This window comes from Mus caroli, unplaced genomic scaffold, assembly GCF_978045245.1.
Source record: "Mus caroli unplaced genomic scaffold, Mus_caroli_1 scaffold_7, whole genome shotgun sequence".
Taxonomy (NCBI): domain Eukaryota; kingdom Metazoa; phylum Chordata; class Mammalia; order Rodentia; family Muridae; genus Mus; species Mus caroli.
In genome coordinates this window covers 98,835,210-99,123,567 of record NW_028227262.1, presented here as the reverse complement: position 1 = coordinate 99,123,567, position 288,358 = coordinate 98,835,210, and the positions used below count along the sequence as shown (strand labels likewise).

The 288,358-nt window shown below is 42.3% G+C and overlaps 2 protein-coding genes across 8 annotated transcripts; one reads left to right on the top strand and one right to left on the bottom strand.

Moving 5' to 3' along the window:
- Positions 1-133,041: 133,041 nt before the first annotated feature.
- On the top strand, positions 133,042-223,403 carry Pals2 (protein associated with LIN7 2, MAGUK p55 family member). 5 transcript variants are annotated; one of them, XM_021165218.3, is made up of 13 exons: positions 133,042-133,300; positions 167,500-167,618; positions 180,146-180,298; positions 183,921-184,070; positions 184,763-184,990; positions 197,699-197,740; positions 199,214-199,345; positions 201,000-201,099; positions 201,403-201,471; positions 204,542-204,703; positions 215,371-215,573; positions 217,144-217,272; positions 218,408-223,403. In XM_021165218.3, exons 2-13 carry the CDS (start codon positions 167,502-167,504, stop codon positions 218,582-218,584), a joined length of 1,662 nt encoding a protein of 553 aa, XP_021020877.1. In that variant the 5' UTR covers positions 133,042-133,300; positions 167,500-167,501; the 3' UTR covers positions 218,585-223,403. The 5 variants fall into 5 exon arrangements, with proteins under 5 accessions (XP_021020877.1, XP_021020876.1, XP_029334241.1 ...); XM_029478381.2 differs by having other exon boundaries at positions 133,056-133,290; XM_029478379.2 differs by lacking the exon at positions 133,042-133,300 and adding an exon at positions 133,555-133,724.
- Positions 211,517-288,105, bottom strand: Gsdme (gasdermin E). Of its 3 annotated transcripts, none has more exons than XM_029478383.2 (10): positions 288,035-288,105; positions 271,474-271,703; positions 266,100-266,292; positions 249,326-249,497; positions 247,423-247,543; positions 242,848-243,012; positions 241,084-241,211; positions 238,846-239,047; positions 236,029-236,102; positions 211,517-211,799 (listed from the first exon to the last, which is right to left on the bottom strand). In XM_029478383.2, the coding sequence occupies exons 2-10, from the start codon at positions 271,682-271,684 to the stop codon at positions 211,791-211,793; spliced, it is 1,275 nt and encodes a 424-aa protein (XP_029334243.1). In that variant the 5' UTR covers positions 271,685-271,703; positions 288,035-288,105; the 3' UTR covers positions 211,517-211,790. The 3 variants fall into 3 exon arrangements, with proteins under 3 accessions (XP_029334243.1, XP_021020548.1, XP_029334242.1); XM_021164889.2 differs by lacking the exon at positions 211,517-211,799 and adding an exon at positions 227,009-228,370; XM_029478382.2 differs by lacking the exons at positions 211,517-211,799; positions 288,035-288,105 and adding exons at positions 227,009-228,370; positions 287,893-287,995.
- Positions 288,106-288,358: the final 253 nt, after the last annotated feature.

The window sequence follows — 288,358 nt, the reverse complement described above, 5'->3', positions numbered from 1 at the left end:
AAATACAAATGCATCACGTTGGTGACTGTTCCGGCAGGCTCCTCTTCAACAATCAGATGATAGATACGTAAAATCTGGAAGAGACACAAGGCTGGAAACCCTCATGTCCAATGCCATACTTTTTTTCCTATTTAGAACCGGTGTGAGTGACTTTAACACAGTTCTGCCATTCTGTGCATGCTGTAGCTTTCCCAGTAACTTACCTTTTCTTCCCCTTAATGAGGCGGAGTTGCTTGATGTTCTTTGTGACCAAAGGAACCCCAATTAACACAAAAGAATGTTCTGAAAGTTTATAGAAAATAACCTACAGAGTAGTGTGAACATTCAAAAAAAAAAAAGCTGTGATCTTTAAAGAAAGGTTTCAGCTAAGAAAAATAGCATGGCTGCCGTTGGAGGGGTGTTAACTGAGTGTTTTATTAATTGAGCTAGTTACCAGGCGATCTGCTTTACATATAGAAGCCTCCTTAATCTTTTCAAAGACCTCATCAGATATATAGCTGCTGCTATTAATCTCATTTCTCGTTGACAGATTGAAGAAGTGGCTAAGCTGGGACCTTAACCTTGGTCGGTTGGACTCTAGAGCTTGCTTTCCCAGTTACTAAGCAATATTGTTTCTAACAAAATAATTAGTGCCCCATGTTGGCCCCAAGCCATAGCACTGAATTTCAGTCTCTCTATGAGATGGAAGATAAGTTTTAAATAACGAAATAAATTCTAGTGCAATTTCAAAAGTTATCTTCTGATAATATCAACTGAAAGCCATTAGCGCTGGCATAGAATGTATCAGACTCTGCCTCCTATCCAGGGTCTCCTTAGCGTCCCTTTGCACCAGCAGGGATGCTGTAGGCCCCTACAAGTGTGGCTCACACTGCTCTGGCTGCTTTTAAGACCCATCTCTTAACAACCAAAACCCCATGGTGTGGCACTCATGTTTGGTGAGTCCTTGCTGGCTCTCCATACGATGCTCTTCTGGCACCAGTGGGAGCCACTGCTCAGGGCCATGCAGACCTTGGGTTGGATGGACAGGATGCTAAGCTAATGGCTGCAGTTCACTCAGCTAGGGGCACGGGCACAAAACTGGGTTTCTCTGTATACTTTTTTCTTGCTCTGTTCATTTACCTGAGAATCTGATTTTTCTTTATAGCCAAATCATATTCCATTCTGTTGTATATTCATACCACACTTCCCTTATCCGTTCATCAGGAGATGAACATCTTGGTGGATTCCATTTCCCATCTTTTGTGACTTGAGCCATGTGAATGTGAGGTGCAAGAATCTCTGTAGTTAGGATATGGAGTCTCTGAGAATATGGCTGGGAGTGGTATACATGTGTCATATGAGGGCTCTACTTCCAGTTTTAGGATTTCCACAGTGGCTATACTAGTTTATATTTCTACCCAATATATAAAGTTTCCACTCTCCCCACATCCAAACCAGCTCTTGTTGTCACTTGTATTCCTGATCTTAGCCTTTCTGACCAGGGCAAGATAGAATCTTAAGGCAGTTTTCACTTCATTTTCCTGATAACTGAAGATGTTGAGCACTTTTTAAAAACATGTTTCTAACTTTGTTGGTTATCGTTTCTTTAATAAAGCAGTATGAACAAGAACAAGTTAGGGAAGGAAGGACTGATTTCAGTTTACATCCCCCAGGGGGATTCACATGCCTCATAGTGAAGGCATGGCTGCAGGAAGCAGATCACATTTCATCCACACACAGGAAGCAGAGAGCTCAAACACGAAGGGTGGCATCACCATATTTACTCAAAGACCCCCTCAGTGATATATTTCTTTCAGCAAGGCTGTATCTCCTAAACGTTCCACACTGTCTTTCCAGATGATGCCACTCATTAGGCAGGGGTGGGGGGGTGTCACATGTTCAACTTCATGAGCCCATAGTGGGCATGCTTCATTCAGACTACCACAGTGGCCACTGGTGGCTATTGCTTTGATAACTTCCATAGCCCATTATTAATGAGGCCGATTCTTTCTTGATGTTGAAATTTGAAAGTTCTTTAGCTGTTCCAGGCATTAGCGCCCTGTCAGATGTGGGACAGACAACGCTCCTCTCAGTCTGTGAGCTTCCTGTTCGCTCTTCCGCTGGTTTCCTTTGCTGAGCAGAGGCTTTTTAACTTCATGAGATGCCATTAGCTGCTTATCAGCCTTCGTTCCTGCACTACAGAGTCCTATCCAGAAAGTCCTTGCCTATACCTGCATGTTGAGGCATCTCTCTACTTTAGTCTAGCGTGCTTTCAGAGTATAGGGTCTTCTGTGTGGACCAATATCCGGGGCCTCTATTCTATTCCATTGTTGGTGTGGCTGCTTTCATGCTAGTATCGTGCTGCTTTGAATACCATAACACTGTGGTGTAATTTGAAGTCAGGCAGAGTGGCTCTTCCTGCAGTTTTCTTTTTGTTTGAGATTTCTTTGGATCTCCTTGGTAATCTGTGCTTCTCTATAAACTTGGATGTTTGTTTCCTTGTCTGTATAGAACAGTCCTAGGATTCTGGTTCGTGTTGCCCTGGATCTGTGCACTGCCTTTAGAAGGATGTCTGCCTTTGTTCTCAGATGTTTAATTAATAACATTAATTCTTAGAAATTAAGCAACTAGACCAAAGAATTTGAAGTCAAACCACCCACCACCAAAGGTATGTGGGTAATGATGGAAGCCACTTGTATGTGCTCCTCTAGAGCCACCAAGTATTAGGGTTTTATTAATTTGGGGAAAAATGGAGAGAAATGGCACTTGTCTATATACATATATATACATAGAGGACCTAGATATTGGTCCACACAAAAATACTACCTGGGTTTTTTTTTTACACAAAAAAAGAAGCTAAAAATGATCAGTGAGAAAAGATGGAATCTACAACAAATATATACATACATGTATATATGTCTGTATGCATATATATTTATATATACATATAATTTTGAATCAAATACTGTACTGGCTATTTTTGTGTCAAGTTGACACAGCTGGAGTTATCACAGAGAAAGGAGCTTCAGTTGAGGAAATGCCTCCATGAGATCCAACTGTAAGGCATTTTCTCAATTAGTGATCAAGGGGGAAAGGCCCCTTGTGGGTGGGACCATCCCTGGGCTGGTAGTCTTGGGTTCTATAAGAGAGTAGGCTGAGCAAGCCAGAGGAAGCAAGCCAGTAAAGAACATCCCTCCATGGCCTCTGCATCAGCTCCTGCTTCCTGACCTGCTTGAGTTCCAGTCCTGACATCCTTTGGTGATTAACAGCGATGTGGAAAATGTAAGCTGAATAAACCCTTTCCTCCCCAACTTGCTTCTTGGTCATGAAGTTTGTGCAGGAATAGAAACCCTGACTAAGACAAATAAGTAAATCAAATACGTAAGACAAATACTTTTTCTCTCTATTTCCTCCAAATTGATAAAACATTAATAGTTGGTAGTTTTCTCTCTCTCTCTGTCTCTCTCTCTCTCTCTGTATATATATATATATATATATATATATATATATATATATATATATATATGTGTGTGTGTATGTGTGTGTGTGTGTATGTGTATGTATATATATACATATGTGTGTGTATATATTTTGAATTTGGACATTTCTAGAGACTCTTTGTTCTTTGTCCATTGTAATAAACTGGTGTGTTGACATTACATCTGTCATTGTATTGGCAAGTTTGAGTACTGGTTTATGAAGGCTGTTTATATAGTAATAAGAAAAACCCCTATAAATGATACAGTCATAATATTCCCCTGCTTTGTGCCTTACCTTTTAATTTGCACTTTTGGGTCTTTTATATCAACCTTTTGGGAAAGTATTGGATCACAATTCACAGTAGATGTCAGGAAACTAATCTGAGACCAAACCCTGGCTCTGATTTTTACCAGCTGTGCCCTTTCAGATCGTAAAACTTCTCTAAGCCTCGATTTTATTATTTTCAACTTATGGCCAGGCCCTAGTGACAGGGCCATTGTAAGCAGGGAATGAGGTAATGGTGATGAGGCCCTTCTTGCCTGTGTCAGGAAGTGAGCAACCTGCCAGGAATCACCACCTTTCATTCTTACTACGGCCTTATGGGAAGCCCTCCACAGAAGATCACAGAGCTTACAGCAGAACAGGCAGATGCAGCCGTTGAGAAACCCAGTCCCAAAGAAAGCTGGCCAGCTTTGATTATCCTCTTGTTGCCAAACGTAGTTAATCATAGAAATGTTTTTCATAGAGAACCATTAACTATACAGTATAGTCACTTCAAAGATAAACCTGTCTTTAAATCCAATTTTATTACAGGGTAATTAGATAATTCATAAGTAGTTGAAAAAGAGAATGCACAGAGAAAGAAACAGAGGCAGGCTGGATTGTGCATAGCTGCAGTCCCAGTACTCTGAAGGGTGAAGCAGGAGAATAGTGAATTCTAGGTCAGCTCAGGATACACAGAAAGACCCTGTCCTGGAAATGAGAGAAAGAGTGGAGAAGGGAGGGAGGTGAAGACGGAAAGGAGAAGAATAGGAAGGAAATACAGCCATGTCCCAGTCCCCTGTGGTAACACTGTAAGATCAACATGCAGCCACACAGCCAGAACAGAAGCACGGATAGAGTCAGACACACACCACTCCATCACAAGAGTTCTCGTGCTCGTTTACAGCTACACTCACAACCCTTCCCCACAACCCTCTCTGTCAGACGGGTTATTCCAGAGTGGCTGTACCATTTTATAGACCCACAGCAATGCATGAACGATCCAGCCTCTCTGCAGGTTTCCAGACACGAGAAGCTGGCCCTGTCTTTTATGTTAGAGAGTGATTGGCAGTGTGTATGACACTTCACTATGGCTTGAATTTCCATTTGCCAATAGCTGATGTTGAACATCTGCTTGCTTTCAATCAGTTTGATGTTTCTTTGTATCTTTTGCTCATGTTCTAACTGGATTATTAGCTTTTGCTTAACTTTAAGAGTTATTTATCAATTTTAGGTTATAGAATATAGAGGTTCACAGATACATTCTTTGTCAGAGAGATATGAGGCTTATACATATGTTTTCCCACCAGGTTGCTTTTATTTAACATCATAGTCTTTCAAAGAACAGAATTTTTAAATTCTTTTTTTTTAATTTTTAATATTTTTATTACATATTTTCCTCAGTTACATTTCCAATGCTATCCCAAAAGTCCCCCATAGCGCCCCCCACTTCCCTACCCACCCATTCCCATTCTTTTGGCCCTGGCATTCCCCTATATTGGGGCATATAAAGTTTGCAAGTCCAATGGGCCTCTCTTTCCAGTGATGGCCGACTAGGCCATCTTTCAATAGATATGCAGCTAGAGACAAGAGCTCCGGGGTTCTGGTTAGTACATCATGTTGTTCCGACAATAGGGTTGCAGATCCCTTTAGCTCCTTGGGTACTTTCTCTAGCTTCTCCATTGGGAGCCCTGTGATACATCCAATAGCTGACTGTGAACATCCACTCCTGTGTTTGCTAGGCCCCGGCATCGTCTCATAAGAGACAGCTATATTTGGGTCCTTTCAGCAAAATCTTGCTAGTGTATGCAATGGTGTCAGCATTTAGAAGCTGCTTATGGGATGGATCCCTGGATATGGCAGTCTCTAAATGGTCCATCCTTTCATCACAGCTACGAACTTTGTCTCTGTAACTCCTTCCCTAGGTGTTTTGTTCCCAATTCTAAGAAGGGGCACAGTGTCCACACTTCGGACTTCATTCTTCTTGAGTTTCATGCGTTTAGCAAATTGTATCTTATATCTTGGGTATCCTAAGTTTTGGGCTAATATCCACTTCTCAGTGAATACATATTGTGTGAGTTCTTTTGTGATTGTGTTACTTCACTCAAGATGATGCCCTCGAGGTCCATCCATTTGGCTAGGAATTTCATAAATTCATTCTTTTTAATAGCTGAGTAGTACTCCATTGTGTAAATGTACCATAATTTCTGTATCCATTCCTCTGTTGAGGGACATCTGGGTTCTTTCCAGCTTCTGGCTATTATAAATAGGGCTGCTATGAACATAGTGGAGCATGTGTCCTTCTTACCGGTTGGGACATCTTCTGGATATATGCCTAGAAGAGGTATTGCTGGATCCTCCGGTAGTACTATGTCCAATTTTCTAAGGAACCGCCAGACTGATTTCCAGAGTGGTTGTACAAGCTTGCAATCCCACCAACAATGGAGGAGTGTTCCTCTTTCTCCACATCCTCGCCAGCATCTGCTGTCACCTGAATTTTTGATCTTAGCCATTCTGACTGGTGTGAGGTGGAATCTCAGGGTTGTTTTGATTTGCATTTCCCTGATGATTAAGGATGTTGAACATTTTTTCAGGTGCTTCTCTGCCATTCGGTATTCCTCAGGTGAGAATTCTTTGTTCAGTTCTGAGCCCCATTTTTTAATGGGGTTATTTGACTTTCTGGAGTCCACCTTCTTGAGTTCTTTATATATATTGGATATTAGTCCCTTATCTGATTTAGGATAGGTGAAGATCCTTTCCCAATCTGTTGGTGGTTTTTTTGTCTTATTGATGGTGTCTTTAGCCTTGCAGAAGCTTTGCAGTTTCATGAGGTCCCACTTGTCAATTCTCGATCTTACAGCACAAGCCATTACTGTTCTATTCAAGAATTTTTTCCCTGTGCCCATATCTTCAAGGCTTTTCCCCACTTTCTCCTCTATAAGTTTCAGTGTCTCTGGTTTTATGTGAAGTTCCTTGATCCACTTAGACTTGACCTTAGTACAAGGAGATAGGAATGGATCGATTCGCATTCTTCTACATGTTAACAACCAGTTGTGCCAGCACCATTTGTTGAAAATGCTGTCTTTCTTCCACTGGATGTTTTTAGCTCCCTTGTCGAAGATCAAGTGACCGTAGGTGTGTGGGTTCATTTCTGGGTCTTCAATTCTATTCCATTGGTCTATTTGTCTGTCACTATACCAGTACCATGCAGTTTTTATCACAATTGCTCTGTAGTAAAGCTTTAGGTCCGGCATGGTGATTCCACCAGAGGTTCTTTTATCCTTGAGAAGAGTTTTTGCTATCCTAGGTTTTTTGTTATTCCAGATGAATTTGCAGATTGCACTTTCTAATTCGTTGAAGAATTGATTTGGAATTTTGATGGGGATTGCATTGAATCTGTAGATTGCTTTTGGCAAGATAGCCATTTTTACAATGTTGATCCTGCCAATCCATGAGCATGGGAGATCTTTCCATCTTCTGAGATCTTCTATAATTTCTTTCTTCAGAGACTTGAAGTTTTTATTATACAGATCTTTCACTTCCTTAGTTAGAGTCACGCCAAGATATTCTATATTATTTGTGACTATTGAGAAGGGTGTTGTTTCCCTAATTTCTTTCTCGGCCTGTTTATTCTTTGTGTAGAGAAAGGCCATTGATTTGTTTGAGTTAATTTTATATCCAGCTACTTCACCGAAGCTGTTTATCAGGTTTAGGAGTATCAGAGTCTTTGGAGTATCAGTCTTTTTGCGGTTTAGGTATCAGAGTAATTGTGGCTTCATAGAATGAGTTGGGTAGAGTACCTTCTGTTTCTATCTGCAAAAAGTGATATTTTGACTTCATCTTTTCCAATTTGTATCCCTTTGATCTCCATTTGTTGTCGAATTGCTCTGGCTAGGACTTCAAGTACAATGTTGAATAGGTATGGAGAAAGTGGACAGCCTTCTCTAGTCCCTGATTTTAGAGGGATTGCTTCAAGCTTCTCACCATTTACTTTGATGTTGGCTACTGGTTTGCTGTAGATTGCTTTTATCATGTTTAGGTATGGGCCTTGAATTCCTGATCTTTCCAAGACTTTTATCATGAATGGGTGTTGGATCTTGTCAAATGTTTTTCCGCATCTAACGAGATGACCATGTGGTTTTTGTCTTTGAGTTTGTTTATATACTGGATTACGTTGATGGATTTCCGTATATTGAACCATCCCTGCATCCCTGGGATGAAACCTACTTGGTCAGGATGGATGATTGTTTTGATGTGTTCTTGGATTTGGTTAGCAAGAACTTTATTGAGGATTTTTGCATCAATATTCATAAGGGATATTGGTCTGAAGTTTTCTATCTTTGTTGGGTCTTTTTGCGGTTTAGGTATCAGAGTAATTGTGGCTTCATAGAATGAGTTGGGTAAAGTTCCTTCTACTTCTATTTTGTGGAATAGTTTGTGCAGAACTGGAATTAGATCTTCTTTGAAGGTCTGGTAGAACTCTTCACTAAACCCATCTGGTCCTGGGCTTTTTTTAGTTGGGAGACTATTAATGACTGCTTCTATTTCTTTGGGGGATATAGGGCTGTTTAGATCATTAACCTGATCTTGATTCAACTTTGGTACCTGGTATCTCTCTAGGAACTTCTCCATTTCATCCAGGTTCTCCAGTTTTGTTGAGTATAGCCTTTGGTAGAAGGATCTGATGGTGTTTTGGATGTCTTCAGGATCTGTTGTTATGTCTCCTTTTTCATTTCTGATTTTGTTAATTAGGATGCTTTCCCTTTGCCTCTAGTGAGTCTGGCTAAGGGTTTATCTATCTTGTTGATTTTCTCAAAGAACCAGCTCTTTGATTGGTTGATTCTTTGAATAGTTCTTCTTGTTTCCACTTGGTTGATTTCGCCCCTGAGTTTGATTATTTCCTGCTGTCTACTCCTCTTGGGTGAATTTGCTTCCTTTTGTTCTAGTGCTTTTAGGTATGTTGTCAAGCTGCTAATGTGTGCTCTCTCTAGTTTCCTTTTGGAGGCACTCAGAGCTATGAGTTTCCCTCTTAGAAATGCTTTCATTGTGTCCCATAAGTTTGGGTATGTTGTGGCTTCATTTTCATTGAACTCTAAAAAGTCCTTAATTTCTTTCTTTATTCCTTCCTTGACCAAGGTATCATTGAGAAGAGTGTTGTTCAGTTTCCACGTGAAGGTTGGCTTTCTATTATTTATTTTGTTATTGAAGATCAGCCTTATTCCATGGTGATCTGATAGGATGCATGGGACAATTTCAATATTTTTGTATCTGTTGAGGCCTGTTTTGTGACCAATTATGTGGTCAATTTTTGAGAAGGTACCATGAGGTGCTGAAAAGAAGGTATATCCTTTTGTTTTAGGATAGAATGTTCTGTAGATATCTGCCAGATCCATTTGATTCATAATTTCTGTTAGTTTCACTGTGTCCCTGATTAGTTTCTGTTTCCATGATCTGTCCATTGGTGAAAGTGGTGTGTTGAAGTCTCCCACTATTATTGTATGAGGTGCAATGTGTGCTTTGAGATTTACTAAAGTTTCTTTAATGAATGAGGCTGCCTTTGTATTTGGAGCATAGATATTCAGGATTGATAGTTCCTCTTGGAGGATTTTACCTTTGATGAGTATGAAGTGCCCCTCCCTGTCTTTTTTGATGACTTTGGGTTGGAAGTCAATCTTATCAGATATTAGAATGGCTACTCCAGCTTGTTTCTTCATACCATTTGCTTGGAAAATTGTTTTCCAGCCTTTCATTCTGAGTTAGTGTCTATCTTTTTCTCTGAGATGAGTTTCCTGCAAGCAGCAAAATGTTGGGTCTTGTTTGTGTAGCCAGTTTGTTAGTCTATGTCTTTTTATCGGGGTGCTGAGTCCATTGATATTAAGAGATATTAAGGAAAAGTAATTGTTGTTTCCTGTTATTTTTGTTGTTAAAGTTGGCATTCTGTTCTTGTGGCTGTCTTCTTTTAGGTTTGTTGAGTGATTACCTTCTTGTTGTTTCTAGGGCGTGGTTCCTGTCCTTGTATTGGTTTTTTTCTGTTATTATCCTTTGAAGGGCTGGATTCGTGGAGAGATAATGTGTGAATTTGGTTTTGTCGTGGAATACTTTGGTTTCTCCATCTATGTTAATTGAGAGTTTGGCTGGGTATAGTAGCCTGGGCTGGAGTTTGTGTTCTTTTAGTGTCTGTATAACATCCGTCCAGGATCTTCTGGCTTTCATAGTCTCTGGTGAGAAATCTGGTGTAATTCTGATAGGCTTGCCTTTATATGTTACTTGGCCTTTTTCTCTTACTGCTTTTAGTATTCTATCTTTATTTAGAGCATTTGTTTTCTGATTATTATGTGTTGGGAGGTATTTCTTTTCTGGTCCAGTCTATTTGGAGTTCTGTAGGCTTCTTGTATGTTCATGGGCATCTCTTTCTTTAGATTTGGGAAGTTTTCTTCTATAATTTTGTTGAAGATGTTTGCTGGTCCTTTGAGTTGAAAATCTTCATTCTCATCCACTCCTATTATCCGTAGGTTTGGTCTTCTCATTGTGTCCTGTATTTCTTGGATGTTTTGAGTTAGGATCTTTTTGCATTTTACATTTTCCTTGATTGTTGTGCCTATGTTCTCTATGGAATCTTCTGCACCTGAGATTCTCTCTTCCATCTCTTGTATTCTGTTGCTGATGCTCGTATTTATGGTTCCAGATTTCTTTCCTAAGGTTTCTATCTCCAGTGTTGCCTCATTTTGGGTTTTCTTTATTGTGTCTACTACCCTTTTTAGGTCTAGTATGGTTTTGTTCATTTCCATCATCTGTTTGGATGTGTTTTCCTGTTTTTCTGTAAGTACTTCTACCTGTTTGATTATGTTATCCTGTTTTTCTTTAAGGATTTGTAACTCTTTAGCAGTGTTCTCCTGCAATTCTTTAAGGGATTTTTGTGCTTCCTCTTTACTGTCTTCTACCTGTTTACCAGTGTTCCTTTGTATTTCTTTAAGTGTGTTATTAAAGTCCTTCTTGAAGTCCTCTACCATCATCATGAGATATGCTTTTAGATCCGTGTCTAGCTTTTCCGGTGTGTTGGGGTGCCCTGGACTGGGCGAAGTGGGAGTGCTGGGTTCCGATGATGGTGAGTGGTCTTGGTTTCTGTTAGTAAGATTATTATGTTTACCTTTCGCCATCTGGTAATCTCTGGGGTTAGTTGTTGTCGTTGTCACTGTTTAAAGATTGGAGCAGAAGCTGTGTTCCACTCACCAGCAGTCTCAAAATCCTGTGGCGGGGGTCGTGGGTAGCTGGCGGGTGTCAGCCGACCCTGCGCTCTAGCTACCCCAGTGCTGGTCCGGCCGGAAGAGGCCTGTGGTCCTACTCAGGCCGGTTTTCTGCTTCCCTAACTAATGCAGTCTCAGGTCCCGCGCGCAATTGGATTGGAGCAGAAGCTGTGTTCCACTCACCAGAAGTCTTAAGATCCTGTGGCGGGTGTTGTGGGTAGCTGGCGAGTGTCAGCCGACCCTGTGCCCTAGCTACCCGGGTGCTTTTCTGACCGGAGAGGCTTGTGGCCCTATTCAGGCCGGATTTCTGCCTCCCCAACCAAAGCAGTCTCAGGTCCCCCCGTGATTGGACTGGAGCAGAAGCTGTGTTCCACTCACCAGCAGTCTCAAAATCCTGTGGCGGGGGTCATGGGTAGCTGGCGGGTGTCAGCCGACCCTGCGCTCTAGCTACCCCTGTGCTGGTCCAGCCACGAATTTTTAAATTCTTATAACATCTAATGTGCCAATCATAGTGTTCTTAGATTTAAGATTGAGTGGCAGTTCTCATTCAGCATCTGGTAAATAAGAGAGCTACCTTTCTGGACATCATGGCCCCTGATACCCAAATTATTTGTGCCACATAGAGAAGGAGTCTCTGTTCTCCAATAAAGACACAACTGTTTTATTTTCTCTAGTTTCTAATAACTTAAATGTTACAGATTTCGTGGGTGGCTATCTTTTAGGGCTCACTCAGCATTCGGATATGTTTGTTTATACCTCTTGCCCAGTTAGAAAGTTTCTGCCATTATTTCTGAGTATTTTTCACCTAGGCCATCCCTCACCCTAACTGCCTGGAAACATCTTTTTTGTTGGCAAGGCAAGGAACAGACAGGATGCCTCTGAGTGACCTCAGAAGGAGGACCTCAGCCAGTCACTGACCTAGTCCATAAAACTGGCCACAGTACTGTAGACCTCTGGCCTACTGAGCTGCCCAAAACCATCACCCTAGCTGGCAGGAGGACAGCCAAGTCTCTCTCAGGCCCCAGGCCAGGGCCACATCTGGAGGGTAAGCATCAAGCTTGCAATCTAAGTAGCCCCCCTGCCTCAGATACTCTGATAATCCAATATTCTACCTTTCCTACAGTCATCTGGTCCCTTGAGTCCTGTCCTTTGCTGTCATCTAGTTTCCCCTTTGCTGTTTAGGTAGTCATTTTTTATTACTCCATCTAACAGTTGAATACTCTTTCTCTCTATTCACTGAGATTATTTTGTGACTCTATTGCTCAATTCTAAAAGTTCCTTTCAGTTTGTTGTTGTTGTTGTTGTTGTTGTTGATGATGATGATGATGATGATGATTTGGTTTGGTTTTGAGACAGAATTTTACCCTGCAGCCAGGCTGCTCGTGAACCCATGGCAATCCTCTTGCTTGTCCTCTCAAGGGTTAGGATTACAGGTATAAGGTGCCACATCTGGTTCAACTCTTCTTTTTACTCTCAACTCATTGCTGAGGCTTTCTGCCTTCCCACTTGTGCCAGCCATGGTTATTCATAATTGCTGATGGGAGTGCCCCTCCCATGGCTGGTCAGAGATCGTTGTAACATGATTCTGTTGTTTCTGTCAACCTTGGGTCCTTTTAGTCAGTGTGTTGAGCTTGCCAACAGTTGCTATGATGAGTGATTTGCTATTGACACTTAGTCATGTTCATAATATGTCACAAGACAGAGTCTTATTTAACCTTCTGTTGTGGTGTACACACACACACACACACACACACACACACACACAGACCCATACACACACCCAGTGCAAATGGATGAAGGATGCTGCATCATCTCTGCCAGGTGAGGCCAGAGGCCACGTTCTCCATCCAGCCTCGACTGTTTGCCAAAGACGGTTCTGTCATTGCTGCCAGACAGAAGGGAACCCTGGCTCTTCATGTGAATTTTGCTGCCAGCCCTAGTGGGGTGGCCTCTTTACTTCTGGCACTGGTTATGGTCCTGCCTTTCCACTTGGCCTCCTATGACATCATTCCCAAGGGAGGGAGGGGAGGAGGACCCCATGCTGCTGCAGGGGACAGGATGGAAGTCTACCTCCCAGATGGTCCCCACTGTCACAGAGTGGGTAGGGAGCAGCTTATGACCAGCTGGCAGGAAGGAAAGTCCCCTCCTACTACCAGTCCTCTCTGACCTGTTTCTTTGACTCACCCTCATGGAGATATTGACTCACCTCCACCTCCGTCATCCCCCTGCTCCAGGGCAGGAGTCCAGACTCTCAAACTGCCTTTGGGAATAGTGGCTGAAGCAGGGGTCCACAGAGCTTCCAGTGACTTTTAACTAGAGGAGGGTGATCACTGTTTAGTAGCTTGTTCTCTGAGCCCAGGCTCCATAGCTGCTGTGCATACTCTCCACCCTCCCAAGTCTTATTTGTTTTATCTATAAAATTCAGAGTTTTCCGTCATATTTGGAGGAGTATGGGATGATGCCCATACATCTCCAATTTTCCTAAGGTCTTTGAAGGACAGCTCAGAGACCCACTCGCTCTTCATCACACAGCAACAGCCCAATGTGTTCCAAGGAACTTGTTACTTCTAATTGTGGAAGAGTCAACATCTGTGAGTGATTAGCTGATTAAACAGAATTTTTAATCAGAATTACCCCATCTTTATTCCATCTACTAGTTAGTTTTCCAACTAAATTATCCCAGCAACTAGTTAAGATAATCAATCAGCTTCATAAAACACCCACCACTGCTTTAGCTCACAGTGGACTGGAGACTTGGGCTGTGCTCTGCTGTGCTCATATGAGGTGACTCAGTTATTTCTCTCATGGCCAGGACTCTCTTTGGATGGCAGAGCTGGCTTGAAGCTGGCTTGCACAGGCCCTCATCATGGAGCAAGTGAGCAGGCTTGCTCAAATGGGAGAGTCAGGAGTCCAGGAGAGCAAAAGTGAGTATTACCCTTAAAGTCTGGGGCAGATAATGCTGTCACTGCCCTGCCCCCCGCCCCCAGCCTCTGCCCCTGGATTCTAATAACCAAAGTAAGGTATAGAGTAAGACTGTATTGAAAGGGGAGAAATGAGTCCACAAGTTGAAGGCAGAGCAGCAAGGAAGCTTAGTGGAGATGGGATGTGTGGAGTATGGTGGCCATGTCTTCATCTATCTGCTTTGTGGTCTAAAGTCCTCTGTTTCCCAATGTGCTTTCTTGAGTACATGGAAATTAACAGTCCACTTAGTGGCTATAACTACTCTTGGGAGACTCTCACTTGTGTGATGGGTGGTAGTGGAGACAGCTGAGAGTTATTCAGTGTGTTCTTCAGGCCAACCTGAAACATAAATCTAATTACATCTCTTATGGAATTAAGACTCTTCCATACCTTCCCAATGCACAAAAGACTCTCCTAGAGGTTGCACAGTCTCCTGCCTCCTGCTTATATTCTAATATATGGATCTAATATATGGACTGTCTCAATGTTACCCTGAAGCCCCTGTGTACTCCAACTTTTTTTCTCACAGTAGCCTGTCTCCCAATCTTCTTTCTTATCTGGCAAACTTAAATTCTTTTCCCAGGCTTAGCCTATCAGGACCTTCAGCCATCTCCTCTGTCCATCCCTTCCTCAAAGAATGGATTTGACTCCCTCTTTGTGCTCAAAATGTACCTTGAACATTGTGCTATATGTTAGTCAGCTTTCCATCACTATAACAAAATACCTTGGACAACCACCTTTAAAAAGATGAAAGGTTTATTATGGCTCCTCACAATTTATGTCTGTGGTTGTTGGCTGGAACATTCAGCTTTGCTTTTCTACATCTTTCTGCCGACTTCTCTTGGAGTCCCTCCAGCCTCTTTGAGCTGAGTTAGCTCCAGGTTTTGCCTCCACCTTTGGCAGAGTATACCTTTCCCTCTATCCAAGAGGAGTCAGAACTCTCATAGTTATTTAATGACACTGCGGCTCCAGCTCTAGAAGACATCGGAGGTGGTGCCTGCCTAAATTTACACTGTGGCTTGGAAGAGAGTTGAGAACTAAGCACTGAGCATTGCAGATAAGAAGCTAGTCCTGAGGGGGAAGGGAGGGGCTGGGTGACCATCATACTCATCATACGGCGCACAGAGAAACAGGCACTCAGAGGTAATGGCCAGCAGCTGTTACCTGTGACTCTGGGTTCCAAAGACCTTTGCAATCGTACGGAACCAGTGCTCCTCAGCTGTGATCCAAAATCGAACCTTCCAGAAGCCCCTCCACCCCAGTCAGTCCACGTACCATGGAAATTTCTGACGCAGTAGATATGGACAGGACCTGGCTGTCTGTATGTTAGGGTTGTGAGTGATGATGTGTTAGAGAGCTGAGGTACCCACCCATTGCCCCCCAGAAGCAGGTATTTCCAAATGTTCATCAAAGGAAAAGAACAAAGCTGGAACCTTCTAATCAGTCACATGACTGAATGTGCTTTCAGTGGCTGTCATCACCACCATCAGTTTAGAATTCCCTAACCAAGGCTTGGCACACAATGACAGTTCATATTTATACTGTATCCAGCACAGTTAAGTAAGACTGGCCTGGTGCCGCACAGGGAAACTTGCTGTATCATAGTCTTGTCTCTGTTCCCTGGTGTAGCCTCCTGTCTGGATGCCCTGATTTAAGTATTTGGAACTATCAAACTTTCTGATTCCAAGGTCCAGATCACAGTTCATTAATCTCCAATGATGTGACCCGTGGAGGGACAGGGTAATATTCTTCCAGCTGAACGTGTTTCCGGGCAGCTGGTGACCTTGTTGCCTGGCTATTGGTGTCCTGTGCAACTGTTGTGTGGCCAGCAGCTGTCCCCAGTAACCGATGCATGCAGGAGACAGACCTCTGCTCATTCCTGAATACAACAGCTTACCCTCAGATTAATCTGGGAGCTTTACCTCATTTGACGGAGGTGCAGATTTTCTGTCTGACATCATTGTTGGGTTAAGTCTGTACTTAATGCCAAAGTGCACGTCTGTCGGGGCTGTATCCATCACTGCTGGCTTAACTCATTCAGCAAGCTCTCGTGCGCACAGCAGCCTGCTGGCAATCACAAGGAATTATTCCCACCAGATTCTTCGGATTCTTACACAAAAGTAATTTCTGCCTTCTTCCATATCTCACTGAGGAAAAGAACTCCAAGGACTGAGAATTTAAGTATTTTAAGCGAAGGATCTATTAACTAACCCCATCAATGTTGAGTTTTCTTTGTGTGTGTGATTTTTTTTATTACGTATTTTCTTTATTTACATTTCAAATGTTATCTATCCCCTTTCCTGGTTTCCCCTCTGAAAATCCCATATCCCTTCCCCCCTCCTCCTGCTCACCAACCCACCCACTCCTGCTTCCTGGCCCTGGTATTACCCTACACTGGGGCATAGAACCTTCACAGGGCCTTAACTTTGGAACCCAGTCTTCTCCCATTGATGAGCGACTAGGCCATCCTCTGCTACATATGCAGCTAGAGCCATGAGTCCCACCATGTGTACTCTTTGGTTGGTAGTTTAGTCCCTGGGACTCTGGGGGACTGGTTAGTTCATATTGTTGTTCCTCCTATGGGGCTGCAAACCCCTTCAGCTCCTTGGGTAATTTCTCTAGCTCCTTCATTGGGGACCCTGTGCTCAGTCCAATGGATGGCTGTGAGCATTTACTTCTGTATTTGTCAGGCACTGGAAGAGCCCCTCATGAAACAGTTATATCAGGCTCCTGTCAGCAAGCACTTATTGGTATCCATAACAGTGTCTGAGTTTGGTAACTGTATGGGATGGATCCCCAGGTGGGGCAGTCTCTGGATGGTCCTTCCTTCAGTCTGTGCTCTACACTTTCTCTCTGTAACTCCCTCCATGGGTATTTTGTTCCCCCTTCTAAGAAGAATAGAAGTATCCATGCTTTGGTCTTCCTTCTGCTTGAGTTTCATGTGGTTTGTGAATTGTATCTTGGGTATTCTGAGCTTCTGGGCTAATATACACTTTTCAATATAGCCCAGAGTCTTACTTTTCTAAAGCACAACAATGCCTTCCACGTTTGATGGGGAATTCAATAAATGGTTTCTTTAAAATATTCACTCTCTTTGCCTCAAAAATGCTGTCCTTGGTGCTTTATAAACTGCCTTTCCTTTTCCAAGAATAAAAGAAGGGAGGGGCAAAAGAAGAGAGAGGGAGATGTTACACATGGATGTACTGTGGTATAGAAATTAGCTAATCAATTTCGCTCAGTGTTTAATGGATGGTTATAAGATTATCATTATGAGCAGCATAGGATGACATGAAAGTCCTAATGTTTATATTAAAAACACAACAGTACATTTACACTGGGCATTGTGAGTGTGGGCACACACACACACACACACGTAAGAACCATGAAGAATAAAACACTGATATTTGGTGCCCATGGAAATCCGAGGAGTTTATTTTCATTTTTGAAATTTGTATCAATGCTGTTACAATATACTTTCTGCAATAAAAAAAAAATATCATCTCTTCTGGCAACAGTCTAAATGTTTCCTGATAAGTAGGATCTAACACTGAGGTGTCCTCTAAAGCATATAAACTCATTCTACTTTGTGAAGGCTTGAAGCTTCTCGAAGATTTAGGACACATATATTTAATATTTATAACATGGGTAGGATGTATATATCATTATTCCTTGCCTGATAAATGAAGGCTCCGAGGTGCTAGGACATGAATGGTTTGGCCAAGGCTGCATCATTTGTCAATGACAGGCGGAAGTGGAAGGAAGAGCTCCGTAAATCTCTGAGTCCTGAACCTATCTGGCTCACTGTCTGTGCTGTAGTTTTCAGAAAGCTCACCGTAGAATCGCGCTCCATGAGAAGAACTCCGTGAGCATTGACCTTTTTCCTTTTAATTTTTTTTAAAATTTTAATTGACACGGTGATTACTCCTGCTTACAGAGCAAAGTGTGGCCTTTCAAACACTGGTCTCTTCACAAGTGCTGGCGTTGGTAGGAGAGACCATTGGCTCATCTTCCTGACTGTGGCCTCACCTTTGTAAAATTTGTTATGCACATGCCTGTGAGATGGATTTCCTCCTGTCACCACTGTCCCAAACACCCAAGAATCAATAACAACTGCACTTACAAGTTCAGGCTCAAGATGGTGGCCTTCAGAGCCATCTGTTGTGGTCGAATTCAACTCTAGTTCATCAACTTTTACTTACCAGCTCCTGGAGATACCACCCCTCCTGGGCCACCAGCACCTTGAGCTTTCTAGTTCTTGATAATCCCATCTAAGAGTTTTAGATTTTCCATTTTCATTATCAAGCTAACATAAACGGAGATGAATATATTTATATTTAACTCAGGGCTCTTTGGCTGGCCCCTGATAACTGAATGTGACAACTGACCTTGGTGTTAGGATTCTGTGGGAGATTCCAATACAGCCAATGAGAACAGCTTTCATAGCTATAGCTGGTAGGGAAAGGACAGAATGCCATGGTGCTATGGCTCTGTGTGCTGCATGCCAGCCAGATGTCTCTGTACCTGCACAGTCCAGGCTTCCTGCTAACTGGTCTAGAATCACAATTGCCAGGGAAGTATGTTAGCACACAGCATGTGAATGTCAATTCCCCAAAGGCAAGCCCTGTAACATCACATTGATGTCAGCATCAGCTGGGATCCTACAGGGCATCATCTATTAAAACAGCCTCACCTGTGTAAACTGAATGCAACTGTTTGTAGTTTTATTATTGCATTTGTAGATTTGCTTTGGTTCAGAAATGCTAGAGTGCCTTTGGTGATTGTTCTACTCACTGTGGCTAAATAAAGAAACACCCTCAAATTTTATGGCCTAACAACAGTTTACTGCCACATCTCAGAGTTCTTGTGGGTGACTGGATTCAATAAGGCAGCTCTCACACAGTTACTGGACTCTGGGGGCTCGGACTGGAGCTCTCTGGAGGTTTCTCAGATGTCTGGATGAAAATTGAAAGGAGAAAGAGCTGGGACTGAGCAGCTGTGGCTGCCTAGGTGTATTCCTCTAAATCTAAGTACGCAGTCTCCCCACACCATTCCATGGTGGTTTTAGACAGTAGCCTGACCTTATACACAGTAGAGCAGTGTAATGACCAGTCTTGGTTGTCAGTCTAATAACACCTGGAATCAACTGAACTGTTAGCAGCTGGGCACATCTGTGAGGGAATTTTTTAGATTGGATCACTTGACATGGGAAGACTCATTTGAAACCTGCATCGCTCCTCCTGGTGTCAGTCTACATCAAAGGACGTGGAAGAAGGAGCTTTGGTTCTTTGACTGCTTGCCCTCACTCTTGCGGACAAGTTCATCTATCCTGTTGCCAAGGTATGCCTTCGCTGGTATCAGAACCTAGTTCTTCATGATTCCAGCAGACTGAGAACCAGCACCTCTGTAGGAATCCTCTGGAACTCCAGCACCAGATCAGAACTGCTGAGACATCCAACCTCTGAACTGAACAAATGGAATTCTTGGCCTTTCCATCAAGAGACAGCCACGGTTGGGCTAGCCAGAGCACAGTCTGTAAACCACTCTAATAAATCCCCCCTTAAAAACTAAAACACAGCCGGGCGGGGTGTCGCATGCCTTTAATCCCAGCACTTGGGAGGCAGAGGCAGGTGAATTTCTGAGTTCGAGGCCAGCCTGGTCTACAGAGTGAGTTCCAGGACAGCCCGGGGTACACAGAGAAACCCTGTCTCACAAAAACAAAAAACAAAACAAAACTAAAACACACACACACACAATCAGCTTTGTTCCTTTAAAGAATTCTGACTGATATAGGAAACAGAAAGAAACAAAGGAGGGGGAAGACAGGAAGGAAGATCAAGAGAGCTATATAAAGCCATCAATCACTCAGCTATGGATATATAAGTAGATAGCTGTTTGCTGCTCTAGTTGCTGTGAACATGGGAGAGTGAATCCTAAGAATGAAGCAGACTAAAATCTCAGGCATAGCCAGCCTAATTCGGAGTAACAGACAATTTACATTCTGAGGGTTAAGAAGAGTCACATAAGTAAAATGACTAGTTACAAAGATAAGTCATATGCATTGAACGAGTCACCTACATGGCAAAACCATGTTTTTCCATAGAGCCATATAAACAAGTAACAATAACTGGTTCTAAAGAATGCTCTAAAGAAAACTCAGACAGATCCACTACACCTGGGAGGGGTACATTCCAAGAACAGTTCCGTGATTTTGACGGAATTGAGGTCAAAAGACTCTTGACTTCTTTTCTTGAAGTTTTCTCACAAGCACTCAAAATTCCCCTTGCACGATTCCATACTCAGACCATTTTCCAACATATATGTATGAAGGTAGATTATGGGTGATGATGGATAATGGACAGATAGATGGACCAACAAGTGACAAGCAGGTTCTATATCTCATTTTATAATCTAGTATCAGAAGTCACCCAGGCTCACTTCTACAATATTCTACTCATTAGAGGCAACAACAGCAGTCCACATTCAGTCTAACATATGGACAAAGATTTCTCAGACATGCAAAACCACCTTTCTCCCCTTCCAATCTGCTGATCAGAATTACAGTATCCTTTGTGGCCACTTTGAATGTTGTGGCTGATGTTAGCCACAAGATACAAGTGTTCTCTGTGTACATATGGTAAATGTGCTCTAACTAAATTAAAATATTTGTAGAAACTCTCTAAGTGGCATCATATTAACCTCACTTTATAGATGGAATTCAAGGGAGCTGAGTGAATCTCCCAAGGTCATTTTTTGTTGACTAAAGCCTGTCTGAGGCCACAGTCCCCTTCTCTTAAGCACAATGCTGCATGCTACCTCCTGTAATTTTAGCTGTGTTTGTAGAGCATAAATTGGAAAGCATAAAAGGTGAGAAACAGAGTGAATGGTGGAGGGAACAAACAAAAGAAACATACGAGGACTGTAATGTCAGAGGACCGACCACTGTGACAGCTTCAAGAAATGCCAGCACACAGATTAAGTCCCCCCACTGACTACATCCCCATCCATCTCTCCATCTTTGAAGTAGCAATCAGAGAGTGCACCCTGCATCTTTAGTGACATTTAAGAGGCAAGGCTCTTTGCAAATAAATGTAAATGCTAAATGTGTCCAGTGAGCACTCAGAGATGAAAGGTATGCGTGAAGCTGGCTCTCCAGTTAAAGGTCCCCATGCTGGCTCACCCCTAAGTTCAGGCAGACCATAAACCTAGAAGTCATTCAAGTGCACAGGTGATATGGCCAGCCACCCACCACACCTGGCACAACCCATTCAACGCTTCCTTTTAAATGTCTCTCAGAAAGATCTCTGCAGACTGGGCTGCGCTAGCGGCAGCAGGAGAATTTCCATAGCACGCAGGACTATTTCTGGCGATTTGCAGCTACTTACTCCAGAACCGACAAACACATTTCACAGATTTATCACTGCTGGAATGCGTTTATTAGCGGATTTATTAGAGGCATCACAGATTTGTTTTTCATTAATGTAATGAGCAGGATTTAATGGTTGAACAGGACTTGAAAAATGCCTGCCAGTTAGGTGAGGTGCACGAACTTCCCTCCTTCCCAGACCCAGGAAACCCCATTAGGAGGATTGCTCATGGTGAAAGGAGATCCAAGGGTCTAGTTATAGCCTCAGTTATAATTATGCCATACAAATGATGCTGGCCTGCCAGAGCCTGAGAGCTGAGCAGTGTGTGATGCCACAGAGCAGAATCAGAAAGCTGTTTGTTGACCACATGATTAAGAAAAAGAGAGGATAAGGTAAGGACTAAAGAAAATACAGCCGAGTAGCTAACGGGGCAGTCTGGGAGCATCTCTCATTGGCACTAGCTAGATGCATAAGTTGCACAACTTACAGAATTTACCCTCTCTAAACAAGAGTCTCTTCATCTATAAATTAAAACATGTTGCAATTTATTTTGTTTCCAAGGAGAAGTTATAGCACCTTACCTAACTGGTAGATATTTTCCAAGTCCTGTTCAACCATTAAATCCTATTCATTATGTTAATGAAAATATACATTAGATGGCCATAGCCATAAAAGCACACAGACTGTTGACAAGCAGAAAGTAAATATTCAATAAATGATTTTCACCATCTGAGAGTATTTTCTGTGTATTAGCTCTGTTATAATGAGATTGTTTAATTTTTTGTGATTTGTGAACTTTGAAGAAGCTGACAATGAGCTATAATATACTTTAGGAAAAGCACACATAGGTACCTGATTGACAGTTTACAATTTCAGAGCATAGAAGACTCACTAAATTTTAAAATTGTCTTCCCTCATCTACCTATTCACCCCTGCTTCAATTTTGAGATTACATAGCTTTCGATATTTTACAACTTAATTGGTTTTCTTTAATGATAGCCTCTGAAAATAGCAAACTATAAAACCATTAGTGTTTGTTTAAGACTTGAAAAAGATTTAAGATCACAGTAACCAGTTAATTTGAACATTATAGGCTATCTCTTTTCCAGAAGAGGGATTCCACACTGACAACAGAGAACACAAGCAGCATTGTTGCTGTGTTAAAAATGGCAGCTCCATCATCTGTCCCAAGTCTCCATCCAAGGGTAACAGACATGGAACACACCTTCTCAGACAATCATCCTGCAGTCTCCATCTTTGATTACTGCCTCAAACAGTAATGCATCCCCCCTCAGTAGCATAAAGGTTAAATGAAAAGTGTAGTAAAGAAAGGGTTCCGAGGTATAATGAAAACCCACGAGTCGGGGAGTGCTACAGACTGCCTGTTTCCCAAGCCCTCACCGAATCCCACAGGAAGGGCTTGGCTGCAGGGTTTGCTGTGAGCTGGAGTTCACAGGCGAGCTGGAGTTTTAGTGCAGCTCCGTGTTTCACAGAGGCTTCTTATTCACTCCTTTCTACTGTCCATAAAGAGCCTGTCCCAGCAGCAGCTGCTCCGCCAGCCTGCGTCTCAGGATGCCGAGCCAAATATAACAACCCAGGGCAGAGCGAATGCCAATCTGCAGTCCTCACATCACTGATCAAACAGTAAGAGCATCCTATCTATTATTCCAATTTGGAACTGTTACTGTAGCAATTCCGGACCAACACTGATGGACTTAAGAGCATGTTCATTTCTACCTATTAAGGAAAGAGAATAGTTGAAAGGGACTTTTAACAACTGGTGGAGTCATTAGGAAGGTTAGGCAGTGCTTTGGCCACTTGGGCTGCCATCACAATATTCTATGGGTTATTAGGGAGCCACTGAACAACAGAACTCTTTTTCTGACAGTTCTGAGAGCTCAGTGCCAATTGATTTGGCTGCTGGGGAGGGATCTTTTCCAAGGCTCATACCTATGATGTCACATGGTAATGAGTGAGGGCCTTCTTATAGTAAAAGTAATTCCATTAGCAAAGGCTGTACCCTTATGACTTTGTCACCCCACCCCCACCCCCGCTGCCAAAGGCCACATGCCCAATTTCTACCACAAGGAAATTTAGATTTCAACATACTAATAAGTGGTGGGGAGAAGAGAGCGTGAGTCTAGAATTTGAAGCAAGGTATAAAATCAAGATATTTAGATCTCTAATGAAGGTCTAATTTGCTGGATAACAGGTTTATGCCATATTCTGTAGAAAGAGGCCTGAAAAAAAGTGGAGGGGTGGGGGATAATGTGAACTTCAAAAATTATTTAAGGGCTGGGACTATGGCTCAGTCTGTAGAGTGCTTGCCTAGCACACTCTCACTCACATTGCATGAAGGTTCCCCTGAGAGGCTAAATAGGTTTGAAAGGGAAGTACTGCTGTGAACTAGAGAACTGACAAGCCTGGGGACTGCTAAGGCTGCAGCCATGAGAAACTGAAGAAGGTAGGGTTTGGAGGGGCTGAGAAGAACCCACGGGAGGCCAAGGTCATGGAAAGAAGCTGGGACTGGAGCAGAGGATTCTGGATTCTGAACTCTGATGTAAAGACAGGATTCTCTCCGAATGCAGATGGGAAACACCTCCAAGAGAATGGTGATTCCTCCCCAGCCACAGAGCATGGGCACTGTTGTTACAGCAGGAAAGCAGTCCACTGACAATTCCAAGAAAAGTAATGATGCAGTCAGCACGGAGCAAAAGGAGGAGCCAAGAGGCCGCTCTGCTGTGGGCATATTTAAGTTGAGGCATGCTAGTCATGCCTAAGAGGAATCTGAATCTGCCGTCATGACACCGCTCTTCCCCCAAAACATAACCCGTGCAAGACTGGAAAGAGGGAATAAGGTCTACTCTGGGAAAATCCAGACCCATTCCTAAAGTCAGGCTCCCGCCACCACCGTAAGCCATTAGTAGACTCTTCTCCACTAACGTTTTCCCATCTGATGCTTAGCTGATGTCCTGAGGTTATGGGAGGGCTGAACAATTCTGCTGAGTATGCACTTATGCTCAGCAATGAAACTTCCTCCCAACTTCTTCCTTGCTTCCTCTCTGAATTATCTCTCTGATCCTGAAAAGAATTTAGAAATCCTGGGAAGTTGAAGTCAGGTCTATAGCTGAGCCCTGACTCCCAAGACTTCACTCCCAGTAACAAAATATAATTGCTAAATTAAGTCAAATCAACATTGATTTGCTTGTTTATTGAAACAAAGTCTCTCTCTGTAGCTCAGATAGTTTGGAACCCACAGCACAAACTCAACGAAATCCTCCTGTAATGACTTCCTAAGTACTGGGATTACAGGAGTGAGGTACAATGACTGGCAATACAATGCAATTTGGAATTCAGGCTTCTCACAGTGCTCTGTAAAGGGTTTGAGGCTGTGGAGTGAAAACTACAGATCAGACTGCCATTAATTTCCAGTGTGTCAAGCATGTAACTTCACAGAGACAGCATCCATCAGTTCTGCTATCCAACAAATATGTGGCCCTGGGGCTGGGAACAGAGCTCTGTTGGTAGACTACCTGCCTAGCATCCATGAAGCCCTGGCTCTTTACTAAGGTACAAACCAGGAGTGGTGGCACATGCCTGTCATTCCAGCACTGGGAAGGTAGAGACAGGGATACCAGAAGTTCAGTGTCATCTTCGGATGTGAGGATGAGTTTAAAGCCACTCTGGGAAACACGAGACCCTGTCTATAAATAAATAACATTGCCCAAGGTCATTCAGTTCATCTGACTATTCATTTCTATTTTCTGCTTCCTTCCTTCCTTTCTTCCTTCCTTCCTTCCTTCCTTCCTTGCTTGCTTGCTTGCTTGCTTGCTTGCTTGCTTGCTTGCTTGCTTGCTTGCTTGCTTGCTAACAGTTGGGGATGCCTAAGTGAACAAGATCATCAAGTCTGCACTCCTGGCATGCTTCTCTCTAGTAGGCAATAGAGGCATTGATCATGTAAACAAGCAGGGTAATCTCCACCTGTGAGAGTAAAATTAGAGAAGTAAATAAGATGAGATAAGCCAGAGAGTAACAGACCTGAGTGACCACATAAGTCATTGCTAAAAGGTTTGTTGGAATGTTTGTGCATGAGAAAGAGAGGGAGAGGGGAGAGGGGAGAGGGGAGAGGGGAGAGGGGAGAGGGGAGAGGGGAGAGGGGAGAGGGGAGAGGGGAGAGGGGAGAGGGGAGAGGGGAGAGGGGAGAGGGGAGAGGGGAGAGGGGAGAGGGGAGAGGGGAGAGGGGAGAGGGAGAGGGAGAGGGGAGAGGGAGAGGGAGAGGGAGGAGAGGGAGAGGGAGAGGGAGAGGGAGAGGGAGAGGGAGAGGGAGAGGGAGAGGGAGGAGAGGGAGAGGGAGAGGGAGAGAACTTGTAAGTCCTAGGTAATAGGGATATTGACAGTCCAGGGGTTGGGTTTTCAGAACCAGTCAGATAGAGAGTAAGTAGTAGGCACTTTTTAGACCAATGTTTGGGAGCGTTGTTACATCCCAGGTACTATTTTAATTTGCCTATGTGAACCCATTAATTCTTATGACAACCTTGTCAAGGAGGTAACTATCATGTGACTATTTTAAATACAAGGGAAAAGACACAGACATGCTAAGTATGGTGTCTTACAGCCCTTAGATAGAGCTGCTGGGATTTTGTCCAGGTTCTAATTAATTTGTTTCCTTCCTATTTCACTAAGAACATCTTTAACGTATCTTCTTGCACGCTATACTCATGAGCTATCTGAGGCTCCCCTCAGTATGCGTCGACTTTTGGCCATATAACAAATTGTCCCAAATTTCATAGCTTAAAGCAATAGATATTTGTTTTCTTATTTTCTGTGTGTCAGGAATTAAATAGTGGTATGGTTTCTAGTCCAAGTGTCACAAAGTCACAGTGAAGGTGTCAGTGTGGGCTTTATTACCGGAGGCTCTGGTGGTTGTGGGGTGCCAGCTCCTAGGATGGGGCATGCATGTGACTGTGCTGCTGAGGCCTCAGGTTCTTATCACATGGACTCAGCTGGAGGGCTGCATGAGGGCCCTCAAACATGGCAGAGGTGAGCAATCCAAGGGACAGAGGAGCCACCAAAAGTCCTCCCTTCCATATTTGATAAAAGCAGTTCAGAAAGTCTGTCCCATACTCAGAAAGAAGAAAATTAAATATAGCTTTTGAGACAGAGGAACACCAAAGTATTTGTAGACGTATTCAGCAAACCTTGTACTTCACTCAAGGGCATCACTCTAGCAATTTTGCTTCATTTCTCCTACCATCCATTTTCACATCTGTACTTGATTATGCCTGTCATTACATAAGCATGTTCTGATTTGCTCACCTTAAAAAAAAATCCCCCCAGATGCATTCTAATTTTTCTCACTTTTGCAATAAATTTCTCACACCAATGTTTCCATTAGTGTCCCTCTAGCCCCTCCAAACCCACTTTAAAGGGTTTACTCCCCGGAAGGTGCAGGGAAGCTCGCTGTCAATGGCCTCAGTGTTGTTAACTCCAGTGGTTTAGTTTGATCCTTGTCTCACCTGAAAATTAGTCACAATGGCTCCTCTTCTTAGCTCTGCGTCTTTACCTGGCTTCCAGCTTACCTCTATCTTTGCCGTCTCTGAGTTCTCTTTTCTCTGACTTCTTCATGATGCAATGCAGAAGTTCTGAGGCCTGGCTTCTCTTACTACCCTACACACACTAGCCCCTTTGGGGACCTCACATAATCCCACAGCTTTCATTCAGTAAGACCAATAAACCATGACTGGGCAGATCTGCCGACTGAACTCTTCATCTGCGTGCTCAGCTTCGTCCTTCACATCCTCTCCTCTCAGGTATGTGACAGATATCTCCAAATCATCGCTAACACTGGTGTCTATCTCAGAACAGATATCTGCTTTGTATTCAGCCTTTCTCAACTAGAATAATAGCAACTTCATCCTGCTGATTACAGAAACAAAGATCTGGAAACTATGTTTGATTCCTTTTAGCCTCGTAGTCTACAGTAAATCCTGTTGATTCTTCTGTTCAAAATGTACCTAGAGTGTAACTTATTTATACTGTGTCCATTATCATCTGGGTTCTCCACATCCTCCCTCAGATGTAACCTTCTCATTGAGGCCACTCTGACCATGCTACTTAAAATGGCATCCCTCACATATAATCAACCTTACCCTGCCAAATCCCCTGCCCATAAGTACATACCATCTCTATTCTAACACACTATATAATTTGCTTAATTGTTATGGTGGCTATGCTTCTTTCTTTCACAGAGGTAACAACATTTGTTCTGTTCGTTGGTGTATCTCAACATCTCTTGCTTTTCCCCATCTAGCCTGTCTTTTATGTGTGTACACCTAGAAACATTCATAGTACATGTTACAGTTTGGGTATAAAATTCCCCCAAAGGCTCATGTATTGAATAATTAATTGGTCCCCAACCAGTTGTGCTATTGAGAGGCAACTTAATAGCAAGGATGCCTATTCAGTTGATGTATTGATGGATTCATATTCATCAAAGGATGGGCCATTAGGCAATGGGGCCTAGTTGAAGAAATAGGTTACTGGCGGTAAGGCTTTGAAGGGTGCATCTCATTCCTGACCCCTTCCTGGCTTTCTCTACTCCCTGGCTGTCTTTAAGTGAACGAGAACGCACTTGCTGCATCCTTCCTCCAGGATTCTGCTGCCTCACCACAGACCTCAAAGCAATGGTGCCAGTTGACCACATACTCACTTAGCATAACAGTAGTCATCCTCCCAGTCATTGGTTTACACCATGAAATCCCTCCCATTAAGCAGGACTCATATTCAAACAGAAAGCTCCTGGTTGCCCTGCAGCTACTATGTGACTCTTGCGCCAATGGATGCATCTTGCCATCAGGTCAGTTTTATAGCTTGCAGCATCTAGTGCTGGGCAAGACTATTGCTGTCTTCTCCTAGCAGCCTCCACAGCACCGTCTGGCTCTCTACAATCTAGCCAGTAGAGAAAGGGTTTCATGGTCAGTTTGTGCTACATCCAAAATGAATGACATCTTTAATGGTGTCTTACCACCTAGTCATAGTTGATAACCAAGGACAAGAGCAACACCCTGTGTTACTTTGGGTGCCTCAGACTATGTCAATTATGTTTTTGTTATGAATTTATACATGCTTAAAAATGATATGATTTTTGTGTGAGCACTCAGGTGAACAGTGACTATATTAAGTGCTACAAATTCAAGGAGAAAGGTCAGGAGAAGAAAAGCATTATGACAATCATCAGTGTGGACATACTAAATGTATGTGTAGAATCTACACCAGCAATGTAAATGGAGATATATGGCTTCTCTTAGCTTTGATTCACATTTGGGCAAAATATAAATGTTCTTTCAATATAAATGCTCACTCATCATCTAAGAGTGAATTTCAACTAGATAGCTATAAACAGGAGTTGGTACTAATGGAAGAAGATTGGCTAGATGTATACTTTGGAGACTCATGGATGTGAGGGCAATATTGAAAGCCATCACCCTAAATGAGGTCATCAGGATTAGAGAAAAGAGTATCCAACACTATGCTACAGATAAAGAAAGGCCAAGGGGAGAGGGAAACTCAAGGACACTGAGAAGTCATAGGAGATGGAAATGCTTTGTCCATTGACATGGGAAAACAAAACATTTAAAAATGAGAATTGCTGGGCCTTTCGGAATCCCAGTACTTTCACCTTAAGGTAAGGTGAATAAAAGCATCTCTGCTGGGGTGTTTACGAGGATGACATCTGTAATGTATGTAAATGTTGGCATTGTATCTCATGATGGGCACACGATCAATGTCTATTACCCTCCTGTTGGTTGTGTTACCAGACCCTTGGGGAAAGAGAACCTTCCAGACAACCTTCTTATATTCTTGCAGTCTGTGTTGACTCAATATGGTAAATAGCTACTTGTCTGAGAAAATATTTATGCAGGATGAATAGGACAAATATTGATTTTGTTCTACCCTGGTATCCATATAACTCAAGGACAAGGGAGACTCCTCACATGAATTTTAGAAACAGTAACTGTGCTACTCACTCTCTCAACCCTGTCTTAGTAATTAATGTGTTAACACTTGTGCTGTGAACAAATGAATAAAGGACTCAAGTGAGAGGGAATGACATCATGTCTATTTCAGGGCAACATTAAAATATGTGTGTGTGTGTGTGTGTGTATTAATTATCATAAAGCAGTCAGCTCAGTTGGTTTCTGAATAAGGTTACAAATTTAGTATCACAAAACCATTTCGTACGCAGGTACCACTCACTGAGTACTTCCCACCTAGCCATGCATCACTGCCACACCTTTCATCTTTGTAGGGAAGAAGACAGGAGATATGGAATTCACATACACCATACAAACCAAAGCCACAGAAAGCCGTATTGCTTTCTGCAGCTCTGACTGTGTCCATGTGGCTTGCCGAGTAAGGTAAATTTGGGTCTCTGCACAAAGGAATGAAAACCCACTCTGTGACCAGGAACCATCTGCCCACAGGAGTCAAGCAGATAAAACTTTGACCGAACCCCCAGGACCTATAATCTGGAGTGACAATAATATCGGTACTTGTTTTACTTATTCTGATTTTGAGTTCTTAGAGCCAAGCTTTATTTTCTCATCTACCAGTGGCTCTTGAATTTTCTTTCTCTCTGCTCTCCACCCAGCTTCTTTTGGAGTCACCTTAATCCCATAGCGATAGTCAAGTAGTGGATGGAATTATGATCCCACCTGTGTAGAATTACTCTGACAGTGTTGGGAAGGGTAGGGTTTGAGAAGGGTTTGCAACATTCAATGTATTCCTCCATCTTTTCCTTCATTAGTGAATGGCTTCCTCACAGCCTTCGGGGGATCTGGCTGGATAATAAAAGAACCCAATTTAAACTTATTTTTAAACAGCAAGAAACATATAGTGGGTTAAAGGCTCTATATTATAGCTGCCTTCAGCCATTCTTTTTAATCACTCTTCTATGTGGCATCCCTGGAAAGCCATCCATTTATCCAACACAGGGAGCAAAGACTCCCACAAGGAAGCATTTACTTGCCCCACTGACACATACTGGAACCACTGTTCAGTGGTTTAAAAACCTTCTGTCTGTCATGCCCTTTAAAAGTGGACTGGTGGGGATAATGTCGAGCAGCTCACATCCCCAGAGTTACATGTAACAGGATGGATAGAATCTAATGAAGAAAACTGGAAAACAACAGCCACATTGCCAGTGCTGGTATTCAAGAAACCCTGGTCGGAAATGTAATGTTTGTTAAATGGGAAAGGAAGTAAGAGCCTATCCTCCCGTGTCTGCTAAAAACTTAGTGATTTCCCTGGCATGCATCAAAGGGAAGGCAAATCATAGCTTTGAGTTCAATTTCGTGTGGACTTTTGAGAAAATGAGACTGAAAAAACTCTCCTCAGGAGCAAGATTGTCTGGCAGGTTCTCCCTTCCTTCCCACGTGCATCAGCAGAGCAAGATGCGGTGTCTTGTTCCTCCTTCCGGGCCTTTGGGAGGCAATGTGACCTGAAGTGAGATGCTGAACTAACTACAGGAGCTTGACCCTGCAAAATCCAAGCTAAGCACTGGAAACATAAGAGACTGTGGGAACCCTCATCGATGGTGCCGCATCAGACCACACTGGAACTTAAATTAGGAGGCTGGAGAGGACACTGGCCTGTAGATCAAGGACAGCTTGGTAGTGTGGGGTAGCAGGGAAAGACAGGGCTGGGATTATGATTATGCAGGAATAGCTGAGTTTTGTTAGGCACTACCTTACACAGTTTACCAGACACGTCACACAAAGTTTTTTGTAATTTCATAGAGATTGGCTACAAGTGTCACTTCTGGCTGACAGATAAAGAAACTGGGGCTAAAATAAGTGAAGATTCTTGCCCAAAGTTGCCCCCTTGAAGTACGAGTGAGCCAAAATCCAAATCTAAGAGATCTAACTTCAGAGTAAATGGTGCTGGATCAGGTCTCCAAAATTCAGCAGGAGGGTCTTTATATTGGGGTGTGCTAAGGACAACCCCCTCCTCTGTTTTTGTCCTCTTCCTCCGGGGGAACTTCTGTAGTCTGGCTGTCTCCGGATTTAAATGTAAACATGGGTGAACGGTGTCAAGAGTCCATCAGAGAATTCACCTGTCAGGGTCACAGGCTGACAGAAACAGACAGCCAGTAGAAAAGAAAATCGCCTACCTCATAGGTCATGCAAGCTTCTTAGAAACCTGTTGGCTAGCCTGAGAGGATGGCTCCATTTATAAAGTGCTTACTTGTGAAGAAGCAAGAAGTCCTGAGTTCAATCCCTAGAATCCACATAAAAATAACTGGACATGGTGGCACATGCTTGGATTCCCAGTTTGGGATGACCCATTTGGGAGACAATGACAAGAAGACCCTTGAGGCTCAATAGTCAGTCAGCTTATCAAGTCCGACACCAATGAAAGCTTCTATCTCAAAAAAATAATGGATGGCATTTGAGGAATGACATCCAAGGTTGTCCTTTGGCCTACACATGCACATGCACATACATGCATGTGCACCCCCCCACACACACACACATTAACCTAATACACAAGTGTCAAAAGATTAGAATCTGTTGGATTTCTCTTCAAGAGAAATAGACTCCTTTCTCTATAGTATTTCCAGTTGTTTCATCCAAGAACCAAAACATTGAAACTGGTAAGAATGGTAGCCAATGAGTGGAGCCAAAGCTACAGGATGGAATAATCTAGTGTGTTGTAAATTATATACTCTCTTCAAATGCCCAAAGGCTTACCCAGTGAAAGTGCCTCCTGGTTCTATGTGCTGTCCTGAGGTGTTCATCTGACAGGAAGAACTATTCACTCTGAACAGGCAAACTTATCTCCAGCCCCTAAAACCAGACTCCACCCCAGGGTGCAGCTACAGAAAGACAGATCACTGCTCAGAACTTGACTGCATGCAGCAAGCCCTGGGAGATTGTAGAAAATGCCGATATCTCGGTCTCACTTTCAGAAATTCTTAATTGATTTAGAGTGGTGTCCAGACCCTGGGGCTTTTATGGCTTCTGCAGAGTGCTTCTCAGATGCAGCAAATCCTGAGTGCTGCTGAGACAAGTCTCTCAGTAAGAGAAGGCAAGAAGGCAGCTGGGTCCAATTGTGCCTAAAGTCTCTTTCCTAAACTTTTGAATTGCTAAGATACTTCTCTAAGTTTGCTCTTCATGGCTACTATTGATGATGTTATGATCAATTATTACTGAATATGAGGGCTACAATAATTTACATGTAGCAAGATGACAAGCTGTATACAACACAAAACCACATCCGTTGTATTGGATTCCTGTCTTTTCAAAATTATGTTCAAGGCAAAGAGGCCAAGAAAATGCACGATAAATTTAGACTGTTATTAATGTGAAACCACCCCTGGCCCTGTGTCCGAGCACAGAGGGAGTTTCTGCAGACAAATCCTAACAGTGCTCACAAGTAAACTTTCAGTGAGAAATCCAATCTAATTGTTTCAAGAGAAAACATAAGACTTTAGACTTAGAATTTTCCAGAAGGGGATGTGAAGAGTGTGGGGTATAACTGCCAGCTGAAAGCGAAAAAGTGAAGTAGGGGTGTTTAAGCCTTGCCTGTACACCCTTAACTATTGGATCACTTCTCTCACTCCTAGCTCTAAGTGTTCTGTTTGGCAGACACGGTCAGAATCCCTTCAAACGGCAGTCTGAACTTCACACAAGGGCCTGAACTCATTCCCACAAAGGAACTTCAAACCCTGGTTGCCAGCTGACTGTTTAAAGATAGAAGCACAGGGCCTGTACCAATATAACTGCTTCAGTAGGTTCAAGGGGTCTGGCCTAGTAGAAACAAGTTCTGGATCTGATTGTAGCCTGCCACAGTCCTGCAGGGTGACTTTGGACAGACTATGGTCCCCTTGACGCTTCAAACACCTTAGGGAGTCAGCACACACAGAGATATTCTGGCTCACTTGTACAGGAACATTGAGAAGCCCAGAAATGCTTCTGAAGAGGCCCTGTTCTTGGCAGCAAAGGAAGTGTGAGGCTGGGCTCTGCTGAAGTCCTCTGAACTTTGAACTTGATGCAGCTTTGTGGTTTGCGTCGCGGGCAGGGCTGTGACAGACAGTGGGGTTAAAGTGGTGATGTTTGGCACTTGTGCACAGGGAAGCAAGCTCAGGAGGCTCACGGCTGGGAGATCACTGCCGATAAAGCAAAGATGGAAAGCTGAACTAGTCCTCTGTGGAAATGAGGCGTTCACAGCACATAGCAAGCAAATCAATTGCAAACTGTTAGTATTGAACTCGTCATTTTTTTTTTTTTGAGTGAAGCAGAATGGGTTGACAAACAAATAATTCTCTTGTGCTGTGTGGAGCCCAGGGGGGTGAAGGATGCTGGGAAAGTAGAAATGTCACTCATGTGTGAGAATAAATGTCTGAGGTCTCAGAACTATCGGAATCAGCCTTGCAGGCAGGTAAACAAGATTGGCAAGAACAGAAGGCGGTTGTTAATGAGCCAGTCTGCAGCCTAGGAAGGCAGCAAATGGTAGGGAAACCAGAAGGAATCTTAGAAAAGAAGGGAAAGCAAGCCAGAGTCCCATCATCAAGGAACAGGCGTCACCCCTGATGCTCCAGTAAGGAACCAAAGGGAGGCACATTGTTCAGGAGGAGGCTACAGCACGTCAAACTCGCTGTCACTTTTCTCAGAGGCACTGGGAAGAACAATTTGGCACTTGATTCATGGTCCCTGCCACCAGCCCTGACTCTCCTGCTGTCTTAGGCAAGGAAACATGTTTGCCAAGAATCCATCTCTTGCTCCTGTCTGCTAGTGTCTGCCCTTCGCCCATCTATCTATGCTTCAGCAACTCTTAGTGTCCACAGTGGGATTGTGTTACAACACAAATCTCAAAGTCACATGTGCCACACAATGGACTTCAACTCCAGATGGGTTCTTAGGGCTGCTGGGTAAGGGAACCAACCAGGATTTTTTGGTTGTTTTTTGTTTTGTTTTGTTTTGTTTTGTTTTTTTTGGTCACCTTAACACAACTGAGTCACCTGGGAAGAGGGAACTTCAACTGAGGAATTGCCTCCATCAGATTGGCCTAAGGGCATGTCTGTGGGACTTTTTCTTGCTTGCTAATTGCTTTCTGTAATCCACTGTGGGTGGTGCCACCCCTGAGCAAGGAATTCTGAGTTACACAAGAAAGATAACTGAGCTTAAGCCAGAGGAAGCAAGCCAGGGAACATCCTTCCACATGGTCTCTGCTTCAATTCCTGCCTTGACTACCATCAGTGATGAACCTGGCAGTATCACACGAAGTGGACCCTCTCCTCTCAGAGTTGCTGTTCGCCATGGCATTTATCTCAGCAACAACATGTTTCGCTAAGCAACTTGGTTCCTCTAAGCAAACTAGAATATCAATTGTTCCTTGCTTTGGTCACCACCCAGCAGCAAGCTCTCCAATTCCACCCTTATCCCAAGCCTCCTCTTCTCCCTGTCCCCCCCAAGCTAACCTTGCCTCCCAGACCACCTCAAAGAATGAAACTGAGACTTCCAAGACTCAGCATCAAACTTGTCTGTGTCTGCCTCTACCTCTCCTGTTTCCCCTGGTCAGGAAGGAAGAGGGGGCCTTTACTTGTTTGACATCGTAAAAGTTTCTATCTCTTTCCCACTTTATCATCTCTCTTACAGCCTTGTTCCTCCGCTTGCCCTGGCTTCCATTCCTCAACTTCGCACACAGCCATCCCCAGAGCTTCCTTCAGTGCTCAGCAGCCTCGAATTGTCTTCCCTTTCTGGTGAACCATCTTTAATTAGATGTGATGTGCCCCCTAGCTGCCAGCTCCTTGCCTGCCACTCGTGGATACCTGACCTCGGCTGCTTCTCTGGAACTATACTGGCTAAGATCACCTGTGACCAACTTGGATACTCACGGGAATGACTTCCATGTTTATTCTCTCTGAAGGAGCTTCACTGGGAGCCAGTTCTCCCAGCGCGCGGGGAGGCCCTGTCTGCCCTGCTCCCACATCCCTTGGAGGCTGATACTTCCCAGATCTACTTTTCTCTGTTCTTCCCCACCGCCCCTGCTTCCTTTGTCTCCACTAACATCTGTCGGCAGCCATCTTTCCTTTATAGGACCACAAAGTGCTCTTTTCGAAAAGACAAACAGGAGCATATCAACACTCTACCTAAAATTCTCTGGCACCATCCATCACCTACAGAACCTGGACCCCTCTTGTGAAATGAGGCTCCCTATAATCCGATCCCCACAGTTGGACAGGCTGCATTTCCATCCTGTCCCGACATCATAAAATCAGTGGCTTAAGCCATCCCAAAATGCCTGTGCAAGCCCTATCAAACAGGAACAAAATATGGTAAGTAGAAACCAGGCAAGAGTAAACGGGAGGGCTTTGTAACAGGAGTGGTTCACACAGGCTTTGATTAATGTCTCTTCTTGTTGCTATTGTTTCATATTTAAATGAATTTTCCCCCTCTCCTGACTCTTTGTTTCTGCACAGCTGTTTCCTCTGGCTGCTGTGGTTCTTCCCACCTGGTGAATCACTCTTCCTTCAGAATCCAGCCTAAATCCACGTCCTGCCCTTCACAAAAACATTCTTTGTCTGCCTCCCCAAACCTTGCCTTCCATTCCCGGCAGATTCTCTGGCTCTTTCTCTTTTATCCATAGCATCCTGAAACAGCTTCACTCCTGCAATTGTCCAACTGTGTTGTAGTGTTTTATGGAAGGGTTTGTTTCCATCACTGGGCTGAGAGCTCCCTGAGGACTGGGATAATGTTTGAATCTGTCCAAGGCCCCAGAAGCAGCCATGCCTGCCACCTAACAGATGCAATGAATGATGGGTTTTGTTAAGTTAGGTCATACAAAATTGCCGTTTTTATAGGTCACAAATGACCAAATGCCAGCAATTTCACATCACCCAGCCTATTAATATATATTCAGTGTCCTTCTTATACTTTCTAAGCACCTTGCTAGCATAGTCTTGTGAATCCTCAGGGAAGCCTTGAAGGAAGGGATAAGAAATCATGATTGTCACTGTGTAAGTGACACACTGGTGTCAGAACTGGAACCACAATTTCCGACAGTCACAGCCCACACCCTGGGCCCAGAGTACCAGACTCCTGGAATCCTTGTGAAATAAACTCTAAGGGTCACCTGCCTGGCAGCCAAGAAAGCCAAGCCCATAAATCATTTGTAAACGGCTTTCCGTCTTTCCTATCATTTGTCCAGTGTTGAAGATGATATGTTCTCCCGAAATAATGATTTAGTATTTCCCTCACACCTCACCAAGGAGTCCATTCCTAGCCCATCAGTCTGTTGCTTCAGGGTGTCGATTTCTGACTTTATGGAGATAAAGCGGTTGAGGACGCTCCCAGCTTAAGTAACCCTCCTACAGCTCACCATACTGAGGCAGCCCTCAGCCTCGCCACACTCTCAAGAAAAAGCTCCTCCTCTAAGCTCTCCTCAGATGGCCCTCGTGCCTTCCAGTCAGACAAGTCGGGATCACTAAACAGTGTCCCCCAGTTCCATTAGCCCGCTTTAACAACAGAGCGCCCCTCAGTATCCTAACTACCTAATATCCAATGGGATGACACTGGGCAAACAGGGCTCCAAGATATTTTCATATTCCCTTTTAACCATTAAAATAAAAGGCAGATGCGAGTCCCTGGTAGGATCTTGTACCTCATACAGTACCAAGGTGACCTCCCAGCCTTTGCTAGCTCACGCTTCTGTTTACATAGCTGCCAGTCCAATTATCTCCTTGCCAAAGGCTCAAAGCTGCCACCTCATACTTAGAACACACCTGTGCTGTTACAGCCAGGCATAATAATCAAGCTTTCATTGCCTGCTCTGTGTAACAATTCAGCTTGGGATTAATTTGCTACAATTGCAATCTTGGTTGGGGGAGGGGGGAATTTCCCAGCCCATTGTTTTAAATTCAACCTTTCTAAAGGCTCCCCAAACACTTTGATCCCATCACTCCAAGCCTGCCTGAACCCCCTCAGAGTTGCTGTCACCTCTATATTGTATTGTAATGCTTTCAAGTGTGCTGCTTAAATTAATTGAATTTACCTTAGCTGTGAAACAATTTTGCTGGAAAGTTTTCTGATAAATTCCAGCAGCTCTTTTTTGCACACTGGCTACATATTTGAATTCTGTGCTAGGTGTCGAGACCGCATTCAGAGCCCCACAGTTAGGGAGAAAAGGCGGTTTGTACACAGCAGCAGTTGGCTAGCAATAGTAGGTTTCATGCTCCTAAAAACATAAAAGAATCATCGAAAAGTCAGCATGCCAAGCAAGTCGTACAAAGAAAGATGCCACAGCTGGACCTGACCTGGGGTCTGAGAGGTTAGGAGGGCTGAAGAGTTTAGAAAAAAAAAAATGAGAAGAGAGGAAATGTAGTATAGAGACAATGGCAGGTCCCAGTGCAGTCCAACCCCGGACCTGTATAGGTGCCTAAACAAATGTCGCATCATCAGCCGCAGCCCCTTTCTCAGGCCATTACTAACTATTTGTAAATCATGATGACAGAAGAGACTGGAGCCCCCACCTGGGCACACTAATTTGTAGTCCCTGCCTATGCACATGCTCAGTAACTACACACTGAAATGTCCTCTAAAAGTGACCAGTTGTAGAAGCTTCAGATAGGCAAATGGATGAGGAGTTCAGCTTCCTTGGATGACAGTCTAGCTTAAGAGTGCTGATGTACAAAGTGACAGTGTTTGAAATGAGCTCAGGAAAGGGGGTGGATAGAGGAGAATAGAGAAGAGTTTCCTGTCTAACCTCCTACCTGGCACTTTATCTCTGCCCCCGACCTCACTGATACACATCTCTAGAACGGTCTTAGGGGGTTTTTTTATTATCTTCATACCCTCTGCGCTCCTCAGTCTGTGCTCCTGCCTCCTCTCACTGCTCAGTGGTCACCAACCCAGACTCTGCAATTCTTAATATCAACACCGTAGCCTGCAAACTATAGATCTTTGATTATGTGATTATCATTACAAAAATAAAACTCGAAACGATACTTAAAATGCAAAGAGGCAAGTAGAACCTCACTCTCCTCCTCCAAAGATGATCGCGATCCACACTGGCGAGCATCCTTCTGCGCATCTCTGCATACGTGCTCAAGCAGATGGCTGGCTGTGTGCACAGAGATTTACATAAATTAGATCATGTACTACTCAGTTTTTAAAGTAACTTGCATTGCTTTTCCTGAACAAGACGCACAAATGTCAGTAAGCATGGGCCTGGGTGACTGACTGGGGTCCATCCTGACAACTTTGTATGTCACCGCTTATGTAACATGGTCCCTGAGGATGGGGGAAGACTTTGTTGCCACTTTTGTTGTCATGGAGATGGCAGTGAACATATTTATGGTTTATCCTTCTTCCCCATACTGCCATAATTTTAATTCACCCATTCTTTAAACTTATCTTATAGTTACGTATTTGAATAATCTGTTTCTTGCCTGTTGCTTCTAACGTCTCCTGGTTTCTTCCCAGACTTCATCCTGGCACCATTTTCGTGGCTTACCTTGAAAACACATATGAACGCCAGACTTTGTGCTTTGCTTATTATTCTCTTTTTTCCACAGTTTTCACTCAACTAGTCTCCTTTGTTCTCATCTAGGACAAATATACATTTGGGTTTTCTGTTGTGACAGCTCTCCTGGAATTCGGATAGATTATCTGTTAGCTGCTGCCCCAACACATCTTGTTATCCCAACTCCATCCTTAGTCCTACTCAAATCCTTGCAAGCTTTGCCATTTAGATGCTTCATGCCTCACTGTTAGTCCAGTCTTTCTCGTTACTCAATGTCCAATGTGGCGGTTTGAGTGAGAGATACTTTTCTGGGGCTTATCTGTTTGAACACTTGACCTTCGGTTGGTAGTGCTGACTGTATAGGTTCTGGGACCTTTAGGAGGAGGAGCCTTGCTGGACTGGGCTTTGGGGTTTACAGCCCCACTCATCTACTGTTCCCTCTCTGCTTCAAGTGTGTGGAGGAGCACAGTAGCACCTGCCTTCCTGTTCCTGCTGAGGCCATCCCTTCTCCCCCAGTTTCCATGTCTTCTCTGCCATACAGAACTGCATCCTTCTAGAACCAAAATAAACCCTTTCTTTCCTAGGTTACTTTTGGTCTTACTACTCTTATCACACCAATAGAAAAGTAACTACCATAGCCAACGACTCCCTGAGTCTGTGAAGAAGTGCATGACCTAAACTATTCTAATATGATCAGAAACTACTGATGGCTGTGTTTGTAGGGAGCCAGTGAAGCCCTGAACGAATGTGTATTATTGACATGGGCACACCCATGTTAAGGACCAGTATCTCATTCCCATGGGAGTGGCAAAACCTTCCCTGAGCAGACTCAGAGGGATAGAAAACAAAACAAAAAAGGCTTCCTTAGGCCCAAGTACAAATACTGACAATCTCCCAAGAATTTATCTACCACAGCTTTCTCCCCAGGATGTTTATATCCTAAAGCTTGCTTCCCTACAGAGATGGCTCCTACTCAGATTAGCTAAGCCTGCCTCCTTGTTTGGCTGTACACTATAAACCTGTCTACTTGTTCAGCAGTGTACAACAACCCCATCTTCTTGTTCAACTGTATATAATAAACATGCTGCACTTCTGGGGATGTGGGTAGGAGGGGTTACCCTTCTCCAGTCAAGAAGCCAGACTGTCTCCCCAGTCTCAGATTGTGTGTCCCTCTGTCCATTGATTCTTCAGTGTCTGTCATGTCTTCATTTCCTCACCAACACTAGTCAGGGGTCCAGCACCCATGCTATGAAAGGATATGTCAGGTGCTACACCAAAGCAAGGGACTAAACCAAAGAAAGGGAGGTGAGGTAACTGGGTTACGGGAGCCCCAAAATAGGAGGGAGGCAAAGGGGATCCCAGGATGACAGGAAAGAAGTCCAAGGTAATAAATAGCTGCTCAACCATCCCAGGTGGGAGCCCATCCAAGGCATGCAAGATGATGGAAGGCTCTTGGGAAATGTTGCCAAAAGCAAAGAGAGACTTCTAGAACAGACAGTGTGTTTGAGCATACTGATGGGAGGGATGTTTACACAGTCTGCAAAGGGTTTGGGATGGATTAGTGGCTGCTGCATATACACGTGTGTGTGTGTGCGTGTGCGTGTGCGTGTGTGTGTGTGTGTGGAAAAAGAGATAGTTATATAGAAATACAGTCACACCTACATGACTCAGCCTAATGATTCCATAATTTTAATGTCATCAGTATTGAACTGTGCATGGATTTAATTGAAAATACATATATAACCATACTGGAAAACTGGACTAAAGGAATTATATTCCATAAGAAAATGGGATATCTGTGAGAAAGGAATCCCCATTTCTGATAATAAGAATATGGATAAATAGCTTGGGAGATAATTAGTGAGGATAGTTTTCCACACAAGCATAAGGAGCTGAGTTCTACTTCTAGAGCCCATGTAAAACAGCCAGGCATGGTGGCACATGGCTGTAATCCCTGTGCTCGAGAAAGATAGATGAACTCTGGGGTTCACTGTCCAGTCGACCTAGCTTACTTGGCAATCTCTAAACCAATGAGAAACCATGTTTCAAAAAACAGTGGTTAACACTGTCTGAAGAATGATACCTAGAGTCAAATTCTGGCTCGCACACATGCACACACGCATACTCACCTGCACACACATATAAATATTAACACACAAAAGAACATACAAGGAGAGAGAGAGGGAAAGGAAGAGAGAAAGAGAAGGAGAGAGAGGGAGGGAGGGAAGGAGGGAGGGAGGAAGAGAGGGAAGGAGAGAGAGGGAGAGAGGGAGGGAGGGAGGGAGGGAGGGAGGGAGGGAGGGAGGGAGGGAGGGAGGGAATTAAAGGACTAAGCTAAGAGAGAGGAATCAGGGGTGGATGAATAAGACCAGATCTGCATATGTCCATAAATCCTTCTGGACTTTAAAATATGTGTGTTATGCACTATTTTGTTTTTAAAAGTTAAAAAGAAAGAAAATTTGGGAAGTTCAAAATATTTACTAATCGGGGTGCTGGAGAAAAGGCTTATGGGTTAAGAGAACATGTTGCTCTTCCAGAGGACACAGGTTCAGTCGCCAGCACTCACATTAGGCTGCTCACAACCCTTGTAACTCCAGCTTCAGGAATCCAGCACCTTAGCTTATCTCTGCAGCCACCGGCACACACATAATATCCACAAACTCATGCAGGCACATAGCCCTGCACAGCAATAACAAACCTTGTGAAATGTACTCATTAATAGCTAAATGATTAAATAAAAACATTTCTTTTGTGGAATAGAACATGAGATACTGTTTTAAAAAATAAGGACTGTACATAGATAAATGGGTAGGTGTCCAAAATACATTGAAAAATGAAAAGCACATTGTAATTAGGTATTATCTGATTTTCTCCCCTCCCTCAACATTAACAAGCCATTTTTTTAGAATGAAACAAATTAGAGTCAGGGTAACCAATAATGACTTAGGAGATGAAACTTCACTTTCTATATCACGGATTTCAGTAATTGTTTCACTTTGTATAAGAAAAATACTGTGTTCTGTCAGTTTCTTGTTACAAAGTTATAACAAGGATTTCTCATATCTATTGAGCACTTTACCGCCCTAACATGCCTGTCCCATCAACCCTTAACACGGTGTGACTACTCTCACACAAACTTCACTAAAACTCAAATGGAAAGCCAAAAATCACATGATCATCTTATCTCATTAGATGGTAAAAAGACCTTTGACAAAGTCCAATACCCTCTTCATGATAGCAGGTTTGGAGAAATTAAGGATATGAGACATAAGGATACCTGAACATAATAAGGTCAGGTTACAGCAAGTCCACAGCAAACATCAACTTAAGTGGAAACTCAAAGCACTTTCACTAAAGTTAGGGACAAGATAAGGCTGTCCACTCTCTCCATACCTATTCAGTACAGTACTTGAAGTCTTAGCTAGAGCAATAAGACAAATGAAGCAGATGAACGGGATACAAATTGGAAAGGAAGAAGTTAAAGTATCTTTATTTGTAGATGAGATGATAATATACATAATTGATCCTTAAAATTTAACTGGAAAGCTCCTATTGCTGCAAACACTTTCAGCAAAGTAGTCCTGTACAAAATTAACTAATCAGTAGCCCTCCTATATACAAATACCAAGGACTGAGAAAGAAAACAGGGAAACATCATCTTTCACAATAGCCTCAAATAATATAAAATATCTTGGGGTAACTCTAACTAAGCAAGTGAAAACTTTGTATGATAAAAAAAAAAAAAAAACCTTTAAGACACTGAGAAAAGAAGTTGAACAACACATCAGAAGATGGGAAGATCTCACATAGCCATGGTTCAATAGTGTTAATATAGTACAAATGGCTATCCTACCTCTGGTGGTTTGAATATGCTTGGCCCTGGGAGTGGCAATATTTGGAGGTGTGGCATTGTTGGAGTAGTTGTGGGCTTCTTAGAGGAAGTGTGTCACTGTAGATGTGGGTTTTCAGACCCTCCTCATAGCTGCCTGGAAGACAGTCTTCTCCTGGCTGCCTTTTAATCAAGATGTAGAACTTTTGGCTTCTCCGGCCTCACATCTGCCTGGATGCTGCCATGCTTCCTGCCATGATGAAAATGAAGTGAACCTCTGAAATTGTAAGCTGGCACCAACTGAATGTTGTCCCTTATAAGAGTTGCCTTGGTCATAGTGTCTCTTCACAGCAATGGAAACCTTAACTAGGACACTGCCAAAAGCATTCTACAAATTCAGTGCGATACCCATCCGAATTCCAACCCAATTCTTCACAGATCTTGAAAGGACAATTATTTTCAGCTTCATATGGAAATAGGAAACACCCAGGATATCTAAAACAATCTGAACAATAAAAGAACTGTGAAAGGTCTCATTATCCCCAACCTCAAATTGTACTATAGAACTATAGCAATAAAAACAGCATGGCATTGGTACAAAACTGACACATTCATCAATCAATGAAATCAAGTTAAAGACTCAGACATAAGCTGGGCAGTGGTGGCACATGCCTTTAATCCCAGCACTTGGGAGGCAGAGGCAGGCAGATTTCTGAGTTCGAGGCCAGCCTGGTCTACAGAGTGAGTTCCAGGACAGCCAGGGCTACACAGAGAAACTGTCTCGAAAAAGAGAGAGAGAGACAGAGAGAGACAGAGAGAGACAGAGAGAGAGAGAGAGAGAGACAGAGACAGAGACAGAGACAGAGACAGAGACAGAGAGAGACAGAGAGAGTGTCCCAGACATAAAACCACACACCTATAGGCACCTGAGTTTTTTAATAAAGAAGCCAGAAATACACATTGAGAAAATAAAAACATCTTAAACAAATATATCCCTTTCCCTTTTAATCCTACAGTTTCTTTGTATAAGTTTTGTGTTCTTATGGGATTCCAGAGTGTGTAAATGAATGGATCTCTGAGTCTGTTGCTTGTGCCTTTTTCTTGAACTCTTTTCCTTCTGTTTGTTCTGTCCTATTCAAGTGCACTGTTTGGTGCTTTATCCTATTCTATTTCATTGTATTACTATCCCTTAGAAGCATGTTTGTTTCCTAATGAGACAGGAAAGGGAATGGGAGGGGAGATAAGGGAGAACTAGGAGGAATAGAGGGAGGGGAAATCATAATCCAGACATATAATATAAAAAATATCTATTTTTAATAAAGGGGTAAAAAGCCTTTCTATGGGAACTTACAGCAGTGGTTTTCAATCTTCCTAGTACTGAAATCCTTTAATACAGTTCCTCGTGTTCTGCCCCAGTATGAAAACTAAAAGGTCTAGAGGTATAATTCAATGAGAGATCACTTGACTGCCATGCGCAAAACCCTAAGTTAAAACCTCAGTACTGTGAAAAGAAAGAAAAGGCAAGGAGAAGGGGTGAGCATTTAAAACCTGTATATTGGAAAACAACCATTGTTGTCATTAAATGAAAACAGACACAGATATAAGATTTATCATTCCGAAACCAAAATGGAAGCACCAGTAGACATTCATGACACATTTAAGCTTTAAAATGAGAAATGTCTCACCTGTGTTTGTCTACTGAAAAGGCTCAGATGCAACCACAAATCCTGTGGCACGGAGTCCTCAGGGAATCGGTGATTGGCTGCAAAAGACAGCCTTCAATTCAGGAGCCAAAGAACTCTAAGAAACAAGTGGTTGTAAGCCTGAAATGGAAAGGCAAGAGCTGAGCCTGGAGTACTCTGTCAGAGCAGAGAGCCGGGTGTCTTTCAATGACACTCAATGTCATCTCATAAGGAGCCGACTTTAATAGGGAAAATCAGTGTGAAATGAAGTTGTTTATTTAAAAAACAAAAACAAAAACAGAACTGGGAAGGAGACAACTTAGGGGTTACAAGCACTGTACTCTTCCAGAGGACCCAAGTTCGGTTCCCAGCACTCACACTGGGCAGCTCATAGCCACCTGTAACTCCTGTGCCAGGAGATCCAACACCCTCTTTTGGCCTCCCCAGACACCTGTACAGACATGGCATACACTCACACTCATAGAAATTTAAAAAATAAAAAGTAAACTCTAAAGAACCCAAATCACAGAGTTCAAATGTGACTATAAGAAAAATCTTACTGGCTACCTTTAGAAGATGGAAACTGAGGCACTGCCTTGAGGACTGCTGAGGAGAAGGCGTACTCACTAATCCCATAAAGCATCCTGGCTGTGTCACACAGCCACCAGCCACCACTCAGGAAAAGCCTGAAATGGGAAGACAAGCAATGATCCTGGAGTATGCTGTCGGAGCACAGAGCTGTTTTGGAAAGAGAGGGGAAACAACAGAATTCATTAGCTGAGCTTTGCAATATCAAATGGCCTAGTCTGTAGTAATGATGAGGGAAGGGGGTAACAGGAAGAGTGAAGAAGAGAGGAAGAGAAAGGGAGAGGGAGAGAGGAGGGGTGGGGGAGGGAGGCAAAGAGGGAAGGAGGAAGGGGGGAGAGGGAGAGAAAGGGAGAGGGAAAGAGGAGGGAAGGGGAGGGAGGGAAAGAGGGAAGGGGGAGGGGGAGAGGGAGAGAAAGGGAGAGGGAAAGAGAAGGGGAGGGGAGGGGAGGGAAGAAAGAGGGAAGGAGGAAGGGGGGAGGGAGAGAGGAGGGGAGAGGGAGGGCGTGCTATTCTGTACCCCTTAGTATAAAAACACAGTTCTGTTTTTATGTTCATCTTGTAAAGAAAAAGACTCTAAATTTGACCAAGCACCTAAGCCAATTTACAGTTTATTAAAAATTCACGGAGGCCAATGCTAAATGTTCTACAGGAAAGCAGAAGCAAAACCCAACATTACAGAAATTCCACAGAATTAGAAAAAATATCTTGAAAGAAACTTTAAGGAAAAGAGAAGGAAGTTAGATAAGAAACTTACCAAACAAAGGGCCACTAGTCACACAGAACATCAGAACCATGAAACCGGCGTTGGTGACGAGTAGGTGGTTTTTGTTTTATGTGTTTTTTTTTTTAAAGTGAAAGTGCTTTTATACTTTACCTTTAAAGAAGAATTCTTGTGTTTTAAAAGATACATTGTGAGATCTTAGCACATAAAATTGTGTGCTCTGTGGGATTTGCTTCAGAACGATCCAGATTTCAAAGGTCTCAGAAGGTAGCTTTACTGTTGGAAAGGAGGAAGAAGCCAGCATGCACTGTTGCACAGTAGGGCAACTCTAAGAATGCATGGGTTAATTTGGGTTTTGTTTTCTGGTTCTGGGGATAGAACTCAGGGCCTCATACATGCAAGGGAGATGTTCTAGATGTTGGTGCTGGGTCCTCATCTTGGTAATGTGGTTACAGATAATAGTATGTACCATATACTTCAAAGAGCTACAAGGAGTTTGAATGGTTTCAATATTAAGAAATGGTGATGAATGGATGGACCATCTAGAGACTGCCATATCCAGAGATCCATCCCATAATCAGCTTCCAAACGCTGACACCACTGCATACACTAGCAAGATTTTGCTGAAAGGACCCAGATATAGCTGTCTCTTGTGAGACTATGCCGGGCCTAGCAAACACAGAAGTGGATGCTCACAGTCAGCTATTGGATGTATCACAGGGCTCCCAATGGAGAAGCTAGAGAAAGTACCCAAGGAGCTAAAGGGATCTGCAACCCTATAGGTGGAACAACATTATGAACTAACCAGTACACCGGGGCTCTTGACTCTAGCTGCATATGTATCAAAAGATGGCCTAGTCGGCCATCACTGGAAAGAGAGGCCCATTGGACATGCAAACTTTATAAGCCCCAGTACAGGGGAACGCCAGGGCCAAAAAAATGGGAATGGGTGGGTAGGGAAGTCGGGGGGAGGGTATGGGGGACTTTTGGGATAGCATTGGAAATGTAATTGAGGAAAATACGTAATAAAAAATATTAAAAATTTAAAAAAAGAATTTTAAGTATATATATACATATATATATACACACACATATATGTGTGTGTATATTATACACATACATACAGACACACACACACATACTGGTTACAGTATCTACTAAGATAAATTTAAATTAAAATTTAAGATAATTAGGATACTGTGGCTACCAAGTGGATACTGCTGACAATGGGTGGGTTTTTTTTTTAATGTAAAAGTACTTTTATACGTTACATTTCAAAAAAAGTCTTACTTTTTAAAATATTCATTGTAAGACATCCATAGGTAAAACTGTGTGAAGTGCGGGATTTGCATCAAAATAATCCAGATCAGAATTATCAGTAGAGATGGAGGTGAGGCCTGACTACAGGCTACACAATGAAAGCCGGTGAAGCTGACTGACGGGTGTTCTGGAGTTCATTAGATGTTCTTTCTTCTTTTTCATGTTGGAAAAATTTTCCATGACAAAAGCTGTTTTAAAAATAGGTAAGAATGTGTCATCAGGAAGAATGAATCTGGTTACACCCGTGTTCGTGGCAATGTCTTTCACAGAAAGCTAAAGATGGAAGAAACACACGCCTGCCACCCAATGAATGGATGGACAAAATAGAATGTGCATGGGATAGCTTCATCTGACCCTCACAACAAACTCTGACACATGCAATCATGAGGTACGCCATGACCTCTGAGGATGCTAGGCTAGTGAGATAACTCAAACAGCAGGTGCCAAGCACTGACTCTATTTATATGGCTACTTGGAATACTAAAACTAACAAACAGAAGAAAGAATGGTGGCTGCCAGTAGCAGAAGTGTGTGTGTGTGTGTGTGTGTGTGTGTGTGTGTGTGTGTGTGTGTGTGTGTCTGTGTCTGTGTATGTCTGTGTGTGTCTGTGTGTGTGTGTCTGTGTCTCTGTGTGTGTCTGTGTGTCTCTGTGTGTGTGTTTGTGGGCAGGGGGTTCTCTGGGTACTGTTTTCAGTTTTGCAAGATTTTTAAAAAAATGAAAAAAAGCTCTTGAGGATTGCTTATATAACGCTGTAGATACACTTAACCTTACTAAGCTATGTACTTTAAAATGGGATGGTGAATTTACACGGTGTTTATTTTCCTAATTAAAAATTAAAACTCTTAAAAGAATAAGTCCAGCTCAGCAAAGGGTTTGGAAGAACAAACATGATAGAAAGGATGCTGTTATGTAAGTGAAGAATCTTGGGATCATGAAACAGGGCAATAAACTGAGATAGAGTTGGTACCTGGGGAGTGCAGACACTGAAAGTCCTTAGAAGAGCATCTGAGTCACAGAGGGACCAGTGACCTCCAGAGCAGTCCATCTCTGTATTCTCTGTATTCTAGCGTTTTGCTGAGTACCCCGAGCTACAGGCTCCAGGATCTGTACTGCCTCGGCCGTATTGGTGTGGTGATGCCTGAGCAGAGGGCCAGCCTAGCTCATTCTCCCAGAGTCTCGCAGAGGTTGAGATGGACTCGCAGTGGTCCAGCCAATATGACACCTTATTCATTTCTCACCTCACTTCCAAGACTCCTTGGAAATAGTAAACTCAGGGGGACAGGAAGCTAAAAATTGCATTTAAAGTTGCTGGCTTGGTTTTAATATCTTAATCTGGAGATGGTACATGAGCTCTAAGATGGAAAGTTTTTCTGCAAGGCTGATAAATAAGCTTTTATACACAAATACTTAAATACCTTTTCAAAATATCCAGTATTCTGCTAAAAGATAATAACATATTACGGCCAAGAAAGGGGTACTTTATGTAATTGGAAACGGCAAAGTATTATAAAATACCCATCAACACCTTTTAGGACTCATTACGAGGAAATTTTATACGATGTAATTAAAAAGTTTGAAAAATAATGCAGATTAAGCATTAGAGCTAAAGAGGGTGTCAGTGCTCTCTGAAAAAAAATGCGGAGTGCTCAATGTTCAGAACAAGGGTTTACAACTGATGAACAACTATGCATTCACAGAGATTTGGTAGCAGAGCAAATGGAGAATGGACTTGGTATTACTTCTATTTCAGGTCATCTGTTCTAGGACCCTAATGAAGTTAAATAGTGCCACTAAAATTGTAATTTTTAGTTCTTGGACTAGAGGGAGTGGGTTTTTTTTTTTTAATGTACTTATCTTTGTACCACAGTAGTTAATTGAGTAAAAAGGAAGGTGTTGACTAAGGAATAATGAGAAGTATCAAAAACAATAGGCCCTGTCTAAAAGAGGTTTGTGGGATTGTGTGCAGAGTCCCAGTACATTTTAGTGGAATATCTTTATTACCACCAATTGTTCATCAGTAGCCAAAATCTCTCCAAGATACACTTTTGCCAGTGTCAGAATTATAAGAGACTACAGAACCACCAGGGCCCAGTGGAGCAATGGGGTCACTCACCCATAATCTCAACACCTCAAACCTGAGGCAAGTGGATAATGAGTTTGAGGTTGTCCCTGACTACATAGTGAGAATCTGTCTGAAAACAAAAGAAAATACTGGTGCAGACCAGTCAAAGCTCTGGACTGTGGTGCTGGGCAGGGACTAAGGGGAGGTGGTGGGTGCATGAGACAGGAACAGATTCTGATGATTAGAACAAAGCAGAGTCAGGACCATGAAGACAGTCTGTTAATGCATGTGACATCTGAATGGGAGGGGCCTCAGGCTACCTTACCTTGAGATCCCTGTTGCAATCATGTATGTATTTGTTCATTATTCCTGATAGACATACTGCTTCTTAGAGCTGCCCCCTGGGCTTATCAAACTTGGTGATGCTGGTCTTAGCCTTGATACAGTGTCTGTCATAGAGAAGGTATTTAATATTTGCTCTTGGCAGTCCACTTAAGTGACTGACTAGTCTTAGAAGCCTTCCAGATGTATGCTCTGAGCCCTTGTTTCTTCTTGAGAGTTAGAGATCCATCTCTCAAGTTGAGTGTTGGACAGCCCTTCCTGTCTGCACAAAGAGACGTCAAATAACAGACCCTGAACCGAACCCACAAGTTTTCCCAGCACCAACCTGTGGCAACGCTGCTTCCCTACCTTTTTTCCTATTCCTTTCCTCAAGGAATATTGAAGCAGGCAGAGATGTTTTTTAAAAAGATAGCAGGCTGTCTTGAAAGACATGTTTTCCTAGGCTTCAGTCTGAACAGATTGACAATATGGAAATGAGGGAGACCTCAGCAGTAACCTCAGAGGTTGCCTGGAAAATGTGATGGATATGTGTGGGTTTTTCTTCTTGGCACTTCCTTCCGTAGAGACCTGTCCTGACCGTGCCCAATTAGTTCTACCTCAGCTGCCAATCACAGGTTGGCCATCACTGCTCTTGATCACATGGCCAACCAGGATTCTCACTTCCTACAGGCAGCACACTGAGCAGAGGCTCACTCACAAGGGAGACAGTGGGGACTGAGCCACTTCACAGCCCAATAGAGCCATCCTGAGGCCTGCTCTTCCTAAGGCCTGCATATATGCACTTAAGTCTGTAAGCAGCGCCCCATACATCCATGCCAGCATCCTTTCACTAACTAGTTTTGCTTACTTCAGAGTCTATTTCGAATAATGAAAGTAGATATAAATAAAAACCATCGACTCCTCGGAGATAAACATGGATAGTTTGGTTGTTTTCAAAATGGCTGAAGAGAAGACAGATGTGAAAGGTTAGTAGTGTGTTTTAAAATGAAATCTAGGGCTTGAGAATCTAAGGAAATAAAAATAAATAAAAAGTCTCCAAAAGGGTGAAAGTTTTGAGGAGATAAAACTACACACCCACCCACGCCCAAACTTAAATAAGAAGGATAGAAAACCGTCTGTAGAAACTACCATGGGTATCCATAGCAAGGAAGTCCTTATTTTTAAAAGATGTGAGAGAAAGAAAAATGGAACAAGGGGCTTAGAATCCAGGCCAAACACAGGCGCTCTTTTTTGAATAGGATTTCAAAGCTTAGATCAGGGTTAGGGTGAGGTTTCTGAAGCCTGCCAATATTTGTAGTTATTGATGGAAAATAAGGGAAAGGGAATATTAGAGGGAAGTAATTGGCATTAAATGATTCATCTCAGGCTCTGTACTAGGCGCTTTACATATTTCTTCTTAAATTAAAAAGCAGAGATAGGAAAGGAGATGCAGACGATTAAGCACTGTGTTTGAAATCCCCCTCACTTGGTGACTTTTCTTCCTCTAAACTAGATGTATTGTAATGTCTTATCTATTGTTGATACAAGCTAAGTGGAGGAGGGAAAATGCAAGCCACCACCCTCCATGCAAGTCCAGCTTAGCCCACGCCCACCCCGATTTTATCTCTACCACCACCATCGTTTTCCAACCAAAAGAAACCATTGCTCCTTCAAGCTGCTTTTCTGCCACAGTAAAGAGAAAAGCAACTAACTTGTCCCCTCTTACCAAGTATGCATTTTTAGGAAGCAGAAGGCAGCCAGGAGGCATGGTATATGCCTGTAATCCCAGCACTCGGAAAGCAGAGGCTGGAGGGTCCTGAGTCTGAGGGGAGCCTGGCCTACCTAACAAGAAAACATAGCATTTGAAGTTGAACCTAGCGTAACAATGTAATCCAACTGAGGCAGGATGCCTGTCAAATTGGGCACTGGGCTAGCTGCATGACCACGGTTAGTAGCAGCTTCTGCAATCACGTCGCCCTGTGCCCTCATAGAAGATTAAGGATTAATTTAAACTCTTGAGTTGCTTCCACAGCAATACCTACTGAGTCCCACTCTTCTATGGTCTAAATGCAGCCTTCTACGTGTATTGTTATATCATCTCAGCTGCTGAGTGGTCTTTGGATGCATTATGTCACCATGGTATTTATTCACTTTTGAGTCTATATACATCCATTTGGAGACTAACAAAGCTTCTATTCGGTATCTTCATACCGTGTTTGGTTGAAGGACTAATTAAGGCAAGTAGCAGATCCAGAACCAATGTGAGGAGAAGGAGACACATGTAGTAGGTATTGGCTTAGCTTTTAAAAACTGTGGCTGTCATCTACTCACTCCATGACAATAGAACAAGCGTCTTAGGAAGATTGGAGAAGAATCCAAATAAAGCCAAGACGTCTGAGGGACACTGCCTTCATGTATGGGAGAACATGTTTACCTGATTTAAGCCCAGAGTGCTCCGGGACTGTCTCTGTGTACCTCAAGCCCATCTTGGTGCCTCTCTGAACACCAAACCCATGCTATGGCTCCTCCCTGAGAACCGCCCCCTCTATATCATGCCTTTTACTATTCTTGACAGGTTTTGCCTTCTGTTATCGCTGGTGACAGAAGGGTCCTGTGTCTCTATCACGAGTTCCTGGCATGTTGTACTTTCCTATTTCTCTGGTACCGGTAGGAACTAAGTTGTGCCTCACGGGTACCCAACTACAAGGGAACTTGCAGGGGAAAAGGAGGTAGATTGTGCTGTTGAATCCAGGAGAGAGAGTGACAGCTCTCGTGTTAGATGCTTCTTACTCCCTGAGTGGGTGTCTCACGGAGGCAGAGGCTTCGCCCACCCCTTCCTGCTCTGCAGGATCTGGGTTCCATTCAGTGCACAGCGGCTGCACATGGAATCATTTTAGGATGATGACTGAAATAATGGTCCATCCCCTGAGAAGGAAGAACCACTTCAGCTGCCTCTTGAGCACTGTTAGAAGGTATATGTGGGGGCCAGGAAGTGGAAGACCTAAACTGTCCTAATTACTCTCTAAGCCAACTTAAGACTCCTCAATGCAGAACAGTTCTCTGGTTTGAGTGCCCCACCTCAGCCCCCCGGTGCTAAGATCTTCCCCCTTTCTCTTATGAAAGACCTCTGTTCCACAGCACGCTTGACAGATTCAGCAAATGAAAATAGAAGAGTCCCAGTAAGATTTGGATTCCAGATAAACAAACAGTACTTTCCAGGATTAAGTATATCCCATGAAATATTTTGGGCACCTTAAAAACACTGTTATTGCATGAAATTCTGATTCACCTGGATGGCCTGTGAGTGGCTGGCAACCCCCTTTTCTATTAACGGTGTTTGCTTCCCACATAGAATGTCTTCTCCTCAAGTATCGCTGGGTGTTTGCCTTGAGTCGCCTCCCATCACCAACTCAACCTAGATGGACATGGGATGGTTTCGGTGCTGGTCCCAACACACCATGCGGCACCACCCAGATGCACTCACACAGTGTCTGATGGACCCTCTGACCCAACTTAGCCTTTGCGTCTCTGTAGGAGAGGTAACAGAATACATCTGCCTAGAAGTCACTGTCAGAGCCAGAATCACAACACAGGACTCTGAGTCTGGAGCCCCACTCGTTTGTAGCCTCTCTCTGAAGGACTTTGTTCTCCACACAGTCCTTCCCTTCAAGGTCTAGGAAGTCCCCTGGGGTTGCAGCTCACGGCAGTGTTGTTAAAAGGAGAACATGTATTACTTCCCAGTGGGCGACCTCTATGACCCAAGACTGCTTTGACATCAGAAAGCTGACTCTAGAAAGTTCTCTTAGACAGCACCTGAGGCAAGAGAACAAAGGTAAGGGAAGGCAGAACACAGTCTGTGATGGGGGTCCCAACCCATGTTTTCCCGAGTGAGAAACAACTGGATCTGGGATGGATGGTATAGTTCCTGGCTTCCTGTGTGCCCAGATGCCACCGGGGACCTCAGGGAGTTGGAAATGGGAATATGGGAAGTTTGAGCTTTCCCTATTCACCAGATAGGAAGGAAATGGCTGAGCCCAGGATAAGGGTGGAATTCAGTTTGGTCCCGAATTAGTGTGGAGAGTACAAAGGGGCTGGAAGGGAGAAGGCCTTCCCCCGGGGAGATTTTGAAGGCCTTCCCTCCCTCTGCCTCAGCCTCCCTCACCTCCCGCCGTGATCCCTGGTGACTCAGATAGTCCCAGCTCGTCCAAACTGCTTTATTTGATGGCTGATGTGTACCAGGGATTAAAAACCCTTTGCAGGAAGGCCTATCTAGACACCTCATTAGCACGGAGAACTCCAGGTTTTTGTGCTACATGTCATGGTCCTTTCAGTAGCATGTTCCAGATCAAGTAGAGCTTGGGAGGGAGCTGGCTCCATGCCTACAGTACTCCATTCTGAGATTCCCCAGGATTTAGGCTAGCTCAGCCTTACAAGTTCTTCTGTCTGGTGACATGGTCAGTCCACTTGCCCTACAAACACACTGACTAGCATATATTTGTCCCTCAACCTCTAGGTCTCCTATAAGCTTTAAAGTGACATTTACAAACAGCTCACCTTTTGAAGACTGTTTTCCTGTTAGAAGATTGGATGTCTGACATCTCAGTCCTGAAGCTGCTTCTCCAGCCCAGCCGGGATTCAAAACAACTTTCGGCAAAAACATCTGCTCTTCAAAACACGCTATGTCTTTTAAAAAAACAAAACTCAAGCCTAACGTTCTCATGTCCACTGAATACACTCTGACTAGGCAGCTCACAAGACATTGCTTAGACTTTGGAGACGGGACTGCAGTTGGTCTAGCCTGGTACATCATTCTAAAGGACATTGATGGCCAAGCAATGTTTTGGCTTCAGTTATAATATTTTGGGGAGTCGTTCCATTTCATAGCAAATCAACGTATATCTGTAATTCTGTGTTGTTAGCAGGGATATACAATTAGATCAGAACCAGTGTTTCTTCATTGGAAACCGTGCCACATTTATTTCCTAGGAAGTCCTCTGTGGAACCTGTTGGAGACCCAGGACATGCAAAATATCTAGGAAAGTTACCTGCCGGCCAAGCTGAAAGTACACAATTTCTTTGCAATTTGGCATTAGATGGCAGGTCTCAGCCATGATGCCAAGCCCCTAAAGCATGCATTTTTTCAGAGGAGAAAATTTTAATGATTTTGGAATGTTCTGATTGAAACTACCTTCTTTAGAGTTGCCAAGATATGTTGGCAGATAAACTAAATATTGTGCTGAAAGAGAGCAGTATTTGAAAGCCCGGGAAGCCTTCTCTGCTTTTCTACCCAGCAGGCAGCCTGGCTTCCCAGCTGAGAGCTTCTCTCTACCCTGGGACATTCTGGGGTCAAGTTCCTGCCTGCTTTTCTATTTCAAAGCTCGAAAATTAAATAACTGTGTTCTGAAACAGCTTCGGGTCTTATTCTGCTTTGGAAATAGATTCACAAGGTTTCATAGTCAGAGGGAAAAATGAAGACATTCTTCCTATACAGGAACCTGTAGCCTTGGATGCTAACAATGTAGGTTTCTGAAAGTTCCAATAAAAACAAGACCACAGGCAGAGAATCACAAGATGTTTGTAAATTAGCCAGGGAAGAGGCAGCAATTCCGTTCACAGCCCACCGGGGCTGTGTGCTGGGGAAATCGTGTGACAAGTTCCAGATCGTTTTTCTTCACTCTCAAGGGGTAGAACTGGTACAAAGGCTGAAGCTGGGGAGCTGCTGAGCCTTTCAAAAAAATGAGCTCCAAAATGGACCCTCTGGTGACAGCACTGACAAAGTACCATCAGATACACTTCAAAATGAAGTCTCCCTTTGCATTTCTGCCTGGTTCCAGCCAGCAGTTATGGGGACCGGTCTCGAAAGGAGCAGCCCCACTCCTGAGTAGTCACTGAGCAGCCGGCACCACGGAGGTGCCTACCTGTGTGCATGCCAGCGGCATCCGGTGTGCCGAGCACAACTTCTCGGGATGGCACCGGGAGAGATAACACAGAATGCCGATGTGGAGCTGAGGAGTGACTAGTTAGAGCCCGGCTCTGATACCAGCCCCAGGAAGGAGGTGTTGGTAGCATCCTTCACGCCTTTAGGTTTTACGCAGCTCAGCCCAGGGAAGATCGATTTTTTTGGTAGTTATACCATGCATCTCTAGTAACTAAAGAAACAAGCAGCGTAAAAATCTCCTTCTAGGTAAGATGTTTTAGCCTGCAAATGGCCATCGAAACAGTCCCAAGCAGAACGTGACAGTTTAGGGTGGGTGAGAGGTTTCTGCTCTCTGGTCCTGTTGCTCCAAGGCAGCTGCTCAGCCTGGCAGGGAGCAGCTACAGCGTGGCTGACACCTGTGGGCAGCAGGTCTGTTTGTGAGAGCTGCACTCATCTCTATTCGGCTTTGGGGGTTTTCTCCAGGGGTAGTTTTCATCCAACGCTGAACACTCTGTGAGTGCCAAGACAAATGACTTGTTTTGTGCTCTCAGAGTGATCTCCCGAGTGCTAAAAACTTCATGACGAAAATGAACATCCCCCCCTCCCGCCCCCCTCCACCGCATCTTCTGGATTCGGTTCAAACTCAGCAAGTTTTGAAGGGTCCTACGAACACTACCCTAGCCAACCGAAAATTAAAACCGATTTGGCTAGATAATAAAGAGCCATGAACATAATTCTTTTTTTCTTAATTTGTCAGGAATTTGATGCTCCTGCAGGGATGAAAGGGAGACATTCGGAGCAGCGTTAAGGGGAAAGTGTTGACTCTGAATGTTGTTTGTTCCCTTTTTAAATTCTGAAGCCCTGATTCAGACCAAAGCAGAAAAGACTCATGGAGTGAGATATTCCGGTGGTTCTTCACAACCCCCAAACCATGCTCTGTGTTAGCGAGAGAAGACTCCTGTGAGACTATGTCCTATACAATAGTATCTACATTAGAAATGTTATTATAATTATTAATTTTTATGTTTATTTATTGGGAGTCTTGGGGACCATTCAGGGGACAACTGATGAGATTCTCTTCTCCCAGCAGGGATTTAGCACAAAGCCTTTATCCATTGCTGAGCCATCTCACCAGCAACCCTTGAAATACAAATATTTTTGCTTCATGTTTTAGTAAAGGCTTCAGAAGGAGGAGGAGGACAGGGACAAAGAGATTATCATAAAGATGAGTGGATGAGTGTCAGTCGGATAGAAGGCTAAGCAATGATTGGCATTTACTGGTTGCCTGTTACCAGCTGTGTGTGTCCTGGGTACAATGTCTGTGGATTTATATATGATCGCATTTAAAAGAATCAGAAACTAAGGAACAGAGAGGTGGACAGTGTCCCTAACATCAAGGAGCCAGCAAGGGCCAAAGGCAGAATTTAAATCCATTTAGTCTGTCAATACAACCTAAATCTGGGCTGTTAATGTCTGGATTTCCCTTCCTCTCGGGGACCTTTAGCCATGGGTTGTTGTTGTTGTGGTGGTGGTGGTGGTGGTGGTTATTGTTGTTGTTATTTTGGCAAATGTGATGTGGTGATCTATAAAAACATGTCTATAAAAGCATAGGCCCTCAGTTCTGCCACCTCCTTCTGATTTTTTTGGAAAAATAAAGCAAACAGTACCACAAAATTACTTTTGCAACATGTAATCTATTAAATTCCCTTTGTAAGGGCAATAAAATCCATTGTTTAAACCCTTCCCATAATGCATATGACTAATGTGAGTATTTAATTGAACATTTTAATACTCAACTTTTTTTCTAGACTTCTACTCAAAGTTAATATTAATGAAGTCAGTGAAGACCAATAAAACACAAACAGCCACCGTGTTCTACTTTTTTAAAATAAATAAAAATCATAATGCCTTTAAAACGCATACACGCAGTTATAAATTCTACTGGCATGACAACTGTGCTCTGGCTGGGTCATTCTGTCTCTGGTGCTATTATTGACGGGCATGTGTATAGCTTCATCCTTGCTCTCTTGAAATACCACATAGATGTGTTTTACATATGCCATGCCTTTCATCTACCCTTGCCTTCTAGCTTTTTAAAAATGTATTCATGGGTAAAATTAAAAAATAAATGGAAATAGCTATCATCCTAAGTTGCACAGTCATCAGCAATCACAACTATTACAGCAGATCAGCAACCGTCAAAATAAATCACAGCAGAATGCAAAGAGAAGAGGCAGCATCATTATAGACCTGTCTGGAATCTGTCCCGGGTTCCTTTAAAGGGAAAAGAAAAGACAAAATTCAGTCCCGATATTTTTATAATTATGACCTAGTTCTGAATTCCATAACTCACCTCACCACAGGGCCTTGATATTGCAGTTAAAAGCAGTCAAATTGGATGGATTTTTGCCAGAGCCTAGTTCAGTACTCACTCTCTATGGTGGTTTGAATGTGCTTGGTCCAGGGAATGGCGCTATTAGGAGATGTGGCCTTGTTGGATGAAGTGTGTCACTGTGGGCATGGGCTTGAGACCCTCCTCCTAGCCACTTGGGAGACAGTCTTTCCAGGTTTCAGTCAGAACAAGATGTAGAACTCTCAGCTCCTCCAGCGCCTGTCTGCCTGGATGCTGCCTTGCTTCCTGCCATGATGATAATGGATGGAACTTCTGAAAGTATAAGGCAGCCCCAATTAAATATTGCCCTTTATAAATTCAGCCTTGGTCATGGCGTCTCTTTACAGCAATGGAAACCCTAACTAAGACACTCATTCACTAATCTATTCATTCACTTATTCATTTGTTCAAATGCTGAGTGTGTCCATGTATGTTCTTTACATCTAGCCCATAAGAATGCACACTGCAGTCAATAACACCATTTTACTAAACACATCAGGTTGCCTTCCTTCTAGCTTTCAGATTTTTTCCTGGCAGCCTGGCATGTTCAAATGAGAGGCTTTTTCCTCTAGTACACAGAAGAAGACATCATCTTACCCAAAGCATCTTGCATGGAGTTCCTAGACTTTCTTAGTACATTGGAGCCTAGTCATGTACAGATCTCAGTGGCAAAGCATCCCACAGCTGCATATTTGTCACCTGTCTCTGGCTGTTTGTCCTGAAAGTGCCTAAAAGCCTTCTGTCTCTTCTGTTACTGTTGAGAGTTGGACAGAGCAAATGTCCTTGGATGGTCATAGAGCAAAGAAGCCAACATCTTAGTGAACTACTGTCCTTGATGCTATAACAAAATACTGACAGAACCAAGCTAAGGGAGAGGGCATTTGTCTATTTCACAGTTCAAGAGTACATTCCATCATGGTGGGAGAAGGCATGGCGGCAGGAGCTTGAGGCAGCTGTTCACATCAGTGTCTACCGTCTACCGACAGAAAGCAGAGAGAAACAAAGACATAAGCTTTGTTTGCTTTCTCCTTTTGATTCAACCCAGGAGTCTAGCCAATGGAATGATACCACTTGCAATTAGGGTGGGTCTTTCTGCCTCATTAGCCTAATCTAGATATTTTTTTTCATGAACATGCCCAAAGGGGCTCCCATCAGTGGTTTTAGATCCAGTCAGGTTGATAATCAGCATTAACCCTCACACCTAGTGTGAGGTCAACTCCTTATGGGAATGGTCCTAAAGCCAGGTATGTTAGCACAGAAATCCCAGCACCTGACAGAGGCAGGAAGATCATGAGATCAAGGCCATGCTCAGCTAGTGAAGGAAAAAAAAAAATCCCAGTCTTGGATTTCTCAAAGTCTTTCAGCCTTACAATTGATACTTTCAAACAGAAAATTCCATAACAGTTTTTAAAATTAAAGACAGAGAGAACTTTTACTTCAAGACAAAAGTTTGAAAAAAAATGGCCATTTACTCTCTAGGTTTGCTTCAGTTAGAATCAAGATAGAAAACCAAGGGAAAACATCACCTATTGTGTACAGTGGTTCTATCATGACTATTTCAAATGCCCCTAAAGGCCTGGAGGTCAGGGTCTGCCTCTCTCTCTCTCTCTCTCTCTCTCTCTCTCTCTCTCTCTCTCTCTCTCTCTCTGTGTGTGTGTGTGTGTGTGTGTGTGTGTGTGTGTGTGTGTGTCTCTGTCTCTGTCTCTCTGTCTCTCTCTCATTTAAAAAAAGTATATGATGTCTTTTTCTGCTGGAAAATAACAGCTATAAGGATGAAAGACCTTGGGGAATTCCACGGACAGGAAATTCTCCAACCTTTCTAAGGCAGTTAGCAATCAATCAAGTGTGGCTGTTTGCTTTTTATAATGAAAGGGAAGCAAAGTTTTCAGAGCCTCGTTGTTTACATGACTGTATTACATTTTTGTGACGCCCGTAATCGAAACCTGCTGACTCATCACAAATCTCCGATTGATTTAGAAAATGCTGTGAAGAAAATCTCAGCTGGGGATTTAGGGCCTTCTTATTCAGGAGTGGGCTTCAGCAGGCATCTAAGATCCATCCCAAAACTTGGCCCATCATTTCAGAGCGGCTGGGGTTTTTGTTTATTTGATATTTATTTTTTTAATCCTAGGTTTCTTCCTGTAGTTAGTCATCTGGCAACTTCTTTGTTCTACCTTGAAATAACACAGACAGCAATACACACCACAACAGCAAAACGCAGTCGCCAAGCACAGCCAGGCGCATGAATCACGGGACTGTTGAGAGATGGGTTTTTAACTTGTTACTGAGGCACAAAACAGGACTTGCGTCTGAGCCAGCAGGCTTTTTGTTTTCGAGCAGATGTGAAATGTGTTCTCTTCCATTGGTGATGGGCCACAAGAGGTTGAGGGAACAGGCTTGGTTTAATTCAAAGTCACCTGAAACCTTGTTTGAAGTTCATTAAGGCAATTCAATTCAATTCAGCAAACATTTACAGTGCTGCCTTCTGGGAGGTGCTGTGTGTGCTGATGGCTTTGGAGCCTTGGTGAGACCTGAGATTCCAGCTAACCCCCCAGATACCAAGGACCAGCTACAGGAAGTATCTCTGCACAGCTTCCTCCCTCCTGGCCTCTGTGACCCTCCGAAGACTACTGGGACTCCCTGGGACCTGAGGCTTGAAGATTCAGCTAGACGGATTGTCCAGCAGGGCCCTTGTGTCCAGCTGTCTCCTCCAAGTGCTGGGGTTACAAGCACATCTGGCTTGTCATACATGGGCTATGGATATCAAACTCAAGTTCTCAGGCTTGCAAGGCAAGCACTGCACTGGCTGAGCCATCTCTTCAGCCTTTATTTGTTTGTTTTAAATTCTTAGCAAGGCACAAGCTGGCCTATAGAGCCATTCCCTAGACGTAAGTCTCAAATCCCTGCCCTAACTCTGTGGTCTCCATTCTCTCTCCATTCCAGACTCTATCAATTTATACATCAGTGCTTCTCAACCAGGGGCAAGTTTGCTGTGCACTGCTGTCAGGGGAGTACACTGGGAACATCCAGAGACATCTAGTCACAGCTAAAGGTGGAGTGGTGCTTAGGACGTCTACAAGGGGGGACAGGGATGCTGCTGAATGTCAACACAGTTCAGTGTTCGCCCCTTGCCAGAAGGCGTTAGATGGCGCCAAGAGCCTACAGTCCTTTGAGCGAGAGATTCTGATGTACACCATACAGTGTTTAACACTGATGACCTAGTGTGGTTGACACCCACTTTGCCAGCTCGGTTATCTAAGTCACACAAATCTAGTACTTCTGAATCCTGGGAACCAAGCACAGCACAGCATCCTCTCCAAAACAGGTGCTTAATAAGTATAACAGTAGTGAGAAGTCACTTGTCCCTACAGTCACACTCTCTATTGTGGTCTCATAGATATTTCTTGATGTTTTAGGGGGGAGCTCCTCTTGTTCATTTGGAGACAGAACTTCTCTATGTCATTCAGGCTGACCTCAAACTCCTGATCATCCTGCCTTCGCTTCCTGAGTTCTGGGATCATAAGTATCACTCACCACACCCAGCTTGAATACCTTTCTAGAGAAGTCAAGATGGACCATAGGAATGTGATGTGAGTAATAGAGACATGGTTCTAGCGCAGGAAACCTACAGTCTAAACAGAGTGAAGAGTGTGTCAGGAAGATGGGTAGACCCAGGAGCAAGGTGGACAGACCTGGGGCCCCCTCAGGCAGAGGAATTCTGGAGCCAGCGGCAAACTGGACCATCTAGCAGACCAGGAATTGCTGAGGAAGACATACATGTTCTAGGTCAGGAACTATGTAGCAATACTAAGACCAAGAGATGAGATAGTAACCTGTATTTGAGGCCAGAACTCAGGTGTGGGGCGGGGTGCAGGACAGGATGGGCCTCCTGACCACAGATGAGGCACATATTCAGAAGAATAGTGTAACAAGGATCTCAGATGCCACTAAACAGCTTTAGGCAAAACTGCAGTGAGATCGAATCTTGATTATAAAGCCTCCCTCTGGCTAGGAAAATGCAAAGCCTAGGTTCAGAGATTCCCATCATGCTTGTCAGGGAGGCTAGAGTGAAGGGCACTGACAAGGCGGTGAGGAGGCAGAGGAAAGGGGACCTGTGCACTGCTGGTGTGAGTGGGAAGTGGTAGACAGTTGTGGGGCAGTGAAGGGGTCTTCAGGAAAGCACAGGAGAACTACCATGTGCCCCGGCAACCTCACTTCAGGGTGTATACCCATAGGAACTGGGCTCAGCACCATGAAGAAACAAGAAACATCGACACTCCCATGTCCACTGAAGCATTAGTCACAGAAGCAACCCAAATGCCTATGGATGGGTGGACAATAGTAAAACGTGGTACAAACACCCAACAGGATGGTATTGAGTCCTACAGGCCAGGAAGGTCGGCCAAACTTGGTGGACTGAGGTAAGAAGCTAGTGAGATTAAGGTCAGCCTGAGCTATAGAGCAAGCTCTAAGCCAGCCTGGGCTACATAGCCTTTATCTCAAAAACAAACAAAATAACTTTAAAAACGAATGAACACTGAAATTCTGCCATATTTAGTACCATGTATTAACCTGGAGGCCACTGTGCTAAGTGTGATGAGCCAAATACCGCCTGGGCCTCCCAAATGATGTTCAAATATAGAGGCAGAGTTTGGAAGACCTGGCCAAGGAGAAAGGGCAGCGGAAGCTGAAGAGTGGCTTTTTGAGATGTGTCTTCTGTACCTTACTTCAGTATGCAGTAAGCAACACTTTAAACGTGTTGTAGAGGGGAGAGTTTGTGCTAACTAACTTTCACCCCATAGGACAGTTCGTGGGGAAGAAAAGCAACGGGAAACTTGGGAAGGTGGGTGGATGTTACACTGTTTTGATTGTGGCAGTGGCTCAAGGCCTGAGCCTGACTGTGTGGGGGGATTCTTTTTTAAGGTAACAATTATCTGATAGTTTTCAAAGAGTTTGGGAGGGAGGGGGAAACAGTTTCTCTGGGTGTTGTGCATGGGATGGGTTGGGAGCTAGATGCCTGTGATAGTCATAGGGGAGAACTTCTTCACAGTAACAAATTACGCCAGCATAGTAATAAATATCAAGATTTTGAAATGTGTGAGGGATGCTGGATCCTCAATCCAGACCAAGAAAAAGGATTGCAAACCAAGCATGGTGACATACCCTTGTTGCTGGGAAACAGAGGCAGGAAGAGCGGGAAATTAAGGCCAGCTTTAGCAGCCTATTGAGATGGAGACCACCAGAGGCTGTATTTCAGAGTAAGATCTCGTCTCAAAAAGCACTGCTTTAAAAGGTGATTGCAAAACACAGACGTTGAAATCGGTTCAATCTTGTTACAGTGAGTCTGAAGTAAAACCGCATTACAAGATCATGTCAGCCTGGAGCTAAACAGTAGAAGTAGCTAGAAAGAACATTTAGCTGTGAGTCCTCACTGCCAACCAATAGTCTTGGTACAGATTCGTGGAATCTGTGAGTTTGTCCACTATAACTTAATACCAGCACTTGGTGAACTTGGTGAACTTTGAATAAACATTTGTGTATAGTAAATTGGATGAAATTTGCTTCCATGCACATGAGTAAGATGGCAAGAAGCAGAGGAAGGAGTAGAGGGGCCTCTTAAAACTAAATCAGACATATGCAGCAGAGGATTGCCTGGTCTGGCCTCAGTGAGAACAGATGTACCTAACCCTTGAGACACTTGAGACCCCAGGGAGAGGAGGCATCCTCTTGAAGCAGAGGGAAGAAGAATAGAATGAGAAACTGTCAGAGGGCAGACCTGGAGGGGGATAAGGACTGGACCGTAAAAATAATAAATAAATAAATAAAGACTAAGGTAAAAAAAAAAAATCTCGGTGGTAGATCCCAGCACTCCATTTTGTTCCAGGAGATAGAGGGCTTCAATATTCTGCATCGGAATAGTTTTATACAGAATGGATTGTTTGTGGCTCTCCAGTCTTGTAGCACTTACAGAAAACACCGCCCAACACAGAATGGAGATTACTTCCTGTGTCCTAATCCAGGCGTAAATTTTTCTGTAAGAACTTTATGAATAAACTTTATAAACAACATCAAAATTTTTTGATTCCACACTCAGTAAACAACTTTATATTATAAGGGAGCTTCTTGTGAGTTTTGTTTTTTGTCTGTGTGTCTGTGTGTCTGTGCGTGTGTCTGTGTGTGTCTGTGTCTGTATGCATGAGAGCATGTGTTTATGCAGGTGCAAACACCCACAGGCACATTGTGCAACCCCAAGGTCAATATCACATGTCTTCCTCGTGCTGGGTAGTTTTTGTCAATTTGTCACAAAACTAGACAAACATTTCTGGGAGGAGGGAAGCAGAGTTGAGAAATTCCCTCCAACAGATTGAACTGTAGCATGTCTTCTTTCGGGGACTTTTTTTTTTTTTTTGATCAATGATTAATGTGGGAATCCCAGTCCACTGTGGATAGAGGGCAGATTCCAAAGCAAGCTGAGAAAGCCAGTAAGCATCAAGTCTCCATGGTCCCTGACTCAGTTCTTCCTTGAGCTCCTGCCTGACTTCCTTCATTGAGGGACTGTGTCCTGTAAAATGTAATAAACTCTTTAGTCATGGTGTTTATCATAGCAACAGACCGACACCTATCCTCTGCCTCTCTCCACCTGTACTTCCTGAGATAGTGTCTCTCACTGACACAGGGCCTGACTTGTCAATTCAGAGAGGCTTTCTTACCAGAGAAACCCTGGAATTCTCCTCTCCCCACCTCCCATTTCCTGGGCCACAGATGCATGCTGCCATGCTTGGCTTTGTGTGGAGATCTGTGCCCACTAAGCCATCTATTTCTCCAGCCCTTAAGGTTTTTCCTATGAGCATACCTGTTCTGATTGACATTAGTCTGACTCTAATTGGTACTTCCATTTCTCCTAGAAGTTATGAAGTTGTCATTGTGATTGTCATATTGATCTCTGACACTTGTGGTTGTTTACCCAGCATACTTCCCCTCTGCTTCCCATCAACACACTTTTCCAGTCTCTTACCTCTCCCCTTACCACTTATCCCGTGTGCTTTTGGCTGATCGGTCCCACTTTCAGCTTCAGCTGGGTCCTGGCTGCTTCAGGTCAATCGTCACACTTCAACAGGATCTATCTGCTCTAATTTCAGTCAAATCCAAGAATAATAGCATTTAGAACACTAGAACTGAGGTGACTCCCACTCCTGACAATGAAGACGGAAGCATGTAGCTCCTAGGCATAAAGGAAGCCAGTTTGCAACCAGATGGATGGTTAATTCTAGGCATTAGTCTGACTAGACTATAGCACGCTCAGGTAGAAATGTTGCTGTGGGGGGTTTTAAATATCTACATAATTTTTGAATTGAAAAGTTAGAGCAATGCAAATTGCTCTGCATATGGAGAGAAAGGGGGGCTGCCTAGAGTCACGATGTTTCCTGCAGACTGCCTCCATGCAGGGCTGCAACAGCTGTGCCTCCAGGGCTCTCCTAAGATTGTGGAGATGAATTATTTCAATCTCAATGCCCCATCCCAATCTGTTCTCTCCCCCTGAAAAGCTCTGACTAGTATAGCTCCCATCTTATAAGTCACTCTGAGAACAAGAGACACGCAGAAGGAGCAGGGCCAGGGCCATCCGAGAGGACATGAACAAGAGCCTGGATCAAAGCAGTCTGAACTGTCCCTACTGATCAAGGTAAGTTTAGTGCCAAGCAACAGAAAGTACAAACCCCGGTGAAAGAGAGACTCCAGGGTCAGCTGCGACTGGCCTGAGCTCAGCAACCTCACCAGTAGGTGCATTCTCTCTTTTTCTGTATCACTGCCTGCCTACAGTGCCTCATCCCAAACTGAGACCCTCCTGTTTTCTTTATAAACCCAGAAATGTTATGTGAATATGTTTTGTTTTAACTCCAGCTGTGGGCTGCTTCAGATCGTCCACAGCAGCTAACTATGATTTGTCTCATGCTCCGGCAGGGGTGTGATTTTGCCAGCTGAAGACAGTTTATGCTTGGAATTCTGGGGTCTCTTCAGAGGGTATATAAATGTCAGAGCCCTGAGAGAGGTGGCAGCAGCTGCTGTTGCTGCTCCTCCTCCTCCTCTTCTTCTTCCTCCTCCTCTTCCTCCTCCTCCTCCTCCACCACCACCACGTCTGCCTACTGCTGCTGCTGCTGCTGCTGGTTGCTGGTTGCTGGTTGCTGCTTGCTGGTTGCTGCTTGCTGGTTGCTGCTTGCTGGTTGCTGGTTGCTGCTTGCTGGTTGCTGGTTGCTGGTTGCTGCTTGCTGGTTGCTGGTTGCTGGTTGCTGGTTGCTGGTTGCTGGTTGCTGGTTGCTGGTTGCTGGTTGCTGGTTGCTGGTTGCTGGTTGCTGGTTGCTGGTTGCTGGTTGCTGGTTGCTGGTTGCTGGTTGGAGATACTCTGATGACAAAAATCAGACTTGCCCCAAGGAACTTGACACCCCTAATCGGCAGGCAGTAGTCTAATGATATCAGCACCCCCTTTCCCCTCTGTCCTTCTTTCTCTCCTATGTAGTGTTAGGGAGTTAGAAGGGTGGAGAAAGGTGGTAGGGAAAAGAACCCAATAAAGTAGCAAAAAGTCAGGCTGGTTAACACCACTACCAGAGCTACCCACTTCCTCTTTCAGATCTAGTAGAAGAAACGAAATTTCACTGGCTCTATCTCTGAAAGGCAATGTTGAATCTTTTCACTATGGCATTCAATCAGACTGACAGAAATTTGGCCACCCCCGAACCGTCCCTATTAAAGGTAGCAGAGAAGGGTGCATGGTTGGTTTAACTATGAGAATGTAACCTCAAAGCCTGCTTATGCTCTCCACACAGGGCAGCTACATGATAACTAGAAAGGATATCTAGATATTTTGCCTGGTATGCTTTCTGTCAGCCAGAACCTTTTCACTACATATTGCCTTTCAAACAATTCTGAATTGGATTATTAGAGATAATGATAACTGAAGTCCTCTAACTCTTGGCATAGCCAGTGACCTCATTCTCAGGATCCGGTGGGCTCTGAGATCCTTAATGAAATCACATTTCTAGGCTATCAGGGTAAAATATTGGTCCTTAAATCATAAGTCCTTAGGCTATGTCACCCTGTGAAACCTTGTTTCTCTAGTCCACACATCCCACCCACTCTCCTTTTGTCCCTCCAAATCTTAAAATTCCCTGGGTCCATAATGTATTCATTTTTACCCTCTGAACTCTAAACTATATAAATGACCACTGCCTGACATCTCCTTCTCCTTGAACCCTGACCTTTGTCCTGTCATTCCATACACAGGTCATCCACCCAAGACTATACCTATTGCATACATCCCTTGCCACTTTGAGTAGGACAAATCACTGATATTCATCCATTATAATCCTCAGAATCAGATAAGCTTCTAATTTAAGCCTCATAATCACCTTAAGAAATGAAGCCTGATCTGTACATCACAAATGAGGAAAGTGTGACCCATGGGATTCAAAAACTTGACCAGGTCTGTGCTACCAGGGAATCTTTGGTCCCTGGCTCCCCTCATCTCTTTGTGAGCTTGCATTCTTCTAACTGCCCTATGCAGATCACAGTTCTTAGTCTGTGATGCAGTCTGTGGTCCAGGTTGCATTTGATCCTGGTTGGGGCAGGATGGAGGTCTATACACCTAATGTATATGCGGTTGGCTTTTTATCATACCATCTGTTTTCTAGATTCTTCCTCATATCTACACCGTATATATTATCTTTCTGACATTAGAATTGAGAGACCATGGCCTCCTGCGTCACAGAAAGACCTGCACTCCAGGGTTGAGACCTCCATGTGTGTTCACATCTTCACCATGAAACATCTCAGCATCCTTCTATGTCACCAGAGGAAGTGAACCATCTTCTGGGATGCTCTTGCCTATCCTACTACCAGCAACTATCCTCTATTTATCCATTAGTTCTAATTTTCATTCACTTGGTTCTTTCTTTTATACCTTTTAATACTTTCCAATCTCCTCATGCATGAGAGCTCACAGTGTATCTCGGGATCTCCTGACGCTTTCTAGTTGCCTCTTCTAACTTCCTCCCACACTCAGTCTATCCATGCCTGTGTTTATCTGTGGATAACTGATATGCTTTAAGCCTTCTACTCCACCCCACCACAAACATGCCCACACAAAAAGATTCTCAAACCAGTTGAAACTGGCCTCTTTCTGAAGTGCTTGTCTTCCTCCAGCCCTCTGCAGAGTCTGACATGACAGCCCATTCTTTGAAATGGGATTTTCTGTGCCACTGTTGCTTCTTGAGATGTTTCCCAGTCCTCTCGCTGTTCTTGAGCAACTCTCTTGGCAGGCCCACTTCCTGTCCTCCCCAGTCTTCCTCTCCAGTTTCACTCCCTCCTTGGAGAATTATATCCATTATTAGTTTAGAGATTCACAGCTATGTGGTCCCTAACCTAATCTACAACCTTGATTTTCAATGTTCTTTAGTATTGGTCCTCCTGCAAACCATAACCATAAGACATGCTCAGCTCATTGCCTCTGAGCACCGTTTTTGTGTTATCTTCTGAGATGGCATCCCATTTCAACTGCTGTATTTCTTAGCATTGCTGGGATTTCTTCTTCTTCTTCTTCTTCTTCTTCTTCTTCTTCTTCTTCTTCTTCTTCTTCTTCTTCTTCTTCTTCTTCTTCTTCTCCTCCTCCTCCTCCTCCTCCTCCTCCTTCTTTTTCTTCTTCCTCCTCTTCCTCCTCCTCCTCTTCCTCCTTTTCTTTCCTTCCTTAGTCTTTATGGCCTTTTTTCTCTCCAAAAATGCACAAAATCTTACCTTTTTACCTCTACACATGCAGAGTGAAAGGAGGTTGACAAGACAATCTTGGTCTACATATCCACCCCTCTTATCAGTATTGCCATAAATGCTATACCTTAGCCCATCCTCTTACCTCCAGACCGCCCCCCACCCCCTGAGCCTTTGACATTTCACAATTTAGCAATCTCCTCTGTCATTCAGAGGAGATTCAGAGGAGAGATAATCCCCTATACTATTCAGGGACATTGTACAGTCCTCTCTTGCCTAGCATAGCAAGTCCATGGTGTGCTCGGGACCTCCCTGGCAGTTTGCCTGCTTGGTTTCCCTCCTCAGAGGGAAGCATCCTTCAGAATCATATCCCAGCTGTTACTGAGCTGCACAGACCCTGACTCTTCCTTCTGCTGTGTCAAGGACAACCAACACAGCTATTGCAGCCGTGGAAGATCTGTTTGTTTTTCCACTGAGTGTTTGCATGTATGGGATTCCTTCAGTATAGTCTCCTGCTATAGGAAGCAGGAAAAAATGAAACCAAAACCCTGTCCTTAAGCAATGTGTCCTTCAGTAAAAGAACAGAAGGAAAGTGTTTACAAACAGCAATGACTCCACTGGTTCTTATCACAAGATTAGAGGTGTATATTCTTTAAAAATCCAGATGCTGGGCAGACAGCTTCTGGGACAGGCAGGAGCCACAGAGCCGCTGAGGCAGCACCCTTTTGGGGCCGCAGACTTCCGGCACCCTCCCAGCCGGAGGACAGAGACCTGCCCTGCAGAGAGCGCCATCTTGGCTCCGGGACTCTGCCGAACTTAGTCTACAGGTTAGAGTGAGGACCACAGAGGCAGACAGCTTCTGGGACAGGCGGGAGCCACAGAGCCGCTGAGGCAGCACCCTTTTGGGGCCGCAGACATCCGGCACCCTCCCAGTCGGAGGACAGTGACCTGCCCTGCAGGGAGCGCCATCTTGGCTCCGGGACTCCGCCGAGCTTAGTCTCTACAGGTCAGAGTGGGGACCACGGGGGCAGACGGCTTCTGGGACAGGCGGGAGCCACAGAGCTGCTGAGGCAGCACCCTTTAGGGGCCGCAGACATCCGGCACCCTCCCAGTCGGAGGACAGTGACCTGCCCTGCAGGGAGCGCCATCTTGGCTCCGGGACTCCGCCGAACTTAGTCTGTACAGGTCAGAGTGAGGACCACAGAGGCAGACAGCTTCTGGGACAGGCGGGAGCCACAGAACCGCTGAGGCAGCACCCTTTTGGGGCCGCAGACATCCGACACCCTCCCAGCCGGAGAACAGTGACCTGCCCTGCAGGGAGCGCCATCTTGGCTCCGGGACTCCGCCGAACTTAGTCTGTACAGGTCTGCTGACAGAGGATACTCAGAATCCCCAGAAGAACAACCTCTGAACAGAGACAACTATAACAACTCCAGAGATTACCAGATGGCGAGAGGTAAAGGTGAGAATCTTACTAACAGAAACCAAGACCACTCACCATCATCAGGACCCAGCACTCCCACTTCGCCCAGTCCAGGGCACCCCAACACACCTGAAAAACTAGACCTGGATTTGAAAGCATATCTCATGATGATGGTAGAGGACATCAAGAAGGACTTTAAAGAACTACAGGAGAACATGGCTAAAGAGTTACAAGTCCTTAAAGAAAAACAGGAAAACACAACCAAACTGGTAGAAGTCCTTAAAGAGAAACAGGAAAACACATCCAATCAGATGATGGAAATGAACAAAACCATACTAGACCTAAAAAGGGAAGTAGACACAATAAAGAAAACCCAAAATGAGGCAACACTGGAGATAGAAACCCTAGGAAAGAAATCTGGAACCATAGATGCAAGCATCAGCAACAGAATACAAGAGATGGAAGAGAGAATCTCAGGTGCAGAAGATTCCATAGAGAACATGGGCACAACAATCAAGGAAAATGGAAAATGCAAAAAGATCCTAACTCAAAACATCCAGGAAATACAGGACAAAATGAGAAGACCAAACCTACGGATAATAGGAGTGGACGAGAATGAAGATTTTCAACTCAAAGGACCAGCAAACATCTTCAACAAAATTATAGGAGAAAACTTCCCAAATCTAAAGAAAGAGATGCCCATGAACATACAAGAAGCCTACAGAACTCCAAATAGGCTGGACCAGAAAAGAAATACCTCCCGACACATAATAATCAGAACAACAAATGCACTAAATAAAGATAGAATACTAAAAGCAGTAAGAGAAAAAGGCCAAGTAACATATAAAGGCAAGCCTATCAGAATTACACCAGATTTTTCACCAGAGACTATGAAAGCCAGAAGATCCTGGACAGATGTTATACAGACACTAAAAGAACACAAATTCCAGCCCAAGCTACTATACCCAGCCAAACTCTCAATTAACATAGATGGAGAAACCAAAGTATTCCACGACAAAACCAAATTCACACATTATCTCTCCACGAATCCAGCCCTTCAAAGGATAATAACAGAAAAAAACCAATACAAGGACAGGAACCACGCCCTAGAAACAACAAGAAGGTAATCCCTCAACAAACCTAAAAGAAGACAGCCACAAGAACAGAATGCCAACTTTAACAACAAAAATAACAGGAAACAACAATTACTTTTCCTTAATATCTCTTAATATCAATGGACTCAACTCCCCGATAAAAAGACATAGACTAACAAACTGGCTACACAAACAAGACCCAACATTTTGCTGCTTACAAGAAACTCATCTCAGAGAAAAAGATAGACACTGCCTCAGAATGAAAGGCTGGAAAACAATTTTCCAAGCAAATGGTCTGAAGAAACAAGCTGGAGTAGCCATTCTAATATCAGATAAGATTGACTTCCAACCCAAAGTCATCAAAAAAGACAGGGAGGGGCACTTCATACTCATCAAAGGTAAAATCCTCCAAGAGGAACTATCAATCCTGAATATCTATGCTCCAAATAAAAAGGCAACCTCATTCATTAAAGAAACTTTAGTAAATCTCAAAGCACACATTGCACCTCATACAATAATAGTGGGAGACTTCAACACACCACTTTCACCAATGGACAGATCATGGAAACAGAAACTAAACAGGGACACAGTGAAACTAACAGAAGTTATGGATCAAATGGATCTGGCAGATATCTACAGAACATTTTACCCTAAAACAAAAGGATACACCTTCTTCTCAGCACCTCATGGTACCTTCTCCAAAATTGACCACGTAATTGGGCACAAAACAGGACTCAACAGATACAAAAACATTGAAATTGTCCCATGCATCCTATCAGATCACCATGGACTAAGGCTGATCTTCAATAACAAAATAAATAATAGAAAGCCAACCTTCACGTGGAAACTGAACAACACTCTTCTCAATGATACCTTGGTCAAGGAAGGAATAAAGAAAGAAATTAAGGACTTTTTAGAGTTCAATGAAAATGAAGCCACAACATACCCAAACTTATGGGACGCAATGAAAGCATTTCTAAGAGGAAAACTCATAGCTCTGAGTGCCTCCAAAAGGAAACAAGAAAGAGCACACATTAGCAGCTTGACAACACACCTAAAAGCACTAGAACAAAAGGAAGCAAATTCACCCAAGAGGAGTAGACGGCAGGAAATAATCAAACTCAGGGGTGAAATCAACCAAGTGGAAACAAGAAAAACTATTCAAAGAATCAACCAATCAAGGAGCTGGTTCTTTGAGAAAATCAACAAGATAGATAAACCCTTAGCCAGACTCACTAGAGGGCACAGGGAAAGCATCCTAATTAACAAAATCAGAAATGAAAAAGGAGACATAACAACAGATCCTGAAGACATCCAAAACACCATCAGATCCTTCTACCAAAGGCTATACTCAACAAAACTGGAGAACCTGGATGAAATGGAGAAGTTCCTAGACAGATACCAGGTACCAAAGTTGAACCAAGATCAGGTTAATGATCTAAACAGCCCTATATCCCCCAAAGAAATAGAAGCAGTCATTAATAGTCTCCCAACCAAAAAAAGCCCAGGACCAGATGGGTTTAGTGCAGAGTTCTATCAGACCTTCAAAGAAGATCTAATCCCAGTTCTTCACAAACTATTCCACAAAATAGAAACAGAAGGTACTCTACCCAACTCATTCTATGAAGCCACAATTACTCTGATACCTAAACCACAAAAAGACCCAACAAAGATAGAAAACTTCAGACCAATATCCCTTATGAATATTGATGCAAAAATCCTCAATAAAATTCTTGCTAACCGAATCCAAGAACACATCAAAACAATCATCCATCCTGACCAAGTAGGTTTCATCCCAGGGATGCAGGGATGGTTCAATATACGGAAATCCATCAACGTAATCCAGTATATAAACAAACTCAAAGACAAAAGCCACATGGTCATCTCGTTAGATGCGGAAAAAGCATTTGACAAGATCCAACACCCATTCATGATAAAAGTCTTGGAAAGATCAGGAATTCAAGGCCCATACCTAAACATGATAAAAGCAATCTACAGCAAACCAGTAGCCAACATCAAAGTAAATGGTGAGAAGCTTGAAGTAATCCCTCTAAAATCAGGGACTAGATAAGGCTGTCCACTTTCTCCATACCTATTCAACATTGTACTTGAAGTCCTAGCCAGAGCAATTCGACAACAAAAGGAGATCAAAGGGATACAAATTGGAAAAGATGAAGTCAAAATATCACTTTTTGCAGATGATATGATAGTATATATAAGTGACCCTAAAAATTCCACCAGAGAACTCCTAAGCCTGATAAACAGCTTCGGTGAAGTAGCTGGATATAAAATTAACTCAAACAAATCAATGGCCTTTCTCTACACAAAGAATAAACAGGCTGAGAAAGAAATTAGGGAAACAACACCCTTCTCAATAGTCACAAATAATATAAAATATCTTGGCGTGACTCTAACTAAGGAAGTGAAAGATCTGTATAATAAAAACTTCAAGTCTCTGAAGAAAGAAATTATAGAAGATCTCAGAAGATGGAAAGATCTCCCATGCTCATGGGTTGGCAGGATCAACATTGTAAAAATGGCTATCTTGCCAAAAGCAATCTACAGATTCAATGCAATCCCCATCAAAATTCCAAATCAATTCTTCAACGAATTAGAAAGTGCAATCTGCAAATTCATCTGGAATAACAAAAAACCAAGGATAGCAAAAACTCTTCTCAAGGATAAAAGAACCTCTGGTGGAATCACCATGCCGGACCTAAAGCTCTACTACAGAGCAATTGTGATAAAAACTGCATGGTACTGGTATAGTGACAGACAAATAGACCAATGGAATAGAATTGAAGACCCAGAAATGAACCCACACACCTATGGTCACTTGATCTTCGACAAGGGAGCTAAAAACATCCAGTGGAAGAAAGACAGCATTTTCAACAAATGGTGCTGGCACAACTGGTTGTTAACATGTAGAAGAATGCGAATCGATCCATTCCTATCTCCTTGTACTAAGGTCAAGTCTAAGTGGATCAAGGAACTTCACATAAAACCAGAGACACTGAAACTTATAGAGGAGAAAGTGGGGAAAAGCCTTGAAGATATGGGCACAGGGGGAAAATTCCTGAATAGAACAGTAATGGCTTGTGCTGTAAGATCGAGAATTGACAAGTGGGACCTCATGAAACTACAAAGCTTCTGCAAGGCTAAAGACACCATCAATAAGACAAAAAAACCACCAACAGATTGGGAAAGGATCTTCACCTATCCTAAATCAGATAAGGGACTAATATCCAATATATATAAAGAACTCAAGAAGGTGGACTCCAGAAAGTCAAATAACCCCATTAAAAAATGGGGCTCAGAACTGAACAAAGAATTCTCACCTGAGGAATACCGAATGGCAGAGAAACACCTGAAAAAATGTTCAACATCCTTAATCATCAGGGAAATGCAAATCAAAACAACCCTGAGATTCCACCTCACACCAGTCAGAATGGCTAAGATCAAAAATTCAGGTGACAGCAGTTGCTGGCGAGGATGTGGAGAAAGAGGAACACTCCTCCATTGTTGGTGGGATTGCAAGCTTGTACAACCACTCTGGAAATCAGTCTGGCGGTTCCTCAGAAAATTGGACATAGTACTACCGGAGGATCCAGCAATACCTCTCCTGGGCATATATCCAGAAGATGTCCCAACCGGTAAAAAGGACACATGTTCCACTATGTTCATAGCAGCCCTATTTATAATAGCCAGAAGCTGGAAAGAACCCAGATGTCCCTCAACAGAGGAATGGATACAGAAATTATGGTACATTTACACAATGGAGTACTACTCAGCTATTAAAAAGAATGAATTTATGAAATTCCTAGCCAAATGGATGGACCTGGAGGGCATCATCTTGAGTGAAGTAACACAATCACAAAAGAACTCACACAATATGTATTCACTGATAAGTGGATATTAGCCCAAAACTTAGGATACCCAAGATTTAAGATACAATTTGCTAAACGCATGAAACTCAAGAAGAATGAAGACCAAAGTGTGGACACTGTGCACCTTCTCAGAATTGGGAACAAAACACCCAGGGAAGGAGTAACAGAGACAAAGTTCGTAGCGGTGATGAAAGGATGGACCATTTAGAGACTGCCGTATCCAGGGATCCATCCCATAATCAACTTCTAAACGCTGACACCATTGCATACACTAGCAAGATTTTGCTGAAAGGACCCAAATATAGCTGTCTCTTGTGAGACGATGCTGGGGCCTAGCAAACACAGGAGTGGATGTTCACAGTCAGCTATTGGATGTATCACAGGGCTCCCAATGGAGAAGCTAGAGAAAGTACCCAAGGAGCTAAAGGGATCTGCAACCCTATTGTTGGAACAACATGATGTACTAACTAGAACCCCGGAGCTCTTGTCTCTAGCTGCATATGTATCGAAAGATGGCCTAGTCAGCCATCAATGGAAAGAGAGGCCCATTGGACTTGCAAACTTTATATGCCCCAATATAGGGGAATGCCAGGGCCAAAAGAATGGGAATGGGTGGGTAGGGAAGTGGGGGGCGCTATGGGGGACTTTTGGGATAGCATTGGAAACGTAATTGAGGAAAATATGTAATAAAAATATTAAAAAAAAAAATCCAGATGCTAAGGTTGGCAAAATCACTCACTGGGCAAAGATACTAGCAAAATAACCTGGGCTTGATCTCCAGGACCAAAATGGTAAAATGAGAGAACTAATTCTCACAAGTTATCCTATGACCACCACATGAGTGCACATACGTGTTCCCACAATAAATAAATAAATGTTTTTTAAATCCAAATGTTTTATATGTACACACACACACACAGAGAGAGAGAGAGAGAGAGAGAGAGAGAGAGAGGCTGAAAGACCCTTGCTTTTCTATTTTGCTGTACCTTCACAGTAACCATTAACAGAGTATAAGCTGTCCTGTCATGCATAGTATATGCATTATACCCTTATATTATATATGAGTATGTGTGTATGTGCATGTGTGTATGTGCATGTGTGTGTATGTGCATGTGTGTGTATGTGCACATGTGTTTTACATGGTAAGTTTTACAGAAATAGAATCATGCTCATCCTGGACACTTTTTCTCACTGAAAAGTAATCTCCTTGGTGATATACCCACTCCCGTCAATTTGGAGCCACATAGCTGCAGCTCTCTAGCCTTCCCCTAGAGATAATCACCAATAATATTTCCTGTGAGTTCTTCACTGAGCATCCTTCCACACAATTTTAGTTTGTGCTGATAAACACACAGTAGTTGAGTCTTTGAAATAAAGCAAGTAGCTCCAATTTTTAACATTTTGCCAGTTTCCATGGTATAACCCCCCACTCTGTGTGATTTTGAGATAGCACCATGGAAAGGGAGCTGGTAGTTGTGCACAGTCAGCTCAGGCTAGCACGCACACCAGCTCCAGTACTGCAGATTATACTGTGAGTATTCTTCTGCGTGTTTCACAACACTAGGAAGCAAAATATTAAAAGGCAATTATCACTTGCCAGACAAGGGAAGCATAACTAGCTTATTAGCTGTAATAAAATGAGGCCATGAATTAAATGCATTCCTGCTGCAGCCTAAAGAAGGCCCCTCGTGTTCTTAAATCAGCTCTGTTTAAAGCCAAGGACATTTCAAAGCTTTCTGCGAATTATTTAAGGAAAGCCGACTTGATAGACAACTAGACTGACTATGCTTTAAAGACACCATAGAATCGAATTCACCCATTAGTATATTCTGACACACTGAGAACTTGATGGGATCACGCAGACGCCTAAGAACAGGGATGGATTGCACACAGGTGCACTAAAGAACCACTTCAGACCCAAGGGTCCATCAGAACTGCCCACAATCATTGCTAACCCACCATGGCTAGACCACAAACACAGGGTTTCTGGTTCCATAGGCCAGGGATGAAGGCCAAGAGTCTCTATTGACAAAATACCTTGGTGGTTATAGCAATGGTGGTGATGGTGGTGGTAGGTGGGTGGATGGGGGTCAGAGACTTTACTGAGAACCAATCAGTACTATATATGAAATCTAACCCCAAAGCCCAAGATCTCCTATATTCTACCATTGGATGATTCTTTACTACTGGACAAAGTTCTTCCAAACACAGTCTTTCTTCTTGTTAAACTACAGACACAGATCAAGAAGCTGCTCAGTGAATAAAATGCTTGCCACACAAGCTCATGCTTGACTGACAGGGTAGTATACATCTGCAATTCCAGTGCTTCCAAGGTAGACATTCAAAGAGCCAATCTAGCCAATCAGTAAGATCTAGATTCAGTAAGAGGCCCTGTCTAAATAATAAGCCAAAGAACAATTAAGGAAGATCTAGTGGCAAGCTACTTTCTCTACACAAATGCACACATGTGCACATGCAGTCAAATATATATGTGTACATATGTGAACATGGGTGTATACATACACAAAACACGACACATTTAGAAATACAGTAACTTAAGCCCTTGTTAGTAACGAGAGCATTTGAGAACCAGTCTGATGGGGGAGGATAATGGCTTGAATAAGAATGTTCCCAGCACTTGGGAGGTAGAGGCTGGCGGATTTCTGAGTTCGAGGCCAGCCTGGTCTACAAAGTGAGTTCCAGGACAGACAGGGCTATACAGAGAAACCCTGTCTCAAAAAAACAACAACAAAAAAAGAATGTTCCCCATAGGCCCAGATGTTTGTGTAGGTTTAGAATGAGCCACCTTGTTGAAGGAAGAATGACACTGAGATTTGAGGAAGAATGACGCTTTGAGATTTTAAAGTCAATTGACATTCCCTGTCTACTTTCTCAGATTCTGATTTGCAGTTCAAGCTGTGAGCTTCCAGCCACCATGTCTGCTGCCTGTACTCCACCATCAGGAGCTGTAAGCCCAAATAAACCCTTCCTTCTATAAGTTGCATTAGTCATGGTATTTTTATCACAGCAACAGAAAAGTAATTAGTACAGGGAGTGGTTCAAATGCCTTCTTACAGAGTAAACATACCAAGATGTGTTTCCCGAAGGTAAAGTACACAATTACTATCAGTGCTAGTAAAAACAGTGAACTCTCAAAGATGTGGTATCAATTAAGGAGCCAAGGCTTCTCATTCGCAGCATTGGTTGGGTTGACGCTGACTGGGAGCAAATCCTGCCATTGTTGTTAACTATGTAACCTCAGGCAGTTTATTTACTCTGTTTTAGCATCTCAGTCTCCTCCTGTTTGAAGTGGAGCCATGGTTACTAGTTACTTCAGGTAGTGATGAGATATGATAGCTACTGAGCCTTTCCTGTGGAGAACTCACTGGATACCAGTATTGCAGCAATTAGAATTCCAGCAGGGAAGAAAACATCCTTTAGGTAAGTCAACATGAGAAACAAGGATGTATTTCTTTCCTCTATGGATGCCAGGCATACTAAGAAGCCTCTAGAGGAAGTAAAATATAGTGTTTCTAAAGCCTACTCAGCCACAGAACTTTTTATATGAAACATATTTTGAAATAATTTTAAGAATATTGTTATAATTCTGCTAACAAGCTGTCTTTCTTTTTTTTTTTTAACTTGAAAATCTAGGCACCTGGCCTTAAGTTTATCTAAGTTATATAGTCAGGATTCAGGTGAAGTTAAAAAAAAATCTTGTTATCCATAGAATTCCTGTATCAAATATACAGGACACCTGTTTCAAAATATAAACAGAGTATGAGCGATTATTTTAAAGTTATCCCTCGGAAGCACACATAGACAATCCTCCCACACCCTACATTCGTGCTAGCCATTGACATGCCCTCTAATGCCCATCTGTGGTGGTGACATTTCCCCCATTTCTTTTCTCATTCAGTATTTCCAGCAACTATCTGTTGAGAGTCTTGAAATTATGGATACCATAGGCACTAGGGACTCAACCCGGAGTCAGATGTAAAGAGCTTCTGTCCCCTAGAAGACAGCTCACACACACACACACACACACACACAAACACACACAAACAAGCAAGCACACAGTATGTCAGGTGGTAGATGCCGGGAAACATGGATAGGGCAAAGGGGTAAAGAAGCAATCCTCGGAGCGCTGGGCCATTTGGACAGGGCCTTAGAGGGCATTTGGGAGCGAGCTGTTGGAACAGGTGAAGGGGAAAACAGGTCTGGGAGAGGAGAAGCAGCACACAGAAGCAGACATGGCTCCCTGTGGCTGAAACCAACTTTGGAGCAGGACCAAACCTGGGAAGACAAAACTCGCTTTGTGTAGCCCAGGCTGGCCTTAAACTGACAACCTCCTGCTTCAGCTTCTTGGGTTGTGGGATTATGGTCGCATACAGCATGACTACTTGTACTAGCATCATTTATTGCAGAGCAAATTGCTCCAAACTCAGTGGCTTCAAGCAACACTACCTATTCCTTTCCCCTCTCTCTGCAGCTTTTGTGTGTGAGGGTTTGGGAATGACAGCTGGGCAGTGTTGGCTTGGAGCTCCTGCTGTGAGGTTCAGTCCAATGTTAGCTGAAACTGAGCCACAGTCATCAGAGGACTGGGCAGCCCTGGAGGAAGTCTGTCATAGAGCCGGCAGCTTGTTAGGGAAAAGCAGTCCCCCCTCAGGGGTTTCTCCATGGAGAACTTTAAGGATCATGACTGGCATCTGCAAGGAAAGCAAATCCAAGAAACTGAGGCAGCCCCAGCAATGCCTTCTGTGACATAACTTTGGAAGTCACACACAGAGTCCTGATTCTGCATGAAAACATCTCTACAGTTAGGAACTGCACAAGGGGAAGGTTTCTGGAAGCCATGTTGGCACTGGCTACTACATCCCACAAGATTGTGAGGGTGTCAGCTTTTTCCCTAAGTGGAATGGTATTATGGTTAGTCTTAATGCAAATTTGCCACAAATTAGAGTCACTTGAGTAGGGAGTCTCCCCGAAGAATGGTATTCATTGCTTTGACTAGGGAGGAAAGACCTGCCCCAACTTCGGACAGCACCTTGCCGTTACAATCTAGATTTTATTTTCAGGTGTGGCAGAAGCAAGGCCATCCCTGCTTTTCGCTCACTGGGAGTTCATTTACCTTCCATTGATATCAGAACGAGTGGACCCAAGCAACCATCATAAACCAGGGGCCAACAGTTCTCTAGAAAACACCTGGGTTTCCAGTGCCACGTTGGAAAGGTTGAGGCCCCCAGGTGTGTGGGTTGAGCCAATAGGAGTTGTTATTGTACTCCTCCCCTAGTAAAAGACAACCACTGCGGGACTGCTTGGAGTTTTGAAGCAACAAGCCTCAAGGACTGCATAACTCAAGGCTGTCATGTCTGTGACTGCTGCTGTCACTGATTAAAGCTGACTTGATAGATTCTGATGGATGTACAGATAGCTAGATGATAGATAGATAGATAGATAGATAGATAGATAGATAGATAGATAGATGATAGATTATAGATAGATAGATAGACTGAAAAGATAGATAGGTCCCATCAGTTCTGCTCTTCTAGAGAACCCTGACTCATACAAATAATGAGCCATTGGGAGTTTGTAGCAATGGGTATCATGGTTTGTCATGTTTTAAAGCATTTTTGAGTACAGTGCTGAGGATCCACCCTAGCAGGTAAGTGACGAGAGTGGAAACAAGAACAGCAAGATGCTACAATGTCCATATCCAAGAGAGATATGGAGACTTAGATGTTGGTGATAGTGGCAAACTAGAAAAGTGTCTAGAGTCTTCTCTATATGCCCTGAAGTTGGGGCCAACAGAATTCTTGATGGATGAGTGTTGGTTGAGAATCAAAAATGAGGAAGCAGAGGCAGAAGCTGAAAGAGCTGGAGAGTCTGAGGCCAGCCTGGGCTACTTAGTGAAATTTTGCCATAACAACACTAAAAGGTCATTGACCTAAGAGAGTGGGCATTGCCCTCTGCTGTATTCTGGCACCAGGCAGTTCCCTTGCTATGGCAACTCCCTGAAGTGGGAGGGATCTTCCAGAGCATGGAGAAAATATTAGCCAACGTCTGTCTAAAAGGCATTGATCCAACACACTGGCATTTTGCATAAAATGAACCAAGTGTCATTTCCAATGAGATATTAAAAACTAAAATTGTAAAATTAAACTTTGAGGCATGTGTAGCTGATGGTAGACTATGGAGTTTCTTTGTCCCATGTATGTTTCATCTTTTGTTTCAATTCCAAATTATCAGAAAGGTTCTATCAGCAAGGGAACATGCTCAACCAGGACACAACTTTAGTGCTTTATTATAAAGGCAATATTTATTTATAACATTTAGCCTTTCCAAGGATTTGTTCGCAAGCATTCTGAAAGCAGAGGCAGTAAGACCACAAATGTAAACCCAGCCTGGGCTACATAGCTCCAAACCTGTCTATAATAAGGCCATATCCAAAAGAAATGTTGTTCATTTGATCTTATGTTGGGTACTTCATGCAGAATATCCTAAATCACTGTGGAAATTATCAATATTGGACTTACAGATTGTATTTACAGTATAATTGCCTAGAAACTTACCTGTTCTACAATGAATTTGTTTTGACTTTGAGATTCTTGCAAATTGTCAAGAGTGTTGCTGAAGCTAACATTTCATGCCTAACTATTAGACGAGGTCTTTACTGTGCTCCATTCTTCACTGGCTGGTTGCCCAGGCAGTATTCCATTCAACTCTTGTGCTCTGTTCTGTGACTCAGACACAGACAAGTCCTTGGTCTCATGGAGTTTTTAGGACACAGGGAGAGACTGACGTGAGGGCAGAAAGGCACTGCCCTAGAGTGAGGACAGGATACTGTGGGAACACTGAGGAGAAGACCTGGTTCTGTCTTGAAGAGATGGAAAAGGAGATGACCATGCAGCCAACACCTGCAGCACTGGGGTGGTGCTACAGTGGGAGGTAGGGCACAGAGGAAGCCTTGAGTGAAGTCCTATATGAATGTGTATTGTTGACACAAGCAAGGCCATGTCAGGGACCCTCTGGTCTCAGGACCCATGGAGGGATGGCAAAGCCTACTTCGCAGGGTTAGGCTTAGGGGAGAATGGAAAGCTAGTCCCTTCAGGTCTGTATGGGAAAAATGGCCACCATATCTTCTCCCCTCCTCCGGATGTTTACAGCCTGAAGACTGCTCTCCTACAGAGACTACTCCTGCTGTGATTGGCTAACCCTGTCCCCCTGCTCAGCTGAATACTACAAACCCACCTCTCTGTTGAGCTGTATTGTAATAAGAACTCTGAGTTCCCAGGGTACTGAAGCTTCTCCATCCCAGCACCCATTGCACCTGACCTCAGCTTTTCTGTACGTCTGTCTGTCATTGCTGCACTCCCTCGACACCCCTAGGCAGGTGTTCTCAGAAGTCAACTGAAAATACATTCAGACCAGGCTGCCTTGCTGCTTTGATGATGCTTTGTCGTCATGTTGCTTTGGTGTGCTCTTTTCATTACAAAACAGTGGCTCACAAATCTTAGCTCATTCTGGTCGGAAGAATAAACCCGGTTTTAACAATGCCTTTATTCCCTTGCTTTATGCTACTCCTGGTGTTTTTCATTCCCTCCAAAGCACCAAGCTCTCATTCTTGGTAACTCCGGAACAAAGGACCCCTGACTGTCCGTTCATGCCTTTAATTGCCATTTAAACCTAACCAACACCTTCTTAGAAAAGTGATCTTTTACCACCCTTTTGAAAAGAATGTCTCGCTCTCTCCCCCTGCGCATGCGCACACGTGCTCCACCACCCTCACCCCCAGCCCCGGTAAATTCTTCTGTTAAGCCTAAGCCATTCCTCTTATTATGCTTCAACAGCAGCAGCCTTTCCTACTAGACTCAGCTTCTTCCCACCTTTCTCCCATCTACATTACCCTACCATCCAGCACAACACTGGCTCACCATGCGTCATGTCACCTGACCTTTATACGCTCAATATGTGAATGAAGACAGGGAGGTTTAGGTTTAATCTGAACTTGGGGTGAATATAGTAAACCGTATGAGAGAATGCACTTGAGTTTTGAGTGGACACAGTGAATACTCTCGAACCTTAATTGTCAAAGGGTGAAGTAATGGGGAGGGGTGGGCGGGGGGGGGTGAGTCCTCCTGTGTGCGATCCTTGATTAAATGTATCTTGAGCAGCCTGTGGAACACAGTAGGACACTTACCAAATACTCAGTCAGTGACTGAGTGGAGGTATCATCAGATGTCTGGCCTTGGCTCTTGAGGCTGGAGGCGGCGGCAGGTGCTCTTCCAGATAGGGCTTCAACAGCTTCCCTTAAGCTGTTTGCCTTCAAATACAAATGTTCAATAAAGTACCTAAATGACAGCCTATCAAGACAGAAGAAAACAGAGTGTGAGTGTGTGCGACGTATTGCTGGGTTGAATTCAATGTTTTGTGGATGGATTATTTTAATGCTTTACATTTGGACCCGATATTTTCACAGTTTCTTTTAGAATAATTTTGTCTAATTGACTTGAGTTTCTGGTGCAGAGCAGCTGCAGTTGGGGGGTGGGTGGTTCCTGAAAGTTGTAACTGATTTAAAAGAGAAGAGAAAAATCTATCTTAGAGGCAAAGAATTGCAGATTCCCTAAAACCCCTCTGTCATGATCAGCCGAGTGTCTCACCTCAATATCACAACAGAGGAAAATCCCTGGCCATAGATGGTGGTGCTATGGTACACCATACAGCACGGTGAATGGAAGGCATGCCTCAAAGTCACGGTTTAAAAATGGTTGTAGTAGTAAATTTTATGGTATGTGCCTTCCCACCCCCCCCCACACACACACCGACAAATTAACACAAAACATGTGTTCCCTCAAATTAAAGAAATTGACCACATTATGCAACTTTGATGTTTCTGAAATATGAGCACTTCGCTCTGCGGGTGACATGATTTGGACTCTCTGCACAGTACTGAGAGGTGTCTTTCTGGCAGTGACACTGGGGCCAGCTTCTGAGAAGAGTGAAAGGTGAGTCTGACAGGGTGTGATGTGGCTTAGAAAACAAGAGGGGAAGACTGGATGTTATAACAAAAATGGCCCTCGCTCTCCCTGGGTCTCTCTCAACCAGATTCTCATTTCTTCTCCAGTCTAAGAGAGAAATTTAACCCAAGGCATTGACGTACGCACACACACACAAACACACACACACACACGCATGCACGCACACACACACACACACAAACACACACACTTACACATACACACATACGCACGCACACGCACACACACACACTTACACATACACACACACAAACACACACATAAACACACACACACATACACATAAACACACACACTTACACATACACACTCTAACATACTAAGTAATTGAATAAAGAATAAAATACCCAGTGTCTACAGGCCTTAAAATATCTTATTACACAATAAAGACTTCACTTTTCCCAACTGTTAGACATTTAATGATTTCTGGTCTTTTTGATACCATAGAAAATGACTCGACTCGTCTTTTCTCTCACAAATCTTGAGTTGCAGTATTCAAGAAAAGGTAGACTGCTCTGATGCCCTCACCAGTGTTACCTGCTATCATTTCAATATTTGTGTGCCCCTAAAGCTCATATTTGGAAAACCTGGAGTCTTCCATGAACCTGCCACATGCTGCTCCCCATCTCAGCCCTCCTCGTCTCACAAAGCAACATTTGTCGGAGAAGCAGCATGCATCAAGTTTCACTCTCACTGCCTTTGATACTCATGCGTAGATCTCATCATCTGTTATCACATTCAGGATGAGTGTGTGTGCACCCATGTGTAGGTGTGCATGTGTGTATGTGTGTGTACATGCGTGTGTATGCCTGCATGTATGTATGAGTGCATGTCCCTGTGTGTATGTGTGCATGTATGTGTTTAAGTATGTGTATATGTATGCAGGCATATATGTGTGTGTGTTCACATAGGAAACTCTAATTTAATGTTTTTGTACTTCAGACACCAACACCATATTCGATATCTAATACACATCTGCTGTATCACCAGTTATCAACCTGTGGGGGAATCTTTGGGAGCCAGACAATCCTTTCACAGGGGTCACCTAAGATGATTGGAAAACACAGATACTTTTGTGATTTATAACAAAAGTAAGTTTATGATTGGGGGGAGGTCATCAAAACATGAGGAACTGTATTAAAGGGCCACAGCATTAGGAAAGTTGAGAACCAATGAGCTAATTGTGTCTAATGAACCACAGAAGAAAATTGTCCTTTTGAGCCTGAAAGTTTAACCTCCTAGAAAACCAGAATGAGCATTAATATCCTAATCTACTGAAAATCCAAGTTTTCTTTTAAAATAAACATGCTTGTCAGGAATTAAACCAACAGAAACTCCTGAAAGTAAGGGGAGTATTGAGGGCTTGGATTGTTAAAATACAACAAAATATAGATAGATGCTTTGAAATGACCTAAAAACTTGACTCCTAGTCACTATTTTAAGACAGTATTCTGTGCTCAGCCTTAGGAATCATGTTCAATTCCAACTCAGTTGCTTGATTTTCTTTGTATGAGAAAAATATTCAAATGTCAAGATTTTTTGGCATTTGTCAGTTCTAATTATAGATCTTATTTTTTAAAATGAAGAACATGATCATAATGTTGGCCAAAGGTCATTTTATTCTTGTCTGATTCCTCTGCTGTAGTTCAGACATGAAAGGGGGACAAAGGGAAGAAGGTTTGATTGACAGCAAAAGTGAATGGAGCCAACCTTCTCCAAAGACAAGACAGTGAAGCCCGGATAATGGTATAGTGATAAGGTGAAGACTGATCCATTGCCACATATGGTGTGTGCGCTGTGACTTCACAAAAGCCAGAAGCTTTCAGATGACTGATGGGCGCTGTGTGGATCAAATCCACGTGATCTCATAGTTACCTCTGCCTTTCCAGAATCACAATGGAGTTCTGTAGTGCTAATGACAGAGGCCTGATGCTATAGTATAGACGTAAATGATGGAGCATCCTAAGATTTCTGTGAGCCACTGTGGGGTTCTTGTTCTATCATCTTATTAATATACTTCTCCGGTCAATGTTGTTATCTCTCAACTTTTGAAAGCATGGCTACTGGAGAGTAATGTGAGGAATATTACTTTGTCCAAAGGAATGAGATTGGATCCATTCTAGTACATTCTCTAAGCAAACCATGGGAATATTCTATAATTTAAGATGGCACTCATAGAAAAAAAATAGACTGTCTATGAATGGCCACTGGTGCTCATTTATCTGCCCATCTATAAGTGTCTAAGACCATTCCATACACAAAACAGATGTCAGGAAGTGCTCTTGAGACTAAAAACGAAGAATGGTCTTCTTAGGCCATGGAAAAAATTGATCTCCCTTTTCTCTTTCACTAATGACAATATAACTCTGCCTTTTCCTAGAATTTGTGGTTCTTGGAGATCTGTCCCTACCTCTCTAGGACTTGGATTGAAGGGCTGCTTCAAGAACATGCTTGCATGTGCAGCATACCAACACCCACAAATTGCCACCCACTCTCCACCCACAAATCGCTTCTCAAATATCGCCTTGGTGCTTCATGTATTTAGTTTTGCGGCATTTGTTCTTGAAGTTAAAAAGCATCTTTGTTCATGTTTTTATTGGATTCAAAATTCAAATGTCTGGAATGAAGAAACACATTGTTGAAAAAGTAAACTGTCTATACTTTGTCCCCGAATAACCAAGAGGTTAAACCGGAGAGTGGGATATGGCAATTTACAATTTGTTTCTTATAAAGAAATCTTAAGTTTCATCTGGGATTTAAAAATCATGGGAAAATTTTAAGACATGTAATTTAATTTCTTCTAAGCATTTTTTTTCCTCTCACAATATGCAGATTTGAAGTTTTTCATCCAGCATCCTCAGGGGCCTCTTTAATAATCTGATCACAGTTCTCCATGCTCAAAGCCTTCAGTGCTTTCCCACTGACCCTCAACAAAGTCAGGACCTCACACCACAGCCTTTAACTCTTGCCTGTCCCATGTACGTCTAACTTCTGGTCTCGTCTCATCCTCAGCCCCTGCATCCAGGGCTCATCCCCAGCCCTATCCCACCTTTCCCATCCACCGCCTCCTGGGCTCCCACTCTTGCCATTCCACACCCTCGCTTGGCTGAGGGCTCAATCTCACCTGTCATACAAAAGTTCACCCGTCGCATTTAGTTTCCACACATTACTGCTAGCAAAGAATTTCCCCTCTGTGATTGTTTCTGTCTTCCTCTCTTAATGTTCCTTAAAGATAGGGCCAGCACTCAACCTGGCAGCGATGTGCCTATGGCTCAAACACAGCACAGAAGATACACAACTGCATCAATGAATGGCCCACGATATCATCGCCGGGCTTTGGGTGCAACATCCACTTCATACTCTGTAGTTAAATAGTGAACAAACATGAGGTTTTCTACTGACTTAAGGCCTAAAGTCAAGATGGCCTGAAAGGACTCAGGCCTTTGCCTATGAAGAGAGCACACCAAAACAAAACATATCTCTCTCTCTCTCTCTCTCTCTCTCTCTCTCTCTCTCTCTCTCTCTCTCGTTCCTTTTTATCCATGCTGAGTGAGGAGCCAGAGAGTTCAGCACTGCTTTTTAGTCTTTTTTAAAAAGTTATTTCAATATGTAGAGAATAAAGAAGGCAGGAAGTAGGACACTTCAGTGTGCACTCGAGTTGGTTTGCCTTTACCAGGAGGCTGAGGTCTCATGGGAAGACAGACACTGGTCTGTACCTCGGTTCTGAATTTCCATGGTTCCACAGCAAGGGATAAATCTACCCACTGAACCCTGAACTCTCAGGGACCAGAAAGGGTGGGACCTTTGCTCCTTTTACCTATGTACTTACACAACAGGCACCCTAGAAATGTTTGGGGAACATTTTAAATATATTTACTGTTATTTTTTACTATAAAAATGTAGTAATATTTTATGTAAGCAAACTACACATATCTTTAGATAAAGTAACAGTTTTATTGACATATAATTCACACACTAGCAAATTCATCTATTTAAAACATACCAACCACAGGTTTTCTGGTTTGTTTTATTTTGTTTATGTTAAAAGCAGGGCAAATATCACCAGGGAACATTTTAGAACATTTCTACATGTTATTTGTGAACATGATCTAGCTCAATACCTACCAGGTTTTCTTCCAGTTCTTTTAGTAGTGTTTACTGGCTTCTAGATGGAAGTTACATACTCCTTTTGTTAAATTACTCTGAGTGTTTCTCTTTATCATCATGGAAAGGAGAATTTAACTGTATCCTCTCAGCTCCTATAGGGTCAGGTAGAGTGGTGTTAACAATGTCTTATAAAGTGTTGTATGGTGTTTCAATATTCAAAAATGTATACCTTCATAAAAAACCAAAAGTCAAATCTGCTGAAAGGAAATAGATTAGTTAACGTGAATCATATGACCTTCATAAAAAGCCTGGTCTTCATTTTTTTGTGTTGGTTTTTATTTCTTAATAGAATTTTCACAATTATTCTTTGAGAATTTCACGCATGTATAAAATATGTTTTGATCATTTCCTCCATGGCTCAGCTCCAGCTTTCTTGGACTTCCCCACATGGCCTCCTCCCATTTCAGATCCTCTTCTTGTGTTTATTAGCAACCCACTGAGTTTCATTAATGCTGCTCACATGCACATGGGTGTGGGGCTATCCACTGGGGTACGGGCAACATACAAGTGGCCAAAGACCCATAGAAAAAGGTGATTCTGTAAAAGCCATGGGCTTCTAATAACTCCTCAGATATGGGAGTTAGTGAACCTTGTGAGTCCCTCCCATATCCACACTGGGATTTTAGCTGGCTTTGAAAGGAAATAAAACTTGAGACCTGTGATTCATGTAATATATGTCAAATAGCCCAAAGAGTTGTTTGTGAGCTTTGAAACCTGGGGCTGAGAACATAGCAGAACAGACCAGGACATACCCGGGCAGGCCCATCGCCTCCCTATCTCCCACCCCCTCTGACCTAAGTTAAATGTTAACAGGCTGCTGATGTTTAAATGGACCAATCATGTGAAACCGCGCCAATTCCTCCCCCAGCCCCACTCCTTTTCTATAAAAACCCCTAGCTTCCAAGCCTCGTGGTCGAATCCACTGTCTCCTGTGTGAGATACGTTTCGACCCGGAGCTCCGCCATTAAAATACCTCGTGTTGTTACATCAAGGTGTTGTGTTCTATTCGTGATTCTTGGGTGCACACCGAATCGGGAGTTGAGTGGGGGTTTCCCCACTAGGTTCTTTCAGCTTGATCTTGTGTACATCTTATGCAGGTAACCACAGTTACCGTGGGGGTTATAGATGTTACATGTTTTCAGTAATTCACCTAGTTATACCTCTTTGCATTAACCACTGCTCATAACCACAAAAAAAACGAAGAAAGAAAGAAAGAGAGAGAGGAAGGAAGGAAGGAAGGAAGGAAGGAAGGAAGGAAGGAAGGAAGGAAGGAAGGAAGAAAGAAAGAAAGAAAGAAAGAAAGAAAGAAAGAAAGAAAGAAAGAAAGAATGTTAGTTTATTTGACCAAGGTTTAGAACAGTACTAATCTATGGATATTCAGAATGCTATTTGACAGCATGAGTATTTAGTAAAACAATAGTAAGTTCTTGCCCTGACCACCCACCATATGGGACAATGATCTCCTTGGTCATGAGCTTTTGAGTAGGTTTACAGTACCAGGAATGAAACCCTTCTGTAGAACAGACTTCATACCAAATCAGAAAGCGCTGGTTACCTTCCGGTCATGCCACTATTATAGCAGCAGGCATGTCTTGGTAGGTTGACATTGCAGTGTACATGGCTTAGTGTTGGGTAAGGCCATTGATGTCTTGTCTCCCACAGCACGTTTTAGCACTATGAGGGCTAGCCAGCAGGGGGCAGTTTCTAGGTCAGTTCCAGATTGATTTCTCTATGTCCTGCAGCCAAAGTGCCTGGTGTCTTCAGCAATAGTGTTTTAAGGTGTAATTGAGGTGGTCACTAAAGAACAGTGGCAACAGTTGTGATGTTTGTGGTGTTTGGTGCCCCCTTGATAAAGAAGACTGTAGGGGGGTATCCCATGCCTGGCACTGATACTTTTATTTAATGACCCATCTCTTCAAGGAGCCTTTGTTCAAACTCCTTTAAAACATATATATAATTATATTAGCTACAATGAAAATTGTAATGTCCTCTTGATAGATGGTTCTTTTAAGTGACCTTGATCTTTTCTTAGTAGTTTTGGTTCAAGTTCTACTTTTTCAGTGACATCTACTTGTTTTCTAGGTCTCTTTGCTTGAAATACTTTTTTGTGCTTTTACCCTAAGGAGTATCTGTCTTGTGGTGAGATGTACTTCTTGGGGATAATAAATACACATTTCCTACTTTTTAGCCCCTCTACTTTCTAATCTATGCCTTTTGGCTAATGAATTGACACCACTGTTATTCGGAATTATTATTGAAATGTATGTGTTGGCTCCCATCATTTTGATGGTTTTAGAGGTTGGGGTTACCCCGCCCCATTCTCTCTTGCTGAAATTTTATTATAGTGTGCTCTATTCTTCCTTGTGGTCTTGTAGCTGAATATGGTTTTCTTTAAATATCATCTGCATAGCTGGCTTAGTGGTTATAAATTCATTCAGTCTATTTTTATCATGAAGAGTTTTTTTTCAATTATGACAGAATGACTTTGTTGAGTATAAACGTATGGGTTGGCAGTTATCATTTAGAACTTTAAATACATCATTCTAAGCCCTTCTGGCTTTAAAAAAAAAAGTTTAACTTGAATAATCTTCTGTGATTCTGATGGGTCTGCCTTTATAGAAACTTGGTGTTTCTCTTACCATTTTCAATATACTATCTTTGTTCCATATATTTAGTGTGTTAGCTATAATATGATGAAGGTTTTGTTTTGTTCTGTTTTGTTTTTCTGGTCATGTCCTTTTGGTGTTCTACATGCTCCTTGTATCTAGAATGGCATCTCTTTCCCTAATTCTGAGAAGTTTTCTACTATGATTCTTTGAAAAAGTTGTATTTGGCTTTAACACAAACTTTTCTCCTTCTTCTATGCCTATAACCTATAGATTTGGTCTTTTAGACGTGTTGCATATATCTTGGGATTTTCACTAGTATTTTCTTATTAATTTATCTTGGTTTTGTTGGATTTTCCAATTTCTCCAACCTGTCTTCATGTCCATGTGATCTGTCCTATTCTTGGTCCATTCAATAGCCACGACATTCCACAGAGGGCTTTTCTGGGTTGGGCGTGGCTTTTATTTGACTTAGTATGCTTCCTATTTCTAGCATTTCAGGTCATTTTTTTCTAGAGTATATTTATCCCTTTATTACATTTCTTTTTTATACCATCCATCACTTTCCTTAAGCATTTCAGCTTTTGTTTGTATCTTTGAATATACCTATTACTATTTGGGGTTCTCTGTCTGGGATTTCGTCTAACTCACTATATTACCTATGGTTACTTTGGCTGTGATTAAAACACCATGACTAAACACAGCTTGGGAAGAAAGGAGTTTATTTCATCTTACAGCGTGTAGTCTATCATCCAAAGAATCAGGGCAGGAACTGAAGTCAGGAACTTAGAAGCAGAAACTAATGCAGAGGTCATGGAAGAGTGCCTCTTATTGGCTTACTCTACATGGCTTGTTCAGCATGCTTATATACCCCAGTAACACCTGCCAAGGAATGGCACCACCCACAATGGGCTGGGCCTTCCCATATCAACCACTAAGTAAGAAAGTGTCCCACAGGCTTGCCTAAAGAACAATCTTAGGGAGCCATTTTCTCCTTTGAGGTTCCCTCTTCTCAGATAATTCTAACTTGTGCCAAGTTAACACACACACACAAAAAAAAAACAAAACAAAACAAACAAAAATGTAACCATAACACTCACTCTTATAAGACACTATTGCTATGGGGTTATTAATTTGTGAGTCAGGGGATATGTTTCTTTCTGGTTTTTTTTTTTTTTAGTTCCCTGGGGCCATTGCACTGGGATGTGTATACATCTGGCATTATTGGGTTGCTTGTTATGTTTTATTTTATTTTATTTTATTTTTAACCAGCTAAAGTCTTTTAGCTGAAGTATTTTAAAGTTGAAGTGAGACTTGAATATGGTAGAGTTGAGTGTGTAGTCCAAAAACTAATTCCTCAGTTCCACATCTTAGGGTGTCTGGTATGAGTTCTGAATTATTCCCTAAGTTAAATATTAACTAGGAGAATGACCATAGCTACTGAGCTTATCATTATGAAATTTCATACTAGCAGGTTACTAACAGTGGTCCCATTACCTTCAATAACCACTGGAGGAAAACCACAGTATGGAGAACACACAGACTTTAGACAATAAGGTCAGGAGTGGAAGGGAAGTCAGGGAGATAAAAAGAAGGATTAAGTATTAGATCAAAACTTTAATAAGAAAAGTTGCTGAGGTGAGTAGAGTGGATAGAAAGGGACGGTTGGGATCGTTAGGGTCGCAGACTTTAGAAACTGTGTGAGGTGATAGATATGGGCCAAACTTCATTCTTCTACAGTGGATAGCCAGTTTTCCTACAGCTACTTGTTAAAGGTGCTTTCTTTTCTCCACTTTGTGTTTTTGCACCTTTGTCGAATATTTAATAGCTAAAGTTACATGCACTCATGTTTGGATCTTCAGTTCTGTTCCATTGGCCTACATGCCTGGTTTTGTGCCAGTACTGTGTTATTTTAATTACTATAGTTCTGTAATATAGCTTGAGATCTAGAATGGAGAACTTAGAATCACCACTTTACTAAACCAGCATTCTCCCTAACTACCTTGTAAGTAGTAAAAATAGTTTTATATAGACAGATGAGCATAGTTCTTTGCCCCTCAATAAGAAAACTCCTCTTAGTTGGAGAAGGGCCTGAAGGAGCTAAGGGGGTTTGCAGCCCTATGGAGGGAGCAACAGTGTCAACTAGCCAGACCCTCCCCCAGCCCCTGGAGCTCCTAGGAACTGAACCACCAACCAAAGAGTACACATGGAGCGACCCATGGCTCTGGCCGCATATGTGACAGAGGATGGTCTTGCTTGACATCAGTGGGCCTGAGGGTGTTCGAGGCCCTAGAGTAGGGGAATGCCAGGGCTGGAAGATGGGAGTCAGGTTGGGGGGAGAGCACCCTCATAGAGGCAGGAGAAAGGGGGATGGGATAGGGCGTTTCTGAAGGGGAGACCTGGAAAGGGGAAAACATTTCAAATGTAAATTAAGACAATATCAATTAAGAAAGAGGGAAAGAAAGAGAGAGAGAGAGAGAGAGAGAAGGAAAGAAAGAAAGAAAGAAAGAAAGAAAGAAAGAAAGAAAGAAAGAAAGAAAGAAAGAAAGAAAGAAAACTCCTCTTTGCAACAGATGGATACCATGGCAGAAAACCAATCAGAACATAGAGTTGTGGAGCCCAGTCCCAACTAACACATCTGTAGCACAGCTCCTGCACCTAAGGCTCAGGAATCACTGCAATAGAAAGAGTAGAAAAAGTATGAGAGCCAGAGAAACATGAAGTTAGCTATGAGAGTAGGTCTCCTAAACATGTGAGACAGCTACACCATGAAGACTCAGCAGCATGGCAGCCTAAAGAAGACCTCAACAATGATAGCACCAACAGATAGGCTAACATAGAAGTGGGAAAGCACACAGTTCTTCAGCCCTAAACAAGGAACTACAGGCAGAGAAGGGATAGAAATAACTGGAGGAAAACATCTTCTCAGGTAGGAACACATCAGTTATCCAATACCAAGTGGTCGCTCTGAGTACAATATATGCACAAGAAACATTATATAGACTGAACAGGGTATACTTAGTTTTATATATATATATATATATATATATATATATATATATATATACATACATACATACACACACACACACACACACACACACCAAGGAAAGAAAAGATGGCAATGAATTTGAGAAAGCAAGTAGGGACTGAAAGAAGAAAAAAAAGGGGGGATTATATAATTATATTGCAACCTCAAAATATTACAGTAAAAATTGACATATATTGTATAAAAAGTATTATATGTATGGCAGGTTGCAGTTAAGAAGAAAAGAACAGAAAGAACGAGAGAAAGGGAGGTAAGAACGAGAGGGAGAGGCTATGTGACATGCAAGGAAAGTGTGGTAATGGACGCTTTATAGCAAACAGGATGCAGAAGCACAAGCCACAGTTCTAAAGCCTGCCTGAGAAACACACAAACAAAGGAACGACCACTACACGCCCTAAATGTCAGAGTGGGGATTAGAGAATAAGAAATAAAAGGGTATTTATGGAACGAATTGCTGGCACAGCTATGCTGAGTTGAAAGGTGGAGTTCTTGGGTAGCCCTGGCTCTAGAAGGCTCTGTGTTGTGCTGTGTGTATGAGCCCCTGGTCTCTGCAACCTTCTCTGCGTTTCAAGTTCCGGAGGGTGGGAGAGGGAGGCTGTAAGTCCTCCCCTGGTTCCCTTGGACCTAGGTACTCCTGCGTGCTCTGTTATGAACCTGCAGGTACAGTATGTGCTAGGAGTTGCACCTCTCCTTACCAAAGTGCTCGTTCTTATTATCACTCAAGATCCTATTGTCCTAATAAGCAGATCCTAAGGATAAAGCATGACCATGGTTACTGCATCAAACATGGACTTACGCTGGTTAGAAGGAACAGCTCAGTAGCAAACTCTGGAGACAATACATCTTTGTCTTGTCTTTATTATTTTAAATAACAAAATATTAATTACAAAAGGGAATTTCTTCCCCAGATGGGGAATACACATTATAAGAAGGCACTGTACGTGTTCTGTCTCCTTGGGTTCCATGCTAATGCTTTCTTATTCCACAGGATGCATATCATTAAAGATCTAGAATATTCTTTTATCATTGTTGGATTTTTTTTTTCTATTTGTTGCATTGATTTTTGCAGTGCTGGTGACAGAACTCAGTGGAGGCTGGTATGAGCTGGTTGAGCACTCTATCATTGAGCACCAAGGTATCTTGTTTCTTCCTTTAGTCCTCTTGTCTCTATAAAGTCTATGTATTTATTTGAACACAAATGTTAGGCTCTCTTCCTGTTCACTCTTGCTAGCATTTAAAATACCTTTAATGTTGATCTTACCCCTAGGCATTTTTTTCTATTCACAGCATCCTTTGGGAAAGGCAGGGTAGACCACTGCAAGTGGCTCATTGTCATTTTTAGTGCCTGGAGTCTCCACAGCGTGATACCCCTTAGAGACTTATAAACTGAAAAATCTGTATAAGGAACCGAGGTCATATTAAATATGAACAGAAAATGATTACTTTAAACTTCTAATAAATCAACTGATTTAAGGAATGTATATTTACATGAACATGTTTTTAAACTGTAAAGGGCATAATGAGTACAGTGGTTTATTGTCCATCAAGGACAGAGATACTGAACATCTAACGTGAGAAGAGCTGAGAACAAAGAGCAAAGAGGAGACAGACAGATGCTCACACCACGGGGACTGAGAGGAGATGTACAAAATCAGAAATCAATGTCATCAGAGGGATGCCAGTACAAGCAAAGGGGACTTCTCCTCTGGCATGAGGACTCTATCAGTCATCACTCTGCCTTCCCTAAGGGACAGTCTAAATAGGAAAGCATTCAGCTTCATTATTCAATATCTAAGTTATTTAAATGCTAAAAATAAGGGGAATATCACATAAATGTGATATTTAGAATAAAATATAAGGCACATGTATGCATGCCTACATATACATGGGCATAGATCTATGCATGTATGTAGTACCAAAACCAGACACATATAATTCATTACTTATGAAAATAATGTTTGTGGGGGTATAACCACAATTCCCAATCAATACAGCAATAAACAAAATTAAGGTGCCACATTCTGGTGAGTTCTCTGTTAAACTGGTTTTCACTGGTTTGTACCTAGACCACACAGGCAGGATTTGAGTGAATCTTCTGATTCCCATGGGGGATGTTATCTATATTGTTTGGGGTCAGGGACCGACAGTCCCCTGAGAGTTATGGTTGGAGGGGCTCCTTGGAGAAAACAACCTTACACGACATCAGAGGAAATGAAAGTGTAGCTGGTCACAGAAAGATGTGACCCACAGAAAGGTGAGCATTTCTTGCCTTTGCAGTTACTCGCTGTGCAGGTCTTCAGTCCGCTTCTGGGAAAGGCCTGGAGCAGCTATGGATCTGCAGTTGAGGCAAAAAACTGGACACAAAACAAAAAAGAACTGGAACACTGGAGCTCGTTGGATATCTCTGCACATTGCCATCACCATAACGACTGTAAATGACCATCTGAGAGAATAGCTATTCCATCCGCATCCCAGTCTCTTCTGCAGGAATGAGCATGCCTTGGATTAACCAGCTGGACCCAGCAGGAAACACCACACCTGCCATCAAGACAAACATATATTGTGCAGATTACTTTGTAATCCCTGCTTCCTGATGTCCACATTTTGAGTAAAACCTGAGTGCAGGTGGAATCTGATGCTGCCATTGCTCAGTGTAGCAGAGGTGGTGGACATCTTTCCTATGACCACGTTACATTGTATGAGACTCAGCCATAACAGAGCAGAGCAAGCGAGAATCTGGTGGGCTTGAAGAAGCAAAGGACCTTCCTGTGAACTGCCTAGTGAGGGTCACACAGAATGCCTAGAGTAGTCCCTGAAGGAAAAATATGACAAGGAAGAAAATGGGTGTAACTTTAATTTTCTTCAAACTTTATTTTTAATGATGGTTCTTAAATGCTTTAACCTCCCTTGTAACCCACCACCCACCAGAGGTAGTGGAAAGGAAAAGATACAGGGGAAGTGAAGCTGTTTAGAAAGGTCCTCTGGAGCAACTCCCATCCGTGTTATCTGGACATCGGTAATTCAGTTCACGGGTGGGTTAGCAGGCAGTGGCAGCTCCATCCACTGACAAACACTTCACGGATACACCAGCACTCCAGTTTGGTAGAGTTGGGTTAGCAACAGCAGTGACATGACCTAGCAGAGACAGCCAGGCCTTAGCCTCAGCTCAAGTCAGCAGGAGGGACCAACAGGAACACCAGGAGAAGTTCTCAGCGATGCCTCTCTCAGGGAAGCAAAGATAGATCCATAAATGTTGCACAGCTAGCTGTACCAGCAAGCCAGGCTCTGTCTCGGTCACTCTGTGGAGTCCTATTTATACCCTCTATACATCACGTGTCCTCCACGTGCCTTACCTCAAGCATGGGTTTTGCCTCAGCACATGCATCCTATCTGCCCGAATTGTCGGAAGCAGCAACAAACTGCAGCACACCACCAGACGTTTTTTGGTGTTTCTCTCTATAGACTTCTGACAAATGCAGCTCAACAACACAATGTAAGATGGACTGAAGTGCCACTGGCAGGCCACTACCACAACCAGCCCCATGCTCCCAAATTCCCATGGCCTTCGGGGGTATACTTCTTGCAAACCCACGCTTTTCAGCTGTGCCTTTCTCTCTGGTACCCAGTTGAGCCATTGCGTGGAGGAAAACACCACACAAACTTAGTTCAGAATCAACAGGCAACTCAATCGCTGAGCACAACTATCATCGTAAGTTTGTAAGCCACACTAAATTTAACTCCTCTGGTGGCAAATACTGGTGGCTCCACCATCTAATCTGTGGAGCCTCTTGTTAGCTACATGTCCTCCAAGCTCCCTCCCACCCCTGCTCAAAAGCACGACTCTTTTTTCTGTCTCTCTTCTTCCTGTCCTGACCAGGAAGTCCTGCCTACTCCTTGCCCAGTATTGGTTCCTAGAAATCTTTATTCATTAGGAGAAGGTTCACAGGAAGTCACCTGAGTGTGTGACTCACTCCCTTGTCCCAGGCAGCCCTTCTTGACAAAGCAGAATTAGCATCAAATACAAACAGCACCAGGGCGACCCACAGCACTGCCCCCTTTCTGCCCAATTAAAGGGCTCTTTTATCTCAGAAATAAATTGAGCAAAACTATTACCATTCTGTAATTTATAAAGTTTAAAAAACACCTAACACCCAGCCCGATCATTTTTCTCAATTTAATAGAACACTGTTATCTGTCCTAACTTTAAAAGGGCTTATAAATCCATGTTACAACCTGATTTAGCTTGTATACTATCTGAAAACTATTTTCTTAAACATATTCTCTCAGTGCTAAATATCCTGGGTTGGCAATGAGACTATGAGTAGTCTTTTAACCCCATCAGAAATCCAAGAATGATGGACATTATTTGAAAAATATAGGAAGCCTAACACAACTTTCAGAACTGAGACAAGTTGTAGAGACAACTGCCGATCTATTCAGCTCCAGGAAAGCAGGAAGTTGGAGCATCTGTCTTTAGCCTTCAGCCCCAGGATGTTCTGACGGACCCTGAAAAACAGGAATTATTAAGGACTAGCTTATTCTATCTTGGCAAAACTAAGCTGTCCTAACCTGTAACTTGTGTCCTTTCCAAAACAGTACAGGTCTGCAGGAGAGATAGATACTTTCTACCCAGTGGCCACCTAGCCACAATGTACAGCCTCACCTGGGGGTGTAGATGCTCAGCTGCTTCTTTGAATCCATGAATGGGGAGCTGTTAGGAGCAGATGTGTCTCAACAACAAGTCAATAAATAACATAAAATGTCACACTGTTATGTAGATTTCTGACATTTTTGAAAACTATCTATGTAAAGTAATCTGGACTGTTGTCTGTTAACTACTCTCAGCTATTTCTAATTAAAATATCCACAGACCAATACATGAGAGTTGGTAGCAAAGAATCCTTCGTCATGAGTCCTTTCACATGCTTGCATTAACAGAGCATCCTCTCTGCTGTGTCTGCTTCAGCGAAACATTCCTTCATGAGTCTGCCTTAGCCTTTCACCTGTGTCCACTTTAATGAAACTTTCCATCACGTGTTAGCCCCAGCAAAACACCATCCAACCGACTTTCAAAAAAACCCTTAAGTTTCCCCTTCACATGGGCATCACAAATTCTCACTTCCCATTTCCAGTAACACTTTGGGGCCAGATCACTGTGGTGGAAGCTGACCTGTGTGCACTGTAGGCAGAGTAACTGCATCTATGGCCAATTCCTAGGAACTGTTAAATGCTGTGGCCACACACAACTTTCTCCCAGTAGCAAACAAATATGCTTCTAGGCATGGCCACAGGTAAAAAAAAAAAAAAAAAAAAAAAAAAAAAAAAAAAAAAAAAAACCAACACTCTAACTGGGAGCCACTATTCTGTTGTAAGAGCTATGAGTTACTGTGTAGCCAACGAGAAATTCAAGAACTAAAGCCTTGGCCACAGCTGATTTGTACTCTAGCAGATCGGTTTTCCAACTGCACAGGCCCCAAATTCAAAGCTGACAGTTATAGTCCTGGTCTAGTGACTTTTCCACTTTGCACACCAACTCATAGCTGTGAACATGCTCGTGTGAATACAATTTGCCAAGGGAAAAAATACTTTTATTTCTGTAAATACATAAACAAATATTTGATGGAACTGTTTTTAAAACCTGCTTATTGTTTAGGGACATGCGCCACAGTGCATCTGTAGAGGTCAGAAGACAATTTTGTGGAGTTGCTCCTCTCCATCCACTTTTTAGATTCTGGAGATCAAACAAACTCGGGTTTCCAGGCTCCTGCAGCAAGTGCCTTTGCCCATTGAGCCAGCCCTGATGTAGCCATGACATAGCACAGTATGGGTTAAGCCGAGTTCATATGGCTCTCCGTTTGCCTGATAATCCACAAAGCAGAACATGAGAGCCTCTGTACAAAAGCTAAGTGTATGGAAGGGCTTTCTGAATTATTTGCTGAAAGGTCCAGATCTGTTCTCATCATGATATTTGGCATACGCTACTTTGCTGTATGTTATCTGCAGATGGTATTGCAGGTTAATACCAAAAAATATATATATATATATATATATATATATATATGAAACAGACTATGGAGAAAGATGCCTTAAAGTGTTAGCATAAGCAATTACTTGGTACCAAGCTTCAATGCAAATAGTGTTGACCAGAATGGGAATGAGTGAGCGGGAGGAGTCATTTTTTCACACCAGCTGTGTGGAGAAACTACTGCACATCAAAGACTGCTATTGTGTGCCACCCAGAATAAGTAAAGGGGGGAAATTTTAATGGGTAGGGTTACAGGCTTACCGTCACATGGAGAAACAAACAGAACATGAATAAGTAGGTGTGGTGCATGCTGTACTAAGCACAGGTCACTGGGAGAAAAGGTACCTAGTGATCCATATGACATCAGTGGTGCCTCCCACCCATCAGAAGGGAAGGATCTGTTTGCATCAGTCAGGAGGAGAAGCTGGAGAAGTGTAGGGTCTTCTGTAAGCTCGTGGTTTTCCTCTTGGCCCCAAGCTCCTAGTATAAAGACCCAGAGACTTAAATATGTCATTTGGTTAAAACCCTTAACCAAATAAATGTTTTGGCATGTTCCCTGACTAGCTCATAACTTAATCATTCTGTTATTCTACTCTAAGTTCTGCCACATGGCCCTCAGTTACATCTTCCTTCGTGTCTAGAGCAGAATCCCCCCCCTCTCCCCTCCTCCACCCCCTCTGTCAGCCTGTCTTTTTTCTGAGATTCCCCTTTCTAGACCCAAACTCCACCTCCCTATTTCCTGCTTAAGCTATAGGCCAACTTTTATTGACAGGTGATTCTTCCATCACCTGTCCAAGAGATTCTCTCTACAGAGATCTGTGCTCCAGAAAAGACAAACCATGGTTCTAGGAAGACCAAAGGAGAGAAGAGGGGCCTCTGAATGCTAGCAAATGAAGCTAGGTCGGCAGAAGAGGTCAGGTGATTGGGAGGAGGAGGAGGAAGACAAGGAGGAGGAGGAGGAAGACAAGGTCCTTTAAGATGTGTCCTGAATGGGACAGGAACCACCCTGGATTTCAGGTGGACTTGTAGTTTGGTCAGATTTTGCAGGTCTGGAAAAGCTGGTGCATGGAGCATGGATCAGACCTGGACAGTTCCTGGGGCAGGGGAGTCACTAGTAGACTAAGGCATGAGCAATGGAGAAGGCACTCCTCACAGTGAGTAGAGAGGAGAGGACAAAGGAGTGGGAGCAGTAGAGAAAAGTAGCGGACATGTTTTCAGAAAGTTGGGGAAATTGCTCAGCTGGCGGAGGCTAGCAGGACTCTGCACCCGTATAAAGAAAAAAAACAAATCAGATACAGACTAGGCCCTGAGGTAAGAAAGGCAGAAAGAATGCATCAAACTGGACTCCAGAGGGAGGGAGCGCAGCTCCAGAGCACATTCCTGAATGTCTGAGATAGGTCCTTTACTGTATAGAATATAAAATTACTTCCCACACTAAAAAACAACAACAAAAAAAGGACGTTGTTTGGAACACTTGTTCATTAAAGAGGAATTGCTGCCCTTTGCATAGTCAATCTGCCTGCTATCATAAATACCATTCCCATTATCTCAGAGGAAGACCAGTGATGGATATAGTCATGTAGCCACATTTCCATCTATCCCTCTAATTCTAGTCTGTAGACATCACTCTGTACCACAAACAGGTCGATTTTATTCATCGGGCTGAGTCAAAACTGCTGGGTTCAATGACATTTCAGGTGACAGAGCAATAACCCGTAAACCCAGAAGGTAGTGGGATTCTCCAGCAAGGCACTTAAAGGTATATTTTCAGCATAGGTCGCTGTCAGGGTGTTCTGCTGCTGTAATAAAATGTGGTCAGGTGTGTGGCCACTGAGCTGGCAGCCATCTGCAGTTTTTAAGTCCTCTTTCCTCCCCTACTTCAGACCCAGGAAATGGGCTAATTTTAAAATGATGGGAAACAGAAATAGAATGTAATGGCCTCACTTGTGTAAGTACAGCCCTGAGAAAGTCAGGAATTTGAAATGGCTTACTTAGAGACCACCAGACCTGTACTTACCATGGCTCAGATCATTCAGGGTGGAGTACACTGCAGTTCAAACCTGACCTGGCAGGCCTGCTCCAGTTGTTCCTATTTTCGAATTATCTAGGCTGATCTAAAGTTTAAATACATTTTAAAGCTTAATTAAACAAGCTTAAATTCTCCAAGCATTTTAATACTTAGTTAGAAATTTAAAAACAGATACCATGAAATCCCAAGGTAAAACAAAAAAATCCAAGCAACATCTGCTAGTCTCTGTCACATGGGATGGATGTGTTTGTGACGACTCGAATCTTTAAATAACTAAATGCCTCTGAAACGGCTTCCTTAAAGCAAAACTGTTGCATGGTGTTGTTGGTTTGTGGACTGCCTTGAGATCTCTATGAAGCAGAGGCCAGGAGACCATGATGGCGGCAGGATGGGGTAGCAGCCAGGGCCGTGGAAGCTCCAGGAAGGCAGAGAGATGCTAACTCCTGGTGGGATCTGTGCTGGGAAGCAGAGTGCTTGCTTATTTTGGGATGAGTTTTATAGTGATCCGTTTATGGAGACTCGTGTCGTTGTTCTTGACATTTAGCAGAGCTGCTTTACAGGAATGATAAAGGAAAGTAGTTAATAAGTTATGGGAAACTGTAACACAGTGCCTTACGTGCCCTCTCAAATATTACTGAATGAATGAATAAATGAGAGTTTCTGCCCCCCTCCAATAAAACATAAGAAACAGAATCAGAAAACTGAAGGGTTGTTTATCTTGGAGTCTGTGATGGCTTATATATGCTTGGCCCAGGGAGTGGCACTTATTAGGAGGTGTGGCCTTGTTGGAGTAGGTGTGTCACTGTGGGCATGGGCTTTAATACCCTTGTACTAGCTGTCTGAAGGCTAGTGTTCTGATAGTAGCCTTCAGGTAAAGTTGTAGAACTCCCAGCTCCTCCTGCACCATGCCTGCCTGGATGCTGCCATGTTCCCATCTTGATGATAATGGACTGAATCTCTGAACCTGTAAGCCAATTAAATGTTGTCCTTATAAGAGTTGCCTTGGTCATGGTGTCTGTTCACAGCAGTAAAACCCTAAGACAGAGTCTCACATCCATCCTGCTGTAGAGATTAGTAAGCTGAGAACCAGGGAGGTTAAATAAGTTGTTCAAGGTCATATACTAGCCTAGTGTGAGAACTAGAGATGCTACACTAATGGCAACAACATTGTTCATTTATTTATTCACTCTCTGCAGAATATGATGACCCATTTATATAGCCTTGGGTCATGTAACTACATGAACACATTGTGTTAGGGCATTTCATGGTGTGAACATTGTAAAGTATACTTACACACACCCAGATGGCACTGAATGCTCCACACTTAGATGCCGTGACATAGCCTACTTATTGCTCCTGGTGTCATGGTGGACCAAACAACAGATTAACTGAAACACTAAAGCAGAAGATTCAAGGAAGAGAAGCAGTAAGGACCAGATTATGTGAGGCTGCAGCCGACATTAGCCAACACACTGTTTCACAGAAAGCTGCTCTCACAAGCAGAAGAACACACTAGAGTAGTGATTTTTTTAAGTAGATTATAGTATAACAAAAAAAAAATAGTCACATGATTATTTGTGATCCTTACCAAGCACTGCATGCCACATGTGATTCTCTCTCCTATATATGCATGCAACTGGCAGCACAGTGGGCTTGGTCCTTGTAGCATCACCACAGACAAGTATGAGTCATATGTTGTGCTAGGATATAGTAACTGCTATGCTGTCGTTCAGAATTTTTCCATTGCATTATCATCTTATATAATCACCTTCACCTACAACAGGGCAGGTCTTTGATAGAGATGCTATTATGGACTTTCCCTTTGGCCTGCATAGGATATGTGCTAAATAAATAGGATTGAAATTGACTCATTTGTTATGACATTTATTCACTCAGATTTACTGTTCTAAATACACACCCATGCCAGGCCTCAAGGATACTATCATTTGGATAATTTGCTCTTTCCAAATAAAATGTGTTAAGGTCAAATACATGCATTCATTTCGTTAGCAAGAACTAATAACCTTATATCTAATCATATCATGTCATTGCCTGTCGCTATTGCCTTTTGCCTCCAGCAGAATGCTATGGCTTGGGGATCTTTGGGAAAGCTGAATCTCCCCAACTCAGAGTCCCTTTCACAAAGCCGCACATCACCTCAGGTCCTCAGTGGCCAACACCACGGGCGGGCTGTCAGTTAACCCTCTGTTCCATGAGACTTGAGTGCCCTTGTTATGGCAGTTTACATAACCTCAAATGTTCCCTGGTAACTGAAAGAGAAAGCAGCTCATTCAAAATAGCTCTACCTGTCAGTTCCAGGGCCAGCTCACTGCGTCTGTGGTGAGCATCACACAGGCTGCTCTGTTTAGCTTGACGTTATTTTAAGGCATCTGCCCTTTGCTGCCTCTACTTTTTCTTTTATCCTCTTCATCTTTCGACTTAGAAGGTTTTAATGCAAGTCCAGTTTTGAAGACCGGATTAGCCTATTATCTCAGTGAAAGGCACTTTATCGGCATTCATATTCTTGCTTAGTTGAGCGGTTTTTATTTCAGACATGACTAACTACCTCTGATCTGGCATTGTGGTACTCCACACTGCATCCGTGTGGGATCCCTGGAAGCAGGTATTATATTTTCACCCATTGTATGAAGCATTTAGATTAACTTGCTGTTTCGAGTACAGTTCAAAACATTCTTAAAAAAACAATTACCAGATCTTCCCAGATGAGAATCAGTCACCACACGTCAACCCTGGTACCCAGAAATTCTGAAACTGAAACGTTCATGTGAATCACCTGATAGGCGTGGGGAAATGCACACTGTTAAGGGAGGCAGTCCAGTGTCCAACACTATAGAATGGCTGAATAAACTAAAAGTAGTAGACCTATATATGAGAATATTACTCAGTCCTTGAAAGGAAGGCAGTACTAATACATGCTATAACATGGATACATTTTGAGGGCAAAAAAAATTGGAAAGGTTGCTTTTCTAAGGAGAATTACAGACTTACAAGCATTTATGATGGTAACTTCTATGCTTTACACACTTTGCTACAATGAAACAGACACACACAGTGATTGCCAGGTCAGGTGCCCAGAGGTGCTGATGCAGTAGACCTGAGACTCTGCTTGGGAACTTGAGTTTCCACCCAGCTCTCAGGTCATCCTGAACTAAGACCCTGAGGATCACTGTATGGATAAAGCAGGGGCATTTCCAGAAACTCTAGTTGGAGGAAGCACATGGGGATCTGTCTTTGCCAGTTGACCTAAGAAATCGAAGAGCTGCTGAACCATCAGCCCCTCCCACACTGCAAGCCGCCTCTCCACCCCATACTAACTGCTCAGGGTACTGGGTAAGTCCTGAGTATAAGTGGGAAAACACCAAGACGACAACTTTGCCCTTAGAATTCTTCTTTTATTGTATAATTTTTGCTTTTTAAAACAGGAGAAAGCATAAATATTTAGGAAAAGAATATAGGAAAATATGAGATGCTCATCGAGTGTCGAGCTATATGTTGAATATTTGCTATAAGCAGAACAGCTATTCTTTGATGTAAAGATGTGATAACCTTTATCAAATTAAAATTCATAATACTTGTCATGATATGGTAGATTAGTAGCATTGACAATGGCTACTGAGACTATGTATCATTCAAAATACTCTGGGAAGATTTTTACTCCTTCTATAAAACATTCATGCTCTTTAACCTAGTAATCTTGCATACATAGGCATAGAGTAAATACATTAAAATGTAGAATATAAAAGATGGGTAACAGTAAAATAATAATATGAATAATTCTGTTGGTGTGCAATAACACCTGGGAATACTCTCCATGTACAGATGGAGACCAGTGAGGAACTAAACTTATTCCAGTGCACCAGGCAAGACAGTTTGCTGTTTAAAAAAAAAAAATGTATTTAGGGCTGATCCAAAGCTTCCTCTCTGAGCACTTTGGTCAGGGCAGGAGCCTTGTGTCTGTGGGGAGAGCTACATATCCACAACCAAGGGCAGCCTCCTGCCTCCTGCTGCTGCAGCTTGTAAGGGGTTGGGGTGTAGCCAGTGGTAGAGTATTTGCCTAGCATAGGTGGAACACTAAGCTCAATCCCCTGAGAAGGAAGGGGAGGGGAGAGGGAGGGAATGTGGGAGGGAGAAAGGAGAGAGAGAGAGAGAGAGAGAGAGAGAGAGGGCGCAAGCAGAAGACCAAGCCTAGATCCTATTGTACCTGAAGCTAACAAAACAGTCTTTGCCTTTGGGTTCCTAATTACATGAAGCTATGAATACTTTACTTTTTCTTAACCCCGCAACCAAAAAATTTTAAAGACATATTCTATATGAATATATATTTTAAGCTCATATACATGTATAAGGATATTACAGTAGTATATTAAGCTATATTATAGAAAATAAGATATTTAACTTTTGAAAATGTTTTCATTTTAAAAGAATGTTAATGTCTTAATTACCTGGCTATATAATATTCTAAAATATCTTTTTATTGCATGAAGTAGATAAGCATATGCATCACAGATCCCTTGTAGAAATATAAAATAAGTAATCTCAATGAAAGAAAAGCAAAAGTTATCAATGTACAACTAAAAAATGCATTTATTTTGGTCCTGCCTATACCAGCTCTAAAAACACAAAGACACAGTAGCAAAGATATGAAAGGAATTGATTTACAGCATATTTACAATAGGAAGTGCTAGGAAATAATCTAAGTGCACACTGATAGGAAAGTGATGGAAAAGGCAAAGTACATCCACACAGTCAGATACTGTGGAGCTTTGAAAAGAAATAAGACATGCAGAGTTATATAGAAGTCGTTGGATACATTGCTGAAATCTGAGAAAAACAAACAAATGTGCAAGGCAGAGATAGAAAGTGTTGTCTTTCATATGATAGAAGAGTATACTTGTGTATATTTATTTTGCATGAGTAAATATGGGAATCTTAGGCCTAAACAAGGGAAAAGCAAGACAAATATATGGAGATACTTTAAAATAGAAATGGAGTAACAGGATTGAATTATCAAGTGTTGGTAAATATGAGGAACTAACAGAACACGTACCACTGCTGATGGTATTAATCAGAACAACCACTTCCGGAAACGACACTGTCTATGAAAGCCTGCAGACACAGCAATTCTATTCTTCACAACATAGCCACTAGACATGCGTGTCAAAAGACACACAAAAGTACAACACCAATAGACCCAAAATAGAATCCCATGAGCAGCAAAACTGACATAGAGAAGGCTTTGAAAACCTCAGCTTCCCTTCCTAGTACAAACTCAGAAGGAACTAGGAACAGAAGGGGCACACCTCAACAAAATGGAGACTGCATATGGCAAGTCCATAAGCAGTATACAGATCATGTAATGATTCAATAAATCCAGGGAACTGAACTCACTTCCTCTAAAATCAAGATTAAGACTAGGGAACCCACGTTATCCCTTCTTATTCAATGAAGTGCTCAAATCTCAGTAAGACATAAAAATAAATCATAGAGATACAAATGAGAAAGAAAAAAATGTCAAATTACTTCTCTTTGCACAAAACATAATCATATTCTTAAAAGAGATGTCAAGTGTAAAAAGCCAAACTCACTAAGACAAATACTGCATATTTACTCTTAATATGTATGTGTGTGTACATGTGTGTATGTACTCATGCACGTATGTGTGAGTCCTTGTGCACATGTGTATAAGCTTGTGCATTATGTGTCTTTTTGCACTTGTGTGTGTACATGTGTGTGTCCTCATGCACATACGTGTCTGTGATGAAAGTAAAAAAGTAACCATGAGAGATAAAGACAGATTAAATGAGGGGTACATGGGGGGAAAGAAGGAGCAATGGAATGCAGGTGACATAAAAGCAGAAGGAGTTATGACAATGGGATCAGCATGGGGTGACATGGAGAAGACAGAGCATAGTGGGGATGAAGAATGAATTAGAACAAAGTATAATGACACATTTGTATGAAAATGCCATCTCTTTGTGTGTTAACTTAAAAAATACTTTTTAAAAATAGATGCTAAACTAAATATATTAAAGAAAAAGAACTCATTTGGATTGAAACTCTAAAATAGACACTGATATCTACCACCAACAGAAAGGTTACATTGTGGTCCAGTATATAGGCAGTATGATCCAATACACTAGCAGATGGAGAAGAAGTAATATCCCACTACACACAGCCTGGAGGGAGCTTGTCAAAATATTGTTGAATAAGAAGGACGGCATGCTGTGCTATCCCACTCCTGGTCCAACATCTGGCAAAGCCAGTAAGCAGGAAAGCGGCTGCCTCTGGGGTGGCAGAGACTGGGAGGGCACAGGGTCAGTCTCTTGAGTGCTGGTGGGGTTCCATTTGTGCACCTGGTGGTGGGCTTATGGGTAAGTTTAGCGTGTGAGAAATCACCATGCAGCATGCTTACGAGGTGAATGCGTCTCTGAGTGTATATTATGCTTTTTAAAAATGTTTAGAAAACATTCAAACCACTTCATCTCAAAGCAGGAGGGAGCAGAGGGGAGAGAACAGGCTGGAAGGCAAGGTTTCTCTGAATCTTGGTTGCTATATAGGTTCAAGATTGGAGTCAAGTGTATGTTTTATGGATGCAAAAACAAATGCAATAAAAAGAAAAAAAAACACCTATGAGTACATCAGATGGAAATAATCTTAGCTATTTTCCCAGGTGTTAGATTCCAAGACAGATATGGATGTGCATGTATGTGCAATCATATGTATGCATAAATGCACATATATTTTAGGGCTTAACATAAAGTCTGAAAACGAACAGGGCCAGATCCCCTGAAATGCTACAATTATATTTCTGGATTCAGTTTAACAGCTTAGAAAAAAATCAGGAAAGTTAATGCTTAGACCCCAGGGAGACAAAGAAGGAAGGTAGAAAACTGCACAGCTGGAAAAGCACTCATTACTATCCAAAGCAAACAGATGTAGCCTGGGTAGGCATGTACTAACCTAAAAGCCTTGCTGGAATCCACAGAACTGTCTGGGAAGCTGTTACATCCGTGCAGGCAGCTCTGTGAGCCAAGCAATGACTAGAAGCTCAGATGGAGTCCTGACCATCTTGGGCTTAAGCTCAGTCAGTTATCTGGTGTGTTTCTCATTGACCACGGCAGAGCAATGAAACATGGGGGTGGAAAGAAGACGCAAATAATTCACAACGGTGTTTATTATAAAGCAGCCTCCTCTTCCAACTATTTAATGTCCCAGTGTTTCCCAAATGGTCCTAAACTGGTAGAAGGTGAAAGATGAAGGTGATGAAGGTGAAAGACTTCTAGTCTTTTGTCTTTGGTTCTTGGAAAAAGCATACTGTCACAGGTTACATAGAAGTCTGGGTTTTAAATGTGGGAAATTTTAACCCTCAATGTATCCTACATCACCTCACCATAGGGTCAGAACTTGGAGCATTCCTCTAACTAGAGGGTTCAAATCTAGCTCTGCAAATTAAATGTGGTGAGTTTAGCTGTGTTCCAGTGAGTGCCTTGGTTTCCTCACATAAAATGGAAAGAAACACTAGAGTCTTTTAAAAATCCATATTGTAAGGTACATGAAGCACTTGGTATGATGCTACACTACGCTGTGCTAACCTATGATGTGTTGTGATGAATGCCATCGTGTCTCATCCTCACATGTGACTGACTAGAAAACCTCAAGTGCATGAACTAAAGGGCAGCTCACCACCGACCGAGGTGCGTGCTGCATCGGAAGGAGGGATTATTGGCTGCATCATAAAACATTTTAAAAACTCACAATTTTTTTATTCTACTCAGTCTTGACATTATTCTTATTATGAAGTCACGAATGAAGAAATGAGAAGGCAATAAAGGAGCAGAAGAAAGATGTTACCCTCTTTCTACCCAAGGCTTAACTAAAACCCAACCCTGACCCTAACAAACCCAGAACAATATGAATCCAAAAATTATTTTTTTTCTTGATTACAAAAAAAAAACAACAAACAAACCTGAAAACCAAACCATATTAGGTTGTTCTCATGTGATTGACAAGAAGGCATTTATCAGTCCTTCACATATTGGCTCACACATGTCCTAAGAACTAAGTGCCAGGACTTAGTTCCACTCAGAATGCTCACAGAAGGTTGGTCCTTCCTGTTCGGATCAGGAGGCAGCCTACAACAGTCAAGGTGTTGGGTGAGTTGAAGTTGGTAGCCTAGAGAACAGTACCTGACCCAGAAGTATCTGCTAGATAAATGAGATATTTCATAGAGCAAAAGAGTAACTCGTTCAATGTAAGTTTCTGGATATCTATCTCGAAGGTCAGAACTTAGCAGGCACTTCAAGGTTAGGCTAGAGACACATATATTACATTTTTCTTTAGAACTTCAGGAAAGATGAACAGCTGCCAAAGATATAACTCAGGTTGACTTGCACTGACACTCACAGTCAGAAGCATGATGGCCCAGGTGGAGAAGACCGAGTATAAAGCCTGGGCCATGCACACCAGGTGGGTCAGGAGAATAAACAGAGAGAAAGGAAACTGAGGCAGGAAGCATGGGAGCCGGGCGGCTTTCACTTGTGGATTCCACGGCAGCAATGTCCCCTTCTCTGGTTTTAGATAATAAATATAGGAAAGGTAAGTATAGAGTCGGAGTTCTAATGTGTGCTCTGAATCCAACTGTAAATTCATTTTTACTATGAGACATAACCAAACAATTTAAAATCTTCTCATTTAGAGACAATGGGACCCACAAGGAAATTATGTCCTTGTCAATGGTGAATATGGAAGTGAACAGGTGTTATTTGTTAGAGAGAACCATGGAGCTGGAGAGGCGGTTCAGTGGTTAGCACTTGCTGCCCTTCCAGAAGACACAAGTTTTGTCCTCAGCATCCATGACAGGTGGCTCATAAATCACCTGTAACTCTAGCTCCAGGAGATCTGATGCCTTCTTCTGGCCTCTGCAGGCACCCACGCACATGTGGCATGCATGCATGCATGCATGTGAGCACGCGAGTGCACGCGCGCGCGCGCACACACACACACATACACACACACACATTTTTAAAGGACAGAGTGCTGGGGACATAGTTTAGAGGTTAAGAGCACTGGCTGCTCTTTCAGAGTTTCAGGTTCAATTAATTCCTAGCACACAACATGGCAGCCAACAACCATCTGTAAGAGGGGATCTGACATCTTCCTCTTTCCTCTCCAGGGACCAGAGATACATGTAGTACACAAACATACATGCAGAATAAAACACCCATACACATGCACATGTAACAGTTATTATTAATAATAATTTGAAAGTAAATATATTTTTAAAAGAATCCCAGTTCAGGTAGTTCTCAGGCAGCCACATTATTTTATTTTAATAAAAATCACCACCATTTCATAAGTAATGAAATTCGATTATGCAGCTCACAAAGAGATGGCCAGTTCTCAATAAAATTTTCTTGTAAAAGTGAATGAGAACAAGTCAAGTCACATGTGACTATGGCTTGGTTTACACTGAATCAGAGTAACAGTAATTGCCTGCTAAAATAAGTGGTAGTGACATTCGAGTGTGAATACTGGGTATGCTGACGATAATACCAGCTAAATTTATTGAGAGCAGCCTGCACACCAGGCAATGCTCAACGCATCGTATCTAATTTAATCCTTGCCCCCTGAGATCTTTCCTCTTACAGAGCTCTACCTTCCAAGCAGATGGCATATTGATGACAATTAGTCAGCCCATCCCCCTTCCCGAACTCACTGGAGCTAATTCTCAATTGGACTCACTTTTCCCAGGCTGCACTATTCCTGCTTGGTCTCATCTGTGACTAAGCATGCTCCAAAAGTCCTCAATGAGTGACAGCGAGCACACACACACACTTTCCCAAGAATCAGTGTATCTTACCAGTAAACAAACTCAAGAGATTCCATAGGAAGTTAAACAGTCTTATGAAACACAAATGCAAAATTCCAACAGACGTTAAAGGACAAACCTGAAGGAAATTTCACACCTTGAAATGACACCTTGAGAGCCCACTTTTAGGTAGAAAAGCTTTAAAAGCATTGTGCTGTCACACAGGATGACACACAATAGCTGTGGGGGTAAGGCCCAAGTTTCTGGAATAATGTGTGTACTTGCTAAACTTCCTGAAATGCTTTCTCTTCTCCTTTGGTTGAGTTGGTAGTTCAAGTTCATGAACCTCATATCGACAGTTCACCCTTAGGTTCTGTCTGTAATCATCAATTTCATTCGTTAGCATTTTTCTCAAAATTAGAATTAATCTCTTACTCTAACTAGAAAGGTAGAATTCAAACTTATGTAGAACTTTTTTTAACTAGAGAAACATAAAGAAAAATTAATTTCATTAAACTTGTCAATCACATATACAATTATTATCTTGCCATATGTGTGGAAACTTTGGGGCTAACCCATGAACTAGATAGCATAAATCTTTGCCTGCAAAGACATTCCAGATTTTACACACACACATACACACACACACACACACACACACACACTATACATGTACATTTTTATAAGATTTTGATATCATTGTACCTAGTTTTAATTAGGTTATATTTATAGTAATGGGATGTTATAAGCATTTTTATTATAGTTTATCTACATCATAAATGTTAAAACCTAAATAATAATTTATTTGAGAGATGTGACATATATTATAAACCTAGACATTTAGTTTGTTTTAATTTTTCATTCTTATAAGGGTTCTAAGATGAATATTTTTGCAGGAAGATTTTTATGCATATCTCTAGTTACTGCCTTCAGATGAAATACTTTAAATCAATATATTCCTCTTTTTGGGTCACAGAACATGCATATTCTAAGACTTTGAAGCATTGTTGAATCGCATCCCAGAAGTATTTATACCAGCTAATATTTTCAAATGCATATGATAATGTTTATTTTTCCATAACCCCACAGCACTAGGCACCTATTATTAGATATTTTAAGCCAATTTGTAGGTGCAAATTGATTTCTTGTTTTAATATGCCTTCATGGTCTCCTGTGAGGGAAGATGTTCACTGGTGGCTGGAGTTCATTTCTTGTGTTGTCTTTACATGTCTGTACCTTGGCCATTTTTCTATTGCCGTGCTTATCTCCCCTTCCACTATTTGAACGGGTTAAAAGATAAACCATAGCTTGACATTTTATCTCCCATGTCTGAGTCAGCGATTTTTCATATCCTGTAGCGTGTTACTTTATTTCTTGAGGACTGTATTTTCTCCAGCCACATTTATCAATAATTTCATTTTATAATTCCTATTCTGATTTGGAGCTTTGAAAGTCCTCTACCATTTATTCCTGATGTTTGACTCTAACTCTGAAGGCACATGTCACAAAAATGTGCCAGACACATTCTGAGTGTCTCAAGGTCTGAGAGAAGCAATGCGTCCCTCCAGTTTTCAGAAGGGATTGAGGCAGTTGGGGTGTTGTGTAAGGACGGAGCAGGGCAGACATAGACAGAGAAGCAGGGACAGAGAAGAGGGTAGACAGCAATTTGATCTGTAGATACGACCAGATTTTCTTCCCAGACGGGAACAGGTTACAGGCCAGTTGTCGCAGGTAGAGCTCAAGAATTTTTCCTTCTAACAAGTTTCAAGGTAAGGTTCAAGGCTACTCCAGTTCATTTTCACAGTAGATGACGATGCCAGAGGTCTTTAACGTGACAATCAACTTAAGGTCATCTTGTTCTGAATTAATGGCTTTTTCTAATTTGATGCAAGGTTTTGCTGTGGTTGTTGTTTTGTGTTGGTTTCTCTGTGTAGCCCTGACTGTCCTCGAACTTGCTCTGAAGACCAGGCTAGCCTGGAATTCAGTGGTCTATCTATCTGTCTCTGCCTCCTGAGTACTAAGATTAAAACTGTACTCTGCCACTACAGTTTTGAAAGCCTAAACGACCTGCACAGATATTCTCCAGTATACCTGTCCCTTCTTCACAGTGAGCACTTAAAGCTCACCAAGGCAAGGACTTCATTGTTGAAGCACTAAGTATCCAGGTCTCCACAGAACCCGAGCTGCTCCTGAAGCCAGGGACCTGCTGTGGGCCTGGCTGAGTGCCGCGAGAGGACCCAGTCTTTCCAGCTTTGTTACTCGTTCTCCTGATAACCTCTAGTTCTACACAGATGCAAGCGCCGCCCTGAGCCAGGAAGCAGTTCTTTTATTAAGTATCAAACTAAATCTCACTTCTGAGGTCCATATTTGTTTTATAAACAAGGAAGGAAGGGCAACTGAGACCTTCTAAGCCCCTCATCTTTGTCTAAGTGTAAACTGCTCCAAAGACACACTGTCCCGTGTGCCCAAAGACCACTTTCCTTCCCCAGGACATGTTGAAACCCCTTGTTCTACTCCACATAAGTCTCTCTATAATCATCGGTGCTTTCCTCTGTCAGAGCCATCAGGACCTCTTCTCCATTCTCTACGCTCAGACATCAAACGTAGGAGACCATGCTATTTTGGGCTTTTGATCATCATAGCCACTGCCTCAATCCCAGCACCCCTGGCTTGTGTCCTGGAAATGCAGCATGCTGTGGAGAGAAATGCACATTCGCTTTGTATCAGACTGTGCATGGGTTCCATTTGTGGCTTAGCCAACCAGCCTTGGAAACAATAACTTGATATTTCCAAGCCTAAATTCTCTATAAAGCAGGAGTCCTTCCTGTCTCATACTCAGGCAACAGAAGTCTTCCACATCTTGTCTCCACAAATATCAGTTGTTCCCCTACTCTTTCATTTTGACTAATATGTCCGAACAGGTTTGTTTGTTTGTTGTTGTTGTTGTTGGGTTGTTTGTTTTTGTTTTGTTTAGACAAATATCTCTAACTGGTTGTTGTTTTGTTTTGACAAATGTCTCTTAACAAGTTGCCTAGTCTCTAGACAAATATCTACAAGACCACCAGAGTAGCCTTTCTACATCAGAAATCTGATTTTTTTTTAATTACACTTTTCCATTGGTCCCAGGACAGAGTCATTTGACAAGACTACCTTTATCCCTGCTCCATCTTCTAGATGCTTCACGCAGTCTGCACCACACTGTATCTGACTTCCTGAGTTCGTGGATCTATCTCAGACCTTCTTCCCATTTCCCCAACCTTGTCTAACAAACACCACCTTTTTCCTCACTCTTACATAAGCATTGTGACACTAAGCCGTGTCCTCTGAGTGATTTACTTAATTGAACTTGCCTCCTTTTCTGTTGCAAATGCGTGCAGTGACTTGCCTACTTTTATATCTGTTTTTATAGGTAGAAAACCCTAAGGCTTGAGGGTATAAAGGAAATTGTTCACCCAGTAAATCCACAGGATAGCCAAGATTCACCAGGCTGTCTGACCTTAAGTCCATGTTTTAAACATTATGCAACACTTCGTTATTATTAAACATCCTGGCAGCTTCCTCACTCATAAATGAGATAATTATGTATTTCTCAAGATCTACTAAGTGTCTACCTCAGTACTTGGAGCACAGTCAATTCTAAAAATAAGATTTGAGTGGTTTGTTAGGGGTTGAAAATTCTTGCCTGGGGCTGTGATAACAGGGGTGAGCCTGTTACTTCCGTGATCTGCTCTGACAGCTGCTGAACTCTCTTTGAGCAATGCCTGTTTGAATCTAACACGCTAGCTTCATTGACTCCACATCTAGACTATAAACTCCTTGGGGTCAAAATCATATCTGACTTAGTTACTCTAGTTCCCAGCATACTATCTGACACATGTATTAGTTACTTAAAAGAAATATTAGTTGAACTGGTGAGTTTAGTAAGCACCCACCTGGTATAGCTGACTATACCGAGAAAAGAACAGAAATAGAGACTTTTATCAACAAGTAGCTACACGCCAGTTAGAATTAAAGAATCATATATTTTGTAAGCAACGTATCATCAAGTTAGTTACGTAACATCTCACAAGACCTTATGACTTTGCCCATCCGGAGAATCCCGCCGAAGATGGAACATGAGAAAGTTTTCATAATCTTGCTAATATTCTCTTAGCATACTAAGATGTGATTAGGATGTGAAAAGAGAATAGAAAACATCAGACCCATAATGCTATGCAAATGATATTGATCTAATCAGTCATGTTTGCTGTCATAAAGGAGCCCATGATCATAAACTACCTCCCATGCTGGGTGAGCAGTTCTGCAAGGTGCATCATCACCATTAAACACCCATCTGTGTGCGGTACGCCGCTAGGTGCTGTGCACAGGAGTTTAATTAAAACAAGGACAATTTCCATAGTTCGGAAATCACTCAAATAAACCCCTTCCAAAAATAAAAGAATTTCTGATGTTTTAGGTTTCAAATTTAAAGTCAAGCCTCCATGCCTGTTTGGTTGACACTAACCACCATAAGCCATCAAATGTAGAAGGTGAATCCTGACTGAACAATGATTAATTCCGCCAAGCTTACATCTGCCCCCTTTAAAATTTAACTACACTTGGGTATTTATTCTGATTTCAGTATATTCATGATATGTGATTCAACACTCTGTCACAGATTTCCATTTTATTTCTAAATTTGCCGTTTGATTTTCTAATTGTCTGAGGTATCTTTCTTTTTACCAAAGACTTCATGGAGTCACAAGTTTTAAACTTTAAAAAAAAAAAAAAGCATTTGCCTTATTAGCATACAAAGACATCGGCTTTCTTGTGGCTTCTCTTAAATATCACACTCATAATTTTGGTTTCTCCTGACCTTCTTGTACCTCTTCCTGGACTCTGGCACCCCAAGTAATCCTCTCCCCACTTTCATGCCATGCGTGTGCTCTTCTCCATCTCCCTGTCCTTCAAGCCTCCTCCTCCCTCTGATGATCCCCTTTCTACTTTCATGGCCTATGCCCACACTTGCACCCACAAATACCCACAACTGAAATCAAATGTTCAGCTCCGTATATGAGACATAGTCTGGGTTTCCTTACCTCAACTACAATAATACCCAGCTTCCATCTTGGTGCAATGCGGTATTATTTGTAATTCCTGATAAGGGTTTATTTTCTGTGTAAATTTTATGCTATCTACAATTGATGTTTGGGATTGCAATTGGCAAATATTTTGCCAATTACAATCATACCACTTACAAAGTATACCAAACTGTACTCATGCATTCTCAAATCTCCATATGTATATAGTCCACTTCATAGCTATTTTGTATGTCTATGAACACTTATGTGTGTGTGTGTGTGTGTGTGTGTGTGTGTGTGTGAATACTCCTGAAAAATAGAGGTGTCTTCCTCAATCATTGTTCATCATATTCTTCAAGACAGGGTCTGTCACTAAACCTGGAGCTCAGTGATGTGGCTAGACTGGCTGGTCAGCATGCTCCAAACACACTCCAGTCTCTGTTTCCCAAGCACTCGTATCACAGGCACATATTGTAATGCACGGCTTTTACATGGGTGCTGGTGTCTGGACGCGGGTCCTCCTGCCTGCACAAGTTCCTCACTAGCTGAACCTTCTTCTCAGACACAAGAGCTTTTTGGGTTTTTTTGTTTGTTTGTTTTGTTTTGTTTTTAAATAAGCTGGCTGCACTTCCATTAATGCTGTACTATAAGCTCATGTTAGCTTTGTATTTCAGTTCAATAGAGGACAATCTTTTAACTGTGAATGGCATTTTTTTTGCAACATACACTTGTATGGATAATATATATATGAAAAACAAAGTGTATTGTATGGACTTTAGTCAGATGTAATTAGCTTTCAAGTCTTCCCTTTTAGTTCTCATGGCTTTTTTAGGTGAGCATCTGACTCATCTGTAGAGCCAGTCTCATTACTAGTAAATGCCTTCTCTACCTTCAGTGCTAATGCTATTTCTCTTATGAATGTCTTTCTTTTTTTTTTAAATGGATGTCTTTCTTGTCTTATTGCACTGGTGAGCATTTCTAGATCAGAGCTTAAAATAGCATATAGAATGAACTTGATCTTCTTTGGAAGGAAAAATAACTACTGAGGGAATAATTAAGAATAATTAATGAATGAGCACTTGCTTTTCTACAGCTATTGTGAAAACAATAGTCAATTGAAGTGGAAACTTAAAGAGTTCTTTGAAAAGTCAGTGTGCCGGATGGTGTTTTGCTGGGGCAAACACATGAAGGAGTGTTTTCCTGAAGTGGATACAGATGGAGGACTAAGGCAGACTCATGAAAGAACATTTAGCTGAAGCAGACACAGGAGAGATGATGTTCTGCTAAAGCAAGCACGTGAAAGGACACGTGATGAAAGAGTCTTTGCTAAGACACACATGTATTGGTCCACCTTACATTGTGTAGTTGAACTGCATTTGTCAGGACCTCATAGAAAAAAAGCACACCAAAAAACTTCTGGTGGTGTGTGCAGTTTCTGGCTGCTTCCTTGAATTCAGGCTGATTGGCAGAGTGATGTCAGCTGAGACAGACACATGTGCCGAGGCAAGACCCAAGGAGGACATGTGCTATTTGGAGGATATAAATAGAACTCCAGAGACAATAGTGGAGGCTGAGATAGGCTTGCTTATAAAGTTGGCTGTGCAACACTGTGGGTCTCTCATCTTCTCTGATCTCTTCCCTCAGCCAAGAACATCTCCTGGCATGCCTCCTGGTTCCTCTTGCTGACTTTTGCTGAGGCTGAGGCCTGGCTGTCTCTGCTAGGTCATGTCACTGATGTTGCTAACCCAACTCTACCAAGCTGGACTGCTGATGTATCTGTGAATTATTTATGTAGTGGATTGACCTGCCGCTGCTAACCTGTGAACTGAACTGCCAATTTCCAGACAATGTAGATGGGAGTTGCTTCAAAAAAACCTGTCTAAATAGGTCCACTCCCCCTACCCTTGTATCTTTTCTTTTCCACTACCTTGGGTGGGTGGTGGGCTACAAGGGAGATTAAAGCATTTAAAAACTATCATTAAAAATAAATGTTTGAAAAAATTAAAGTCACAGTCAATAGCTAACCTCTTCTGGTAGAAAGCAACAGTGCTAGGTATCTTACAGAATCAATTTGTAACCCCTAAAATATCATGCAAAGTGGTATGGAGAAAGGAAAGATTTTTTTCCCATTGAAAAACATTCTTGACTCTTCTTTGCCTCCTTGCTAGATCCTTGGACTTCCAATCACAGCTGCTGCTGACCATTGTTGGGAGTTTGACTACAGACTTTAAGTCATTAACAATTAATTCCCTTACTATATAGAGACTACCCATAAGTTCTGTGACTCTAGAGAACCCTGACTAATACAGAGGTTGGTACCAGGAGTTCTACAGTGCTTCTACAGGAGCAGAAGTATAAGAATGAATCTTTTAAAAATCTGGAGTTGGTTTGGTAATTCACCAGCACCTTTAACTACTGAAACCCTCCAGCTTCTCTCCCTCCTGGGAACTCAGAGAATATTGAAGACCCGTGGTTTAAACTATATTTCAGGCTTAAGGAAGCGAATGCCCTGGATTCTCTCAATGAATTAGGTGATTTGGTGTACAGAACTTTCTACAAGATGGGGGGGGGGGGAATCGAAAAAATTATTTTGCTGTCTGGTTGCTCTTAACATCTCGGGGGAAAAAAATAATGAAGGAAAAGAAGGAGTTGTGTGATAAAATCGAACAGCTCCAGACACAAATAAACAATCTGAAAGTTACTAAGTGTGTTCTTGAAGAGAATCTTCTCTCCAGAAGCCATAGAGCTCAAGTTGCAGAAAATCAAACTGAAGCCCTCATTATAAGGTTGGCTCACCCTTAGAGGATGTTAGCAGTTAGAGTAAGGGCACTAATTGGCAAAGAATGGGATCCTATAACTTGGGATGGGGATGTGTGGGAAGACCCTGTTGAAACTGAGAATTCTGAATCTTCAGATTCTCAAGGGTTTGCCCCACCTGAGGAAGTAGTACCCTCAGCCCCACCCCTTGAAATAATGCCTTCCCCACATGATCCCCCAACTAATCCCCCAGAGTCTGATAAACCAGTAGTGTCTTTCACTGAAGAAAATGCCAGACAGGACAATACTGATGTTTCTCAAGGCCCACCAATAGTTTCTTCTAGATCTATAACCAGACTCAAGGCAAAACAGACCTCTAGAGGAGAGGTAGAAAGTGTAGTCCATGAGGAAATTTGCTACACTATTAAGGAGCTTAATGAGTTTGCTAATTCATTCAAGCAGAAGTCTGGAGAATATGTGTGGGAATGGATTTTAAGGGTGTAGGATAATGGTGGAAGGAACATAAAACTAGAGCAGGCTGAGTTTATTGACATGAATGGAGAGTCTAGGTTTAATATGGAAGCCCACACAGTTTAAAAAGGTGTAAGAAGTTTGTTTGAATGGTTGGCTGAAGTGTTTATCAAAAGATGGCCTACTGAAAAGGAGTTGGAGATGCCTGATATCCCTTGGCTTAGTGTTGAGGAAGGGATTTAAGGCTTAGTTAAATTGCAGTTCTAGAGTAGATACATTGTGTAAAACCTAATCCTCCACAATGGGAAGGTCCAGAGGATATGCCCATCACCAGTCCTATAAGATGCAAACTGGTGAGAGGGGCACCCGCACATTTGAAGAGTTTTGTTCTTGCCCTTTTCCTTGTACCAGACCTTAGGCTTGGAGCTGCTGCTGCTCAGTTGGATGAATTAAATGCAATGGGTTTAATTGGGCCCCAATGTAACAAGGGCCAGGTGGCAGCATTGAATCACCAGAGACAAGGTGATTGTAGCTATTATAATGGACAGTATAGACAAAACAATGTTTATAATGACATACCCCATAATGGTCAGCACAGGAGAGGTGAAATTTATAATGGCATGACTCGTTTGGATCTTTGGCACTAGCTAATCATGGTGTTTTTCAGGCACGAAATAGATAGGAAGCCTACTGCATATCTGTTTGATCTGTCTAAGCAGAAACATTCTCAAACAAATGAAAGGCTACACTGGATAGTGGCAAAAGGCAACCTCAGCCAGTGAGTCAGTTTCCAGACTTGAGCCAGTTTGCAGATCCAGAACCCCTTGAATGAAGGGGTGGCCAGGTTCCCCTGAGGAAGGATCTTGATAAGACACCAAAAAGTTTTGCTGTTAGCCTTTCTCCTGTTCTTCCCCAAAGGCACCTATGGCCTTTTACAAGGGTAACTGTACACTCGGGGAAAGGAAGTAATCAGACTTTCTGGGGTCTATTGGATACTGGTTTTGAACTGACACTGATCCCAGGAGAACCCAAGAAACTTTGTGTCCCTCCAGTTAAAGTACGGGCTTATGGAGGACTGGGGATTAATGGAGTTTTGACTGATGTCCGACTGACAGTAGGTCCCCAAATACATCCTGTGGTCATTTCCCCAGTTCCAGAATGTATAATTGGGATAGATATACTCAAAAATTGGCAGAATTCTCATATTGGTTCCCTGACCTGTGGAGTGAGGGCTACTAGGGCTGAATGGAAGTCTTTAGAGTGGCCTCTGCCAAAGAAAATAGTGAATCAAAAATAGTTTTATATTCCTGGAGGAACTGCAGAAATTACTGCCACTGTCAAGGATTGAAAGATGCAGGGGTAGTGATTCCCACCACATCTCCCTTTAACTCTCCTATCTGGCCATCCTAGAAGACAGATGGATCATGGAAAATGACAGTCGACTATTGAAAACTAAATCAGGTAGTAACTCCAATTGCAGCAATTGTATCAGATGTAGTTTCGTTACTTGAGCAAACTAAGACATCTCTTGGTACCTGGTATGCAGCTATTGATCCAGCAAATGCCTTCTTCTCAGTACTTGTCCATAAGGACCACCTGAAGCAATTTGCTTTCAGTTGGCAAGGACAGCAGTATACCTTTACAGTTTTGTCTCAAGGATATATTAACTCTCCTGCCCTATGTCATAACTTAGTTAGAAGGGATCTAGATCATTTGTCTCTTCCACAAAATATCACATTGGTGCACTATATTGATGACATTATGCTGATTGGACCAAGTGAGCAGGAAGTAGCAACCACTTTGGACTCAGTGGTAAAACATATGCGTATCAAATGATGGAAAATAAATCCAAACAAAATTAAAGGACCATCTACCTCAGTGAAATTCTTAGGAGTACAGTGGTGTGGGGCATGCTGAGATATTCCTACTAAGGTGAAAGATAAGTTATGGCACCTGGCCCCTCCCACCACCAAGAAAGAAGCACAACCTTTAGTGGTCTATTTGGATTCTGGACATAGCACATTCCTCATTTTCCAAGTAACTTGGAAAGCTGCTAGCTTTGTGTGGGGCCTGGAATAGGAGAAGACTCTTCAACAGGTCCAGGCTGCTGTGCAGGCTGCTCTATCACTTGGACCATATGGTCCAGCAGACCTGATGGTACTTGAGGTGTCTGTGGCAGATAGAGATGCTGTTTGGAGCCTCTGGCAGGCCCCTGTAGGTGAATCACAGAAGAGACCTTTGGGATTTTGGAACAAAGCTATACCATCATCTGCAGACAACTATTGTCCCTTTGAAAAACAGCTCTTAGCCTGCTATTGGGTCTTAGTAGAAACTGCATGTTTGACAGTAGTACACCAAGTTACTATGCGACCTGAACTACCCATCATGAGCTGGGTGCTCTCAGACCAACCCTCCAAGTCTTAAAGAAGGACATGCACAGCAGCAGTCTATTATCAAATAGAAGTGATATATATGGTATGGGCCAGAGCAGGTCCTGAAGGCACAAGCAAGTTACATGAAGAAGTTGCTCAAATGGCTATGGTTTCTACTCCTGTTACAATACCATCAGCTGCCAAGCATGCACCTATATCCTCATGGGGTGTTCCCTATGATCGGCTGACTGAAGAAGAGACTAGGACCTGGTTTGCTGATGGTTTTCTGCATGTTATGCAGGCACCACCCAGAAGTGGAAAGCTGCAGCATTATAACCCCTTTCTGGGACAACCCTGAAAGATACAGGTGAAGGAAAATCTTCACAGTGAGCAGAACTTCAGGCAGTACACATGGTATCACAGTTTGTTTGGAAGAAGAAATGACCAGATGTTCACTGACTTATGGGCTGTAGCCAATGAATTGGCTGGACAGTCAGGGACTTGGAAAGATCACGATTGGAAAATTGGTGAGAAAGACATCTAGGGAAAGAAGGATGTGGATAGATCTCTCCAAATGGGCAAAGGATGTGAAGATATTTGTGTCCCATGTAAATGCTCACCAAAAGGTGACTTCAGCTGGGGAGGAGTTCAATAATCAAGTGGATAAGATGACCCATTCGTGGACAGTCAGCCTCTTTCCCCAGCCATCCCTGTCATTGCTCAATGGGCACATGAACAATGGGACAAAGTGGCCATGGTGGCTGAGAGTTATGCTTGGGCTCAGCAACATGGACTTCCACTCACCATGGCTGACCTGGCTACAGATGCTGCTGAATGCCAGATCTGCCAACAGCCGAAACCAAACTGATCCCCAGATGTGGCACCATTCCTGGAGGTGACCAGCCAGCAACCTGGTGGCAGGTTGACTACATTAGACCACTTTCTCCATGGAAAGGACAGCGTTTTCTTCTTACTGGAGTAAACTGGTTATGGATTTGCCTTTCCTACATGTAATGCTTCTGCCAAAACCACCAACTGTGGACTCACAGATGCCTTATCTATCATCATGGTATTCCACACAGTATTGCCTCCGACCAAAGAATTCATTTCACAACCAGAGAAGTGCAACAGTGGGCCCATGATCATGGAATTCACTGGTTTTACCATGTTCCCCATCATCCTGAAACAGTTGGTCTGATAGAAAAATGAAATGGCCTTTTGAAGACACAATTACAGCGCTAATTAGGTGGCAACAACATGGAGGGATGGGACAGAGTTCTACAGAAGGCAGTATATGTTTTGAATCAATGTCTGATATATGGTACAGTTTCCCCATAGCCAGGATCCATAGGTCCAGGAATTAAGGGGTAGAAAAGGGAATAGTTCCACTCACTATCACTCCTAGTGACTCTCTTGGAAAATTTTTGCTCCCTGACCCCGCAACTCTAGGTTCTGCTAGCCTAGAAGTTTTGGTTCCAGAGAAGAGAGTGCTTCTACCAGGAGCCACAACAAACATTCCATTGAACTGGAAGTTCAGACTTCCCCCTGGTCATTTTGGGCTGCTAATGCCCTTAAATCAACAGGCTAAGAAAGGAATAACAAACAGTGTTAGAAGGGGTGATAAATCCAGATTACCATGGGGAAGTTGGATTGCCTCTCCTCAATGGAGGTAAACAGGATTACATCTGGAGTGCAGGAGATCTGTTAGGGAGTCTCTTAGTATTACCATGTCCTGTGATTAAAGTCAATGGGAAACTACAACAGCCTAATCCAAACAAATTGACAAAGGACACAGGCCCATCAGGAATGAAGATATGGGTCAATCCTCTAGGAAAAGAGCCGAGACCTGCTGAGGTGCTTGCCAAGGGTAAAGGAACTACACAATGGGTAGTAGAGGAAGGTAGTTATAAATACCAGCTAAGACCATGTAACCAGTTGCAGAAACAAGGATTATAAAGTAATATAAATGCTTCTGTCTAATTTTGCCAGGAATACATTTGTCTTTCTTCCAATTTCTTTAACATGAATTGGTATTTAAGTTGAAACAATAAAAGAATGTTCCCAAGGGACATTGCCCCATTGCAAACTTACAAATGCATTTGTGATTGTAGGAGGAATAGTTATATCATGTTAGGCATATTCATGACCTTGTTATTGTTTCATGTGGACATAAGATATTACTTGTGTCAAGTTGACAAGGGGTGGAATGTAGTGGCTATTCCTGGTTGTCAACTTGACTGTATCTGGAATGAACTACAATCCAGAATTGGAGGCTCACCAGTAATCCTAATCTGGAGGCTGAGAGATACAAGTTTCTGTCCTGGATCTTGGCATGAAGATATCTTGAGGCATAGTGGCTATGAATTCCAGAAGATTAAAACAGGGAGATCTCCGAGTTCAAGGTCATCTGGGATTAAAGGTATGGTGGCACACACCTTTAATCTGGGCTACACCTTCTACTGGAGGCCTACATAAAAAGACATTGGAAGAAAATTCACTCTCTCTCTTCTTCACCTGCTTGCCTTGTGGGACTGAGCAACTGCTAGATCCTTGGACTTTCATTCATAGCTACTGCTGACCATTGTTGGGAGTTGGACTACAGACTACAGGAGCCTAGCATAGTCCTCTCAGAGCCTCAATACAGCAGCTGACTGAAACAGTTGAAGAGACTCACAGCCAAATGTTAGATGGAGCTTGGATGTCTTATTGAAGAGTTTGTAGAAGGACTGAGGGACCTGGAGTGGCTAGGAACTCCACAGTTGGGCCAACAGGATCAAGTCACCTGTACTCTTGGGAGCTCTCAGAAAATGAACCACCAACCAAAGTGTATACACCAGCCAGCGGGACTTAAACCCCCACACATATGTAGCAGATGTCCTGCTTGGAAGGTACCTGGAGAAGATGGGGCAGTTATCATGATATAAAGTGAATAAATAAATTAATGGGAAAAAAAAACATTCTCAGGCCACAAGCAGTGTTTCTAGAGTGGAACCTAGAACTTGCTGATTCTGAATTCTTCTTTTCTTCCACTGTTACCTTCCTATAAATGCTATGATGGTTTGATGATGGTAGGTGTAATTACAAATATTTGATTAGACAGTTGGTGTATGGTTGCAGTTATACACCTTAATACACCCTGAGTAAGTATTCAATATGTTAGAGTTGTAAATTGCCTTCGAGTAAGATGAATTATAATCATTATTTCCTAATTTAAAAAATTGGAATGAATCAAACAAATACTAATCTTTAAACTGTCAGTGCCTTATAGTTATTTACCTAACTATATCATGCAATCATATATTGACTATATTGCAACATTTCATAAATGTATAACATAACTCAATCAAGAGTTCTTAAGTTAGGCTGGGTTGCTGAAAAATGACATGAATTTTCAGCTCAAGTTCATTTAGTTTAAAAAGGATTCTATGACTTTATAAAACCAGAAAAATCACCAAAGTAGACTTTTGTGGGTGTGAATTTCTTCAAGAATTCGTTCAAGAAAAGAGAACACAAACATACGCATGAGAGATCACTCCTCTCCACCCTCCCCCTCTCCTCTGTCTCTTTTCTCTATCAGACATAAAAACCTAAAATGTTCTTGACTTAGGTTACATAATTGACTTCTCTGTGGCTGAGGGTGATCAGTGATCCAGTGTTCTGACTGGCCAGATGTGGGTCAAATGGTCACTCCGATGATTTATGGAAAAGGGTATAGTCACTAACATCCCAGGCAAACTCTTATGCAACAAGTGATGAGAAACAGTCCTCCAAAGGATGAGACAGGTTACAACTGTCTCATCATAAAGAACATAGTATCTGCTAAATATAAGACGTATAGCTGTTCATTATGTGCCACAAGCTCTTTACTATTTAAATGCATGTGTTTCTGCAAAGTTCCTGTGGACACATACCCCCAAGTGGCTTGGATGTGTGTCCACAACAAAAAGTGACTAGGATCGGAGAATGGAGTCCACGTGAATGGGATTAGCCCCCTTGTAAAAGCCTAGAGGAAGTCCTTGGTCTTCTCTTCTGTGTGAGGGCACGGTGACAAGATGTCATCTACAAAGTGAAGAGGTATTTCTAGACACCAAATCAAAGAGTAGACTTATTTATACTGAACTTTCCAGCTTCCAGAAAGGTGAGAAAAGAAATATCTGCTTATAAATGACTTAACCTAAAATGCCTTAGATAGGGCTGTGCGAAGGGGCTAAGACAGGTTTCCTGTTTTGAATCAGCAATTTTTGTTCCTCAATGAATTCCTCAGAGACCTGTAAAGTGAACATCTACTCATATAGGAGACATTCAAGTAATGCATAAATGAAAACATTGAGATTATATAACAAATAATTAAATAGATCAAATTAGCCAGAAATCTCCCTAGGACAATTGTACTATGCTGTCAATTACCTTTCCTCCCTAAGACAGAGAAAAGGTTGAATCAAAAGGGTCGCTTTTCTCTGTACCTGTCATGTTCTGGGTAACTGATTCTAAGACAGTTTGCTGTGTATATGAGTAAGTGGCCTTGAATGGACACCAGTGGAAGAAAGGAGCCAGGAGTGAACAGATGTGGGAAGAACGAACTGTCGATGATAAAGCAGCCCTGAAGGACAGTCTCAGCTGTTACTGGGTGGTGGCTATGCTAGTATGGGTACAAGACTATCTTTAGTACAATGTGTTGGCCCTTAAACATTGGCCACATCCTACTGAGTAACAGAAAATTTGAAAAATTCTGGTTTGGGGGAGCAGCAGGCAAAAGTGCTTGCTATGAAGCCGATCGGAGTTCTATAAAGGTGGAAGGAGAGAAGCAACTCCACAAAGTTGTCCTCTGCCTCCACCACTTGCCTTGGCATGTGCCTGCAAGCACACATTTGATGTTGGGGGTACACAGCACACAGAGCGGGGTAAAGCCCAATATACCGAGGATCCTGGCTTCAGTCCCCAACACTTCAATTAAAAAAAACCTAAAATTATTTTTATTATTATTTAAAATTACTCATTTTATTTCTTTTTGTTTTTGAAAAAGAACAGTTTAGAAAAATTTGCACTTTGGTATCATCCGTGTAGTTCTACTGCACCATCAAAACCCAAGTGACTTTACCCAGATTCTCCATCCCTAAAATACATGCACAGGATAAGTGTGCAGATCATGATGATGAATCTGAGTTAAATAACATGTTACAGAGAGCCTGTCATTGTGTGACTTGTACTATAATTCATTCCAGTTGAGTTGGCCTGAGATTTACAAAGCACTCTGCATTTGCAATGTGAGACCCAGAGGGTTTTCCCAGCACCCCCTCCCACACTGCCTTGGGCTAGAACCTGTGCAGGTGAATCTAATTCCTCAACCTTCACCTTTCACATTTGTAAACAGCCTTGATGTTTTAAAGAGGAACTAAGCACCCAGTATCCTGCCAGATAGCAGCATCTCTATACACATGCCTGTTGATGCTCCAGTGAGGTCAGGGCACTACACACATGCCTGTTGATGCTCCAGTGAGGTCAGGGCACTACACACATGCCTGTTGATGCTTACAGGTTTTTGTATTTTTTTATTTCCATTTTCATGCCAGCTAAAGATCATTTTTATACCCTAGTAGGATAGTTATGTTCCCCTTATACAGTTCATAGATAAATGGGAGTAGTGGGATTTAAAAGCCGACTTGAAAAGAGAACTCGAGGGGTTAATTAGATGTGCATGCTGTTGCAGGATAAACTCAAGTAGCTTTGTTAGGCTTCCTACCTTAAGTCTGATTGTCCTCAACTGTCCCTTGCATATTCAGGAGTAAGTATCAAATATAAGTAGCAACTTCTCTTTTTTACTTAGTATTCTTAAGTTGTTGTCCACCACCTAACAACTTTGTTCTAATAAATGATCACCTACTACGTAGAGTGTAGTGTGCACAGCATCCTGGACTCTCATCTTTAAGCAAGATAGACTTGGAGCCTGGATAATAGAGGAGAAAAATGAAGGTAAATATTTGAACATAATTTGAGGCTTTTATAAAGCAGACGAGAAGTAGGGCTAGAAGAAGCAATCAAAGTCTTGCAGAAACTCAAAGGAGGGCCCTTACCACTGTTTGTGATGATGCAAAGAGATTTCAAAGAAGAGGAGGGGGAAGCGGGCATAAAAGTCTGAATTTTGGCCAGCAGAGATAGGGGAAGACATACAAAATGCCCGGGCCAGAAATACAGTGCTGCAGGGCTGGAGTGACCAACATGCAGATGGGAACCTTGACCATTGCAACTGGCTTTAGGCTCGAGGACCCGTAGGGAGTAAACAGAGAGGGATGAAATGGCTGACCTCTGTGGTGAAGTATACAGGTGGATTAGGGCCAGGAGTCCTTGAGGGAGGAAAGAGTTGAGAGCCAGAGGAGATGGACAAAAGACTTCTTTCCTGTAGTTGCTTGTGGGCTTCAGGAGGGCTGGTGCAGCCTAAACGTGTGCCTGATAGGGGAGCCTGTGGGAGGCTATGAAGGAAATGCAGGGCAAGGACACTAGGAGAGGGGATAAATGAGGGTGGCAAGAAGTAGCAAATTTATTTTAGTCATGTTAATTGGAACTGTGATTGGCTTATCCAGATGGAGATACTCAAATCTCAATATGGAGTGGAAAACAAGCCTGAAGGGAGAAGAGATGGATGGAAGCCTGGGAGCAGCAGACTTGAGTATCCCAAGTTCTACGCTTTCCCTCAGAAATCCTCCCTGCCCGTGGTAGAACATGTGTGTTTAAGGAGTGGGAGAAGATAAGACCCGGAGCTCTCAGAGACACAACAGCCAGAAATGTAGGATTGCCTGTTCATACAGAATCAGCAAAGGTGAAGAGAGAGGCTCAAAAGGCCAGGGTAGGAGCAACTCCTTAAACAATGCCGAGAGGTCAACTGAATGAACACAATCTAAGCAAAGACCTCCTGGTGCCTATAGAATCCTACTGGCTTCTGTTAAGATGTCTGATAGATGAGCTATGTGGTATTTTAATAGCATAGTATTCTGCATCATCAGGTAGGAGCTGATGCTAATATTTTATTCCCAGCACTTTCCAACAATAAGTGTGTGAATAAGTAAACAGGTATGTGAATGAAATTGTCGATGGGGGGGGGGAAAGAGTAGTTTCAGTAGAGAGGTGGGCATAAAAATCAAACTCCAATGTCTAAAATACATGATTGACACACACATACATGTATACATACATAATACATACATACACGATACATTCTTTTGTAAGAAAGAAAAAACCAAGTGTTTCAATTCTTAAAGCTGATGGCTTTAATTGTCATGGTTTTTTAAAAAATATGAACTACTACTGTTTCCTTTAGTTGCTAGTTCAGGAGAAGATTCTGCTAAGAACACAGTTTGTTTATTTTGGATTGTTGGCCAGTGAGACTTCAGGGAGATTAAAATTACAAGAAAAGGCCCTGACAGCTATCTATGTAAGCAAGGTTAAAACAACATTATTCGCAGTCAGCTGCGGTCCTAGGCTTTGTAAAGCCATGCTGTGGGAATGCTCAGAGATTTGGGAACCTGGAGATCTCCGGGCAGCCAGGTGAGACTAATCTGGAGAAGCTTTAGAAAGGAGATAAATTTAAGCTGTTTTGAAAGGAGACTATTCTAGTCAGTTGGCAAAGAGTCTTAGAGCACAGGATTAGGTATTTTAATTTGATTACTTGCGATAATTTGGAGCTACCCCAGTGTTGTGAAGAGACTACGTAAGTGTTTCCTGGAATGAGTCATCTCCACAGTTCCTACCTCTGATGTACCATGTAGCTACCTGGAGAGCCCGGAAACACACTGTTACCCAGGTTGTACCCTAGGTCAGTGCATCTAGGGAGGTACCCAGGCATGGGTGGTATTTTGTGTTTGGTCTTCTCTTTGTTGTTAAGTTCTTAGGGTGATTCTGATAGCCAAAAATAGCATAAATTTCTCTGAGTGTAGGGCAAACTGTAAGCAGGTATAGAACAGGCCAGAATTAGAAAGGTTAGCAAGATGGCTGAAACTGGGGAGACCAGCCTAGCCTTGTGTACAGAGATAAAAGACTGAAAAGAAACTATTCTGGAGGGAGCCTTGCTCAGGCTGGGCGATGCTTGTCAGTTGCAATTTTTCACAAAGCTATCCTCTAAGAACACAGTAGCTCTTATGATGGATCACTTGGAAAATGAGCACATAGGATGTGATTTTTATTTTTATTTTATTTTTTTTAACATTTGGGGGCTCTTGCTGTTAGAAAAATTCCTCTGTTTCTGTAAGAGCACATTTGGTCAAAGGAGACACACCATCATGAAAAGTTTTACTAATACACTTAAATATTCTTATTTTATTTTGTGTATTTTATGGGTGTTTTATCTACATTTTATGTAGGAGCATCACATGCATTCTGGGTGCTCTCAGCGACCAGAAAAGTGTGTCAACTCACTTGGAATTGGAGTTACAGTTGATTGTGGGCTGCCACGTGGGTGCTGGGAATCCACCCCAGGTCTCATGAAATAGCGGCAAGAATTGCTCTTAATCACTGAGCTGTCTTTCCAACCTCAGCATATTTATATTTGAGGGAGGAAAATAAAAGCTAACTGATAGATATTGGGAATTTTTAAATTCTGAATTTTTTTTGGTTGAGTTACAGCTAGGATATAGTGAAATTATGATCCATTTAGACTTTAGAGTAGAGATTAACCTTGAAGGAAGAGGAAAGTCAGGCCATCAACAACATTGAAGAGAAAGATGCAATGTCATTTTCAACCCTAACTGTCTCCTTCCCTGGAATGACGCTTTGTAACAGGTGCGGGAAATGGATGGGTGGTGTTTCAGGAATGATATTCTCTCAGAAAGATGAGTTGGCAAGCAAGGGCGGGGGTGTCCATGTTCAAGTCAGATCATTTTCAATGGACTCTGGCATGTCCCACTTTTACAGTTTAGAAGAAGGGCAGAATGTCTCAAGGTGGGCTATTATTTATAATAAGAAGTACTGCTTCATGGTATAACTGGTACAAGAGTGTTTGATAAAACAGACACTGACAGAAAACTTCACTGGCAAAAACTCCTAGGGAAGAAGTGGCTGAAGACAGCCATTAAAGCGAAATCATTTCTCTGATCTTCAGGATGAGCTTGCAACAGTAATCAGCCTCTCTAACGTTCAGATGCACGGGACAAGAGTGTTGGCAAGGGCTGGTCCTAGAGGTCTGCTTGCTGTGATTTGACAGAGATTCTCTACTTCCCCCTCAAACCTCCTTTAGCCAATTTCCTCCTGTTTGTAGGGACAGAGTAGAGTGTGAAAGGCTAGTACACTGTTTCCACTGGACCTTTGAGAGAATAAAGGTGCAATATAGGGAGCAGCATACCCAGAAATGGCAGTCACTTCCTGCCCCTCTACAGAGCAGCTACAATACTGGCTAGAAACGTCTGTGGTGAAGTGGGAATTGAAAGGGCAACCTTCTAAAGGTTTACAGGTGGGGTAGAGTGCTGCAGGAAGGAGCCACTGAGTATCCAGAAAAGTAAGAAAACCCCAAAGAGTCCACACCACCGTGAGAGGTCAAACCATGATACCCTCTGCCTATGTCTTACTTCTCACCTTTGGGCACCGAGCCCACTCGGTCTCATTTCACAAGGCGAACTTGGCTATAAGGGGACCACAATACCTACCCAAAGTTACTCCGTGCTCCTCGGCACATTCCACTTTTCTTAATTGCTTCCAATTTCCTTTTCTCAGGTTTGCTGTTCCAGGAAAAAGGGTTCTAAATTAACGCTCTACAAAGTCCCCCTACATGTTGGTTTGCAAAATTAATGATCCTCATGGCAGAGCAAATTAATCTTTGATGCTTGGTTGACGCTAAAGACAAAACTCACTGGGGCCCTCTTAAGACACAGAATCAGAGTCCCCCCTTACCCCCCCCCACTCCCTTCCGTGCCAGCTACATCCTCAAAGTAGGCAGGCAGTGCATTACATCTCAGAAGCCCATCTCTGAATCTTGTCGCCAGTCTGTGGAGGAGCTGTGCAAGGTGCTAGAAGCTAGGAGAGGCTACGCAGAGGAAGCCACCAGATAGATGGTCACAGGAGAAGTTCCACTTGCACTTTCTACAGCTACTGAGGAGACGTGTTGCTCCACTGAAAGAACACGTACTACTTGCTTCAATTTTAGGGAGACTATGACAGCATCTGCGAGAGTCCACAGCACAGATCTGAGAGCTTGCAGAGAGATCTCAGAAGGGACTGGAAGCTCTCGCACTGCTACTGTAGTTCTAGCCAGAAGCGTTTGCTACAGTGCAATGCTCAGTTCCTTTTAGCTTAAAAAAAAAAAAAAAAAAATTAAAGCTACACGCCCGTCAAAAGGACACTTTCTGAGAGGGCACCCATCAGCAATCATCCCACTCTGCGCAGGGTCGCGGCTGGAGGCACAGTACTCCGTCCTCCTCCTCCCAGGTCTGGGAAAGCCAGATGTTTGGGAGGGTCTGGCTAAGCCCGCTCCACGATCCCGCCCGAGCCCTGGCACTATGAAAGAAGCTAGTGTCCTTTCATTTGTCGGGTGTGAACCATCGCCTCGGGTTGGGCCTTTGGGAGAAAATTCAGTCCCCCTTCAAGTCCACCTCGGAGTCAGGGCTGTAAGAAGAGTGGCGGGCGCGGGCTCCAGGACTCTCGCGTCTCCTTTGTGCTATAAGCCGCTCTCGGCCGTTCCCGCTCCTCTCCCACAGAACGTGGAGGACGCGCGCTGGGCCAAGGCGACCCTAAGGGACCCGCCCGCGGGGCCCTCTGGTGGCAGCACCTGGCGGCCAGGCCACAACCGAGGGGCGGGGCCGGGCTGGGCGGGGGCTGGCGGGGGAGGGGGGAAATCTCCGCGCGCACGAGTCCGCGCGCTCCGCCGCGTCCGGCGCACGCGCGAGGCCGGGAGGAGCGCGCCCCGGCGGCGACGGCGGGAGCGGAGCGACTGAGAGAGGCTGGCCGCACGGGCCGGCGGGCAGCGGCAGCGCCCGGAGCCGGGCGAAGGGCGAGGCCGGCGGGGACGGCGGAAGTCGGCCGCCCGACCGCGAGCCCCTGAGTCGGTAGATGGGGCTGCGCGGCTCCCGCGGCTGATGAGTGGAGCGGCGGCGCGGAGGCGGCCGAGGTGCGAGCCGGTGAGTGGCGGCCCCACGCGGTGCGGTAACGGCCGGCCCGGGCGCCCCAAGCCCGGCGGCGCCACGCGGGCCCCGCCCCTGCCACCTGGGCGCGGGAGCCACGGCGTGTCCCTCGCGCGCCCCTCGCCCCACGCGTCCCCCGCGGGCCGCCCCTTCCGGGCGGGGCCGGCCGCCTCCTCTGCGGCGCGGGCGCCTCGGCGTGGACCCGGGCGGGCGAGCGAGCGGGCTGGCGCTGGGACTGACACCTTTGGGGGCTCAGAGATCCCCGGGTGGAGGCTTGCTGCAACTCCTGCTGCCACTTCCGAGCCACGAGGTTCCAGTTGTTTGGCTAAAGTGGCCGTGGGCGAGCACACGCCTCTGCGGGGGCGGTCGCCGCTCAGCGCGTGCTCTCGGAGCCAGGACACATTTGCCTGAAAGCAGAAAGGTGCCTGCCTTCTCTTCCCCCACTTCTATTTTGGCCGGACGGCAGGCCGGAGAGGAGTGGATGGAAGATCGGACAGCGCGGTGACAGCTTGTGGATTGGTTGGGGTGTCTTTGGTTATTTTTCTTGCTGGGGGGACTCTTTTTTTTTTTTAAACACTTTATTGGGAGTTTATTCTCAAGGTACCAGTTCCTGGGATCGCAGCTCGAGATAACATTCATTAAGCTCCCCTTTTCTGGGGTGAGTATTTGTGTAGGTGGGGAGAAGGAGGATGAGGAAGAGACTCAAGGCTGTAGGCAAGGCTCAGAAAATTCTCCGCATTACTCAAAAAGCAGCCGGTTAAGGTCAGGCTAGCCATGCTTTTACTCTTTTCCTACGCCTCTGGGAATTCTTGGAATTTTACTTTAGCCCTCCTGAATGGGGTTCCTTGTCATATAGCTGACAGCATTCGGGGTGCGTTAAATTGGTCTTCACTTGGAATATGAGTTAGCAGCCATTTCTTCCCATGTAGTGTTTCAGGTCATTATTTCTTTTTTGGAAACTTACATACGTCTCATGTGTTAGGAGAGGTAATTTACCCTTAACCAAGGCTGAGATAGTTTTGGTACACTGGTCAAACAAGGCACCAGCCATTGACTGTGTGGTTATGATAAACTACTAGGCCTGATTGTAGTTTTGTGGTTAGAGGCCTTATTGCTCTGTAAACAAATAACTTTGGGGGTTGTTTCATTTTGAGGTCATTTGTTTCTTAAAGCTTTCATATATTTAAATTATTAAATTATTGTTTAAATACATACATTGTTCTGTAAGGCTCATGTTTCTTTTATTCCAAATTAGGGTTACATAATGCAAAAATGGTTACACTTTGAGTTGCTCTATTTTGTCCTATGGAGACTACAGGCTATGTAGGAGCGCGGGCTTATGGTGTGTGTGTGTGTCTTGTAAATTATTGCAGTGAATCTCATTTCCACCTTGGAATATTGAAATACACACACACACACACAAAGTTTTGAGGTAAAAATATCAAGCTGTTAGAGTTAAGTTTGATAGCTCTATATAAGACAATCCTTTTTCTCCTCTTCAGGAAAACTGTTGGATTTTATAATTTTTTAAAAAAAATATTTGAAGGAGCAATTTGCTTTTTTTCCTAAGCTCATTTTTTTTTTTTTTTTCCTGAAGCTGAAATTGTGTCAGAAGGCTACCCAGGCTGCTTCTCTCCTTTCCCTTTAAATTTGAGATTGAAAACAAAAAAGAAAGAAAGTCACAAGACCCTGGGTACCTGTTTTATAATGTTTTAAAATTGTGTTGCTTGTTTGACTCTATACCATACCTATATAAGCTTTACCACTGAAAAATGGATGGTTATCAGAAGACAGCAGATGTTTTAATGAAATGCTTTGCACATTTTGGACATCTGAGCTTTATCAGAAGTGGGGGACATCCGCAAATCATTGCTGAGAGAGTTGCAAACAATACAGAGCTCAAGCTAGTCCAAGACTCAGACAGTTAAAACACTAATAAAATAAATACAGAGAAAGGTAGGAAGACCTGATTGTATTGTTTATGTCATGTACAGTCAATGCGGATTACTAGTGAGAAGAGAACTTTTGTAAATTGTAAGTTGGATATGTAGTAGAGCTGATAAATTCTCATGTTCCATGTATTTCTTTTGATACGTAACTAAATTTGTATCAGAACTGATCTTCAAGTAGATGTAGTTACTTAGGATATGCTGATATTTAGGGATGGGCAAGCAGATTTGAAAAGTACTCATCTCTTTGAGAGAACTGTCATCCCCAGAAAAATCTATCGAGAAAAATTATTGTAGTTTTGTTTTACTGTTAGTTTTTTTTCCTTCCAAAATAGTGCTTGTTCATAAACATGGGATCTGAAATCATGATGCTCTCGCTACTCTCGTGTGGGGTACTAGTATTTGATTACATTTTTCTCTAATTATAGGCACCAGCTTTACTTAGAGTATTTTTGGTTGGAGTCAAAGCCGCAGCAGTGATTAGCCCAGACGTGGCTGTCATTTGTTTGTGACCACTTGGGGGAGCCTTTGCAGTTCATCTCAACAGGATCCCTGCTCTGCATGCTCTGGCTGCTAATCGTCCTGGGCGCTTTGCCAAACTGCTGGAGCGGCTGCTAAGGAGGCTGCATTGAGAACGGAGTCTGGAGCTCAGTGTGTGTGATGCCTTCTCCTTTAACTCACACTCCACTCCACTCACAAAGTACCTCTCCTCATAGACTTAGTAACAGCGTACTTTTTGGGCTACTGCTAGTTCCATGGGCTAACTAACCATGAAACCTTGGATTCATGAGTGCTTTCAGAGAGCTGATTTTACTGGCATTAATCTTAGAAGCGGTGCAGGCTTGATGTACACAGATACTAGTCGTGTTGAAGGGTCTGGGGAGATCATCACTCTTGTATGAAATATACTAATTCCAAACGTTTTTAAAGCAGATTAGGCTCCTTTTAAAAACTTTTAGAGGAAGAGATAGCAAAGCATCTCTTGTAGTTAAATCTGTGTTCATATTCATGCAGAGAAAAGGTGGTCTTGTGTTAAAACCTATACTCTGACCGTTAAATTATGATTATTCTTATGTAGTATAATAAAGTCAGATTTATACATTCTCTTTTCTGACAATATTTAACCTTGTTCTGGCCATTTCAGAATGTGAGCTCAGTTAAACAAAGTAAAATGCATTTTAGCAAGTCAGAGAGAAGGTAACTTATGGCCTCCCTTAATTATGATAGAATAACTCGAAGACCTTTCTCAAATTTTCTGCATGGTACATTCATCCACATAATGGTGAACAATTTGGAATAGTTCCCATCTTCTAAATTGCTTCTTTTTTTTTTTCTTTAAAAGAAACTTTAAGACAATTTTAGTTTTGTCCTGAAATTCATCTTTCCTTTCCTTTAAAAAAAAATGTATTTTGTATGCGTGTGGGTGTGCCTGAGTGTCTGCCTGTGTACCACACACACGTGTTGCCCATGGAGGTTAGGAGAAGCCATTGGAGCCATTGAAAGCTTACAGGCGGTTGTGAGGTCCTGCATATGGGTGCTGAGAACTGCACCTCAGTCCTGGAAGAGACGTGAGCTCTTTGAATGCTCAGGCCCGCTTGTTTGTTTGTATGTTTGTTTGTTTTTCAGTGTAACATACCGGAAGAGACATATTCTGCTTATTTAAAAATGTTCATTTGTTGCTAGCTTCCACTGATACTTAAGTATTGTTTTAAATACCTGGGGATGGTAATTTCAAAAGGCCTCCCCTTTGAAGTTATCACAGATTTAAGGTAGAATGAAAATTGAAATAGAAGACAATACAGTGAGTAGGTTTTGTTTGTTTTATGGTTTTGTTTTGTTTCACTTTTTAGCTTATTTTCAGATTTTTCCCCACTCTTTGCTATCTTGTGCATGTCACTCAGCTTGTCATATTCCGCCTTTTCTTTTAGACTCCCTGTTGGTAGGTTCCTTACCCTTCCTACTACAGCTCCTGTTGTTGCTTTACTCTGGCTACAGAGGAGCACTTTCTGTTCCTCTTAGTAGAAATATGCCCACCGGCTGCTTCTGTATTGTTACAACCTGAGACAGCAGTCAGTACTGGTTGCTCTTTACTTCAGTTTGGCAGACTGGCTTACGCTACCGGAACTTGGTGGTACTTATTGTAACCGTGTGCATTCCCAGTAGACACCCCATGATAAGATCTATGCTCAGTCATTCCAAAAGCAGTTTTATCTTTACCCTTTAATTTAAGCTTCAGTTCCATATATCTGAAAAGCATTCTACTAGGGATATACAAAAGAATTACACTTAATGAGAAGAGCTTACGTTTGTTTAAGAACGATATATGTATGAAAGAATCAGTATATTATGAAATAATAAAAATGATGATAATAAAGAAACTGGGGAAATACTTGGATTTCTACTGAAGACAAAAGACTTCCAGGCTGGAGAGATGGCTCAGCAGTTAAGAGCACCAGCTGCTCTTCCAGAGATCCTGAGTTCAATTCCCAGAATCCGCATGGTGGTTCACAACCATCTGTAATTGGATCTGATGCTCTCTTCTGGTGTGTCTGAAGAGAGAAATAGTGTACTCACATACATAAGATAAATCTTTTAAAAAAGAAAAGAAAAAAAAAGACTTCCTTAATATGTAAAGGATATTTACTAACCAACAAAAGATTTTAACACCAAGTAGGAAAAGCCATGGATAGAATCTGAAAATAGGAAATCCAAATTATTTTATGCATATGTTAAGACTTTCAAACTCATATATAATTCAAGTATAAACCAAAACTGAGTATTGGGTGTGGCAACACATGTCTGTAAATTTAGCACTCAGGAAACCAAGGCAACCAAAACTATACAGTGAGACCCTGCTTAAAAAACTAACCAAAACAAGAAATCCTATTATGTACCATTTTCATCTATCAAATTCACAGATCAAAGATGTTCTGCTAATGGTTTTAAAGAGGATGGAGCTTATCCAGTTTTCTCGCATTGCTACAGAAATACAAAGTACTAAAATTAGATGCAGTTGAATTCTAAAAAACATTAAGGTGACTGCTGGAAATTAAGGAAAGGCTAGAAACATGAACAAATCGACATAGAGGTTGAAGAACTAACATGCATCTTATTTATCTGAACACTAACTACTTTCTGGCTTCACTCATGAAGCTAACGAAACTGGCCTTCTCTTTTACTCTGCAAAAACCAGGTGGTCACCTTCTCTTTTATTCTGATACCTAGAAGACTGAGTGGAAGGAACTAAACCTATTACTTTTATAAAAAATCAGAAAGTAATTTGGTGTCTTTGGAAGAAATCTTAATACAAATGTTATGTCACTTGCAAATGTACTTAAGACATTTTTGGCAGTGATGGTGCACGCCTTTAATGAAGCAGAGGCAGGCAGACCTCTGAGTTGGAGGCCAGCCTGGTCTACTGAGTGAGTTCTAGGACAGCCAGGGCTACACAGAGAAACCCTGTCTCAAAAACCAAAACAGAAACTAAAATAAAACCAGAAACAACAACAAACAAGTGAGCAACAAGACAGTTTGAAGAAAGTTTTGTTCACTGCATTGCGTGCAATTGGATGTTTTGTGTTACCTTGTTGTGTAGCACAGAGATATTAGCTGGGTAGGAGAGGTGTTAGGAAAAGGTGGGTGGACAGACAGCTGGAAGTTTGTGAGAGTGGGAGGAGAATGACTTATGTGCTCTATGCTCAGGAAAAGAAGTGAGGACAGGCTTGGAGACCTGGGAGACTTCCGAGGGCCTTCATCTTGGAGGAGGAGTATTGGCTTTGGGAAATGTAAGGACGTTTAGTTAAATGTTTAAAGATATTTGCTTTATGAGGTTTTGTAGGTACTTTTGCTGCAGAGTGACTGGTACAGTGTGCTCTCTGTGTAAGTACCCGGCCTTTGTAGTTACCCCATGGTAAAGGATTTCAATTCTAGCATGTTTATATTGATAAAAGCCCCTAAGAGCCACAGCTTGTGTATAAATGAATATGTCCTGTGAAAAAGTCCGTTTACTACCAGATTATTAAGAGTGTTTTTGAGGTTGGTTCTGTGTTATTTAGATTACTTAACGTTAGCACTCAGTCTGCCCTCTCCCACATCAGGCAGGTCCTCACTGCAGCAGGCAGAGGAGGCTTACTCCTCCTCGACCCACACACCCACACACACACACTCCTGTGCTTTGCCCATGATCATTTCTTTTTCTCAATCTCTAATAGTAAGGGTTCAGGCTTTCCTTCCTCAAGAAACTGTCATTGGTTGACCTCATCCACCGTTTTTCTTTTCATTCAAGACAAACTGTACCACATAACTTGTGTAACGTTTGTTATGTGAAGTTGGTTTCTGTGTCTTCATTCTTAGGAACCTTGGATCTTCTCTCCCCACTTGCCTGGCAGGGTTCAGGAGCTATGCTAAGTGCTCACTACACATGATTTCATTTACTAATTGCAGGTTTAACAGCAGATTTTTAAAATGTAAATAAAATCCTTTTGGAGTCTCTTAGTTTTTCTTGACTGTTGAAACAAATTGCCACACTTACTGACTTAAACAAAAATCAGTAAATTTCTCACCACCCTGAAAGCCAGACGCCTGTAATCAATAGTATTGGGCCCAGATCGGGAGATCACAGGCTGCCTGTTCAGGGACCCAGAGGGCGGTTTTAGTTGCTTTTTCCCAGCTTCTCACAAGCGTTCCTTAGCTTGTGGCTCATTATTCTCACCTGAAGGCCACCTTTCAAAGCTCACAGCTCCGTCCTCCCATTTCTGTATCTTTTCTGTTCCCCACTTCCATCTTCCTCAAAAGATCCTTATTTAACATGATTTCACTCTTTATGTTTTTCCTTGAGGAGGTAGTGTTGGGTTCCCAGAGGTTAGGGTGGATTCCTTGGGGAAGGAAGACCTTCGTTCAGCCTCTCAGAAGAGCATGTGTTTAGTTTGGTTTAGAAAAGGAAGAATGGCTAAGAAATCCTTCCTACCCCGTTCTCCTTCTGTATAGTAGTTTTTCTTAACAAGGGATAATTTTGCTGACACTCTGTCCTCAGGCGTATTTCATTGTCACAGATGAGAGGTGTTGCAATGGGTGACCGGATTCTAAGTGAGGGGTGCTGCAAAGACTGCCCAGGACAGCCCTGGAAAGAAAGCAACAGTCACCCACAATGTCAGTGGCATGGGTTGATAAACACTAGTCTCAGGGCATCTACTGACTGGATGTGGTGACACATGCCTGGAATTTCAGTACTGAGGCTGCAGAGGCAGGAGAATGACAGGTCTGAGAGGCTTGCTAAGCTGTAGAACAATTAGTCCATCCAGGGCTGTTTAGTGACTCTCTGTGTGTGTGTGTGTGTGTGTGTGTGTGTGTTTATTGATTTGAGTTAACAAAAAAAAATGATGCATCAGTAACTTAACTAATAAGTAAGTACTTAAAACATAAATGTTATTGTGCTGATTTTAGGAACGTGTCTTGCCAGGACTTCTGGCTCCTCCCTCCTGTGGTACTTTAGCACTGAGAGGTTGGCTTGGTAGTGGAGGTGATCCTGAGGTGGGGACTCCACAGTTGTTTGCCTGTCTTGCCCACCCTTGATTATAACAGTTAATCTTGTTTTGTCCCTTAGTGTCTTTGGGTCTTTCCAAGCTATTGAACTTGATACCTGCAGTACCATAGTCTGTATCATATACAATAAGATATACATAAAGTAGTGTGTTTTGAAATCTTATTTTCAGATCCCCCCTATTTTCATAGCTTCTAACCTAGTGAGATGACTATGGCTGATGTCGTACTTCTTTAGAAATTCTTGCATGTTTCAGGGAATTTTGTTTAATCTTGTCCTAATTGACTTTATTGCTGTAATAAATAATACGACCAAAAGCAATTTGGGAAGGAAAGGGTTCATTTTAGGCTTATAGTTTATATTCCATCATCTGACATAGTCCCACAGAAGCCACAGAGGACAGCTGCTGACACAGCATGTTCCCTTTGGCTTGCTCAACCAGCTTTCTTAGGCTTGACTTACCTGCCTAGAGATGGGTGGGCCAGGCCTTCCTATGTCAATTAATAGTTAATAAAAAGACATACAGCCAGGGCACAGTACAGTCTAAGCTATTCTTCAGTTGTGGTGCCTTCTACATAGGTGACTTTAAGTTTGTGTCAAGTTGACAACTGAATCTAACTATAACAATACTAAAATCATAGAATTTATAAACTATAGAATATTACTATGATTTATCATCTTATGATTTATTAGCATCTGCTTTATACTTCATTTTTTGCTAAAAACATTTCTTTTTATTAAATATAATAAACATTTAAATTTTAAAAATAATTTTTTTAATTTTTAAATTTATTTATTTATTTATTTTTGAGACAGGGTTTCTCTGTATAGCTCTGGCTGTCCTGGAACTCACTTTGTAGACCAGGCTGACCTCGAACTCAGAAATCCACCTGCCTCTGCCTCCCGAGTGCTGGGATTAAAGGCGTGCACCACCACGCCCAGTAATTTTTAAATTTTTGATTTAATTTTAAGCTTAAATTTAAGTTAGAAACGTTAAAGTTTCTAATTTAAAATTTAAATTAATTAAAAAGTTTTATTTAAAATATTATTTTCTTCTTTCTTTTCCCATATTTTTTTCTCAACACGATAAGGGTGTTGGTTCGGGGTAGTAGCCTCAGCTTTTCCGATGTTCTTTTATAATGTTCAGATGATGGAGCTCTGTTTAGTTAGAACAGTATGTTTACTGTGAGAAAGTTTCACAGTGTCGTTGGAGAAAGGGTCTTTCTCTGTAACCCCAAACTGGTGTTGACTTAGTGATCATCCTGCCCCAGTGCTTGGATTATAGGTGTGCTGCACTGCCATACTGTCTATGATTTTAATTGGTTAATATAAATAAACTATAACGTTTTAGGTGTTCAGTAAATGTAATTCAGGCAGGAACTGCTTTCTCTTACTGTATGGTATAGTGTGGGATGCACAGAATCTAATACCTAATAGATTTTTAGTTAAGTTCCCTTTTTTGATTCATAGTTTTTTTTCCTTCCTACAATATAGGTTTAAGTAAATACTTTGAAAATAATTTTTATTTTAAATTATGATCTGTTGACTAGTTACTGTCTATTTTCATCTGACCTTTCAATGTATTTACAATGATCAATCAAATATTGACTGAGAAAGTGCAGTAGGTGAGCTGAGTTCCTTCTAGCATGAAGGTTTTATAACTCACACAGTCCCAGTTTTTCTTGTATTTTTCTGCTAAAAGTCTGTAGAGTACAAGCAGTATTCAATGAGGTGGCATCTTGTTTTGAATAAAGCAATATATATATACATATCTATATCTATCTATCTATCTATATATATACTTCTAATAGATCCATAGTAGCTCATTATCATATAATGGGTACTTTTAGCATTTCAGAGGAGTATGGTTATCTTCAACTGAATTTATTATGTATGGCTACATGCACATACTGTTTTGTGGATGCTTCAACTTTTTTTTTTAAAGGAAAGTTGTTCATCTTTTAGTACTCTAGCTGCCGCTTTGGTCTTTGGATCTTAGGGTAATTGAGTAAAGTTGAAGTTACCTATTTTGGAAATAATCATTCTGATTTTTACACTAATATATTTAAATCATTTTTATTTTCTTTTTTAAAACCAGTACTTGTTTGGAATGAGAAAAATGAAAAAAATTCAGCCATTTAAGATATTTGAATTTTTTTGGGCAATCTAGTTTTAGCAAGCTTTCATAAATTGTCAGGTTTGAGTTCTTGAAAACTTCAAAGCAGATTTTTTTTTTTTAATGACGGAATTTGACTTTGTAGGTAAATAAGGTTAAGGAGATTGAAGTTGTGAATGAACTCATAAAAGTTCTTAGGATATTTTAATGGTCTCCCAATGAGAGTTTTAAAAGAACATATTTTCAACATTTTATGCTACTTAATTTAGAAAGTCACGATAATATGCAATTCATTGCTTAAACACTTAGTCACTGCTTGTTGAGAGAAACTTTCGAGTTACGTGAAAATTTTCTTACATTCTCTTTAAAGTTCCTGACTCAGTCTACTGTCTCACAGATAGTACAGCTGGAATGTCAGGGAACGCTTTTAGCAGCCTTTTCTCCTGTTGAGCCTGCTGTAGCCTAGCAGGCTGTGCTTCCACTCCGTTTCATGCCAGTGTCGGTAAGACGGCCGCAGTGAAGCTCTTCCTTGGAGGGCTCTCCTCCTTTCTCTTTCTCTTCTGTCTGCTGTCTATGCTTTCTTATCTCCACTCCAGTGTTTTCTAGTCCTACTCTGCTAATTTTGCTTTTTATCTTTTATCTAAATCTGTGCTTTCTTTTCTTATATGTTTCCAAAAGGATCTATTTATACTTTGTTACTTTTCAGTAAAAATTTTCACTGAAAATAAATCTGAATATGAATATTCTGGAAGCTTCAAATATATATAATACAAGATTCCAGTGTATAGTTTGAGGAAATAAACTTTGTTTTCTCCAGCCAAACATCATTCCCTGAACATAGGCTATGCTTATAATTTCTAAAAAAAAAATCCATTAGGAAAGTTTAGCAAATAAGTAACATTGTTACTAAGAATAACATTGTAAGTTATAAAATTATTCAGGAGGACGGGATGGTTGTTTTTCTGTCAACTTGACAGAAGTTGGAATCACCTAGGAAGAGGGGACCTAAGTTGCAGAGCTGCCTCCATCAGATTGGCCTGCAGTCAAGTCAGTAGGCATTTCTTGATTAGTGATTGACTTGGGAGGGCCCAGCCCACTGGGAGTGGTGCTGCTCTTGGGCACATGGTGCTGGATTGTACAAGGGAATAAACTGAACAGACCATGGGAAGCAAGCAGGTTATCAGCATTCCTCCACAGCTTCTGCTTCATTTCCTGCCTTCAGTTCTTACCTCAACTTCCCTTAGCGATGGAGATGGATTGTGACCTGGAAGTTGTAAAATGAAATAAATCTTTCTTCCACAAGTTAATTTTGGCCAGTTTTTTTTTATCACCACAGCAGAAAGTCAATCTAGAACGGCCAGCTAGTAAAAATACCTGCCTCTAAGCCAGCTGATCCCTGGGACCCTCAAGGTAGAACAAAAGATCTGATAAGTTGTCCTCTGATGTCCACGTATCCAGCCCTAATAAATAAATAAAATTTTAATTATTTAGAAATAACGTTTAAAAAAAAAAAAAAGAAAGTTCCCTATGGGTAGAAACTTGCTCTCTGTTTGGTTGCATTAATCTTGAGATAAGTTTGAAGACTATAAAACTGATTGCACCCAATTAGAAGGTGGCCATGAATTGGTTAGAAATTGACAAGGGTGGGAAAGGCCTTCCATGGAATGAGTAACATGGATGAATTTAGGAATGAGGTGTGCAGTGTGCAGACAGGATGGAAAAGATCAGGGAGATTCGGGCAGCTCTGGGTGCTACAGAAGGAGTCGGGCTGCATAGAGGAAAGCCTAGATGGTCAGAAGAGAAATACAAACACTCCCGAAGACAGAAAAGCAGAGGTTTTTCTCCAGTTAAGTGTTTCCAAGTGAGTTGTGGGATAGCCTTTTGCAGTCACAAAGAAGCTGCTAGCTGCAGGTTAAAGGTGGTCAGAGTCGGCGGTAAGGAGTAAATTGAGGGGTGCTGGGAACCCACCATAACAAACCAAATGCCTTAGGGGACACATTTTAAACTTTTCCAGGGATTCTTATGCAGTCTGTCTCTGAGTTTTCAGGTTTGAGAGCTCCCCAAGAACTTGTCTTTTTCTTCAGATAAGCCCTGATCTGGTCTTTAAAGTTATTTTAGGTCATGTGTGTGTGTTGGGGGAACACACACTGGGTATACACCCTCTGCCCCGTCCTCCTTAAAATAATAAATCCTTATATTCCCTAAGTGTTAGTACTCTTAACTGTATATAATTGTTTAATTTAAAAAATGAAAGAGTTCATGTGAGACCATCTAGTTAGGTATAAAATGCTAAGTAGGATTTCATCTATCGCTGCACAACACACTGCCAATCTCAGGGAAAGGACAGTAACTGTGATGCATGAATTGTATGGGGGTTGTCACGTAAGGTATAGAAGAACCACAGAAATCACAAAAATTAGAAAATTAAGGTACCAAGCTGATCTTGTTGAGTTATATTTATAATCCTGGCTCTCAGGAGGGGATGAAGCAGGAGGATTGCAAGTTTTAGGGTATCCTGGGAATAGAGAATTCTAGGGTAGCCTGTGCTATAGAAAGAGGCCTGCTTCAGTCCCTTTGTCTTTCCCCCTCTAGTCTCCCCAAAATAAAGATATTAATGGTAGCAAGGATATGATAATATTGATCACAGAATATTAAAAACAAGATTTAACAGCCATAGAAATGACGTGTATTCGAGTATTTGATATTAAGGTGGTTTTTAGCATTGATCAGCTTTGATGTCTTTTTCTTGATTGCATAAAAGAACAACATAGCAAATGTATTTTACAGTCGTATTATGTCTTTAATGCCAAATTATCATCAGGTATTTACTAAGTGAACATGAAATTTCACTTTTAGATTAAAGAAACATCAATGCTTATTAGCTCAATGCATTTGCATTCCTGCCCCTAAGACAGGGCCAGCAAGCATGGGCCTCTGTGTGTAGATGGCTGCTGTGGTTGCCAGGCTTGCTCCTATTATGTATTTTACTTCCTCTTTCAAGGAATGCCCTCCCTTTTAATGACTTTTAATGGTAATCAGTGACAGCATGAGTCCGAGAGGTGAAGTTGTGGCAAAATGGTAAACGCTGGGACCTTCAGGACTGCCCTTAAAGCTGAGGAAAGAACTCTAAAAACATGGGTTCGAAATATATAACTTCTCAACTATGTAAAATATAAGGATGCAATTATGAAGGGCTTCACAAATCCAAAGGAACAAAAGCAGCTGCACCATGAGCCAACTTGTTGGAAAGGTACTAAGGAAGGAGATAAAGAGATTTACGGAGTGTTGATGACTGGAGATCCCACCCAGCCAAGGTTGTTTGTTTGTTTGTTTGTTTGTTTTTCGAGACAGGGTTTCTTTGTATAGCCCTGGCTGTCCTGGAACTCACTTTGTAGACCAGGCTGGCCTCGAACTCAGAAATCCGCCTGCTTCTGCCTCCCAAGTGGTGGGATTAAAGGCATGCGCCACCATGCCCAGCTACTGTGAGCATTTGTAAGCCTGTTTAATGCTTGAGATATTTTAGCTAAAAGCTTTGCACACACTGCTCTTAGGAGCCCAAGAATTCCAGGGTGTTCAGTTGTGTTTCTCTGACCCTAGTGCTTTGAGGGAGGGTTTAACCAGGCCCAGTCCCCTTACTTACTTATTTATGTTAATTTTTTTTTTTTTTTTTTTTTTTTTTGAGACAGAGTCTTCCTTTGTGGTTTTGGCTTGCTGGGAGCTTACCATGCAGACAGGCTGGCCTTGAACTCACAGATCACAGAGACTTGCCAGCCTCTATCTCCTGAGTGCAGAGATTAAAGGTGCCACCAAACCCAGACCCATTACTTATTTATAAAATACTTACTTTAAATGAACATTTAAAAGAAATTGTTATATGAAGTGATAGTTTGAAAAAGAATGGCCCTCATAGGCTAATATATTTGAAGGGCTTAGTCACTAAGGAGAGGAACTGTTTGAGAAGGTTTAGGAGGTGTGGCCTTGTTGGAATAGATATGCCCTTGTTGGAAAAAAATCTGCCTCTGGAGGTGGGCTTTGAGGTTTCAGAAGCCAATGCTAGACACCCAAGTGTCTGTCTTTCCCTGCCTGCTTCCTGCAGATCAGGATGTAAAGCTTAGCTCAGCTCAGCTATTTCTCCAGTACTATGTTTGCCTTCTACAAAGTCCCCACCATGACGGTCATTGATCAATCCTCTGAAACTGTAAGCATGCCCCCAGGTAAATGTTTTCTTCTGTAAATTGCCTTGGTTATGGTGTCTCTTCATAGCAATAGAGCAGTTAACTAAGACACATGATAAACAAAATGACACATGCTTTCAATCCCAGTATTCCAGAGGCAGAGGCAGGTGGATATCTCAGTTCAAGGCCAGCCTGAGCTACATAAAAAGAAAATAAAGTTTCTCTCTCTACTCTTTTTTCATAAGATGAATCATTGCTACAGTTTCAGAGTTGTTACACTAGTGGTGTTTCCTACCAGTCAGTGAAGAGTGTTTTTGGCCAGATCCTTGGTGGAGAATCACCCTTAAAGCTACATGGGTCCTTGGCACAGCATAATGCTCCAGCACATTTCCAAGGCCCTCTCAGCAGAGGAGTGGCACTGTTATGTTTAAAAATAAACTGTGCATCTTAGAAAACATCTGTGTCTTCAACTTTACACAGCAGGTATTGACTGTCCTATAAAGGAAAAATATTTGTATTTACACATTCTCAAGGGAGGCCCAGAGAAAATCTTGGGATAAGCTTGTGTGTGCCTCTAAGGGCTACAGTGCAAGATTACCCAGCGTTCCCTGCTCTCCTCTTCAGCAGCCTGCCTTTCTATTGTCTTTTCAGTTAGGCATTTTGAACTTTGTGCTCTTGCTTGGCTGGGTTTTTATTCAAGGTAATTCCATGTAGCCTGATTAGGGGCACATTCTTCCAGATGTTTACTAAGGGTTTTTACTGTAACTTCTTTGCTCAGTTTGAACTTTGAATCCTTTACTGGAGACCATGAGTAAATCCCTGTACGGAAAAATAGGGCAGAACCACAGGAAGAATTTGGATTTTGTACTTGATGGTGAACTAGTAGATCAGTGGACTTCCCAGGGGAGAAGAAGCACATTTGTGTACAGGAACACTCACTTAAAGGGTGATAATAGAGATTATCTTATTCATTTTAAGGTTAGTAATAACACATATCACAGACTGGATAAATTAAGGAAATGAGGTTATTTGGCTCACAGTTCTGGAAGGTTTCATGGCCACATCTGCCGTTGGCCTTCATGTTGGTAGAGTGTCAGGAAGCATGTCTGTCCTTTTTCCCTCCCTCTTCTAAGATTTAATCCTGATGCACTCCAAAGCCCTAGCCTATCAATAGTGTAGTCAGGTTACATTTCCTTCTCCTATCTCTCAATAGAGACTAAGCACCACTGTGAGTTTGAGGTGAGAGAACTCATACTCAAACCATAGCAAGATGTGGAGGCCACTGTTAATTATCCGCTTGACAGGATCTGAAGTCCCCCGAGAGAGAGCCCTCTGGGTGCCTGTTGTGGGTATTCTGGTTTCATTAGTTGAAGTGGAAGGGCCTGAGCCCTGAGTGGCACCATTCCCTGGCTGGAATCATGGCTCTGTAAGTGGGAGAAGGGAGCTGAGTAACAGCAGGCACTCATTGTTCTTCCTCCTTGACACCCCCCCCCCCCACACACACACACCACCTTGCTAGACTGTGCCTTCGAACTGTGAGCCAGAGCAGGCCTCCTGTGAGGTGCTTTTGTCAGGGTGTTTTATCACAGCAGCACAAAAATAAACTTGGTTTTAGATTTTGACATGAGAGGGAATAAGTTATAAACTAAAGTAGTGACAGTGGAATAGCAAAAGGCAAATATACAAAATTCTGAATTTCCAAGGTCTCTGTGATGGAGAGCATACGAGGGTGACTAGTTACACTTGCTAGCTTTAATTAAGAGGGAATGCGGGGAGGGAGGTGGCACAGAACAGATTTGGGTGTTACCATGGTGAGGTTTGCACACTTGGTGCCCTTGGAACATTTTATGGGAAATACCGAGTGCGAATCCTAGAAGACACAGCTTTCACAGACATGAGACACTGAAAAGTCCCTGAGTGCCAGCTGTGGATCAAGGCAGTGTCTTGAGTGTCAGAGGGAACAGCTAGGTGAGTGTGTTGATAAGAGACAGGTTGGGTGCTCTTAGGGTAGAGGGAGCATTGGGTTTACTTCCTGAGGAGGTGACAACTACACTAAGTGCTGAAGAAAATAAAGATTCATGGGACTGCTGGGCAGTGGTGTTGCACGCTGTTAATCCTAGTGCTTCAGGCTTAGCTAGGCGGATCTCTGTGAGGCTGAGGCCAGTTTGGCAAAGTGTAAGACAGCCAAAGCTACACAGAGAAACCCTGTGTTTGAAAAGAAAAGGAAAGGAAAGGAAAGGAAAGGAAAGGAAAGGAAAGGAAAGGAAAGGAAAGGAAAGGAAAGAAAAGAAAACAAAGAAAGACAGGGAAGGAAGAAGGGAGGTGGAATCTCTAGGTGATTTCAAGTGGGATAGTAGAACATGGAAAAGATGCTAGCTAGGTAAGTGAAAGACACAGACTGGGCGGGACACATTTACAGGAGAGGAGGTTAGCAGACAAGAGGCAAGGAGCTATCAGAAATGAACTCAGAGAGGTTCAAGCAGGTGCCATGGCAGGCTGTGGGCCAGAGTGTGGTGTGTTTATAGGGGGACAATTTTAATAAAGAGCAGTAGGATGGATCTGTGCTATGTTTTAAGTGACAGTTCTAGCTACTCTGTAGAGAATATTGCTGATAAATAAATTGAAATAGGGGAATTTGTCAGGTGACCACTGCAGCACAGGTGGTAGTGGCTTAAAGTTAGTGCCACAGAGGTGGATAAGCAGAGAGGCAGGTGATTTTTCTCCAGTCATTTCTATTCTGACTGAATTGAACTAGAAAAATGTAACTCAGGGGTAAAGCACTTGGCTAATATGTGCCAGGCTGTGAGTTTGATTTTCATTGCTGCAAAACAAAGTTGTCGCAGGACAGGATCTCTCTGAAGTCTACTTCTTTTTCTTTCTTTCTTTTTTTTTTTTTTTTTTTTTTTGTTTGTTTGGTTGGTTTTGGTTTTTGGTTTTTCAAGACAGGGTTTCTCTGTATAGCCCTGGCTGTCCTGGAACTCACTCTGTAGACCAGGCTGGCCTCGAACTCAGAAATCTGCCTGCCTCTGCCTCCCAAGTGTTGGGATTAAAGGCGTGCCTGGCTTATTTTTCTAAGTAAACATGTGTGCTGCTTGGAAACAGTCTACTGATAAGATTCATCAGTCTAATAGTTTTGAGGTACTCATTTTAAATGACGCAAATGTTTAAAATTAATAAAATGTGGCATTGATCCTATGGCCTGTTTCTTTTTTTTTTTTAGTGCTCATTAGATTTATAAAAATTCTTTCAGACCGTATTGATTTAATAGTAAAACTTTATTTTTTTTTGTACTAAGTTTCAACCTGTTTTGTTAGTTAGAACTCATATCAAAACTTTTTCAAAGAGGGTTGACTGCAGGGCAAAAGAACATTAGGAATAGCAATGCTTAGTCAAGCTCTGTTTTGTTTGTTTGGTTTGCTTTAATGTAGGTTTAACTTTCTTTCCGAGAACTGTATCTCACATGGGTCAGTGTAAATGATATGTTTGAACATAGAATGGACATGGACAACATGGAGGAAGGGTCGTGGCCTGGTAGACCAGTAGAAGCATTTTAGAGAAGAAAAAACATGAGGTTTTTGATTACTTATTTATTTTTCCCCAAGTGTATAGATGTCTTGCTTGCATGGATGTCTCTGCTCATGGAGGCCAGAAGAGGATGTCAGATCCTCTGGAACTGAAGTTATAGACAGTTGTGACCAGCCATATGGGCTCTGGGAATTGAACAAGGGTCCTCTGCAAGAGCAGACAATGCTGAGCCATCTCTCCAGCCCAAGAGTCAAGTTATAAAGAGAATGGACAGATAATGACATCATAATATACATGAAAGTTTGGCTCTATAATAGGAGGACTCAGCTTGGTAAGGTGGGTGAATAGTTTTAAAAATGGTAAAAACAGTCTTTGTGACTCCCTGATGGAGTGCATTAAGAGGCAGTTGAAGAGCTCTGTCCTGTAACTGGGGTTTTGAAGTCATCATATTGATACTACTTGAAGCCCCAGAAATAAATAAGGTCCCTTGAGAAGAATGCACTTGTTAGGGATACTGGCAGCGGTGTCTTAGTTAGGTTTCTACTGCTGTGATAAAATACCATGACCACAAGTAACTTGGGGAGGAAAGGGTTTCTTTGACATGTAGGTTATAATCTATGGTCAGGGGAAGCGAGGGCTTCTGAGGCTTCTGACTGTTTTGCTCTTCCTAGCTTGTTCATCCTGCTTTCTTCTATGCTCAGGCCCACCTGCGCAGGAATGGCACTGCACACAAAGGGCGCTACCATATCCATTATCAGTCATGAAAGTGCCCCCCTCCCCCAGGCTTGTGAAGATGCTGATCATACAGAGGCGTTTTCTCAGTTGAGGTTCCCTCTTCCAAGATGTGTCCAGGGTTATGTCAAGTTGATAGGCACAGCACAGGCAGTGATAGCCTGTGATTTCAATAGAGTATGTGATTAGTTTGTCAGGCTGCTCCTGATTTCATTGAAGAAATTTGAAGAGAGCAGTAGCAGAGTGGAGTCCTGAAGAGACAGTACCCAGTGCAGGCTCACCTCTAGAGGCTGCTACAAGCTGGAGCAAGGTGGAGGAGAACAGTTAAAAGGGGAATGAACCACAATAGTCACAAATAATATAAAATACCTTGGCGTGACTCTAACTAAGGAAGTGAAAGATCTGTATGATAAGAACTTAAGGTCTCTGAAGAACGAAATTAAAGAAGATCTCAGAAGATGGAAAGATCGCCCATGCTCATGGATTGGCAGGATCAGTATAGTAAAAATGGCCATCTTGCCAAAAGCAATCTACAGATTCAATGCAATCCCCATCAAAATTCCAACTCAATTCTTCAATGAATTAGAAAGGGAAATCTGCAAATTCATCTGGAATAACAAAAAACCTAGGAGAGCAAAAACTCTTCTCAATGATAAAAGAATCTCTGGGGGCATCACCATGCCCGACCTAAAGCTGTACTACAGAGCAATTGTGATAAAAACTGCATGGTACTGGTATAGTGACAGACAAGTAGACCAGTGGAATAGAATCGAAGACCCAGAAATGAACCCACACACCACCTATGGTCACTTGATCTTTGACAAGGGATCAAAAGCCATCCAGTGGAAAAAAGACAGCATTTTCAACAAATGGTGCTGGCACAACTGGCGGTTATCATGTAGAAGAATGCGAATCGATCCATTCCTATCTCCTTGTACTGAGGTCAAATCTAAGTGGATCAAGGAACTCCACATAAAACCAGAGACACTGAAACTTATAGAGGAGAAAGTGGGGGAAAGCCTCGAAGATATGGGCACAGGGGAAAAATTCCTGAATAGAAAAGGAATGGCTTGTGCTGTAAGATCGAGAATCAACAAATGGGACCTCATAAAATTGCAAAGCTTCTGTAAGGCAAAAGACACCGTCAATAAGACAAAAAGGCCATCAACAGATTGGGAAAGAATCTTTACCTATCCTAAATCAGATAGGGGACTAATATCCAATATATATAAAGAACTCAAGAAGGTGGACTCCAGAAAATCAAATAACCCCATTAAAAAATGGGACTCAGAGCTAAACAAAGCATTCTCACCTGAGGAATACCGAATGGCTGAGAAGCACCTGAAAAAATGTTCAGCACCCTTAATCATCAGGGAAATGCAAATCAAAGCAACCCTGAGATTCCACCTCACACCAGTCAGAATGGCTAAGATCCAAAACTCAGGTGACACCAGATGCTGGCAAGGATGTGGAGAAATAGGAAGACTCCTCCATTGTTGGTGGGATTGCAAGCTTGTACAACCACTCTGGAAATCAGTCTGGTGGTTCCTCAGAAAATTGGACATAGTACTACCGAAGGATCCCGCAATACCTCTCCTAGGCATATATATCCAGAAGATGTCCCAACCGGTAAGAAGGACACATGCTCCACTATGTTCATAGCAGCCTTATTTATAATAGCCAGAAGCTGGAAAGAACCCAGATGCCCCTTAACAGAGGAATGGATACAGAAAATGTGGTACATTTACACAATGGAGTACTACTCAGCTATTAAGAAGAATGAATTTATGAAATTCCTAGGCAAATGGATGGACCTGGAGGGCATCATCCTGAGTGAGGTAACCCAATCACAAAAGAACTCACATGATATGTACTCACTGATAAGTGGATATTAGCCCAGAAACTTAGAATACACAAGATACAATCTGCAAAACACATGAAACTCAAGAAGAACGAAGACCAATATGTGGACACTTTGCCCCTTCTTAGAATTGGGAACAAAACACCCATGGAAGGAGTTACAAAGTTTGGAGCTGAGACGAAAGGATGGACCATCTAGAGACTGCCATACCCGGGGATCCATCCCATAATCAGCCTCCAAATGCTGACACCATTGCATACACTAGCAAGATTTTGCTGAAAGGACCCAGATATAGCTGTCTCTTGTGAGGCTATGCCGGGGCCTAGCAAACAGAAGTGGATGCTCACAGTCAGCTATTGGATGGATCACAGGGCCCCCAATGGAGGAGCTAGAGAAGGTACCCAAGGAGCTAAAGGGGTCTACAACCCTATAGGTGGAACAATAATATGAACTAACCATTACCCCTCAGAGCTCGTGTTTCTAGCTGCATATGTATCAGAAGATGGCCTAGTCGGCCATCATTGGAAAGAGAGGCCCATAGGTCTTGCCAGCTTTATATGCCTCAGTACAGGGGAACGCCAGGGCCAAGAAGTGGGAGTGGGTGGGTAGGGGAATGGGGGAGAGGGTATGGGGGACTTTTGGGGTAGCATTGGAAATGTAAATGAAGAAAATACCTAATTAAAAAAAATAAAATAAAAATAAATAAACCTTAATTTAAAAAAGGGGGGGAATGAAATTCAAATTAGAAAAATGGAAAAGTAATTATTTGTGGCTGAGGAAGATGCTAGCTTTTATGCATGTAGAAGTATAAAACAAAGAGGAAATCTTTTTTTTTAATTGGGTATTTATTCCATTTACATTTCCAATGCTATCCCAAAAGTTCCACACACACTCCCCTACCCACTCCCCCACCCACCCACTCCCACTTCTTGGCCCTGTCGTTCCCCTGTACTGAGGCATATAAAGTTTGCACGACCAATGGGCCTCTCTTTCCACTGATGGCCGACTAGGCCATCTTCTGATTCATATGCAGCTAGAAACACGAGCTTCAGAGGGTACTGGTTAGTTCGTATTGTTGTTCCACCTATATGATTGCGGATCCCTTTAGCTCCTTGGGTACTTTCTCTAGCTCCCAAAGAGGAAATCTTGGAGTTATATGTGAGAAATAACCCAGGGGTCATGGTCCCATGGTGAAAAGGTGGGCATGTATAATCATTGCCTAGAAAGCAACTTTGTGAAGCAAGAAAGCTGAATTTTCTCATGATATTTGAGGAAACTAAGAAATGCTGAAGCATTTCATTCCATAGGTGGAGATAAATGTCAGGGAAACATGGGCAGTTAGCCTCTTCCCCTTCCCCTTTTTCTTTTCACAAAAGTTAGTCTTTTACAACAGGAATGTGAAATTGGGCAGCAACAGTTACAGTCTACAGAGTAGATGGAGAATATTGAAAAACTTGTGGATAGGAATGGGAAAGGCTGCTGAAAGAAGAGGGGAGCAAGATGATTTGGTCAAATATTGGATGTGTGCCTGCAGGCCTGTCACCTAGTCAGTTTAAGCTGCCTGTTTATAAGACCATGTGTGTGGAGGAAACTTGGTTAAAAGAGACTTGTGAAACATCTGCAGCATCTGAAAAGCTATCTGTAAGCTTTTAAAATTTATGAAAGCCACACGTTAAATTTTTACTTTGTGTTCTAAGTATTTTTGAAAGGATGACATCCCAGTAGAGTTTGTTACATCTAGAGATGAGGGCTGGCAAGGACGTGCAGTTGTCTGCATAGGGAAATGTGCAACAAGGAAAGAAATATCATATAGTTGAGTTGTTGGTGTGCTCTCTTGCTGCTTTGAACAGATTGTAAATTGCTTAAGTTCTTAGAACCAGAGACTCTTTCAGGTAAATGGGCTTAAAACCTAAAAGAACCTGTTTATTTTGAATCTGATATAATCTGAGTTTTTGCCTACATAAGAACTCTTTGACTCCTTAAATTTCCAAATCTTGTAAATATTTAGTAAAGCTATTATTATGTGTGCGATTTCACCTGGAGACATAGAATAAAAGTGTTTTGTTTGTTTGCTGTAATATTTAACTGTTGTGACGTGCATGTGAGGATCCTCTGCGTTCTGCCATAGTTCTTACTGAGCATCTGTGCTCAGCAGAGGTGGGTAAGCAGGGAACTGTGGGGAAAATAACTTGTTTCCCATTGTTTGATGGAGTACTTCATATTACTCTTCTGCAATGCTGTTTCTAGGGAGTGGTATAAGCAAAAGTAAGCAACAGTCTGAACATTGAGGCCAGAGTAAAATGTTCTCAAGTTTATGGGCTTATTCTGTTATCTTGTAAAATCTGTCATTTCAGTGTAGCATACTATCATCCCCAGCTGTGAACTGTGCTGGACTGTAGGACAAGTGATTTCTGAGGTTCAGTTCCTTGTTAGATGATTGTTGCTAGTGTGTCAGTTAAAGCAAATGCTCTCGATTGACACGAGATAAGGGTGGCTGTAAACACAAATAGTTTTATGAGGGCTTAAGTGGAAAATTTCTCCTTGTGTTAAGTTTTATATTTACAAATGTTGAGAATGGTCATACTTTTTTAAAGTTGGAAATATTCTTTATGGCATGGGTTTTAAAAAATATTTTATGTTACATTTTAGTCAAATGTTTTACTAAAATATACTTCATGCTATAAACCTAAAGAGTACTTTAATGAAATAAAGATAACATTGTCTTTAGGCTTTTTTTAAAAATAAAAAGTTGCTTTTTGTCATCATTATTGTTTTACACAGTGTTGGGATGTAACCAAGGCCCTATACCTGCTAATAAGCCTCCACCACTAGGCTACATCATCAGATCAACAGCTACTTTTTTAATTCCAGAAGTTAATTGTAATTAAACTGCTTGTTATTTACACATGATAGCTGCACTTGTTTTTTGTTGTTGTTGTCATTGTTGTTGTTTTTAGCTTTTAACTTAAAAGATGTAAATCAAAAACAGTCCTGTGCCTCAGCTTCTCTTTTTGCTGAGTTTGAACTTTGTTTTAAAGCAGAGTCTTTTGGGTTTTATTTTTATATCAGGTAAGTGGCGTGGTTTACATTACTGATGCCTGGCTTTTTAACAATCTAGTCGTTATGTGAGATGACCACTTTGCTTTTTTTTATTCTGCCCTTTGTCATTCTTTATACCCAATATACACTTCCACCCCAGCATCAGTATGCTGGGAATTTTGCTCAGTTTGATAGTTATTAGCATATGCATATATACACTAAACATTACATATATACCAATATATAAGTGTATATATATATACACACACACACATACAATATATGCTTTTATATATATGTATATTGATAAACTGCATTCATTCCTTTCCTGTGTTTTAACTTTCTTGGCATTAATAATTACTTGCTTAGTTTTCCAAATACACTACCTAACTACTGTTCAAAATTGAAATCCTTGCTAATTTTCTCCATCAACTTTTAAGGTACTTATTTAAACCTTATTTAAATCAACTTTATTTTCTTAAAGATGCCCCTCCGGAGCCTCTTACTTGGCCAGTATACACCTAAGCTCTCTGGGCCTGGTTGTCCCTTCTTGGGTATTATTACCCTTACCTCTGGGCTGGATTACGTATCTTTCTCTTTTGTCCTTTGATTCATTTGGGTCAGAGTGGCAGTGTGACTTGTAATAATCTTAGGAAACACTTGTGGCAGGTTGAATTTGTGAAACTTTATGTCAGCAAGTCACAAGATTCTATAACTGCTTTACACTTGATAAGGCAAAGGGTTTTCAGCTGTAAAGTTTAAAGGCATTATTCTCCGTCGCCTGTCTTTAGATGTTGTCAGTGAGCAACTCTGATTCCTAAATCTTGGCCTGTACTTCTCTTCTCCCTCTCTGTCTTATCCCAGTGCCTGGAACTTTCAGAAGTTCATTAGTCTGTTTCGCTAGGTGCTTAGTGTTGCATTTTTCAGCAACTTCATAGTTGTAGGTTCTAGAATATACCCAGGCTCTCATAGTTTCCTCTCCCAATTTTGTGTTCTCTCTTTCTCTCTAGAACTCCATCTTCTTTAGATGTCCATGAATCAGTTCCCCAAGTTTCTGGGTTTCTACCACTGTGCTTTTCTACCTAGTGTGTGAATTTTATTGAATCTTAGGCTAGGACAATTTGTCAAATTCAAGCACAACAAAATTGCTGAGTTTCTACTAGAAAACGCTTACTGTTAAATTTAATTATACTTTGTTGTAAGGCATCTTTGAAGAGTTCCCTCTAGCTTATTGCAAATGCTGATAGTATTGTGAACTCAGACTAATCCCAAAGAGACATTATATTCTAGCTTTGATATGTGTCAGTTGGTTATCCAATAATTTGTTTTCAAGTAGAGCTTATAGCTAGTAATAAAAAGAAAAATAATGCATAATAAGTACTAATAATCTCTCAGGGCATCGTGCATCTACTCACTGATCATTTGCTGATTATCTGTGCTGCTGCGTAAGACACTATATAGGAACCTGTAAGAGGGTAAATTCTTGTTCTTTGAGAGATGTAACATGAAGGAGGCAAACAGAATCGTCAGGGAACTGATACAGCAGTGCCCCTTATCCATCTGGTTTCATTCTAAGTCCCTGGGAGGTAGGTGCCAGACCTGAAGTTCTAGGAAAGCTATTACATATTTCTTTGTTCACCTTTGTGGCTCTTTGTTCTTACCATAGATCTTAGCAACCTTATCACAGAATGCATGCTTTCCTTGGGAAACCAAAATGATCACTTTTCATGTAAAATACTTCATAGCTTCTATCATTTTCCCTGCCATTTGGGACCATTATTACATTAAAGAAGGATTGAACACATGCATATTTAGCCTGGCCTCTGTGTGTGTGTGTGTGTGCGCGCACACATGTGTGTATGTTCATCCGGGAAGTATATATAGTGAGTACAGTAAACAAACACTTCATGTCTCTGATAGAAGTGAACAGAATGGTGCAAGAATTCAGTACTCAACAGTGTCGGTTTTATTTTGAGGCAATTTTTTTCCCTGAGGATTTTCCATTTGGTAGCTTCAGCATGGTTGATTATAGGGAACTAAAACCACAAATAAAGAGGAATGCTGTTGTAAGTGATGAAAACCATACTTTCTCTTTGTCCGTGCAGGTATTTCTATTTAAACAGTTGGGGAAATAGGAATTCCATTTCAGAATATGGATTCAGTTTGGATCATGGCTTCATTTACTAATCACTATTCTGGATAAATATGACTCTCTACAGTCACCCAAACGTGATAGTTTAGGGAAATAAGCCCTAGGGTGTGGGGCTTCATGAGCAGGGTCAATGCCTTTATGAAGGTGACCCGAGGTAGCTCTCAGCCTCGTTGTACACTGTGAGAGCAATGAGAAGTCAGCAGACTGCAACTTCAAAAAGATGCCACCACTAAATCACACTGCTACCTTTATGTCATCACTCCACCACGTAACTGTAGGAAACAAACAAAAGGCTGTGGTATGGGATCTCCCTTTTATCAGCAGTTGTATATTCTGTGGTTTCAGTTACGTGGGATCAACTGCCATCTGAAAACAATAGCATACTCCAATGGCAGACAATATTTTATTGTTATGATTGTTGTATTATTAATCACTCTCAATTTGTTACTGTGCCTAATTTATAAGCTGCATCATAGATGTGTGTTTGTAGAACTTATAGATCTCAGTACTGTCTGGTTTGAGCATATGCTAAGCATCTTGTAATGTACACCCCATGGACAAGGGGGCTCCTGTACTTTGTTATAGCTGTTTAAGCTAGGGAAACAATTATTATAGTAGACTTTTGAGTTATGTACAGCTACCTGTGAGTTGGGGTGGCTTTAGTGCATGCTAGGAAGGCATTATAAGGAACACAAAAACCTATTACTTTGCTGCTGAAAGTGGTGAATTTGCTGGGAAATACAGAGGAAAACCTACTGTTTTGTTAGCTTAAGGTTAAAGATTGTTGGTGTGCGTGTGTGTGTGTGTTTGTGTGTGTGTGTGTGTGAGAGAGAGAGAGAGAACAGAAATTTTACTGATAAAATCCTAGAAAGGAGAGCTGAGGTATGTTTTCTACACAGGGAGACCCAAGAGGGTTTGGCAAAAGTGGAAGCTAAGGGACTTGGATTTCCAAGCCTCCACACACACAGACAGGCTCAAGGTGTCTGAGTATGGCCTTTGTCCACGTCACTGGCTGATCATAACACTGTAGAGACCTCTGCAGTCTCAAGGGAGCCAGGCTAAACTAGACTGAGACATGTCCTGCCTGTCTCCTCTTGACAGATTAAGACAGATTACTGGAAAAATAAACTAACCCCAGTTACTGCAGTATATTAAGAGTTCGGTGCTCCGGCAAAACTGCTAGGATGAGTGCAAAACTAACAAGAACCTAGAATAATCTAAGTTGTAATCCGTAAGACAGTCATAGAAATGAACTAGGCATGGGGTTAGGTCTGACAGGAGCATTGAACTGTCTGTTTTAATATACTGGAAAAAAAGTAAAGACTCAACAAAGAGAGGCCAGAAGAACCAAGTGTTAAGTTTAGATGGGAAAAGTACTATATCAGAAACTGCAGGTGCATTGATTAGGTTCGCTAGTCAATGTGAGGAGACTGAAACATAAAGATCAATAAACATAAACATAAAGATCAATAAAATGCCTTTATTCCTGCAGAGAGGACAAAGTGGCTAGGAGAAAGCACTTCAGAAGCTCGTGGGTCAGTGTTAACATTCTAATCTGACCTGGGATAGAAATTACAGTGATGGAAAAAAGAGCCAGAAAGAGTATTTGAGGAAGTGCAGCACCAGTATTTTGGTTAAGGAACTCACAAGAGGGTTCCTGTAAAATATACGGAGCACAGTGGACCCTGTCTTTCCCATAGTGAGCAACCTATAAAACCAGGGCAGAATCCAAGGCTCAGCTGTTTGCAGACTGACAGGTAACTAGAAAGGCACTCAATCAGTATGGACTTGAGGTGTTCACCTGTGTGCAGAGGTGGGGTGAATGTCCCTTCCCCCGAACTCAGAACAGCTCAAAACCAAGTCATCATTGGAATGCCTGAAGAAAATACTTAAGCTCTGACTTGAAAAACAGGGAAGGGTTTGATAGAATTTTAATCAAAACTGTCCCTCACAGAGCCCTGTGTTGAGGCAGAGGTGTTCATTGGGTGGCACTGTTTTGGGAGATTCTGGATTCTTTTGGAGGTAGGGTGTGGTTGGAGGATGTAGGTCATTGGAGGGCATGACTTTGAAAGTTGCAACAGCTCTTCAATCCTTTGAGTGTCTCTGGATTCTTTCTGCCATGAGACACACACACTCCTTTTGCATTGGTAGTCTCTCTTTCAGGCCAAAGTAATGAAGCCAACAGACTAACTGAACCCTCTGAAACTGTAAGACCGAAGAAGTGATTCCTTTCAGGGACTTATTTTAGTCACAGCAAAATTTCCCAAGATAAACCGGATATTAGTACCAGAGAAGTTAGGTTGTTAGCGTCATCATGGAGTGTTTTACTCCTTTAGAACTGTTTTGTGGGAGAAAGTCAGAGTGTAGAGACAGTCTAGAATGCTATAATCTGACATAGTGGACAATTCTGGGTAGAGCTCAGAAGCTGAGTACAGATAAAAATACAGATAAGAAAGGCTGCCTCATAAGATTACAGAAATGGGGACACTACCAAGAATTGGGCTAAAACCCATTCATATTACTGCTGAAACAAATACTTTGTCTGTATTTTATCCATGTTCTAAGACTTTGAATGAAGTAGGACTTAAAAGTGATAGGCTAATTAAAATTTGGAGGAAATTTCAGGACAAAGTAGTAGTCTGTTGCATCGTGATTTCTGGCTTCTTTTGTTGACCTTAGAGTAAGAATTGAAGCAGGAAGCTCAGCTTAAAGATCAGAAAAACTTTCAGGTTTGGCAGAAAAGCCATTGTAAGGTTTCAGCTAAGGAGGTCACCATTTCTTAAGCAACCAGCTTAAAAAGAAGTAAAATAATTGAACGATGTGTGAAAAAAGCTTTGTGACTGACTTCTCAGGAATTGGCCAGATCGACCCCTTGAACGATTAGGGTGTGAAGGTTTCAAACTCATTTAAAAAGTTGAGGAGAAATCTCTAAGTGTTCTTGTTCGTACAGGGTCACCTGGGTGCTTTTGTGGGTTTAGCTGCCAGGTATTGCAATCCTGATGCAGTTCTTATCCAGAAGCACACAGCCACTGCACAGACTGGCAACAGACTTTGGCATTGTTGATGCTGGTGTACTCAGTGCAGACTGCTAGAGTTACAGGAGGCTTCCATCCAGACTTTAAAGACAGACCGGGGAGGTCAGACAGTGTGTAGTAAAGTTGGAATGCTATAGGCAGCCCAGAGAGGGTAGTATGTGAAGTTGTGGAGATGTTTAAGCTGCAGTGGAGTTCTCAAGATGTTTTAGATGCTGAAACGTGGAAGTTCTAGCAAAAGCCTCAGATAACAAGTGGCACCAGCCAGAAGAGAAGTGGTGTGGACTGCAAGCAAGCTTAGCCATAGAGACTGGGCCTCCCACACCACTTAGAGCTCATGCATGATTCATGCTGGACATAGATCCCAAGAAGAGTCTGCCTGCTGGACTTTAGTCTTCTTTGGTCTGATCATTCCCAGCTCGTCTTCCAGTTTCCCTTTTTGTAATGGGAGTTCACAGTTCAGAGTTTATCTTGAGTCTCAAAAGAGACTTTCAAACATTTTAGCATTCTTTGTACTGTCGGGACTTTGAGGGACTGAGTCTTGGTGATGAACTAAATGCATTTTGCATTATGAGATGGAGAGCCAAGAATAGAATGCTGTGGTGTGAATAGGAAGTGTCTCCCTTGGGCTCATGTGTTTGAAAGCTTGCTCCTAAGTTGGTGGTAGTATATAAAAATTTAGTATAAATTTCAGGAGGTTGGACCTAGCTAGAGGAAGTAGGTCACTGCTTTTGAAGGTGGTACCTGGTCTTAGGTCCTTATTTTCTGTCCATCATGAGGACAGGAGATAGATACCTCTTCTGCCACATACAACCATGGGCCCTCTTAGACCGTGAATAAAATTAATCCTTCCCTTTAAACTATTTCCCCCAGGGATTTTGGTCATAGCTTTGCAAAAGCAACTAAATGGCTTTTATTCAAATCCTCAGCAGCGGTGCAAGACTCTCTCTCCATGTGTCCTCCACTTCTTCACATTCTCACCCTCCCTCCTCTCCACCACCTTTTGGTGATCTCTTGTTCTCCAGTCCTCAGGAAACCTTTGGCAATGGTGTTGACATGGTTATACAATTCCTAAAGCTTAAAATTCTAAAGGAAAGAAGGGTCTTTTGTCTTCATTTGGAAAAACTTTTTCCAAGAGGTTGGGGCAAACCCCATTAAATCTTGTTTTCTGTGTTGTCTCACTGCTTGAACATGAGTCTGGTTGTAGGAAATATATGTCACAAGGGAATATATAAAGCTCTACCTTTTTACTTCAGACTTAGAAAAGATCTGGAAGAAATCCTTTAAAATCGATCATACACATACTTTATAAGATGCAGTGTACTGAAATACTGGTGGACCCCTACTTAAGACCTGTACTGGCCTGTGGATAGCATGTTTGTAGTATAGATCTGAATGGCATTATGAACATTTTGAAGAACTTAGTAATTTCTTATAGTGCTAAACATATAGCAGTGTTACTCTTTCATTATTTACTTGGCAGACATACAGTTTATGTTCACAAGTAGAAGTATAAATAAACGAAAAGTTAGAAACAAAAATGAGAGAACAGTCAGGGAAAAATAAGAGCTTGTTGTATGGATGGGTGTTAATGGTTGTTATTTAAAGGTCCTGGTAACCAATACAGTGAATTGTTTAAAGAGAGAAAAGTAAGGGCATATGTGGGAAGATCTATTATAAAAGTAAATATCAGGACACGGCCACAGACTCCAAAATACAAACAGCTTTAATAAACAAGCAGGAATATATTTCAGAAGAAAGTATAATACATATCACAAAACACAACAATAATAAATATAGATCTGGATGGGATTAGTTTTTTTTTTTTAAGAAATATTTTCAGTTTATCAAATAAGAACAAAAATCTTACGACATAAGGTATTTTGTATGTAATAGAGCTTATCTAAAACAGTTACCAGGTGTCTTAGTCAGGGTTTCTATTCCTGCACAAACTTCATGACCAAGAAGCAAGTTGGGGAGGAAAGGGTTTATTCAGCTTACATTTTCCACATCACTGTTAATCACCAAAGGATGTCAGGACTGGAACTCAAGCAGGTCAGGAAGCAGGAGCTGATGCAGAGGCCATGGAGGGAGGTTCCTTACTGGCTTGCTTCCCTGGCTTGCTCAGCCTGCTCTCTTATAGAACTGAGATTACCAGCCCAGAGATGGTCCCACCCACAAGGGGCCTTTCCCCCTTGATCACTAATTGAGAAAATGCCTTACAGTTGGATCTCATGGAGGCATTTCCTCAACTGAAGCTCCTTTCTCTGTGATAACTCCAGCTGTGTCAAGTTGACACAAAACTAGCCAGTACACCTGGGATAGTTAAAGGAAACAGGCCAGTGGAGGCGAAGGGCAGGGGCAGGACACTGACACTTGGCAAAGTAAGACGCAGAGCATGAGGGGTGAAAAAGGAGCTAGGTGTGACGCCACATGCTTGTGACCCCAGCACGCAGACAGAGGCTGAGGAATCAAGGGTTGAAGACCATCTTTGGCTAGATAGCAATTTTCAGGTTACAGCTGTTTAAAACAAACAAAAAGCACCCCCGCCCCAAACCCATCCAAAAGAAAGAGAAAATGGGAGGGGACATCTTTTCATACAGAATAAGATCCTGTGTACCAAGTGACATATCAACCAGCTTTATGAAACGATTACAGGAAAGACAAGGAAATGACATCAATGTACAGTAATAGCAAGGGGCTTTAATAAACCACGTGGAATACAAAGTAGATCAGCTGGGCAGTGAGGGGCTAGAAGATCTAAACTTAATCACTAGATAGATACTATTAGATGTATGGTAGGTTTTGATAATTATAGTTAGTAGAGAATATGCATTGAGTGCTGGAATATATCAGAATTTTAAAGTAAGCAAGCTTGTAAATAGTGTAGAGCAGTGGAGGTTTATGTACACTGGGGAAAGAGATGCAAGCTTTGGGGCAGGAAGCATCATAAAGGGGCCATCCTTCTATTTTCTCTGAAAGATGAATATGTTCACTATCTTAATATCCTTATAGTCTTGCAATATATATATATATATATATATATATCAAAGTATATACTTTGTATATGTTAAAATTTAGAGAACTTTAAAAGATAAATGACTGCAAAGCATATTGTAAGTTGGTATTATTTATTCAAAATACCAATTTATAACCATACTGATAAAATAGTCTCTGATATAGAAATCTTATGACCAGAAATTTTACCTATAGAGTACTCATAAAACCACACAACAATCACAATAACATAAATAGTTGGAAACAACGTAAATGTTTCATAGAAATTGGTTAAATAGTATGTTTAGATAATCTTCATATTAAAGTATTGTTTCTTCACGCATGCAAAATCTTCAGCGGCTCTACAGATGAAGTTATCTGTGCTGAAGAGGGGTCCTGTGGTTTCAGAGCATCAGTTGCTCTTGCAGAGGAATGAGTTTCCAGCACCTAACCTATGGTGGCCCACAACTACCCATAACTCTCAACTCCAAGGATCCAGCGCTGCCTTCTGTCCTCAACAGGCACCAGCCACTTATGTGGTGCACATATATCCGCATAGGAAGACAGTCACACATATACAGTAAATACATCTTTTAAAAAATGAAGTCTATGTGTTGCTTTAGGATGCATGGTGATTAGGGAAGTCTACAGTGTTGCTGTACCTCAAACACATATGATGTACATAGAGAAGCATAGCTGCTGTGGTGGCGAGACTGACTTCCATGTTCTTAGAAGAGAGAGAAGTACCTGAAAGGGAGCAGCAGTCCACACCTTAAATGGCCACAGAAAGCTGCTCTTAGCACTCACTGCTGGCAAGACTTGCGTGAATTGCTATGAGGATTGTTTGTTTGTTCTGTTTTTTTAATCTTTATCCATTTAATTGTGAATATTCTTAATTTTGCTGCAGTTAATTTAATGTACTAACATGTTTTCTTATATAAAGAATAATTAATGATTAACCATATCTACAAGGAAAAACTATTACTAAACATATTGGTAAATCTGACTAAAATAGTTAAATGATGAGAATTAGAGATGGTGATATCTAGATGTTTCCAGACTCAGTTGATATGCAAGGTTTTATTTATAGAATAAAAACAATTTTATGACTATACAATTTTAAAAATTCCCTAAATTGAACTCAAAGTTGTTAATCTGTTACAAGGAAGAAAATGAAGAGAAAGTAGATCTTCAGTTCAGAATTGTTCCATAAAGTAACTTAGTTGGGGTCACGGGTAGAAGAGAACCATTATGTTCTGGTGCATAGAGATAATTCGGCTGAATCTCAAGGCAAAATGTCAGGAAAAGATTTAAACACACCACTTCTGTCATAACCGTGTAAAATAATTCACGGGAGTAAATATATAGTTTGAAAACTATGGTTAAGATACATTGAAATGCTATATATATATTTTTTTTTTTTGACTGAAAATACACTATTGAGAATCTTTGATATACCAAACTGCATCCTAATTCTTGGCAATTCAGCTAGGAGCAAGACAGGCATGATTTCTGCACTTCTCAGGATTTAACAGGAAACTGTTTTAAATAAAGTCACAGTATTATATGTGTTTGGCTGAATTATAAAGTACTATGGATGGATGGATATATCGAGAGAGAGAGAGAGAGAGAGACTGACTAATTCTAATTGTAGCAGCCAGTGAGGTTGAAAATTTGCTTCCGCAAGATGAGTATGAATTAGCTGTGCAAAGGTAATCAAAGTTGTCTTATACAAATGGTGGTAAAGAGGAGAGGATTTGTCTCAAGACTAAGGAAGGATTGGGTGGTTAAAGCTACAAAGGTGGCTGTATGTAGATTGAATCCAGCAATGTATTAAAAGGCTTAAAAGCCTTAAAATTTACATTTAAATTACTTCCTTATGGGTCCTTACCATAGTTTAGATCTGTAATGACCCTCCCAAAAGTTCCCAACACATGATGCTGTTGGGAGGTAGCAAAACCTTTAAGAAGTAGGGCCTCATAGGAGATTTTTATTGAGGCATGTGCTCAAAAGTTCTGGTAGGTACCTTGGTCTCTTTTTCTCTTGCCCTGGCTATGAAATAAATAGCTCTGCCCTGCCATGGGCTTCTGCTATGGTGTGCCATTACTGGCCCAAGGCCAGTCAATCAGTCCAATGTGGAAACTTCAAAACTGTGAGTCAAATAGCCATTTTCTCTTTTAAGTAGCTTGTCTCAAGTATTCGTGACAGTAAGAGGAAACTATCAGTTATAGATAAGGCTGCATTGATAGTCTAGTCAAGATGTGACTATAGACAGGTAGAAGGGAACAAATGGATAGATTACTAAAATAACTGAAGGGTGGGATTGGCTCATTGTTTTGTCTACGTTTCTGCTTCTACCGTCTCTAAGCTTGTATGTGTTTGTTAGTCTCCTGCTTTCTCCCTAGCTATTTGTTTTCTCCTCTTCCTCCTCCCCTCCTTCCCCTCTTCTTCCTCTTCCTCCTTTTTAACTCAGATACTTTGCTGGTCTTCTAATAGGAATCTTGAAAGGAATAAAAACAGTAAAGACGTTGTCAATCTATGTTGTCATCTTTTTGTGTATTGGATTTCATTTAGGAACTTAGTTTAAATATTTTTATGTTGCTGTAATGATGCTACATACTTTCTAGTGTCTTGTGGTTGACAACTCAGGAAACCTCATATATTTTTAAATGTAACTTTTAGTTTTCTACATTTTCTATTTTAGTATTTTTGTAACTTAAATCCTATTGGGATATCCACTTTTCCTTTCTTAATCATTTGAAAAGTATTGTCATCTTCTTTTATATTAGTGATTCTTAGTACAAAATTTGTCTTCAATATATTTGAAATGACTTATGTAGTATAATTTATGATTTCCTCATATCTGAACATCTTACTTTACCTTTAAGTGGCTATCACTCTATTTAGGGAAAGTATTGATTTTTCTCTACTGCTCTGATGTATAGTCACTCTGGAAATTTTCAAAATGAAGTAGCCGTTGATTGGCATATTTTAATTATAGTGTAATTGCCTGATTTCTATTTGGGTTTTCCTTTATTCATGTATTCACTAATTTCTTATCTGGTTTTTATCTCATCAGAAATGCAGCAAGTTTTGGAAAACCTTACAGAGCTGCCCTCATCTACAGGAGCAGAGGAAATAGACCTGATTTTCCTCAAGGGGATTATGGAGAATCCTATTGTGAAGTCACTTGCTAAGGTATACTAGTTTATCCATAAGATTATTGAATGACTTTGAAAATGCTTTTATGGAAATCTTTTTAGTGGTCCCCGTTTTGGAATTGAGTTGATATACCTTTCTGCATAGTTAGCAAATGACACTTGTCCCATGATATGCAAAGATAAGGTTTACTGCCTTTTTATTCTACCTGTGGAGACAAATGCTTTTGTCCTGTTACCTTAAAGTTTAGATTTTTCTCGCATAACCCTGATATTTTAAATGTATTTTCTTAATCAACTTGGGAGCAAAATTACTCACTTTTTACAACCATATTCATGGTTTTGTTTGATTTCACTTACAACTTCCTGATATTTGCTTTGAGCATAGAGGAAGCTCAGTGTGTTTCTTTCCTGTTTCACACCTGCTGCCCCGTGCTCAGAGTGGCTCTCAGTGTTTTTGCTTCCAGTGAGCCAGGCTGATGGTCCCGTGGCTCTGCTATGGGGATCCCCCGTCTCCTCTTTGCTTTGTACTGCTAGAGTGCTGCTCTCACCTATGTGGGGTTGTTTGGTTTTGCTTTCATTTTTCATCTCTTTTTGTGTTTTAAGGCTTCTAAAACCATACCTTATCTACTGATAAAAAATGAATTAATGTGGCTCATTCTTCACATGATGAGGTCATGTGGTAAAAAGTCATGTTCATAATATATACACTTATATTGCTGTGTTTTGATGCTATCCAGGAGAGTGTGTACTTCAGCCTCCAGCTTGCCCTATGGCTTACTGTGCTGAGGTCAGCTTAGGCCTGTTGAAGTAAGGAGGGTATTTAGGCCCATCTATAAAGGGTTTGCCTTGGGCTCCTGTTGTCAGCAGGCCTTTTACTCTCCCCTTGATCTTACGTTGTTGATTGCCACTTTTTATTGTCCTTAATCTCACATTTAAATCTTTTAGGTAGATTTAGAATTTTAATAACATGTAAGACATTTTACAGCATGCTTGTAGTTTCCAAAGGTCTTTAACATACATTAGAGTAAATGACAAAGATCAGGGTTAGGACAGGTATTCTAACCTTGCCTTTTAACTTCCCTGCTCTATTTAGGTCAACATTGGGTGCTAGTATTTATGTGTATTTATTCTCAACAACTTCTGTAAGTGAAAAATGGGTTGGTTTGTGTCACCTATGCTGGGCTCTCAGGGGTTATCAGATCACTACTCTTAGCAGTTGAAATGGTTAGTTTACTGTTGTACATATTAGGAGCAGCTGTGTATTCTCTTTGATTAAAAATAATGGGCAGATAATGCAGGAGGGTGAAGTGCTGTGCCAGTGTGAGAACCTGAATTCAAATCTTCAGATCCCACCTAAAGCCTGTGTGTGTGTGTGTGTGTGTGTGTGTGTGTGTGTGTGTGTGTGTAAGGCACATGTGTGTGTTCATTCCCAGTGCTTCTGTGGAGAGATAAGCAATAAAGTCATAAATCCTCAAAGCTTGTTGGCCTATGACCCTGGCATAAGAAGCAGCAAAAACCAGAGAGACTCTGTTCCAAGCAAGGTGAAAGGCCAGGACTGGTATCCTAGGTGGTTTCTGCACTTCCTCTATGGCATAGTGGGTGTATCTCTCTCTTTCTTGTCTGTTTTTCTCTTTCACACACAGTATAGGTACACAAAAGATGAAAAAACAGAATCAATAATATCCAACATTTAAGAAGATTTGTAATAAATAAAACTGTAGTGGTAAACACTCCTACAGCGTAGAGACATTGCCAGGCGAGAAGGGAGCTTCGGAGTGGGTCAGTTACAGCAGTCTGGTGCTGTCGTGACAAGGAAGAAACTGAAAAGAAACACAAATCTAATTGACAACTTAACACTCGAATACCGTATTTGAAATCACCTCATTTGATGGATATAAGTATTAGGAGACTAAATACAGAAGGAAAAAATTGCCAATTTTGCAAATAGATGAACAGAAAAATCCCAGGTGAAACTCAAAGTCAAATCAAAATATAGAACAGAGATGCAAGATGCACACAAGATCTAATATGTGTGTACTTTTTATCCCAGACAAGGATAGGGAGAAAGTAGAAATGGTTTTGAATGTGCTAAGTACTTGAAAAGAGATGAGTGTTCGGTTAAACCCAGGATAAATGGGTTACTGAGGTGCCTATTGAACACAGCAAAGTGTATTGTGGCTACCAGGTTCTCCCAGCATCTGTCAGCATCACAGGCATGTGTCACAGAACCATTCCAGCTGGCCTACCTTGACACTTATCCTAAGCCTCTGCAACCCCTGAGCTCCCTTCTCTTCTGCCTGCATTTCGTCTATATAACTTAGCCATTTTGGCTACATGGGCTCTTGGGCTCTGTCTCCTGGTCTCCTACCTCTCTTGGTTGCTGGTCCCTTCTCTTGTCCTTGCTCTCTCTTTTCCTCTCTCACGCTCCCACCCCAGTCCCTCCTCTCCTGGCCCCGTCCAGTCTGGACCCTTCCAGGTGCCTTTGGCTGTTTTCTCCCTCGTATCTGCAATATTCCTTCTACTCAACAGTACCTTGCAGCAATCATGTCCTTGTTTTTTTCTTATATTGAGTGACATAAACTGAACAATTCAAGAAGTGAGAAATAAGAAAACATACCTAAGTCTTAAAACTTAAATGCAAAGTAAAATCTTTAAAGCAAACAGAGGAGGGAAGAAAGACAGTAAGAAAAAAATGGGTAATAATAAAACAAGAATTCTGAAATATCTAATGAGGATTTGAGATTACCTTTTAAGGTAACAAAGGGAAGCATCAGCCACCTTGCATCCCTTTCCAGAAAAAACAACCTGCATATACTAAATAAGATACTTTTTTGCAGACCAAAAAAGTTAATCTTCATTAGTCTAAAAATGTTTAAGAGAAAGAAAGTTCTTCTGACGGAATGGCAGAGGAAAAGAACTTTTTGTGAATAAGTATAAAATGCTCTTTTAAGATGATTTACGGTCGCCCAGCGTGGTGGTGCATGCCTTTAATCCCAGCACTTGGGAGGCAGAGGCAGGTGGATTTCTGAGTTTGAGGCCAGCCTGGTCTACAAAGTGAGTTCCAGGACAGCCAGGACTATACAGAGAAACCCTGTCTCGGGGGAAAAAAAAGATAATGTATGGTCATAAGCATTTAAACCATACTGCACATGTGTGTGTGTGACTATGATGGGCTCCAAAGTCGGGATAGACATAGGTGGACTGGCCCGCACCTGGAAACCAGAGTCAAAGTCATCTTCAGAAATCCCCAAATAGTAAGAGATTAAATACCATGCCTGAGTTGGGGTTTCTGTTGCTATAAATAGTAACCAGAAGTGACTGGGGAGGAAGGGTTATTTATTTAATCTTCTACTTTAGGCAGCAGTCCATCCCTGAAGGAAGTCAGGATAGGAACCTGGAGGCAAGAACTGAAGCAGAAGTCGGGGAGGACTGCTTTGCTGGTTTGTTCCTCCTGGCTTTCTCAGCCTGCTTTCTTAACCCGGGCCCACTTGCCAAGGGGTAGTGCCATGCAGTGTGGGCCGAGCCCTCCCCTATCAATCATTCATCAAGGAAATGCCCCACAAGCTGACTGTTGGCCACTATACCTGGACAAGTGGAAACCTGTTCAGAAAGTTCTTTCCTACTCCTATTTTATAGAGTACTGTCTGCTTTCCTCTAGGGTTTTCTCTTTCAGGTTTCTTTTCTTTTTTTAATGCACAAACACATTTTATTCTTTGAGATTATAATGTAATTACATCATTCTTTTTATCCTCCCAGCCCCTCATATATGCCTACTTGCTCTAATTCAAATTCATGGCCTCTCTTTTCTAAAAAAAATTATATGTTGTTACATTCCCAAAAAAATCCACACAGCCTACTCAGTGTATACAATACTACTTGTATGTATATATTTTGGGCTGCCCATTTGGTATGGGATAATAAATTGGTGTGCATTCTCCTGGGGAAGACAGTTTCTCCCACTCTCAGCATCCCTTAACTGCCTGCAATTCTTTATTTAAGCTCAAATCAGATAACTGTTACTTTTATCAAGTCTTAGAATGCTTTCTGACTATATTAATGTATGTCTATAAAACCAATGCTCAATTCCTCGAAGATATCTCAAACAGTATGTGCTGTGTGATTCCATCTTTGTAGCATATACATGTGCACTCTGTTTCAGGTTTCAGACTGAGTCTTGGATCTAAGTTTTTGTGAGGTGCTAGCTAGTTTCCCTCTTTTGCATGTGGACACTTGGCCTCCCGGGCAGCATTTGGAGAAGAGGCTGTCTGTTTTCCTTTGCATGGTTTTTGCCCTTAATGTCAAATATCAAATGGCTGTAGCAATGAGAACTCATGTTGGTTTTTTGTGTTATTCCAGGGCTCTGTGTGGATATGGTGTGCCATGTAGTTGTATTGCTGTAGCTCTACACTGTATTTTAAAGTTTGGAGTAGCAATCCTCCAGCATTGCTGTTGCCCAGGATTATTTTGGCTATATGGGGTACTTTCTGATTCCATGCAAGGTTTTGTCATTTTTTTTTTTTTTTCTGTGACGACTGTTTTGGGTGTTTGGTATTTCATTGAATCTGTTTATGGCTTTTGGTAGAATGGTTTTCTTCACAACATTAATTCTACCATTCTATGAGCATGGGTTCTCTTCCCATCTTCTAGTGTCTTTCTTCAGAGATGTGAAGTTTATATTATAGAGGCCATTAACCTTCCTGGTTAGCTTTATTCCTAGGTATTTTATTGGTCTTTCTGAGATTGTAAATGGGAGTATATCTATGGCTATGCTATCCTCTTCATTGTGTTTGGTTTTGGTGTAGAAGAGCTAATGGTTTTTATAACTTTACTTTTACCCTGCCGTATTGTTGAAATTGTTAATTGTTGCCAGTTTTCTGGTGGAATTTTAGGGATTTGTTTTATATATAGTGTTATTCATATGCAAAGAGCATAATTTGGCCTCTTATTTTCATATTTGTAACCCTTTAATTTCTTTCTCTTACCTTTTTGCCCTGGCTGTTGCTTCAGGCACTATATATTGAAAAGGAGTGGGGCTAATGTTTGCTGAAGGTTTGTCATATGTAGATTTTCCTATGCGGAGGCATGTCTCCTCCAGTCCTACTCTCTAGGACTTCTGTCTTTAAAGCATCTTGGATGTTGTCAGAGGCCTTTTCTGCTTCTGTTAGATGGTCCTTTTTTATAGGTTCTGTTATAGGTCTATTGGTCTCTCTGGTTTAACTTTGATATTTTGGATAAATCAAGAAATTTCAGTTTTAAAATCAGATTTTTCAACTTAATGGAGTACAGGTTTTTAGAGTAGTCCCATATATTACATATGTGTGTCTTGGGTGAATGTTGTAATGAGTCCCTATTAATTGCTGATTTTGTTAATTTAGATAATTTCCTTTGTTTTGGTTAGTTGGGGCGGGGTCTCTGTTGATCATGATTATTTTCTTTCAGAATCAGCTCTTATATTCTTTATTTTCTTTATTTCTATTTCATTCATTTCTGCTTTAATTTTTATTATTTCTTACAATAGGCTATGTTTGGGCTTAGTTTGAATTTCTTTCTTGGTTTTCTTCTTTGACCCATTCATCATTCAGTAATGAGTTACCTCATCTCCATCAGTTTATATACTGACTAGAGCTTTGTTTGCTGTCAATTTTAAATTTCATTCCATAATGGTTGGAAAAGAAAGATATGTGGAATTATTTTCATTTTTCTGTGTTTGTTACAGTTTGTTTTATGCCCCAGCACATGATGTGCTTCTGAGTAGGTTGTATAGTCTTTGGAATTTAGGAGGAACATCCTGTAGATAGGTGCTGATTTCATTTGATGTAGGGTATTTAATTCTAAGGTTCCTCTTTATTTTTTATTCAAAGGCCTAACTCCTGGAGAAAGTGTGGTGTTAAAATGACCTAAAATTATTGGGCTTGTGTTAATCTGAGTCTTTAATTCCATAGTCAGGTTTGCCAGGGTTTGTTGCATGGATGTTGGGCATTGTGATATTTTCTTTAAGTAATGATCCCGTGATTAGGATTCAGTACCCTTCTTTTCCTGCTTAGTTTTAGTTTGAACTCTTATTTTGTCAGATATTAGGATGACAGTGCTTACCTGCTTCTTGCTTCCATTTGTTTGGAATAACTTTTCTGTCCATTCACATTAAGGTGGTGCCTGGTCTTTAAAGCTAAGTTTCCTATAGATAATATGTGAAGTTATTTTTTAAATGTGTTTGTTAATTGTGGTCATCATGTTGCTGGTTTGTTTATTTTGATGTTAAAGGACTAACAAGTTTGAGAGACACTCTGTCTTGGTTTTTTGTTGTTTGTTTTTATTTTTTTATTTGATCTGGGAATGTGGACTTCTCTCTTTGGTTATGTGTTTGGTGTGATAATCTCACTGCCTTTAAATTGGGTCCGTGCTGGAGATGCCAAGTTAAGCTGTTGGGTGAGTTGTTTATTTGGACCAGGGAAAGATGGCTCCCACAGCCCAGAATTAGAGTTAGGCTGTGACTGCAAAGAGGGAGGGCAGCAGGCAGAAGGAAAGACTGGAGAGGAAAGGAGTGTCTCCAGTCAGAGGTGGCTCTCAGAGAAAGCAGCTTTGAAGGCCGCAGATCTAGAAGTGTATGGCTAGAGGTGGTGGGGTAGGAAAACTCAGGAGATGAAAGGGAGGAAGCCAGTGCCCCAGCAGAGGTGGCTCAGGGACAGTGAAGGTTCCTGGGCAGTCTGGAATGAGGTTTGTGGGGTGCCAGATGGTGGTAGGTTGGTGAAGGGCAGAGAAAGGGAAGGATGAACTTAACCATGTCTTTTAATTACTTTTCTGTTGCCTTGAAGACACCATGACCAAAGCAACTTAGAGAAGAGAGAGTAGATTGGAATTTACAGTTACAGTGGGTGAATCCGTGGCTATCATAGCAGAGAGCATGGCAGCAGGCAGGCAGGTGAGGTACTGAAGCAGCAGCCTGAGAGCTTACATCAGGTCCACAGACATGAGAGGCAGAGAGAGAGAGAGAGAGAGAGAGAGAGAGAGAGAGAGAGAGAGAGAGAGAGAGAACGAGGGAGCACTAGCTAACTGGGAATTGGATGGACTTTTGAAACCTCAAAGTTCACCTACAGTGATGCACCTCTTCCAGCAAGGCTATACCTCCTCTAACCCTTCCAAAACAGTTCCTCCAACTGGGGCCCAGACATTGAACTCTATGAATGCATATATTTATGCTCTATGAATGCATATATTTATACAGACCACCACACCAGGACAGAACACCTGAACAAAGACGATTATTGGGGTCCTGGGAATAGAACTAGGCTTGTGGCAAAATCCAGTTTTCTCTTCTGACATGCCAGGCTAACTGACCCATGAGCGTACAGAGCTTTCTAGTTTCCATTTCCCATCTCCCTATAGAGTGCTAGGATTATAAACTTGTGCAACATCCAAGGGAGATGTTGATAGTGTGTGAAGAAAATGCCCATTATACCTTTATCTCAAAATGTCCATCAGCTGAAGACTGCTCCCCTGCAGGGACTGCTCCCTCTGAGCCTAGTTAACGCTGCCTCTGTAATTCAGCCGCTCGCCATAGACTCTGCCTCCCTTTTCAGCTGGGGAGCAAACCCTGACTCGGGGTGTACATTCAGAGCAACTCCTTTCCTCTACAGGTTGCTTTTGGTCATGGTGTTTCATCACAGCAGTGTTAACCTTAACTAATACACCGTCTAATGATGTTAAAACTTTTAAGCTGATTTACTAAGAATCCTTTATTTTTTTTAACAATGTTTTATAGATTTATAAGTTTTCTGTGGTTTTTAAAATTTATTCAAATGTTTTATTTTTGGTGCTTTTATGTATGTTTTCTTAAGTTTAATTTTCAGATTTTTTTCCTAGCATATAAAACAGTGATCTAATCTGCAACCTTGTTAAGCTTGTTGGTTTAATAGTTTTTACTGTACCTCCTTGGGATTTTCTGAATGAGACCATGACATATGTGAATAAAAATAGCTTTGGCTCCTTTCCCCCTCCATTCTGAAAATCTTGTATTCCTTGATTTACTGCACTGCCTAGAACATCCCAGCACAGTACCCTGAACGGAAGAGTGCTACTGCTTTGCTGGGCCTCAGTGGGCATCATCTAGTCTCACTGACAGATGCGACAGATTGTGGGCCTGTGTTGTGTATGATTCTGTATCGCACCTGTGTTCTGTGTAAAGTTAATATCACGCTTCTCTGTGAATAGACTGTAGTATTTTTCTAGGTCAGGTTTCTGGTAGATTTTTTTATATGGCCTTTCTGTTATTAATTATGCTATTAAGTGTAATCCTTCTGAGTCTCATATATATTTATTATCTTTAGGACAATTTTTTAGAAAAATCCTTTAATTTTGTAGGAGTTGGTTAAATCCTAAAATTTGCTCACGTGTCTTTGACTAGAAAGTGCGTGAGGATGCCTTTTCCCTGTGTGCTCGCCAGTCCGGTCAGTACCAGGGATGCTGGGAAGAAAAGGAACATGTATGTATAGTTGTAGTTTGTACTTCTCTTTTGCACATAATTGTGTATCTGTTCATTTCTTTAGAAGTTTTAGTTTTCCTTCCTGTGAATTACTTTGTTCATATTCTTAATTAGTTGGTCAGTTTGTGAAAAGCCTTTATATAAAGAGAAATTAGCCTTTTTACCAGTAAAAGGCTTGTGTCTTGACGTTGCTGAGTCTTTATCAGAAGTGCTTTAATATTTAATTACATAAAATTAGACATTTTTTGCATGTGACTTGAAGCTCCTTGATCTTGTGTCACATGTAGAAAGTTATTTCCAATTCTAATATATTAAGATACCTATGTGGTTTTCCCTGAATACCAAAGTAAAGCAACCTTGCTTCTCTTAAAAGTTAAAATGGCAAATGCCCTTTTGTGGTGACTGGCATCTGTGTGGCTAGTTCTGCAGCTCCCTTAGCAGTGGTGCTGGGATGCTCCGTGCTGTAACTTACCTAGTAACATCTCACCTCCATCTGGATAGCGAGATGACCTCTGAAAAGATGGCTTTCCCTTAGGAATTCCCATTCCAGCTAGTATGCTCCTCCTTTGTGTGGAGCCGGGCTCTTGTTTGCTGTCACACATGCAAAGCAGGATAGAAATGGAACTCCCCCTGCCTTGTGTCCACCTTCATCAGTCTTATTCTGGGGTCTTGGTACACTTGTCTGGTATTTGGGAGTTTAGATCCTTGGGTAAAAGAGAAACAATTTTTACCCCAGCTAAATTCATTTCCCATTTATGTACCTTTTCTACAAAATATTTAATAAGGAATGGCTACATACTTAGCCCTGTTGTAAGAAAATAAAATCAAAGTTCAGGTATGAGCCTTGCTTTTTAATGGCAAAGGCAAGGTCACAGACACTAACATTGGTACCTTACTCATGCTATTATTTTTAGTAACTATATTAAAAAAAATTTCTGTCTGCAAGTATGTAAGGACAGTACTTGAATAAAAGAGTGAGAAGTTGTATAAGAAATTCTCAGCTCATTTTCCAAGGTGCACATGGTGACTAGGATCTATAGAACAACTCAGACATACCCAAAAGCTCCTTCATATCACAGACTGTGCTTATGGAAATAAAGACTCTCAGTGTAAAGTACAGAAAATCTCAGGAAGAGTTTTAGTGACAGTGTGGCTAGTCATTTTAAGAATGCTAGGCCACACTTTTGTCAGATCCCAGACCTCTCCGTCACAGCCGTGGCCTGGCTTCCCTGCTAGTGACAGGTGAGATGCATTTTTATTAAGTTATCCTGGTTTTCAGTACTGCCTTTTCTGAAAGAAAAACTCATTTGCCCCTTTAATTTTTTTTTCTTTTCCTTTTCCTTTTTAATACAGGGTCTATGCACTGTCCTGGCCCTTGCTGCTTACCTGGAATTTGCTGTGTAGACCAGGCTGGCCTCAAACTCACAGCGATCCATGGGGGTGTGCTCCGAGAGCACCTGCTCTTAACTGTTTTCCTGTGACCCTGTTAGTTTGATGAACTAAGTTCAAGTGGGCACTTAGCTTCTGAAAATTGCTGAATAAGTTTTGATGTTAAAGTAATTAAGAGGTCCCAAGGTTTTTACAATGCCTCAGAACTTTAATAACTCTATGTTATAACATTGGACCTGTATTTCTGTTCTCGGAGAAATAAAATTGATCTCTTAAAAACATTTGATGGACTCTGATGTCTCTGGCTCGTGTCAGACTCACTGTGTAGCTGAGAATGGCTTGGACTCCTGGTCCTCTGGCTTTCCCCTCCCAAGTGTTTCTATCACAGATGTGCCACCATGCCTGGCTGTGAAATTGATCTTGAATATATTTTAGAAATCGTTTCTCCATATTAAAGGGACTAGCCATAATTTCACTAAAGCCCTTGAGAATGTACGTACTGTATACTGACAGTCTTTATTTCCAGAAACCCAGTCTGTGATATGAAGGGACTTTTGGGTATGTTTGGGGTGTCTTCCAGTTGTACCCCCTGAAGACACTCCCTTGTCTGCCTTTAAGGGAAATATCCAAGTCAGCTCTGTACTGAAGACCTGAATTGAAGCAGTTTACAAACAGCCTTAGATATGGTCATCACGTGACTTACACAGGTAACACTTAAAACTTTTGACTTGGTGCCTGAACACAGGTATCTGTGTCCTAGAGAAATGGGGTCTTTACAGCTCTTCTAAGAAGAAAAGCATATAAGTCAGGGCCGAGGTAGGATTCTGAAGCCCTGGAGCACCAGACACCCATGGGAAGGGATGTACTGAACAAACGGCCCAGCTGCCCTGCTAGAGCATGCTTCTTAAAGCAGCAGTCAGCAGAAGTTTCCAAGCTTCGGAAAACTGAGGGGGTCCCCAGTCACACATGGTTGTATTTTCTCTAGTCTTTGCAAATTTTTTCTTAACCAGATTCAAATAGAATTGTGTATTTAAATCACAGTAAGTCTTTGACTTCCTTCATTATGTTTAATCAAGTCTGCTGCTTTATCAGTGTTTGATAACTTTCAAGATGTTTTCTTCTGAAGTCTATCTTAAAATCTCTTCCATTTAAGAGCTTACTTTGCTGGGTGTGCTGGTTCACACAAGTGTCCCCACTACTCACGATCCCGAGGCAGAAAGAGTTCTTGAGCCCAGAGTTCACAGCCAGTGTGGGCAACACAGAAAGGGGAATTTACTTGTCTCTCTTGGGGGAAATCACTCGGGTAAATCACCTTGAAAAAAAAAAACATAATGCAAACAAAATGACATCATTTACAAGTTACAACTTACAGATATTCTGTTTGCCTTCTCAGTGGTCTATACTGCCTGGTGACACATACAACATGAAAAACATCACAGCAGGATGATACTGGACATGGCGATTTCTGTTCAGCACTTACAGAAATGGCTTATAAAGCATCAGTGTGATCTGTCATCCTATGTGGTTTTATGAATTAAGTCTTAGTAATTAGCCGTTCCCTTTCTTTAGAATTAGTGAACAACTATTTGTCAAAAGAAAATGTGAAGGATGGAGGCTGTGTAACCTTCCTGGGTTTGAATTAGAATTCCACTTTACTCCTAAACCAGTATTCTAAAATGTCTGAGTCAGAAATAGTGTGGGCACAAAGAAAGAAAAGAGTGTGGGTTCGGTTTTTCTTCGTTTCGTTTTGTTTTGTTTTGTCAAGGAACATGCATTGAGGGAGCTATCCTCCTAATCAAAGTATGAGATCTCAGACCTGCTCAAGAACTACCTCCTCTGAATTGATGTTTTATTTAATTTTTCATTGCTAGGTATTAAACTCAATATGCATTAAGAAAGGATATTACCACTGTTCAGTATCCCTAGCCTAGATTCTTAAATATAAAAAATCGTAGCTTCAGGTATCTGAATGATGCTTTTTGTTTTTCTTTGGGGTGTGTGTGTGTTTGTGTTCATCTGTATGTCTAGATTTTGTTTTCAAGATGGAACTTCTTTGTAGAGCAGGCACTGGCTTCAAACGACCAACCTGCCCTCATAGATTCCCCAGGACCGGGATTAAAGAGATATGCCTGATTCACTTCCTCTGTAGATCATTTAAAAATGTTTACATGAATAATGATTATACTTTTATTCTTTTTTATACTTAATCATTTGCTTTAATAAAACATAACACTATGCAGAGTTCAAGCCTCTATTAGATACCTAGTTGGTAAGAAGAGGATATCACATGATCTTTAGATAACATTTGTCCTATTCATTTTTTAAGTAGTAATTATAAAAATGAGTATTTCACAGTTTAGAGACTAAAGTTGTCATATTTTATAGTTTATAAAATCTATCTATTGCCTGTGATTAAAATATTAAATATGGCTTTAGTAAATTAAACCTCTAATTTTTTTCTTATATTTGTGTGTACGTGTAGACATACCCCAGTGCTTGTGTGGAGGTCAGAGGACATGTTTCAGGAGTCAGTTTACTCCTGCTCTATTGGTCCCAGTGATAAAACTTAGGTTGTCAGGCTTGGCAACCAGTACTTTTACCCCAGCTTGCCTACCCTCTAATATCTTTTAGAACTAAGAAATTATAAACCAGTGTAATATCAGCAAGATTACTTTAATCCCCTCTTATCTTTTCAGGCTCATGAGAGACTTGAAGATTCAAAGTTAGAAGCTGTGAGTGACAATAACTTGGAATTAGTGAATGAAATTCTTGAAGATATCAGTCCTCTGGTTAGTGTGGATGAAAATGTGGCAGAGCTAGTTGGGATACTCAAGGAGCCTCACTTCCAGGTAACCTGCCCATGCCCTCTTCCCACGGCTTTCTCCTTAGAAGCTAACTTCCATGCTGAAGTCTTTCAGTACTATTTGGGGCTTGTTTTTAAGTTCTGACTTAGGTATTCTAATATCCTGAGGCTAAAGGAATGCCAACACACACACATGGCTATGTACAGCCCAGAAATACACAGTATTGCCACAGAAAGAAATAACCTTGGCTTTTCCTTGGTATCATCAGTTAGCCCTGACTCACCTTCAGACATCCTCCTAGGAAAAGCTGTGACACCACCACTGCCTGGGTTGGTTTGTTTGGCTTTTTTTTTTTTAATTACTGGGTGAGGGGCACACCCCATGGCAGATATCACCATGGCAGATATATGGAAGTCGAGACCCCTGGGAGTCTGTTCTCCCTTTTACCATGTGGGTCCCTGAGACTGAACTCAGATCATCAGGGTTTGTGGCAGGAGCTTTTACCCTCTGAACCATCTCGGTGGCCATTTTCGTCATTAGTATCACTGTTTCTCATTCTGCTTTTATTCTAGTATGGAACATTTTAAAAATTGTTTCAGGATCAGGGTGAATTCAGTGAAACCCATGATGAAAAGATAACAGGAAAGGTTTGTCTAGCGATAGGGACTATCACATAGTGTTCTTCATTCTATAGATTCAAAAAAACAACTGACCTGTGAGTGAAAGCAGTTTCACAAAGAAAAAGGCACTTCAGAACAGAGACAATGGGAGTTTTAATTTTCACCCTGTAATAAGAGTGTGTGGCAGTAGAGAGGAGGAGGAGGAGGAGGAGGAGGAAGAGGAAAGTAACAAGTATGTCAGCCATGTGTGCTCACTCACTGTGACAGACATTGCATCTTAGCAGAAAAAGAAAGTGACACTGTTTTCTCTGCACTCTTTGTCCTCAAAATTAGATAGTAATACTCTTTTGCTTTTTTAAACCACTTTATGAGAGGCTAAGTAATTGAGTTTATGTAAGGCAGTGTGAAGTATTTGACTTCTATCTTTTATCAAACTGGGAAACCTTGGGGCCAGGATACTAGACATATGAATTAACAGTCTGTGTGGGATCCCCAGTGCCAGCCTGAGTGTGGTGCTGAGTTGCAGAGACTAAGCTCAGAGTCCCACTTCCTGATTCTATCTGGTTGGTTTTCTGATGTGGTATTTACTTGTAGAAGTTCTTACTAAAGGATTAATAACTGACTCAGTTCTCAAACGCATTACTTTGAACTTGAATGCACCTTAAATGCTGATGCAAAATGAGTATCGGAAAATGTAGAATACCTGATTGCTACCTTTTGGGACTGAAATCGGTACCCTGATTACAGGCTGTGACATCTTATCCTTTCTTTGAAATCTCTCCACTGGGAAGTAACCTAGTGTACTGTCATCTTTTTGTCACACAGATGCTTTCTTACGGGGGTGGGGATGGTTCTTGTTTCTTTGTTGGGATAGGTCTGGTTGCAGAGCACAAGCGGGACTCGGCCTGCAGAGGGCAGGGATTATAAGCATGCCTCACCATAGCAGGCCAATGCTATACTAAGTTACCTCTAGATCAATGGTCCTCAACCTTTGGGTCTCGACTCCTTTACAGGTTTAATGATTATTTCAGGGTTCTACAACTACCAGAAAACAAACAAACAAACATGAATTTATGTTATGATTCATAACGCTAGAAAAATTACAGTTATAAAGTGTTAATGAAAATAATTTTATAGTTGGGGTCACCACAACATGAGGAACTGGATTAAAGCATCACAACATTAGGAAAGTTGAGAACTACTTCTGTACATAAACACAAATTAATAATCCTTGCCTAAATCAATATTTTCATTAGCGATTACAAAATAGCATTTTCCAAATTGCGTTATTTTATATATGTGAGCTGGCATTGTTCTGTGAACCCTGAGTTTATCTCCAGCTGGCCTTCTGCCTGTAATATGTCCTGCTGGGAAGGTAGCGAAATGATGAGTACTCTTCTTTACCAGCTTTATGAAAACATCATCTCCAATTAGTAACAAGTGAGCCTTTTAGTCCTTTTCTTTGCTAAATAATTTTATGCACCTGGGTTGGTTGGGTGGTTGATTTTTTTTTTTCTCTAAATGTGGAGTTTCAATTCTGTAGAATAGTTAGTCCTTTTGGCATTCAAATTATCCTGACTTTAACCAGGGGTGAGCAGCCTTTTTGTATACAAATATGGAGCTCCTGAAAAATTCTTGACCGGAGAGATAAAATTATATTAATAGTGTTTCATGTAGTCACAGGAGCAAAAACTCTACCTCAAAATAGAAGCCCAGGTTAGAGCTTTGAGTAGCTTCCAACATTTATAGGAAAACGTCTCATAGAGATTTCTAAGTTCTTTTCCTTTCTGAGTTTTTTGATGTGTGTATGTATGTTTCCATGTATGTTTCACCTGTGTTCATATATGCAAAGTCTAATGAGCAAAGTCTGATGTATGTTTTCCTCAGCTACTCCCCTCCCTTCCTCTTTCCCTTCCTCACTCACTCCCTCCCTTCTCCTCTTTGTTTCTTTTTTGAGACAGTTTATCACTGGTTGGCCAGCAGGCCAGAGCTATCCTCTTGTGCCCACTTCTCAGAGCTGGAACCCAGGCACACACTACTCTACCCAGCTTCTTACGTGCATGCTAGGAATCTTGCACAGTACTCAGGCTTGGGATCAAGCACATATTTCTCTGTCATTTCCCTAATGCTGGTTTTACAGTATCTCTGTAAATGACTTTATGAAATTTTCAGAAATTGCCAATTAAGCTAAAACCCAGATTGTTTATTTCTTGAATGTGTTGATACTTGCCACCTTCTTCTGGTTTGATTTATTATGTTTCAACTTGTATTCTGCATACTCAGAAACTTTTTAACTTAGTGTTATTGCAAGTAGTGAATTAAAACTTAACTCCTTTAGGATAAGGAATTTTTAAAATATTTACTATAAAAAAACTGATATTCCTGGACAACTACCTCAAAATCATCCATAATAGCATACATTCCGGACATTATATCTGGAACCATTTCTCATTCTTTTTTCCTTCCTTTAGTTTATCTTTTATAGACTAAATCCTCAATTGGTAATAGGCAAATTCCTACTAGTGATGGAAGTTGCTGATATTTTCTCGTAGGTATTTTAGCATACCTTTTGTACATGTCCAAAGTATATCATATTGCTCACATATCAACATAATAAAAATTAGGGTCTTTAATCACTCAGATTTTTTTTTTTTTTTTTTGGTACCGTATAGATAGGGATTAGTGGTAAAGACAGAAGAGGGTGCTGGCCCTGCTGATAGGAGATCTGTTCGTCCCTCTGCCAGGTTTCGAAACCCAGGTTTGGTTTCCAGTGAACATAACACTTTAAAATGAAAATATGTGACTAAATTCTACTAGTCTCTTCAAATCTGAAAACCTGAATATGATACTGTTTATGATAATAAAATGATTTCATTTTACTTTTTCAAAAAGGATTATATATGTATTTGACATAATTCATGTTGGGAATTTAATAATGTGTCCTTAGAAACTTTTTGTACTCTACAGTGATAATGAACTAATAAATTATTCTTAGCAACTCGTTCCACCAGTAGCTAATATTCACAGGGTGTTTTGACTCCTTACAGTCGCTCCTGGAGGCCCATGATATTGTGGCGTCAAAGTGTTATGATTCGCCTCCTTCCAGCCCAGAAATGAATATTCCTTCTCTCAATAATCAGCTACCAGTAGATGCCATCCGTATTCTCGGGATTCACAAAAAAGCTGGAGAGCCGTTGGTGAGTAGACAAGTGACTGCTGTCTTAGATCTGAGTTGTAGCGCTGCCCAGGCTGCTCTCGATTCACTGTGGGAACCACCCATGCTCCTTCCATCAGTCTTGTTGGCCTTCATAGAAATACACAGCAGACAATCTGTCCGTCTTGTAGCCTAGGAAATGTAATCAAAATGAAACCTTAAACGGACTTAGAAACTATAAATAGACCAGTGGGAAACAGGAAAACAGTTTTATTTCTTCACAGCCTTTTAGAAATTGTCTGTTTGTTTAGTAATAATAACACCAAACCAAGAAATTTGTTTTTAAAATTTAAAGTATATAAATTTAATAAACTTAAATATACTTAAATTATAAAATTTAAAGTATATACTTAAGTAAGTTATACTGAAGTATTAAAAAGTACAAAGTAGTGAAGTTAATTACTTCCTCTTAAACTTTTTACTTGTGGTTCCTAAAAGGAGTGATGTGGCAACCAGGACAAGTCAGCGCTCTCTGCTGCTCCCTTTGTCTGTGGAGTAAAACTAGATTTCAAGGGCTAACCCTTAAAATGGCTGGTCTCTGATTTCACAACTGCACTTTATTGAGATTGGACAGGAAAAGACATGGGAACAGAGTTCACGAGCCTGGTTTCAGAATTATTTTGCTTGTATTTGTTGATGTTTGCATGTTTGTTTGTTTTTTTCAATTTTCTATAGGGTGTAACATTTAGAGTTGAAAATAATGATCTGGTAATCGCCCGAATCCTTCATGGAGGAATGATAGATCGACAAGGTCTGCTTCACGTGGGAGATATCATTAAGGAAGTCAATGGTCATGAGGTTGGAAACAATCCAAAGGAATTACAAGAATTATTGAAAAATATTAGTGGAAGTGTCACCCTAAAAATTTTACCAAGTTACAGAGATACTATTACTCCTCAGCAGGTTAGTAATAATTTCCTAGATGATATTAAGAATATTTTTTAGTCACTCACTTAGATAGGTGCTTAGTTGTTACTATTTTGCTAAAGAGAGTTTGTCTTGGTAAAGTTTTGAATTTTTATGTAATGTTATATTAATACTATAAAGGAAATAATAAGACATGTATTATTGAACATTATGAACCCTGGTATTTGGGCAGCCTACAGGGAGGTGTCAGAATAATCGTAAAGCCTTTTTTAAAACTTAATGTTGTTGAAAACATTTTTGACATCACTTGTTTTTCAAACATTACGCTAGGGCCTTTGAGATGGTATGGTCTAGATTACCTCCAGGTTAATGCTTTGAAATATGTTAAATGGCAGACAGTGTCTTATACGTTAAAGATGATCTTGGACACTCAGTTTTCACTCATTTCACATTTATTTTGGGTAAAATGAATAAATGAACAGGAAAATGTGCTAATGATAGAGATTTTTCGATCTCTTGTAGTGATCATGATATAATCCTAGTTCTTGGGAGATTGAAACAGAAGGACCCCAAGTTTGAACCTTAGCCTGGGATATGTACTGAAACCCCCTTCCCCCTCATTGAACCTTAGCCTGGGATACATACTGAGACCCCTCCCCCCACATTAAAGAAAAGATGGAGATGGATAGCATTCTAGTTTTGAGCTATTCCTTAGAAGATAGGACATACTACTTAACCATGATTCTCTTCTACAGATAAATCAGATCTAAGAAAATAGTAAACATTGACGTAAAGGTAGATATCTGTTTTAGTTTCATCCCTGTTGCTATGACAGTTAAAACTAACCATATTACCTTACTTTACAAAGGCAGCATTCAATAATACAAAAGAAGAGAAGACATTGGAATTTAGACTATCGCTGTACTTCTGGGACTGCCATCACATTATTTGTGTATTTCCATTTGTGATAAAATGAGACCTTTTTGAACCTGATTGTGTTGGAAGAATATTTGTTATTTTATTAGCTATTAGTTAGAAATGGGAATTTTCCTCTGTGGTCCCAACCAAAACTGTACAATTAAGTCCCTTGTGTATTAGTTACTTTCTCACTCTGTAACAACGTGCCTGATGAAAGCAACTGAAGGAAGAAAGGATATACTTTGGCTCACAATTTGTCAGAACAGTTCACGATGTTGGGAAGATCTTGGCAGCAAGAACGTAGGGCAGCTGGTCACAGTGTGTCCACAGTCAGGAAGCAGACAGAGGCGAATGCTGGTTCTCAGGTCACCTTTCCTTGTTGTGTCAGTCCAGGACCCCAGCCCATGGGATAATGCCGTTCCTCTCAGTTAAACTTTCTAGAAATATCCTCCTAGATGCTCCACAGGCTGATTTCCAGGCTGATTTTTAGTCCTGCCAAGTTGATGATAATCATACTGTGTATGTGTGTATAGTGGACTTTGCAGGTAAAACCCTCTTTGTTTCCTGTGTAAATTTGGTAAACTGACTAGCTTACTTCACTATATGGATATTTAACTTTGGTTCAAGCATAAACTTTTCCCCACTCTATAATGGGGTTTCTGGACTTTATCTAGCCTTTACTAGGGAAGAGGATTCAAGTTTGAAGTAGAAAGAAGTAGTCGTATGGGCCTGCACAACGGTCTCTGGCACATCCGACTCTGGAAAAGAAGAAGCACCATTGTGGGAGCCTCCAGCTGAACTTGGATTGGGACTTTTTTTTTATGAGCAGATACTGATTATTTTGAAATAGCAAGCATAACCCAAGACTGTTGAGGACAAATCTTGGACATCTAAGAGATGCTGTGAGTAAGGAAGGGCATTTGCCCTATACAGTGGACTTTCTCCCTTAGGAGCTATGTCATCTAATGCACTAGCTCCACCCCAGATCATCCCCAGCTACTATGTTGCTTTCTGTAGTCTCAGTTACCCAGTCAAGGAAAGTCTAAAAGTACTAAGAAAATTCCTGGGATGACTCATACTTTAAGTGTGCGTTATTCTGTGCATGGTGAGGAACCTGTTCTTCATGCTTTACGTCCACCCAGAACCTGAATCATCCCTTGTTCAGAGTACTGTATGTAGTACCCAGTCCCTAGTAGCTTCCGCAGTTAGCAGGACGCCTATGCTGGTGTATCAGCTTGTATTCGCGTAACCTGTGCCGAGCATCACAACCATAAAGCATAAGCACTGGCAGTTGAGCTATGCCAGCTCAGAAGCCACGGGGTACTTCTCAGGTGTAATGGTAAACAGCTCTCAGTCTAGCAAGTAAAGAAACACTACTGAAGTTGCTAAGATCAATGGTAACGACAGATGTCTCGACAAGATTGTAAAAGAAAAGAAATATGCTGCTTGACTGAGTGGTCTGAAGCAGTAAGTTTTGGCCATGGTGTGTGTTAAGTGCATACTTAACAGTAGGTTATAAAGCTGAGTGCTTTCATTGTACATCTTGGAATAGGCCTTCCATGGATCCCTGTGCTTGGAGCCTATTGTAGTTCTGTAGTTCGCTGTGAGAGTAGAGGGAAACCCGAAGCTCTCCTGCCAGGGCCATGTTTTTTTCAAAGCACAGTAGATCCTGTTTGTCAGAAACACTTGGGATTCTGGCTTGCAGTCCCAACTCTTCTTTGAGGCATATGGTGTGCATTTTACAGTTTAAGAACTGGGTAAGCTAGAAGTTGTAGCTACTTTGGAAGTCATATATGATTTAGGTTTTAGAAAGGTATAAATAATTGTACTTAGAAGCCTGTGTCAGTTTTTTGTCCCTATGAAAAATGGTTTAGGGAGCAATTTATTTTGTTTTAGAAATTTCAGTCTAGGGATACTTAACCACATTTCTGGGCTGTTGTGGCAAAGTATGACTGTGGAAAAGCAGGGCAGGGCAAAGTTGCTCACCATAGGAGGGCTGAAAACAGAAATAGGGGCAGTGTGCATCCTCCAGACATTCTTCCCATGACCAGTTCCTTCCAAGCAGCCTCACTTTCTAATTACCTGTTGAGTATGAATTCCTCTGCATCTGGCCCATTAATTAATTAATGAAGCTAGTACTTCTCTAGTGGATCTGCCTCAGTGATTGGATCCACCATCTGGGGTCCAAGAATTCAATACATGACATGCTAAGGAGACTATATATAAATCATAACTCAGACAAACTGATAGCAGTTCTCCTTTGCTTAATCTTTAAGACAAGTATAATCTGGAAGCTAAGAATATTATAGGAGCCGGTCATGGTGGCGCACGCCTTTAATCCCAACACTTGGGAGGCAGAGGCAGGTGGATTTCTGAGTTCAAGGTCAACCTGGTCTACAAAGTGAGTTCCAGAATAGCCAGGGCTACACAGAGAAACCATGTCTCGAAAAACCAAAAAAAAAAAAAAAAAGAATACTATAGGAAAATAAGTAATAGCTTTATGTCATTCAACAAAATAATAGCAAATCAAAGCTAATTTTCTGTAAAAAATAAAGTTAATAATGTTTGTCCAAGTTGAGTTTATTGAAAGTATGCTAGTATAGTTTCTTACAAGAAAATCCATATATGTAACTGATCATATTAACAGATTCAGAGAGAATAACTTCAATAGAGATGTGATTAAATTTTGCTCAGATTCACGTCTTTTTTTTTTTTTTAACGAAGCATTTAATTGAGGGCTTGTTTACAGTTGCAGAGGGTTTGTCCATTATCTTCATAAAAGAGGGCATAGTTCCACATATGGTAATGAGAAGTAGCTGAGCTGAGCACTTTATATTCCTGATCTACAGGCAAACATAGGCAAGCAGACAGACAGGGAGAGAGGGCAGAATGAGGGAGAGAAAAAGAGATAGAAATACAGATAGAGATAGACATACATACATACATAGACGGACGGACAGACAGACACTGGCATGGACTTTTGAAGGTTCAAAGCCTACCCTCAGTGACATGCCTCCTTCAACAAGGCCACACCCCTTTCAAACAGGTCAATTGGGAAGCCAGCATGGAAATAACTAGATGAGCCTGTGGGGGTTATTCTCACTCAAACCACCACAAATAACGTCTACCAATGGTGGAGACTTCCACTTGAATTCATCTTAAAGAAATATCCATTTATTGTAATTTATTCTTAGTTGTGTACACTAACACATGTATACTATATAATGACTTAAATAAAATAAAGGATGACATTGTAGTAGGTTTTATCAAAGTGTAGAGATTAGGGATTTACCAAAAAAACACAATAAACAAACCAAACAGCTAGATAATTTTAGGCATAGTATTGCTTTTAAATACAAACCAAAGACATAATCCATGAAAGCTATAACTAATACCATTATGAATAAAAGTTCCTACTTATGAAAGACAATGTTAAGGGACTGAGAAAAGCTACATACTTCAAGAAAGTCTACAAAGCAATCATGTCTGAACAGCGAGTGACACTAAACATGGCTAGTTTAACTCAGCTGTAAGAACAGATTTGATTTAAAATGTGAGCAAGAGAGATGGGCGGGCACTGATGAAGGTTAACAAACCTTCATCAAACAAGTGAATGAAGAGATACTTGAGGCGATGTACTACTAGGGAAACTGGAAAGCTGCAGTGTGCTATGTTGCAGTTAATCTCTCCAACCCAAATATGCTCCGGCAATGAAAACACAACACGGCAGATTTACCGCTACACTACCATCTTCCACATCTATGAGACCCCTTAGAACTTGCGGTTTCTCCAGCCATGTGCTTCTACTTCACTTTTCTTCTTCCTCCTCCTCTGTGTCCTCTCCCTCTTCCATTTTCTCCTTCTCTCCCAGACCTGCTCCACCTTCCCTTTTACCTGCCCAATCATCATCTCTCCTTTATTTTACAAATTAAGGTGGGAAGCAGGTTTACAGGAAATCACCTGAGTGCTGATTCATTCTTTGTTTGCCTCCACTCACGGGAGAACAGAATTAACATCAAATATAACTAGCTCCAGGACTATCCACAACAGTGCTACCTTCTATTCAGTGTCCAAAACCAACAGGGAACCTCCCTAGTGAGGATACAGAGCAACAAAAACAGATCCCTCCCTTGCAGAAACATGACATGGGAGGCCCTTTTGGTAAACAGTTGATTCTTTTCTTTTCTTTCTTTCTTTCTTTCTTTCTTTCTTTCTTTCTTTCTTTCTTTCTTTCTTTCTTTCTTTCTTCCACATCCTTTTTAAGTACTAATTAAGTAGGAAGAGGAAGTTGAAAGTCTGACTGCTGTATAAAGTGAGGGCATAGCTGATCTGAAGTCTGGTTAAGATGAAGGTTTTTTTATTGTAGAGATGAGGGATCATACAGCCAGAGGTGTCTGGAAGAGTTGAGGGAGAGGGAGAGGGAGGGAGGGAGGGAGGGAGAGAGAGAGAGAGAGAGAGAGAGAGAGAGAGAGAGAGAGAGAGAGAGAGAGAGAGAGGTAGACAGACCATGTCCAGTAGAATGGCCCAGGGTGCAGGATGAGAAGAGCCAAGAGGAACTCCAGGTACCCAGGGCTCCTGCAGTCCAGCATGGGTGTGGCTTGTGGATAGGCACCAAGGATAGATAGCTGTTTGTCCTGAGTTTCTTTTGGAGCTACTAACTTCAACATCAGAAGCTAGTCTCCCTGACACCTCACCACAACCAACTCTACTTCCCTTAAGAGGTCTCATTTCCATCAAAGTCAAAGAACCCATGATAAACCAAAGAAACTAACCATATCAATACACAGTTGTGCACTGGTGAAAGAAATGCTTTCAAATGGCTCTGTTAGAGCAAATACTTTCAATCTCTAGTTATGATGTTAAGGATGTTAGGAGTAAGCAGTATCCGGTGTAAAAGTTTAGTATGTTTGCAAACTGCGGAATAGAAATCTACTAACATTCAGACGTTTCTGGCAACACACACACTTAAGGATTCCCAGCCACTGTGGGACAGCAGCTGACAGAAATGCCACCCAGGATCTTAACCCAGCTTGGCACTGACAAACTACAGAGCCCTGGCAGATGCAATGGAAAAGCACAACTTGCTGCTGGAGGAAGAGGGCAAGCTTGTTCAGAATTTTGATGAAGTAGCAAACAATAAAGTAAACTGAAGTGACTCAACTTCAAGAATAAAATAGCAGTGATTTGATTGCTTTAAAAACTCATTTGGGGTAGGATGAAACAGAAATTGTTAATACTTTAAATTTCAAGGTTCTTGAACTGAAACTTTCAGTTAATTACTATCTATATTCAGTTATTTGTTTGCTATTGATTAATCCAAAGAAGCCAAGAAGTAAAATCTAAAATAAAGGTAAATAAAACTTTTGACTCGTTGAAGTTAAAAAAAGGGGGGGGTGGGGGAGAGGTGCTGAAGCGTTATCTCCTGCCAGGGTTTTCTTGAGGATCCAAAAAGCATGGTGTGACAAAAATACAGACACAAAATTGCTGCAAAGTAAGAAGTAAGACTATAAATTTACAATTACTATAATTTTTATCCTTGGAACCTACCCCAGGAAACTACATATCTAGAAATAATAGAGAACTGAATCAGATTCTTTTTTTTCATATCAAGCAACTAAAGATGTAAATAAGACATCATTTACAATAGAGTCGCCTTAATGCCTGGGAATAAATCTAACAAGCTAGTTCAAGTCCTCCACACAAAAGAATTATGAAGATGTTCTCAATAATAGAGTACTATGGAAATGTCCATTTTCTTCACCTTAACTTACAGACTCAGAAGGTTGTCAGTGAAAATTCCAGCACGGTTCTTCTTCATCCTGATGAAAAGATGGGCCAGGACACTGGAGGCACAAAAGCGGTCGTGGTATCTTAGTGCCTTTCCCTGTTGCTGTGCAGCTTTAAGGGGAAAGTGTTATTCTGGTTCCCAGGTCAAGGGTACAGCCCACCACAGTACAGAAGTTTAAAAGGAACCAAAGCCTGAGGCAGCTGGTCGGCCACCCCGACTCCACAGTCGGGAAGCACAGAGCAACAATGCCTTGTTCCCAGCCTTTGTATTTTTACAATCCAGGACTCCAGCCCAGAAAATGGTGCCACCCACAGTAGGTGGCTCTTCACACCTCAGTTAAGCTAGTCAGGATATCCCCACACACACACAATTGCAAGACCAGGGGCCTATCTCCTAGGTGATTCTAGATTTCATTGAATTGAAGGGTGAGATCACAATTTTTTTTTAATTTTTTACTTATTTTTCTCTCATACAGTGCATCCTGACCGTAACCATCAAAATTATTAATGTGCAGGTTTACATATTATGGTGTCTGCATAGGAATGGATAACATGATAGGTGGAATAGAGAATTCAGAAAGAGACCTGTCTTAGTTAGGGTTTTACTGCTGTGAACAGACACCATGACCAAGTCTTATAAAAAACATTTACTTGGGGCTGGCTTACAGGTTCAGAGGTTCAGTCCATTATCATCAAGGTGGGAGCGTGGCAGTATCCAGGCAGGCTCGACACAGGCAGAGCTGAGAGTTCTACATCTTCATCCAAAGGCTGCTAGTGGAAGACTGACTTCCAGGCAACTTGGGTGAGGATCTTAAGCACACACCCACAGTGACTCCAACCAGGTCACACCTATTCCAACAAGGCCACACCTCCAAATGGTGCCACTCCCTGGCCCAAGAATATACAAACCATCACAAGACCTAAGCTTGTATATTGTATTAGTTTATAACAGAATGGAAGAAAATTGAATATTCCTAAAGATAATATCTATAGTTGTCATTGTTTCATATTCCATACAAAATCAAGTACAAACATACCCTTGGTCAGTAAACATCTAAAAACACTAAAAATCACAGTGTGAGATGTTCTCTTTTACCATTCAGTTAGCAAAATGCATACATGAATCTACAATGTCGCCTTCATTTATAATAAAAGTATCATTGGTGTAGCACATTGATGGGAAGGAAGTTTAGTAATGTCTCTTAGAGCCGAATCTTGATGTGTTCTAAAACTCAGTTGTTTCCTAGAAAAATTCTTTCATATATATAGTCAGAAATTCATTAACAAGCATGTAAATCCTAAAACATTAGTGTACATTGTATGGTACTGTTTTTATTTTTAAATGACTTACATATTTTTTAGTTTACATAGACGGAATTAAATCTGTATCCAGAAGGCAAAGCAGGGGGATGAATACAAGATCTAAAGTAAAGGCCATCGTGTTGGGGAAGCCAGGATAATGGGTTGGGATGAAATGAGAGCAAGAGGACCAGGTTTTGAGCTTATGTTTTGGGTGGCAAGCCCATGGTTCATTTTTATGTAATTTACTAAATAAATGCAGCTTATGTATATATAGGAGTAACTCAAGTGTGGTTTAAATTGAAGAATTTCAAGTTATAATTTTTAAATACACAATTTTCTAGGCGTAGGTAGGTATTCATAATGGACCTGTGACATCACTAACACAATTAAGATAAACTTAGCCGTCACTCCGGAGCTGTGTGAGACTATTTGTGTTCCTCTCTCCTGTTTCTTGTGTTTTCTCCCTCACTCCAGGCAACTGCCCTTCTGCATTGTCACTGTTAGTCTGCATTTCCATATTGTCATATAAGCAGAATTATACATATTTGGATTTTATATTTTTAATATATTTTTATTCTTTGAGGATTTTATATGTGTATATAGTGTGTTTTTATTATGTTCACCCCATAGTCCTCCTCCTCCTCCTCCTCCTCCTCCTCCCAGATCTTCCTCTCCCCCTCTCCTGACTTTGTGTCCTCTGAGTACAGTTTGTGGTGCCCATTTACTCATGGTGTTTGGCCTGGCCTCTGCCTCTCTCAGAAAGCTTCAGCTGTCAAAGGCTCACATAAAGGTTCCTGAGGCCCTCCCTCCATGCTGGGACGCCGGCTGGCTCGATCTTGTGCAGGTCTTGTGCAGACTAGCACAGCATAGTATATGTATGTGTGAGGACAACAGTTCTACCATGTCCAGAAGACACTGTTAGGTTCTGCTTCTTCCTAACCTCTAGCTCTTAGTCTTTCTGCCTTTCATCCTTGGTGGTCCCTGAGCCTCGCACAAAGGGATATAATACAGATGTCCCATGTGTTGCTGAACAATCTATAAACACTTAATCTTTACATTTTGACCTATTTTAAGTTTCTCCTTTAACCACTGTGCCCCACACAAAGAAACTTCTCTGATTGAATCTGAGAGCTGTGCTGATCTGTAAGGACTTTAATAGCCATTTTGGTACTATATTCATTTAGTGTATGTGCTCCCCAGCCATATGCTAAATTTGAATTAACTTAGACCCAGAATGACGGAAGTCTCATGCTCTCATTTATATATGAACTCTAGAGTCAGATTTTTTATTTGTGTGTCTAAATTGAAGATCCTCTAGAATCTAGGAAACTAGTTGAATTTCAGTTTCTACTTGGCTTCTTTCAGCACAAATATGCATGATTTATCCATTTTGCTTACTTATGATGATAAGTTCATACCTTTTTATTAATCTAGTATTTCATTGCATGGGCATACCAATTTGTATATGTATAAACTGGCAGGTAAACATTTTTGTTATTACCAATTTGGGCTGATACAGATTAAAATACAGCTAGGGGTGTAAATACCTAGGTATTGAGAGCTGGCCATGTGGTAGGTGTATGCTGAAATTTTAGAGACAAACTTTTCAGAAGTGATTGTAGCAGTTCACAGTCCCCCCAGCATTGCCCGAGTTTATTTTACTCAGTGTCCATGCTTTATTTGGTATGACCAGTGTTTAGTTTCAGTCAATATTATAGTATATAATAGTAGCTAATTGCAATTTTAATTTGCATATCACTAATAATATTACATGATAATAATAGACATTTTTCATGTGCTTATTTTCCATGATTTTACCCACTCAATCAAGGTCACATACCTTTGTCTGCTTTGTGCTGTTCTCTTACTTGTTTTTTAGCAATCTGCTGTGCTGGCTAGTTTTAAAATCATCTAAGAGGAGGGAACCCCAGTTGACAAATAGATCAGGCTGTAGGCAGGTGAGCCTATAGGGCATTTTCTTAATTAGTGATTGATTAAGGTTAAAAGGAAGCCCATGGTAAGTGGAGTTTCTCCTGAGCTGGTGACCCTGGGTTCTCTAAGAAAGTAGGTAGAGCAAGTCAGTAAGCCACACTCACTTCTCTGTGGCTTCTGCATCAGCTCTTCCTTCCAGGTTCGTACCTGGTTTGAGTTCCTGCATTGGCTTCCCTCAATGGGTTGTATGAAAGCCATTTAATAAACCTTATCCTCCCCTAGTTGCTTGGTTATGCAGTTTCATCACTGCAATATTAACCCAAGACACCTGGATACAAATGTTTCATCAAGATTGTGATTTGCAAAGATTTTTGTCCAATTTTCAAATTTGTTTTTTGGTTTTTGGTTTTCGGTTTTTTTGGTTTTTGGGTTTTTTTTTTTTTTTTTTTTTTCCTTTTTGGTTTTTCGAGACAGGGTTTCTCTGTGTAGTCCTCCTGGCTGTCCTGGAACTCACTATGTAGACCAGGCTGGCCCCGAACTCAGAAATCCGCCTGTCTCTGCCTCCCAAGTGCTGGGATTAAAGGCGTGCGCCACCACGCCCAGCTCAATTTTCAAATTTGTGATTATCCTTTCTTAGTGTCCTGAGTGTTGGGGTTACAGTCTTGTACTTCTATGCCCAACTCTGGAATTGAGTCCTTTTTATATGTAGTGTGGTCTACTTAACAATTTGAATTCTTCCTATAGTTTCTTGCAAATAAGAATATAATATGTAGAAGTTAAATATTTATGTTACTGGTGTTGCTGATGCAGGCTCTCACTGTGTAGCCCAGGACGGCCTTGAAGTCATGGGTAATCCTCCTACCTTAACCTCTTACATGTTAGGATTATAGGTGCAAATTACCACAGTTGGTTGCACTGTGTCTTGTTTACTAAATTGTCTCCTATTTGTTATTATTTCTCACACACACACTTTTAGTGTCTTTGACTTGGTTAGTTGGTTTCATTTTGAGCTGTGTCGTCCTGTAGTCCAAGCTGGCCTCCCATTCGCTATTCACTATGTTGTTGTTACGGATGACTTTGAACTGCTTCCTAAGTGCTTTCTGGACTCTTCTTAATAGACTTTTCTTCCTGTTCCAGGTTATCCGTTCTCCTTATTTGCATGCCTGCTCATGTTTTGTTGTTGTTGTTTGTTTTGTTTTGTTTGGGTATTTTTTTGAGAATTTATGAAAATATATTTTGCATTATTTCTACCCTTCTTTTAACAACTTCCTGTGTCCTTCCCTACATAGACACTCTCAAATACAATACTTCCTTGTCTATGATCATTACTATTAAACAACACACATGACTTACTGAGCCCATCTAGTATAGCTTTTATGTACATGTGTTTAGAGATGACCATTTGGGGATTCAGTAACATATCAGTTTTTTTGTATAAGGGTGGTTCCCTTCCTTTTTTTTTTTTTTTTTTTTTTTTGGTTTTTCGAGACAGGGTTTAGCCCTGTCTGTCCTGGAACTCACTCTGTAGACCAAGTTGGCCTCGAACTTGGAAATCCACCCACCTCTGCCTCCCAAGTGCTGGGATTAAAGGCGTGCTCTATCACTGTCCAGCTGAAATTCCCTTCTTGTCATTGGCGTATGGACTGGTGTATCATCATCATTATGCAGCTCTTGTTTAGGCAATTCATCATTGGTAAACAGACTGCTCCGAATCTTTTTAGTTATTGGTTACTAGTAGTTCAGAAGTTACTAGTATTGTATATGGATCACTTCACATGTGCTCGAGTACTATAACTGCTGAATCCATTCCCAGAAGTGGATCACTAGGTCAGAGGGTTTATGTGTTTGTGATCTTGGTAATTATTGCCAAATTGTCCTCACAAGAGGTTGGAGCATTCTTCCACAAGCCTGTTAGGAAAATCCCTATTAGCCAATATCCTGTCTGGGTTTCTGTTAATTAGTTAGTTAGGTAGGTAGTTGGTTAGTTAATATGAAGAAGATGTTATCCTAGTAGAGTTTTAATTTTCATTTTTACTCAGAATAGTTTGAACACCTATGTTTAAAAGCTGTTTGTACTTCACTTTGTCTACTGTCTATTTTAAATCGTTGGATATTCAGTTTTGCTTTAATGGTGAGAATACAGAATTGAAATATTTTAAGTGTTGTAGTAGTAACTTAAGATTGATAAATTGGCCTTCATAAACTATTTTTGTAGTGCAGTTCATAAAATACAGCAAGTCAACTCTTCAATGATTTTAAAGATTTTATAAAACTCCTAGGTCAAGCGCTAGGCTAATTGATTTTTCAGACCAATTTTACCAAAGTTTAATGTGAGATTTTTGAGCACAAGGGTAATGTTCCAAAAGTCATTTAATGGGCCAAAGAGTGATTCTTTTTCGTAATCCTTTTATACCTGAGTTGGATGTTGTATCTCCTAGCAGGGTAACTAATGTTTGAAATTTGGAAGGCACTTGTAACCTTACAAAGTAGTCTTCACAATCAAGGATGGCGAACACCCTCGTAGGTGGCATGAGGCTTTTTTTTCAGTGGGCCTTTCTCCAGAAGTCAGGAACATACTGCTAGCTTTATAACTACTCATACAGTCTCTCCTCTGTCTCATGCCAAATGCCTGTAACTTTTTGCTTGCATTATTTATAATTTACAGGCATTATAACAATTACTTAGGGAGGAAGTTGCTTTACCAATGAGTGAAGTGATACAATGAGCCAGTAGCTTACTTAGATTTTGTTAAGTTATAAGTTAAAACTCGGGCTTTATTTATGCAATTGAAAAATATATTTTTAGAGTTACGTCAATATGGAGAGGCACCCAGCCCACGTCCGTCAGGTATGATATCATGTGAAAACATTCTCTGGTATTCCCGTTGTTCTGTCTTAGCAGTCAACTAAATTTACCTTGATTAAACTTTATCACCTTGAGTTGTACATTGCCTGAGCCTTGAGCTGCATGCCAAACTCAAGTTAGTTACCTGTCACAGTTTAGCAGTCTTAATATTGTGTGCATGCTTGCTTTGTAGATGCTTCTAAATTTATGTGTCAGGAAAAAGTGGCTTCCTGGTTTTTGTAGCACTGATTCTCAGACTTTACAAAGTTGTTGCAAATGGCCTACAGCTTCTATCAAGATCACATAAAAATATCTTCCTATGCATCTCTCACACTGGGTGGTTTTTTAAGCATGCTAATAAATAGTGTATGTACTTGTACTATTTGAAAATTTTATTTGTTTCTAGTTGAAGTTTGATACACATAGAAAAATAACATTGTTAGTTTGACTAATTGTATACTTTTCTGCTTATTAAAGTTTATCTGCTGATTAATACTAAGGCTTTTCTGTAGAAGATTAATTTGAATTTCTATAAATATGTATGAAGTATGTCTATTTTAAGAAAACAGTTAATCTAAACTTGCCATCAAATATTAAAAATGATTAATTAGAATTCAAATTAAAGTAAATAAGCAGTGTGTTACAAGCTCTGAAAATCTTAAATAACAGTTTAACTGGCATACCTTTATTAGGAAATCAAATTTAAGAGAAACCTGTATGTTTGAATTTAAATTGGAAAATAGTTAGGACCTTTCTAGTGTTTTGTCTCATTCGTAATTTAATCTTAATTTAAACTTAAACATATAAATCACAGTAAGGTGATCAAGAAAGTATTTTCCTTATTTGTTTTAGCCAGTAAACTGTCTGATTAAAATGTTCTACTAGAGGTTAAGTTCTTGATGTTTTAAGGTTGCCAGGTCTTACTTCAAGATGACCGTTGGTTAATTTTGCTTTCAAGGTGTCTGAACAATGTCAGTCCTGATCTATTGGAAATACATGCCTCAAACTGCATAAGTTATCTCAGGATTATAACTGAAAAATTATATTTATTTAAATTAAAAATGATGCAGTGTTTGTTGGGAAATCAAGTGAAAAGATTGAGAAGGGGGCCGAGTAGAATGCAGCTATTATTGCACACTTCCTGCTTACGGTTAGCTGTTGAGGGGAGTGGGTGATACAGCTCAGTGGGAGAGCATGCACCTACTGGCATGCAAAGCCCTGGGGTTAAACCCCACACTGCAGAAGAAAGAAACAGGAGTTTTTAAAATGAACAAAATTTTAATGTAGCAAAATGTTGATTTTTCTGCTATACCAAATCATTATATTAATATTCTAATAAATTATTCTTTATTTAGAAGAATAAGTTTCTTTTCTGAACTACTTAGTATCATTTACAATTAAATCACAGTGGTTTGGTTTCAATATCCAGTGCTTAGTGATACACATATAGTCTTTTTCACTGTGCTATGTTTTTAGGTATTTGTCAAGTGTCATTTTGACTATAATCCATTCAATGATAACCTGATACCCTGCAAAGAAGCAGGACTGAAATTTTCCAAAGGAGAAATTCTTCAGATTGTAAACAGAGAAGACCCAAATTGGTGGCAGGTTAGTATGATTCTCAAAAAATTCCTCAAATACTTTTCTGTTTTCAATCTTTGATCTGCCCAGTATCTAAAAGTGCAGGAAGCATTTGTTCCCATGATTTTTCTTGCATGAACAATTACTGTTTTACGTCTGCCAGCTTTGTGGACAGAAGACCAAATTGAGAGAGAATTTGTTTGTGTAAATAAGAGCAGGCATAACCTGCCTGTGGCATGTCACCCGGTTTAAGAATTAGGTGAAACAGTTCTTTCCCAAGGTAGTCACCTTCAAATGTTTTAAGGCAAGAAAAACTTTGTAATCATTGTCAGTGTTCCTTAAGGTTTGCATAAGCTGACACAGTATTCAAAGTTGAAGAAAATGACAAGAAACCTAGAATCTTTTCAATTCTCAGAGCTGATTCTGGCCTCATTAGAGAACAGGGTAAAAGAAGAAAGCCTCCAGGACCCAGTACCAAGCATAAGCTTAGCTGTGACTGGTAACTGGTGTTAACAGCGATGAGTTAAATGACTTCTACAGAGAGATGATGTAGAGGATAAGAACCGCCTAGGCACAGTGTGCTGATGTGTCAATGAAGACATTTTTATCAGTGCGTACACCATGGTGAGATAGCTAGGACGTGAGCTCAGTTAACAGTTGATGATTGCAAGAGGTCTTCACTGAAACACTTGCAGGCTTTAAAACTGTCTGACCACTTCCTGTGGCTGATCATGGACTGGCCAGGTGCTCTCTGTTTACTTTCTGTAAATGTTCTCTTCGCTTTCTGATCCTCTCACTGGCATTTGAGTCTCTTTCTTCATTTTGATAATCTTATTTAATTCCAGTTTTCAGGATTATTAAAAACTGATAAACGGGTGTTTTATTCCACTTATAAGAAGAAAGACAATAACCTTGTGATATGAATCATTGACATTTAAAAATATCCACTTTTGTGGGGTTAGAGAGCAGCTGGTTAAGAGGCCTGCCCTCACTGCTCCTGTGGAGGGCCCACAGAGCCAGCACTCATGGTGGCTGCTCACATTCTCCGGGACTCCAGCTCCTCTTCAGGCCCTGGGCACCTTCACCCATATGCACACACATACACACACATAGACCCAAAAACACTCGAGTAAAACAGTTTTTTAACTACTTCCTTTGATTTTAAAGTTTTTATTTTTTATACTAGATAAAGTTTTACCTATTTTAAATTCTTCACCTTGGGATATTCAGATTCTTGTTAGCATGAATTAAAATTTATGCTTTGTATTCCCAGTATTGGAAATTCTTTTGATTTAGACTCAGGAAATAACATTCTAGTATTGAGGTCAGTAGAAATGGTTTATAAAGTCGTTCCTTAACACTTCTTTATATAAAATAGCATTCTTCTTTCTGTTCTTTGACTTTATCACACACACATTTCCTGTCCTTCCCCCACTCCCACCCCGCCTCTAAAGAAAACATTGTAGTATTTGAGGAGCCTGTACATTGTTGTTAATGGGAGTTTCAACATGTCATTACCAGTGGACATACATGGGTCTTAGGTACAAATTGCTTTCTTTGTTTAAATACTCGAACACAGTTCCATGGATTGAAAGAGTGTTTTCCATAGGAAATTAACTTCAACTGACTTACTAAAATACTGTGTAAAACTTTGGTCACTGATAAGTTCATTTGATTCTAGGCTAGCCATGTGAAAGAGGGAGGCAGTGCTGGTCTGATTCCAAGCCAGTTCCTGGAAGAGAAGAGAAAGGCGTTTGTTCGCAGAGACTGGGACAATTCAGGTGAAGAACTTCTCACAAGTAACAGGCAGGGAGGGGCTCGGCTTACCTTTTGCCTCTGTTTTTTTCTGAAATCACAAATGAATTTATTTGAAATACATGGAGAATTAATTTTTCCTGTTCATCTGCTTTTTCCTTCTCTAATTTTTATTCTTTTCTGCCACCTACTGGTAGTGTATCAAAATTCAATGACAAACTCATCCCTTCCTAGGAAGGGTAATTCTCTTACCTCCTCATAAAACATAACTGGGCAATTTAAGGTTGAGTCTCAATGTATCATCTAAATTAAGTCTTGTCATCCTCCAGGACCCTTTTGTGGAACTATAAGCAACAAAAAAAAGAAAAAGATGATGTACCTCACAACCAGGAATGCAGGTACGTGTAAAATCCCTTTGGGAGATCGAAATATATAGCCTTATCATTAGTTACCATGTTTTAATCTCTGAGTATGAAATTTAAAATGAATTTAATTTATATTAGTGCCAATTACTGGATCTCATGTGAACACATGATAAAATAGAGGTCTCAGTTGGTGAATATGAGTTGCAGCAGGAAGAAGTTGTTAGGGATTGAGCTTGCACTAGTGCAGGAGGAATGTATGGACAGTCCTGACTTAGAGGATCCCACCATGGTAAGATGCTTCTGAGGGACAGAGTGCCTTTGTGGAGAGGTTAGCGTTAGGACGAAGGCAAGCTAGCTTCCATAAGGTCAGGTTCATTTTGAGGAAATGACACTGGGCTAGGTAACTCCTTTAATCCAGCGGCATCTTTTAAGGGTCTTTCTCGACTCTTTTAGGGTTTTACTTGGGGAGGAGGGGTAATAAAGGGGAAGAAGGGGAGAGAGACTAAGAAGAGAGAGGTATTGAGATTCTTTCCATATACTTAAGTTGGCCTCGGATTCACTAGTTAATACAGGATGGCCTCAAACACTTAATTATCTTATTATCCTATACTTAACTTAGTAGCCCAGCCTGGCCCCGAACTCTAAGTCCTTCTGCCTCTCCCTAAATCTTTCATCTTAAAGAAAGGAATATCTTTTAAAGAAAATGTAATGGTAATCACAAGAAGTCACAGTTGTGTTTATTAGCTTCATTAGAAGATCATTTTACAGTTAAACACATTAAATCATCAAGATGTATTCTTTAAGGACATACGATTCTTATTTGTCATTTTTGCTTCAAAAGCTGAAAAAATATTTTTAAAAAATCAAGTCAAAGGCCTTGGGGGGTGTAGCCATTGCCTAGTATGTATATGGTGCTGGGTTCAATCCCCAGAACTAGAAAGAAAAATGAAATTATAACACCGTCAGACCAATTGAGTGTATTACAAATTTAAAACGAAAATACAAAACAAATGAAAAAAAAAAAAAAAAAAAAAAACCCTTTACCCTAACTAGCCATGAGAGAAATGTAGATTAAAGCTACATTGAGATTCTATCTTACCCCATACAGAATGGACTTCATTAAGAAAAATCATGTTCTGTCAGGATCCTGGACAAAAAAGAATGCTTTTGGCCTGACAGTAGGAAGTAAACTAGTCCTGCAATTATAGAAGTCAGCCTAAGAGTAGAGTTACCCACATTACACCACTGTCCCCACTCCTGAGCACACCACAGGAATGCTGCGTGTCTTTATCACTGCACCACAGTTCAGGAGAGCGAAGTTCTGTAATTAATCTAAGTGACCATCAACAGGAGAAATAAAATATGGTCTATATGTACCACAGAATGAAGTTATTTCTTATGCAGAAAAAGAGATAATCATGCTTAACAAACTTAACCAATCTTAGAAACACAAACATGTTTTTGCCCACTTATGGACCCTAGATTTTGTAGAGATACACAAAATCATGTATGTACAGTTGACATTAAAGGAGAAGGGAAATCATGTAGGAAAGAAAGAGGAGGAAGGCAAGGGATAAAAAGAAAAGGGTAGCCAGGCACAGGAAAGTGTGTGCAAGTGCATTGTGTGTCTGCAGGAAAGTGGCCTTACGTGACCTGGTATAATAAAAACAGATAAAAAGAAAGCTAAATGTGGAAACTATCAGGTTTATTTTTCTTGACTTCAAACTACCTCTGTGCTGGTAATAACACAGTATAAAAAAAGGACTTGTTGCCATGATAATGCAAGGATGAAGTGTTCTTACTGCAGGTTGAGTAGGGCAGTAAGGCTGGGTGGTGTGTTTCAGAATCACTCTGGTTTTATCATTCATTAACTATAGGAAACTATATATCATTAAAACTTTTAGCTCATTTTTGTAACTTTTTCCTTGACTTATAATTTGAGGCTATAGCCTACTGAAAATACTTTTTTATCCAGCATTTTATTTTATGTATACATTTCAGAATCTCCATACTTAGACGTGAGTGTGCTGATTCTAGAGGTGGTGTACTCTGCCTATACAGGTCCAGCAGCCAAGCAGGTGTCCTGTGCCCTGTACCTTCACCTAAACTTTTTGTGTAAATTACACGAACTATAATTTGATTGATGTAAACTGTAAGATCATTATTTCTACTGATAAGTTGCTAATAAGACACCTTTAGTCCACAGGTTCTCAACCGTTGGGGTCATGACCCCTGTGGGTTGACTTACTCTTTTAAATAAGAGTGTCTTACTCAGGGTTTCTATTCCTGCACAAACATCATGATCAAGAATCAAGTTGGGGAGGAAAGGGTTTATTCGGCTTACATTTCCACATTGCTGTTCATCACCAAAGGAAGTTAGGACTGGAACTCAAGCAGGTCAAGATGCAGGAAATGATGCAGAGGCCATGGAGGGATGTTTCTTACTGGCTTGCTTCCTCTGGCTTGCTCAGCTTGCTTTCTTATAAAACCCAGGACTACCATCCCAGGGATGGCACCACCCACAATTGGCCCTCCCACCCTTGATCACTAACTGAGAAAATGCCTTGCAGCTGGATCTCATGGAGGAATTTCCTCAAGGGAGGCTCTTTTCTCTGTAATAACTCCAGCTTTTTGTGTCAAGTTGATACACAAAACTAGCCAGTACAAAGAGGTTACCTAAGAACACTGGAAAACAACAGATATTTACATTATAATTCATATCAGTAGCAAAAGTACAGTTATGAAATAGTAATGGAAATGCCTTTGTGGTTGAGGGTCACCACAGCATGAGTAACTGTATGAAAGACTGAGCGCCACTGCTTTGATGTAGAGAGTATTGATAAATGTGCATAAAACGCTGGGATTTTGTAGCTCAGTAAATGAGTATCTGAGGGCAAACGATTGGGGACAAGCATTTAAAGTAAGTATAAGATAATTTCTGTACCCTACAAAATTTGTAGAAACAAGCCTATGTCATACGTGCACAATTCTAGTAATAGTTAACTATCAAGGCAAGAAGACCATTAGCATTCAGAATACCAGGGAATGTTTCTACATATACAAAGTATAACTGAATATAATTTCCTGTTATTTTCACATTTAGAGTTTGATCGTCATGAAATTCAGATCTATGAGGAAGTAGCAAAAATGCCACCCTTCCAACGGAAAACATTAGTGTTGATCGGAGCTCAAGGTGTGGGCAGAAGGAGCTTGAAAAACAGGTTCATAGTACTGAATCCTGCTAGATTTGGAACAACGGTGCCATGTAAGTCCTTAGTTCCCATTGCTGCTCAGAAAGAGGATGGGTCTATGGAGACAAGGATTACTACTAATGAACATTAGGTCCAGAAAAGATTTGGTTATGCTAATGAGCATGGAAGAGTTGGTAGTTCTGGGTCCACACAGTTCTCTGTCTTAGGTAGTGCTGCCCGCTTGGTGCTCAGCAGTAGCTTCATCTGTAAACTCTACATTGCAGAAGTGCTAAAGACAAATGCATACATTTAAGAGTTGTGGCAGATTACATTCATTTGTGGTTTTTCTATGGAACTATTATCCATTTATTTGTATTTTTCAGCCAGTATAGTGTAGTATATTTAAAAGAAAACAGCCTACTTACTAGATACTCAAACAGTCAGTACAACAGTGGCTTTGTAGATTTAGGTGGTCTGGTTTAAGTTAAAGCCCTCGGCTCTGAAGGCTCCTAAACCTGATACTCTGAAAGCAGGTTCTTCAGAAGACAGCATTTACCAGACTTAGCTAAGACTGTGAAATAGTGCTGGTGCGGAGGAGGCCCGCGTAGGCTCCCGCTCCGACTTTTCACTTTGCAATCTTAGTTCTCCCCTAGCTTTTGCATGTTCACATAGGACACTGAGTGATGTCAGAAATGGAGTAGCTGGAGCGCTCAGGTAATTGCTGATGCCATGATAGCTGCTGCACATTTGACCTCTTGGAGAAACTGAGGAAATGGCCTCACAAGCCTCTCTAGAGAGAAGAGAAGGATTTGTTTCCATTCATGTTCTTTTTCCTTGGCTCTTTTGGTATTTTCTTCTGTAACTATTATCCATTTGTTTGTATTTGAATTCATGGTAGGATGGAGCAGCATGGTAGCAGGAGCGTGTGGAACAGCACGCTCTCCACTGGATGGTAGACAGGTAGCAGAGCAAGGCATCCAGGATAAGGAATAGCCTTCCTAGGCATGGCCCAGTCATCGGCTTTCTCTGAAGGGCCAGTTCCTAAACCCCCACCCCCACCCCCGCCTTCAGTCTGGCACCACCACTTGGAGCACTCATATTCAGACCGTACAACTTACGCTTATGGACTTTTTAGTCCTACAAAATCACATTGCCCGAAGCTAATTTTAATGTGCAATGACTTAGAGTGTCAGTATTTGTTTTTGTTTATATTAGTTTTATTTTGGCTCTGTTTTTTTAGAGATTTTTTCTATTGTTTTTAATTAGTTATACCTGTGTATTTTATATTGAGTATGTGCGTGTGAGTGTAGGTGCCACAGAGACCAGAAGCATAGGACAACCCCTAGCCACCCGCATTTGAACTTTATAGGCAGTTGTGAACTACCTGGTTTGAATGCTGCGAAATGAACCCTGCGCCTATGGAAGATCAAGTGCTGTTAACTGCGGAACCATTTTTAGTTTTAAAATATTTTATTTTTTACTCAGTAGCAGACTCCCTTTTGGTGTTTTCATGGCTATCTGATTTGGGTTGCCACTTCTCCCTCTCCCTGTCCCTGCTCGGTGCTCATAGCCTCTGCCCCAGGATTCTGTTTCCACACTCTTACCATATGTGTTGTGCTTCCTCTCCACTTCCTTCTTTACATCAGGTTTTTTCTTGTTTAACTATGTACCTTTTCTAGTTTCATGACCTCTCTCCTCACACATTCCCACAGAAAACACACACACCCCACAACTAGGGTCTGGAAATGAGGAACATACAGTATTTATCTGTCTTAGCTTGAGCTACCCCACTTATTATCTTTTCCAGCTCTGTCCATTTTCTTGGAAATTTCACAATTTTATTAGAACCAAATAAAATTCTAGTGTGTGAATGTACATATTCATTACCCATTCATCAGTTGCTAGGCATCTAGTTTGATTTCATCCCCTTGTAATTGTGAATAGCACAACAATAAGCATTGATGACAGAGCCCTTTGGGTCCACACCTGTGAGTGCTAGTTCTGTTTGTGGAGCCGTGGTGTGTGGGTGGGTAGATGCCTCCCATGGAAGTGTGTGTGCATGCAGAGGCCAGAGGTTCATGGTGCATATCTTCTTTCATTGCCTCCTTCCTGGGGCTTCTGAGGCAGTCTTTCACTGCACCTGGAGCTCATTGTTTTGAATAGGCTGAAGGCCAGGAAGCTCTAAGGATCCAGTTGGTTAACATACCGTCCCCACCACACTTCCCAGACAAGCCCCACCTGTTTGTTTGTTTGTGGGTATTTTCCTTCATCTATGACTGTGTACCACATGCTTGCCTGATGTCCACAGAAGCCAGGAACGAAGAGGGCATCACATTCCCTAGAACTAGAGTCACACCTGGATGGTTTTGAGCCATGATGAGGTGCTGGAATTGAACCCAGATCATCTGTAGAGAGGCTAGCGCCCTTAATTACAGAGCCATCTCCATGTCCTGGGCCCAGCTTTTGTGGGTGCTGACATGTGACAAGCACCTTGTCAGCTGAAGCACCTCCCTGTCCCATTTTATGTTTCTTGCACTGATGGCCACATGACGGCACCAGTTTGCACCGCCACCAGCAGTGAATAAGGTTTTCTCCTCCTCCAAATCCTCACCAGCATTGGCTGTCATTGCTCTTGATGGTAACCACGCGGACTTGGGTGAGATAGAATCTCAAAATAGTTCTATTTTCCATTATTTTGATGACTGAGAGTATTGAACACTTGTTAAAATACTTATTGGTCACTTGTATTTCTTCTTTTGAGAGTTGTCTACCTCATTATTACATTTATTGTTTGGCAGTTTAAGTTGGGATTTTTGGTATTTAATTTTCACAGTTCTTTATATGTATAATCTGAAGTGTATCTGGCAGTGATTTTATCCTATTTTTTTCTGACAGTTCCCTTTGTTATGTGGTTTTTTAAAAAAAGATTATTTTTAACCACTTTTAAATTATTTTATTTTATAGGCTTTTCCTTCTGAACATTCTAGAATGTGCCTATATCTCAAACTGTGTTCATTCTGCGCTCCCTAGCCGTTTCACCATTTCATGTTTGAAGCTAAGGTCCTTGGTCTACTTTGTCCTTTCTATCCTTCTGCAGCATCTACTGTCTTCTGTCCAATGTGTATTTTAACACCTTTATCAAAAGTTAGGTGTTCATAGCTCTGGGGGTTATTTCTGGGACAGCGGTGTATATTCTCTTGCCTGTTGTACCAGTGCCATAATGTCCGCTATTAGAGTTTAACGTTGAGTAAACCGTGTCCCTCCAGCTGGGTTCTTTCTGCTTAGAATTGTTGTGGCCATCTAGAGTCTTTTCTATCTCTCTGTTTTGAATTGTGTTTTCTAGTTATATGAGGAATGGCATTGGACTTTCTATGGGGTTACATTGACTCTGTGTATTACTTCCAGTTTGTAACCATTTTTACAGTGCCGCTTTGCTGTTCAGGAGCAATTTTTCCGTTGTTTAGCATCTTCAATTCTTTGGTTCATTTTGGTTTTAAAGGATTTTTTTTTCTCCTTTGAACTATTTAACCTTTTCAAAGTTAATGTATTGTCATATTAACAAAGCTGATTCAACAGTAACAGTAATAAATCTATTCTCAGAAAACAGGATAGCATTAACATGCTTTCATTGGCACAGCTATCCAGAGGTGGTCAACATTCCCATCTGTTTGCTCCTATCTCTCTCTTTACTTTCTTAATTATTGCTTTCTAAACTTGTGCTTATTTTTTTTTCCTTACCATCTTCATTCAGACAAAATCCTCATAGCATTTTCTTCACACAATTGGGTTACTTGTTTTTAGTATGTTCACATAGTTGTGCAAGTCTTTCTATTGTCGCAGGATTTCTACAAGGTCCTTAGTAACAGCCCCCTCTCATTCCTGAATTTAGTAAATTTTTTTCTTAGTTTTCCCAAATATTTGTCAATTTTGCTCTTTTCATATTGTTTTGGATTTTTATTAATTCTCTGCTTTTTTTCTATCATACATTTTATTAATTTAAATTTACTCTTGTTTTCTGTTTTGTTTGCTCCTGTTATCCCGGGTAGAAAGTTAGGTTGTCCACTGGAGATCTCCTTCTAACAGACACATTTACGCTAGAAATTGCTCAGTAGGTGCTGCTTTTTACATCCTGTAATTTTGCTGTGGTTTATGTTTTTGTTTGCATTCATCTCAGAGTCATTTTTAATTCTAGAAATAGATTAATGTAATGAAACACTTTCTCTTCACCACAGAGGCTTAAAATGTAATCTGAGAATAAGACAGTTGTGCAACACGAGTCAATTAGCTGGAGCTAAAACCGGCCTCTCACATGCTGCCTGCTTGCAGCTTTCTTCCTTCCTAGCCATATATGAGAACAGTCACTGAGATGAGCTAGAAACTGAACCTTTGGTCAAAAGTAAAAGTGAAAGGGAGACTAGCAGTGCTCTGCTTGGTGCCTCCTCTCTGACACAGACTCCTGAGCATTGTTGTCAGGGCTTTCCATGTAAGCCAGCAGTAGGCTTCAGTTAGCCATCTAATGTTTCTTCTTGAAGCTTACCACAGTGCTGATAATTTTTCTCTGCTAAGACACTTTTCTAAGGCTTCAGAGTCCCTCACAAGTATGATGGCCGAACTGTACTCTATCGAAAGTAGAGACAAAGACTATGCTACCAGCACCCAGCAGGGCTCTTGGCAGCTCCATCAGTAATGACCACTCTCAGAAAGTGTTTGCTATTCCTAATTTTGATTTCTATTTTTTTTTTTTTAGTTAACCCATTTTGGAGTACATTATTTAATTTTACACATGTTTTATTTTTCCAGATTTTCCTGTTAGTGATGATAATTCCATTCACTGTGTATAGAGACCATAGGCCTCATTAACTCCTTAGGGATTTTTTATAGCCTCAGATATAACCTATCTTTGAGCATGTTACTTGTTCTTGTACACTGGGGGGAAATGTATTCTCCTCTTGTTGACTGGACTGCTGCCTTGATATGTTCTGTGTAGCTGCTCAGGCCTTCATTTCCTCTGTAACCTTCTGTTCTCTCCATCACTGGAAGCCTTGAGGTCTTCTGCTCTTCTGGTGCCGTGTCCATCCTTCTTTTGCTTCGTTTCTGTTTTGTTTCACGTATTTGGAGAGTCTACTGTTAGGTGCTTAGGTGTAAGTAAGCAGCTTACTTCTGACCAATTGACCCTTTTGTCGTTGTAATTATTCTTCATTGTTTCTACAATACCTTTCCTCTCCCTGTTGGTCTGCTCTGATGTGAGTTTGCAGCTGTGTCTGGCTCACTGCTCACAGGGATGTCTTCCCGTCCTTTACTCCCAACATACCAGTCTCTTTAAGTGTAAGATTCTTTCATAAACAGCATATAATTCGATCAGTTTTTCCAATTTGTTGTGCCATTCTCTTCCTTTGAATTTGCCTGTCTGTTTCCTCTTTAAGTACAGCTCTGCATTATTGTAAATATATAAATCAGTTTCTTACCCTTCAAACATGCATCAGGAGAGTTGCATCTTGTCTTTGTGTCCTATTATTGATACTAATGTTGGTCATTGGCTATGGCATTTGGTAGGTTTTTTTTTTTTCTCCTGCAAATCTGTAGTGTACACTTAAGCAACCTGTTCAGAGATACTTTGAAACACTGCAGCTGTTTTCAGCAAGCTTTGATCCAGTGATCTAAGCTTCTGTCATTAACTGAGCACGATAAAAGCTTTGGAGGAATATCTGGCTACTCTCACCTCATTTGAGTACACAGATAAGGTTTACTTCCCAGTGTTCTGACCCATGGTATTTCAGGCAGCTAGTAAAAACTGCTTTGTTGAATGATTGATCTCAGGGAGGACAGACTGGGTTTTTATCAAGCCACTGGTGCTCTGTGTTCCTTTTCGCTTCTTTGCTTTCAGGCATCTAGAAGAGTCAATAACTTTCTAGTTACTTTCATTTTCATAATTTGTCATTTTGTTAAACAAATTCATTTTTAGGAATTTAAAAAAAAAATAGGCTAGTTCCCGTCAAAACTGAGGCCTTAGTTCTAGTTCACAGTTTCCACATACCTCGCAGCTCCTCTTGATCAGTGGCTGCACTGGGACAGGTGGGGTATGGCTTATTTTATTACTTGGTTTGTGTCCTTTGCTGCTGCTTGAGTTTCTATGGGCAATGTTGTAAGGAGTGAGTGCCAAAAGGAAAGAGAAGTGTTGCATAAAAGATCTTGCTTGCTGGAGTTCCATGTCTTGAATGTCCAAATAGTATCTCTTCAATGCCTTTTTTTTAAAAGAATCATTGAAGATTTCCATACTACAAATTTTTCTGGCCAAGGGCATTAGAATTTCTAATTATTTTCTTGGAACTGTGCCCCAAGATTTTATACCATAGCTTCTGTGATCATTCCTTAACTGGTTCCAGGAAACCACACTCACATCCCTCTCTACTCCCCAAAATACTAAAATCCAGGAATATTTCAAGTTCCATAGAATTTTGCATATAACCCATGCAAAACCTTCTGTGGATTTAAGTCATGTGAATTATTTATGATGCCTATATATAATGCTAAGTGGTTTATAAATAGCTGTTAGGAACTTAAGGAACAATGAGAAGGGATAAAAATCTGTTCATAGTCAGTGCAAATAGATTTTTGTTTTTCCTGAATTTTCCCATCCATAGTTAGCTGACAAGAAATACAGAACTCATAGATGCAAAGAAGCAGATACTGTATTTCCTCTTACTGTCTTTCTGTGCAGAACACCTTCAGAACAGTCCTGGGAGGCAGGCTGGCTTTCAAACATGAGCGAGCACACACACATGCATTAGCCTAGAGGAAAAGTATTATTTGTTTTACCAGCAGTGGGAATACAAACCACTGCTGTTACATGCCACCATAGGCCTTAAATGTAGGCATACATTTTTTGCAACCTACTTTTAATAAGGATTCAATCTCTCCTAAAGCCCACCACCCAGCAGAGGTAGTGGAAGAAAACAGTCATTAGAATTTGGGGGAAGTGGACCTGTTCAGCAGTAGTTCTTCCGGGTGAGCTTGATCCTCTTTGGCAGCAGCTCAGCCCCATAGCAAACACCAAATACAACTCAGCAGCTGCAGACCGGTCCTCTAGGCAGGCAGACACCAGGGATGAACCAGCAGCCGCAGTCCAGTCCTTTCGGCAAGCAGACACCCAGCAGCTGTAATTCAACCACCCTGGAGCAAGGCCACAGAAGCAGCAAGCTGTCACAGAAACGTCACTTAACAGTTCTTTGGCGAGTTTCTCTCAGTGTCAGAGTTATCACAAGTTAAGCTCAACAATGCTATGTAAGGTGAATGCATGTCACATCGCAGAGAATAGCGAGACAGAGCAAACCAAGGCTCAGTGCTCATCTCCCGCTGTCCATGGGGGTTCATATTAATACTTCTTCATCAAGCGTCCTTTAATGTATTTGCTATATCCAAACATCCTTTTACCTGTGTCTGCCTCAGGAAAATAGTCTTTCATGTGTTTGCTTTAGCAAGACATCCTTTCAACCGTGTGCCCCAGCAAAACATAATTTAGCATAACTAACTTTCCAAAGAACTAGAAGTTTCCACTTCATTTAAGCATTCTTCTGGGAAAATAAATTTACTATGTGGGAAAGGAAAACAATTCATTTCTCCCTGACCTATGTTTCACCACTCATTTGGCTCCTTTTTAGATAAACATAAGATGTGTTTAGTCGATGCCCCAGGACCAGGAGGATTGTGTTCTGGTAAACTGCAAAAGATAGACTACATCCTTAATATGCTAGCATCTATTTAGGATTCAAGTGAAGTCTGAGAGTAAAGTTAAGATTCAATTAAATGTTTGCACACTTAAGGAAAGCATTCAAAAGTTCCTAATGCTGAAATTGTGCTGAAAGAGTCATAGTGGCCTTGTTAAGATCAACCCTGCATACTGCCCCCCACTTGGGATTCTAGGCTTCCCTCTGGGTCATTACTCATCAGCATGGCTGGCTGCCTGGAATACTCACCTCTTATATTTTCACACACGTGGAGTGTGCTTTCTGTTCAAGGAGAGCCTTCTCAGAAACTCCACCTAAGCACTGAACTTAATGTAGAGTCTTCAGTTACCTAGAGATTGTGGTACAGCACCTAAACTCCACTTCTCATTTGGAGTAAGATTCGGCAGTTCTTACTGTGTGCTTATTGGAGTACATGTGACAAGAAAAGAGATCTGGATGTATTTTGTTCTTCTTTGACCTGTTACCTAAACAAGTTTCTGTAGTAACAGAATGCCTGTAAGTATTTGATGATAAATGAATCACCATCATGAGCTTTTCCCACCAGGTCATCAACATTTCTGTATAAACACAATCTTATAACTAAACAAAAAGCTGAATTCAAAAATAGACATTGAAAATTACAAGTAAGTACATGAAAACATGCTCAACATCATTAATCACCGAGGAAACCTAAAAACCTCAGTGTACTACTTCATAACCGTTCAGATGACATCGGGAAGGGGTTACCATAATGGGATGCAAGAGTTATTTAAGGGATCCAGTTTGGAATGATGAAAAACTCTGGAAATAGATTGTGTGCTGATTTACTGCTCCCACAACAGTCTGGATAAACTTTATCCTATTGAGTGGTAGGTATACTTCAAAATGTCTAAACAGTAACTTTTGTGGATGTTTTACCATGATGAAATTTTTAATGTGATCAGTAGCTTCTATTTATATAAAAATAGAAATATATTAAAGTACCATATTTTTACAAATCTGTTGTTCACTGCTGATGGACACTTATGTCCCTCCCCTGGGTGCTTCGGGTAAGGCTACAGTGAGCTTGATAGTTACAGTGCCTCTTGACCAGAGAGTGGGACTGTGTGCTTGTCTCTGTGAAATGTTGTAATACACACTGTCAGGGGAGGTTGCTGCATTGTGGTCATTTGTTATCATTTTTAAGAACATTATAGAAAAAAGGAGTGTTGTCTCAGGAAAATAAGCTATAAACCCTGTTTTGTTTTGTTTTGCTTTGCTTTGCTTTTAGTATCCAGGCCTTGGGTTTGGTTAACACACAAAATGTTTCTTTGTTGATTCTTTACTACTAAAATTGAGAATCTTGCCAGTCTTAAAATTTCACGTGTAGGAATTGAAATTGTTCTGTGATAAGCCTAAGGAATAAGGGCAGCCATTCTGCTCACTCTCTTCTGAAAGTGAAAAGAAGCTTATATGGCAGTAGCGTTCAGTTCTCTGTCTGTCTGTCTGTTTCCCTCCTTTGCTTCCTCCCTCCTTTTTGATGCGTCCAGTAGAGAGTGGAGATATAGTTAAAAATCACTTGTATACATTTTGCTATGAAGAGGGATTCTATGACTGAACTGGGAAGTGATGTGTGCATTTACATATTCATTTCAAACATCACATTGATGCTTTCAAAGCAGGCTTTCACCAGAAGATGTGACTTTTAAATTAAGTTGCAGACAGTGAACCAAGTCCTTGTGTAAACTTGAAAGATTTAAAATTCTCTTAGATATTTTGTGGTATGACTTTGAAATTTCACAAACAGGCAAGTTTCAGGACCTTTTTTTTTTTTTTTTTTTTTTGAGTGTAGAAACCATCAAACTATTTTGAAGATTCTTGAAATTAAATTAGCAGGGGATACCATGTTGTATATAATGGTCTCATTACAAATTATACCTTTACTTTTACCTTGAGTTTAAAGTTCTTTTTGTTCCAAAAGTTGTTTTGGTGTCTTATGCTTGCTACCCATAATTTAACAGTCTGCTGATTTGTTTTTGGTTTTTTTACTTATATCACATATTTTAATTTCACATGCTTAATGATTTGTTCAGATATTTTCTATTTACTTAACAAAAGTAGAGTTCACTCAACTTAGATTCAGGCTAACCCTAAAATACTATAAAAATTATTTTTCTTCCTCAAAGCTACTGTTAAATTTGGCAAAGATGTGAAAGGTAGAAATAATTCATTCCTAGCATGGATCAAATGGCCAGCATGACAGGCCTGAAAGCATTCATAGATTTACCTACCACATCAAAGGATTACCTACCACTGGATTTGGAATTTGAGTATTCACTCTGATTTAGAAATCATAGGTCAGAGTAGAGAGGCTAATACATGGTGCTTACAAAATCAAATATTTCACATTTGGGACTATCAGAAAGCAGGAAACCAAATGGAAGTTTAGGGCTTGAGGAGAAGCAAAAGACTAGATGTCCTCATTTGTGGGTAGAATTGCACTTCAGAAAACAGGTTATTCTCCAACTAAGAATAGGTGAACTTTACTCGCTTCTGGGTAATCACTGAAGAAATGCTTAGCTGGCCAGAGAGTGGTAGCACAAGCCTATAATACAAACACACAGGAGACAGAGACAAGTGCATCTCTGAGTTTGAGGCCAGCCTGATCTATAGAGTGAGTTCCAGGAGAGCCAGGCTACACAGAGAGACCCTATCTCAAAAATGCCAAAAAAAAAAAAAAAAAGAAAAGAAAGAGATGTTTAACCAGAAAGGAGGGTATAATAGAATCTTCAAGAAAAAGGAGACTGCATGCATAAGGAAAAGGTAGCATGAAGACTTCTGGATGAGTATGCTTAAAGTTTCAAGGTGAATTAAAAGTCCCTTAAAACATTCTTCTAAATTAGAAATCAACATGCATTCCTGTTCAAGGGCTATACAGTTTGTAACATAGCTACTATCTTAATGGAGAAGAAAACTTGGACAATGGATAAACAAACATACATTGCCTCTTGCAAGTTTTCAACCTTACTTCATTCTAGTTACTTCACGGAAGCCAAGAGAAGACGAAAAGGATGGACAAGCATATAAATTTGTGTCCCGATCAGAGATGGAAGCAGATATTAAGGCTGGGAAGTATTTGGAGCATGGGGAATATGAAGGAAACCTGTATGGAACCAAGATCGACTCTATTCTCGAGGTTGTCCAGACTGGGCGGACTTGCATTTTGGACGTCAACCCACAAGTGAGTTGCATGGATTCCAAAGCTGCTGTTACTTTTTAGTTTCCTGGGGAGTTTTTGTCTGTGTATTTAGGCTGTGGGAAGTGTGCTTTAACAAGGTAGGCATGTGGTTCTTTCTCAACTTCATTATGAGTCCATAGCAAGATACATAAAGACATGTCAGTCAGACAACCAAGGCTTGGGTAAAACCATGTGACTGAACCTGCAGAATGCAGTATTTACTTGATCAAGTATTGAAATGTTATGTTGGGAAATGTTAAACTTAACTCAAGGGTACAAGATTAGACACAATTAAGCCATTCCCCTTTCACTTCCCAGACACACAGACCAGAGCATCCCCTCACTCACTCTCACTCATGGCTGTCTTGCTCAGGTTCCTGTCCTGTACACTCAGCCCAGCTGCACTTTCCCATTCAGAGATAGGTCATATCTTTTTAGTCATTCCGGTAGGCCTTAAGTATGTATACCAGAAGTTTCTAGTGTTTTTTGTTTTTTACATACATGAACAGTTCTCTGTAGATCCTTGACCTTTTATTGATTAATTTTGCCCTTTGACAATTTCTTACATGTGAATAAAATATTCTGACTGCCCCTCCCTCCGGTCTCTCTCCCATCACCATCAGCTTTCCCACCTCCTACCAGAAGCAGCGTTTCCAGATTCCTGACTTGTGGCTTCGCTTTACAGTTCCTTTAGTTTAATCAGGGCCATCTGTGTGAACATTGGATTAGAACTGTTTGCTAGAGCTCATAGTTAGAGGCAGTGACTCCCCTACTCCTTGATCTATCAGTAGTGAAGAATTTAGTAGTGAGGCATGAGGTCCTGAGCCCTCCCGCCACCCTGACTATAGAAGAGCTCATTCTTGTGCAGACCCAGTCCGGCTATCCACAGCTATTGGTTTTCATGATTGCAGTCACCATGTCTTGCTCAGAAGATGGCATTTTAAAGCCCTTCCTGCTATCTTCTGGCCCTTAACTTCTGTTCCTTTTGTCTGCAGTGTCCCCAAGTCTCAGAGGGGATGGTATATAAATCTCCTGTTTCAGGCTGAGTATTCACTCACCACTTACTCTCAGCACCTGGTATAGCCATGAGTCCATCTGTAGTCACCACTGCTCACTAGAAAAGACACTTCTGAGTAAGGCCAAGAACAACATTTATCTATTGGTATAAATAAACAGGTTCAAAAGGCAATTTGATTCTGTGTTGATTTATCTTTTTTATTTATGTTTCTTAAAATCTTTCCATCTTTTTCTGTGGAGTTATTTTTTATTATTATTTGTAGGTGCTGTGCAGTATGAATTTTGTAGTATGAATGAATATTCAGTAAGAGAATCCTACAGTTAACAGATTATGTATCTGGCTCACTAAATTTTATACCTTCTTTAAGAGGACAAAAGAGCAATAACACTTGATTTTACAACAAAATAAATGGGTTGGCATACTGTGTGGAGTTAGGACAGGGAGCGCAGGCAGTAAGTTATGTCCGTAACCTCAGGAAGAGACAGATAGACTTCAGTTTATACTAATGACCAACACACTGCACATTCTAACATTATATAAATACTCTTTGCACAGGCACTGAAAGTGTTAAGGACTTCTGAATTCATGCCTTATGTGGTGTTTATTGCTGCTCCAGAGCTAGAGACCTTGCGTGCCATGCACAAGGCTGTGGTGGATGCGGGAATCACCACCAAGCTTTTGACGGTAGGCGGCTCTTTCCATGTTAACACCTTTTATTTTCCCTTTTCTTTTGAGAGTGCTTGATCCCATCTAGTCATGCTTAGGAAGTCACTGCTCTGTGTAAAGTACTACAGAACGAAAAGTGACTTACTAGATGTACTTTAGGATTTTAAACAATAATTTTTTTAAATCATTTTGTCTCTTAATTTAAAACAGAACCAACTTTCTCTTATAAAATGAAAAGAATCAGTGCTGGAGTATGTACACTGTAGCCTTCCTGTCTACATCCCTGTGCACTCCTGGGGCTTTCTTGCTTCCTTGTTTCTTAATATAACTGCCGTTTGCTCAGTCTTCTAGTCACTCTGTTGGCAGTAGGAAAGTTGTCCTACCTAAGTACCTACATGTTGCAAATGTTCTATTTGTTCTTCGTCTGTCTTTTCTACCAAAAAGCAGGAGCCCTTTCTGTTTTATTGTTATCTACTGATTCTGAAACTTTGCAAACATGAGTAGGATCCCGGTTCATACGGGTAGAGCTCCATGTGAAGGGGATACTTGTGGGAGTGTATGGCAAGCTTCCCTTGCTCGTGCAGAATCTCACTCAGGTGCTCCACCCCCTGGGTTGTTCCAGACCAGTTGGTAGTACTTGGTGGGATGCAGACAGCAATTCCACAGAAATTAAGCTGGAGTCTATGGGGGTATATCTGGCACAGCTTAGAGTTTTCACATCACACTGTTAAGATTCTCTGTCTTTCTAAATGACAGGGGGTAAATTGGCTTTGAGTTGAACAGCCAATACAAGTGGGAATCCAGAATTTATACAGACCATATAAGGTAACACCCTTTTGGAAAGGATTATATAGAAGTTAGTTAGAAATTAACTACCTGTCTTGTCTTAGACTCACCTTAATAGTGTTAGGAATTTCACTCTACAGCTACCGAAACAGCGTGTGCAGAATACTCATGAGCCATGGAAGTAGATGGGAAGATGCGACAGGAACAGACATCTGGTAATGCCTCCTTCAGCACTAGATAGCATAGATTTCTAAGAACTCGCATCTGAATTCCAGCAGATACCCAACCCCCTTATTTCTTAATTCACTTTAGATCTGAACAAATCAGTATTTATCACCATGCAAACTTCTTTTTTTGAACCTTCCAGGACTCTGACTTGAAGAAGACGGTGGATGAAAGTGCGCGGATTCAACGAGCATACAACCACTACTTTGATTTGATCATCGTGAATGACAATCTGGACAAAGCCTTCGAGAAGCTGCAGACTGCCACTGAGAAACTGAGGATGGAGCCACAGTGGGTCCCAATTAGCTGGGTGTACTGATGATTCAGTAAGGTTAACAACAGATAAATAAAACTTTAAAACAGTGACTCAACAAGTCAGCCTTCTGCTGGGCGAGCACATGCAGAGGTGGAAGGCGCCTGCGCATCAAGGCATTTTTATTGTGTAGATTGAAATAACAGTGCACTAGGTGGAATTTTTATATATTTGTGGTTGGGAAGGTGTACTAATATATAATTTCTCTTAATTTTTCTAACTTTTTATGGATAAAACCTTTCTATTCATACCACATAAAGAAATGCGTTCAAGCATTTTGTAAGTTTTGATTTAGTACCCTTGCTTTTTCATCAAAGGAATTTTCAGATCATTTTCTCCAACATTGATCTCACATTTTCACTGTGATAATGAATACTTGAAATAGTTTTGTAATGCTGTCATTCTTGTAAGTGGTTAGTGAAGGGTCAATTATTCTCTTATTAGAAAAACATAATACTTATTATTGACCTTCCTCAGACTCCTTACAGGAGCAGAATTTAGATACCAGTGCCACAGCTAGTCCACTACTATCTTAATCTGCTCAGGGCCACCTCTTAGTCCAGAGTATGGCGCCTGCTCATTCTATTGTAAGATAAATTCGCCCCCACCCCAGCCCACTCCCATCTCTCTCTAGTGAACACAATGAAGAGCAATAGCTTGCACTCTCTATGGGATTATTCTTTTCATTTGTCGCAGTGATGTGCTGATGCCGACTAATGTTGCATATTAGCTCTGGAGCTCGGGTGGAAGCATGGTCATGCACACAGAGAGTGCCTTATCCTGCAAACTTAACTTAAAGAACAGTTACTTATTTTCAAATATAAAATTTCAAACCTATTACTTCAGTTTTGTTTTTTAAGAATAGTCAGCAAAAATATGCCTGTGCAAATGTTTGTGATATTTAAAGATGTCTCTAAGCTGCAAGCTGTTTGTTAATCATCAGATGTGATTTCTGAAACAGGAAGTGATTTGTTAGGGTATTTGTTCTCTGTTATGTCAAAAACCAAATCCATTGAACAGTTTACAAGATTTGGAAATAATTGCCAGCTATTCATATATATGCACACCTAATATTATGTAATATATACTAAATAATGTTCTATATTCCTCAGATTTCTGTTAAGAAGTACACTTTTTTTTAGGATTAGAAACCAAGTCCTTTAGCTGCATTGACACAGCGTACTGATTTCCACGGTCACCTTGGTTGATGCCCTCCTCTAGGATTCCTGAGTGGTACTTGTTCTTCCATAAACACTGGCACGTAGTGATGCAGCTCATCGCTGAACTTACACAGCCTTAGTTTATATTGCTGCCAGGGTTTCTTTTTTTTCTTTTTCTTTGGTTTTTTGAGACAGGGTTTCTCTGCGTAGTCCTGGCTGTCCTGGAACTCACTCTGTAGACCAGGCTGGCCTCGAACTCAGAAATCCACCTGCCCCTGCCTCCCGAGTGCTGGGATTAAAGGCATGCACCACCACTGCCCGGCTGCTGCCAGTTTTTCACAGTCAGAAGAGTCATACTTGAAAGGGTTTGGTGCTTAAATATTGATGAGTGTCTTTGGTGACAGTCTATAGACACCTGACTTCTGATTTTGGCTTTCCCCTCATCAGAGTTATATATCCATCTATATGAAGATTGATGTAGCTATACATAGACATGCATACAAAGGTACTTATATATGATAAGAAGCAATATTATACATTGCTTTAAATTACTTTCATAATAAAACACCTAAGTTACCGTATTGTAATAGTAGTAATCTGCAGGCTTTTAAATTTTAATTCTAGAATTTCATAGCCAAAATTATTTTTCTTTCTTTCTTTTTTTTTTTTTTTTTTTTTTTTTTTTGGTGGGGAGGGAGCAGGAAAGTGTTAACAAAACGGACCATATACTTAATAACTTTGTAAACTACATGTATTTGATAAAACTCATGGATTCTCATTGTAACATGAGTCAGGGCACAGTATTTGCATGACACCTTGTAACTTAGTGTTTCAGCACACTGTAATGTAAGCTTGGAGAGAAAGTTCAGTTCTGTGCTCACAGGAAATGTGCCGTATTCCCCAGTGTACCTTCATGCTGTCTTATGAAGCCTTTCTAAGCTGCTTTGGAAAAATTTTATCAGCAAAGCAGTCTATCCACACAGTATTTCTACCATCTGGGTCCAACAGAAACAATAGCTACATATCTTTCTCATGTTAAATATAAAAATGCATAATGTCTAGAGTATCATCTGTATTTAACATTGTTTCTGTTATAAATGGTACTCATGAGTCATCAACATAGCTACATTAGATTTCTCCTAATGGAATGATAGTGTTGCTCACTATAATATAGATGCCAATATTAAGAAAATACAACTGTTTCTCAGTGAAAAACCACCAAATTTGAAACTCAAATTTGAGTCTATAGAAAACATCTGAGTCTATAGAAACCATCAGGCCTGACAAAAAGATTCTTCCTAGATAACGTGATCAAGGAAATGTATACTTCTCTCATGGGAAGGGTCTAACATAACAGACTTATTTATAATAGCTTTGCTGAACGTGAAAGGGCATACAGTGGTGTTCAATAATTGGTACTATGTAAAAAAAATGTACACACACATGCATGAGCTTTGGGAAGACATACGTGTATCCATAAGCATACTAAAAGATGAGTGTCCATATTCAGCATTCAGGGCATGGTTATTTCTTTATGACTAATGGTTACATGTATTATTTCATTTTCAAATGTGCAAATGCCTGTAGAAATGATGTCTCTGAACAAGTCATTTAACCTTATGCAATGGAGTATATTTACTGCCCTACAGTAGAATTTTCACCTTCAGTCTTACAGTGCTTTTACTGTACAGTCTCCATTTCTGTTTTTTAGTTAATATCCGATGTCAAATACAGCAAAAGTGTTTGTTTTGTCTGACTTGATACAATTGCTGACCATAGCTTTCTGAAATAGATATCATCATAAACCAAATAGGACTAAGCCCTAGATTCCAGAGTCTGGTAATTTATAGTAAGTTTAAAACACTTCTTTTAAAATGACAAATTGATTATTAAAACTTGTTTAGAAAATAGCTCAAGATAGCAGTAAAATCCAGTAGCAGGATGTTGATTATGGCCAGGTACTAACGTGGCCAAAATGCTGATAATGCCAGGCCTTGTAGTGCAGGCACCTAGGAGGCCGACGGAGGAGGAGAGCAAGCTGGAGTCTAGCCTGGGTAACATAGCAAGACCCCGGCTCAAAACAAAACAGAACAGGGCCCAGGGCTATTGTTGTCAGAGTATGTACCTAACATGTATGAGATCCCGGCAACACAAGAAATGATCCTAACTCCAAAACAATACTTAGTGTTATATATATCAAGTATCATGATTCAGTGATTGAGCTTAACTGTCAAGGCCACAGAATTAGTTATAATTATTTTAAATGAGTAAATTGAAAATGTAGAGAGTTTGAAACAGTTCTCCATTATACAGAATTACAGGGTTGAGGGTCCTACCTCCATAACAACTAATCTTTACACTAAATAAGGAAAAGGCAGATCTGAAGCATGTGTACATAAATAGTTCATTTTGTAAAAACGTGTGTGTGTGTGGATGGATGGATATCCATCCACACACACACACATACACACACAGAGCTATGTGTATAATATGTAACATTCTTCCAAAATTCATGAATAATAAAGCTAGATATATCCGTCCACATGTTACAGCTAGTATTCTAAGATCTTTAATTACTTTCAGATTTGTAGATATGCTGGCCCTATATGAGGTTCTCTGAAGAGGCTTTGGCTCCCACCTTGGAGCTGACACTAACCCCCTTTCTGACTATTCTGTTTATTAGGAAAACTGCGTTCAGAAAATTGTCTCTTACTATTAGAATTTAATTTTCTTTTTAACAAAAAACAGATTTCTGCATGGAGGCCTCTTGGGAAATATTTCCTTAAATTTTCCAGTGAAAAATTTGTGCTATGACTTAGACTTAAAGATTACAGTGCCTGCCCTCCTCTTGTTCCAAGGGATTTGCTGTGAGAATTCTTATAACATCTGTAATGTATTTGGAGTTCTTGGGAGAAATTTAGTATTTTAAATAATGAGATTATTGTATATAACTGAATATACACAGATTTTTTAAGAATACATTTGATGAAAAATTCAGCATCATATTGGTCTTTTTGTAAGTATATGTGATATACCTGAAGATGATAATTCTCTAATTTTTTAAGGTAAGGTTATTTTTAAATTGTATTTTTGTTTTAGCTTTTAAAGTTATATTCTTTTAAAAATATTTATCATATTTCCATCTTATTACTTTGAATCCTGGAGTAACCTTTGAAAAACTCAAAGAATTAACACATCCTTAGTGGACTAAAAAATGAGAGACTAGCCGGGTGCAAGTGGCACACACCTTTATCCGAGCACTTGGGAGGCAGAGGAGGTGGATCTCTGAGTTCAAGGCCAGCCTGGTCTACAGCTCAGGTTCAGGGTAGCCGGAACTGTTGCACAGAGAAACTCCGTCTTTGGAGAGAAAAGTGCAATCATGATGCTTTTCTAAGGTAAGCACGGTAGGTTTGTACCACTTGGGCAAACACTACAAGAATGTCTTAAAAGTCATCTTGTGTGATAAGAGTAAAAGCAGTTTCTCTGCCTCTGATGACCAGCGTCCCACTGCTGACTGACGTAATAGCATTTACTCTCCCTTCACCTTCTATATGTTAAGTAGGGCTAAGGTAAGACTTCTCTTCATCCTAAACTCTGAGGAGTGACTGATTGTGCTGCGATGATAAGGCTTTGAGACTACTTATTAAATGTGTTCTCTTACCCAAGGCTGTTTCTCCTTCAGTCCCTGTAAAGTCGCCTCATTCTGAGGTGAAATAGCAGATGCTGAGCTGCTCCGGAATCCATCCCCAGGGTTAAGAGAGCTCCGTGATGTGGCTGCAGTCTGGAAGGCAATCTGGTCTGCCTGTCAGTGGTCCTAATCTAGGAGCCCCGTTAAATCCTCTTCCAAGTCCTTCCCTGACCAGGCCATTGAAATCCTCTGGCATCAGAGTAGACTGATCTTAGCACTCTGAAATTGACAGTACAACCTGGATTTTAACCATAGTGTGAGGCTCTATACGCACCTATCTCTTCATTAGAAAAAATGCAGTTAGGTCCAATTAGTGTACCCCAAAATCTAGAAAATACCTCTTTCTCATTCTGATTGCTTACTGGCTTATGGCTAGTAACCTGTGCTGGGATAACAAGCAGCCTCGGGACACAGGTCAGAATGACCATTTTTTTCCATACTTTGTTGTTGTTGTTTTTTTTAATCACTCACATAAACTGAATTAGCACATCAGTAGTTAAGGTAAATGCCACTTATAACTTGGAAGCTGAATGATTCTTATATATAAAACTACTGCTTTTTATGTCTCCTGAAATAACTATTCTTACTCCTGTGGAGCTTAAGCCCAGGACTTTGCCTCTACAGCGCATGCTCCATTACTGAGTGGTAGTCCTAGCTTTCATTTCAAAAGTCAGAAATCGTTGTTTTTATTGTAACTGAGCCAAAGGCAAACCATAAATAGGCAACATATAAATGTGATAGGCCATACCTCAGATTTACTAGTCAAGGTGGCCTGAGAACTTGGAAGGAGTTTATTATGCTTTCCCTAATAAAAGGACAGAAACTTAATGGCAGATATGATGGCTGTCACCCTTGAGTCACCTTAAAACTAAGTAAGAAACTTAAAACTAGTAAGAGGAAAGAAAGTGTTGGGAACTGTTCAGCTGAGGAGGGCGGGACCTAGAGGCGGGTGGAGCACTTTGCAAGCCTGCTGTACACAAGGCCCTAGGCATATGCCAGAACCTCAGGAACAAAAATCCCCGTCAGCTATATTAAGCCAGACACCATTACCAACTAAGACATGGTTACATCTTATGTAAGAGAGCTGGTTAGTTGTAACACTGCTAGTAAGCATAGTCCAAGTGAGAACTACTTTAGTCGTTCAGGCAGAACCAATTTGATGCTGTCCTGTTAAAGAACAAACATGACTTTCCAGAGAAATCACTCTGAGCACATCAAAATTAATAGACGAAAAACTTTAATGATAACGTGTGCCTGGTTTTGTTAACCACAAAAGGGAGTGGCCTCAGTCAAGGTTTTACCAGTGTATACAGGCCTTAGGCCTATACATTCCATGTGTGCTGCCACACATGGGAGATTGATAGAGCGACGCCATGACAGTGTTGATCTGTTGGCTGGTTGTTCCCGAAGGTCATCTTTCCCACTCTGCAGAATTATGCTTTCCCTAGTAAAAGGACAGAAACTCCATGGCAGATATGATGGCTGTCACCCTGTACCACTCCCTTGAGTCACCTTAGAGACAAGTATTCTGATATGGGAATAGGCTTAATGGCCACTTAGTCCTGATAAACAGGTTCAACAGTTTTAAACTTCAGTTGTGTTTGAGGAACAAACTTCTTCCCTGTTGTTCTGACGAGCCTGGTTAGCACACTGCTTATTTTCAAGTTCTGAGGAGGCATTGCTCCCTTAGCTAAGTCCTACTTTGTGTAACTTACTATCTACTAAGCAATTTTGTTAGTAAATCCTTTATAACATTAATGTTATTTCATGGTTCTGTTACATATCTCTTAAAAGAAGTGACGCTGGTTCCTGTTTCTTCCATAACCCGATTTCCTACACAAGAATGAGCAGTGGTTAAAGTCGCCATTGCTGTGATGAAACACCATGGCCAAAGCGACTCGTTAAGGAAAGAGCTTGACTTACATTTCCACATCACAGTTCATCATCAGCTAGGCTAAGAACTCAAACAGCTCAGGAACCTGGAGGCAAGAGCTGATGCCGAGGCCATGGAGGAGTGCTGCTTACTGGCTTGATTACATGGCTTGCTCAACCTATCAGCCTACTTTCTTTTAGACACCAGGGCCACCAGCCTGGGGATAACTGCACATAAAGGGCTGGGTCCTCCCCCATCACTCAGTAATTACGGTAATGCTCTACCGGCTTGCCTGCTGCCCACTCTTACAGAGGCATTTTCTTAATTGGGGTTCTCTCCTCAGATGCCTGTGTCAAGTTGACATAAAGTTAACACAATGTTCAGCAACAAATGAAAATTTCTGCAAGTTCTTTTGAATAGCCCACAAGTAGCATTTGCCGTGAGTGACTTGCTGTGGGAAATTTTAGCACCGGCCCAGTTCATTATCATATGCCTTTCCTCCTGGCTGTTAGGACCTAGTAGAAACACATGCTTTTTTCTTTGTTGTTTTTTTTAAACCTCACCCTCTGAAGTGACTGTAAGTAGTTTTCATTAGAAGACAACTGGCCAAGCTGCTCTAGTAACTTTCTGATGAAAAGCTTTAAAAGTTGAGCATCCCTGCTTTCAAAGCATCAGCGTTAGTAGTTTCTGCAAGGAGAGCCATCACTGCTGCCCACGGGTGTTAATCTCCTATAAGACAGTGTGGGCTGGTTTTTTTCAGAAATTCACTATAAATCTTAGAACATATTTCCAGATATAGCTTAAAATCATTGCAATGTTCACTTTGAAATCGCACACTCCTGGTAAATACTTCTGAGTGTTTAAAGAGATGCTTGCTGTTGAGAAAGTTGAAGTGCTTTGTTTACAGGTAGACCTAAGAGATAAAACTGCAGGCTATCACATTAACTTTGGTTAAAAGATTTTTTTTAAGTCCCTGATGTAATTTTCTTCCACGTAAATAAATTTTCATCTGCCTCTACTTTTCAGCAGGGCTTCCCTATGCTTTCGTTTCTATCCCAGCAGAGATTTGTTGATGCCTTTTGTTGTAAAGGTTCTCAGAATTGGGAAGATTAAAATACAGAATCAAGAAACAGAGGCTCTGTTTAGACAGCATGAGTCATTCCCATGTGTCCAGGAAATAGAGACCATGTGTTTCATCAAGCATACCTGTTGGTTGCATTTTACACTGGGCCTGCAGGAAGAAGGCAGAGACTCATTAAAATGTGGCTTTGTGTAGAGGAAGCCTTTCCAGAGCCCTTTGTAATTCTCCCATGCTGGCTCTTAGGATCCCATAACTCAAATTCAGGAGCATGCTACTAAAGAAAGACTTTAGAGTCTTTCTGATGTCTCCAGGAGAATGGTTTATTTTTATTATTTGTGTGTGCCCACACATGCACATAGAAGCTAGAGGCATCTTCCTCTATGCTTTCCAGGTGTTATTATTTTTCCAGACAAGTTTTCTGACTGCAACTGAAGCTCTCTGGTTGGCTTCTGGTGAGCCAGCAAACCCACACAGGCCCTGTCTGCCTTCAGTGCTGGTAGCGCATGTGTGATCCTGATGTTCGGTTCTCCACAGGTGCTGGCAACGCAGTGCAGGCTCCCCAGACCCATCTTCAGGGTTCTTTTTTCCTTGATTAGAAGGATACTACAAAATCCTAGCTAGATGCAAAGCTGGAGACATAACCTGCTTGGTCTTTTGTACCACTCTCCAAGTCTCTGCAGTATGCTGAGCCGCTGCTGGGCTTCTCCTGAATCTTGGCATGCATCCCCATGCGTATGTTTTCCTACCTCTAGATTCGTATCATATGTTCTGTTCATAGCTTGCTCCTGATGCCTGCTGTCAGAAATAGACAAAAGAACAGGCGCCACCAGCACAGCACAAGTACACGTGTTGCATTTTCCTTCCTAATCTATAGTTAGTTCACAAGCAGCGTTGCTGGTTTGTAATATTATAACCCCTGTCATAGACAGCTGCATTAGGTCGAATCTCATTTTTAATAGAAATGACTTACTTCATCTTTGTTACTCTTCCTTATAATCTGAAGGTGCCACATGAAGTGGAGGTGAAAACTATATGCTAACATGCATCTCACTGCAGCTGCTGCCCAGGGGCATTGGGTCTGATCAATAGTAACAGATTCTCTTAGTGGAATCAGGAGACTTCAAGAGACTGTCCAAGTCTGCTGAAGCAGAAGTACATCAAAACTACACATAGAACAGCCAACTACACAGAGTTCAGAATTGCTTTTACTAGAAATTGCAACATGTGACAAATTCCCAGAATGCACTGGAATTGCCCCAGACATAATATGTCAAATAAGAGGAATATATTTAAGTTCTCATGTTGAGGTGGGTCAAATTAGATGTTCTTACTATAATTGTTTCATATACTCAAGTAGCATTTCTGGTTTCCCAGTTACCCAGTAGTATACAGCATGTCTGAAGGATGGGAAGGAAATTGCCTCCCTGTTGCATTCCCAGCTTATGATGAACTCTGAAGTAAAATCTGAGACTCTTCTGCTTTTGAACATCACATAAGAGTGGAAGATAAAGTGACTGACAGGCAGTTCTTCCCTCAGTGACTCCAGTGTCAGTGCAGTGGGCCTCTGATGAGAATAACCCATTGACAATGCTTGCAGCCATTCACAAAGACACTGGAAATGGAAAGACGCCACCTCTGAGGTGCACTGGAATTCACTGGCAGACTGAACCTGCTTGGGTCCAAAATCCCAAAGTAGCTTCTCAATGCTGAAAAGTAGCTAGTCTTGACCTGTAGCGTGTCCCGACTGACAAAGCTGCCCCTCATGCTCTTTGCTTAGAGTGCTGAGCCCACTTAGAGTGATGTGAAGAATTAGCGGGAAGATGCAAGCGTCCTTCAGGATGGTGGCTTTCGCAGAAAACTGCATCCTCTCCAGGGCAATGTCAGCAGAGGCAAACAATCGCTGCGCGATGCCAAACCTCTCTGTGTCTCTCAGAGGAGCCAAGGTGGGGTCGTGAAAATCACACACGCTGTCATCAGACAGAGCATGGAGCTGAAATGACAAACAAATCCCTTCAAAATGGCCCAGAAAATCCCAAGTTAAATACCTTTTAAAGGAATTCCCAAATAAAACAGGAAAACCATTAGATGGAACATAAAGATACGTGTTCCATCATGCCAAGACTTCAGGCCTGTTTTTCTCTTCCTTGCCTGTATTCCTGAGTCCACACACTTGTACCTAGATCCATTAGGCCAGTAAGTTGGATCAGCATGATCCTTTCGTCCACGTAAGGGTTTATCTGCCTCCACTGATAATGTGTACATTTCTATGGAATGCATTATGGTGATTAAGTACATGTATAGAATCTATAGTAATAAATGATGGCAACGAAGAGTTTTTGCCTTCATATACCATTTTGTGTTGAGCTTTCTATACTCTTAGTTATTTTGCAATACAGGTGGTTTGACTCGAACCACTACGTTAAGGAAGATCCGGAAGTGCCGTCCCTCCTGCCTGTTTGGAACCCATTACTGAGCTTCATCTCCGCTCCCCGCTGCTGTCCAGTTCATTGGGTCATGACTCCACTCTGCTTTTCCAAGACACTGACTTAGTGTCTCCAGAGTTGCAGGAGAGCATTTGTCCTGGTTCCGACCTGTTAGATTTAATAATGAACTCCAGCTCCAGCCATGGTAATGCCAATAAGTAACAGGGTTCCATTTCTCACAAGTGTATACTGGGCAGTTATTGGTGTGCCCTTTGCCTCATCCACTGAGGAGCATCTGGACCATTGTCACACTTTAGCTTGGAAAAGGCTCCACAAACACTGGAGTGTGGATCTATTCTTGATGTAATAATTTCCTCTCCTAGTAACTTTCACCAATGTTTAGTGCCTGGAGGCCCCCCTCCATTCTGATTCCTATAATGGCTTTTCCTTTCTACATCCTCTCTAGCATTTCTTACATCATCTTGATAGTTATTTTAATGAGAGTGGCATGCTACTTCACTGCAATTTTGATTTGTGTTTCCATGTTGACCAGAGGAGGGTAGGGAGGGAACATTTTTTCATGTACTTGTTTGCCATTTGTGTGTCTTTTGAGAAGTAGCCATTTCGATTTTTAGCTCATTTTTAAATTATTTTTATGGTGTATAACCTTTTGAGTGTATACTATCTTCCAGATGAATCCCTCGTCTAAAGGTTGCTTGGAAACACTCATATGGTGTATTACATTTTGATGCGTTATTGAGTTCAATTGGTACTGTTTTATTGGGAATTTTTGTATGTGAGTCTGCGGTTGTCTTTTGTTTCTCCTCTGGATATCCAGATAATGCATTTGGTGGAGTTCCTTCCATTTTAACTTTTAAACACTGGAAGCAGCATTGGGATTAGTTCTTTGTTCATTGTTTTTGTAGTAAAGCCGCCACAGCCCTGTGGTTGTGTCACTCCTAGTGATCCTGTTTCTGTGGTATAGCTAATGTCATCTTTCATCTCTGGTTCTAAGTCTTTACCCAGCCACCAACACCCATCCACCCCACCCCACCCCACCCCCCCCACACACACACACACACAGACATACAAACAGCCTACCTTGAGCATAATTTGTTTTCCTTTTAAAACACCAATTGTTTTGTTGCTCTTTTGTGAGTTTTTTGTTTTGCTGAGAAAGGGTCTCTCATTAGCCCTGGCTGTCCCAGAACTCAACATACAGACTAGGCTAGCCTGGAGAGCACAGACACCTGCCTGCCTCTGCTTCCCAAGTGCTGATTGTCTAAAGCCTATGGTTTCCTGGTGTGTGTGTTCATTGTTCGGAACTTCCTTTTACTGCTCCTCTGCGTACTGTGCTTTGCTCTGTTTCTTTCCTTTGTTTCTAGGGTTTCTCCAGTTACCTGGTAGTCACTAGGAACAGGGATTTTTATAATTTCTGGGTTCTTTTTAAGTTTTACTCCCTTATGTTCTAAAAAGATGCATACTATTCATTCTTTCTGTGCTAAAAGTGGGCTTTGTGGTAGTATGAGGAAGTCCTGTGAGGTCATGGGTTAGCTGGTGGGGTGACTGGTGGGTGTGTGTGTGGATAGGTGAGTTAGCAAAGGAAAGATGAGTGTGACCTTTGCTTTATTTTTTACAAGAAGAGGACTAGAGTGTCTGTCTTCAGGAGTAATAGTGATTTCCAATGACTTTTTTTTTTAAAGGAACAAATATGCATGAACTAACTCTTCAATAGGAGCAATAAAGTAATAGCCATGAGTTATTGTGGCAATGGCTAGCACCTCCATCATTTTCAAGTTTTTATGACAGAAAAAGAAAATCTGTTTTTTAAAAAAAAAAAGGATTTTCAGTGTAGGAACATCGATTTCTTTTTTCAGTTAGAAATGAAGTATTTTGGCCCTTTGTAGAGCTAAGAGTGGAAGTACAAAAGCCTTATTTTATACATAGGTGCTCAAGAAGAGCCAGTTATTAGTGTCTTGTATATAATGATTCATTTGTAGTCATTGACTTTAAGACCTTTATTCAGAAATTAGCCCACGGAGCTGGAAAGATGGCTCGGCAGTTCTTAAAGAGGATCAGATTTGGTTCCCAGTGCACACATCCAAAGGGTCTGACTGCTGGGCAAGTCAGGCAGGGGCTATACATACAGGCACGCAGACAGACAGACAGACTCATAACAAAAAATGTAAAGAAAAACTAGCAGAATCGCAGAGGTCACTGATGCAGACTTTAGAACACTAATGAGGGTCTACAGGAATTAAAACTGAGCAGAAGGGTGATGCGGCGTGTGGTTAGTGCACAGACAGTAAGGCTCCTGAAGAGTGTCTGCACGTCACCCGGAAAAGATTTCAAGCTTTTACCTTAGAGGAGGGTGGACTTCCTCAAACTTCCTTCTCTTCAGGACAGTTGTTCTTAAAGCTCACTCACAAAATAGGAGCATCTTACTTGTCCCTCAAAATTGCTTGTTTAGTTAGTTATACCTCAATATCCGGCAGCCCTGGGGATGCTGACAGTGCCCTGTCGTCATCAAATCCTTTGCACCACAGTAAGAAACCTAAGCACCTTTCACTGACTTTAATTCACAGCCTCTATGTGGTCTGTCTTATGTCCTCTTATTCTTGATGTAATAGGAGTTAATGTGTCTTGCCTGGAGTGGATGGAATGTGGATAACTGGTTTTTCTTGATTTCTTCTTTATACTAAATCAACTCTTATACTCATTTGATAAGATAAGAAAAGAAAGAAGAGAAGAGAAAAGAGAAAGAGAAAAAGCAACAAGACTTACTTGTACTCTAACATGCTCTAGTAAGAATGAGTTTTCTGCTGCTGGTGGTTAAGCTGCCTGGAACTGATACAGTCTCAGGTATTTCTTTAATTTTGTGTCTAAATGTTACTGCTCGTAGTGGACAAAGGGAAGTCCCTAACTGTAACAGTCTTCACCCTCTGCTTTCATGTCTGTAGTTGTTTTGACCATTGGAATGGTAATGTTGGATCTGAATATATTCTTCCTTCGGCATCTGTTCTGAACTGATCTATTTGTGAATCTATAGTGGCTATAGTCTCTGGAGTTTGATTTTATTTAAAGTCTACTTTTCAGCTTGCTTTTGGTTTCCACTTGACTGCTTTTTTTCAACAGCCCTTCTTTTAGTACACATACATTAGTAAATGGATATCTTGGGTCTGTGGGCAGCATATAGTTGCGTATAGTAGGTAGGTTGGTCTGCTGTTTTTTAAGGTAGAGTCTCATGCAGCCCAGCTTGCCCTTGAAGCTTTTTGTGTAGCTGAAGATGCCTCCACTTCCTAGTGGTGATTACAAGTATCCTCCACCATGCCCAGCTCTTTCTTACTGGTTTTTTTGTTGTTGTTGTTTTTTCTTTCCTTTTTTTTTTTTTTTTATTTTTTGTTTTTTGGGTTTTTTTTGTTGTTGTTGTTGTTGTTGGTTTTTCGTTTTTGGGTTTTTTTTTTTTTTTTTCTGATACAGGGTTTCTCTGTATAGCCCTGGCTGTTCTGGAACTCACTTTATAGACCAGGCTGGCCTCGAACTCAGGATTCCTGGGGGACTTGTCTTGCTTTTCCTTTTCCCCGATTCTTTGTAATTTCGATGTGTTGACTATAATATGTCTGGTGAGGGCACACTCCACTTATTAGTTTAGTTGGGGGTTTAACTGTTTGTGTGTAGATGTCTCTGGGTCTTTAAAGATTTGAAAACTCTTCAGCTATTATTTCTTCATGAAGCTAAGCAGCCCCCTTGTCTTCCTGGGGTAACTGGACACATTACCCTGAGGTTCTGCTGTCCTCGGGCTGCTCATGGCCGCATGTCAGAGCTTGTGGATGTTCTTTCCTTGACTTGATATGTGAGCTCCAGAATTTGAGCTTTGGGGCTTTTTAAACTCAGATTTCTAACTCTGAATTTCTCATTTATATCCTGAACTGCTTTTTCTTGCCTCTTTGTAGTATTTTGTTTATATTCTCTTGGATCTCATTCCATTTCCTTGGGATCATTACTATGAACTCTTCAAACTTCCTTCTCAGAGATTATTTTTAGAGAAGAGCTATTCTCTTTGGAGCTGCCCTGTTCTTTATATCCTGTACATCTGTGGAACAGCCCGTATTTTGAGGCATTTTCTGTAGGAATTTTTGTTTGTTTAAATGTCAAATGGATAGATGCTCGGGTTGTAGTTACACATGAGCTCAAAGGAGCAGCCCTATGGGGTACCTTACTTGGTTCCTATCATGAGGAGGGTCTACAAGACCATCAATTATCCTGTCTACAGTAGTTTCTTGAGGTAGGGCTTTGCCGTAGACATAGGCTTCCAAGGGTGTATTCAGCTGCTATGGAGTCGTTAGTATGAGGTGCAGAGTTATCTCTAGGTCTGTGCAGGTAAGCGAAGATCACACTAAGAGTTGTGGGAGATGCTTGGGTCTGTAGCACCAATACCCACAATTCTTAAGCCACAGAAAGAAGCAGACCCATCCCCCAGGTCTTGCCAGATGAACACTTCTGATAACCATAGGATTTAAGGAATTGAAACATGAAAGAGCACTTCCCTAGTCCATGGGGATAAAGTTGCTAGGGTTTAGCTACTTTTATGGAGGTGTGATATCCAGACAGTACCTTCCCCAGAACCCAAGAGATAAGCACACGTTTTACTCAGTACCAACAGCCCTAACCCAGTCTGTGGACTATGGAAGGCAAGTTCCTTGGGTTATCTCAGTAGTTCTGGTTTCCATGCTTGGAGGAGCAGGGCACAGGGGAGAATTTCTCTTTGTGCTACTAGGTTAATATGAGTAGTATGTAGACTTGCCCTTTGATGTCTGGGGTCTGAGGCTGCAAACCAAGGTGGAAACATACCTAGGTCATGCAAAGAGTAAGTAATGGGGAGGCTAAGACCTGTGGCATCATTTGCCATGGACCTGAAGAGCATAGATGTGATCTGAACTACAAGCCTGAGTGCGGCCGAGACTGTAGACAGGAAGAGCTCCCTCGTTCCCTCTGTGGGTAGGTACAGGTGTCACTGGCAGTGGGGTCCCTGACCACCAGATTCCTGGAATTGTCAGACCTGGCTGGGAACTTGGTGAGCTCCTGGTAGACAGGTGCAAGTGAGGCTGGGGTTTTAGAGTGCAGCTACATCCCACAGCCTCAAGGTTGTAAGGTGAGGAGATCTGCTCCCATGCATATGGCTGTGGTACATCTGAGCCTGAAGTGGTAGAACTCTGATGGCACTGCCTTCCACCTAATGTGGCCACGAGACCCAAGGTTTCTGACAAGGCAAGAGTCCTGCTGATTATGGGAGGCGCAAGTCAGGTGTCTACTCCCTTTAGAGTCCTGTTTACACAAGCTAGTTCTTTAGACATAAAGCTATGTTACAATTGCAGTTGCAGTCACTGGCTTACAAAAGGAGGAGGTCTGCTGCCATTTTCTGTTCTTTTTCCCAGGGTAGTGCCAGGCTTGGTGAAGGGCAGGGGGACATACAACAGGTACTCCCCTCATTGTTTAGAATTCTAGTCACTTTTTTTTCTTCTAATTTCAAGAGTCCTGCAAAATATAAGGTTTTTCCCTTTGCTCTGTGGTGGTCACACATACACACACTACCACTGCCATCCTCTGGTTGTTTCGCTTATTAATGTAAACAGCAATGTTGGAACTTCTTGAATATTTGAAGGAACTCAGGTGTAGGCACTATCATCTGTTAATTGTGTTTCCAGCTCCAAGAACCTTTGCCTCTGCAATTCCTGACTTGGAATATTTTCTAGATTTTTCTACTGATTTTTCTACCAGTTCACAGTAAATGGTTAACATACCTGCCCCTTCACCCAGAGCCCACCAGGAAGACTCTTCAGAGTTACCGGGCTTTCAAACAGAAGTGCAAGTGGATTGGGCATCCTCTTTTAAGTCGGTTGCGTGAAGAAGTATCTAATACCCCAGGCCTGCAGGAGCCTGGCTCTTTTAAGAGAACAGCAGGCCCTCTGTAGACATTACCTGGATTGCCTAAGGGCACCTAGGAAGATCTTTAAAGAAACAGGATTTGTCTTTGTTGAGCAGCCTCCAAAGACAGGCTAGTGCATCTGGAGGCAGCCAGTGGAAAGGCAGGCAGGACTCTGTCAGTCCATTCTGGAACTCCAAGTCTGGTTCCTGCCTGGTTATGGAACAGCGGCCAAGGTCAGAACCGGAGCTGACTGTAGTGTGAGTTCATTAGGGCCTGATTCCCTTAGCACACGTTTCTTCTTTATAGACTTCCTGAATAGCTTTTAATTGTTCCCTAAATACTCAAGAAATAGACTGGAAGTGCTGAGCACTCAGTGCTGCGAGAGAGAACAGAGCTGTTTTGCTCATCACTGCATACAATTAGGACAATTACATCATTTCTATAATCAAACTAGCAGCCATCACCCTCAGCTGCTCTCAGATAGACTGGCATGCCTCCAAATAGTTAAGTGTCCCTGAGGACACAGAGTCTGTGGTCAGTTTGGATGGAATCTGGCCAGCTGTGTGGTCAGTACCTAGTGGTCTTAGCTTCTGATACCTCCTCCATACAGAACAACATCCAAGACAACCTATATGGACATACAGAACATATGTAGGTCCAGTCTAGGCGGTCCATGCATGGCCAGCTTAGTGCTATGGGATAGTAGTGGACCCTGGTCCTATACCAGACCTTAAAATAAGTGACCCAGGTGTGCCTTTCCCCAAACACAGGTTGTGTGAGACTAGCTGGGTAATGGGATAGCCTGTTGCTGGTTCCTCTACTAATTAATTGCCCTCTCTCTAACTTGAGAACTTAGCTCTACGCTGGGGCTAGACTCATTACTGATCACTTGCTCTTGTAGTGCCATTTCCAGAGAGCACCAAGCTATACTGATATTCTAAGAGAAAAGCTATGTCTCCTCCTGGCAAAGCAGGCCTGAATTCTTCCTGGCAAGTGTGACACAAAGCAACTTCAAATCATTCCACACAACTACAGTGATCAACAACGGTTGCTGGGCCTGGCTGAGATAGCTATGCCAGTAGTCTCCAAACTGGGAAAATCTGGAATCTGTAGACCAAGCCTCTTTGCTAGCCAGTTCCTTGAGCTTTGGACCTCAGAGCTCCCAAGCACCCATGTGCTAGTGCTGACACCTACTTACACCGTCTCAAGCTGAGAAACTAGAGCTCTTACCAGCAGGCCGGCACCTATCCCTCCTCCCCATTCCTTTCCACCCCACTGTCCCATCCGAAGGTTCCTTACCAAGCAACACAGCGAAGAAATAACATGGAGTTTGCAGCAAGTCCCCAGGAAAACTGTGGCATTATCAGGCATTTCTGTAAATGACATGCATTCAGGTCATTTTCACTGTCAAAAAACAAGTTTGCGGAAGCCAGGCACAGTGATTGCATGCTTGTAATCTCATCATTTGAGGGGTTAGGCAAAAGGTCCAGCCTGAGCTATGCCGTGAGCCCTTGTGTTACAAGGAAAGAGCATTGCGGCCAGGCCTACCTAGGTGATGCCTAGTTTATATTTCAGTAGCTCGCTACCACCAGTTAGAAAAAGTAAATGTGTGGTCAGGCCAGGTGTGGTAGCATCCCCTTAATCCTAACACTTGGACGGCAGAAATGCAATCTCTGAGCATTCCAGGTCAGCCAGAGCTATGCAGACTGTCTTAAAAACAAGAGTGTGGTCACATTTGAAGGCAATGCTGGTTCTCTGTGGGGTCTCATGGGAATCCAGTCCCTAGAGCATGTTCATTGACATTGAATTTGCTGGTCAGAAGGAAGGGCATGGATTCTGGGAAAGGATAATTGGCTCAAAACTCTCTTATAGAGTGGTTAGAGCCCTTCTAGGCAACCAGGCTGGAATGTTTTGTTTCTGACTTTCTGGGGCATATTCTTGCTAAGAAACCCAGAATAGCCTTGAATGCAATTATTCTGCTTCTCTCTAGTATTGGAATTTATAGGCATGTGTGGTGACACGCAAAATACTCTGGGTGTACCTCTAAGAGCCTGTTTTTTCTGTTCATTTGGCCCACTACAGAGTATTTAGGAGCACATGTCAGGCCACTGCACAAACATGAAGGGTTCCACCATGCCACCAGTCCCTTTGTCAGTGACAGGACAAAGCTGGGGCAGCATTGTGAGAGGGCCCTGCCAACTCCCCACCCTGCCAGAGGAAATGAAAATCAGTGCCATGCAGGCTTTTATTAACTATCTTCCAGTGTAAAACCGAACTCCCCTTGGAGCTGCTAAGTCACAGAGCATAGTGACCACTCATGCGCTCATGTCTTATAGATGACCTGTCACTGAGGCTGTGACCCAGAGAGGACAAAAGGACATGAGGGAAGAGGCAGCCCCGTAGGTAATCCCACCAGAGAACCGCAACAGATCCTTCCAATGTGGTCATGCACCTGCCTCTAAGAAATCTGAGTTTCCTGTGTTCCAAAGGAGGCCCTCACCCTACTCCAGGAAGATGAAAATAGAAAGCACAGGGCTGAGAAGCGCACGTCATGTCAGGCAAGCACTATCACACCCACAGTTCCACCCTTCACCCTCCAGAGTGCCTCTTGCCGCAGGCAATTACTCCTGCATCCCTCATCTCTAGAGATGTTTACCCAGAACTGTGAGCATAGCACAAAGAAAGCTCTCACCCTGATGCTTGTCATAGGCCAGACATGCTGTGCCCTCCCCTAACTGCCTGAAAGATGGTATAAGTCTGCCCAGTGAGTCTGGAGAAGGCTGTTCAGTTACAAATGGGGTTCTATGGTGAAAGCTGGGGCTTGCTTGCCATCACACAGGCAGGGGAAGCTTTCCAGGAGACCAGAGACTGCAGGGCTGGAAGCAGCTAAACAGGATAAAGCCACTGATAGGGCCCAAGAGGACCACTTTCTATTCTAGCACTTTCCCTGGGGTTCACCAGGATACTACCAAAAGAGCTTTAAATGAGCCTGCTCTGCTGCAGCAGCTGCCATGAAACTACAGCTTAGAAGGAAAGGGCAGACTTGATGCAGATCCTGGCTACACCTAAAGCTTTCCCTGCATCCAGCTTCCAAACAGGAATAGGTTTTGTGTTAAAGCCCCTTGTAGGGCCACCACAGCTGCAGAGCTGTGTCTAAAGTCAGGAAGAACAGGGCTGTGGTATGTGTCAGCCATGGACTATTCTACATAGAAATGTTTTAGTAGTATAGAATACTTGAGAAAGCTTCTCACAAGCTATCGGAGTCTGGCCTGCAGCCTGTCAGAAAGTCTATACTCAAGCATGCTCACTGCTAATGTTGGTCCCAGTCTCTAGGTATAAGTTTACAGAGCCTATGTGTTGTATCTGGTTCCACTCAACTATGCAAAGCCTTTATCTGTGATTGAGAGCAAGGCACAAGGTATATCCATCAAGCTGAACTATTCTTTCTCATTCATTTTTTTTAAACACTGAAGGTTCCCTGGGCCTTTATCACTGTAGTTGAGAGAAAGCCACTTTATCAGGAACCCAGTGCCTAGTAGCTTGTGGTAGAGGGAAGCTAGGTCTACAGAGATGAGATGTAGCTACAGCTGCTTCACATGGGGCACCACCAGGCTCTCTGCATGGCAGGATCCTCTTGACAATAACTGAAATCCACTCCCCCTTGGAAGCCATTTCAGACCCATGCAGAAGCCCAGCCTTCCTCCTGGACAAGTGCCTCACACAGCATATGAAACCTGAGAGGGCCATGAAGGGGGCCACAAGTGTGCAAGGGCAGAGGAGAGGATCAGGACAAACAGCTGCCAAAGGAAAGTGCCCGTCACACAGCACCATCTGGACCCTGCTGGGGATCACTGGCTGTGTTTCAAAAGTGACTTCCAGTGAGAGGATCGGAAGGTAGTCCTCCCAGAGTAAGACTGACACACCCTTAAAGTGGAGGCTCAGGGTGTGTCAGGACTCTTTATTAGCCTTCCACATCTTACCCCCTGGACTAAAACGGAGAGAACTGTCCCAAACCTTCCTCAGTCATCACTGTTGCTCTGTCCAGAAGCAGATCGAAAGCGACACTATTTCCCAGCCCTGGCAGACATTGCCCAGCTCCCTTTGTGTCTTCCATACCTGCTAGTGCGCTGACCAGGAAGTAGGCTGTTGCAAAGAGCTGCTGGTTGCTGACCTCATCCTGTGGGCCAGGATGCTCTCCTTGTATCCTGTATCCCACCAGCTGCAGGAAGGCTGTGAGGTCTTGCTGCTGACTGTCGGTCAGCTCCTCCATTGCCAATACAGCCTGTGAGGACCAGAGGCCACCAGCCACATCGTCACACTACAGTGTAGAAAGAGAAGAAGAAAAACTATACAATGAAGCCAGAACTCATTGAAGTGCAACCCAACTGAGCCTCTGCCCCTCCGGCACTTCCCAACACTCTCCATGTGCATTACGCTCTCCAGGTAAAGCAAGCACTGAGCCCTTTTCTAAACTTTGATGCCATCTATGAGCCTAAATTTCCTCCTAAGACGCTGACACCATTGCATATACTAGCAAGATTTTGCTGAAAGGACCCAGATATAGCTGTCTCTTGTGAGACTATGCCGGGGCCTAGCAAACACATAAGTGGATGCTCACAATCAGCTATTGGATGGATCACAGGGCCCCCAATGGAGGAGCTAGAGAAAGTACCCAAAGAGCTAAAGGGATCTGCAACCCTATAGGTAGAACATTATGAACTAACCAGTACCCCGGAGCTCTTGACTCTAGCTGCATATGTATCAAAAGATGGCCTAGTTGGCCATCACTGGAAAGAGAGGCCCATTGGACTTGCAAACTTTATATGCCCCAGTACAGGGGAACTCCAGGGCCAAAAAGTGGGAGTGGGTGGGTAGGGGAGTGGGTGGGAGAGTATGGGGAACTTTTGGGATAGCAATGGAAATGTAAATGAGGAAAATACCTCATAAAAAGTATTAAAAATTTTTTTTTCCTCCTAAGGACACAGATGAGCCATGCCCAAGTACTGTCCTTCCACAGGGAAAGGGGAAGAGTCAGGCAAGAAGTGTCAGGCAGACAGAACCTTCCAGACTATGCCAGGATATTGAGTTTTACCAGATACCAGGAACAATTGGCTACATATCAAACTGTCAAAGGGGTCATAAAAGCAACATCCCTTCCTAGTCCTCACACTCTAAAAACAGCATGCTTAACCTAGTATGTCCCCAGCCTCCCCTAGGCAGCTTTATCCATCACAAGGTTGCTCGGGGGTGGGATGGCACTGCCCATGAGCCAGTTCTGAGCCCCTGGACTAGTTCCATGCCCTAGGTACCCGGTGTTTTCTCGGACACTCATCAGCAGGCAGGTACTACTCTCTCCATAAGGGACTAACCTGACATTTCCCTCTAGGGAGGGGGTATTTTAGGAAGTAAAAGTCACGGGATTCAGAAACATCTGTGTTCTTTCTTGGGTTAAGCCCTGCATCCTCCAGAAGGCAAACTAGACCCTCTGGACAACTGTAATCCTGTCCCTGGTTGAGGCTCTCGAAATTTCATTTCAAGTGGGAAGATGATGTGAGTGTTTTTTCTGGACACCTTAAAGCATTTGAGCAGTATAGAAAGAAGGAAAACTAAAAACAAAGTCACAATGAAAAGAAAATTGTCAAAGTCTCAGCCTCATTAAGTACAAAAAAAAAAAAAAAAACATCTGAGCTGATGGAGGGTGAGCAGCTGGTATGTCCCTCAAAATCTGGCTGTTGCAAAACAAATTGATAAACACCTCCTTGTCTGTGTTCTAAATGGGACAGGTTGACAGGCTCTGCCACACAGCCCCTTCACTGTGAGCTGAATACATGCCCACCTGCAGTCTCAGAATGAAGCCTTATGTGCAATGAGTCTTTGCAGGTGTAATTAGGGTGAGAGTCTCAAGTAAGAGAAGTCTGTATCCAGTAATGGTGATCAGTAATGAGTTCTGTGTCTAGAGAAGACCCAACAGGCTAGGGAAGACATGACAGAGATAAGCCACCAGCCACAGAATGCCAGGAGCCACCAGAAACGGCAGGCAACAAGGGTTCTCCTCTAGAGCTTTCAGAGGGGTATATCCCTACTGCCACTGGCAACTCTGAGGTCTGCCCTCCAGATCTGTAAGAGATTAATTTCTGATATTCTTAAGCACCAAGCCTGTGGTCATCTTTATAGCTCTAAGAAAGTCACTCATCTCTTCCCGCCTGATGGCAGCTTCAAGTTTTAGGGCTAAAGGGAAGTGGTGAAACTTAATTTCAAACTATCCCCAAACCTGTCCTGAGGGGTCTAGCCTGTGCATCTTTTCAGAGCAACCAGGTACAAACCCAAATCCATAACCCCCGCCTACCCACCTACCACTTGCTCCAGGGCCCTAAGAAGTTCTTCATCAAACAGGATTTTCTGCAGGACACAGAACAGCGCCCTCTGCTGCTGGGCAGGTAACACCGCAAAGGGATGGAAACTCCTCTCTAGGTGCAGGGTTGCTGAAAGCAGAGCAGATGCAATCAGGCCATGCACACACCCTGCCTCTCAGTCACCAGTTCCTTCCAAAGGACTCCATGTTCAGAACTGGCTATGAGTCTTGGACATTCACGGCACCCCCAAGTGACAGTACAACCAGGGAAACTACAGGAAAGGAAAGGGGGACAGGGGAGCCCACTTTGACATCCCAGACCTCACCTGCTTTTCTACCTGTGCAGTGCTAGACTTAACCTGGAAGCCTCTTGGGTTCTTCTTTGGCCTACTATCTATAACAGTGAATTCTCGAGGCAGAATCACTAAGCCTAAGCCATACTGGTCTCCAAACACATCCTTTCCAGCGGTGTCCAGACACGCACTACAACCTGGCATGCTTTTGTTTTCAATGCATGTTCAAAGGGCCAGCACTCTGCAGTCCTGGCAAACATGGCTTCCACTTCCCTCCCTGTGCCTTTCACTCCTATTCAAGATGAGCTCGGGGTACACTTTGCTATGCCACTCGCATCCTCTGCAGGAACCCTGGGAACCTGTCCCCTGCAACCCTCTTTCCTGAGGACAGTCAAAAGCTCCTAGTAAATTAAGCCAAAAAAAAAATGGGCTGAGATGGTGCTTTCCGACTGAGGGCTGTGCACTGATACTACACAGCCTTGCTGATTGAGGTCTAGGATATAATTGCTGAACATCTTACAGGCTAGACACTTCTAGAACTTCTGAGCCACATCTTTTAAAATCTCCTGTGGAATACAATTCCATCTTTATCAGTCCTTGCCTGAAGAGAGAAGCCATCCTGGTTAGCCTAGAATCTGAGGACTCAAACACAAGCCCACTCCTGCTGCTATACCTGACCACCATCCTCAGATGCCCAGGGAACTCTGGCCAATGAGGGTGGCTGACTCAGCTTGGTGCAGTGAGAAAAGGAGCTGTGGCCTCACATTTCTGCAGCACAACTGCAAGTAGAGGCCCCAAGTTTAGTTAACTCTTATCCCAGGGAAAAGCTACCCTAACCCCAGGTCTCTATCACCCTGTCCTCTAACACTGTGCCAGGAGCAGCATCCTCTGGTTAGAGATTTGCTGAATTCCAGGGAGGAATTGCTTTACATGGTAGAGCATAATTTGAGCCAGCCCTGGTTTCTCCTAAGCTCCTCCCCTTTTCTAGCCCAGCCCCGCCCCCCTGCTCTCCTGAACCCAGAAAAAAAAAAAAAAAAAAACAACCCTAAAGTAACAAGCTATGAGGAGCAAAGCAAACTGCTATTGAGTCTGCTCAATAGTTCAGAGCTACAGCCCTCCACCAGCCATGTGGGTGGGAAGCCTCAATGGCTGTTACCATGCTGACAAACAGCAGCCTGCCATGCCATGAAGCCTGGAATGTATCAAAGCTGATAACAGATCCTGGGGGCTCTAGCTCTGCTCATTGCTGACCATTCTCAGTCCACAGGTCCCAAACAGGGAAAGAAAACTGTCAGGCCCCTGACCACTGCACTCCTTGGCCTCCTACCTTGAGTCCTAGGATCTCGATTCTCTAAAACACAGCACCCAAGACTGGGCCCACCCAAAGATCCAAGGGGATCCTAAAGGCCCCAGGGGATCACCCCTTGGGAGAGAGAGTCCACTTCTCCATCTGGCCGTAACCACAGGCAATACCTTGTTTTACAACGCGTAGTGGCCCGTCCTGCGAAGAGATCCCTTGACCCCCATCCAGCATGTCCAGAAAGGCAAACTCTCTGTAGGCCAGGGGGTCCAAGTAGACAGAGTCTAGTTTCCTCTCATGCTCGAAGCCACCATGTTTCCCTTGGAGGAGGCAGAATTCTGTAGTAGGGAGAAAAGCCCAAGCCAGGCACTGATCACCATAGCTGATTCACACCTCAGACTCACACCTCAGACTCATTGTTATATACCTTACACTGCGGCAGGAGACACAAAAAAAAGGCTTTTGCTTCTTTGCATCTGTTTTTGAGACTGAGTCTAGTGGTTTGAATGAGAAATATCTCCCATAGACTCAGCTTTTGAGTGTTTGGTCACCAGTTTAGTGGCATTGTTTGGAAGGTACAGTCCTACTAGAGGAAGTAAGTCACTGCGGGAGGGCTCTGAGTTACAGCCTTTGAGCTACGGTCACCCTGTGTGATCTCAGCTTCCTGATCCCACTCACATGCCTGCCACTTGCTGACGTGCCTCTGCCCCTCCATGGCGGACTCTTCTCTCCCCGAAACCATAAGCCAAATTGAACTCTTCCTTGAGTTGCCTTTGGTCACAGTACTTTGTCACAGCAACAGAAAAATAACTAATAGAGTCTTACTATGTAGCCCAGGCTCATCTCTAACCCCAGATCCTCCTGCCTCAGCCTCACAAGTGCTGGGATTACAGACACATGCCACCATGTCTGCTCACTTGAGTGCTCTTACACTAGGTCTGATCAGGCATAGAGTGGCTGACAGACTTGTCCTGCACTATAGCAAGCTTAGGAGGGCCTTTGGGGTCCCTCTGTGTCCTTGTCTTCTGAGATGAGGAGTCACCTTTTGTTGAGCACAGGAAAGACACCTCTCCCTGGGGGTGTGCTACCCCTTCAGAGGTGGACCAGGAAACCCTAGATTTTGTCTTCCGTTCCCTCAAATCCCTGTAAAATATTTGGGGTTTCGTGTGCTAATGTCATTATGGTAAAAAAGAAGACCCAGAGACCGATTCCTGACTGAAGCAAGAGCTCAAACAGCCACCTTACAGCAGAAGTTCTCTGGGCCAGGAGTGAGACACCCGAGACAAGAGGGGCAGTGGGGCCCAGGGCTCAGGGATGGCAGGGTGTTTCCCAGAGGATTAACTTTGGGAGACAGTGGCAGTGGTGTAGGTGATGAGAAAGCAAGCTAGGGACACTTGCAAGGCAAAGCTTGACCTGGGATGAGGCAGCCATGGGTTAAACATGGGTGCTAGGATTAAACCGTGGAGATGGGAGTCCTGGGAATGAGACGGAAAAGGACTACAGCTGAGCATGAGATACAAACTGACCAGGGAGAGAAAGGACAGGGCTATGAGAGAAACCACAAAGCAAGTCTTAGCGGGCTCTGGCTGGATCCTACCAAGCAACCCTGTCTGTCCCTCCTGGACTGCATGCAAGGTGCTGCGGTCCTTTTGCATATCCTGGGTCTAACTGCAACAGAATAAAGTGAGAAGAAGACAGCTTCTATAGAACCATCATCTAGTCCAGGATGGCGACCACCCCAGACCACCTCAGAGAAGGACTTAGCTGTGATGTCACCTAGGAGAATGTGCCCACATCTTAGTAGCCATGTCCCCCACCCCACCCTCACAGCTGGAAGGTCCTTTGTTCATAAACATCCCTGAAGCTGAAGTAGGTCAGTATGTCCTTCCTATGTCAGCCAAAGGGAGGCAAGGGGACATTCATCTATATCAGCTTCCTCAAGGTCACAACATCACTAGCATTATGGTTTTGACAGCCTGCCTCCCTTTTGTAGGAATTATGGGAAGAAATACCTCGAGAGGAAGATCTGGTCCACTGTGATTTGGGACCTCATAAATACACCACTTACAGAATATTCATAAAACCTTGTGCAAGCCGGGCGTTGGTGGCACACGCCTTTAATCCCAGCACTTGGGAGGCAGAGGCAGGAGGATTTCTGAGTTCGAGGCCAGCCTGGTCTACAGAGTGAGTTCCAGGACAGCCAGACCTACACAGAGAAACCCTGTCTAAAAAAAAAAAAACAAAACAAAACAAAAACCTTGTGCAAAGCCCACCCACAGCACCCCTGGCCCGGCTCCCACCCAGGGACACCTGCTGCTACCCCTGCAGGGTTTGCTCTGCTTTTCTGTTGCTTTGTTAAGTGAGCACCTGCACAAATGGGTCTGCCTCTTGTCTGAATTCACTCCTTCAAGACAAGGCTGATGGGACTAGAGAGCTGGCTCAGCAGTTAGGAACAGTGGCTGCTCTTCCACAAAACCTGAGTGTGGTTCCCCAGTACCCAATGGATTGCTCTCAACTACCCCTAACTGCAGCTACAGGAGATGCGATGCACTCTCCTGTGCAGTCCTCAGATTCCAGGCACATGGGTGGTGCACACGTGCCAAACATACACAGAAAATAAAATCATCTAAAACCAGTAACAACAAAATAAACCAAGACAGCCCCGCCGTGGCAGCAATACTATGTTGATATCTGACTCAGAATAAACCTACATGCTCAACCACAGTTGAACAGATCAAGAAAACATGGCCCATTTCCATAAAGAAATATGACTTAGCCACTGAATAAATAAAATCCTATCATGTAGGAAACATGGACGAACACAGGAGATGTTGTGTGTGGGGAACATGAATCAGACACAGAAAGGCAAGCACCATGCTCCCTTGCTCACACCAACTCTAAAGGATGATGTTCTCCCAGAAGGAATACAGAGCAGCCATTCTGTTCTCTGTGACTGAGAAAGGGATCGGGTGGGAATGGGGTGGGGCAGACAGGGCACACAGTCTCAGCTGGGTAGGAGGAAGCAGACTTGGCTGTGGTTACCAGGGTCCTGTAGACTTTAGTCTGTGAAGTTACTGAATGCTCGACAAGTGTGGGACAGTAAAGTGGCCCAGTGGATAAAGTGACTGCCACCAAGCCTAACAATGTAAGTTGGATACCCAGGACCCACACAGTGGAAGGAGAAACCTGACTCCTATAGGTTGTCCTCTGACCTCCACAAGCAGGCCATAACACCCACACAAATAGATTTAGAGTAAAGCTCTCAACTAAAACTAATATAACCCCACACCCACCCCAAATGCCAATTAAGTGAAGTGCTAGCTGGGTAAATTAGTTTGGTGGTTGTTTATTACAGTGAATATTTTATCATAGTATAGTGCTCTTGGTGTTCACCAACTGAGCCTCAAGAAAGCAGGAGAAAGTCACGGAGTGACACTTCTGTCAGCTCTGCCTGAGAGGCCCCGAAGCATCTGCCTGGGTCCGAGCCATACAGGTGGCACTGACCAAGGACAGACACAATCCGATCACCTTCAGGTGTGTTCGGGGGAGAACAGAAGAGGAAGAAGGGAAGGAGAAGAAAGGAGGGAAGGAAGAGGGAGGGAGGAAGGAAAAGAAGGAGGCAGAGAAGAAAGTAATAGAGGGCATCTGAGTGTGGAATGTAAGCCTGTGATTCCAGTATTTAGTAGAGCTAGAGGCAGGGGGATAAGGAGTTAGTTCAAGGCCATCCTCATCATCTCTCTCTCTCTCTCTCTCTCTCTCTCTCTCTCTCTCTCTCTCTCTCTCTCTCTCTCTGCCTTTCTCTCTGTCCCCTCTCCCTCTATCTCTCTGTCTCTGTCTTTGTCTCTCTCTGTCTCTCTTCTCTCTGTCTGTCTTTTCTCTGTCCTCTCTCCCTCTGTCTCTCTGTCTCTCTCTTCCTCTGTCCTCTCTCCTCCTCTCCCCTCTCTCTCTGTTTCTCTCTCTCTCTCTCTCTCTCTCTCTCTCTCTCTCTCTCTCTCTCTCTCTCTCTCCATACTAGCTGCACTGAGGATATAGCCACCACCCCTGTGTTCTGAGCCATGGGAGGAGCATTGGCTCTGCAGCCATCCAGACCTCCTGTAAAGCTGTTGAATCTTCCCCAAGTTAAGGCCCCACAAAGTTACTTTTTTCTTGCCATGATAAAGTACCATGGCAACTTACAGAAGAAAGGACTTGTTGGAGCTTACAGGGCTAGAGGGCTAGAAGGCCAACATGTTGGGGAAGCAGCAGACAGGATGGCAAGAACAGGATGCTGAGAGCTCACATCCTTGACTGGAAGCATGAAGTAGGGGGAGCTGATAGTGAAGTAAGTCTTTAAACGCTCTCAGCCCACTTCCAGAGATATCCGTCCAACATGGCCACACCCTTAAAACCTCCCCACACACCACCAATTGAGGAACAAATGTTCAAGACTGTGGAGGACATTTTTCATATAAAGCACCACAGGATACCCGCTCGGACGGTGAATGAGAGTCACTGATGGGTCCTGTGTGGGGTTAAGCTAGCTGAGACTAGGAACTACCCAGGACTCAACAGCTTTACAGGAGCTCTGGATGGCTGCAGAGCCAATGGTCTTCCCAGGCTCAGTGACACTGAGAAGCAGGAAGTGAATGAAGCCCCTGGCTCCCCTCACCCAACTCCCCAGGGGCTCTTACTGCCCAGAGTCAGATCCTAGACACTCTGCTACCCCCGTCCTCTCTCTTTCTACCAGGGCATACCTCATGAGGACTCACCAAACTGGCCATCTTGTTTCACAAACAGCTCCATGATGCCATAGGCAATGGTGGTGGCGGCAGGGATCTCTAGCACTACATTGGTGTCCGTGGTGACAGTCCCATCCTCCGTTGCTGACACCTGTGGGCAAGAGCATGTTGACGCTTGTATACTCAGGCACTCTATGTCCAGCCTCCTAGGAATGCTGGGAAATATCCACAGAGCTAAGGAAAGAGGAAGAGACAGCTGGCACTAGTATCAGGTGTCATGGCTAAGATGCCAGAGCATGGGGTAGGAAGCTACATACCAGAACTATGCTTTGACAACAACATACCATATTACACCACTGTGGTCCCACAGTGCTGTGATTAATGGAACCAAAATGTTCCTATCTCCTAGTGCCATCATGTGCAGTCTACCATCACGGCAGAAGGCATCACTCACGTCTGTGGTGATGCTGCTAACAGGTCCCTGTGCATCTACAGTCACTGTCAGCACGGAATACCAGATCATTATAAATGACTATGCCATCGGCTCATGTACACTAGACTAGATCTTTAATATTACATTTTCAAGCATTTTAGATTATAGTTTTTATAAGAAGGAAGGAAGGAAACTGTGTGCTGAGTTAGACTGGCAGTAGCTTCATGCATCTCGGGTTCACTGCATCCCTCCGGTATACCATGAATCTCTGCAGACATCCAGGACTGTGTAAGTTATTCTGCAGTGTGACATGACTGCCACCAGCAGCACGTCTAAGTGATGCACAACTGCAAAGAAGATAAATGAGACCCATTTCCAGTTCCTTCTCCGGGCTCAAGTAACAACTTTGAAATCTCAGTGAAAATCCCAACAGGATTAAAGCTGGCCTGGGAAGCCTTCACTGAGCCGTTCACACACTCATGGATGGTGCTCTGTGCACAAAGCCAGCATGGCAAGGCCATAGGAAAGGCTCTGGGAGACAGACAGGATGAAGATGGATGGGCAGGGCTGGGCTGTCAAGCAGGAAAGAGCCCTTCCTGCAGTAACCCAGGGACAGGAAGCTGGAGATCTATTTGTTGGCCAAATATTGTAGACAGACAACACAGCTTAGCCATCTGCCCCTGGTCCAAGCATTTACTTTGAATCAAGGAGTAGCAGCAGCTGGGCTCCAACTCGCAGGTGGTGACCATGGGCAGAAGTATCAGCAGGGCCAGCTGTAGTCACCTGCATCAGGTCCCCCTTTCCCCTCTGTTGCCCAGCCTGCTCACCAGCCTACCCAGCAGCCCCAGCTATAGACTTACAGCCATGCCTCAGCCAGCCCACTGCCAAATACATACAGCCCTCCTGAGTCTTCTAGGAAAAGCCAGTGCTACCAAGATTACAAGCCCTGTGGCCAGCTGAGGGGAAGCAGTTTAAGCAGATGGCCACCTACTTCTCTCATTTTAGAACACCCCAGGATCAGCTTGGAAATGGAAGAAATGGTAAACAACAGACAGACAGACAGATTCTCTTGTTCCTGGCCTGGCTAGTGTCTGACTGAATTTCCTTGGAAGCACTCTACTTCCATAAAGGGCAGTGTTGGGCCACTAGAGTTCTGTTGCCACAGACTGAGAAATAGACACAGCCAACATGATCTGGTGAGAGTTTGACCGGGAGCACGCTTTCTCTGTGTTCTAATAAGCCTGAAGAAAGCCTGGAGCCACCAGCTCCGAGAGGAAGAAACCTCGGCTGTCTGGGAAGGAGGGTGGCTCACAGCATCTTCAAGCCCCGCAGTGATGAGGCCAGATGCCTCAACGAGTTTAGTTACATGATCCAGGGATGTCCTGTTTACTAGAGCCAGCGTGAGTCCGTCCCATTCCTAATCCTCTACAGGACGAGTTGACTGAGGAAGACACTTGAAAAGGGGCCCGTGGGAAAGTTCTCCATGCCGAGGTGTGGCACCTGTATAGTCTTGGTCTGGATCCCCACCATGCCTCCGCACGTCTCCTCCGACTGCACATGCTCAGAAATCACGCACTTCTGCGTGGTCATGATCTTCTGCGTCAGCACACACAGGACCTCGTTCCTGCTCTCTAGCACCTGCTGGAGCACCAGGTTGTCCATATTAACTGTTCTGAAAAAGAAAATTGATCGTGAGTAACCCTGTGCCTCCAGGGAGACTAAGGCAGGGACCAGAATAGCCTCATGCAGCTAGAAGAGGGAACAGTAGAGCTCATTAATTCCCTGGTGATGCGAGCAGAGGCAGGTTACCTAGAATGCCTTCTGCCAAGCTCTCCTGAGGCCACTCAGACCAGCTGAGGGACAGGCTGGACACTGGAAGAAGTGCCAAGGAATTATATACCCTTAATCACAAAGTCCCCAACATTCACACTGGTTTCAGTGAAGAACAACGGAAAGCCATGCTCTAGGACAGCTGCCACCCAGTCGTCTGTGTGAGGCTGAGTTGAGTAGAAGGGTGGCAGCCATCATGGCAGCCATCTGCCCTCTTCGGAAGCACAGGGTGATTCTGCTGAGAGGCACAGTAGCTTCTCACAGGGGAGAGGCACAGGTAAATGCACAGGCTGTGGTGGGAGATCAGACTGGAACACAGATGCGACTACAGGAAGAATGTATAACCTCTGTGGGGTTTCTATCACAGAGATTGCCCCAGGGCCACCCAGCTGAGACCCCCATTGTGAGTAATTGGTCCCGAGCCACTTAAAATTCTGTATAATTTCAAGGTCAGGCCACAGTTCCAGCTATACATAGATGCTTAAGCCAATGATGAGATAAGCTCCCTGGAGATCCCAGTTAACATCCCATAACCCTTCCATGGCCATGGGAGGACAGGAAAAGCACCAGATCCCAGCTGCAGTCGGCATGGAAACAAGAGACTCATCCTCTGCTTCCAAGACATCCGAGGTTGGTCACCTGCAGGCTCAGCATCCCTCCCTGGCGACAAAGGGGAAGGTGGTCCATCCTAGGTACACTTAGGGTTCCCAGGTTTTTGGAAGCAACCCTGAAGTGGACAAAGTAACTGGCCAGGGCACTAACCAGCCCATAAAAATATAAATAATGACACATTAGTGACTTATCTATAACATGGAACTGGTCACCATGGGAGGAGTCAGCTCTGACATATGCTACAACATGAAAAAAATTTGAACACTCATACTAAGCAAAATCAGCCACCAAAAAGGGACAAATACTGTAAGATTCCATATTCAGGAGTGACCTAGAATAGATAAATTCACAATGATAGTGAAAACTGGAGAACTGAGGTGGAAGAATCAGGAAAAATGTATTGCTCAATGGCTACAGAGTTCTGCTTGGAGGAGGTGAAAAATTCCAGGGACAGATAGATCTGATGGTTAGGCAACAGAGAGAATGTATTTAATGCCAACAAATCATACACTTAAATGGCAGACTTGCAAATTTTATATTTTTCCACAGTAAAAAGAAAGACATTCAGAACACTGGTGAGTCTTCCACTAGGTAGGGCAATGCAAAAGTACTGTAATATCCACAAGGGGCAAAATCAACATGGGACCATCAACAATGCTGGCCAGGGCACTAGGGGATGGCTTTACTGGGAAAGCATGACTGGGTTGGAGCCTAGCACCAATGTAAAATACCCACAGTAGTGTATGCCTGTAATCTCAGATCTGGAGAAGCAGGGACAAGAGGACCCTTGGAGCTAGCTGGCTAGCCAGGTCAGCCAAATCAGTGGCTCCAAGTTCACTGAGAGACTGCTTCTAAAAACAGCCTGAGGTGATCATGGATGACACCTAATGTCAACCTCCAGTCTCCATCTGCATGCACACCCACATTGTATGTGTATTTGTACACACACGTATGCAAATACAAACATGTGTACACACCACATAGTTACAAAAGTAGATAGATTGATTGACTGATGAATTAACTGTTAGGCTAATTCCAGGAAGAAGTATGGATAGGGAGCTAGGTGCTTCCCTCCCCTTCTGGCCAACCTGCAGGGAATGAGGTCACCTGAATTCACATGGTTGCTTTTTCATAAATAGCTGTTGGTTAACAACACCCTCAGCATGGGTTGTTTGAAGGGATAGTGAGCAGTCATCTTATGCCACACCAAGGGCATGCCATAAAACATTCCAACCAATGTCCCAATAAGGTCTATAGAACAAAGCCTCTATATGTGCAGTTCCTGGGAACTGTGGACCATTAACTGGGTCAGAGGTAGATTCCTATATTACTCTCTTGCTGAAAAGCCTTCGAGGGCTCTGCATCAACTGCTCACCCAGGTTCTACAACCCCATGACCATGTCCTTGCCTCCTATTCTACTACCATCACCTTCAAGCCTTTCCTCTATGCCTTTAAGAAGCCATGAAATGCCCAGTCAAAGCCCTGGTACTTCATCCCAGCCTACCCTATCTTAGACATGTTCGTCATGTCCTCAGACAGCTGGGCTCCATACACTTTGAGAGTGGTACTCTGTCCCCATGGCCCACCTGAGGTGACGAGCACACTTACACACCACTGTGTCTTTGGCTTTCTTTTCTTCGTTTATTGCCAGCACCATCAGCCTAGAGTAGAAGCTCCACCAAGTTAGGGACCATGCCTACCATGTTCTGCTGGTCTCAGGGCCGGATCAGCACTGAGCACCCAGAATAGACTCAAGGAACATTCTGTGGATAAAATGAATGTGTAAATTCCATCTGTTTCTTCCTTGTCTATTTGCTTTAATGATGTACGAGTGCTCACAGGTATGTGTGTGTGTAAGTCAGAAAAAGAGGGATAGAGGAAGGGAGGGAGGACAGGAAAGGAGAGACAGAAGGTGGGAAGAAGGGAGAGAGAGGAAAGAAAACATTGAAAATAGAGCGGGAGAGAAGGATTCGGGTGTCTGGTTTGGCAGATGGTGAACAAATACTCTTTGACTCTCCCCTTTTACAGATACTGGGTGGTCAACATGAAGTCATGACTTCTGACTGAAGCAAGAGCACAGACACACACACAGAGATAAAAGGAAATTATTTTCAAACATAAAGGGGGCAATGAACTCTGAAAGGAAACTACGATGCACAGCTCTGGAGGCAATGAAGAAGCAATGGGGACCTAAATAACGCTGAGTGAATGTGCCAGTGTGGGGCAGATGCCTGTGTAACCCCAGCACCCAGGAAGCTAAGGCAGAAGGATTTCTATAAATTTAAGGCCAGCCTGGGCTCATAGTGAGTTTTAGGCCAGCCTTAGCTATAGAGTAAGACAAATGGAAGAAAGCTAAAGAGAAAGGGAAGGAGAATGAGGAGGATGGGGGGGGGGAATAGAAGAAGAAGAGCAACAATACCGAGCTAGAGCAGGCACAGAGCCTGCCACTGCGATGGCCCTCTCATGGAACCTCAGGAGCTTTGTATCTGGTGTAAGGAGCTGGGTGTCTAAGAGTAAAAGAACCTACTGTGTGTTCCTACAACCTCCAGAATCCAAGTTGCAACTGTCATGCTAGATGCTTAGACAGCTTGGAATCCAGCCTCTTAGAAGTCCAGGCCCTTGGGAGCAGCAGCTGCCATAGCAACAAGCTGACATCCACTTCTAGTTTCTACACAGGAAAAATACCTGGTGCCCCACCACATGGTACAACTTTGGGAGTGCACTGGGAGCTGAAAAGGGTCCCAGCTCTTATCTGCAGTTCTAAAAATGTGAGTACCAGTGACCCTCGACCCTGCCACTACCTGGCCATACCTGCACTTGCCTGGTATTCACCATAGAGCCCCACCTGCTGGTGCAAAAAGTTCCAGCATTAACAAGCTTCATCTCAAAGGACTGTGGGACAGCCCATCAGCATTCCTTGTCTCCCACAGCCTCTACCAGTGTGGTAAGCTGTATGTCCACCAGTGCCTGCTCTGTGTGACCTACAGACATGCTAACCAGCCTTCAAATACCAAATGAGTTCTAAATACTAAAGTCATGAGTTTCAGGACCATGCCTGCTCTATCCAGGAGGAGCCCAGGGAAGGTCTTTCCACACATTTAAACTGCACATGGACCAACACTGCTAAGGACCATAATCCCTGGCCTTCTCACAAAGAAGGACTGAGACAATTCCATTGCCACTTCTGGAGTCTGGAAAAATACATCTATTCTCTAAACTCCATGAACATGGCTACCAATGCCACAAACACAAGCACCAACTGACTCACCCCACTGGACCTTAGGAAGGCCCCCTTTGTTTTCCAAAACCTCAAACCACAGTTTCCAGTATAGTGGACTCACCAATATATACAATATATACAGCAGTACCAGGGCCCACCCTGTAGAGCTGAAGGCATTCCCACACTACCATGTGACTGCTAGTGGCCCAGATGGAGCCATTTCCCATGTCTGTCCTGAGAATCCCATGTCACCTACAGGGGTCATGGCTACAGGGATCACTGCCATTGGTGTCAACCACCTGCACTTACTCGGAGGGATCTGGAGAGAACTGAATCTCATACCTCCAAGATGGCAGCTGCCATCACAGTCCCAGCGCCATGAGGGCTTGGCTCTGTTGGAGCCTGAAGATACAGATCTTGTGTCCTTATGTTCTTATGACACCTCATGTCCTCCACAGAGACACAAAAGGACCTTCATGAACCCCTACAGTCTCTACTACTAGAGCCCCCATAGGCATGCTGACATCAGTCAAAACCAGCAAAATCACAAAGGCAATCCAGTCAATGCAAGAACATCAATCCAATGGAACTTTTCATTTCCCATGCCTTGAAAAAATAACACTGTCCCTACAAAAAGCTTCTTCAACAGCCCGTATGCAAAGAGAAATTCTCTACAGACTAGGTGTAGATGGAGCATACCTCAAGAGAGTGAACGAGATAGGTGGAAAGCGGACAGCCATGCACACTGGCTAGGGAGAAGCTCCCTGCATTTCCTCCGAGATCAGGAGCAAGGCAAGGATGCCCACGCTACACTCCTAGCTAATGTGGTGTTGAAGCCTTAGCAGCAGCAACTGAGCAGGAGGAAGAGGAGACGCGTTAAATTAGACACTTGTGCAGCTGGTGTGAGTTTATGTGGAGATAAACCGAACTACCAAGCAGCTGCCAGATGAAGCCCATCACTTTGTATATTGAACTAAAATATCAATTAAAAAAAAACTGTTAGAACCTACAAACAAATCTAGTAAGGTGACAAGCCAAAAAAAGCCAATACACAAAAGCTAGCACCATTTTTATACCACAATAATGGATGTTCTGGCACAGAAATTAGAAATTAAGAAAGCAGTCCCAAGGGTGATGGCTTGCACCTATAATCTCAACTCATGGGCCAGAAAAAGTGCCACAAATTTAAGGTCAGCCTGAGCTGCACAGTGAGTTCTAAGCCAGCATGTGTGAGACCCTTCTTCACAGAAATAGGAAAAAACACAACTAATGTTTGTGTAAGTCCAAGAAAAATCAAAGCAATCTTGAAGAAAACACTTCCATCCAAAACGCACTACAAAGCTGGGGGCATGCATACCTCCAAAACCATACTTGGGAAGCTGAGGCCAGAGGACTGTGAGTTCAAGGCCCACCTGAGCTACACAATACATTTCCTCTAGCCTGGCCTATGAGAACCAGGATGGATAGATGCAGGAACCAGCCGTCTAATTCACTAACTAAAAGGCTATAGCTATTCTAACAGCATGGTGTTTGCTGACAACCCAACACAGAGACCCACGGACTAGACCAGGGAGCACAGAAATTAATTTATAATCAAACAGCCAGCTGATTTCCAACAAAGGTGCCAAGAATATACAATAGAGAAGACTGTCTTTGTTAACTTGCTGACAAAATTAGTTATACATATGCAAAGAAAAAAATTCAATCTCCTTCTCTCCCTGTGTAAGTCAACTGACAATGGACCGAGTCCTGATAGTAAGCCTCAAACTGTGACAGCAAGGAGACAGGGAAACCCCTCAAGACGTTAGTCAGTAAAGAAACTGGCTGGTTTTAAACAAGACTCCAAAAGCCCAGACAAAAGGAGGAGACATGCAGGTCTCTGTCGGACTAAGAAGCGCCTATAAAGCCAAGGAGAGCAGTAGCCTAGAGTGTGAGGAGTCTCTGTCAGCTTGACTTCCACTGGGAGCCACATCCAGAACACACCGGAGGTCAGAAGCTGAGTACCACAAAACAATGCAATTTAAAAATGGGCTGCAAAGCCAAACAGAGAGAAAGTTAACAAACCTATGAACAAACGCTCCGTCTCTCTCATCCGGGGAAACACAAGTGAAGCCACCATGGGATAGCATTACCCCTAGCGAAGTGGTCATTGTCAGGCAAAGCCCAGCCAATTCATTTGAGATGGAAAATGGCCTCATGTACAGCTGAGGGGATATAAGTTATTACAGACATTGTGGGACACTAAAAACGGTTATAGTATCCAACAGCTCTGCTGGCATCTAAGACAGATGATGCTGTTATCCAAGGAAGGGGGAAGATTCTTGCACCTCCGCGCTTATTCCAGTAGTATTGATGACAGCTAAAGACAAGCCAGCACAGCTCACTTTTAACAGGTGAGGATTTAAAGCATCAGGGATCTATCCATGAATATGAATGGAAGACATGGAAGAGTATTTGGTTATAAAGTGAAACCATGCCATTTGCACCAGCATAGATGCTAACTAGAGGACGACACATTAAGCAGAATTAGCCCGACCCAGAAAGACAAATGCTACATGTCCTCATTAATTTGTGGTGACTCAAAGCCACCCTCATCGGAACAGAATGCGGTTGTAGTCACTGGGGATGGAAAGAAATCCAAAGTCTGGAGAGCTGGCTCAGCATTGCTGCCCTTGCGGACGATTTGAATTTTGTTCCCAGCATCCATGTTGGGTCCTTACAGCTTCGTGAAATTCAAGCTTCAGGGGTTCTGACCACCTCTCCTGGCATCCAGGGGCACCCACCATAGTGTACATACATAGTGTACATAGTGCCATAGTGTCTGTGGCACACACACAGACACAGACACACTACTGACACACTATTAAAACACTGTAATCTATTGACATACTTAGAAATGAGAGTATGCAATGCTTCATGCTTGAAGAAACAGCTGTGTGTGTCACCCTGATTTGCATATCCCATATTATGCTATATGTACTAAATATCTTCAATGTACTTCATAAAGAAGCACAACTACTGTGTCTCCATCTCTAACACCTGTCTTAATGTATATACATGTAAGTTCCTAGGCCACTGTGCTTCGGCCCAGTTGACAGAGTTTAAAGTTAGGAACCAGCGTGCCCACCTGTCAGAATACGCATCGAACCCAGCTTTCCCTGACACTCTCTTCCTGCTGCCACCTCCCATCAGGTCGCTGGGAATGGGTTTAGTCTGGGAGAGTTAAGGTGGGCTTGACCACAGACATCAGAGAGAGAGGAATTGGTGAAGGACCCAGTAAGATTCTGAAGTGACCAGGCCCTTTGCAAACCACCGCTTCCTTACACTGCCATGTTCCCTGAACAGAACCCACTAAACTGCAAAGCTTTTTAAAGGTAATGTTAAGTCGTACAATCGTGGGGACTTGCGTGTGTCATTCTAGCCCTGGGGAGCAGGGAAGTGGGGGGTGTAGGAGCAGGGGTGGGAGGGGAACACAGGGATATTTCCGGGCCCTGTGACCAGTCAGCCTAGCTGAACTGATGAGCTGCAGGTGTAGCAGAGAGCACCCCAAAAACAACAGCAGCGACAATGGAAGTGATTAAGGGGGACTCCTGACACTGACATGTAGGCTCCATATGCATGTGCATGCACACACACACACACACACGCACACATGCACATGCACGAGCACATATATACATGAAACCCTGGGTAAGGTTGAGAACCTACCCTACTTAATCCAGTATCTACTACTGCTAGGCACAGGAGTAAAGATTGTAGGCTACAGGCAGTGAGGAGCAAGACAGCCGAGATCAATTGGTAATGTCTGCATAGGCATGAATGGATTTAGTCATGAGCAGTCAGAGGCAATGTGATATCTGTTCATAGACAGAACGTACACAGACAGATTACAGGACCCTGGGACAGCAGTAGCAGCAATTCCATCAGGCACCCATCTTCTGACACTGTTTTAAAGGCAAGTGACTTGACAGAATTCTAAAATCCAGGAAGAGACAACAGAGCAAATTCATTGTGTAGAAATGCTAAAAGACTGAATTAATGTTTGACATTGTTCCAGAAATAAGGCAGGGACATTAAAATGAGCCTACTAAGTGATCAGCTTTGAACATATATACACATTAGCAACACCAAATGGATTCAACGGGTTGTATTTATGTATACACACACACACACACATGTAACAACAATAATTAAAAAGGCCTTGGGAGGAGTTGGAGGGGGAAGGGAGTAGAAACTATGTGAATACAGTGCACATGTAGCAAATTCTCCAAATTAATTTAATTTAAATTTAAAAACACAAATGGCAGAAGGAAAAAAGTTATTCAACAAAAACAAAGAGCCTGTCACTGCAAGAGTCGCAGACCCACAGAAATGTAGATCATATTGATGGTTAAAGCTATGGTAGTTAGTGTGTTCCTCCCAAAGGGCTCTGATGTTTTAGCTATAGCTACAGTTAAAGAGGTAGCTACGTGGGTGCACAGCAGGTAGGGAAGTTAACTCCTTGAATGAACATCATTTCTAAGCTCCCAGGGCTGCCTGCTGACACTTCACACGTGGGAAGCCTGCTGAGGTTTTGATAACCAGACTCTTCTTGCTGGCTCACAGCACCAAGCCCATGACCAAGCTTTTACTTCATAAACTGCCTTCTACAGTCCCAGAATGCCCTGCTGCTGCCTCTCATCTGCCTACCTACCCCTCCCTGAGGACATTGTTTTCCATTTCCTAAGGTCTGTGAGCTCCAGGATAGCCAGAGGAGAGAGGAGGTCCTAGGCCTCTATTCCCAAGGCACTGTGTTGTGTTCTGCACATGGCAAACTAGGACCCTCCACACCCTTAGAGTACACCAATTTTGTATAGGTGCTGAAGAGCTGTGGGGTGCAGAGAGGTGGTCTAGGTCCAGTCCTGCCATGAGCTTTACTCATCTCTCAGCTAATTTCAGTCATTACGTTTTTCTTAAGACCTGGGGAACAATTCTGGCCACTGAAACCCAGGAAACACTATATTGGGGAGATTTTTCTCCCCTTTAAAAAGAGTCACAAGTAACAGGTCATTTGTCTATGCCTGGACCTTGTTGTCTATAACATAAGCTGACATTTACAACTGAGAAAACTCAGGCTGCTGAGACAACATCAGGTAGGGATGTCAACAGGGGTGTCAGCACAAACGCTGAGCTAACCTCTTGGCTAAGCAGGACTCCTTCTTCAGAGTGGTTCCTTATGTGGGGTAAGAAATATTCTTTGCAACAAGACACCCCAAACTGTTCACGAAGTTACTGTCATCCTTATTTCACAGAGAGGTGCAAAGCAGAGAACTGACAGATCAAGGACCCAAGGGACACAGGTCACTGGGATAGATAAGATCTCCACACAACTCTGCATCGCCCGATCTGAAACCCTGCCCTCACCTTCTCTCCCGCTCCTGAGCTGGGCTATGTACAGCTTAATGCATATTTGCTCCTTAATCAGTTTTCTTTCTGCTTGGCTCCCTGTGAGAGCTCCCAGAATATTGTCATCAGTGGCTCCTCCTGAAACAGCCACCCACTGGGCACTGAGAACACACGGATGGTCCACATTGGAACCACGGAAAGGCCCTTGCATGAGTTAACCTTCCTCCAGTCTGCTGTGAGAGACAGCTGCAATAGATCAGCTTCCATGCAGAAGGGGAGGAAGGGAAATTCTGACTTGAGGGTAGTAGTGTTTCGGCTCAGGACTTCCACCCTTTCACTCCATGGGTGCTTGGCCCCATCATTGGTGTAGTATAACATGGAACCAGTATGTGGTGGGTGAATCCTGTTCTCTCATGGGAGCCAGAAAGTTAGGTGAGTGAGGGAGGAACAGAGGTCCCCAAAAGAGCCCCCAAGGATATGCTTCCAATAACCTCACTCCCAACATGCCTAGTAGCATCATAGTCTTGGAACCTAGCTTTTAATGCATGGACTTAGACCCAAGCTACAACAACCCAAAGCAAGAGACAGAATGTTCTAGAAACCTCATCTCCTGTGACCTGGAACTCTCATTTCCAACATACATCTTGCTGCTTTCCATGGTTCCAGTTACCTGAAGTCAACTACAATCCAAACACACTAAATAGTCGCTGTTCTGAGGAATGAAGAATGAGGACTAACTATCCTGCAGACACAGCTGGGCTCTGAATCATCCTTTGTACAATGCATCCACCATGTATATGCTACTTTACTCAAGAGTCACCCAGACACAGCCTCAGCTACCAAATCGGCTTTTGATGCCCCAATGGTTGTGTTCAAGTAACTTCCATTTTACTTAACAATGACCACCCCCCTCAGGAGACTGATGATGACAATTTGGATGTATCAAACAAAGATGCTCTAGCATGCTTCCTTTGATGGGGAGTGGAAGTTCTCAGTAAGGAAAATAAAGAGTGTGTGCTATGACCAACATTAAGGCAAATCCACCTGGGAACAGTGAAGGAGAAACAGTGCTAATATTGTCAGTATCGAACTACAAAGTTGTGACCATGGTAAGGATAAGTCCTCAGCTGTTCATCTCACTTCCTCTGATAACACAGGCTGCTATCAAGGCCATCACCCTAAGACGGATGGGTGCAGCACATAAGAGAGCCATTTGCATAACTGTGCAGTGGGTCACAGTTTAATTACAGTGCTTACTAACAGACTGTTATATGGTTGCAGTATAATTGTCCTACTAGTAGTTTACCTTTTACTAGGCCTGGTTTATAAATCAAGCTTTACTGTATTTGTGTGCATGTGTGCACTCATGTGTGTATGACAAAAAGAGTCAACAGGGGGTTGAGGCTATGCTGTTTTATCATACATTGGAAACCTTAGACCATGTCCCCTGAAGTTAAAAAGGGACAGTTGTAGTGAAAAACCTCTCTCTGTCTCTCTCTCTGTCTCTCTCTCTCAGTTGTGAAGATGAAAATGGCTCCACGTTTGTAAATTGCAAGAAGAATTAAAGCTGTGGCATGATGCTAACTGCACATGATTCTCCAAGTGCCTGGACTGCCTCCCACGCCTGCTCTAACGCATCCATCTCTGGCATCTTATCTTTCTCACACAGAGAGACTGAAAGGTCAACATGACTAAGCAATTACAGATGCTCAACCTTTTAGGCTGTGTAATTAATTAACTGCCACCAGGTGATGCAGAACAGCAAGCCAAGAAGATGAGAAGCTGGATGAAGCTGAGCAAAGAGGTGAACGCCTGAATCACCCCTTGGGGATTTTCTTCCTTTTCAAGCCCTGCACATAGCAGCCGGATTTGAAAAATCATATGGTTTGTGGGTCTGGCCTTAAATCCTGCGCCCAGGCAAACTAATTAGTTTCTGAATTCAAGTCCTCATACGTAAAATGAAGATAAACCAATTATTCTTTCAAACGAGCAATGCTCACCATGCTGCCAGAGCCCCCATGAACAAGTGGTGCATGGCAGGATGGACACGTGGAGACTGAGGAACTCAGGGCAGATGAGCTCTCAACATGTCCAGCTCCCCAACAGGGGGTGAGGATGTAGCTTTTAAGGGGGTCATTGGGTCTAGGCTAGGACGTGAAGAATAGTTAGGAACTGGAATGGTGTGACAGGAAGAAAAGGCTGTGTGGATGGAAGAGTGAAGAAGCCTCCAGATAGGACCCAGATGGAAGACCGCCTAGTGTTTGACTCTGAGAAACTGACAGTCTTGAAGTCAGGTGACAGGCCCAAGGGCTGAGGGGACCATGGAGAATAATGGTGCTACAGAGAAAATGTTGGACTGTGTGGCCAAGAGGAAATGTAAACCACTTCCTGGGGAGGGAGCACACATAGGAGTATGAGATGACAAGAGGAGAAGCCAGAGATGGAAAGGACCAGAGGACAAGAGCTCAAATGAAAGAGCCAGGAAGCTGGGATGATGCGAACACACAAAACCAGTATTTAAGAGTATGAAGCAACTGGTGAGAGATGGTGTAAAAGAGGTGAGGAGGGAACTGCACCCCATCCCAGCTTTTGCTGGAAGCATCTGAATACTGCTCACCATGAAGCTTCATGGAGGGATCGGAGAAGAATACAGGAAATACAAAGGCGGGTACTGTCACCATACCAGATGCTGGAGAGCACAGGGAGGGGCTGGGGGGAGCACACACCTGCCACCTGAATCCCAGCTCGTGACTCCACCCAGACAACTCATCTGTGGACACCAGCTCACCGCCTGGCACTTCCCCCCAGAGAAACAAGAGATACAAGAGGGTGGGTCAGAAATGCCACATCAGCATCTCTGAGGCCAGCATGACCCTAGTCACCCACTCTCCTGACTTCTAAGCACCACAGCTCTAGGATGGATGTGGCCAACAGAGATACCTATGCCTGTTTCTTAATGTTAGTAGTTATTTTTAGACCCATATTTGGGTGATAAACTATGTTCAATTTGTGTGTGTGTGAGGGGAGAGAGAGAGAGAGAGAGAACTAAGATTTTACTATGTAGCCCAGCTGCCTGCCTCCCAAGTACTCAGGTTACTGATATGCACATTTACATCTAGAAGGGTTACTTTTTAAAATGAAAAAAAAATAATTGTGGAAATTATGGAATAATGGAATAAATATATACCATTTATGGGTCTTATGAGACCAAGTAAAATCTCAGGAGCCCAGTATTGAGTACGATCTTCTAGAGCCGTTGGCCAGACATTTCGATTGTCACCTAGGCTGTTGGTTACCCTCTACAATCCGGTTGTAAGGCCCATTGCTAAAAGCTTGCCTTATTCCATTTAACATGGGAAAGTGACCTAGTTCCCATCTAACAGCTTCATTGCTCTTTACTAATGCCATTGTGGTAAAAGACACTCAACAAAACATCTTTCCTTCCTTTTCTTTCCCCTCCCCTTCCTTCCCCTTTCCCCTTCCCCGTCCCCCTTCCCCATTCCCCTTCCCCGTCCCCCTTCCCCATTCCCCTTCTCCTTTCCCCTTCCCTTTTGCCCTTTTCCTTTCCTTCCCTTTCCTTCCCTTCCCTTCCCTTCCCTTCCCTTCCCTTCCCTTCCCTTCCCTTCCCTTCCCTTCCCTTCCCTTCCCTTCCCTTCCCTTCCCTTCCCTTCCCTTCCCTTCCCTTCCCTTCCCTTCCCTTCCCTTCCCTTCCCTTCCCTTCCCTTCCCTTCCCTTCCCTTCCCTTCCCTTCCCTTCCCTTCCCTTCCCTTCCCTTCCCTTCCCTTCCCTTCCCTTCCCTTCCCTTCCCTTCCCTTCCCTTCCCTTCCCTTCCCTTCCCTTCCCTTCCCTTCCCTTCCCTTCCCTTCCCTTCCCTTCCCTTCCCTTCCCTTCCCTTCCCTTCCCTTCCCTTCCCTTCCCTTCCCTTCCCTTCCCTTCCCTTCCCTTCCCTTCCCTTCCCTTCCCTTCCCTTCCCTTCCCTTCCCTTCCCTTCCCTTTCCCAGATAAGGTTTCTCTGTGTAGTCTTGATTATTCTGGAACTTGCTTTGTAGACTAGGGTGGGTTAAAACCCAGAGATCTCCTGGTATCTTTAAAAGCATGTGCCACCACATCCTACCTAAGACATTTTTACTCATAATCAATTCCTAAGAGCCATCTTCTTCTGCCTTCATTGCCTTGAACACCATTAGCAGAATGGACTTCAGAAGGTTTTGGCAAAGGACAAATGCAGGGCTAGCACGCGCTATGCAAGCCACAGGAAAATGAACCCAGCAGAAAAGACACTTCCAGTTTTGTACACAAATTTTTTTGTAAAGCAAAACATGACCACTTTGAGAAAACACCTAAGCCAAGTAAGTGAACCAGTGCTCCTGAGAGTTCCTTGTCTCCTCTAGGACGGCCAGACACCAGAACAGGGTTCCATCACTTTTAATGTGTACAAAATTTGTAACTAGGCTGATTTGCTATCATTTCAAAATATTCTGAACAATTGTGAAGGTTTATCACTGCCACATCCATGATGTATCGATTTATATAATTAATGGAGAGTTCTTCATCAAGAACAGATTTTCTAATTGCATGTCCACCTAGACAACTGTAATCAGCTTTATCAAAATTTGCTTAAAAATGAGATAAATAATAAAAGTTGGCTGTGCCTTAATGGTAACAACTCAAACCTCAGGTAGCCAAAGAAATAAAAGACAAAGCAAAACAAACAAATAAACAAAACAAAACCCTCTCTGCTGCCATAGCTAGAAGCAAAGCCCAACCTCAAAGGGAAAGATCTGGAGTGTGTCCACTCCCATCTAGACATTTCAGAGGGAGCTCCCAACAACCATCGAGCCTGGGAAGACTGAGGCTAGAGGCTGCCGTGACTTACTAAGTCTGTCCAAGTTATTGACCAAGAATGGGGTTCTCCGGATTCTGGAAGGATTGAGGCAGTAATGAGCTTGCTGGAGCAGGTGGTGTGAGGTAAAGCTGTTACTCTGAGACAGTGACAAGTGACAGCTGGATGACAAAAGACATCACAAAACGTCTATAGAGAGAAGCTAGGGAATAACACTAGCTAGGAAGACTACAACCCAAATCTGAGTTGTTATGAGAATTTTCGATGCCTTTGTTCGTCTCCATTTAAAGAAACTGGAGGCAGGGTCACATAGGTTAGGATGGTATGCATCAAGAATTTGAAAGCTAAACCCAGGGCTCATTAAAAGCAATCAGCTCCCAGTACCTATAAGCACGATTGCCAAAATTCGAAATGAATCTTTTAAATATATGGGTATAGTTTTAACAAGAGAATGGAGTTTGAGATCTGGATGCATTTGGCAGGCAACACAATGAATACTTGGAGGGGTTTTTGTTGTTGTTGTTGTTTTCTTTCTTTCTTCTGGTGCTGCCTAGATCAATCCCAGGGCCTCAAGCAAGCTCAGCAAGTGAACTACATCACAAACAACACACCAGCCCTAATACTTAGGGTATTTAGAGCCTATAAAACTTGTATACAGGTGATATCTTATCTATACAACTGAAATAAAAATGGGTGGCTGCAAATGTCACTTGAGAACATGCGGTACTGAGGCATCACTCCTCACTGCCCCAAGGCCACAGCTGCATCCACAGCACATTATCAATCCTGATGATGTCCCAGGAGTCCAAAGACAGCGGGGCAGACCACACGATAAGGTTTTATTGCCCTAGTATGAAGTCACAGGAATGCTAGCTTGATTGGCATCTGTCGTGAGCCTGGGAAAGTACTTCTCTTTCCTTCCCATGTAGCTCACCCTTAGCTCTCAGCAAAGGGCAGCACGTAAGAGGACTTGGTGATAAGGTACCTCTTGAGGTTTCAGGTGCTGTATCTTTTTTTTTTCTTTTCTGTTTTGCAGTATTGGGGGTGGAAAGGAAGGCCCACACATGCCAATTATGCATTCTACCCTGGCTGTATCCTGACATGTATTCCTTAGCATGCTCCTCGTGTCTCAGCTACTACTTCCCAGACCATCCCTTCTCCATCACACCTGCAGTTGATGGGTGAACTGTCTTCCCTGATGATCTCAGCCTGTCCAGGCATACCCAAGGCAGCAGGCCTGACTCTTCCTAAACTCCTCTGAAGACGGGGCCCAATCCCATGCTTCGACCAGCAACACCCTCGGGGTACTCCATATCACACCTCAACCACTTTTATTTCCACCAATTCCAACAAGATTTAGAGGAAGGAAAAGGAAGCTTGGAACCAAGAAAATTAGTTGAATGCCAGCTGCAGCACCTAGCTTGAGCTCTTTGAGAAAAAATGATTCCACTTTCCTGTGCCCCAATTCCCTCATCACTAGAGCAGTCAACAATGCAGAGAGAATGAGGCGATAAATACCCACTGCCTGACACATAGTAGGTTCCTGATGGTCCTCCCCTTCTCCCTTTCTGTTCCCACTGACAGCTTTTTCTCGCATGGCTATTCACAGGTAGCCCTCCCCCACCATCACCACCCACACCGTGCTTCCTGTTCACAGTAGCTTTTACACCTGAATTGTGAAGACTTCCTTTAAAATCCTCTTGCAGGAGATGTGATTGCAGAGCATTGCCTAACTCTTGGTTCCTGAAATAGAAATGACAAAACTGCACATTGATGCTAAGAAGGGAGGGGTAAAGAGTAAGAGAGCAAAGAGGGTTTTCGATAGGTAAAAAGTAAGAGGCCCAGGACCTTCCCAGCCTTCCTGTCCTCCAGCCTCCATGAACAGTGTCACAAAAAAATTGAACATTGCCCAGTTATATTTTGATTGCTGATAAACACATAGCCCCACCCACCCACCCAGTGTCCATTGCAGGGAGAAGGGTGCCTCTATTGCAAAGAGCAACAGAGAAAGGAAACTAAGACCAGCCACAGAGTATGATCTGTGCCTCCCACCCAGTACCACCAATGAGAGCCACAATAGCAAGGTCCTGGGGGAGTCCACACAGTAGTGCCCTTTCATGACCATTAAGCAGGGCATTTACAGGAGCCTAGCTTTGAAGTCTAATGTTGTCCAGCCTGGACTAAATCTGCCCACTGTAGAAAGAATATTTGATGTATGGATATATCACAAGTCAATTTAAGAGCCTATGGCCTATGGCTTAGGCAGAAAATAGAGGTGGGACATCTGGAACAACTGGCATTCAATACATGGTTTTTGGTAAAGTCTACATCCACCAGCCTTTCAGCAGAGGTTCAATCAAATGTAGAACAGAATTTCTCTTACCTCCTGACAGCATCCTGGATGAGCTGCTGCACGTCCACCTCCTGCTTCCTCAGGGTTCCAAACGAAGAGTGACTCTCCACCACGCCTTTGCCACCAACGTTCAGCTTGACCTTCCCCACGACTGTCCCAATAGCCCCGCTTTTATGGTTCTCACACTTGCTCTCGTATTTCACGAAGTCTGACTCCACAACCACTGGCAAGAAAATAGTAGATGAATCTGAAGGCAGAGGGGCTACCTCAGTTGTCATGGGCAGCACAGCTTCCCACTAGCCTCTTGGAAAACCCATACCGGCATCGAATTGGAATGTGGACATCTGGGGTTAGTAAAATGCAGTCTACACAATTATATGCTGACAGAGTGTAGTCCTGGACTGGCCAGAGCCTAGGGGTGATTAGCCCCTCTTTAGCCACAGTAATGGTTAATATTGACTGCCAACCTGAAAGGATCTAGAATTGCCCAGGAGACAGACCTCTGGACATGCCTAGAAGGGAGTTTCTAGATTGGATTAAGTGAGGTAGGAAAGCCCCACTAAATATGAGAGGCACCATTCTCATATGGGCTGCTGTCCCAGCACAGGACACAGTGAGCTGACTAGGCCACGATGTGACCTGCTCCCTCTTCAGGGCCTTTCCCGCCCCAAACTGTACCCTTGAAATGTGAGCCAAATTAACCTCCACTTAAGTTGTTTTGGTCAAATATTTTATTGCTGCAAGGATCAAAGGTATCCAAGATGGCCACCATCTGAAGTGAAGACTGGAAGGGGACACATGGAGGATGATGGTGACACCTGTGCTCACACTGCTGCTACAAAACCCAGGGGGAGAAACTTAGCGTGGCAGATCCTCCTGGACAGTCCTTGGACATTCTTCCTTCCCACCACCAGTCATGAAGAATAATATCTCCAAGCAGATATAATGCTTATATTATACCTGACCCCTAGCCAGACATCAGCAGACATGCCACCCCCCTTTATTACCTCCCAAAGCACACAACCCCCGCCACCTGATTCTCTCACTTTCACCCCAATTCTCTCACTTTCCATCTGGTTTTCCAGACTCTAAGAAACACAGCAGCATCACCTGGTATTCCGGTGTCAATCAAATCATCTGGGAGTTGCCTGGTTCCTCACCAACAGTCAGATGTTCTACTACCAAGCTATCCCCTTGCTCTCCAGCTGACCACATGCAGGTGAGGACCACCAGCCTTCCCTCTGCTCTGAACCCTTAAAGATAATTCCTGATGGGCTCACATGTGAACTACCAGTCTTAGTGGCCTGCCTGCCTTCCTTCCTTCCTTCCTTCCTTCCTTCCTTCCTTCCTTCCTTCCTTCCTTCCCCTTAATTTCTCTTTTCTTTCTTTGGTACTCAGTATTGAATCCAGGGTTTCATATATAGTCAAATATTCTACTACAAATATATGCCCCAGGCCACTGTGCCCATTTTAGTCTGTCAAGATACAACTATAAAAATATGGCCTCAACTATCATTTGGTGAGGATACATTAAGAGCCTGTGTGGGCATCATTCTCTGCTTTTTCTTGCCCTTGACCCAAGTCTCTCCCCAGGTTCCTGACTAACCTTCAGAAGGGACTCTAAACCACTGAGCCTGACAGACTTCCTTCTGCTCACTCACAACCAGAAGCAGAGGATGTGTGACAGGAACCAGAGGCCAGGTGCAACCTTCAGAGGCTCCTGCCTAGTGACTACGTCTGTCAGTCAGTCCCTTCTCCCATGGGTTCACTGCCCTCAGAATAGCACCATAAGCTGGGGTCCAATCATACAAAACATTAGACTATGGGATAACATGTTTAGATTAAAAACACAACAGTCCCCAAAACTGCTCACACAGCAGATAGGGAGAAATCAAGATTATATACATAAAATGTCATCCCCACATCTGCTAAAAAAAACCAATCTCAATTCTACATGGTTCTCTATCAAGTCATGGCCTGATGAAAGAGGAGCACTGAGCTATCAGTGACCCACTAACAATCCAATCTCCACCTTCCCCCTCATTATCCTTGGCAACACTCACACCAGGGTTCAGGCAAGCAAGGGGTGGGGGAAGCAACAAGGATGAAGCCTCTTTAATCTGTTCTTCCCAGCCATGACTCCAGGAGGACTCAGGATCCAGCCTGAGCTCAAATGATGATCTTCTTTGGGAGTCCCTATGGTGGCAAGTGACATCACCAGTCCAACCTGTGTGGATCTTTTTGGGCACCACCATTTTAACACCACAGAGAGAAATTCCAACTTCTAGACAGCCCTTGGTGGAGTTAATGCTTTCCCTCTTGTTCCAAATTATATGTAGTTATTTTACTACTTAAAAGGGGATTTTGCCATCAAGTACATAAGCCTGCGGGTAGAGGGAGTGTGATGGTGGATATTGTCAACTTGACAGACCCTAGAATCACCTAGAAGACAAGCCTTTACACAAGCCCAAGAGGTGTGGTCTAGGTTAGGTCAACTGGAGGTGGAAAGACCCATACTAAATGTGGTAGCACATTCTATGGGACAGGGTCTGGACTGAATAAAAAGGAGAAAGCCAGCAAACACTGGAATCCGGGGCTCCCTGGCTCCTGGGCTGTGGATATGGTGTGGCCAGCAGTGTCTCAAGCTCCTGCAGCTATGACTTCAGCACCTGGAGTTCCACACAACTGTGAGCTAAAATCATTTCTTCTTTAAGTTGTTTCTTGATGGGTAGTTTGTCACAAAATGAGAAAAGCAGGGACATTGTACAGGGGCATTGTCAAGTTCAGAAGAATCCATCCTACCATTCTGTGGCAGCTCCTGTGATTGGCTGAGGGCAGTGTCACTAGGGGGTGTGGCAGAGGGGGCAGAGTTTCATCCAAAACCAAGTGTGGAGACTACAGACCCAAGTGACTGACTCTAGCTAGCTCCCTTTCCTTTTAGTAGATATACAATCACCAAATGCTGAACTTTTACTACGGAAGGAGGAATTAGCCATGATTTCACCCAATAATTATGAGCTATCAATACTGTCACACATCACCGTGTTCCAGAAAGATAGCAAGGAGTATCAGGTTTCAGAAGTTTCCAGCCTCTAGCCCAGGAAGCCTGGGAAAGCATGCTAATGAGACTGTTTTAAAAAATAAAGTTAAAAATCACAAACAAATATGTTCATAACAGTTTTACTTATTAAGCACAAAATTGGAATAGTTAATCAAATTAGGGTTAACCAAAATAGTTGATCAAATTATGTATGTGTTGTTGAAATGGAATTTAAAATATCTAAATCTATGGAGGAATAGGTACATAATACTAAATAAACAATAAATGCAGAGGATATTAAAATTGTGTACAGAATGTTTCTACTCGTGTTTTGTTTTGTTTTTTTAATACTTAGCTGTGGGGCTGGGGAGCTGGGCCAAGTGCTTGCTGCAGGAGTATGGGGACTTGGGCTCGGATCCCCAGCACACATCCAGAAAAGGCCTGGAGGAATAATCCAGGTTCAGTGAGACCCCGCCTCAAAACAATACAGTGGAGAATGATAAAAGGCACCCAATGTTGACTAGCTGTCACATGTGCATGTATGTGCACACACATACAAACACACACATACACACACATGCAAACACACACATACATACACACACATACAGAGAGACACACACACGCAATGTTTTTATTAGATGCAGTTAAAAATTACATGTATGTATTAATGGATATTGACATATGATGGTATATTTTTGCTGATTATGAAGACTTTTTTCTTCCATTGTATACTTTATAAACATAGCCATGTGCTACTTAGCAACAGGGTCAAGTTGTTAAGAATGTATTCTTAGGTGACTTCATCATCGCTGAGACATTGTAGAGGTCTCTTCTCCAAACCAAGACAGTTCAGACATCACTAACTAGCCAATGCAATCTTAAGGAGTCTCAAAATACACAAAGCTTGTCATTAACCAAAAAGTTATGTGGCACAGACTAGATGAGGGTCCCACAGACACTCCCCGTGCTCTCTAACAACAACCGTCAGCCATCCAGCCCGTCATCAGCCCCTCTGATTTCTCTATTGCATATCTGTACAAACTGATTAGAAGTCCAGATGGGGCTGAAGACATGGCTCAGTGGGGAAAAGCACTCACCACACAAACAGGAGGACCTGAGATCAAATCCACAGGATCTATATAGCTACTCATAGTGTGCCTGCAGTGAGACAGAACAGGAGAATGCATCCCCAGAAGTTATTGGTCCATACACCACATCAGACTGGCACACGCAGTGGGAGAACAGCTAGAGACCCGGTCTCAGACAAGGGAGTGAAGACTGACACCCAAGATTGTCCTGACCTTCTCTGGTCCCACTATGGCTCTGGTGCAGGTTCTCTCTCTCTCTCTCTCTCTCTCTCTCTCTCTCTCTCTCTCTCTCTCTCTCTCTCTGACACACACACACACACACACACACACACACACACACACAGAAAAGACAGAGAGGAAAATAGTAGCAGCCCAGGTGGGTTCTTTTTCTTACCGTTTATTCCTCCCCACCCCCCATTTCACTCCCTATCACTAGATAGAAGAGGAAGAATAGAGGGGAGAGGGGAGAGAGAGACAGAGAGAGAGAGAGAGAACCTTAAATCTAATTTCTTTCTTCTTGTTTCTTCTTTAAGCACAACTACTAACAAATGGCAACCAACCCTCCCGAATGACCATCAACCACCAACCCTGCTTCATGGGGCCCTAGCATTTACATATCCTCTGTAAAGTTCCCAGAATTCCAAAGGTCACACAATCACAGAAACAGCCTCCAGCTGTCAAAACCTTGCCTCTGCTAGAGCACGAGGCAAATCATAGTCAGCTGCTACAAAACAGCCCCATATACCCACACGAGGGATTAAAATGGAAACATTCTTATAATATCTCTGTGTTTTTTAAAGAAACCAAAATTCCAGAATTCTCACTACAAATTGCTACCATAAGCAACAAACCAACCTTTTTAGCAAGCCCTCTACAGCTACTTTTGGACCAAGTTGGAAGAAAGCATCATTAGGTAAGAGACAAAATTCTGCACGACCTTGTGATCAGTGTGCAGCATTTTTAGTCTCAATACAAAATGAAATTTTGTATAGGGGAGCCACCCATCCCACTGCTGCCAAGTGGCTCTAACATTTAAGATCAGCACAATGAACTTTGATATCCAAACTGACTGTCACCTTTATCACTAGGGTATGACAGTCCAGTCATTCACCATTCAGGTGTGCATAATTGCTCTCATTAAGGAAGGATACCCCTTGATACCAGAGAGCCAAAGAAAAAGAAGAATTCGTATAAGGCACACTTCTGCTCCAGATGCCCAGAAGAGCCATTTTCAGCCTTGGGACTAGTCACTGAGCTTCACAAGAAAACGTACCTGGACTGAGACAGTGCCCTTCTGTGAGTACATCTTCCAGGGTGGCAGATAAAATCTGGTACTTGGGTCTCTGCCAGCACCAGTATCTCTTCTTTTTGGTCACCAGACTTAGAAGTTGCAGCTTGTCAGAGTCGTTCAAGTGTGAGACTGAAATCAGGTCTCCTCCAGCATCAACTTCTTTAAGAAAATTTCGAGTTGCTTTGGCAAACATTTTGTCGGGTTGAGATTACCTGAAAAACCAAGGTTACCATAGAGTCAAATATGGAGTCACTTTACGTCTGGTTTTTTTTTTTTTCTCCTAAAATTATATTTTACTGTGGGCGCTACAGTTGGTGTGAAAGACCATGTCCTCTCCAAGCAACCAAGGAATGTGAGGTCACTTGATGACAGTGAAATCAGGTTGAAGAAGAGGAATGCCCAAACTGAGACACTGAAAGAGGATAAGTTTCAGGTGGGGTGGGCTAAACTGTGTTTCAGAAACAAGCAGCCCTGAGGTCCCAGTAGCTTATGGCAATAAAATTGTATTTGTTGAGCTGGGCCTACTGTGCACATCTGTAACCCATGAAGCAGAGGCGAGAGAGTTAACCAAGGCTATTCTGGTCTATATAGTAGATTCTAGGCCAACTAGATGCTGTCTCAAAACAGCATTATTTGTTGCTTACACTGCATGTCAATACAGATGAAAGTTTTTAATTTTTATTTTTAGAAGTTTTCTTTTTTTCTTTCTTTCTTTTTTCTTTTTCTTTTTTGGACAGGGTCTTATGTCTTAGCCCAAGCTGGCCAGGAACTCACTGTCATTTTGCTCAGGCTGACCTCAAACTCTAAACAACCTTCCTGCCTCTGTCTCCCAAACACTTTGGTTACAGGAGAAAGTCAACTACCACCCGGCTGAGAGTTCTATTTATTGTGGCCATTCGAAGGATCAAAGGGGGAGCCACCATCTTGAACATTATCAATCATTATACAACATAAAAGAGAATTCTAGAAGGCCTTACATTAATAATTAAGCATCCTATCACAAGAGGTGCTGATGGCATATTCTCTTAGGACTTGTCAGAACCTCGATTTAACCAACCATGAGAGTCAGGAATACAATCCTCCTAAGAAACTGGAAGGCGGAGACCTTGGGATATCTGTTGGCTTCCAAACTTCCTATCAATAGCAGACTGGAGGTATTAAAATAAGCAGACGGCCAATTGTGTAAACAATGTACGAGTGATTTAAATATACCAGATGCTGTGTGTAGGATGTGTGACAACTCTACACCATTTTGTAGGAGGAGGGTTGGCTCAGGTAGGTGGCTTATGTTGTCAAGCCCAGCACTGCTTGATCCTGGAAACCCAACTTGATCAACAAGGGCATGAAGGAGGACAGACACACAAACATGTGTACAGGAAGTCTGGGGTCAGGTGGGCTCTGCTCATTCTGGGGGCAGCAGCTACTGCAACAGCACCTTGGAAACTCAGAGTGTTTATTTTATACATGTGAAAGCTGAAGCAAGGAGGCTGGTTTAATGTGCACAGCTGAGTAAGGAGGCAGGCTTAGAGTACACCGCTGAACAAGAAAACGGGTTTAGCCAATCGTGACAGGGGGGTTCTGTGGGGAAGCAATCTCTGGCTGTTGTCATCTGGGAGGAGGAAGCTGTGGTTGATAGCTTTTGCACACACTGTCAGCATTTGCTCTTGGCAGAGGAGGGCTTTGCCATTTCCCTCGGAGCTTCAGTGGCTCCCCCTCCCATAAGCTTGAGGCATCAGAGTCTTGACACGGTGGCGCCAAGTCAACAATACAGATTCACTCAGAACCTCATCCACTCGCTCAGGGTTCCCTCCACTCCCCACACTATCCAACCCCTCAGTGGTACCTAGGGACCACTGCAGATGTGTGAAGGGTCAAAGACGGACTTTCTCTACATTGTATGATCTTTCCTGCTCAGAAATGAATGCTAGCTAGCTATGAATGTTTAACCCAGAAAGAAAAGTATAGTCACACTTCAGCTGGAAGGAAAAGGGAAGCCCACGAAGACATAAAAAGAAAACAGAAATATTTAGCGGGAGAAGTATAGGCTAGTGAGTGGGCTAATGTTTGTTCCCAAGGGACACTCTTATTCCTTCTTCACACCAACACAAGAGAAAATTAGCAATAAATCAGAATTTCTTTGAAGAAAACAAAACTATAAAAAAAGAAGGAAATGCACAGAGATCTATTTCTGCAATCATAGGGTAAAAGGACCTTTATTCAGACAGACAAGCGGCGACCTGAGTAAGCATTTGCAACATTTAGGACAAGAGAATTACTTTAAAACAACCTTTAGAGAAAATCAAGAAGGAAGACCAACTCGTGGATGCTTCATTCCTCCCTAGAATAGGGAATAAAATATCCATGGAAGGAGTTGCAGAGACAAAGTTGGGAGCTAAGATGAAAGGTTGGACCATCCAGAGACTGCCCCACCCAGGGGTCCATAATCAGCCACCAAATGCAGACACCATTGCATACACCAGCAAGATTTTGCTGAAAGGACCCTGATATAGCTGTCTCTTGTGAGACTATGCCAGGGCCTAGCAAATACAGAAATGGATGCTCACAGTCAGCTATTGGATGGATCACAGGGCCCCCAATGGAGGAGCTAGAGAAAGTACCCAAGAGCTGAAGGGGTCTGCAACCCTATAGGTAGAACAACAATATGAACTAAGCAGTACCCCCAGAACTTGTGTCTCTAGCTGCATATGTAGCAGAAGATGGCCAAGTTGGCCATCATTGGGAAGAGAGGCCCCTTGGTCTAGGAAACTTTATATGCCCCAGTACAGAGGAAAGTCAGGGCCAAGAAGTGGGAGTGAGTGGCTGGGGAGCAGGGCAGGGGGAGGGTATAGGGGACTTTTGGGATAGCATTTGAAAGGTAAATGAAGAAAATATCTAATAAAAAATTATGTCAAAAAAAAAAAACACCTTTAGAGGCTGAGGAGATGGCTCAGTGGTTAAAAGCATTTGTTTTGCTTTTATCGCCTACACGGAGGCTTACACCTGTCTAAAACTCCAGATTGAGGGGACCGGATGGCCTCTTCTGGCCTCCGCAAGCACTGCATATATCTGGTGCACAGGCATAACAAGACAAGCAAAACACCCTTATATAAAATTTTAAAAAAAATACTAAAATCGAATTTCTACAAATCAAATACTTGAATATAAACACAAAAACCTTATAAGTTACAACACATTATTGAACATAGTCAAATATATGCATGTATACACAGATTTCAAGTCACATGCTTGATATTATACAAAAAGCACATTGAAATAACACTTTGTGGACACTCGCCAGCTACCCACAACACCCACCACAGGATCTTAAGACTTCTGGTGAGTGGAGCACAGCTTCTGCTCCAATCCAATTGCGCGCGGGACCTGAGACTGCATTAGTTAGGGAAGCAGAAACCGGCCTGAGTAGGGCCACAGGCCACTTCTGGCCGGATCAGCGCCGGGGTTGCTGGAGCGCAGGGTTGCCTGACACCCTCCAGCTACCCACAACTCCCGCCGCAGGATTTTGAGACTGCTGGTGAGTGGAACACAGCTTCTGCTCCAATCTTTAAACAGTGACAACGATAACAACTAACCCCAGAGATTACCAGATGGCGAAAGGTAAACGTAATAATCTTACTAACAGAAACCAAGACCACTCACCATCATCAGAACCCAGCACCCCCACTTCGCCCAGTCCAGGGCACCCCAACACACCGGAAAAGCTAGACACGGATCTAAAAACATATCTCCTGATGATGATAGAGGACTTCAAGAAGGACTTTAATAACACACTTAAAGAAATACAGGAGAACACTGCTAAACAGGTAGAAGACATTAAAGAGGAAGCACAAAAATCCCTTAAAGAATTGCAGGAGAACACTGCTAAAGAGTTACAAATCCTTAAAGAAAAACAGGATAACATAATCAAACAGGGAGAAGTCCTTACAGAAAAACAGGAAAACACATCCAAACAGATGATGGAAATGAACAAAACCATACTAGACCTAAAAAGGGAAGTAGACACAATAAAGAAAACCCAAAATGAGGCAACACTGGAGATAGAAACCCTAGGAAAGAAATCTGGAACCATAGATGCCAGCATCAGCAACAGAATACAAGAGATGGAAGAGAGAATCTCAGGTGCAGAAGATTCCATAGAGAACATCGGCACAACAATCAAGGAAAATGTAAAATGCAAAAAGATCCTAACTCAAAACATCCAAGAAATACAGGACACAATGAGAAGACCAAACCTACGGATAATAGGAGTGGATGAGAATGAAGATTTTCAACTCAAAGGACCAGCAAACATCTTCAACAAAATTATAGAAGAAAACTTCCCAAATCTAAAGAAAGAGATGCCCATGAACATACAAGAAGCCTACAGAACTCCAAATAGACTGGACCAGAAAAGAAATACCTCCCGACACATAATAATCAGAACAACAAATGCTCTAAATAAAGATAGAATACTAAAAGCAGTAAGAGAAAAAGGCCAAGTAACATATAAAGGCAAGCCTATCAGAATTACACCAGATTTTTCACCAGAGACTATGAAAGCCAGAAGATCCTGGATGGATGTTATACAGACACTAAAAGAACACAAATTACAGCCCAGGCTACTATACCCAGCCAAACTCTCAATTAACATAGATGGAGAAACCAAAGTATTCCACGACAAAACCAAATTCACACATTATCTCTCCACGAATCCAGCCCTTCAAAGGATAATAACAGAAAAAAACCAATACAAGGACAGGAACCACGCCCTAGAAACAACAAGAAGGTAATCCCTCAACAAACCTAAAAGAAGACAGCCACAAGAACAAAATGCCAAATTTAACAACAAAAATAACAGGAAACAACAATTACTTTTCCTTAATATCTCTTAATATCAATGGACTCAACTCCCCGATAAAAAGACATAGACTAACAAACTGGCTACACAAACAAGACCCAACATTTTGCTGCTTACAGGAAACTCATCTCAGAGAAAAGGATAGACACTACCTCAGAATGAAAGGCTGGAAAACAATTTTCCAAGCAAATGGCATGAAGAAACAAGCTGGAGTAGCCATTCTAATATCTGATAAGATTGACTTCCAACCCAAAGTCATTAAAAAAGACAGGGAGGGACACTTCATACTCATCAAAGGTAAAATCCTCCAAGAGGAACTATCAATCCTGAATATCTATGCTCCAAATACAAAGGCAGCCACATTCATTAAAGAAACTTTAGTAAATCTCAAAGCACACATTGCACCTCATACAATAATAGTGGGAGACTTCAACACACCACTTTCACCAATGGACAGATCATGGAAACAGAAACTAAAAAGGGACACAGAGAAACTAAGAGAAATTATGAATCAAATGGATCTGGCAGATATCTACAGAACATTCTATCCTAAAACAAAAGGATATACCTTCTTCTCAGCACCTCATGGTACCTTCTCATAAATTGACCACATAATTGGTCACAAAACAGGCCTCAACAGATACAAAAATATTGAAATTGTCCCATGCATCCTATCAGATCACCATGGACTAAGGCTGATCTTCAATAACAAAATAAATAATAGAAAGCCAACCTTCACGTAGAAACTGAACAACACTCTTCTCAATGATACCTTGGTCAAGGAAGGAATAAAGAAAGAAATTAAGGACTTTTTAGAGTTCAATGAAAATGAAGCCACAACATACCCAAACTTATGGGACGCAATGAAAGCATTTCTAAGAGGAAAACTCATAGCTCTGAGTGCCTCCAAAAGGAAACTAGAGAGAGCACACATTAGCAGCTTGACAACACACCTAAAAGCACTAGAACAAAAGGAAGCAAATTCACCCAAGAGGAGTAGACGGCAGGAAATAATCAAACTCAGGGGCGAAATCAACCAAGTGGAAACAAGAAAAACTATTCAAAGAATCAACCAATCAAGGAGCTGGTTCTTTGAGAAAATCAACAAGATAGATAAACCCTTAGCCAGACTCACTAGAGGGCACAGGGAAAGCATCCTAATTAACAAAATCAGAAATGAAAAAGGAGACATAACAACAGATCCTGAAGACATCCAAAACACCATCAGATCCTTCTACCAAAGGCTATACTCAACAAAACTGGAGAACCTGGATGAAATGGAGAAGTTCCTAGACAGATACCAGGTACCAAAGTTGAATCAAGATCAGGTCAATGATCTAAACAGCCCTATATCCCCCAAAGAAATAGAAGCAGTCATTAATAGTCTCCCAACTAAAAAAAGCCCAGGACCAGATGGGTTTAGTGCAGAGTTCTATCAGACCTTCAAAGAAGATCTAATCCCAGTTCTTCACAAACTATTCCACAAAATAGAAACAGAAGGTACTCTACCCAACTCATTCTATGAAGCCACAATTACTCTGATACCTAAACCACAAAAAGACCCAACAAAGATAGAAAACTTCAGACCAATATCCCTTATGAATATTGATGCAAATATCCTCAATAAAGTTCTTGCTAACCGAATCCAAGAACACATCAAAACAATCATCCATCCTGACCAAGTAGGTTTCATCCCAGGGATGCAGGGATGGTTCAATATACGGAAATCCATCAACGTAATCCAGTATATAAACAAACTCAAAGACAAAAACCACATGGTCATCTCCTTAGATGCGGAAAAAGCATTTGACAAGATCCAACACCCATTCATGATAAAAGTCTTGGAAAGATCAGGAATTCAAGGCCCATACCTAAACATGATAAAAGCAATCTACAGCAAACCAGTAGCCAACATCAAAGTAAATGGTGAGAAGCTTGAAGCAATCCCTCTAAAATCAGGGACTAGACAAGGCTGTCCACTTTCTCCATACCTATTCAACATTGTACTGGAAGTCCTAGCCAGAGCAATTCGACAACAAAAGGAGATCAAAGGGATACAAATTGGAAAAGATGAAGTCAAAATATCACTTTTTGCAGATGATATGATAGTATATATAAGTGACCCTAAAAATTCCACCAGAGAACTCCTAAGCCTGATAAACAGCTTCGGTGAAGTAGCTGGATATAAAATTAACTCAAACAAATCAATGGCCTTTCTCTACACAAAGAATAAACAGGCTGAGAAAGAAATTAGGGAAACAACACCCTTCTCAATAGTCACAAATAATATAAAATATCTTGGCGTGACTCTAACTAAGGAAGTGAAAGATCTGTATAATAAAAACTTCAAGTCTCTGAAGAAAGAAATTATAGAAGATCTCAGAAGATGGAAAGATCTCCCATGCTCATGGATTGGCAGGATCAACATTGTAAAAATGGCTATCTTGCCAAAAGCAATCTACAGATTCAATGCAATCCCCATCAAAATTCCAAATCAATTCTTCAACGAATTAGAAAGCGCAATCTGCAAATTCATCTGGAATAACAAAAAACCTAGGATAGCAAAAACTCTTCTCAAGGATAAAAGAACCTCTGGTGGAATCACCATGCCGGACCTAAAGCTCTACTACAGAGCAATTGTGATAAAAACTGCATGGTACTGGTATAGTGACAGACAAATAGACCAATGGAATAGAATTGAAGACCCAGAAATGAACCCACACACCTATGGTCACTTGATCTTCGACAAGGGAGCTAAAAACATCCAGTGGAAGAAAGACAGCATTTTCAACAAATGGTGCTGGCACAACTGGTTGTTAACATGTAGAAGAATGCGAATCGATCCATTCCTATCTCCTTGTACTAAGGTCAAGTCTAAGTGGATCAAGGAACTTCACATAAAACCAGAGACACTGAAACTTATAGAGGAGAAAGTGGGGAAAAGCCTTGAAGATATGGGCACAGGGGAAAAATTCCTGAATAGAACAGTAATGGCTTGTGCTGTAAGATCGAGAATTGACAAGTGGGACCTCATGAAACTACAAAGCTTCTGCAAGGCTAAAGACACCATCAATAAGACAAAAAAACCACCAACAGATTGGGAAAGGATCTTCACCTATCCTAAATCAGATAAGGGACGAATATCCAATATATATAAAGAACTCAAGAAGGTGGACTCCAGAAAGTCAAATAACCCCATTAAAAAATGGGGCTCATTAGCCGGGCGTGGTGGCGCACGCCTTTAATCCCAGCACTGGGGAGGCAGAGGCAGGTGGATTTCTGAGTTCGAGGCCAGCCTGGTCTACAAAGTGAGTGCCAGGACAGCCAGGGCTACACAGAGAAACCCTGTCTCGAAAAACCAAAAAAAAAAAAAAAAAAAAAATGGGGCTCAGAACTGAACAAAGAATTCTCACCTGAGGAATACCGAATGGCAGAGAAACACCTGAAAAAATGTTCAACATCCTTAATCATCAGGGAAATGCAAATCAAAACAACCCTGAGATTCCACCTCACACCAGTCAGAATGGCTAAGATCAAAAATTCAGGTGACAGCAGATGCTGGCGAGGATGTGGAGAAAGAGGAACACTCCTCCATTGTTGGTGGGATTGCAAGCTTGTACAACCACTCTGGAAATCAGTCTGGCGGTTCCTCAGAAAATTGGACATAGTACTACTGGAGGACCCAGCAATACCTCTCCTGGGCATATATCCAGAAGATGTCCCAACCGGTAAAAAGGACACATGCTCCACTATGTTCATGGCAGCCTTATTTATAATAGCCAGAAGCTGGAAAGAACCCAGATGTCCCTCAACAGAGGAATGGATACAGAAATTATGGTACATTTACACAATGGAGTACTACTCAGCTATTAAAAAGAATGAATTTATGAAATTCCTAGCCAAATGGATGGACCTGGAGGGCATCATCTTGAGTGAAGTAACACAATCACAAAAGAACTCACACAATATGTATTCACTGATAAGTGGATATTAGCCCAAAACTTAGGATACCCAAGATATAAGATACAAATTGCTAAACGCATGAAACTCAAGAAGAATGAAGACCAAAGTGTGGACACTGTGCACCTTCTTAGAATTGGGAACAAAACACCCAGGGAAGGAGTTACAGAGACAAAGTTCGTAGCGGTGATGAAAGGATGGACCATTTAGAGACTGCTGTATCCAGGGATCCATCCCATAATCAGCTTCTAAACGCTGACACCATTGCATACACTAGCAAGATTTTGCTGAAAGGACCCAAATATAGCTGTCTCTTGTGAGACGATGCCGGGGCCTAGCAAACACAGGAGTGGATGTTCACAGTCAGCTATTGGATGGTTCACAGGGCTCCCAATGGAGAAGCTAGAGAAAGTACCCAAGGAGCTAAAGGGATCTGCAACCCTATTGTTGGAACAACATGATGTACTAACCAGAACCCCGGAGCTCTTGTCTCTAGCTGCATATGTATCGAAAGATGGCCTAGTCGGCCATCAATGGAAAGAGAGGCCCATTGGACTTGCAAACTTTATATGCCCCAATATAGGGGAATGCCAGGGCCAAAAGAATGGGAATGGGTGGGTAGGGAAGTGGGGGGCGCTATGGGGGACTTTTGGGATAGCATTGGAAATGTAATTGAGGAAAATATGTAATAAAAATATTAAAAATCAAAAAAAAAGAAATAACACTTTGTTTGGGGGTTTTATTTTGTTTCTTTGCTTTTGTTTAGGCTTTAATTTTAAGCTGTGCATGTTACAGCCTAGGCTAAGCCTCAAACTCATAATCCTCCTGCCTCAGCCTCTGCAGTAGTGAGATTATAATTGTGTGTCTCCATGTCTGGCTGAAATGTCACTTTAAGACTATCTATGATCAAGTAAAAACTGTTGAATGGACAAGAGCTAGTGTTTGCACTCTTGCCCTGGAAGCTGGCCAATCACGTGGTCACACAGCATTTCCAGAGTTTAGGAGCTGGGCGGAGCCTTAGACTTTGGTTCACAGTCTTCATCTTCTCTGGGATTTCAGAAACATCTGCCTTCCCTATTTCTCCAGCGTCCCTCGGTTACTACGAAGCAGTAGCTGCTTTAGCCTGTTCTTGCATATTCAGAGTCAAAATAAACACTTGAGGAGAAGCAAAGTTCCTCTTGGAAGGAAGCAATGGGCTGCCAACAGGGTGACTAAGGATCTTCCCTCCAGTGTCACACTCATTGACTCATTGACCAAACTGTCGGCTGAGTCATTCACTAAGCCTTCTTGCATGCACGCTAGGTTCTGGATTGAAGCCCTTAAAAAAAAATCCACTAGGTTTGTGCTGGGCTCGGTGGCTCATGCTTGTAATCCAAACACTCAAGCCAGGAAGATAGCTGGGAGTTCTAGACCAGTAAGCTAGAGAGTGAGGCTGTCACAATTAGACTCTCTCTCTCTCTCTCTCTCTCTCTCTCTCTCTCTCTCTCTCACACACACACACACACACACACACACACACACACACCACAGCTTTATGGTAGCTATTGGCGGATCGAGATAATGAATAGCAGTAAGTGTCACCCATCCCATTGGAGAGAAGCCAAGGGCCCCCATGTGCTAGTGAGGTCCATGGCACCCAGGCTGCACTTTGTAGCCAATGGGATGAAGAATCAGCTAGGGCTTTTGTGGCAGAGGAGCATTTACAGAGCAGGGGGCCAGGGTGGAAGCGAGAGCAGGACAGCAAGGCTTTCTAGTGTCTATGCTGGTGCTCTGCTGCCGCCTCACTGACAGAAAGCTTAGCAAGCTTCGGGATGGACTGGAACATTGCAATATAGGGTCCCAGAAGGAGCAAATAACAGGAACAGGCTGGGAGGTCTGACCCAGAGCCTGAAGGTCATGCACCCCTGTGGGAATGTCAGAGGAGCTAAATCTATGGAAAAGTGTGACCAGAGAGCAGAGGTGATCAGCACAGTCACTTAGATCTTCTAAAAAACAAAGTGCCGTATGAGCGGGTAAAGGTGCTCACTGCCAAGTCCAATGACCTGAGTTCGATCCCAAGACCCACACAGAGAAAGGAGAAAACTGACATCTTTGAGTTTTTCTCTCACCTCCACAGCTGTGCACACATGCACATAAGCAAATATATAAATGTAAGCAGAGAGTAGGTAGGAGAGAAACAGCTCAGAAATGGATGGGAACTTATGATGCTCTGAACAGTGTCAGAATCCTCAGGGGCGGGGGTTGGGGGATGCATGCTTTGTGGATTCAATAGAAGCTGGTTGGGTGGCCAGTGGGAATGGTAGGAGAGTCACTAGGATGTTCTTCAGAAAGCCCAGGCAGGTGGCGGGTAACAAAATAGCTTGGCCAGTGACCAAGAGATGGGCTCAGGAGACTGGGGTGGCAACTGCCACAGCTATCTGAGGGACAAGGTGCAGGACTTGTTGTGTCAAAAGCAAAGAACTTTGAACAAAACGGAGTTTCCCCTTCAGCATGTGAGGTCATGTGGATAGTAGAATGGTCTGCTTCAGGTTGCCCTTGGTGTTTTGACCACTATTTTGTAGTTTCTAGATTCTTCCCTGAAACAAGCTGAATGGGAGTTCACAAACCCATCTTTACATCCAAAGGGTTTCTACGGAGGTGACTGTCAGGCTTGCTGGTAATAGCATCAACTCTCCCAGGGAGATCAGCGGCTTAAGAAGGGGTGCTTCAAATTAACTTTTAATGGGACCTTTTTTCATTTCTTCTAACATCAAACCTAGTCAGCTGCCTTTTGACAGAGTAAATTGCTTAAGGGAGTTTCTGGGCACCTACTGCTCTGAGGATCCTGTTAGACCCAGGCTTAGACTTTAAGAAGGTGGTGTCCTGGAGAAATTAAGGTCATCACTTTCTTTTCTGTTATGTGTGGGTCTAGTTCACGTGGCACCAAAATCTATACTCCAAAACACTGAAACCCATCCCTGGCCACGTTCTCATTCTATTTGCCCTTAATGCCTCTTCTACTATCATTACCTTTGTGTTTTCTTACATAAATACAAAGTCTGTACACCCCTCCACACTTGTTTTTCTTATATAGTAATATAATCCATTCACGAGAACTTTCTTGTTTACAGTTGCATACTATCCCTTCCCTGAATGTATTTATGCCTAATGATCATGTCGTATATGGCTTATCATTTGATTTATTCTTTCCATTCCTGCTATTTTAAAAATACCACCTTTCAGATGTGGTGGCTAAATCCTGTAATCCCAGAATTATGAAGGCTAAAACTGGAGGATTGTCATGAGTTTGAGCCTAGCCTGGGGTAACAGTGAGTTCCAGACCAGTCTAGACTATAGAGAAACTACTTTGAACAAACAAACAAACAAACAAACAAACAAACAAAATACCACTAAACATTCTTTCATAGATGGGCATCTGAATTTAGAGGCTAGAGCCCTAGCAAAGAGATTCCTGGGAAATGAGTAGGTACATTTGTTACTCCAAAGCATCTTGCCTTCTTCAGCCCAAGTAACAATGTATCTGTTCTTACAGGTATCTCTTAAAATGTACAGTATCTGTATTAGCAATGATAGGCCTCAAATTCTACAATCTTTGCCAGTCTCACAGGTGAGAAATTGAATCACTTTAAAGAACTAGGTTGTATTATCTCAATACAAACAAAAGCAAACATTTGTTATTTTGTTACAAGCCTTCGGGAGTTTGGGGGACATTTCTCTCTCTTAAAAAAAGTTCTTGGCTTTTCTACTGTTTTGTTGTTGCTGTTGCTGTTGTTGTTGTTTATCCATATGGGTGTCTTGCCTACATGTCTGATTGTGTACCTTGTGTACCCAGGAAGGTCAGGAGAGGGCAGTGGGTCCCCTATAACTGTAGTTACAGAAGGCTGTTAACAGCTATGTGGGTACTGGGAATTGAACCCAAGGCCTTCAGAAGAACAGCCAACGCTTTTATCTGTAAGTTATGTTTCTATCCCCTGATGTTTTGTATATGAATTTTTGTTTTTTTTAATATTATTTTATTTTTTAATGATGTGTATTTGTGGGGTGTGTGTGTGTGTGTGTGTGTGTATGCCATGTGAGAACAGGAGTCCTTGGAGATTACATAGGCCTTCAACTCCCCTGGAACTGGAGCCTCAGGCAGCTGTGCGTCACCTGATGTGGGCCTGGGAAGCAAACCCCTTCTGGAAGAGCACTGGGCACTTTTAGCCCCTGAGCCATCTCTTCAGCCTGCTTGTTTTGTGAAACAGGGTCTCACACTGAAGCCAAGGCAGCTTGGAGCATGCCTCAAACTCACAGCGATACTCTCGCTCACCTCTGCTTCTCCAGAGCTGACATTATCGGCATGAGCCACCACACCTAGCCAAGGAAGTTTTGTTTTTATTCTTAATGGTTTTGAGACAGGGGGTCCATGTGTTCCGACTGGCATCAAATTCACCATCCTCCTGTCTTGGCCTCACAAATGTTGAAATTACAGATATATGTCATCATACCTAGCCTGGAAACTTTTGCTATAAACAGAGGGATCGGCCAAAATTCAGGCTAGAAATTTAACACAATCAAGTTTACCTTGTGCCATTAGGAGGCACCACATTACCACCATCATCTCAATCACCCCAGGTTACTGACCAGTCAACAACGACTTAGCATGTACACAAGCCCAGTACATGAGCAAAGACACTAGAACAGGAGTTCTCAACCTGTGGGTCTCGACCCCTTTGAGGGCTGTATATCAGATATCCTGCATATCAGATATTTACATTATAATTCATAACCGTAGCAAAATTACAGTTAAGAAGTAGCAATATTGATGGGCCACAGCAATAGGAAGGTAGAGAACCACATTGCCCAGTGCACAGAAACACAGATAAGTCTCAACCAGTCAGAAGTCAGATTTTAAATTCAGACGTCCATAACACTCCATCTTGGAAGCACATGACAGTAGACTCAAGGCTAGGCATATAAAAAGTTGCTGACCTTCATGGTCGGGGCAGCTCCCGCATGCTCACCCAGAGCAAGCTTTTATTCACCTGCCTGGTTGGCTGTCTTCCCAGACAAAGCAGATTCTACCATAAGCAGTCTGTGTGGACGTGGTTAAGGGCAGAGGCAGACTCCTTGGAAAGGTAGAAAGCAAGGCAGCACCCAGAGTTACCAGAGAATACCTGGGGCCGCTGGCTTCTGAGAACAAGGAATCTTAAAGGGAAAGGCTACAGTGATGGCTGAATGAGAGACCGCCATCACTCGCACGTGGGTGGGTCTGGTCCGCTCACTGACACGTTGGACTCTGAGTTTTGAGGCAGCCTATTCTTTCTCCCTTCCTACTTGAGATTCCTCTTCCTTCTCCTCCTCTTCATTTTTCTTTTTTTATTGACAGTTTGAGGCCTGCCCTGAACTCCATAACCTCCTGTCTCTGCTTCCCAGAGGTAGGATAGACTTCTTCTTCAGAGCTCTGGCCTTGCTACAGCCAGCCCCAGATTCTAGGGGAGAGCCCATCAAATGCCAAACACACCACATAAAGAGCAGGGCCAACACATGCTGGGTTCCTGCTCTCTGCCAGGCGATGGGCAGGATGCTTTATGTATTTCCTCATTTATTCTCCAGAACAACTCCCTGAAGCAAACGTTTTCATCATATTGCAGATGTGGAAACTGAAATTGAAACACATTAAGTAATTTTCCCAAGACTTTGAGAAACAGACACATCAGAGGCCAGCCTGGTGTTGCTTCGAGCTGAATTCGAATTCCCCTACTGAACATGAGCAGGGACACAGGACATCCACATGAAGTAAGGGCCCTGTGGTCACAAACCACGGCAAAAAACAAGACCACTCTGTCACCGTGATCAACCAGAGACCAAGCACTAATGCTCTCCAAGCCATGAAGGGGCCAATACCACTGTCCTCCCAGTCTATCTAGTGACGGACTGCTGCTTGGCCAACCCCAGCCACACCCTAACTCTGCCAGGCTTTCCGAGTAGCAATGAATTGTGAAGAGTTACAATCGGAATTTTCCCCACTTACAGTCAGCCTCTAGTCTAGAGCAAAGACCTCCCTCTGAAATCACAGACAAGCTACACCCCTCTTGCTGCAAGGAGCAAGAAAACCCAGCAGGTCCAGATCCCAGTAGCTTTGGCTTGGGGACCTTGAATGTCCACCAACAGAATTCGTATTGAGCCAAGAAGACCACCTTGACTCCAGAGGAGGTGCTTCGGACCATCCTGCTCTGCTGACCCCTAGTTAATGCTTTCTTTTTAAATTTAGATGCATTTGATTCATTTGGTAATGACAGTGTGTCAGGACAGGCCAATTTCAGTTATGGTAGAGACAAAGCCATTGCCTTGGGAAATGTATCTTTCCACCAATAGTGTGTGAAAGGAACAAAGGGTGGTCAGAGGATAGGCCTGAGCCTGGAATGGCAGACTGAAGCAGGCAGCCAAGGCTTGGAGGAGAAGCGGAGGAGAGTGGGACAGAGGTTACGATCAGAGGGAGACAGATATGGTGGCACAGCTTGTAATCTGGGTACTCAGGGCTAGAAAGGCTGAGGCAGGAGAAATACAAATCCAAGACCAGGCTGGTCTTCACAGACAGATAATATCTTTTTTTAAAATGTTTTAATTAATTTTCAAAGGTAAACACAGTTATGGGGATTGGCAGAGCTTCCCTGTAATCCTACCACTTGGCCATGGGAGAAGCCCCAGGATCAGAGTGTTCAAGGACAGGCCAGGCTCCCAGGACTTGATCTCAAAAATAAACGAGAAGATTCATATGCATAAAGAGGAGACTTCTCCAAGGACCCCAGAGTTCAAAAGGAACAAGAACACCCTGTGGCCAATATACAGCTTCCTCAGGAGGCAGGCCACCCTGGAGTCCAGGGATGTGGTCAGGCAGTCTGGGTCGCTGCTCTCTCTGATCAGGGGTCCAGCCTTTCTTTGTAAGAAGCACTCCTAGATGATGCATGCTGAAGAGGATTCATTTTTATTGCATATCTAGATACTGTTCCTCCAACAGCTCAGATCTTTTCCTTCCACTCCCAACTCTGCCTAGGGGTTGACTGTCACCTGGGCCCAGCTGTCCTGGAGCATCCTCCCTGACTCCTCTCTCCAAGTCCCATTCAGACTCCCAGTGAGTGGCTGGCTGTTTTGTTCGGGCTTCAGCAAAGCCTGGAAGCTGCCTGTTGTGTTTCCCTGAGGGGTGCAAGTGGGAAGAACCCCTCCCCAAACGGCCATTCCAGGCAAAAGGCCTCACAGTGAAGAGGTTCAGTCAGTTACCCCAGGTCTGGCAGGACCCACACCAGCCTGTGTCTGTCTCTGATCTTCCTGCACATGCACTCATGCACACACTGGATCCTTCCTGACACCGACACAGGAGAGAGATGAGAAGACAAAGGATGGATGCATGGGATATGGTGAAGGCATGGTGAGATAGGGGTGCCAGAGAACACCAGCTGCACTTGCCATATCCCAGGACCACAGGAGTGGTGGTGATCGTGGTGGGAGGGGCAAGGATGGAATGGAGACCGGGCGAGAATGGGACTATGGGTAAGTAGGAGCAGCTGCTCCTACTGGAAGGTGGGGAGAAAAAAGGAGATCACTACCCCAATCGCCGGCCTCTGGAGAATGTAAGGGGGTCTTCCGGGGCAAAGGGGAGCCGACAACTTGCCCCAGGCCAGGACACCAAGCGGGCGGAGGGAAGAGGAGCCCAAGCGGAACCCGCAGCTCGCGCCCGCCGCCACTTACCCGCGCGCTGCCTCTCCGTCCAGCACGCTCTGTTCTTGCACGCGCACGCGCACGCGCACGCGCGTTCCCTGACACCCACAGAGACGAGGAAGGAGGGCCTGGACCTTTGCTCCGTTCTGCCCCTAGAAACCTCAGCCGGTCCACAAGCTAAGGGATGGCGCCGGGGGCGGGGCTGAACCCGGGAGCTGGGGGACCTGGCAGCAGAGTCAAAGGAGCTATTTGGTCTAGGAGATCCAGGCAGCACCAGAGACTACGTCTAACCAGACACTGCCTGTCTTCCTTCCGGGGACACCAGGGCGGTTGCCAACCGTCCGGGTCAGTCTC

Bases quoted from the DNA above. Each gene is read 5' to 3' on its own strand.
- Gsdme (XM_021164889.2), bottom strand. From the start codon at position 271,684: ATGTTTGCCAAAGCAACTCGAAATTTTCTTAAAGAAGTTGATGCTGGA. The intron at 243,013-247,422 runs GTGAGTCCTCAT...TCCCTACTACAG, and splicing joins GAAACAAGATGGCCAGTTTG to AATTCTGCCTCCTCCAAGGG. The intron at 239,048-241,083 runs GTAGGTGGGTAG...TCTACACTGTAG, and splicing joins TTAGGGCCCTGGAGCAAGTG to TGTGACGATGTGGCTGGTGG.
- Pals2 (XM_021165218.3), top strand. From the start codon at position 167,502: ATGCAGCAAGTTTTGGAAAACCTTACAGAGCTGCCCTCATCTACAGGA. The intron at 197,741-199,213 runs GTATGATATCAT...CTATGTTTTTAG, and splicing joins ACCCAGCCCACGTCCGTCAG to GTATTTGTCAAGTGTCATTT. The intron at 201,100-201,402 runs GTGAAGAACTTC...GTCATCCTCCAG, and splicing joins CAGAGACTGGGACAATTCAG to GACCCTTTTGTGGAACTATA.